Source organism: Trachurus japonicus, chromosome 7 (assembly GCF_045865225.1).
Source record: "Trachurus japonicus isolate A0001 chromosome 7, Traja_1.0".
In the NCBI taxonomy this organism is placed as follows: Eukaryota; Metazoa; Chordata; class Actinopteri; order Carangiformes; family Carangidae; genus Trachurus; species Trachurus japonicus.
Window position 1 is genome coordinate 28,066,522 of NC_140913.1, and position 232,178 is coordinate 28,298,699.

Here is a 232,178-nt window from a genome sequence, read left to right on the forward strand (position 1 = left end):
CCAGATTTCAGATAAGATGTGGAGCTCATTGAATTTCAAACTGAGTAGCTGAAGTTTTCAGCCTGGAAAACAAGTACTGTAACAGTCCAATTTATGGTTTAACTTTATTTTTCAAAATTACAGATTTAATGACTGTAAGCTTTATTTCAAGTAAAAAATCAATTAATGACAGGATCATCCAATTTCAAAATGGTGTTTGTAGCACTTTAGTCACGTGTACCTCTGTGGAAACTGGTGCCTTTTCAAAATAAATCCAGACAAGGGGAACAAGGTAGAGAGGAAAGAATCTGAAAAACAGCAGTCCATTAATCCCAAGGTTCCTCCATTGATTCCAGTTGTTACAGACATTGAACGGAGAGTGCAAAAGGCAGCACACGTACACAAGAAACATCCCATCATACAGTTCACATTCATATATACCAGTGTATTTGTACCGTATATGCATAATTTATATCCCAGATTGGATTTCGAAATTCTGTCTGTCTATTTTTTTTATTTTTATGGACAGAATATAATCAATGTTGTTTACACAGCAAAGACATTTTAGAGATTGATTTGCCAACTTTATAAAAAGGTGGACCAATATCTATAGCTTCTATAGCAACAGCTGCTTTTCATTTGACATCTTGAAATACTATTATGTGTTTAAAGTACCGGCAAGTATTTTAAAGCCATTGAGCCATGAGATTGTGTACTATCCTGAACAAAATATTCAGTGTGTTGTCATGTAAAATCAATAATGGTAATAATAAAAAGGCATAACGTTTTTTTTGTTTGTTTGTTTGTTTTTTTAGCAATGCTATAACATTGTTTTTTTAAGTATGTAAATATTTTTGGGTAATTGCTCTAAATGAAAGCAAACATTAGCCTGCCTACAATTGACTAGACACAGGCAGAGATAATTAGCTGAAAATTTGTTAAGTATAAAAGATTTTGAATTAGTTTTACATTAAACTATAAATCTAACCTGAAGAATCAGACAAGAGACTGTCTTGCTCCTCCACATTACAGTAAGTCAAGAGCTTGTAATACACAACTTTTCACCTCTAGGTGTCACTGACAGCTCCCTATACTGTATATTATTCTCATCCAGGCACTGATTGAAGCAATGAGTAGCGAACATGGTTATTTAATGACTGGGTAAAGAAGTAAAATGTCATCAATGCACTTAGACAATGTAGTTTTTAAAAAAAAAGGAACAGTGGCTGAGGAGACCACTGGAAATGAACAAAATAACATCTGTAGAAATGTAATGCAGAACTAAATTACTCCAACAAAAAAAAACATCTCAAATCTAATTTCCCCTGTGTTTGTTTGTGTGAGATCATTTTCTGGCATTAAAATTGGTCCTGAGATAAAACATGAATTGTGAACACTCGGTTGATTATGCAGTCTGAGTTCAATTGGCTGCATTATGATCCATCCTCTCATCCGCTTTGAAGTTACTACAGCAATGCTCCTCCTGGATTGTGCCTCTGGTTTTCCAGACTCTGACTGATGCACAGCTTGATTAACAGATATAAGCTACATTGTGGTTTTGAAATGTTTTACATAATGCCGCTATGTGCCAAAGGTGAAATATTGTTTGAGTCAGAGTGCATTAGCGATAAAAGCCCATCGCTGACTGGTGCTGTGTTCCAACAAGCTGACAACCACTGCAACAACAGCAGTGTACACATGTGATATATGAATTCGCACCACAATAGTCAGTTCTGATGTTTTCAAGCTACGTCGGGGTGGTAGAAAAAAACATATTCTCCTTCGTCAAATGATGACAGTTGAGAATGAAACATGAGAAGACAGTACAACTTTCTTTTATTTTGACAAGGCCGCTCCGGTGGGCCTCAGTTCTACACTCAGTTTCATCATTCTACTCTGTCCATGAGCAGTGCACGTACAACTGATGTGAGTGATGTAATGTCTGAGAACATGGAAAACAATACCTGAATGTCACACGCTGTGTCTGTTGCACTTTGCACAGAGACTGAGGTCTAGACAACACAAAGTGCAGCAGCAGACGGGACTCGTTCACAGGGAAAAGTGCTTGTAATGCAGAGTTGTTTCTGGGCCTTGGATAGATCTTTGTGTGATTTCCAAAGTGTGGAGTTCAGCAGCCAATAACGATAGGAAAAAAGGGATCAGACTTCTTTGTGCTTGTGTTTTTGGGCAGTTAAATGGTCCTAACCTTTAAAAGTCACTGATTGCAGTATGTTTGTTGTTCTTAAAAGTGGTCCTTTTTAAATCCCAATGTGTTGTTTATAATGGCTTTCCTCTTTTAGATTGTCACTACTATATTATGCATGCACAGGAAACCACTGAAGCATTTCATCTCTTCTTCAGGACCAAAAGAAATCCTTGCAACAACACCACATATGTTGCCCATAAATTATTTTCCCTATATCACAAATGGCTGCAGCTGCTTTGCAATTCCATCCAGCGTCTCCTCATCTGGCATGCATCAGCAGTCGCATCCTTCCTGGTGTGAAGTCGGGAACGTTTCACACAGCCACCATGCCTGGCTTGGCCCAAACAAGTGGGTGCAGAAGACCATAGTACTTACTTAAGTGCTTACTCAGTGGCAATGTTCTCAACTGGTGGGTCTGCTTTCACCAGAAATGTAATAGGCTTTCAGAAGGGTCACTGCTTCAAATAGTTTGGGAAGCTTAAAGTTCCCCATAGGCGTGAGGCACAGTAAAAACCGCTGTAGGTAGGCACAATAAAAAGGTGTTACTATCCAGTGAAATCACCGTCTGCCTCAGGGACCAGCCTTATGTGTTCCAAGAAATGTAAAAGAGTAGCATGAGGTGGGACCGCATTTAAATGATGCATGGTTCAACTGTGTGATAAGACAACAGATGCCAAGATGGTTTTGACTCTATTTTTTTTTAAATTATTATTAATTATATGAATGGAAAAGTGAATCTCCTTAAATATCATTCTTCCCCTTGATAAGTTATAAACCTTTTCACTTACAGATTAACTTGGCCTGCATGAAGTAAAGCAGAACAGGGGAGGTCTAGAGCCGTGCTGTAAGTAATCTTATTAAATCCCTTTATACAATCTACTACATGCTTTAAATTCTCCTGGGCATAGACATTAGGTGGATAGAGCTGAGTGGGTTTGTGTTTCAGCTCTACGCATTCATGAACATGAACAGTGGAGGTGTAATCTTGCCAAAGTGCTTCCATCTGCACCACATTTAATGTATACTAACTACTCTTTTTTAAGACTTTTATTTCTCACTTAAATTCACATTGCGTGAAATGATATCAAAGGTAACATATTTTAGAGTTGTTTGAGACGCTAAATTGTTTTAACCACCTCTTCATCTTTTTATTGATATCGCACCATATTTAAAATATAGGAATCAAATATTCAGTTCACAAGTGAAGAGAAGTAGAAATGGACATTTTGCCATTAATATCTGAACTGAAAGCAGTTGCACTGCTGAGCTGCAGCCTTTAGCAGACACGCCATTTAACTACTGCCTGGAAAGCCTTTACAAGACACAGGTGGGGAGTCACTTTCACCACATTACATTTGGGTCTTAATTTCCCATGGTGTGGCCCCCCACAGAGTCACAGTGCCTTGTCTTTGCTGGTTTTCTTTAAAGACTTCCTCTCCGTCCTTTTGCCTCACAGACCTGCAGCAGGGCACTGACAGAAAACATCTTTCAGCACACGAGGGAAACAAAATCAAGAGGATTTACAACATTTGTTGGCTATTAGTCATAGGTGAGGTTTTTAACTAAAGAATCATGTCGCACTTTTTTATTTGTATGTGCTTGTTGCTGGGATTCTTGCTGATATATTACACAATGCTGTAATACGATGATGTGCAATGATGATTCCACATTCAAGTCCATGTGAAATTACTCATGGAAGAAACTGATAATGGACTGAGAGGTACAATATATCAATTCAAATCACCTCTCACACCATCTCTGTGATTTAACAGTGGTTACAACAAACCACCATGAGGATGTATCCACCTGTTTAAACAAAGACAGAAGAGCAGGACAATGCATCACACAATGAATGAACAGATAACATTAACGCCCGCTGCATTAGGAGGCCCAAGTAGACAATGATGTCACAATCACTGGCATCATTTTTAATGAAAACTCTCAAGAACATTAAGTCTACGCTATCGTCAAAAGAACTGAGGCAAGAATGACTTCACTCTGCTTGGAGAACAAATAATAAACATGGACTATTAAACTTTAAACTTTAATTTAATATTCCGAGTGTGAAATAGAGAAAGTGCCCATTAGGTAGATTATTAAGAGGCAAGGTTGCAGTCAGTGGGCTTGGGCAATTAGTAGTGGCATAAGTCACCATTCAAACATGCATGAATGAGAAATTACAACAGTGTGGAGTGCAATTACCTCCCCCAAATCAGTGCGTGTCAGATGACATTATCTTGCAGGCTGAGAGCCATTACTGCACTGAGGGTTTCTAGCCCCAGAAGAGCAAGAGGAGGTCAACTACTGTGGGGGGAACAGGCCATTTGGTCTCTCCCTGAAACATGAGGACATCTCTCTGGAGTCAGAGGGCCTCAAATGTTCTAAACCTACAAGGCATGAAGCATTTAGGGAATCATGTCTGTTAAATTTTATTACAGTGATTTATTTTTATGTGGAGGTTGTTGAAAGTAAACAATTCAGAACTGAACATAGCACGCGAAGTTATTGACATGTCACAGAGGATAACATACTTCTTAAGTAATAACTGTCAAACTGTTCAGAGCGTTGCAAAAGACATGTTAACTGCAGGTGGCCATGGGTAATGCGTGTTATGTAATCTCGGTCATTTGTACGAAGTCTGTGGAAGAAGGACTCGTGTCAGATTTGAATTCCTTTGATGGTGATTGTACATGCTCACCAGCAGCTGATGGGTGTTGCTCGGGTGCGTTAGTAAGGCAGGGCTGCACAGAAGAGTGACAGCAACTTCCCTGGGGATTATCCAGCTCCGGGGCCACTTAGCTCATGTGTCCAGGTTATTAATGATCATATGAGTGTGTCAACTGCAAGTTGAACTTGTGTTCAGTGGTCTTGCATCATACATGTGCTTCCTGTATATAGGGGGCACAACATAATTGAGTCCGTACAGATGTCATTGGTTTGAATTTAATGAGGCAGTTGTTTGGTAGTGCATGGACCTGCATCTCAATTTTTGAATATTTAATTTTCAGTGCTGACAAATATATAAAACAATTGATTGATTGATTGATTGATTTGGGGGATTTTTCAATGAGATGGGAGATACACTTGTCATTCAATCACAACAAACACTTAATATTGTGTGACTTGTGCAGCTGTGCCTATGTCTGACTATAATGAACAGGGAAAGCCAATAATGAGGCCACTGACTCATCTCTGTCATTGATTAGTCAAGGGAGACCCCTGAAACAAAGTGGTCAGTGGCCCCCTGTGCCTGTCTGATCAGTCTATTCATCCAGCCAAGCAGCTTTTGTCCATATTTACTCTCACTGGCGTCTCAATGAAAATGGATCACGCTGGATTTTGAAAAGATAAAATCCACTACAGTCCCTTCAGACAAGGCGCTTAGACCACGTGTAGTATATCTAATTCCAGTAGCTGTAACACGATCAACCCATCGAAAAAGGCAGTGTTGTCAAACATCACAGACATCATGTAACGACTAATGAGCTCGGTTTATCAGTGCGAGTAGGGCAGCATATGTTGAAATGCAAAGAATGAAAGCAGTGGCTTATTCACAGTGATTTGGCTGTGACCATATGAGTAAGGACATTTGTGTACAGTCATATATTGTGATATAGACTTTTACACAATTTCCCGTAAGAGTTTCACAACCATTCTTCTTAAACACGCTTCTAAAAACAACACGGGCTGTTTGCCAATGACGTCGTCGCATGTACTGTAGGTCATTTCTCGCATTTTGGTGCAGAAAAGGGGAACTGAAAATTCCTGAAAAGAGTTGGTTAATATCTCTATGGAAGTTTGTCCCGCCCCCCCAAAATAAGGGACCGAAGGCACTTCCAGCCTCTGAAGTCAGAATCAGGGCTTCAACTTTACGCACGAGTTTTTTTCTGCAGGATCACCGCTGCACTGAGAGATCAGAGACGCAAAGGTAGGTAACATGACTTTTATAAATAAGAAATTCCCATGGTACAGTTCTATACACTGAGCATTTTTGATTTCCACTTCCACTTGATCCCTGTTGATAAGATGACAAATATTGAGATTATGTGATGTGGATAATCATTTTTGATCTTGGATGACATTTCTTTGCGAGTTGCTTTAAGTTTGTGGTTGTGTGGTCTCAGTGAGCAGAATGCAATCAACGCTCAGTACAGTACATGAAGTTGAGGTATCTTGTTCGACACGCTCTGAGATACTTATGTGTTTTGATCATCAGTGATGGAATATTGAAACGTTCATTTCACATGTGCGCAATTCCCCGCATCGGTTGTCGAGTCTTTGTTTAATTCATTCCCCGTCGCTGAGATCTCAAAGGGTCGAAGTTTCGGGCTTGTTTTGCACGTGTGTGGATAGGCTACGTGCGTGCGCGTGCGTTTTACCGTGCGCAAAAAGCACAGCTAAAGGTCAATTTTTGTCCAGTGGGATGGGAAGGCACACAATCGCTGTTTGAAATACCTTGTAGGACATTCCCTGAACTGATAGCTGAACAAACAACCCCACACACTATTTTCTCCCCCACAGAAAACAGCCTCTAATCAGGGTCTCCAAAAGGTGCAGCCACACGAGTTTCATGTTCATTCCATCAGATTTCCTTGTCACCAAGTGCCCCCCCTCACTCCCCCTCACTCCACTTTCACTGTGATAAAATATTTTCCCTCTCACTTGCTGTTAATGTGGACAAACACAGAGTTTGAGTTTTGGTGCTTCTGGAATAAGTTCAACGCTGTTTAAAGCACCATGGCAGAAAGACTGAAAGATCTGGTAAAATGATTTTGTATCCACAGCACACAAAGACATCATTGATTCTCTAAATGGAGCTGCAGGGCACTTTGTCTTGTTTTGTGGGTTTGCCTGAATGATGAAACAAGGCAGCGCTACAGATGTTCCTTCTTTTATTTGTATTCTTTTCTTGCTTTTAAATACATGCATTGCTTGTTTTTTGAAAAAGCAAAATAGTTAGGCAATACATTTCTTAATTTCTGTGCATAGGTAGGCAGAATAACCTTGTAACTAGAGAGGATAAGTCATACCTAACTACCTGTAAGTGCTCTATGTTGTAACGGGATCTCCTGGCATATACGAGAATGCTTGCATGAACTGTTTATATTGTAGAAAAAGTAATATGTAAACAGCTCTTAAGGTGGGAATCTTTTCCAAGGACATGGAGTAGAGCGCATTTAGAGAAAAATTTGATAACAGTAGCTGTGGAGAAAGCGCCACTGAAAATGTTTAGTACCGCTTTCAACAGGAAATGTCTAAGGTTTGTCATGCAGAACGATTTTGAGCTAATGTCCTATTTTGAACCAGATTTTTTTAGTATGAAATGCCATACAAGTCTCATGCGACTGGCATAAATGTGAGCAGCGAGGGGAAAAACAGGAACAAGTAAAATAGAAAACATCTGGTTTTCAATGTGCTCTCTGATTTGAAGTCACATCACTTGCTCACAGGATAAAGCCTATCGCATTCTGACTTTGTGCTGCCACTGTCTCTATATGAAGGAGAGCTCCAGAAATCTCTTCAAATGCATTCCTAGGTTTACTTTATATTGCTTATATTAAAACATGTCAAATTTACTTACAGTAATACCTCTGATAGTCTCTGCAAAAACACCCTATACAGCAGTTTGCTCCACCGGTCATTATAGAACGATATTAACAATAGACTGAGAGTACAATATTTGCACATTGCAATCTCTCCATATTTCACGGAAGCAGATGATTTTGTGAGAATGCACATGCTGCAGATTGATAAACCATATAAGCAGTTCTCACAATCAACACTGTTTTTGTATGGCAAAGTAAAACATTGTCGTAGAGGGAAGGGTTTGTTATTTTATTGTAGTTTTTTCAACAAGTGACAATTTTTGTGGGGTTATTATTGCACATATTTCCCTCAGTCAGACGTACTTTTGGCCAGATTTCCATGCGCAATCAAATATAAATCACAGCTTTCATTCCTTGTGGTGCCAAAAGAGTAGGCATGGAAAAATATACAGTTGGCAGGTGGTCAAATTAAAGCAGACAGGTTGTTAAGTTGAAGCATATGTTTTATATAATAACTTTGGAAAAAAAGAAAAGAAAACAAAATAACAAGACGTTGATTATCAAGCTGAGTGCCATATAACCTTCATAATGCAAATATATCTTACTGTTTATCTTCACAGGCTAAAAGACACAAAGTTATCTCTCATCTGGAATAAAATCTAGCCCGAAGAGAGGCTTACTTTGAAGACCTAACTTGGAATACTTCTCCCTTTTTTTTTTCTTTGTTTTTTTTTTTTTTGTAAAATGAACCTTCAGAAGGCACCATTGTTTCTATGTTGGATGCTTCTGTGCATAGACATCTGTCTAGGCCAGAGAGACTGCACAGGTGTGGACTGTCCAGTTCTGCAGACCTGCATCGAAACTGTTCTCGAGAAGGGTGCATGTTGTCCCACCTGTACGCAGAAGGGCTGCGCCTGTGAGGGTTACCAGTACTACGACTGCATCCAAGCAGGCTTCCGGAAAGGGAAAGTCCCAGAGGGGGAGTCTTACTTTGTGGATTTCGGAAGCACCGAATGCTCCTGTCCCCAGGGAGGAGGGAAGATAAGCTGTCATTTTATTCCGTGCCCTGAAATTTCCCCCAACTGCATTGAAATTACACAGCCTGCAGATGGATGCACACAATGTAGGCGAATTGGCTGCACCCATGGCAATAAGAAATACGAAGCAGGTCACACCTTTAAGATAGACCAGTGCCAAGTTTGCCATTGTCCGAAAGAAGGTGGAAAGCTAATGTGTTCACCTATCCCCGGCTGTGACCTCCGTAGTGTTAATAACCCCACATGGGGGACGACCATTGAAAACAATAACCCTTTGAGAGACATTACCAGCCGTCATGACAACCAACAAATGAGCCCTGTGGAGCCATTTTCCAAGCTGGCAGTGGGAAACACTCTACCACTGTATAAGCAGGACCCACCCAGTTTTGGCACAGAGGATTATGACTATACACTGGCTGAGCCGACGTCTTCCTCGATCCAAGATCTGGCCCAGCCGCTGGAATCTACTACTGTACCACCAGCTTACCCAGAGTCAAGCTCCACTTCCCTCAGCTCCCATGATGACAGGAGACATGAGCCGAAAGAAACACAAAAAAGCCCAAATGCAGTGAGGAGCAGCGAGGATGAGGTCACACACAACATCGATCCAACCACTACAGGGACTCAGAGCGAAAAATCAGCGCCGCTAACAACCACAACCACACAGACGGTGGCCGCAGAGAACCACAGGCCACAGCAGGAAACTGGAGAAAGAACCGTCACACATAGCAGCGACAGAGCCAGAGTAGTGCAGGACACAGCATATGCAACCCACGCCAACAAGGCAGGCAGGCACGTGGGCCACCACAAACGTAGTCACAGTGGCCGCACCGTGAGTCATGGCAGCTCCTCTTCTGTGGGTCATAGGGGGCAAGAGAAAGTCACGGCAGAGCACAGGCAGACTCAGCTCAATAAAGAGGAGCAGGGCTTGTATCCCTCAATACAGTTCAGCCCCACCAAGAGAGCCCCAGTCAGGCTGAGGGAGGATGGTGAGCAGCCTCATAGACAGCCCCAGACCCTCAACAACTACCAGGCCCAGGATGTAGAAGACACAGAAGGTAAGTTTGCATATTTTAAAGAGACTTACTAAATCCTGAACTTTTATAATCAGCTGGATCCACACTGAAAAAATAAACAAATGAAATTAATTGATTTATTTGACGACTACATTGAAATACGTCATAATGTGACCATTTATAGGTCAGTAATGGCCATGTACTGTTTCAGAGGACATCTTCCTTTTCCTCCTCTCGCATCCTGTCCTTTGAGCGGGAATTCATAATCACTCCATTCAAGCTGGCGCTGGACCAGGAAAAACAATTGTCCATGGAAAGTCTGTTTTCCCTAGATAGCATTTATCTACCTTACTCAGAGGAGAAAAGGACTGTACTTAGTGTAGGTTCATTGTCGTGCATTTAGGTTTAGAGAATGTCATATTCATTTCTCTAGGGGTTTGTAAATAGCAAGGAATTGTAAAGCCAGTTCCATGCTTACATTATCAGGCCTCTAATACATCTAATAAATCCAGAAAGAGCAGCTGAAATTGCAAATTCTCTTCCTACTTTCCTCCGGTGAGAGGACTGGGACTGTGCCTCCTGCCTGTGTCCTTCATGTGATTATCATGAAGCACGTTCTCTAACAGATCAGCCCATGTCATGGCGTATAGGCCAATCTACTGCAGGCAGTGGGATAGAAAGCAGATAATGAGGTGATTAGTCGAAGATGAGCTACAGTGCCCAGGAAAATATGAGGCAAATACACCACGTCTATTCCAAAATGTGAAGTCACATACTCTACATATAATCATTTAAAAATAATCTACACTATAATCTTAAACTCACACCATGCCATATAAAAAATAAAAATTTCTGTTGCTTCAGCTTTAACGAATAATATGATTTTATGCAGTTCCATGAGTGATGATTAAATGATTAATAAAGTTCCTCCTGCTGAGGAAAACCTGATTAGATCATAATTTCCCCATACTTTACAGCCCTATGGCATGGAATAGTCTCACTTTATTTCCTCAGATGTAAGTGAACTAAATTATGAATGGGTGAAATTTATTAGCCTTGTCATTTCATCCCTGTATCCACTTCAGTGTCTGAATTACTAAAGAAATAGGTTCAGTATTTTGAGAACTCTCTCCTATTAGCAGTGTTTTGTCCAGCAAACCACGAACCCAGGCTGTGTGGTTAACCTACTTTACAACACTATGATTTTTGTTGAGACCTGTCAGGACTTTTCTTTCCTTTCAGCACCTGGCGTCCATTGGTATGTATAGTATATGCAGAATGCATATGTGAGTTGTCTCCGTGGGAGTGAGCCTCAGAGGTACCTGTCAGGTTAATTTACCAGCATAAAGTTGGAGGATATAGGCTAGAAGCTGATGGTTTGTTGCTGTTTGCAATGACACTTCTTTACTAAGGAAGACTACAGACTTAGGTCAAGTATAGAAACTCTTTTATTTGCCCAGGGAAAAAGCAGATATTTGTTTTGACAGACGTCCTCAAAGGTTTTCCACACTGTCTATAAATGCATTGGGATGAAGTCCAGCTATTCAATTGTGAATTAAAGCTTCACGGTAGAGAGTTTTGAACAGGATGGGTTTTTTTCTCCAGGGGATAAGGAGCTTGAACTGAGCTTCTTGGATGAAATGGCAATGGACTGTAAGGGTTCACTGGTCAAGGTCATTGGACAAAGTGAAGATCTGCAAAGCACTGACATGTTATAGCCCAGACAGGAAGCCTCAGCTGATAAGGGCTGTGACTAATGCCTGTTATCAATGCCATTAGCTGAGTATGCCAAAGTTGTTTGGAGAGGAAAAGGAGAAAAAAAAAAGTATGGAAAACAAGCACGCTACTATTTTTCACTGAATATAAATGGTTTTCCTTTTTTGAGCAACACAGCCAAAGATAAATGATTTTTTTTTCCTTCAGTCAATAACTCCCTCTCATTTGCCCTCTTTCTTTCAAACCAGACATGTGTGCGCTCAGAAGGGGGATGGGATGGTTTAGGCTTTGTGATGCTGGGCTGGACCTGGTATAGGATTTCTTGGGGGTTGTACCTGTGAGCGGCATAATACCCATGTGATGAATGAGACCACTGTTGTGGCTTGATTGCCAGACGCTACTCACTGCTCCCTCATGAGCCGGTGTGATTACCCGTCTCCCGTGAGGCTGCTGGTTTCCCAATCTTCTTAGTAATCGTCTCATCTGAAGCACACCTCCACACATGCTCCTCTCTGAGACTTCCCCTTCCCCACTTTGCCAAACACCCACCGTAACGTTGAAGGTAACCGGAGGAATGAAAGTAGGGGTGAGCTGAACCATCACAAGCTCTTGTTTTTATCAACAGCTCTGTCACAACATGCTGCACATGGGAGCAAGTTGACCAGATATATAATTTTCCTTAGATTGAAAAGGAGGGTGAATTCCAGAGCTAGGCCATGTGAGAGTTTACTCCTACTATACCACTACTACTACAGTATGAAAAACATAGCTCATGCTGGTTAATCCAGGGTGGCCTGCAGGTCATCTCAAGGAAATTTGGTCTATCTCCCATCCACAACTCGTCCTTACCAAGAAAACCACCTGACCCACATATACGCCCGTGCTTATAAATACATTCAGTAAAATCACCGCCAACACCAGATGCAGGAAACCAGTCATAAAAGAGACCTACTGTATAAATAGAGAGGGATTGGTGATAAATTTTAACACAATAACAGATTTGCTTCTTTTTCTCATCTACAGTGTAGCTATATGCAGATGTTTTCATACTTGCAATACAGCAGTCATTTGCGTTTTCTTCTCCAATTAAAAAATACAGTAAACCTGAAATATTGTATGCACGCTTTGTTGATATAATGTTTTATAATGTAAAACTACTTACTTCGAATGGGATTTGTGAAACTTGCCAATTAGGTTATATTTTTCCTCGCCGTTATTTTCGTTCACCAGGTCCAAAGTCAGGATTTGGACGGATTTCCTCTGGCAAGCAATGAGTGAATTTCCTGTGTTCTGGTGTGTGAGTGAAACCTTGGAATATATAAGGGATAATGGGGCAATGGGAAACAGGTTCAAATTACAGGACTGTGGAGAATACAGTAATTGGCCAAAGGCATGCAGTGGAATATGCATTTATTAGTTTAATATGCAAAAAAGTTTCTAATGTTGATTATTTACAGCAAAACCTGGTGAGGGGGTGTATGTTTGGGTGTGTGCAGCAGAGTAACTTGTGCATGCAACATTAGTGACAAGTCCTAACCGTGTGTGTTTTAAGTCTTTCATCAAGGTCCTCTGACCACAAATACGTTTATTTGGATTGAAGGTTAAAGCCAGCAGGGATTGAGGCAAGCCTTGAGGCAGTTGAGACAATTCAGGGAGATTAAGACAGAAGTTGCCATTAATTGAAACCTGAATTGGCTGCTGTGGATATGAAGTCATGGCGATAGCAGGGGAGCCCTCCCTGTTATGTCACAGCCAGCCAGCTGTTCTTGGACAGTGATTATGTGTTTCAGACGACACATTATCTCTGCAAGTACTTATGTCGAAGGTGAGAAGAACATAGTGTCACTCCCTCCCACGCAAGCAAACACACACACACAGGCACACAAATATTCCCAAACTCAACATTCTTGTAAGCTCTTAGAGGCTTTCTGCTTCAATTATCTGACATGTTCCACAACCACACAAGCTTGTACATTGTTCAACATTGTTGGTCCTGTTCTCCCCAGCCCACCTGTATTGTAAATCACCGGCAAGTCCACAAAAGAAAAGGCACACGAGCCTCGATTAGTGGCAGCACGCTGCTTCATGACACCTCCAGACATGTCGAGAGTTGCCCCATCTTTTGGTTGTTATTCTAGCTCCATATTTTCAGAGGGTGTGATGTCACCACTTTTGGATGTGGACAAGAGTAAAGCATGTGACGTTAATGGTAGTCTAATGGACAGATATAATGACAGGGTTGGAGCAGAGAGATGCTCCTCAGCCATCTTTCGAGTGTTTACTTCAGATCCCACATTGTGCAAGCACAATAAATCAGCTTGGCTAATTATCACACAGCTGAATGAGGCAAGTTGCTATATGGGTTTAATTAGAAGGTGTATCAGAGAGACAGGAAAAGGCCTGGTTAGACTCAGGCAGCCTATAACTTGGACAAAATAGTTTATCATTGTTTTCATCTAGTACTTATTTGGTGAAACACAGTATCTCTCTGTAATGACTGCATCATTTGTAAACATAGTCATGAACTGTATATAACTTTTTAACTCTGTGTACATCTCACATTGTGGACACACGGCCCAAATTTGTGTGATCTTCATGACGAGTGAACTGATTCCAGAGAAAATGAATAGGAAGCAAAATAGGTAGGGTGAATAATTACGCTGTCTGTCTTTTAATATACATTCACTCAGGTTCAAAGAGAGTTGTTTATCTGCTCGGCTGGCACGGATACTGTAGTTATGTATCAAAGAGCAATTGTGTCTTGTGAGGTTTAGATTTTCTCATTTCCAAGCCTTTGAATTATGCATGCTGCAGTCGTCACTTCCCCTGTTCTGAGTAATTGCATTGATCTTGATATATATATAGGTGCGTTAAGGAGAAGTGTTTCAACCAGAATAAAAGGAATGTGGAAGTTAAAATGTGAGAATGACCTTGGATGCTCTCAGACTCTCTGCTGAGCTTCATCAAGTTAGAATTTCAATAAGATTTTTACTTAGTCTTTATTCTACTTACTTTTCTCTGCATGACCTCCAGCCTCTTGTAAGGCTCCCAGCCTGTTCAATCAGAGACCAATTAGAGCTTATAGACAGTTGTTTGTATCATTAGGGTTGCACCAGCTACTCTTCGCATTTACTATAAACCTCAGTTCTTACTGAGTGATTCTAGAATAGGATTTCTATAGGATAGAAGGATAAAACAGCATAGGGACACCTTTCTCTCTCTGGCTAACTTGATCCACTTTGAGGTCTGCCTCCACAGTAGGACAGCTGAACATTTACCACTCATACATCACGTCACTGCTTGACATCATATCACTCTGCCGATCTTTTACATACAGGGAAAGTGGATAATGTAGTTTCAAATCTAAATATGGGAACAAAATACATTACATTACACATGTACTGTAGCTCTACTGTAGTTGCCATGACTTCAGTTCCAGTTTCCTCAATAAACCAGAGGTAATGTTCAAAATAACTCGTAAATCTTACTGTATCTTCTATTAGCAACATGGCTCTCGGGGTGATAGCATCAGTTGGTGCATTGGTTGTAACTTTTCCTCTAGTAGTAGGAAACACTGTATATTACCAGCAGACATAATCATTTTAAGATAAAGAATAATCATAAATTCAGTACCCAGTATCATCGCATAAACATACAGAAAAGACTAACTCAATTTAAGTCTGGGTCTGGTTGCATAAGTGAAGTTAAAGTTAAAACGCTCAACAGACAGTCAACAAATTGGATTTTGTGTTGATCCAGACTGAGGAATATTTTGTCATGCATGGTGTGACTTACTGGGACGTCATGGATGTCATGAGTTGTGTCTTCTACTGTGGTGCAGGAGCTACAAATCAAAGCTGGAATGCACTGCCCTGTTATTGAAGGAACACGTATATATATTTTCCCTGTAAACTGGATAATGTGTTTTTGCCCTGTCTGCTCCCTGACCCAGTTTGAAACGAAGTGCTAATGTGTTACTCTTTCACTCCAATCCAGCTCCGATTAGCCAGAATGTAAAAGAAAAGGACAATTTTGGTTTGAAGGTAATTTTATAGAGTCTTGGGTTTCATGCTCCTCCCTGCCAATGAAAGTGAGCGCAGGGTCAAGGAGTCTGAAAAGAAAAACACAGATTGTACTTGCTATTCTCAGCATGCATCCACCAAAACCGGCTCTTAGTCTTTTTCTATGAGGCAAGTGTTCGGCAAAGGATGAGGTTCAGTTCAAATATCCTGTAACCAGATTTTATAGCATCTCAGTGATGAGATTCTCAGCTGAGTTCACATCATAACTATTCTTTCATGTGATTCGCCTGAAACGCCGACTGCGCTGGGTGGGATAAGTCTGAATCTGGGTATTTGTGTTTCATTACAGTATCTGCCAAGGAACTGGTGAAGACCTGCTGTGAGACAGGGGAGAAATGGGCTTCAGTTAATGGTCACTGCAACAACATGGAGCCACCCACCAGGGATAGACACTCCATCTGCTGGTAAGAACATCGTTAAACGCCCTTTCATGTTATGCATTTACCTGGATTTAACAAAAAAAAAGAAAAGAAGGTGGACTTGAAGATATATTGGTATGGTGGCATTGCTAAAAAAAAAAAAATGTTTTTCTGCTCAAAGTCAAAGGAAGTTGAAAACACAGTGCAGTCAGCCCTGTGGCACTCATGGGAAGAACAGTCAGCTGGATTATTGTTGTAGGGCCACAGATGCAGTCCAAACACTTGTGCACTCCTTTCTAACATATCCCTCTCTCTGCCAGGACTGCCCAACAACAGTGCTGCTTGGGTTCCCTGAGAGAAAACCGGTGCCTGGCCGGAATTAATGCAGCGAGAGCAGGAAGCATGTGTGAAGAGGGTGCCAGGGATAAATGTGGAATCGATTCCTACAAGGCAAGTATCTGTGACAAGATAGCACGGCAAAGGGCAAACAGAGTTCACGGGGTTCACAGTCGAACTTATTGACATTGTAGATTTCTAATTAAGGCTAATACAGTCTGGTTAGCGATTGGAAACTATATTGGTCGCTGTAGAATTGAAAACATGTGTAGATGGTATTAGTCTGTATCCAGTGAGAGTCTCTCTGTAGTGTTTAAGCAACCTTGTTCTCGATATCCCCTCTGAGGATTATCGCTTCGGTGCCAATTCCCTGTTACTTAATTGCCTTATTTAATTTAGACCTAATGATTTAAGCCCAATTACAATTGAAGATTCCCTCAGTTCTAAAGCTTCACCGTCTTCAAAGCAGAAGTCTGCCGTTTGAATTGTCAGAGGTCAGTTGTTTGACCTTTTTGAAATTGTGGAAACACAGACTGATAATTGATACGATAAAACAGTGGCAGTGGCCGATGGGAGACTTTTTATTGCAGTCAATGAGAGTCAAGTCATGGTGAGTGTGCAACTGTCTCTTATTATGTTCATCCTGATTCCCAAATCCACTCATTTTCCATCTGACCTGTGCATTGAAAGATACTAACTCACCTACTCAGGGGCCTTTGAGCAGCATGGGGGCATTATTGACCCTGTGCTGCATTACAGCTGTTAAATATCGGCTTTCACCACCTTTCTGTCGAACCCCAGTAGATTTAGTAACATTATGCCATCTACAGCCACTCCACATCACAGCAGCCATTACTTCAGTTTTATGTTTCGCCATGCCTCGCGCACTCTTAACGATGATCTCGCTGAGAGTTACAGGGAAGCGGAGTGAGAGGCTATGAGCAAGGGGACAGTTGCCCTACATTAAGACTTGGAACTATTCAGAAAACAGCCCAGCTCTCAGCAAAATTACAATATCAGCATGCTTACATACACTCTCAGTGACATGTGGATGTTTAGCAAGTGATGTTGGCCATATTATCAACTTTAATGATGTGTATTAAAGTACTAACATCTGCTAATAAGCAGTAAATGCAACAAATAGCTCAGAATGAAGAACATTTTAGGAGAAAAATAAAATTTGACCTAGTGATGGCATTAGATGAAAAGTCATGAGATCACTAAACTTTTTAGCATCAGTCCTGAGGGAACCATGAATGGAACATGAATTTCATGGCAATTCATCCGCTAATAGCTGAGATTTCACGCACAAACCCAAAAGTCAATCTCATGGTGGTGCTTGAGAAAAATTCAGAGGATCTTCCAAGTCGTTATGATTCATCATCTGGGAACCATATGTCTGTGCAAAGTCTTTGCCAGTCCGTCTAGTGGATGTTACTTCACTGCATGGGTTAAAGTCAATTACACAGAAATTCATCCAATATTGAGTCATTCTACTTTTAAGAGACAATGTCGACCTCATGGTGGCACTAGAGGAAAATCAGGGGATCTCTTAAGTCAGCAAATAAAATTCTCTCCAAACCACAATGAAGATATCATAGCTGGGACATTTCATTCTGGAGAAAAGTGTGGAAACAAAGTGAGGGATGAAAATTGCCATCCAGACTTATGATGCAAGTATGAAATAATGAACTAAACTAAACAAAAAAATTAATACAGAATGGACCATGTTGTTTTTAAGGGTGAAATGTTTTTCCCAGCCTAGTATCTGCACTATAGATGTTGTACATGATGTATATGATCCATGACTCGCTATGTGACTTGCAGGAGTGCTGCGGCTGCTGTTCACTGGGGCTGCAGTTCCGCAGTGAGGGGCATCACTGCGAAGCCCACCACTACCTGAGCTACCACTGCAGACACGTCTTTCTGAACTGCTGCAAGGGGGAGGATGGGATGGCTCAGAGCCAAGACGGCTGGCATTCTGTCAGAGAGAGGCCTCCCTTTGACGCCAGTCCACCACCAAAAAAAGGTAATGTCAACAAATACTTGCACACAAATACACAATCCTGAAATGACTGTTTCATGCCAAGGTAGGCGGATGTTGTTGGGCGGGCAATTGTAATACACACCGGTGCACTGCCAGGGAAAAGGGACCGATTTAAACCAAAGAAGATCAATTTTCTTTACGGAAGCTGCTAAAAGGAAGCATTGTGGCAAGATCCCTGAACAACATTGCACCTCATGGGTCTCGCAGAACAAAGTATAATGGCCCAGTTCACCTCTGTACTATAATTCGATGAAATCTAATGCCCGTCTGCCTGTCTGAAGTTGGATTTATGTCTGTTTCGCTAAGCCACTCTGTAGCTAGAAGTGCTCTTCCACCGATTCGGTCTGGCTCCTATAAGATGAAAAACTGATCAGCCGTGTAGTCACGGGTGATCTGCTACCTTGCATTAGGATTTTTATCTATTTTATGGCTCTTCAGTCAAACACTTCCCCTCCCATTAAGCACAACTGTGATCGAAGGCATGTTTGAAATACAGAGGGACATCTGGTGGTAACCCATATACAAAGTAAAAAGAAAGGCATTCCCAACATTTACTTTTATTTTCACTTGTATTGATGCATTTGCTGCATCCCGTCATGCTGGATGTGTATTTTTTAAGAGGCCATCAAGGGAAACATGTTTAGGATTTAAATGATGTGGTATTTGGCAGTGGTTGAGGCTGTGTATTTAACTCCGTAAAAATAAACAGAGAGAAAACCTCCTTATCATTGTGGCCATTGTATCTTCCTTGTAATTATTATCTGTGTTTCCCTTTTGGAACAATGATAAAAGTATTTTAAGCTGTTTGTGCACTAGTCACACTGTTACAGTATCATCGCCAGTGAGAACATTAACCACTTTCTCCATGTGCTGTAGTGTCTGACAGCCCGTACCCTAACGAGGCCTTCTCCATCGGTGAAGAAAGGGATGGGGAGAACGCGGTGGAGGTTCCTTTGGATGTGGAGGACATTGACGAGTGTGTGATGTACGAGGACAAGCTCTGCCACCACAGATGTGTTAACACGCCAGGCTCTTACCGATGCGAGTGCTTCCCTGGATACGTGCTGCAAGAGAATGCTTTCTCTTGTCTGCCAGGTAAAGCGGAGACCACCAATCTTCCTTTGTCACACAGAGCCGGCTTGATATTTCCAGAGATGCCAGAAGACAGGAAAACAACCCTCTGTGCCATTTTGCTCTTTGAAATGTGATTTACAGTCTGCATTCCTGTCAGGACGACCCCATTTGTCGTAGTTTGTCTACACATTTACAGTGTATTATTTTCCTGGTTTCTTTGAGTTCCTTCCTGTCTGCGAGGCCTGATGCTGCTTAATAATAGTTATTCTAATCAGGCACTAACATCCCTTTCCTGGACTGACAGCAATGCCCAACTAATCACATTTCTGTGGATGTCAAAAAGCTTTTCCTCCGAAGGCAAATAACTCGAAATCATGCTTTGTACAAACTGAAACCTGAACGTTTCCTCAGATGTGTGTTCAAGTAATGCTGTGTGACTTTCCTGCTGTGCACCAGACTTTAATCAACGGTGGCTTTCACCAACACAAGCCTGTCTCAACAGGATACTAATGTCAGAGCTCTCAGCAAATTACAGTGATGGGATGGGGCTCACTAATAAAACTGAATGTTTGTCTGCAGGCTGTGCTTTTTCCTGTCTCACCTTCACTGCTATTACAAGTTTCATCTGTAGCTATGAGCCTCCCATCATTGGATGAAGATGCAGGGATTGCACAAGGTTTTCAGTCTCTAACTAAGACGGCAGTATAGGTGGGCAGGTGGAATTCAGGATTACACTGTAATTCATCGCTCCTGTGATGAAATTATTCATGTTTCTGCAGAGACGGTGGACGAGGAGAACCGACTGAAGGAGGATGACAGAGCAGCGGTGGAGCCCACTGCGCCCTCCCTGCCTCCCTCCCAGCCCACTGCCCCACTCAACCCCTGTGAAGGTTCGAAGCACACATCCTACCCACCCACTTTCATTCACCCTCACAACTTAATCAGACAGCAGCATGCATCTTGATGCAGTCAAATATGTTTAGAGGAGAAGCCAACACAGGCTGCTGTAGATTGACACGTTATTATTTCTATCTCACCCTTTCCGTGAAATGTAATTGTTTGCCGCAAATGTCAAACACAAGCAGCGAGATGGTATCAAAGGTTAGTTTGTTTTCAGCATCAGCTACTCATTCTCACGAGTTTTTTCATATTATAATGTGTGCATGGTCACATTTTGTTTCTCTTGTTTGGTTTCCATGACACCAGGGTGGAGGTCCACCACACTGTGGGCCAAAAGTAGGAAATACAATATGAACAGGTCAGGGATCAACCTGGAAAAAGGAAATGAGCAAACGGCAATGCAGTAAATAGTTCTCAGTCTCCCACGCAGAGCCACAAAGCCCTCCTCTGTTTCACCCTACACACTGTTGTATGGAGCAGTATAGTACAGTATATTTCACACAACCTCAATATACACCATCATTTTTTCAGGAAACGGCCCCTGCGAGCAACAGTGCACCCCAGTGGGAGAAAGGCCACAGTGCTCCTGCTTCACCGGATTCTCCCTCAGGGCTGATGGACGCTCCTGTGAAGGTAAGGAACGAAAGCCTGATTATGATGCACACAGAAAAAAAAAATAATAATTTGCATAGGCAATGTGGAAAATTAGCGCAATCATACAGATGTGAAAAATGACTTGCAATTCCAAGCCCCTCATTTCAGTGTTATTTTTCAGCCAGAGGAGTTTGGTTCCAGTTGAGGAGAGTTTCTTGGCAGGAATGTCTGTTAGTGATTTGTCTCTTTGTCTCATCAGCGCCTGTAGATTTGCTGGGGAGATACAGGCCTAATCCCCTTCACTCTCAGCATCACACTGTGACGCAGACACAAAAACGAAAATATAAATGGGAGACATTCATTTCATCTTGCTCCACAGACTTTCTACCAGAGGGATTATCCCAACTATCCATGCACTATCACAATATATATCTCTCCGACTGCATACCATATATACCCTTTATTGTCATGCCCACTCAGAAAGGCTGTGGGCTCTGTGTGTGTGTGTGTATGTGTGTGTGTGTTATCATGAGGCTGATCAACCGCTGCTCTGTGTGTCTAAGCTGTCCCCCTGGGGATATAGTATATCTTTAAGTTAAGCCATAACTAGTGGTCTGTCTCCTGCTTGACAGAAGCAAACTGTGGCAGTGACACAGAGAGCAGCTCAGCGTGGTGACAAATTTCTCACAGTGTGAATGTTATACCCAGCGGCCTTGCCCCTAATCTCTCTCCCAAAGGAGGGTCTGACCTGTCTCCTTAATCTGCTTCTTACTGCTGACTGTTATACACACACCACGGATCAGCTGACAGCATGTTTTGTACTTCGGCTTGTCTGCTTTCTGTAAACCTCCTCATCCAGCATCTTCTTTTTTCGACTCTCTTTCTTCTCAATGACACATTTGCCATTTCCTCTTCCTCTTCTTTCTTACCCAGATGTAAATGAGTGTTTGTCTGCGCACGCCTGCCAGTTGAACGAGCGCTGTGTGAATACTGCAGGGAGTTACATCTGTCAGAGACTGATCACCTGTCCCCCGGGCTACCAGATCAACAATGACATTTGTGAAGGTACACCACAGCTTATCAGCATTAAGCAGCATCAAAGTGTTCACCTCCACCCACAGTGACCGTGTTGTAAATACCAGCAGGAGGCCATTTGTATTACTACATGTTCACAATGTAAGGAAAGCACATTGTTCAGGCAAACAATCACTTTTACCACCTTTGAGAATAACTATTGAGTCTTTCTTTTTTCTTTTTTGCATCCAGTGATTATGTAATTTCACATGTGAGCACACAGACAAGGGGGAATAATTAGAAATATGACTCCTGAGAGCTATTTCCATGTTATTTGTTAGCTGTTAATTCTCAGTATGAGGAGCTGCCTGGCTTGTCTTTGAGGGTGGTGCCCGACTTTCAGATGCAATTGTAAACCTCCCAACACGTCTCATTATTTCCATGCACCATAAGCTGTTCCTGTGCAGAGATCTCATTCATAAAGCAGCAGTGGTCTTGAGGAAGAAGCACCCCTCCCTAAGATGAGTCTTAGATGTGCTGTGAAGTGCTGTTTGCCGCCGTAGATGGGGGTTTCTCCGGGGCTCAGCCAAGGAGACTCGGCTAATCTGCAGCTCCTTGTGAACTTAAAGAATGTTCAATCAGGCAAAACGAGCATTTAACAAGAAAGCGTGTTTTAGCGGTAAGCCTCCAAACAGCTGCCACTTCAGGCCGCTGGCATAAGTGCTGAGAGAAAACAACATCTTTGTGCTTTGCTACCTATTTTCTATTCATGGCTTACTAAGAGGCTGTAATGAAACTCTCCTTTTGCCTCCTCTCGCAAATGAAACAGAGTCACCGAATTGTGTCTGATTCGTCTAAACAGAGTGACTCGGTTAAAGCAATTTTGCATCAATCCTCACTGTAACTGAGTGTGTCAGAGGAGCTGAATGAATCTGACCACTCCAGTCAAACCAGGATGCACAGAGGTCACACAAATGCCACCAAAACCAGTGCAACCTACTCTTCCCACTTGTAGAAGGTTATTTAAATACCATCCAGCTGTGTGTCTGTTTTTTACATTCAAGATTAAGAATTGCTCGTAGTAATTGCAGCATGATTTTCTGTGTTGCAAAAATGAACAAAGTCTAAATAATAATATGACATGAAAAATGGAGCTCAAGCCAAGCTGACAGCTCGAACACCTCCTGTTCAAATCATCCAAAGTGTGATGGGAAACAAAAACAAAACAAAACAGAAATGAAAAAATCAATATTAACCAGTTTTCTTGTCTTATATTGTAATATATTCATTTATATTTCATTCCGGTGCACATATCCTAAAAAAAACCTGTAAATAAAGGGAGTGAAATCACAAAAAAACAAAACAAAAAACAACCAAACAGCTAAGGATTCAAGGGGTTAAATTCCCTCCCACAGTAAGTTAACTCTACGACCTCTCCAGGCTCCTTGAGCTCATTGTCTTCACTGGGAGGTCACTGCTCTTCTCCTACACATTTATCCTGTGTCCTCCTGGCTTTTCCCCCTCTGTCTCCTTCAGTGTCAGGCTCACTCAGCTCTTGTCGACACTGCCAGGCTTGTGTCAGGACCAAGATGCTCAATCACTATCTGCTGTTTAGAGACCAACCCCGTGTCCGCAGGGCTCCCTGCCAGAGCTGGTTTAAGGCTCCATACAATAATTACAGCGGTGAAATCCTGCAAACCTGCTTGAAAACAGAGGATGCATACTGATGCATTATGCACACACACACACACACACACACACACACACACACACACACACAATATGCGCCACCCTCCAGCTTCGGTTCATACTATGGCAACAGATGTGGAAGGCTGATTGACAGGAGGTAAATCCCTTAGTAGACAGGTGTTGGAGGACTCTTGGGGGGATATACGGGAATGTTTGCTCCCTCACTGCACAGGAAGGCTGCTGCATGTGACTTCTGCTGCTTTGACTCATTAATCTAGTTGAAATAATAGACTGTCATTCAGGCCATTCTCTTGTAACATACGTGATTAACATGGATAAGATCCCTACGTTGTAATACAATTCTTTCACACTTGATTAACCTCTGGAGTGCTGAGAGGGAGAGCTTTACTACAGACAACAGAGAGGAAGCGTGAGCACCTGTACAATCTGCCGTTTAACCACAGTGCCATCCAGTGGTGGAACAAGGCATTACGTACATGCATCTTGCAGCATGCACTGAGGAAATGCGTGGAAGATTCTCAGACTGAAACTAATAATGTTTGATTTGCGTTTTATTCGCTTCCATTGGTGCTTGTCAGCTAACTTATTTATCTTCTCTTTCAGATATCAATGAGTGTGTGCAGGGCGGCCATAACTGTGGGTTTGGCTTTGAGTGTGTGAATACCATGGGCTCATTCAGGTGTAACCCCAAACCTAACTGTCCTGCGGGCTATAACCAGGATGCAGAGGGCAACTGTGTCGGTAAGGGGCATCACTTTCTATATGAGATGATTATTTAATTATTAATGTATGGTGCAGCAGTGTTTGCAGTGTTGGGCAAAAGCCAAATGTATTAATTGAATGATTGCACCCTGTTTTCTCACTGAAACTGTGCTTATAGGGGGTGTAATTAAGTTGTTAAGTGAGTGAAATGTTGTTAATCACTAAATTCAAAATATTAAAAGGCTATAAGCTCTATATGTGGAACTGATGATTAAGGTATAAATGTATAAATGACTGTCTAAAAGGACTTAACCAAGGATAAACCGTCTACAGCCCTGCAGTGGTAACGAGACCATACAAAAGCATAAAGGGCAGATGTGTTTAGCATTACAGTCAGTGTTATTTTTGTTTTGGAGATTGCGTATCTTGTTCCCAAACACAGATGAGTGAACTAGGACAGACAGACAAACAATAAAAAATTTCCCCACAGGTGAATCAGAGTCTCTGCGTAGACGCATGGTCGAGCTCTGTGCAGGTGAATCAGCAGGGCTGCAGTGACAGAGGGGTTAAATGCCACACAGACAGGAGATCACAGAGTTTGCTGTTAGGGGCTGCAGAGGGGTGGATAAAAGCCAATCCTCCGTCCTCCTCCAGTACAAACTGATGCTGTGGAATTGGCCCCCAGGGGCAGGAACTGGGGCATGTCGAGGCAGCCGACGCCACTGTAAAAAGGAGTGTAAAAGAAATGCTCTGAGAAATGAGAAAACGGGGAAAATGTCAGATACACACACACACACACACACACAACAAAGTTATCCAGGGGAATGCATCTGTTTGATGTGTGTTTGCTTTGATATGTGTGGCAAAAGAGTTGCCCTCTGGTCCCCAGTGGCCCCGCTTTTATGCCTTTGGGTCTTCCCTCGTCTTCTATCTGTCTTCACCTTTATCTCATCGCCGCTCTTTCTCTTTCTCTCTGAACCAGACATTGATGAGTGTGGTACTCTGGCCCAGCAGTGTGGCGCAGGATTCAACTGCATCAACACAGCAGGATCCTACATGTGCCAGAGGAAGATAATATGTAGCCGCGGCTATCACGCCAGTCCCGATGGATCCCGATGTATCGGTAAGTTTTGGAGTCGCTACACATGAAGATCGTGTAATCAGATTTGATACACACAGTGAGGACACCGTCAGAAGCAGATGTGATGCAGGCATGAGAGGTGTGAGTTGGTTTTGTCCCTGCACTTGCATTGGAAACCAAATAACATTATTTCCTTAATGAATAAATAACACATAATTACATAGGAGATTAAAACTCCAGACCTGATAACAGACATTACATCCATGATTGATGCTGTTTGCAGACAGACGCAAAGTGGCGACTGCTGAGTCTCATTATTGTCACTCCATTGATTTTTTCCGTCTCTTCACTGTTCTCGTGTGTCTTGTAGACGTGGACGAGTGTCAAGGCAGCCTGCATCGATGTGGAGAGGGCCAGCTGTGCCACAATCTGCCTGGGTCCTATCGCTGTGAATGTCAGACAGGCTATCAGTACGACTCCTTCAGGAGGATGTGTGTAGGTATGTAAGAAGAAGAAAAAGTACATGTGCAAAGTTTTAAAGGAATGAGACAGGAGCTTTCTTTATGTTCTTCCTTCCTTTTTTATGTCCCTTCCTGTTGCCCTCCATCTCATTTCTCACTCTTACTGTACAGCTCCCCCGTCTCCCTTTGTCTGCCCGCTCTGCTGCTCCTCTTTATTATTCTGTGGTGGGAGAGCTGCTGCTGTTTCTCAGCCTGTGCTCTGCCTCCACTGGGCTACCGATCACGTCTCCTGCTGCAGAGAGCTCCGTCCTTCCCCTGCCACTGCTCCCTCTGTTTGTGATTCACTGTGTTGTGACTCTCATAATAATGGACTCCGCTCAAGTGTTTAGACTATCAGCAGGCAGCTGGTCCCCCCTCGCGGCCGCACACTCCTCGTCGACATGCGCGCAAAACCTGCACGGGCATGCACACGTAACGCGGCCGTGTGCAAACGCACACACACACACGCTGCAATACACACTTCCAGGGGTATGATGATGATGATGATGACTCTGTTTCTTCCTCTCAGATGTGAACGAGTGTTGGCGCTACCCAAGTCGTCTGTGTGCTCAGACCTGTGAGAACACCCCAGGCTCCTATGAATGCTCATGTACCTCTGGCTTCCGCTTATCCGGCGATGGCAAGAACTGTGAAGGTGTGTGTGTGTTAGTGTCTGCCTGTGTGGGTGTGTGTGCATCCATGTGAGCGTGTTGATGCATGTCGTTGTATGTTTTTGTGAATTTGCGTGTGAAAATATGCCCGTGTGTGTGTGTGTGTGTGTGTGTGTTTGTTGGTGATCCAGGGTTGCATGTGTGCATGAATAGTGCAGGTTCCTATACTGCGTTGATATTGAAGCTGGCCTCTGGTACACAATATTGCTAAGGACGGGTGGGTAGAGGCATAACCGTGTTGTACTATATATCATGCCATGCCTTCAAGCATGAACCAGTAAAAACATAATTGGCTTAATAACAACATCTTGTTTATATGTTCCGTTAAAACCACTGAGAATCCTTTGATCAAGTGAATTGTGACAGTAATGAGCTCTAACCTCTAATCTCCAGATGTGAATGAGTGTTTGGCCAGCCCATGCAGTCAGGAGTGTGCCAACATCTACGGTTCCTACCAGTGCTACTGTAGACAGGGCTACTACCTCAGGGAGGATGGGCACACCTGCGAAGGTGCGGTGCGCTCTATTACACATCACAAGCCCCACATTTATGCTGCGCTTGTGTTCGGACAAGTTGTGATTCGGTTTCACATGTTTTTTTACATCCCTCCCTGTCGCTCAGACATCGACGAGTGCTCCCAGAGCATCGGCCACCTCTGCACCTACAAGTGCGTGAACGTTCCTGGCAGTTACCAGTGCTCCTGTCCTGAATATGGCTACACCATGTCTCCAAATGGACGCTCTTGCAGAGGTGAAACCCTTCCCATCAGATAAACAAAACAAGAAAATCATTCAGCCACACTCTCAGCTCAGTGAAATAGATTTTCAAAATGGCTTTGCACCCATTTCACTCTACATAGAGCCTATAGTAGCTGTTATGCTCAGATAATTATAATTGGTACTTTTACAGTGCCTCAGTAATTACACAGTCTATAAAACTTTATTGGCCTAAAAATCTTGTCTCACTAATTTGAAATTTTTACTTGAGCAATTTTGTTCCCTACAAGGACCACTTTTTTTTTTGTCCTTCTCGTTTCAGCAATGAGGCCTTTCCTCAAAGTTCATTTGTCCTGTGACTAACACACATTTCTTCCTGACTGTGTCTTTCAGATATTGATGAGTGTGCCACCGGGGCCCATAACTGCTCTCTAGCCGAGACCTGCTACAATATCCAGGGAGGGTACCGCTGCCTTTCCCTCAGCTGTCCACCCAACTACCGCAAAGTGTCCGACACGTAAGCGGTTTAACATTGGTTTAATGCCTCATTTATTTTTTACAAAAGGAGGATCTGATTCCTGAGCATTCCCTGTGTTCCCTGTAGGCGCTGTGAGCGGATCAGCTGTCCCAACTACCTGGAGTGTCAAAACTCTCCTCTGAGAATCACCTACTACTACCTCAGCTTCCAGTCCAACATCGTCATCCCCGCTCAGATCTTCCGCATCGGACCCTCCCCCGCCTACTCCGGAGACAACGTCATTGTCAGCATCACGCAGGGAAATGAGGAAAACTACTTCAGCACCAGGAAGCTGAACGCCTACACGGGTGCCGTGTACCTGAACCGGCAGGTCGAGGGTCCGAGAGATTTCCTAATTAACGTGGAGATGAAGCTTTGGAGACAGGGGACGTTTACCACTTTCCAGGCCAAGATCTACGTCTTCATCACAGCCAGCCCACTCTAACGGCTGGGGCTGCTGATCTGCGGCCACTATGGACCTTAACAAACTTTTCACATCACTATTTAACGATGCCATAAGATATACCACTGTCATGATTGGTTTCAGTAGTTAATCTTACTTAATGAATATTAAAGCATTGATGTAAGAGTAGTACAATGAAACTGTCTGCTATCTGCCAGATTCTGTTTTCACTGCGACTGTAGAAGAACCTTGTAATTCACATTTGAATTGCAAATCACGTTACTAATTTTCCTTTGATGTTTAAAATCCATTGACATTTGAATATGAAATTATATATATGGAGATATAAAGATATATATGATACAGTAAGAATGAAATGTATTGCTTTTGCATCGATTATCTTAAACATGACAATAACAACCTCTAGCTTCTGCTGGGGGATTTTTATGTATTCATCTTAGTTTTCCCCTGTTATCAGATTATGTGTAGTTTGATGACTATTGTGAAAGCAAAGGAAACAGTTTTCCATCACAGTGCCCAAACAGCTTTGTCTTTTATCTCTTGTCCTGTGCTGCTGTCTTTGTTTTGTCTTTGAGCTATTGTCAAGCCTAATTTAATGTTACTCTCTGTGGTGTATTTTTATATCCCTGTAATCAGACACATTATAGATGGTTGTATCATATTTTTTATGCTAGATTCATAAACTTCAAAGTATTTTAGTAAAATATATAAGTCTGAAAAAAAACACCACTGTGTTGTTTTGAGTATTGGCTAATTGTATTTATAAAGAAGAATATTGTTTGTGGAGGAGGAGCGTGTGATGTGTGATTTTTGTTTTCTGATAGTTCCCCGGCAATTTTCTCTTGCCAAACTTGTCATGCGCCAGTTCTTGCTCATACACTGTATATGATGAACATTATTCCTCGGCAGATATAATCCAATAATCCACTCTTGTCGGGACACGTCACACGGTAAATATCCGTTCCTATTTACATACCTCCTCACACCTTCCTCGTGAACTCAGTGTGAGCTTCATCCATCAGCACGCAGCAGTTTCACTCCGCTCATTTAACGATGGATCATAAAAACAAGGATCATGTAAGTGTGTGATACCTGAAATAAAAATGTTATAGTCACCTTATATTCATGTATGTCTTGTTATCTGCATAGTTGAGACGCACTCGCTGCAATTTGTAACATAGGAAGAGTTACACTCCCACCTACAGGGTGAGTGCAGCCCTGCATTTTGAAATACTGGCTTTCCTCCAGGGAAACATGAGGTGTGTTATACAACAGAGCACTCTTAAAAACACATAAGGCAAGGTGCACATACTTCTCATTAATTCTGTAGAAATGTACATTAATTAAAGTATAAAAACTGACAAACAAATGAGACTATTCTCTTTTTTAATCAGCTCCGCTTTAAGCTATGATGTGACCTGCCGCCCCTGCTCAGAGGTCAGCCAACCTCCTGGACCTGGTGTAATCATCGGAAAGGGTGTGAGTGTGTCTGTGACAGCTGTATTAATGCATGCTGCACATCCAAACAGAGCTGCTCGCCAGTTTTCTGTTCCCTGGGATGAGTTATACTGTCAGAGGTCGTTTCAACAAAAGAGACTGATTTCTATGATTTCTGCACTAATTTTAGTCCTTTACCTTGCGCTTGGTGAAAATGATAATAGCCGGTCAGTCCCAGAAACATCAAGGAAACAATCAATACAGCTCCCGTCTGAGGCGTTCCTCCTGACATAACTCACAATAATAGCTATGTGTGTGTGACTGACTGGAGCTTTTAAACACACCCAGCGACTGAGATGCCACTCTTGGTATGTACAATACATAACGAGCCCTAGAGCTGTGATTGATGTCTCTTTCCCCTAATTAGCTTTATCTGCTCTTCAAGATTAGGTGGTGCTGTGTTTCAGGGACAGTGAATCACGCATCCCAGACAAGGGAAGATACACACATCTATTATGGGTTTAGGGACGCTGACAGGAAGTCTTGAAATGTCCTGCACTAAGGAGGGACCGCAGCTATAGAAGACACAGATACTGTCCTGGAAAGTCACTGTACTACAGAGACTTGTTTTCAAAATAGTAGATTACATTGGCTCTTCATTAATCTGTGATATCTTTGAAATCCCCCTTTAAAAAAAGGATTTTATTATTGTCATTGTTAAATCCCAGTGATGTGAGTTTATTTTTACTCCGCTGTTAACTGTTTAGTCTTGACAGTGCTCACTTTGTAAACAACGATGATTGTTACTGTTATTACCTTTATTGCTAATGCTGCAGAATTTAGGCTTCAAATTCATTCATCATTCATCTGTGGCTGCAGGGGATCTGAGGGACGGTCGGGTGAAAATCTGGGTTAGGAAAATGAATGGGGAATGCTCTCCCTTCAGTCAGTAGTAAATGATGACATGCCCTTGAGCAAGGCACTCAAATCACGTTGCTCCAGCAGAGATCCTCTGGAGAAAGACTATGGGTTGTTATTTTGATTAACATTCACATTACGATGTTTCCACAAACTTTGCAAATATCGTTTTGTCAGTGTTTGTTACTGACCAGGCCACATCTGACACGTGTATGTGACAGTGTTACTGTTAAATTCAACTTGATAAAATGACTTACTGGAACTGGGTCAAGTCCAGCTGTGGACCTCAGTGGGACGTCATTCCTCAATATCAGCTTCCCGTCATCCTTGTCTTTATGCTGTTAAAAAAAAGGCATAAAATGTCCAAAAAATATGAAATATTAAAGTTTGAAATATAGTTTAGAAATCTATGACACCCTTTGTCCTTTATTGTTTTACCCTTCGACTCTCATTTTTTTGAGTCAGGAAAAAATTGCTTTTATGTGGAAAAATAAACCGAACAAACCCCAAGAAGAGTGACAGAGTTGGGAGGGATCGAGAAGGAGAGAAGTTCTGGTGAAGTTAACAATAAGGTTAACTTTCTATTTCTGTGACACAGTTTCTGCAAATTTTAATATATTTGCCTAAAAAAAATCCCAAAAGTCCCATTCATCTCCACTGTGTTAGAGTGTGACAGAAATCTCAAACTTTCTGGCCTTGAAAAAATATTTTTCTGTGTGTTTGAATGAGTTGACCCTTTGAAGCCAAAGGCCGCTTGACTCATATTTAAATATACAATGAACAGTATGTCATACTTTGTGTGACGACTCTCAATCTATGCTGGATTAAAAATGATGATCATGACGACCACCACGTTGATGATGAGTTGATGCAAAATCGAATTACTCTGAAAAATGCTATTTTCGGAGGGAAAAGGGACTGCGGCTGCCTACAGCATGTGTCTGGGTGGAGGTCGCGGGGTGGGGATGGAGTGCGATGAGAGGGGGAGGAGGGGGAGGGCGGTGTTGCAGACACGCTTGCCTTTGATAGCTCAGGTGGTCATCACCTGAGGGGGAAAAGAGCGTTAATGGGCATTCTCAGGAGCAGACAAGCACAGGCTAGTGCTCCCTCTTCCCTGGCTGCCATAAACAGGGGGAAGTATGCATCATTAGATCAGACTCCAGCTAACTACCTGCAGTCAAGCCCACTACATACAGTAGCTAGCAGTGTGCAGAGAGCACAGGCTCGACCTGCGGCCTCCTGCTGCTCAGTATGATTGGCTGGGTCAGATGTGGTCCTGAGGCAATGTAGTGGGATTGGTCAGTTTGTGGAGTGATCGCCTGCATCACAGGAAGTGTTATTGTTAGTTTCATTTTTTCTTTTTCAAGACAAGAAGTTTGTCACACCTTTGTTAAGAGTTTCGGCGTGTACATCCGCCTTCTTTAGAAATGTGACAGTTCTGAAGAAGGCGGGTGTACACGCCAAAGTTAACAAAGGTATGAGAAACTTATTGTCTTGAAAAAGAAAAAAGGAAACTAGGCTTATTATCACACTCAGACATAATGAACTTTCATAATGTGTTATTGTTATCGATTATGTTATGTGTCGACATCACATCACTCTATTATAAGCAGTTATATTGTCAATAGGGTATAATGATTTACTACTTACAGAACATCTTAATTTGTTCATTATTAGGAGACAACGGTGATGCCTATCAGTGCTCAGTCTGTGCGCTTGAAGAGAGTTTATTAAAAGGTAAAATCACCCTGCAGCAAATATTATTTCCTTGGGTGGATCACATTATCGAGCATGAAAAGACACTTGAAGAGCATGAAGAGCGTTTCAGGAAGGTTAAACCACAACTGGTTGAAATAAGACCAAACAGCAATACAGTGTAAGGGTTTGTCCTAACATAAATGTAGAAGGAAAACAAGCAAAAAAAAAAAAAAAAAAAAAAAAGGAGAGAAGAAGAGTTGGAAAACAGAGAGAAAGACAGGGAGAGGAATTTGCCTGAGAGGAGAATGAAGGAAGGTATGTGAGGTTGCCTGTCACTTTGAGGCGCCTGATAGCTCAAACTAGGTGTCATCTTATTGCACTTGAGTAGATAGATATTGCACCACATCCCTGATATTTTTCCTCCATGAATGGACTTGATCATACAGCATCCACATAAATAACAAACCAGGGCCCAGAAAATGACATTTTTACCTGCAGTCTGACCTGTGAGAGGGAAGAGATCCACGAGTGTGAGATTCAGCCCTCAGGGCAGATCGAGAGGAAAGCGAGGCTCATCCCCGCAGGAGTGGATTGACCTGAGGGGGAAACTCCTCTTCGAGACTCCCTGGGTGGGAAGATTTACTGGAGTCTTAATCACAGGTCGACACCTCAGCAGCAGGTTCTCTGGCCAATGGGAGAGGAGCCGTGGATGATCGCCTTGTTAACTGGCGTTTTTGACAGAATGTAATGCAAGACATCTTCGGCATGTGTGACTTTTGACACCACAAACCGTGTTTTCTGCTCTCTGAATCTACTGTATTGACTCACTCATAATTAGGGTTACATTTGTAGGAATGCATAATAGGGAGGATGCCATTAAAGGGTCAGTTCTCCCAAATTACAGAGACATATTTTTTCTCATTCACCGCACATGGTATGAAACCATGACAGCTTGCCTGACTTTGTTTTCATCTTGTGTGTGTCTGTGATTGTGGTAAACACCTAAATACACAAACTGTCACAGGAAGGAACTAATTGGTGGTTAGTTGGTGTTTGTCAGTGCAGATATTGTCTATGCAATACAACCACAATGGTAAAAGATACATTTCTGAAACTCTACAGGTGTGTAGTTGTAGAAAATGAAGGCCAAGATCAAAGACTGGTGCGGTACATCCCATGAGATTTGAGTCGGGACCAGCATCTATTGTGTAGTTTTTCAATGATGTAGGCACAAACTAAACTCTGTGACGAGGACATACAGTACCAGCCAAGCTGACCATTGATGAACATGTCAATGTTCTGACACATGAGCAATCAGTAATACTCATTTAAAGGGATAGTTCAACATTTTGGCAAATTGGCCCATTGCCATATCCCTATAGTTTTAGGAGTAGGTTCGTTACCTTTAATTGTCGGTGCAAGCTGTTTGTAGAACGGCGGAGCAGAGACGCAAGCTGCTCAGAGCTACTACGGAGGCTAATGGGATTTCTTGGTTTCCCTTATCAAACTCATCAAATACACAATCCAACAACTCCAAAACGCTCTGGTGGACAAATTGTGACCTGCACATTCACCACGCTATGAGATAATAACGGAACAATACGAAACAGAGTTTTTTTTTCGCGGTAAATGCAGAGACTGCTTGCTGAAATCTGCCTCAATTTTGGGGCAAAAGCAGAAGCAGTTTTGCATGAATTTACCTCGAAAACAACTACGTCTCGTAATGTTCCGTTATTATCTCATAGCGTGGTGAATGTGCAGGCCTTGAAATTTGTTATAGATATTCACAATGCCCAGAGAATAAACCAAAATTTTACAATTTTTTCTCTGGTGTTAATGTAAACTTGACAGTTTTTGAATGACATGTCTCAACAACAGGATCAGATGGGCTGCCGTGGTGCATCCATCCACTCTGGTGCCTATTGAAGATGGTTTGTAAAAATATTGACTTTGATGATTTTTCATCAGCAGCAGCAATCTATTCAGTCAAATACTTTCCATTTAGTGTTCAACTGATACTAAATGATGAAAATAAATGTTAGCATCTTGGCGTTGTCAGCACCTTAATTGTACCTCTAGTGACCCTGTGTCACAGAGTCACAACCATGGCTGCAGAAACATCAACAGAAAAACACAGTTAATACTGTGTTTGCACAATAGTTAAAACTAATATTTACCTGACTTCATTATTTGCTCCTTTATCTATCATTCAACATCTACATACTTATCATCATTAAATACCTATCATGCTCCTTTAATTGATGATGGCAGTGATAATAGAGATGATGGTGATGATGCATCAACACACTGGGGTATATCAGTGAAGATCATCTGTAATCCAAATCATTTCTGTTTATCTAACCGTATACCACCAGAGCCTTGAGTTGTGATGAAAAAGAAAAGGCCTCCCCAATTTAAGCGGTGAAATTTCACAATATTCAGCAAATGAATTTGCAAGATGCAACAGGTACTGCACTGCTTTCATGACTGTCTGCATACCAATGTGACCGCAGTCTAACTATTACTCTCTTTATCTCTGCTCCCTCCGGCACCAGGGGAGAAAACCCTGTGTTCTCTTTCCAAAAAAAAAAAAAACCCTTCTTTAAATCTTCTGTGGGATATGTACATTTGTTTGTGTTTACCCCTACAGCAAAGTCTGTTTTTTATGACAGGGGTTTCATTTATAGCAAGCAAAGTGTGGCATTTTGAAAAGTAGTATTAGGACAATTCTAACTTCTTGAATGATTAGATGAGACTGCATGTACACTGGATCTGTTGTGGTAGCAAAGACAACAGTCTCTCTCAGTTGCCCACCACCTGAGCACTGGCAGTGTTTTTGTTTGAGAGATTGATGCCTGTGTGTTTATTTGGTGTAAATCCTGTTGTATGTGGCAGCGCACATGTTTCATTGTGACTGACAGCTGCTCAATATTCGTATTCATGAACACAAGCAACAATCAGCATAAATCATGTCATCCACTGCACTTATAATACGCTTCAAGATTTTTTTTTTTTTAACGACAGGTTGATTTGTTGTTATTTCTGTGTAATTGTCTAACTTGTCACTGATGCACACGCTTATGACTCACAACTAACACGCCCACATAATGGTCTTGTTTCAGTGGGAAATTTCCCCAACTCTTCCCAGTATCTTACAGGTAACAAGGAAATCAACTTCAACCTAACTTAAAGCCATTTTTTTTCTGGTTGACAGCGAGGAGTGGAGGGACACAAGAGAACCAGTGGAAATTCTCATCATGTTAAAACAGTGTCACTGCAAAGGTATGAAAGAGAACGAGGCCTGAGTCCTGTCAGATCTGTTTTGTCCTCTGACGCAGAGTCGACAATAACATCAAATGTTATGTGTGCATGTTCCATGGAAAATGGGTCATGGCTAATGTTAACTAAATTCAAACCTTGGTTTGCACAGATTACAACACAACACATAACATTATCCTGACCTGTTCACTGCAGTAGCATAGAAATGCATATAGCTTTGAACATGTTTTGAGATACCTGAATCAATTAGTACTTCTACAGTAAGGACATCTTGTTGTTGTGGAAGCAAATATCTTTCTGACTTTTAATCTGGGGGTTTAAATCCCATTTGTGGCTACTATGTTGAGAGGGCAAGAGGAAGAAAAAAATGGCCACCGAGTATTCCTGAAAAAGCCAGAGACAGTGTAGCTAACGCTCCCGTGGCTTTAATTAAAGCAGAAGTAAGTGGTCCGGTCGTTTTCGCTAATGCTGCGTTCCAGGCAGGCTTTTGAAATCGTAAATTACAGCTTCAAGTCACAACTTACGACTTTGTAGCGTTCCAGGCAACCCACTCGTGTTTTTCCGACCTGTTTTACCGGTGAAAGTCACTATAACGGCCACTCGTAACTTCCGACCGGTGAACTCGTACCAGATCGAACTGGTACCACTTCACGGTCGGAAAAATACGAGTTTCCTTGAATGCACCATAACAGTCCTCGTCCCTACGTCGCCACATTCACGGCGTTCCTTGGCTGCACACACAGCCCTGCATGCCGTTCTCTCTCCTCATTGGATAAAAACTGTAGGATACGATAAATGTTTTCTCTTCGGCTCAGAGCAGAGCAGAGGGACTGAGAGACCCGTGTTTCAGTCCAAACACTCTATGTAAGTGATTGCTGTTGGAAGATATAACTATTTAAAGGGATAGTTCAACATTTTGGCAAATTGGCCCATTGCCATAATCGCTATAGTCATAGCAGTAGGTTCGTTACCTTTAATTGTAGGTGTAAGCTATTTTCAGTACGGCGGAGCGCAGCAGCTGGCTGCTCAGAGCTACGCTATGGAGGCTAAGGGAATTTCTTGGTTTCCCTCATTAAACTCATCAAATTCAACATCCCAAAACTCCACAGCGCTTTTGTAGACAAGTTGTGAGCTGCACAACCACCACGCTATGAGATAATGACGGAACGATACGAAACGGAGCCGTTTTCCAGGTAAATACAGGGTAAATACGGAGACTGCTTGCTGAAAAACTGTCCCTGAACGCAACGCGCATCAGCGGTTTTGTATGAATTTACCTCGAAAACGGGTCCGTTTCGTATCGTTCCGTCATTATCTCATAGCGTGGTGATTGTGCAGCTCACAACTTGTCTACAAAATTGATGTGGAGTTTTGGGATGTTGAATTTGATGAGTTTAATGAGGGAAACCAAGAAATTCCCTTAGCCTCCATAGCGTAGCTCTGAGCAGCCAGCTGCTGCGCTCCGCCGTACTGAAAATAGCTTACACCTACAATTAAAGGTAACAAACCTACTGCTATGACTATAGCGATTATGGCAATGGGCCAATTTGCCAAAATGTTGAACTATCCCTTTAAATAGTTATATCTTCCAACAGCAATCACTTACATAGAGTGTTTGGACTGAAACACGGGTCTCTCAGTCCCTCTGCTCTGCTCTGAGCCGAAGAGAAAACATTTATCGTATCCTACAGTTTTTATCCAATGAGGAGAGAGAACGGCATGCAGGGCTTGCAAAATGTTGAACTATCCCTTTAAGACTTATATTAACACAAATATATCACTTACTTCTGCTTTAAGCATTAAATAAACATAAATGTGAGGGTGTAGAGGTGTAGAGGTGTAGAATTCTTTAGTTAGAAAGCAGTCTGGCAGAGAAGACTTTTTTGGGTTTCCAAAAACAGCAAGAAGGCACAGACGAAGTGGGTGACAGTTGCTTCAACTGTTTGCACTGATTGATTGATATGATGACGTCATTCACGCACCTGGGAAACTGAATCCTTCTGCCATTCATAACAGTTGTTAGATTGAGATTATACAAAAATGTCAGTCTTGCATTGGTGTCTTTTTGAAAATTAGAGCTACCTAAACCTGGTGTATAGATTCTAGTGTAAATATTAGCGTGCGCCAAGTTTTATGTGTGATTTACGAAAAGTGTGTCGGCTACATTGCCGCTTTCGGTGTAGAACCAGCATGATGTTGATAAATCTGGTGACTGAAAATGACCATAATTAAATTGGCACGCCCCGATATATTCCTGCTTTAGAAGCCTCGTCCTGCCCAAAGATATATATAAGACTAGATGACTCACCTGACGCTGCTGCCCAATGACACTGCGCCACCACAAGGCCGCCATCTTGGCTCAGTCAATTCGCTACCTCAGAGCATTAAGCCTATGGTGCATCTTCTACTATACTAACCAGAACTTGCTCAGTTTTTGACTGATTTTCAAATGGTTTGGTTTGTTATGGTTTGTTAAAAGAGTGAAAGTTTTTGTGATTAATGAAAGCGTAATCATTGGTGGATGGAGGCTGGAGGCTGCAGACACTGTCTATCTGTAGCCTACACATGGCTTTTAATTCACCTCAGCTGTTCAAAATAAAAGCGGAGTTAAGTTTTTAACACAGACTTGATGAACTTGTGGCTGTATTCCGTCTTTATTTATTTATTTATTTATTTATTTAAAGCAGAAGTAAGCGATCGGGTCGTTTTGGCTAACTTCTTGTCAGCCGATGGAGTTAGCAGTCCCCGCCCTTGTCATGGATTTTTTTTTTATGCCGTTCTCTCTCCTCATTGGATAAAGGTTGTAGGATATAAGGAAAGTTTTCTCCTCGGCTTACAGCAGAGCAGAGTGACTGACAGACCCGTGTTTCAGACCAAACACTCTATATAAGTGATTGCTGTCGGAAGATATAACTATTTAAGACTTATATTAACACAAACATTCCGCTTACTTCTGCTTTAACTAATAAGAACAGTAACAACATGAAGTCTGGATAAATAATCCTGCATGTTTTACGCTGGTTCAAATGTGCATACACCTGGTCAGATCTGGCATGAGATTTTTGCGTACCGTGCGCTCACGTTCAGATTGCCGATCTTTGTGTTTTGGCCTACACGTAATACACATATTTTTTTGGTGTAGGCACGTTTGATAAATGATAACCCATGTGTTTAAAACTAATGAGTCACTGATAATGCTCCCTGTGCCCTGGTTGGTGCCCTGTACCTCCACCCCCTGCCACAGGTGTGTTCTTTCACATGCAGGTACAGTGTCAGATATGTAAAATACATGTCACTTTACAACAAAACAGAGTCGCCTTCGCTTACATGAGCGCTCTCGTTACAGATATGGAGGTCAGGATGACTGCTGCTGAGAGTTTGGTTGAGGAACTGCAGATGGAGAGTGATGGTACGGTGCTGTGCTTTGACACGTAGTAGAGACCAGGGACGGTTGTAACATGGCTCAGCTGGAGAATGTCCAATTTCAGAAACAAGTTAGAAATTTAACTACCTGGACTCTGATATGTTTCATGTTTTAGATCAAACCAAAGAGCTTGCAGTCACCCAGCAGACGCTCAGCGCTCTGCAGCAAAGGCTGACACACAGTGAAGGCCGGGTGGAGGAGCTGGAGAAACAGCAGGAAGGTAAAGATTTGCTGCTGCAGGTAATGAGTTGTAACTTTTGTGCATATGTTAATGACTGTGTGTGTGTGTCGTCATTCAGGGCACAAGGTGACAGTACAAGAGCTTCAAGATATCAACTTAGGTAAAGAACTTTTTTGGGTTTCCAAAAACAGCAAGAAGGCACAGACGAAGTGGGTGACAGTTGCTTCAACTGTTTGCACTGATTGATTGATACGATGACGTCATTCACGCACCTGGGAAACTGAATCCTTCTGCCTTTCATAACAGTTGTTAGATTGAGATCATACAAAAATGTCAGTCTTGCATTGGTGTCTTTTTGAAAATTAGAGCTATTAAGTGCTGACTAAAAAAAGTTTAGCATCAAGTGGGGCGGCAGACGCTCAGCACTCTGCAGCAAAGGCTGACACGCAGTGAACGCCAGGTGGAAGAGCTGGAGAAACAGCAGGAAGGTAAAGATTTGCTGTTGCAAGTGTATGTGTAATGAGTTGTGTGCATATGTTAATGACTGTGTGTGTGTGTCGTCATTTCAGGGCACAGGGTGACAGTACAAGAGCTTCAAGATATCAATATCAACTTAGATAAAGAACTGTTTTCTCTTTGTTTGTTTGTGTATGTGTGTAGAGGAAGTAATGCAGAGGTGTATGTTGTTTTCTAACTTCACTACAGCAAGTCAAGTGGCTTTTTCTGCCTCACTCCGGACATCTGGTGAAGGAAACACATACAGCAAAGACCATGTTACCCTCATCTACAGAAACATCATTGCCAACATTGGAAACCACTACAACGTCAACACAGGTCAGTTTGATCAGACTTATTTATTTGACAGATTTACCATTTTATTATCAATAACTCCACTTCTACCAGTTGTAACGGATCTTCTCTGTCTGTAGGTCACTTCACTGCACCGGTCAGAGGAGTCTATTATTTCAGATATACCGGTCATGTTGCACACACTGGTAATGGTACAAGGCTGAGAATTGTCAAGAACGGACATCCCATGGTTTTTTCAGGAGACAAAGCCACGGCTTATTCCTCAGATGCTGAGGACAGTATCTCTAATGGGGTCGTGCTGCAGTTAGATGTGAGAGATGTTGTTGCAGTGCAACTTTCTGGAGATGTCTGGGACGACCAGTACCACAGAACAACCTTTAGTGGCTTCCTGCTGTTTCCTATGTAATCAGTATCAACTGTGGCATTTTTCATGTTATATAATGAAAAATAAAAAGGTTTTATTCACCTGCCATCTCTAACCTCTCTCCTGTTTTCTTGTGCTTTTTTCCTCCTTCTAACACCTCATCATCCAAAAAAGGCAGGATCTTAAAAAGAAGTTGAAACAGATACTATGACATTGTCAAACTCCCCTGTCTGTGAAAATACATCATCAGCCTAAGGTTAGTATTTAGGGCTTTTATGCCTTTAATTGATAGGACATGAAATGGGGAGACAGAAAGGGGGGATGACACGCAGCAAAGGGCCGGTGGGGGATTCAAAGCCTCTGTATATGGGGCACAGTGACATACAGTATATTATGCTCTAAGAAATATATTTTAACAACAGGTTTATTTGTTGTTATTTCTGTGTAATTGTCTAACTTGTGACTGATGCACATATTTTTGACTTGCAAGCAACACGTTCACATGATGGGAGAAATTCTCATTCTCAAATCTCATTCATGGTTAGAGGGGGGGAAGGGGAAGAAAAATGGCCACCGAGTCCTCCCGAAAGAGCCGGAGACAGTGTGGCTAACGCTCCATGGCTGTAATTAAGCATTAAATAAACATAAATGTGAGGGTGTAGATGTGTAGAATTCTTTATTTAGAAAGCAGTCTGGCAGAGAAGACAAAAAATGACCCTTCTTCTGGTTTCACCCAACTGTAACTGGCCTATACCTTCTCATTCTTCAGTGTAGCTGTATTATTTCACCTCGTCGTAGCCTCTGTCAATAAAGATTTGTTGGGTTTCCAAAAACAACAAGGAGGCACAGACGAAGTGGGTGACAGGCTAAACTTTGCTTTAACTGTTTGCACTGATTGATTGATATGATGGCATCATTCACGCACCTGGGTAATTGAATCCTTCTGTCTTTCCTGTCAGTTGTTAGATTGAGATTATAAACATCAGTCTTGCAGTGGTGTCTTTTTGAAAATTAGAGCTAATTAAAAAAAAAAAAAAGATGCTCGATGCTCGATGTGGGACAAGGGATGAAAATGCTGTGCAGTCCGACACAAAGCTGGACACCTGGTCACCCTAAACACAACTAATGAGTCACTGATAATGCTCCCGATGTGCCCTGCACCTCCACCCCCTGCCACAGGTGTTCTTTCTCATAGCCTTTGCAAATAAATAAGCACCTGACACATCTGACCTTGATGCCACCCATAAATTGCCAACCGAGTGCACAACTACTGATAGCAGATCAATGTGTTGTTAGTAAATCACATTTGTTTGAGTTTACCCCCACAGCTCAGTCTGTTGTTTTATGACAACGATTTCATTTAGAGAAAGCAAAGTGCAGGATTTAAAAAGTCGTATTTAGGCAGTAGCTATTCTGCCTGTTCTTGAATGATTAGACATGAGACCGTACGCTGGATCTGTGGTAGTAGTAAAGACAAGAGTCTCTCTCACTGTGCTGGCAGCGTTTTGTTAGAAAGACAGATGCCTGTGTGTTTATTTGGTTAATGGTAAATACACTTCCATACTTATGACACTTACAGCGCTTTTCTAGTCTCTAGGCTTTACAAACTTTACACTGTATGTTGTATTCACCACACACACACACACACACACACACACACACACACACACTGCGCTAGACATAGTGGTTGAAAACTGCATAAATTGGGGAGGGGCAGGTGTGGGTTCAATGTCACTTAAACATGCAAACTAGAGGAGCCAGGAATTGAACCATCGACCTTCTGGTTAGTCAAGAGCCCGCTCTACCTCCTGAGCCACAGGTGCCCAATTTATAAATCCTGTTGTATGTGGCAGTGTACAGTTCATTGTGACTGATAACTGCACTTACTGTAATACAGTTCAAGAAATAAACACATGTGTACTGTGTGTGTGTGTGTGTATGTATATATATATATATATATATATTAGGGCTGTCAGAGTTAACGCGTTAATCGCGATGAGATTAATTAAAAAAATTAACGCGATTAAATTTTTTAATCGCGGCCCATTTTGTCCTCTGTCTGCTGGACTGGAGGACTGGAGTGTGGGACCTCCAGTCCAGTAGGTGGCGGTAAGCCACCTTCAAGTTAAATATACACAGTCTAACATATATCCACAGCTCCATCCATTGATTTTTTGACGGCTTTGTTGTAAACAAATGCACATGGCCATGTATTGATTTTTTTGACGGCATCGGTTGTCAACAAATGCACGTGGCGATGTATTGATTTTTTGACCGTCTGTTGTCAACAAATGCACATGGCCAGGCAGAGACGTAGCAAAGTAAAGGGCAATTTCCACTGGATGCAATTCGTTTCAATTCTGTGTGAGTTTCATGCATCATGTGTTATGATTAGGTACTAGGCCTACTAGGTCTGGTCTAAAAGTTGTTTGTCTAGAGATTATAACACTTTGGAGTGTTGAAAGTCCAAAGCGCCATATATAATATTTTTAATAGAGATTAATCGCAAGTTAACTATGGAAAAAATGCGATTAATCGCGATTAAAAAAATTAATCGTTTGACAGCCCTAATATATATATATTCTAGGGCTTCTATGACTTTAATTAATAGGAAATTAAATGGAGAGACAGAAAAGGGGGATGACAGGCAGCAAAGGGCCGGTGGGGGATTCAAAGCCTCTGTACGTATATGGGGCACATGCTCAACCCAGTGACATATACAATGCCCTAAGAAATATATATTTTTTAACAACAGGTTTATTTGTTGTTATATCCGTGTAATTGTGCACATACTTATCACAAGCAACACACCCTCATGATGGGAGAAATTCTTATGACGTTAAAACATTGTGACAGCAAAGGTATGAAACAGAACCAGACCTGAGTCCTGTCAGATCTGTTTTCCAGTGGACAAGTGTTGTTCGTGACAGAGAGGAACTCGCACACTGGCCATTTGAAGATGGAGATGAAGACTCTTTTGGTTTTCTCGCTGCTGCTGACATCAGGCTGTCTTTGCAGGTCACAAAAAACCAACAATGACAGCGTTAACTTGCTTCAAACTGAGGATACGACTGAGATACAGAGGCCTTGCAGTGAGACTAAGGGAGGTGAAACCTTCCCAGAGCTGAACAGGCTGACAAATATGGTGGTGGAGCAGAAAGTGGAGCTGAGGCACCTGCTGGGGAGAGTAACAGCTGCCGAGACCTTGGTGGAGGTCCTGCAGAGGAAGAATGCTGGTACAGTGCCACATATGTTAAGTACATTTCACTTTACAACAAAACAGAGTTGCCTTGGCTTACCTGAGCGCTCTCGTTACAGATATGGAGGTCAGGATGACTGCTGCTGAGAGCTTAGCCAAGGAACTGCAGATGGAGAGTGATGGTACGGTGCTGTGCTTTGACACGACTCAATATCAAGTTTTTTGGGTAATGTTGCATTTCACCTCAGTGTCTCTTCCGACTATTACATTTCACTCCTCGTGGTTGAGAGTTCATTTTGTGTTCCAGATGTACAATAATAGCAGACATGTTTAAAGAGCTTTTATTAAATATGTTAAATATGTTTGGTCCAACCCCCATCATAGAAAACTGCTTGGCACCCGCCAAAGGGAGTTACACGTCGAACCTGCTGCACTGCTCTTGAAACTATTCTCCACAGTCGGGCCATCCTCCACCACCAGGACATCACACTGACGTTTCTATTGATCAGTATGACATTTTTTCTCATGAAGCAAAAACACTCCGCTCAGCAGCCGTGTCTGGAATGTTGTTCCGGCTACGCATTTGCCTCGAAAACAACAACGTCTCATAATGTTACATTATTATTTTATAGTGGTGAATGTGCAGGCCACAACTTGTCTTCGAGAGCATTTCAGAGTTGTTAGATTGTGTATTTGATGAGTTTGATGAGAGACTGAGGATTTGTACCATTCACCTCCATTGTGTTCGCTGAGCAGCTCTTGTCTCTACCCATTTCAATCAGGACAGACTAATAAGGAAAAGAGAGTCAGACTGAAAAGTGAAATTGCATTTATTGTGCATACAAATAGGCTTTGGCGCTTAGACGCCGGGGAGTAGATCATCGTGGAGTACTGATCTATGGGTGATAGCTTGCATCTGAAGATGATGATCCCCCCCGGGCCTAGACACTGATGGTGGTAGACTTGGATGAATTAGATGAAGAGGGCGGAGCGAGAAGATAGAGGGTGAGCTCGGGAGAGGCTGTGTTTACAGTAAGAGATAGTCTTCCTGTCTGAACTTTCGCTTAGCTCCATTTCTCTAAACAACATGCACCGATGTTGAAAGGTTATGAACCTGGATTATGGTATTACTGTAACTGAATTTGCCAAAATGTTGAACTATCCCTTTAAATATTGAACACACTAACTTACAGTAAAAGAGCTCCACAATATAGACAGAAATGTAAAAGATATTACAACCGTACCTGGTCTCTAATATTTTTGTGTTGACTGTTAAATAAACTTTTACACTTTATGTTTAGCTCAAACCAAAGAACTTGCAGTCACCCAGCAGACGCTCAGCGCTCTGCAGCAAAGGCTGACACGCAGTGAATGCCAGGTGCAGGAGCTGGAGAAACAGCAGGAAGGTAAAGATTTGCTGTGGTAGATGTATGTGTAATGAGTTGTGTGCATATGTCAATGACTGTTTGTGTCTTCAATGTGAATGTCTTAATTTCAGGGCACAAGGTGACAGTACAGGAGCTTCAAGGTACCAACAGAGGTATAGAACTGTTTCCTCTTTGTCTGTGTGTGAATGTGTATGTGTATGTGTATGTGTGTGTAGAGGAAGTGATGATGTGTGCTGTTCTCTAACTTCACTATAGCAAGTCAAGTGGCTTTTTCTGCCTCGCTCCGGACATCTGGTGAAGGACACACAACGACCAAAAATTTTGTTATGCTCGTGTACAAAAACATCATTGCCAACACTGGAAACCACTACGACTCCACCACAGGCAAATCTGACCAGGCTTATTTATTTGACAGATTTACCATTTTATTATCAATAACTCCACTTCTACCAGTTGTAACGGATCTTCTCTGTCTATGTTTTAGGTCACTTCACTGCACCGGTCAGAGGAGTCTATTATTTCAGATTTACCGGTCATGTTGCACACACTGGTAATGGTACAAGGATGAGAATTGTCAAGAACGAAGATCCCATGGTTTTCGCAGGAGACCGTGCCACCACTACATCCTCAGATGCTGAGGACAGTATCTCTAACGGGGTCGTGCTGCAGTTAGATGTGGGAGATGTTGTTGCAGTGCAATTTTCTGGAGATGTCTGGGACGACCAGTACCACAGAACAACCTTTAGTGGCTTCCTGCTGTTTCCTATGTAGGCGAAGATATTACAACTGGCAATAAGAGAGCTGTATTCAATTAGAGTGAGATTCACCTGTGGCATTTTTAATGTCATATACAGGATTAATAAAAAATGAAAAGGTTTATTCACCTGCCTTCTCTTATCCTTGCTTTTCCATAACTCATCATCTGGGCTGGGGTTCACTGCAGAATTACCTTTAGGTGCTTCCTACTGTTTCCTTTGTAAGAGGTTACAACTGGTAACAGAGCTATGTTTAATTAGTATCAGCTGTGGTATTTTTCATGTCATATAATGAAAAATAAAAAAAGGTTTTGTTCACCTGTGTTGTCTAATAGTTATTCTGGCTTCTGCTTTTTCCCTCCTTTTAACACATAATCAATCAAAGAAGACTTACAAGTTTGAAAATTAAGGGCAAACAGACACAATGACATTATCAAATTCCCCTGTCTGTCAAATAAGTAATCAATAAGGTTGTACTCTGCATGCATGTCACCATAACCTTAATTAAATGTAACCTCTTCAAAATAAATAACAATAAAATGATCATCAATAGGATGATATACCAAACAAAAGAATAATAATAATAAAAAAACGAATATCAAATGATAATAATGTATCTGATGGGCCTGGCACCAGGCACAGGTAGAGGCTTCATACTATTCAATTATTCAAGGAAAATATGACCTATTGTTTTAGGGAGCCTGATATCGACTGACAATCAGCTTCCAAACATTACGTCACAAATTCAACTCGCACAGACACGTTGTAAACTGAGACCGATGAGGGGAGCAGAGACATATTTTTCACCTTCAGTCGAATAATGTATTACAGCCTTTTAATGTCAAACACATATTTATCTTAGTAAAGGTCAAACATCCAAAGTGCAATATGCAAAACACATTTTCAAGAAAAAGGAGGGCTGTGACCAAACAAGTGAAGCTCAGTACCTGTATATGTAGCAATGGACGGTAGAAGAACCTGGTCCGCACCAACCAGGTCAAGCTCTCAAACAAAGCCTTTCTAACAAGGGTCACTTTGGATGAGGTGGACACATTACGTTATGAAAAAGAAGAGGGGGGAAAAAAACTCAAAAATTCCTCAGATAAACGTGGAAGAAAATGACATCTCATGAATGTGATCATTGTTTCCTTTCCTTTGGTGTTTCACATCATAAACCTCCCGGAATGCAGCTGCATCAGCGTTTGAGCTTTGACTAAATCCATTCAGACTCTTTGTTGTGCAGTCATTCAGATCGCACTCACACACACACTCACACACACACATACACACACTTATACAACACCACACCTCAGTTATCAGTCATCTACTATGGCTCTGATAACCACGATCAACACACAGCACAGAGCCGTGCAAGCTACACCTCCTTTCACTGTCAGTGTCTGTGGTGAATTCTTTCTCTCCTTCTCTTTTTGCCCCCTTTCTACATTTCCCACAATGCACAGAGAAAACTATCAGTTACAACCCATCTACAAACTATCAGATGCCCTCACGGTGAAAAAATTTCACACCCTTAGCTGGAAGATATAGCGGCGTTAAAACACAGCGGGCAACATTATTCCATATCTTTTGTCTTTCGGAAGAAAAATGGAGGCCAGTGCCGAGCAAATGAGCTCAAAGGAGTAATTCAGCTGTGTTTATGGAAAGAGCCTGGAGTGAACTGGAGACGCGGCGTCTCCTTTGAATCTGATGAGGTGTTTAGATCAGACCTGCAGCAATGGTACGGCTAAAGAGCGCTGTTAGTCTGATCAAACAGCTGCCAATATGAAAAAGACTGCCATATCCTCTCAGCACCCGGGGCTGTGTGAAATGAATACAGCTTCTCTGGTTTCCCTCTTACAGGCACCTCATGGGTTGGAAACATTTTTTCATAATTGCATTTAATTCTATGTTAGGTGTCCCCACAGTGCCACTATTAAGGTTAAGGCTAAGCTGTCGGAGATTTTCAACCTTTGTCATCAAGGCTTTTGCTCATTTAGAGGGAATATTATTGATCTGACTTTAAGAACACAAGAAAACACAAAACAGTAACTTGTATCCCTGTTATTTTCAATATTCCAATTATTCCCATGAACACAGGGAATTTTTAATTGACTGTGTGTGTGTGTGTGTGTGTGTGTGTGTGTGTGTGTGTGTGTGTGTGTGTGTGTGTGTGTGTGTGTGTGTGTGTGATAATCGTGACACACCCCTTTGTTTTGGCATCATTTATAGCTGATGAATCAGGTGGCTTGGGAGATGGATCACAGTTCAGAGTCTATAATGAGAGAATCTGAAAACCTACTGTACGTCTTTGTTTCATGAAGGTACTCTTTCATTTGATCTTTTTTTTCTCCCTCTCTGGGAAGCTTAAGGAGTGAAGGCTCATTAAAGCTGTGACAGTGCTGGGAAAGTTGCGTGCCTCTCTTTATCTCACTTGCAGCCTTTTCCAAGAAGATCTATTGAACTGTGAATGTTTTGGTTCGGGCTGAGTTGACCAGAAAAGCGCCATGTTAAGTACAGGTTGTGGACATCTTCTTGGCGGGTCAGGAACAGCCGGAGCACATGCAGCTGCAGACCTGATCGAAAAAGTTAGTGAAAGTGTAGAGAACGCGCTCATGCCTCCACTTGTACGCGTGTATTCCCACACACACAACAAGGGAATGACAGTACTTCCCTTGACTTTAAAATTAAAGGACAGATTCATTATAGGATTATAATGTCAGCTCTGGGAAAAAAATCGGCATTTTGTGAGATTAGTATCAAATCTTCATAGAGAATTACTAATGATGGGGTAATTTACGGCAATAACATTACAGCAATTGCAAAGTAAATTAAAATAAAAGTCTAAAGTCGAATGAGAAGTCTGATTACAGCCTATTTGACCTATTTTACAGCCCGGTCTACCCTTTTATTAGCACATTTCCAGTGTTACTATTCACAGCTTGTTAGTCATTTGTGTATGATACCATAAAAATATTAAATTCATCTCATGATTGGACTTGAAGGTAACATAATGGCAGTTTATGATATGTAGTTGTATGCATGCAGGAGCCCCCAGTTGGTGCTATTAGTCTTCTTTTCTGAACTCCAGAAACATGTTTGGTGCAAGCAAAGGCCCCAAGGCGAGCTGAGAGTACATGTGCATTCCTTTCTGCCTGATTTAAAAGAGAAGTCTCATCTTTTTTTATGCACTTAGTTGATCAGAGATGAGCAGGAGGCATTCCTTGATCAAAATCCTGTCTCTTAAAAGGTAGAAGTCATGTGACCATTCTGGAAATTTACCTTTAATGCTGATTCCCCCCACTCTCTGGTGCTCGAGGGAAAGTGGGAACATGTTGAGAGACACAGCTCAATGTGGAAGATTTCTATTAGCAGGAAATTAAGCTTTGTTTTTTATCTCTTATACATGTTTTTGCACTGAGCTGAACACAGTGCAGCAACACATAAGATCCTGGTAATAAATGCTCCGTTGCTACCAAGTGTTCTGTTTACACGGTGTTCCTCTCAGTTTCCATCAAGTTTTGGTGCAGGCAAGGTGCCAGAAAAACACACACAAAGAGCCACACACACATGCAGTGGCTCATGCACAAGCACAGGTATGCACACAGAGGGCAGCTCTGAGCCAACAATTCAGTGGTAATGAAGCCCTGCACAGAGGCCAAGGCCTACAGATTTATATCTACCAAGAACCCTGACAACACCTGATTGTGCTCAGATTCAAATGCTGAACATCGTCAATGATCAGACAATAGGTAGCTTGCACAAGATGAAACACACAGGAATGTTCGTACTCAAGTTAAGTAGTTTGACCTGGAATAAACTGCACTGTTAGATTTGATATGAAGCTCATGTCTATGAGGTAAACTCAGGGGGTACAGCAACATGAGAGGTTGTTGACAAAGCCGAGTGTTAATGTGAGTCAGTTTACAGACTCCTTGGCAATGGCCTCACATATTATAGTGGTTATAGTGTCAATTTATGCTTTTTACAAACGTTTTTAAAGAGGACTCATTGATGCAAAACATCTGAAACAACCATGGTAAGCTGGTATCATCCAGTTGCAGAGCTGCACTGCCAGCAGTTTCAGACCTGCAGCTCAAGACCTGCAGTTACACTCAAACCCGCTCACCTTCAATAAGGGAAGTTTACACCTGCAGATGCAGACGTGCCAGTGTCCACCGTCTCCACTTAAGAAGAGTCCTAACCATAACAAAAGGAGGCAAAATAGAAATATGTTGACAAGATGCTGGACACGTGAACTTTTTTTTTTTTTTTTTTTTTTAAAGGGAAGCATTTAAAATAATAACATACAATCCTTTTTTGAAATGATGAATAGCTGCACTAGCAACATTTCCACAGATCATTACCGCTTGCAGTCATGTACATGATGTTCTGGTTAATTTGATATTCCAAAAAAAAAAAAAGTATTAGATTAGATTAGATTAGATTAGATTAGATTCGATTAGATATTGGATTTATAGCTGCAAGATAAATAAGTGTATTGTAATATTGTAACACTGTTTTGTGATTACTGTGACACAAAGTTATTAAATTGTTACAACAGTATTGATTTTGTTGTTTATTTCAGCAAGTATTAAAAACAACTGTTAAATGTTTTTACTATATGTATTGAGTTTATGTGTGACATCACATGTGTGCCGTGTTTATGTTACCAGTGTCAGGGGGTGTTTTGTTGTCATTGATTGTGTTGCGTGTGTCTGCATCTGCACTGACATTCTTTGCGATGAAGTTCCTAACGGAAAAATAAAGTAATTTTGACTTTTGACTTCGAATGTAAAACATCACACAGACCTGCATCAATCGAACAGAACTACAGTGATGGACTTCATGGATTGGTTTCCCATCAGACTTGTTCTCAAAGCAGCGAATGACTCAAAATGATTTATAAGAACAATAATGAGTACATGTGGTTGTAAAGAACTGTATCTGCTGGAAAATTTGGCTTGTTTTTTCTGCCAATAGTTTGATTATAAGTCAGAGAAATAACCCACAACATGCCACTCTCCCTCACACTTTTGTTTTAGCAAGATGTTCAGTAAACAAGAGGCAAGGTAGCTTTTTACTTCGGATAGCCCAGACATTGTGCTGAGCTAACCTACAATAAACACCTGATGAGATCTCAAAATATGGAACAATTCCCTAAATGTCTTTATACAGTATAGTAGTGTCTGCAGGTCTATGACTTCACTGTCTTGTACTGTAGGTGGCACACTGACATCTCCTGCTCAATGTGAGTGAATGAATGGATGAATGAATCAATAAGAGTTGTTGTCATCGTCCAAGACAATGAAATGATAGTGCGGCTCTTGACACATGGCAAGATAAAAAGGTAGGTGTTGGAAAAAAAGAAAACAAAAAGAGACTCACGAAATGCTTTGCATCCGAAAAGAAAGACGACAAGGAAAAAACAAAACAAAACAAAACATTGTGACGCAGTCTTATTTACTTTGGCTTGGTGCTTATCTACCTTGATGACATTTGTTTGATGAAATACAGTTCTGGGTGGCCCCAAAAGGTTCCTGAAGTCAAAACCTGGATACACAACTGTGACTATCTACTCTATGTCAATCTCCATCAGGCTTTGAAGTTTCAACTCCAGAAACATTTTGTTTATTATGTTGTGTTAGTTCTGTCTTTTAAAATCAAGTGACCTTGTTGTGTGTGAGGCAATAGATCTTTCACCCACGGTCAGATATGTCACCCCTGACACAGGAGATTGTGTTTGGTCTCAATGACAAAGTATCTAGAGTACATCTAGCTCTCATTGTAGAAAGCACGGGCATAACCAGGAGACTCTGTTGCATTCACAGTGCATTTTCTTCCCGTTTCGTCAACATTTAAAGGCACTGCCTTACCCATTCCTTGCACGGTAGTCTATTCAACCAGTTTCAAGCTTCCTTTTACACGAGTATTTTTACCTGCAGGGCTGTGTTTTCTGTGTTTTTGTTCTACTCTGCCTCATTGACTCTAATATGGGCTTCCTGAATGGGTTATCTTCAGACTTGTTCCCACAGGAGCTGATGACTCAAAATGATTTCAAAGATGCATGATGAGAATGCAGATCTTTGTGGTCTGAAACAACTGGATTTTTTGCGATATATCCAGACCTTAATCAGAACTTCAAAGAATCGCTAAAAGTTTCGAGGAACACTGATTACTTACAGAGAACTGCATGAGGACAGCTCTCTTGTCTCTACCCTGTGCAGATTAGAAGCCCTGGGGTCCTGAGACAAGTGCGTTCCCCAGTCCACACCCTGGCATGTTCCCTCCCTGTCCTATCAGTTCTGCAAATAACGCAAGCTTCTGGAGATAAGAGAATTAGTATGTTTATTAGTAGTTAATGAAAATGAGAGTGACTCTAAAACAAAAATGTCAACATGAGCGAAATATGGATTTTTCACTGTTGTGACTGTGAAGGTCTGGAAGGCCATGACATTTCATATAAACATGCATGTTCCCAGAGGATAAAGCCGACTGTAGGCTCACCATGAGATTACTGGTTTTGGTTCAGCGTATAATGTCAACAGTTAATAGTGGAATTGATTGATGGTCCTTAAAACTGTTGTAACAAAATCTATCCCTGTCCAATAGGCTAGTTAGTTAGCTAAATGTTAGCATATTCATATGCTGAACTAAGTTGGTGAACACTGTAAAAATACTTAACCTACTAACATTATCCTGCCAATGTTGTCATTGTTACCACTTTAGCATGCTAACATAAGCATTTAGTTTATGCACTCTTTAAAAGACTGCACTTATTAAGCAAAATATGGATTGTTCACTGTAGACATGAATGTGGAGGTCTGGAAGGCCATGACGTGCATGCTCCCCAGTGGACAAAAGCCAACTGTATTTTCTGATCAGGGCCGTTTCATAGGGGAGAAAGGTGATGACAATAAAGAAGATTTTCTTAATTGCAGCCATCTAGTCCCCCTCAGAGAAAACTGAGACAGTGTGGCCTTGGGTTTGGCCACAAGCGTTATTACACAGACAGAACACAGTAATTACATAGGAATTGTCTAAAACATTACTTAAAGGGATAGTTCACCCAAAATTCAAATTTCACTCTTTATCCTCATAGTCCTCCGTGCCTACTCTGAGTTACAGCGGGGCTCCCTGCTGCACTGCATGTCCATGACGGTTGCGAACGGAGCTCACTTTTCTTCGTCCAAAAAGACACACCAAAAAACATCCAAATACCTCCATAGTGCTCGTCTGTAATGTCCCTCTGGTATTGAAGCCCCAACATGAGAAATTGTTCCGAAAAAAATTAAATAAGTCTATATTTTAAGCTTGTTTGTAGCGGAAGCTCCCAGTGTTGCTCTGCCGGAATCTCGCGCGATTTGCGGAGCCGTGAACTGGGTGTCAGTGCAAATTGCGCGAGATTTGGACGGACCAGGAAGAGCAGTGCTGGGAGCTTCCGCTACAAACAAGCTTAAAACATATACGTATTTAATTTTTTTCGGAACAATTTCTCATGTTGGGGCTTCAATACAAGAGAGACATTACAGACCAGCGCTATGGAGGTATTTGGATGTTTTTTGGTGTGTTTTTTTGGACGAAGAAAAGTGAGCTCCGTTCACAACCGTCATATGGACATGCACTGCTGCGCCGAGACCCCCTGTAACTCAGAGAAGGCACGGAGGACTCTGAAACTTCTCCCAGCCCTTAGTCGACATGAGGGTGAGTAGATAATGAGTGAAATTTGAATTTTGGGTGAACTATCCCTTTAACTTGATGACTAAACTCATAATAATACTGGATCATTCCGCACAGTACGGGATCATCCTGTATTGAAAAATAAAATGTGTTGTCCCTTTGAATCAATACAGGATGCTATCCCTACTCTAATGCAACATTACATTTACCTGTTATGGCATTAACAAGAAAAGCAAAAGTTTAATGGAACATAGTGGAGAAGTATCAGAATGAAAGGCAAGTTGTCTGTTACTGTCACTCACCGTTATCATTGCCCTGGTTGAGATAATTAAAAAATGATATTAGCCTACATAGTCTATGAAAAATATGGGGGTAGGGGTCCACTTAAGTATTTTTCCAGGGGGGCCGGCGCCCAGAATTACTACCACTGACCTGTTGGTGATGCCCTGACTTCACTGGAGTCACCATGAGACGTGGTTTAGCAAAATGTTCAGTTAAAGGGACAACGAGGAGTTTCTCCATCGGCAGAACGAAAAATTCTGCGACAATAAAAAAGTCTCATATTAATGTGGATGAATCTACGTTACCCACACTTGTTAATGGGCCCATTTTCGATAAATATATCGTTTTGTCTCTATCGTTATTTTGTTATTATTAGTGGTGGCGGAAATGCTGGGCGAGCCGACCAGCGTTTCCTTACTTTCGGTTTCGCAGACGCTGCCCGGCGAGTCATGACAATAACGCAGCCGAATCGCAGTTTATGGTCGGAACTACGACAGTATCTGATCGCCTTCAAACCTCTGACTTTAATTCTTGATGAATGAAAACATGAGTCTGTCTTGCGCCGGTCAAAGAATTTCACGGTGACCGTGCGCGTGTGAAAACCCTCTTCCACTCCACACTTTTCCAAAACTCCTCGTTGTCCCTTTAATAGTGAAATTGATTTATATTGATGGTGCTGACAGGAGAAGAGCGTAAATCCTTAACACTTGTAACCTCAAAATGTATAGCTATATGTCCAAAACTCTCACATAAATACCTGTGTAATTTAGCATCAGGCCTATATACAAATGCTAACATGTTGAACCTATTGACAACATTTACACCAATGAATAGCTACTGTCATGCTAGCGTTCCCATTGTTAGGCATGTTAGCATTGCTAACATTAGCATTTAGTGCATGTGATCTTTTAAAGACTGCACTTATTAATCCACACCATCCATTTGCGATCGAAAGCCGTGGAGGTGTGGCTTCATACCTGACATCTCCTCAGCTGGCGTTAGGCATTCCTCACAAACAGCTTGGTTCTCACAGCCAAGGACTATGGAATGCATACTGTCTGCTCTAAGTGGATTTCAGTGACGGTAATAAATATTCTGTGGGTGAGCAACGGGCAAAGTTGTATAATGATGAAGAGTTGAGGCTTGCCTTGGAAGAAACAGTGTCACCCAAGTAATGAGCCAGCTTCAAGTGTTTGTTATTTCAAAAGACATTTTTCCTCTTCAAGGTGCAATCGTCATACGGTTGTGGACTGTGCTGTGGCATGTTGTGCTCAGGAGAAAACGTGGCAAGGGATTCTTTTTTTTCTTTCTTTCTTTTTTTTTTTTTTTTGGTGTTCTCAAATAGACTGTCAGTTAAAAAAACAAAAAAACAAATCCAAAAATAGTATGACTGAATATGAAGCTGGTACATGGTGTGATCTGGGAGATTTGCTGCTGGTTGACCACAAATGCATTTGAAAATAGCAGGTAGATTTACAGATTTAAGGCCTTCTTTAAAAACCTCAGCTCACCTGGATAACATTGAAAATTATCCCATCTGTTATCCCTCCTTATAAATTTGGAAACCTCCTTTTTTCATATAACTTTCTAGCATTACTGATCTACATTTTCCATAGATTTCTCTTTGCTCCTGGTTTATCGCTGGAAACAGAATATTTTCTTATTTGAAATCATCAAACCTTGAACAATTCAGATTTTGTAGCACACAAGAACAGAAATCATTACATGTGGTGAAGAACACACTTGCAAACATGGATGTTTTCATTAGAAAGATGGTGATAAACAATAACAAATAAATAAAGATGTTTACTACATTTTAATCAGCGTTTGTGGATGTAATGAGCATCTGACAGATACATCCTCAGTGTGCATGGGCATTTATCCTTCCCACAAAACACAGCACAAGTCAACTTTCCTAAACACCCGGGGCTATTACTGTAAAAGCACACTGCACATCTTCTCTGCACTATACTATATGCCTCTTCAGTGTTGCCACATGAGTCGTTGATTATAGCATGAGATACACGTCATGACTGTTTGTGTAATCTGACAAGTGTGAAACAACATGACTTTTCCTTAAAATACGACACCCTGTTTGCCTAAGCCATAAAGTCATCAGGCAGCGTGTTGACTGTTTCCTTCGCTTTTCCCAGCAGCATGCATGTGCAGTTTTGATTTTAAATCATTGTGTGCTTGGGTGTTAATGTGGGAGGATTAACCTGCCATCGCGGCAGCCCATTTATTGCTGTTCTCCTACACATGAAACGAGGCTTCCATGTGCAAATACAGTTATGCAGGTTGGCACAGAACTCTGAAGGAATGTGTAGCTCTTCTTTTTTTATTGAATACATAAATTCAGGAAGTCCAAACATCAGGCCGACAGTGCTCACTACCTCGGGAGAATTCTCAGAAAGCATGTTACAAAATGTAAATGTGCGCACTCAGTCAGTCCAACTCATCCATGATGGGATACTTCTGTCAGTGTGGCCCTCTCAGATGGAATTACTGTCATAGTTGGCAGGATGACTCTCTTCAGGTGATAAAAGAGGTGTTGATACAGGAGCATCTGGCAGGCTTCTGAGCAACAGACAGATTCTGCTCTCACCCACACTCACCCAAATCTATCAAGCCACAGACAACATCTGTGTGGGCCGTAGATTAGCCCAGTTAGCTGTTGCTGCAAAATTTTCAATCAGCTCGTTGCTTGTGCAGGAGAAAATATTGAATTTGTTGATATAACTTAGATGAATTATAACTTTTACAGAGGAGAGGAGGGTTCACAGTCATCTTCAGCCTCTCCTCCACAGCTCTCAAACTGCAGGGTTTTTCCTGAATGTGCAGCCTAAGGCTTGTTTTCGAAAGGTTTTGATTGATCACCGGGGTTTAGAGAGGAATCTCACACAATTTAACACAAATCACGAAAGACTTTGAGAGAAAACCGCAAGGATGCTCAAAGACAGTGGCATTTAGAGCTGCACATGCATGGTTTGAAGCAGACTGTGACAGTACAGCCGGTCTCATTCTCCATGCTGACAGATCTGTTAATTGAGATTTGACTGATGTCAGTTTGTTAACTTTACTGACTGTTGTGTACTTTATATCAAAGACACACTGACAGCCAATTAGATTGCTATGTCAGATTAAATTTATGAAGCCGGGTCACAAAATTAGAGCTGACCACTTACACATATTAACCCTTCACTATCTTCCACCTAATGTCAGTGTTTCTCCTTCGTATTCCCAGCTATGTTGCATTTAACCCTAGAACACTAACGTCGGGTGCTTTTCACCCATGAAATTATTGTTTCATAATTTTCATTATGTTGCTGTTGTCTGAGTTTCGTGGGTCCCTGGGTAGCTTCATACTGCTCAGTGACGTCATTGAAGGTAGGCATGTTACCCTGCTCCCATCCCTAGTTTTTTCAGCAGGCACATGTTCGGGTGGATTTCACCCGACGTTAGTGTTTATGTATCTAAATCTGGCGACCATTTCTGGTGATGCTGAAAATTCTTCTTTTTTCTTTTTACTCCACCAAATAAGGCTCAAATGTCCCACAAATGGGTGGTCTGAAGGACAAAGTCCCAGCTCCATTAGTTTTTTTTTAAGTTTTTGTTAAAAAAAAAACAAAAAAACACAAATTTTGGACATTTTTTTATAGGGTCACCATGATACCTTTTTTTCATTTTGTGAAACATTGTACAGTGGAAAATTAAGGAAGTGTACTTCAATTTGCCATGTATTGTTGTATTTTAATATACTTTGGTGAGAAATATTTTTTTATGGGTATATTATATCGGGTAAAAAATACCCGGCGTTAATGATGGTGTTACTTTTTGTAACGTTAGTGTTCTAAGGGACAACGAAGAGTTTCTATTTGGTTATAAAAAAGTCTCACGTTATGGATGAATCTACGCTACCCACACTTGTTAATGGGCCAATTTTCGATAAATATATCGTTTTGTCTCTATCGTTATTTTGTTATTATTAGTGGTGGCAGAAATGCTGGTTGAGCCGACCAGCGTTTCTTTACTTTCGGTTTCATGGCGAGTCATGAGAATAACGCCGCCGAATCGCCGTTTATGGTCGGAACTACGTCGATATGTGATCGTCTTTGAACCTCTGACTTTAATTCTTGATGAATGAAAACATGAGTCAGTCTTGTGCCGGTCAAAGAATTTCACGGTGCGCGCCGAGGCTCATAAATGTAGTGTGAAAACGCTTCGCTTTTCCAAAACTCCTCGTTGTCCCTTTAAACAGGTGACTTGTCTTAATGCTGTTACTATTTTTTAAATTGATATTATTTGGACTGACTTCAGACATGAAGAAAATAACTAAAACTACAAATTAAGTTTCAAAACACGATACATAATAAACTCTTAAAACAGGTCACAGATACACCATTCACCCATAACAATAAAAACGGTTACCTGTTTTAATCTTACGGCTGATACACACACATGTACGGAAATACACTTCTTCTGTCTCTCACATGTGGCCAAGATCCTGAGGGACCAAAGCCATTTTTCATGTAATTACAGAAAACCTGCCTGACTGGCTTTGAGGCAGCTCGTGAAAGGAGGGACTAAGTCTTACTTTGTACAGTACATCTAACCAGTTACTATTAGCCGAGGGTAATTTCACTTGTTTCACTTTCGATCATTGGTCCAATCCTGTTGGTGCATCTAAGAGTTGCGTGGCACTGGCACAGCATATTTATTGGCTGAACTGCACAAGTGTAATGACTTTGGCATTGCAGATATTCACCACCTGCTTAAAGAATAATTTAGTGCTTGCTTCATGTTTAATTTGGCTGCACCAAGTTGTTTTGTCTTTCTAGTCTTCACCTGCACTACACCTTGTCTGGTCCTCATTTCAAACCTGCACGTGTCCTCCGTTGGAGCTCTACAGTTCAAGCATGTGTTCACAATAGTGGAATTTTTTTCTGTTATTGAAAGACACAAATATATCATCATATGACCCAACACTGACAACTACAGTCTGCTCAGAGAGGGACAGTAAGAGAAAGGAATTTCCCCCAGGACAGACTCGATGAACTGACGCTGTCTTTGGGGTGTACAGAAAGTCTGCTGCAGCAGTAGAGGAGGCAGCTCTGAGGTAATGTTTGTCTCTGTCTCTCTTCAAGATAAACCTGTCATTAGAGCACTGACAAACTTGTCACATTCTGACTCTGTTTTCCTTTTTTTTTCTTTTCTTTTCTCTTTTTTTTTTTTTTTTAGAAAAATTTCTTCTCAGAGGAATCATCCCAAACTTTACAAGACCGCTGAAAGTTGTGATTCAGTGTTACAGCAGGAGAGACTGATTGTGATCGATTCTGGTCCCTGACTGAAGGGGGCGACTGTTACTTTGGATTCTCAACACACTTGACCATTAGTCTCTCACCTAATGATAACACATCATTTGACTGAAGAACAAAAACAGACAGAACTGGTCTTAAAAAAAAGAAAAGAAAAGAAAAAAAGATACTCACTGAATATCATCCAGGTTCTGTGAGCTCTTTATCTCGTGTTCATATGCAAATCCATCAGAAAACAATCTTCTCTGCCTAGTTGCAACATGTAAATAGTTGAATCACATCTGTTTTAACATGTATCTTCCCTCAGGTTTTATACAGTTAAAGACATTGCATTAATATTTGTCAGTTCATCTCTCTGAACTTTACTAACCTTGATGGTGCTTATGACTTTATATGGCAGCATTCAGCCTCTCTTTATGTTGCAGCACAGTTGTTTGATGTCTTAACATGTCTCCCGCAACATGCATCAAGCATCTCAGTTTTCATCAATATTTGATCATATCTATAGTTTTTTTTTTCTCTTTTTTTCTGTAAGGCAGTAAATCAGATGCTATTTGTTTTTCTGCTGCCAATAATGGTTTTGTATAGGAAGCAGGTGTTGGCAATTGTTGCATGACAAGAGCTTCAGCCATCACTGTCTTTACAATACAAGCGAATAGCCTATATCCACTGAAATAGGTGTTAGAGACAACATTTAACATTGGTGTCTCTTTTGGACACAACTCTTGACAAGTGAAAAAATTTAAGTTTGAAGCTAAACTGGTAGTGTTTCCTCCAGACTGGTGATTTAACAGCCGTTAATGCTAACGTTGGCTATGTAGCAACTGCAAAAGATTTGTTTCATCCCAACTGCTCAACAGCAGACACAGTTAGCAGCCAAACAGAGCCAAAAGTGAAGAAAATATTGGCAACATTCATGATGTGTCCAGAAGATTTCATCAAAAGAAGTAAGCGATCTGGTCGTTTCGGCTAATGCTGCGTTCCAGGCAGGCTTTTGAAACCGTAAATTACAGCTTCAAGTCACAACTTACGACTTTGTGGCGTTCCAGGCAACCCACTCGTGTTTTTCCGACCTGTTTTACCTGTGAAAGTCACTATAACGGCCACTCGTAACTTCCAACCCGTGAACTCGTACCAAATCGAACTGGTATGACTTCACAGGTTGGAAAAACACGAGTTACGGGCTGCCTTGAACGCACCATAACAGTCCTCGTCCCGACGTCACCACATTCACGGCATCCCTTGGCTGCACACACAGCCCTGCATGCCGTTCTCTCTCCTCATTGGATAAAACTTGTAGGATACGAGAAAAGTTTTCTCCTCGGCTCAGAGCAGAGTAGAGTGACTGACAGACCCGTGTTTCGGTCCAAACACTCTATGTAAGTGATTGCTGTAGGAAGATATAGCTATTTAAGACTTATATTAACACAAATATTCCGCTTACTTCTGCTTTAATGCATAACTGCAGATGTGTAACCAGGAAAATGTTTGCCACCTTAGATTTTGCCTTAAACTTGGAAGGGAGAGTGAGGATGTAAACATGTAACAGTTTTCCTTAATGTTGAACGGCTGGGGAATAGGGCAAATGAAGATAATAAGAATGTAAAAATACAGATTCCTTGATGTTTACATGTAGCCTCCCTGCAAACTAGATTGATCTAGTTTATAGCTGCAGGTGTGATAATCAAATGTTGATACATTTTTAAATATCATACCTTCAAAAATAATAAAACTGGATTTGATATCACAGTTTAACACTTAGATACAGATTGGAGTCTTATCTTAATATTTTTCCAGTGATAAGGGAACAAAAATCACTCCCAATATTCACCATTGTGTACATTTTTCTTCTTCAGGCTCTGATAATATCAGGCTGCCTCCGGATGAGAAAAACTTGTCTGACAGTTTTCCGAAGAAAGCCCTTATTGGAATGCATCCTCATCCTCCCCGTCTGCTTTGCAGGTGTCCTCTAAGCAGAAACCAACGGACGAGGAACTGCTTCAACTTCCTGTGAGTTTCTGTCACAGCAGACGCAGCCGCTTTGTTCAGCCTGTTCGTCCCGTCACTAGACACCTATCCTTTTGAAGAGCTGTGATTTATGATGGAAGTGATCGCTGTGGTATCTGTGCCAGCTGACAATGCTCCAGCTGCTTTTGTTCTCTCTGCAGTAGTTGCAGGTGACATCAGATCATAGTCTGGATCATGTTTACTCTCTTCCCCTTGTGACGACCATAGGAGGTACGTCTTCTTCTTTAGATGATCTTCACAGAGTTTGTTTCTCTACATGTCCTACTAATATTACTGTCAGTGCATGGCAGGGTCATTTATTGGCTACAAAAGAGCAAAAAAAAAAAAATCTAAAGACTTCTTGCCAGGAACCCTTTAGGGGTGTTTGTCAATGTTTGGCACAGTATCAGGAGTCACTGCCCATTAGGCTTTCTCTCTGGATTTAACTAGGCCAAGAAGAGACACTCGCTAATGAATGGCCAGCCAAAAGAAAATCTCATTTGTATTGCCTGTTTTCACCATTGTAAAGACAAAAACAGCAATATAACATTACAATAACCATAAATCAACATACTGTAGGTATAAAGCCTCTGTAAAATCATTAAAGGCAACTGAAAGTGAGATTCTCTCCCCTTCATCACTCTCTTTATCCCGTTTCCCCTTTGTCCTATTCTTTATCTCATTACCATCACTGAAGCCGAGCATCCAGCTGTGTTCCCCTGCCCTACAGACAAACCTCTGACCCTGCGCTGAACTGCAGGATCATCTACCACTGTCACAGCCTCATCTACCACTGTCACTGAATGACCTCCATGACTCTGAGGTCATTCGGTGCACATTACCTTCCCGTTTCAATTCAATCCTTTATTCCTAAAGTCGGGCAGAGACATAATAGCGATTGTGCATGAATTGCAGGGGGGGAAAAGTGATGAATGGAAAAAAAAAAGAAACACGTTCACAGGAATGAACAGAATGACCTGAGATACCACCTGTCAGACATCTCTACAGAGGCCTTTACCTTGTTTACAGCCAACACTGGCTATTATTTACAGGGAGCCACAGACATAAAACTTCATACAAGTGGTTATTACAGTTCATGACACTGATGTCATGAACTGTGGGTGAAGTAAACCACATTCAAAGGCCCGTTTGTGACCCACACACACAAGGTGTAAATTGTGCAGAACACGTTTGCAGCGTGTTGTCACAGATGAATCAAAGGCTTGTCTGGAATATGCATTTCAGTCCAGCAGCAGGAAATGAAATGAAGATAACATGATTGAAAAGGACCGTGGCACTGACTTCAAAACACTTTTGTCACCAGCATTGTGGGATAAATATCAAAAGAAGTACTTTCAGGTATCTCTTTACCTCTTTGGGTTGAAGGTGAGGGTGTTTCCATATCTTGTCAAAGCATGAGTGGAGAAAGGGAGAAGATTAATGATATAATAGCTCTGACCACACGGTTTAGTTATTTAAACTGGCAGCATCAGCTCAAATTGTTTCATGGCTTTCTGCAATGATACATTTAGGAGCGTGTCTGGACAGGTTACAAGATGCTAGAGGAGAGAATTCATTGCAACTCCCTCTGAACTGTTCAGCCAAAAGACAGGAGCTTGGAAGTTATGACACCATCAGTGAAGTACACGCAGAATGTTTGCTCCCCAACAACTTGTTTGTGCACCTTTCCTGTTGACAGGCTAAGAAATCGAAAATTAAACCGCCATCGGCATTTGACTAATCTATCTATTGCTAAATATTCAGATGGGAGAAAAAAAAAACATTCTTGGCAGTGTTTCCACTTTCTTTTCAGTCCTCTCCCTGTCCTTGTTTAAAAGTTGTGTCTCGGTGAAGTGAGCACTTGTGAGTAAAAGGTTTCGTAATCAGGAAAGAACGAAAAAAAAAGAAAAGTGAGAGGAGCTGAAATATGAAGCTTCATAAATGAGACTCTGTGGTTTATAATGAACCTGCCGCCTTGGCAGGCCAATGAGAAACAATTAAATCAAGGAGAGAAGATGCCAGTTTCTTCTTTGAAAGGGCAAGGAGAAGCTGTCAGGTTAAGAATCTGTCCGGCTGACTGTCATGACGGTGGATGAAGATCAGTGATTGTTTGCTAAGCGTCTCTGGGTCTTATGGGGTTGTAGTGAGTTTGGTGTTTTTGTTCAAAACATCCCGTGTCAGGACGCCCGAGACGTCGGAGGATTACTGTAAGCTTAGCTCAGGTGACGTCTACTGTGGAGGGGAGGGTGGAAGGGGCGGGGGGGTTGTTGGTGGGGTATGAGGGCCCTCCATAACTCTGCTCCAAACCACTCTAAAAACATGGAAAAGTATCATATGGGGCGCTCAGATCATTCGAAGATACAACACTATGCGCCATCAAAGGAAGCTTTTAACATACTCACTCAAAGTTCTTATTGCCCCATTTCTCAAACGCATTACTGCTCCATGATTACATATTTGAAGAGCTTTAAATGGCAGGTTAAGTGGGATGGTATGTTCATTCAAATCATTGTAAACGGCTCCTTCAAAATCCCCCCAGAGAAGCAGATCCCGCTTGTGTTCTTACCTTAATGCCCCTGACAATACCTTGAAGCTATTTGACCACTGTGTTTACTCGTAAAATCAGATAGACCATGGGAAGTCAGATAGACCCTGTGAGGGCCAAACAGTTGTGGATCTCTCTTGTGGGGAGTGGATATTGTCGGCTATCTTGGGTTTCCATCGCACAGACTCAAACAGAACGCGGTTAAGAGAGTGCATGAATGAGCTCTGCACCCATACAGTATCTCTGGAATCACATAAAGACAACCTTGTGCTCTGCAATTTACTGTGCAGCGCTCAGGTGCTTGTGCATGTCTCAACCAGAGCAAAAACAAAAGTATGACTGACATAATCATGTGTCAGAAGATTTATGGTCAGAGAGAGCGAAGGGGAGAGAAAAAACTGGAGAGCGCATTTTCTCGCTCCTCCTCTTTCTCCTTCAAATTATTGTCTTTAGCGCTGTCCACTCGTTTGAGTGAAATGTTGGAAGCTGTTGAAACCGAGTAGTTCACACACCCCCACACACACACACACACACACACAGACCCCTGTATTGACAAAGCCCCCGTAAAACACATGACTCTTTTACTGTGAAATTATGAGTCATTTCCTTATTCACTGCAAGGTTTGACAGGTTTTGCAATGAAAGCTAAGAGCAAGATACTATCTATCAGTGTTTTATGTGTAACTTTAATTCTGTGATTAGCTGCCAACAAACCCTTGTGAAGAAATTGGACCGATGTGGACAGTGCAATTAGGTGTGGCTTTGTAATATGAATTGGAAATATATCCAAACTCTGTCATTCCATTCACTAGCGTCTGCATCATCAGGTAATTTTTAATTTCAGCGATAAATTTGGTCACTGACAAGCCAATCTAATGATAAAACGGAAAGCAGGATGGGTCTTGCTTAAATATGTTTTAAAAGACTCGTTGTTGGCTCTGACACTAATTGCTGGCTGGGGCTCACTGCCGGGCTGCCCTGATGTAACAGGTCATGAGAGCAGATAGGGAAGCTGTGGCAGGCCTCCAGCAATAACACAGGGAGCGAGCCAGACTACCAACCATAAATCTACAGCTACCACCAATTTCCAACCACCACAGGTGATGGAGTGTGAGTGTATGTGTGTATGTGTGTGCGTGTGTGTCTCTCTCTCTCTCTCTCTGTATGTGTTTATAAACAAAACTCCAAAGGGTAAAGCAAACCCCACTTCAGAGCAACATGGATATTACACCCCTGAACATCTTGGCATGGGCCTGCTCCTGTTTATGGAGAAACACAGCTAAGAGTATAATTAGCATCTCAGTGATCCTGCAGGGTGTCTGACTTAGGCTGCGATATCAAAGAAGGTGGTATTTTGCACTTGTGACTCAATGGAGATGAAGTGGCTTTGGCCTCCGTGTGATGGTGTTTTGCACCTGACTGGGAAAACACTGCAGGTGGATTATCCCGAAAAGTATAGCTAAACAAGGGAATATTATACTATAAATAAAAGCACCAAAGGTTTTGATGGTGTAAATATTGGTTATCGGTCCAAATTGGTGAAATGTTTGCGGTCACCTTGTTCAAAGTGTGAAAACAAACCTGTGGTTTTGCCCTTGTCATTCAAAAGTTAGATTACTGCAGGTGAAAATAAATAAGGGACGCACATAAAGACATGTTATTAGTTTTGTTCATGAGATAATGTGATGTATGTGTCACACACAAAACCCTAGTTTAGGTTTAACCAGATCTTTTGGAGCAGCTGTCTTTTCTTATGTGTGAGTCTTTTGTATCAATATTATGAAAGATGAAAGCTTTTGCGAGACAGAGACAAGCCTCTATTATTATCCCCTTCACGCCCTTTTCTCTTTATTCGGGGGCAGATTATCACTGCCGAAGACACATGATACAGCTAATCTAGTGTAAATTAAACCTGATTTCTCATGTGTGTCAGCTCAACCCATAGGAAGCGAAAACAAGGGGCCTTCACAAGGAAAACATCCCACACAGAAATGATCGAACGCTCGGCACAGGTGAAAACTTTACAGGCCACATTTGTCAATCCCAGGAGATTATTGGGAGCAGGTTTTCCGTCAACACCTCTGGGCCCGTCTCCGACAGCACTTCCAGGCCAATGAGAGTGGAATCTGTAACGACTGTGGGCTTTAGCATCGTTAACATTTCCCTGACACGTCGGCCGGCCTCTCTTGGAGACTGCCCTGCATTTTCTCTGCTGCACTGGAGTTGTTGTAGCAACTAGTGGCCCAGGAGTGAATGAAGCAGATGTGCGAGTCATCTATCACCTGACAGCTCCCACTCCCCCGACTGAGCAAGTCATCACCGTGACAGTCTGCCCGACCAGTCTCATCAATTACACTGGTACCCTACCATTAGAGCACAAACACGTTTCGCCTTGGACTCATTCAACTGCTTCCCAGTCTGCAAGATGGGCCCTCAATTAAGCCTGAATAACTTTCTCCTCTCAAAGAGCAGATCTCTTTCTGTGGCTGAGTATTGCTCTCATTGTGCTTGTAGGAAAAGGCCTTCGAGAGCTGATTTATCTCCATGGTGACCGTATGACAACTGAGAGCGTTTATCTGTATTTTATGACACTTTGCAAGTGGCTGATGATGCAAACCACAACATATCTACTATTAATGAAGATTTACATTCATGTTCATCTGAAAGTAATGGCTCTATCAGTTAATTGATTCCTATTTAATGAGCCATTAGGTTAATTTATGGCATAATGTTCAACAATGTTTATGGCAAGATAACAGCAGCAGCTTCTTTCAGATTTTTTGGATTTTGACTCTTTGTCATGAGTTAAGTTTGACTTGCTGGCTTTACAGTACATTACAAAAGCATGTTTTATTCTAAATAAGAATATTCTAACATTACACCATTCCCATTTGTTCTTTTGTCATGATGAGAGTGAGACTTTATGTATGAGGAAGCAATAAAGGAAATCATGCTTTGCTAGTGTTATTCTGTTCCTGTATTCCATCAGTAGTAGTCATGAAATGCAGTAAACACAGACGTTTGAACACAAGACACATATAAACAGTTTCTATCACTTACAATATACAACTATGGCAGTGACAGCAGGGGCCAACTTACATTTATCAGATTTTTTTTTCATAAGGGTCTCAAAACAGGTGTCAGGGTCAGAACTTGACATTGAATATGCAAAACATATAAATAAGACATTCATATAAAAATAGGCTTTTACAAAATATACTCTATTAACCAATATTTACCAAAAGTGGAAAATGTGCCCATGTTTTTGATCAGTGAATAAGTCAAGTTAAGCTTAATGAGCTTGAAGTGAGCAATGCCATTGAAGACAGTCAGTAGAGCGTACAGCCTTCTACCTCAACAAGTGGGATTCTCTAGTCTAGCAGCAAACAGAGGGAAGACAAACTCATGAGAAGGTCAGAAGGTCAGTGTGAGTAGCCTACAGCAGTTTTCATCTGGAACAACATTATTCTACACAACAACTTGTTATTCCAGGCAGGTTCAAATCCAGTGTGTTAACCATGGACAAGTTTCGGTTGCTTTAATAAACTAAAACCTCCCAACATTTAGTTACTTTTGATCCAAAATGGATTAAAAATCAGTAGTTTTTTTTAATAGAATAAATTAATATTAATTATTTTCATTCTCTAAATACAGTATGTTAAATATTCCAAATGGTTGTGCCATTTCGTCTGTGCACAAAGAGTGAGAACTACAGCAGTGTGCTCTGCCCAGCAATCACATCCACCATAATCCGTCCGTTTTTCGCAAAGTCCAAACAGTCAAGATGTCAGTACTCGTCCATATGTGTAGCTTAAAGTCTTGACATTTTGCGTTGGTGGTACACACACACACACACACCGTGGTTACCAAGTCCCATTTGCCACGGTACAGTTTTTCCCCCTCAACACAACACAACAATCCAAGAAGAAGAGCGAAGAGCTTTGTGTGCAAAAGAATCATGACGCCCCATCTTCAGCTTACTGTACACACAGTACAGCAGTTCCTCATTACGTATGAAAAGACTGCGACGACAGCCCTCCTGTTTAGTTTAACAGTTCCAGTTTGTCCGTGACGATACAAACATATGAACACGCATGCTCCCACACGTCATCATCACACACGCTCACACGCACACACACGCCGTCCAATAAATATTCTCATTTGCATGTGTACACCTCTGTCCTCTCGCTGCAGGTGTTGCACTTGACGTAGCAGCACCACAGGAACTTGCAGTTGCACTGCCACACGCGGGAGTACTGGTGTGTGTTGTATCCGCGGCCGCAGCACATCAAGTCACAGCCGCTGATGTGCTGCATCATAGTCTTGTTACACACTCTGCCCTGTGTCCCCAAGCTCCCAGTCACAGGGTCCGCCTCGCAGTAGTTCGGCGACTTGTCTATGTACACCAGGTCTGTATCCATGGGCTTGCGGTAAGAGTAATTCTTCTTGATCTTGAGGAATTTAGGGCGCTTGTTGCGGCTGGCTTTCACCGGCTCTACGTGCACCGCGTGGGCATACTTCTCCTTGAGAATGTAGCCGAGCTCGCGGAACTTGGGAAGTGTAGTCCAGCAGGTTTTGGTGGTGCAGGAGCCCGAGACGCCATGACACTTGCATTCCAGTCGCATGTTCTTCTCCAGGACCTAGACACACAAAAACAAGTTAGTAACGTAGTCACAACCAGCGACTGTAACAACACAGTGGTGATGAGTGATTGTTACGCTCTCATGAATGAGAGTCATACTCCATCGTTAAAACCAATTGTCACGTATGTAATGGTTTTATCACTTACGAGAAATATAATGTCATGTTATATTTTTCACGACCATCGAGTGACAGTGTTTATATACACTAAAACCTGGGGTACTTCACTCCACGTTTCAACTTTTGAACTTCAGGACAAGTGACAAATGTGCAACTTAATAACAATGTGATTGACAAATACACTACAGTTGGGGATTAGATACAGCCCCAACATATAGCAGTGATACCATATACACTACACAGAAGCCAAAATAATGTATCAGATTTCAGGCTGTGTGTGTAGTTACCACACACAACACACAAATGTCAAGAGTGACTGTACAAGGCGTCGAGTGACTGGATTACTGCTAAACCCTGAACTGATGACAATGAGAAGTGCCATTGACTGAAACTGGAATTTTCGTTAGCTGCAAGGTCAATTGCAATTTGCCTTTGCTCGAAAATGCTCGGTGTTTGGTATGCGATATGGTGTCCTACAGCCAGTGACAAGATATTTATGCTTCTGTGTTCTTGGCAAGCAAACTGTAACAATAAAACCCCAAATACAGACATGAGAACAAGAAGCACAAAAAAACAACTTTCCCCCCCAGAGCAAACCACTTCATAAAACCCTTGGCTTCAACTCCCTAATCCATCAGTTGTTCTGTGACCAACACTTGTGACAGCCTTTGTCCTGACGTCTACGACCAGGGAGCTGTGAACGGCGCTCCTGCTCAGTGTCACTGCTTTTGATTAGCATAAATAAAGGAGGAGGGGGAGGTAACTATCAAAACAGAGAGTCTATTTATTAGCAGAAAGAATGGGAGAGAAGCAAAACTGCTCGAGGTTTGAGTCGACAAGTATAGCCTTTTTTTCCCCTGGGAGGCAGTTCAGCCGTCCAGATAAGCCAATTTGAATTCATGGTCCTGAGATGGACGTAGAAAATGATCATTCTCAGCACAATTGCGTGTGAGGAGGCTTTTCAGCCCCCGTGTTGGACGTGTTGGTTTTGTGAATGAGCCTATTTTGGCACTGGGAGATAGAGAGAGGGGATATGAGTTAACTTGAGCAAAGCTGCTTCTTTTATTCTTGACTAACTCCAACCTCACATCAGCTGTTGGCCACATTACTCCACTCAATCTCTAACCTCTAGACTCACTGGAGTCTCTTTGCCACTCCGCAGCGCTCTGCAGCCATGCATGCAGAGAGAAGCAATCAAAGGAGATCGACACACCTTGAAAATAACCTTTCCTGCTAAGTTTGTCTCATTTGCATTTTATTGTATTTTTGTTTACTCTCTTTCTGGACTTTCTTTGTGTTGCCACTTTGAAACTTTTCCCCGACACTCAGGCTTGTTGTTGTAGATGGAAACGCAGACTACCCTTATATTAGTAAGCGTGGCAGGTTGAATGGTATATGAAATTGATTATGACTTGAGCAAGATGATGTCATTTATCAAACTGCTGTCAGGTGGAGTAAATGTACCTACAGTACACTCTTCAAAACAACAACAGAAACACACACTACTCAGTGATGATTAAGCACAGAAACCAAAAAGCAAACACCCGTGTTGTGCACGTACAAGCACGCTGCACCTGATGTGGGTTTATGATATTAGAGAAATTGTGGGCGGGGATTCTTACTAAGGTAACTGTATACTGTCCCAATGGTGCAAAGCATGGGGGGGACTGGGCTAATGCCTTTTTGTACAGTGTCAATCTGTTTTCAGAGCAGAGATCTGGGTTGTAATCAAACCCTGCCACTTAGACAGCTCTTCCCCTAAAAGCAGCCTTTTATTCCCCTGCTTGTTTCATCTTGGCCCCATTGCCCAGATCCTTGGCAAGGTTCACCCACACAACAGCGTGGCAGAGACTGTTGACAAGAACTTAGACCGGCATCAGACCCAGTTCCAGTTGAACATCACATTTAGTCTCTGTGCCTTGAAAGAATATTGGCATGTTGAATATAAAAAAAAAGATGTAATCCAGGTGCCGATCACTTACCTTGCGTCCCACCTCATTATTATGGAGGTTCATGAGTGTTCTTGCGTTCTGTTTGACCTCCCGCGCATCGATAAATACTTTTGAGAAGCCCAGGCCGTAGCTGATGTCTGCCGAGCAGCCTCCCCATTTCCAGCCTTGGTCTTTGCTGTAGAAACCCTGCTTCTCCTTGTCACAGCTACAGTCACTCAGGTTGCCCTGTGTGCAGGCGGCGGTAATGGCATGGGCCACCCCTGCTGCAATAATGGCGTAGGTGAACGCAGCTTCTTTGCTACCTAGAGGAGCAAGGGGAAAAGAAAGGGTGATGAATAAGATATAGCATGTATAGATTTAGATGTAGTAAGGTAGAAAATGTCAAGGTGTTTCACCTCCAGTTAAAGGGAAATACAGTAAGAGGTAAGAGGATTTTAAAAAACGAAAAAGGGATTAATTATTAACAATATGTGTGCTTACATCACAGTCTTACTGACATATCACTCAAGGGCTGCAGTGTTTTGAAACCCGACCTGGAGACTGTCCTGTCCGTGAACCAAAATGGCTGCTGGCGGTATAGTCAACAAAGCAGCATGAATAAGAGGGTTGTCGGCAAGGAAGGGCTATTGATCCGCTCAGAAACTGTCACATTCTGTGTAAACTCATAAGGGACTGACATCAGGATCTTCATGCTGCCGTTATCTCACCCAAGTCCAGCTCACAAATCATTTACACACACACGGAAATATCGACAAATCACTAAAGGTTAATCGGACAGGACTTATAGAAATATCCTGAAGCAAAGTTCTCCAGTCAGAAATTAAGCCAAGAAAAAACACTATCAAGAAAAAACTCCAATATATCTCATTCAAACTGACATGTAATGCAAACAAAAGCAAACAGCCTACAGAGAGTGCGTGTGCATATTCATAAGAATGACCATCAAGTTTTCAATTTCAGATCTGTGATTCATTGTAAAGCAAACAGGAAACTGTTGACTACGGCATCCATCATGTGTAAATAAACTCCTCTTGTCTCTGTTTGTCCAAAACAAACATTATACCTTCTTTGTGCTTCCTCCTGCCACCCGCTCTGCTATGTCAAGCTGCCATGTTTTTGATAAACATCTTCAATGTGTGCACTTGCCATTGAAAAAAAGGGGGGAAAAAAACTCATATTGAGGCATCAATTATGTGGACGTTTTTATAGACTCGATGGGCTCGGAGCCAAAAAAGAAGGTGTGTCAGTTCTGACTGTACCGTTGTTAATTTTTCCCCTGCAGTTCTGAGTGCACGGGTTCACCACAAGAGATGGTATGAATTCTTCATACCCTTGTAATGAAAGGTGGAAGATATTAAAAGGAGAGTGGACAAAAGCCGGTGTAAGTTGAACTGGGAGTGCCAGTTCACTGTTCTTCTGCCACATTTTGTCTCTCTTTCATCTCTACAGTGTCTCAATGTGCTGCCTTTTTATGTGGAACCTCCTCTCTGCAATTTAGTGCAACTACAAAGTTCAAGTGCAAACTTAGTCGAAGCCTTAAAACACCAAACGGCTCAACGCTGATGCACCTTGCATTACCCCTCCTCTTTGAGCTTTATGTCAGTTCACTGGTCATACCTCCCTTTACTTTAAGAACAATTGTGAGCTCCACAGCTCCACTTAGAAAGGGCATCAACAATGGCATTCATTTACAACCACTCGCCTTCTACGCTAATCTGATCAGTGAAACCAATCTATTTGGTATGGCTGTCCAAACCATAGACTTAAACTCTTCTCTTGGAAACACAGAGCAAATCTCTTGATGGGCAAAAACTTCTCATTCATAAAGGAACAGACTGTCAAACACCACTGTTTTCAGTTCAACAGTATGAAGAGATAATCCTCTCTTTCCAATAGCAGCACGCAACATGGCCTCAAACAGCTGGTCCAAGCTATTGACCATTGTGCTAAAGGGTACTTTGGGGTTGTTTTTGTTTTTATATATATATATATATGTGTGTGTGTGTGTGTGTGTGTGTGTGTGTGTGTGTGTGTGTGTGTGTGTGTGTGTGTGTGTGTGTTTCAATAGCTCTGGTTGAAGTAAAGTATTTTAAAGCTCTTGTAAGGTTTGTATAAAGTTGTTTTACAAAGTCACCTCTGGTTATCTAATAAAAGATATCATTAGATTTTTTTTTTTTACTTGACTAAACCTTATTCAAACCAAGTCTTATTGGCTTCTTCAATATTTGACAGTTGTTAATTCAATTTACCAGTTCATCAGAAAAGCAAAGAAACCAGCCACAAATCTATGATTTCAATATTACAATGTTCTTCGTCTCAACAGGAATTAATTTGAAATAAATTGTTTCTCTAATTTAGTACTTTCATGTTCTTGCTCTCTTCTTGGCTTTTCCCCACTGTAACTTATACCCGTGGTAAGATCTACAGTCCTTACAGTGGGAGCCACAGCACCCATCACTAGACGGGATAAAGACCAGTGAAAATGTGTCTCCAGAGGCTCTGTCAGGCTGAAAAGAAAGGCTGCCAACATTCACAAGAGCTTTGTTACAGTGCTGGCTTCAGAAACCTTTTATACATGCTCAGAAAGCCCTGCTCATTGAAAGGTCTGGGGCAAAACTAAGCCTGATGTAAACGACACTGGTTCCTTATGGGATGCTCCCTATCCTATAGATGCAGCAATTTAAAGCAGATAATCATTTATCTGCAGAGGAGGTTTATCTGGTGCAGATTTTTGATCAAATGCACCAGTGATGTAAGTCACATCTTTACAAACAAATGTGTTTTTTATTTCTTCCATAAGACATCATGACATTTTTTTTATATTTACTGTAGCGTTAGATATATTTACATTTTGCGTTTTGTGTTATACTGTAGTGATATTGAAAACTTCTGAGGGGAAATCGCACAAGCAGCCGAGAAATTTTACGCACGATGCGCACAAATACGCGTAAATACGCATCGAAGTACGAGGTGATTGAGACAGTGTGTTTTAAAAAAAAGAGTTTCAACTTGTAAACAAACGTTAACAGACAGCAACATACCCACTTTCAACTCTTTTCCGAAGACTGTCCTCTCTCCAAGCGCAGAGCAGTTCCAGCGCCCGTTTTTGAACTGAAACTGACACTCGTTGATGCCCATTTGGGCTCCCTCTCCGATGACGATAATGGCATCGGGGCGACTCTGACAGATAATCCGTTGTCTGGGGGCCAAACCGGGGATCTTGTTACAGATTATGCTCGCACCTAGGGCCACCACCGACGAGAAGCCACTGTGAATGGAAGATGGATATGATTTAGAAGAGCCAACTATTTGATACTCAAGCCTGAACTTTTTGGATTATTCACTGCGACCTAAAAATCCAGTGTTTACCTGAACAAAATTATAGAGACTATTTTATCAATAAAATGTACACACGAAAATATCTTTATTAAACATCTTAGATGTCTAACCTGCACCATGATACATATTTCTGTGTTACAGGCTGCATTAATTAAGGTTGTAGATACTTTTAATGTTTATGCCAGTGTGATTTTTACCAACACATTGCAGATAGGCTATGATAAAGGAAATGCCGTCAAGTGATAAGCGCGCAGTTGCCACAAGTCTGAGATAAGTTGACGCTCTTCTCTAAACGTTTTATCTGTCATTAATGAAATCAACAACCTGCTTTAGCGCAAACGTGGTGTACTCGTACTACAATCCGACCGACAGCAGATGAAGCTTTTTTTGTTCCTTTGTGTTGGGAGAGTAACAAACTAATAAGAGGCCAAATATACGCAGCTTACCCAATTTTCAAATAAACAATTCCCAGACAAAGTAAAACTCTTAAAATCCAGCGTCGTGTTCTCCGACTCATTGCGGCCCCGCTCTCAGTTTCATGCAACGATCTGTGGAGCTGATGAGTAACTTATGAGCGACGCTTATTCTCCGATCGATCACAGCCCAGGTAACTCCAGCAGCGGAACTCCAATGAAATGACGAAAAGCATCAAAAACTAGTAGGACAGATCAGGAAACTCTGACAAAGTTGCCGGCTATAGGGTATCATCCAAACTCCCTTGACTTGGCCCCCTTTCACTGGGCCCTCTTGTCATTGCGAGGGTGTCACAGGTAGGTAACCCGTGGGGTGAGCAAGTGCGATTATCTCTTTCTCACAGTTCCTCTGCAACCCGCAGGTCTTGGCTATATATCTGGCTCATCTATCTGGGGCGTGTTCACAGAGACATGGGGCCCTGCTGAAGAATCCCGCCAGGGCTGAATCTCAACACACACTCACACAGAGTGTCTCTCTCAGATACACACGCACACACACACACTCCTGTGCAGTGAATTCACCTTGACTGATTGGGATGGCTGGCTATTTATTGGGCTATTAAGTGGGTCAGGCCTAAGATTAATGTCACCATCCGTTTGTATTTTAGGGAAACTTCACAAAGTTAATTTCACTGGAATGATTTTTTTCCCCGCTTCTGACACACAAAAAAAATCTGAATAAGTCCCTAATGTTAAACCAAAACAATAAATTTTTATTAGATTGGTTATTTCCTCAAAAAAGTAGTAAAACTGAAGAATAGACTCTCCACTCTGCCTGTTTTCATGATAAATCACAAAGATGAAATGTAATATGAAGCCGAGATTTATGGACTTCTAGTTGCTTTTCCGTCACAACATATTTAATCTATTCCTCACTGTGTAATGAGTATGAATGGATCTGATGCGCGTTATCAGCAGTGCGCCTTCGTCCTGATCGCTGTCTGGATCCCCTGCCTTTTATTATAGCGACATCTGGTGGACCAAATCGAGAATAGCAAGCAAACACGCTTAACAACAACACCCCGCGTTGTCCCTGTGTTCTTTCCGTAGCTTTGCCAAAACTTGTCACTTCCCATAGACCGCGGTGGCAGGAGGGGAAGTTATTTTGGTGAGTGGGTGCGAGATCACCAGTGTCAGTATGGACCCCCACCACCCGCAGTACCTGATCGGTGACTGTCTGATTCATATTTTTACATTCCTTAACGAGGAAGATTTAAGCATAGCCTCACATGTGTGCAAGGTAAGGAGTGTCCAACTCGCGGAAGTAGCCAAGACACAAGTCTGTCAGTGAGGAAATGTTTCACCAAAGTGTCTCACCTGTTGTCTCTGACCATAAATTCATATTTTCAGGATTGGCATGAAGCCGCAGACACTCCCTGGTTATGGAGGTGAGCTGTCCGTACTGTCATCTCTCTCTCCAGCGTCAGTATATCCATGAAATAGGCAGGGCGATGCGCTCAGGCTCGGGAATAATAAGCATAATATTTCTTCTGATGGGATAATAGAGCAATAACAATAACAATCAGTCCCAATGCTGTGTTTCACCTTCAGGAAGCTGTGTCTGCAGCGCTGGAGCTTCTGTAATCTCGCTGTGTTGGGGTCGAGTGAACAGGAGACTCTGTCGTGGAAGACATACTTCCTGCGCCGGTGCCACTTAGAGATGAAGATGACGTCAGGACGGTCAGGAGGTTACACCTGCCTAAGTCTCAGAGGACACAAAGGTACACACACACACACACACATTCGAGTATTTAAGTTCATTATTTCCCATTCAGTTGTTCTATATCATTTTCTGTGTTTCCTCCATCAGGCAGGGTGGTGGGGTTGGTGTACCTTCAGGGGAACTCAGCCCAGCTTCCTGACCTGTGCAACAGCAGTGCCACAGTGTGCAGTGCCTCTACTGATGGTACAGTTCGAGCATGGAACATCCAAAATGTCAGTGCAACTCATAAATATATCATTATGAAATGAATTTGATAAGTAGTAGTTGTTGTTGTTTTTTTAAATCTGATTTAAACTGGACTTTTGACTTTCACAGAAACTCTTATCTAAGATGCTGTAAAGTGAAAGTGTTTGAGAGTGGGCCTCATCATACCTTTTTATCTACGCTTAATAAGTAACATGAATGCAGGTTTCATTCTAGCCAAACCCTATTTAAACAAATTTCCTCCAGTACTAGTTCCCTGTTCCCCCTGTTTGGCTGAATGTTGCTGGTCACTGCAACAAATGCTCCTCCTCTAGGCATTAATCTGATGTGGCAGTTTTTTTTTTCCCTCAGGGTGAGCTTCTGTGGTGCAGTGCAGTGCAGAGTCCTTTGACGGAGATTGTAAGTGATGAGCAGCGCAACGTTGTGATCACAGCAGACTCCACGGGCCTCATTAAGGTGTGGCAGAGCCAGACTGGCCAGGAGGTGGCCTCGTTTTCAGCAGCATCTCCACACTGTAAATTAGTCCAGTACAACATCAACAACAATTGGTTTCTCACTGTGAGTAACATCAGAACTCCCTGTGCTGTGAATCTTAAAATAATATAAAAAGATTTTTCTTTAAAGGAAAGCAAGTCATGTTTGTCATTGTATCTTTTTCCAGATTGGAACCAGTCAGGGATCCCTGTGTACACTGGCTGATTTATCTTTGACTAAAAAGTCCAGCATAGTGGTGTGTGACACCTTTAAAGTCAACATACTCCTAGTTTCACCTGACAAAAAATGGATCGCAGCTGGAACCAAGGATAATGATGATTTAAGTCCAAAGGTATTTCTTGTTGTCTTTGACAGTCTGGCTTCATGTTTGCTTTTCCTGCCCAGGTCTGTTCGTGTGCATTTTCCTTTACCACATTGCCTCTGCCCACATGACACAGTGGGGAAAAAATAGGTGTTCCTCGATAAGAACAATGAAGTATTTTATACACGTTTTGTAGATTTTTCTTGTTTGGTTTGTTGCCAGGTGATTTACACTGAGAGTTTGACCTCTCCGTCTGAGGACGAAGAGCCTCTGCGCCAGTCTGTACCGGTCTCCGGGTGCCAGGCTGCTGTCTTCATACCCACCCAGCCTGCCAGACTGGCCATCATCCACCACAAGGAGAGCTCAAACAACAAAGCCCTCTCTGTCTTTGATGTCAGCATTAAAAAGACTAAGTACAAGTCAGAGATCCAGGGTGAGGACAGAGATACGTGTAGATTGAATAGTAATATGCTTTAGGTCTGACACTGAATCTCATAATAGCCACTAGATAATAACAGTTAGCTGCTGAATCATCCTATAAAAACCCACTTAAACCACAGACACCGTGGAGAACAGCTGCTCTTACCGAAATTGCTGAGTGTGATCTGTTTTCCATTGTGTTTTGCTGTGTTCTTTTGGATGACTGACATGCCGACACTTAAAGTTATTTCCAATACACAGCTCTGACTGTTTTCTATCAAAGGCTGCTTCCAGGAAATGTAAAAAAAAAAATGTAATAGATGTAAGCTAAGATGATTGAGTGAAAGTAGGTACCCATTGTCTGTACATGACAATGTACCAGTAGGCTACTGAATAAATCTTGCAATACAGTTTGGGGGATTATAAGATTAACACTTCTTTAAAAGTTTGATTTATGTTGGTGTAATCTTGAATTTCCTCTCACATTAGTCCAGCAGGTGGAGTCCTTTGCCTTGACACTGAACCGCTGGTCCCCAAACATCCTTCTAGAGGCAAAGGACAGCAACTGCTTAGTGGTGGCAGCTAACCAGGAGCTTTGGGTCTACTCTCTGAAAGGAACCCAACTGGCTTTCTTTAATGACCACACCCTGCCCATCTCCTCTATGTGTTTGGTAAGTTGTTTTTTCATGTGGATTTCAAAGATATCTCTGTTGAAATTCTTTGTTTTTTAGGGTATAATATTGTATAATTGTGTCTTCACATTGACAGGATAGCTTTCGTGTGGTGACAGCATCTCAGGACCTCTCTTTAAGAGTACTGACATGGAAGAATGACACAGACAGTGGTTTGTCTCTGGAGAGCAGATACCACTTACTGGGAGGCTCCCACACAATGTCCAGGTACTGTATGATGCTGTGACATATTAGTATTTGTTTGCTGCATTAACAGCAGCCAAGAAAGTGTATACATATACATGTACAGTAATAGTATGCCAATACTTTTTTCTCTCAATTTGACATGACACAAATATCACCTGATATTTGCACCTTCTCATCTTCCCTTCATTTACTAACGCTGTGATTTCATGTTTTGTGTCCTGTGTTTTAGAGGGTTCACTCATGTGGCCTGCGACTACACCAGCATTGTGGGCTCAGTAGAAGGGAAAGATGGCAAAGACGTCTTAAAAGCTTTTGTTTTCACCTCATGAGCTTCGCTACCACAGAAAAAAAAGTCTGTACACAGTTTACAAAACCCATTTGAAGGAGAAGTATTTGCTTTTATTATGAACTGTTTGTCATGTATATTCTTTGTGTATACTGTCTTCTGATGTTTACAAAAGAGAGAATGTCCAATACAGATAAGAAGCACTATATTACTGGAAAGGCAGTGATACATGCTTATTGAGAAAATGTTCTATGACTATGCTTTGGGGCAGAGGTAGTGTTGAATGTAACCATACTTAAGGCATAATATATTGTAAAAAACAAAAATGACTATGGTGATCTGTTCTTGATGTATGTTGTCTCCACTCACTACTCAGGTAAGATAACACTGAGGCAAGTTAGTTCTGTGTTAGTGGAAATAAACTACATACCAAAGATATTTAGCCCACATTGACAAATTATTTATCAAATCGTTTTCTCCAAAGGCACAAAAGCATCCTTACAACCTCACCTACATGACAGGAAGTGCCTATGTTAAAGGGAATGGAGACAGTGGCTCCTGATCCTCTTCAATAGCCTTGCATCGCACGCCTTCAAGGATGCACCGTAGGACTGGAGTCATTGACTCATACACTTTGCTCCCAACCTCTGAGGTACTTTCCATCTGTTGAAAAGCAAGAACAGAATTCTGACATTGTTGAAACAAAAAACAGTGCTGAGGCAATCAGTTTAGATGAAGAAATGAAGAGCAAATAATTAGACATATTGTTTGTCTTACCCAGGTGAAAGCCTTAATAGTACGGTTCAGAAATGCATTTTCAACCTCTTCTGGTACTGTCAGCATATGAGCCATACAATCTAGTATGCAGGTTAAAGTTTCTCTAGGAGCCTGAGAAGAAGTGGCAGGGAGTTCATTGTTAAGCTTCATTCAGCGTAGCATTGTTGTTGTTGTTTCAAATGTTAATCACCAAAGAATAACCGCTGACCTGGTCAAGTGTGTTGAGGACAGTCTGAGTATCAGTGTTGTTGGGGTCCAGGGCTTCGACATCCTGAGTGGAGATGACTGGCTCTTTCAGCTGCTCCAACCATGCCCACATGAGCCCAGCGAGGATGAAGGGGTCTCGCTCCATACACAGCCTTTCCCACGCCCCACCGTGGTTCAACTCTGCCTGCACACAGTCAGTCATTTTAGACCCGGTCTTCTTCTATGTTACAGGAACAACTTATTCTGATATGTTCTGTTAGACCTGCAGTATGATTTCTATACTATTACACAATATAAAGACATGAGGTCTTTTCTAATACAACCAACAAAAGTAGAACACTTTTACATGTATACATTTAATTTCTGTATCATGTATCAGTCACTATATGCATCTGTTGATGTGGGTTACGGTTATGTATTATTGTTCTTAATCTTAACTTCATTTTGTTGTTTGTCATTTAGGAAAAACTCAAATTACCAACTCAAAATCTTAAGTGGTGGAATGGACCTAATGGATTTTGGCTAAGCTTGGTAAAGCTGATTTAACAAATATTTTAGCACAATGTTATTCTTTGTGGTGGACAGATTTTAAGCATTGCATAATTTTGTACGTGCTCTGTTTCTACGAATACCACAAAACCGGTGGTACGGATTGCTTACCTGCCAGGCTAAGGCTTTGCTCTTGTGCTCTTCTTCCCCATCAAGAAAAAGGTCCACTGCCAAGGCCTGTGCCACCAGCATCCTCCTTGCATCCAGGGACAACTCTGACTGCAGGGTGATGAAGGGCACTTCTGACTTCTCTGATTGATCCTCACCTTTACCATGAGAATTCTTTGCATACTCATGTCTCCGCTCAGTTTTCCATCTGGATAAGATGTTACCCTTTTGTTCAGCTTCACTGTGCCCCACGGACTCACTGCGTTGCATGGTTTTCCGCTTGACTTTCTTCAACAAAATGACTCCATCTTTATGGTTTTCATCATTCTTGACTTTCCACAGTGAACCTGTTGAGCTGTGTGAAATATCAGATGTACTATTCGAATCATGACGCTTGGATGTAGTGAGAGTGGATTCAGATGGGGAAACAGTCATTTCAACATTACTCTGGGACAGAGATCCAAGAGGTTGTGTGAGGAGATTGAGTTGTGAACCCAACCGTCTCAAGTCGGACTCACTGTAGCTCAAACTTTTGCGGTGGTAGAAGATGGGCGGCTCATGGAAATGTCTGGGCAAGGTGGGTGCCCCAGGTAAACGGGGCACCTTTGTAAATATTTCAGGGCCCATCTTCTCAATGACGCTGAGAGTCATCTCTATGTCATCGATATCGGGGGCCTCCAGAATGTCCTCCTCTATCACCTCTCGATTCTCTGCTATGTCCAACAGCAGTTTGCACACTAGCTGGACAATCTTTGGCAGGTATCTCAATTCCTTCCTCTCATAGCCATGCAATATGTGTCTCTGTCGGTTCAGGTACTGGCTGAGCGTGACTGGGTTGAATCGAGGCTCAGCACAGGAGAACACACTCCTCAAAGGGGCAAGGAACTGGACAAAGTCTCTGACACAACGTAGCTGACCTCTGGTTTGGATAGAACCAGGGCGTTTAGCACGTACATATACAATAGCCTGGTTAGCCGTCATCCTGGTGGCATAGGCCAAGAAAGATGCCAATAAAACACCTGGAGGGAAGAGCAGAGAAAGACATTGAAATATTAGTCTGTCCTAATTAGTCTACAGCTCTTAATAAACTATTCATTATACTGTAAATTGACCTGTCCTGCCGAGGCCAGCGTGACAGTGAATTGCTATCTTTCCCTCCTGCAATGCGAAGGCCATGACCTTCACCATGTCCAGTACAGTGGTGAGACTGGCCACTCCATAGTCACTCCAGCCAAAATTGTAGAAATAAACTGAAAAGGAAAGATGCGTTCAGATACATTTGTGCTTTACTGAAGATCTGTAAAGAATTACTGCATAAAGCGCTTACTGTTGTTTTCCATGAAGACCTCTGGGCGGTACGAGAAGCCACTTTCTGGCTCAAGAGGGTTTCCACAGCTGGCATGTTCACCAGGTATCTGTAGGTTGATTACTGTTTTAATACCATTCCTTGACACGCGCAGACATAAAGAGAGGAATGCACACTCAGTTATTGTCATCTCCACATATAGTCTTCATGGTCAGAAAGCTGCTGAGAGTCACCGAAACAACATATACCTTTTGAATTGATCAATAATGTTATATTTCTCAATGATTTCAGTCGAGGGTCTGGACATGGCAAGAAGATGATCCGTGACCCTTAAATGATAGAACAAGAAGGTGCATAGTAATTGTATTGTTTTAGTCCAAGTCACGTGGCGTCAGAAAATAAATCAACTGTATTTGACTGAAATAGGTCACTGTTATGTGCTTTGTGTTGTTGGACTATCACAACTACTTAAGTAGAACAAGCAGGTGTACCAGGATGAGTAGAGGCCTTTTATAGCCTGTTGAGCTTCACTCCAATAACTCGGGTTGTCATACTTGCAGGCTAGACCTCCACAGCCGATTGAACATTGCATATGTCCTGGGATGACATATCGTATAGCTTCTCCTACAATTGTGTACTTTGCCCTTGGAGCTGTGACTGTTATTGTTAATATGGAGGGAAGAGAGGAAGAAGAATCTGATTACACATATAGCCCTTAATCTGAATTGTAAACATAATGAAATTAAATGAAATTTCAATATAATTTATGCCATATTAATAATATTTAGTTTATTCTCAAAATTTACATTGAACCAATTAATAAGTGGTTTCTGAGCACTGTAGACATGAAAAGGACTGTTAAATGCTCAAAAACTGTAGTGCAGCACAAACGTTGAATCAAATGCAGGCTGGTCTTTAACACCTAAATAATTAAGATCATCAATGGTTAAGTGCTCACTTAGAGGTGTCTAATCCTTGTCTGGCATTACAGCTCTGTCCACAGGGCTTTGCAGTAAAAATAGCTGTTCTTTGGAACATTTGAAATACAATTTAACACTGCTTTTGGTAAAATATACACCTGTAAATACATAATGACCATTATTCATTAACAAACACATTTTATAAGTTTATCTTTATCAATTTTACTTACGGTATTCCAGCAGAGCTCCACCTCTCGTCTTTGTGTGGAGTGCCATGTGTACAGTCACTCAGACTGACATCCACAGTCATAGCAGAGCCTGGACACACATATCTACCTTGTTACACCATGTCACATACTCTGTCATATGCTTTCTGGAAAAACGTGATGCAGATGGATTTACTTGATGCCTTAAATCAGTACTACATAACCAGTGTGGAAACTGCCATTCCTAAATAACCAGCCCTCTGCATTGAATTTTACTTTTTTAATCTGAAATTTTGTGACCGATAAGTTTACTACATGACATTAAAAACTAGAACTACTTCCAAATACACCGTTTAAAATACACATCACAAGGGCGCCGAGTGACACAGTAGGTTGGAGCAGGCCCCCCATGTTTAGAGGCTACAGTCCTAACTGCAGGCAGCCCCGGTTTGAATCCCACATCAGACGACCCTTTCCTGCATGTCATTCCCCCTCTCTCTGCCTCCCCATTTCCTGTCTCTCTCAACTGTACTATCAATAAAGGCATGAAAAGACAAAAAATATATACTTTCAAAAAAATACACATCATAAATCATAAACATCACAGATCAGATTCGGGCACATGTAAAGCAGACATAATCCATTTTAAGGGAATGGGTATCTGCTATTCTTAGCTTAACGTTTTTACTTTAGTACCCCATCACAGTATGAAATTCATAACACTCAGTGAATAAGCAAAATTATCAAGAAGTTTGGATTAGCTACAAAGGAAAGAAAGAGTCCTACAGCTAATCTTACAATAAATACTACAAAGTAAAATATAAAAGACATGGATTTACCTGTATTAAATGAGACGTGATGTTTGTGCCCACCATCTCAGAACACGAATGGCTCACAGCTGCATTTGCCAACATTTCTGACATCAAGCTCCACAGCTCTGACGTTGTCGTTCTCTCTCCAGCTCTGTGGAAAGTCAATCCTGTGGCCTCGCTTGATTTGATTCGTCTCAGATTATCTCCGTGTAGCCGGGTGGGGCGACGCAAGTATCCTGTGTGCTCCTTGGTGGAAAGCCATCTATCTCACCAGGATGACGGATCAAGTATGGGATTCAATTAACCTCAAGAATGTGTTGAAAAGTTGCAGAGATTCTGTCCGTTGTTATTGCCTCCATGCACAGGTTACTCCTTCTGCTCTTGGGGGGGGGGCATGGTGCTATTCCTGACTCCTCCTGGATTAGACTACTAATCTTATTACTGTACGGCTATAAAATAGAGCACCCACTCCTCAACAAAAACACACGTACTAAAATCACATTACTATTGAGTTCAGCTGGACTGTTATAACATACAATGACTGAAAATATACTATGTTTGTTAATGCACATGTTGATATCAATTAACATCTGACCAGCTATTCACCTGAACAAATTCCAGTCATGTTGATTTTATTGATTCTGTCCTATTCATGCTATTGCTGTGATTAAGTACAGATAGGTTTTGGTTTCAATAACTTTCATTCAGTTTCTGAAACCCACACACAAGCTAGTTTCCTGCTGCTACAAATAGTGGGACCTCAGTGGCATTGCAAGTGGATCAAATTTGATTGGCTTACCTTGCACCTTGCTAAAGCTGGTTAGGTTTAGGTTACGAGGGAGATCAGTATATGATGTACAGCATTTGGAGAGACTTAAAAGCCGATAATCCCAAAGCAATACTGTACACCTTTTTAGATGTCAAAAATGGGTATAAACATAAATTGTTTGGCTTAAACAATCATCATACTCTCAACTTTGATATGGATAAAAATAAGTTAAAAATAAAATTGCTTTTTTTCTCCACAGTTGTTATAAATATAGACATGGATTTGGATTTATGCTTGTAGGCCCACTAATACTGTCTATATTTGTGGATTCTTGCATCATTAAATTATAAAACATTTTATCCTACATCTAAAAAACTCTGAGAAATGATTGTCTTACAAATTTAGAAATTTGTGCTATGATCAACTGAGGAGGTCAGTCTGGCTTTGAAGATGAAACAATCAGCAACATGATAAGAGTAACGGAGAGACAGAGACAAAACATTCTTTCAATGCAACAAAGCTAATTGCGCGACATGTGGCATATAGGGTGAGATAAAACCCAGAGTAAATCACAGACATGTGATTTTATGGCATATCTCACCAGTCTTAGGCTTCTAAAACATGCAGCATCCCTTCAAAATAAAAGCATGGAAATACAAATCCTTTTAAAAAAAGAAACTGTTTTTAACACCGTGTTGTCCTGCACTTTATCGTCATCATGTCTAAATGGAAGCGCATATTGATAAGTAATTTCATCAACTCACAAAAAATATTTCCCAGAATGCACCTCTTCACCTAAACTTCATTATCACATAATATCACATTATGTAAATTATAAACATATGAATCGCAGTGATTCACTCTCTCTGCTGCGACAAAGAACAGATGTTATTATGATTTATTTATCTTAGTTGGAGCAGAAACAGTGAAGATTAAAACGCAGCTGTGTTTTGATTAAAAAGTGATTGATTGAAAATCCTAATCAATAATCACAGACTTCAGGCTCCAGAGTCAATTTCTCTTCATTTGATGAGCAAAATAAACTGTTTAAAGACGTCGCCTCGGGCTTTAAGTTGAAGGATGGTTTTATAATTTTAACATTTTGTTGAATAATCCAATTAATAATAAACAAATGTATACTTTTAGATCATTTTATTCATTTGTATGTTGTGTTAATCCTATATATGCTGGTGTTGATGTATAATTAATTCAAATATCATGACAAGGAGAGTTTGAAGGTGATCCGTGACTAAATCTGAAGTTAATTCCCATCTACTGATTACCTTGTTTTAACCAGTCAACAGGCCTCCTGAGGTGTGTGTATATTAACCTACACCTGAAATACACAGCATCATAAAATATGCATGCACTTAAACTTTTATATGAAATAACAGGGTATCCACGGGGTCTTAAAAAGTCTAAAATTTGAAAATCTAAATTTTAGGCCTTAAAATGTCTTAAATTTGTTGAATTATTGTGTTCAAGTCTTAAATAATTTTAGACAGGTCTTAAATTTTCTTATGCCCACCATGGACGAGCATTTCACTCGCATTTGCCCCTAAAAAAAAATACATGTGTGAACCAGGAAAATCACAAAAAGAAAGAGCACAACCTGCGATTGGTCAAAAACTACAAATCCCACAATTCTCTGGCCTCAACAATAACAGTAGTTAGTGTAAGTAAGGGAGAGTGGAGCTGTCGGTGAAAAGAGGAAACAACGCCACGTCTGGTCCTGTTCTATGTTGTTCGTTCACACCGTCACCGTTTATTCGTTACGTCCGCGGTGTAAAAGGCCGTAACGCAAAAACGCGATTAGGCGCGAGACGCGATTAGGCGCGAGACGCGGTATACGCGACTTTTTTTTTTTGCGACGCAATACACGCGATTCTTTTTGTGCGACGGGACCCTCGCGTCTTCGTCTATTTCATCGTGTTTGGTGGGAAGACCCACAAGGGGCTTCCCACCAAACACGAGGAACGCTTTTTTTTCGCTCGAGTTGTGACGCGCGACCAAACGCGAGATACGCGGTTTGACGCTCTTTTTGACTCGTGTCACAAAAAAAAAATTCACGAGCCCGCCAACAACTTTTTTTTTTTTTTCAAAGGAGGTTCAACTGGACTTAGTTATTTGTCTAGGAAGACGTTTCACCTCTCATCCAAGAGGCTTCATCAGTTCATGTAGCATCTGACCAGGCTGGGACTGGTCCAACTAACTGGTCTGGAGACTCAGTATAAGTCCAGTTGCTTTCGATTTAACCTCCTTTGAAATACTATGACCTGGACAAATGAGAATATGCACAGGCCTACAACAACATTTCTGCTCTCATCAACCATGGTTGAGGTCACAACGCTGCTCTGTAGCTGCTCTGGAAGTCCGAGACACTGAGGCCAAACGCCGCCGTCGCTTCTGATCCATGTCGGCGAGTTCCGGGCTGATGAGCTACAGAGACTTTAGAGTCAAAGGAGCAGTGCGTCGCTGTGTCGGACTGTTTGGATTTAATGAAGAAGCTGCACAGAGTCAGGTGAGCAGAAGCTGCCCCCCCCCCCCCCCCTCACCGTGGAGCCGCTGCTGTCTCACAGCCGCCACCGACCCCTAGAATAAAACACCACCGACCCCTAGCGTGACGCACAGTATACTGTTATGAGACACATTATGCATCCCAACTGTCTTTTTTTTAGAGGATTTTTTTTTTTTAACCAAGAATGCGAAAAATCATGATCCAGGGGCCAAAATTCGAAACAAATATATTTTTAATCATAATTCTCATTATTCTCCTGATGTCGGTTTAATGTAAACAGATTGAGCTGATACGCGAGAGTAATGTGACAGCGGGGCAGTGCTGCAGCTGCTGTGCTGTGATGGACCTGATCAGACTGGTGGTGGTCCACAGTGAATCAGTCCCAGATCCTCCACCGTCAGCAGATCCCCCGAAAGCCCCCGCAAATAATACATCGACAAGAAGTTAAGTGGCAAGTTGCACCTTTTCGTCGGCTTATTATTTGCGGATTTTTTTTTTATAGCCTATATAACGTCACTGCAACATGCGGCTCTCAGTGCTTGTCGGTGTTGTGTCTATAAATTGTGAAATAACTTTTCCTCAATAGAAATATGAGACGTGGTCGATATGTTTCATTCATCCATGTTTTGGCAGACAATACAAATAACCAATGATAATGAGATTTCCACCGCGTCGAACCAATCATGTGGCTGGAATAGAGCCAGTCAACAGTAACATGTGCATTTGTTTGGGTTGCTGCAGATGTGCACATCAGCTGACACCGCCAGAGAGAGACACATAACAGCCGCTTCAAGGAGACTAGCGGACTTTTTTTTTTTTTTAATAGCCTCTTCATTCATCTTGGGCGGGGGGCGGTGCGCCGTCTTATAATGTTACAGAAACATGAACCGTGACAAACACAGGGGAGTGAAGAGACAAGCGCTACCCATGGGATTCGGGATATGACTCCAAACAGTGTGAAGCAGAAAAACTGTTTAAGACAACATAAAACACACACACACACACACACACACACACACACACACACACACACACACACACACACACACACACACAGTATAAAACAAATCAAATACACAGATATCACAACAACACAGCCTAACTTCAGGTTCACTCTGATAAGGATGCGTGGGTTATAAACAGGCAGATGCAAAAGATTTACTAATCTGCAAGATGAAGATACTGTCATCATCTGCAACTATAAAAATATGGAGGGAATTTTTAGGGTGAGGGTTTTAGGGTTAACCCTTTAAGGCCTAATTTTTAGGCTTAGGGTTAAGGTGTAGTCAGGAAAGTAGGATATCTGTGGGAGTGATACCACATAAAATCAGGTTATGATGTGCAACATTTAGGCTAGATAGACTCCATTATGAGTAAAAGATGTGCATACAAATATGACTGTTGTATCTGTTTTTGAATGGTTAATGCATTAATGTGGGCTAATAGCTAGCTAGCTAGCTACTGCTAAAAAAAAAGAGTTAAGCTAATGGATATCTAAATAAATCTAGAACTAAGTGTGGCTTTTAATGTTTTAGCTGTTCTAAGTGGAGCTAAATTAATAAATTGTATGCAATATTATGGAGTTTAAACTGTTACAATGCATCACTTTTTGTTTTGTTTTTACTTTCAACCAAGCTCATAGGCTATTTCAGAACACACCCACAGCCCAGTGTGTGAACAATGCTGCTAAGGCCAACTAAGGTAGCGAGCATGATAAATACCTTTGTCTGTAAAGATGAATTGATTATTTTTTTCCTACAGATGGCAGCAGATATTCAAGCGGCAACTTCCTCGGACGAGACGTCACCTGCTCTGTTATGGCTCGGGCAGTGATTTCCGTGCTCCACATAGGCAAATACGCAAAGCCTAGTGGGAAATGAGTTCTTTTCACCGCGTGTTTTGACCGTTGTCAATGCCTTGTCAGTCTTACAAGTACTACATTTCCCGGCAAGCACTGCTGCGCTCTAGGAGCTTGCCCAGCTGGTTGCGTATGTGTAAACGGACCGTTCAGCTGTTTCAAACAAGCCGGTGTCCACAGCGTAAAGCTGCCGGAAAACGTGAGTATGGACTTTCAAAATAAAAGACACTAGCTAAGCTTTGTTTGGAAAATATCAACGCATTTTAGCACTCTAAATATGCATCCTTAAAATAATCCTTATTTACATTTAGATATGTAAATAAGACAATAGAAACCCCCTCCTTCGCCTGTTCTGACACCTACTTTCGTCGACAAACGTTTTATTTTGAAAGAAGAAACCAGAAGCTGCATATCCTGTGTCTTTCCTTGGCAGTTGGTACTCCTGCTCCGGCGCTATCGCTCCGACAAGCCGGGGGAGAGGAGAAGGAAACGCAGGAGGACCTCTGCGATGGAGCATTAATAAGAGGCAACGACGAGCTCCCCCCGTCGGAGATAATCGATTGCAGTCATCTTCATGACCAAAGAAACAACAACAGAGGCTACGAGAGACGCAAGCGTAACAATCATGCAATTTAAATACAGACGAATCTGAGCAACAGCTTCTTCTTCAAGGTTAACACCGCTTGAAGACAGACGCCCCCCCAACATCCCTCCCTCTCCCTCCCTTGTCGCAGATCAGCTGGCGTTTAGTCGTTGGTTGATCGTCTCCGCCGGTACCGACCGACCACCACCACCACCACCACCATGTCCGTGGAAGAGCAGGGATACCCCGGCGGCGCTGCTGCTGCTATGCGGCTGCGGGAGGCCGGACCGGAGTGGATGCGGACCGAGATCGAGCGCCTCTCCCGCGACCTGACCGAGACCACGAACGAGAAGATCCAGGCGGCGGAGTACGGGCTGGCGGTGCTGGAGGAGAAGCAGCAGCTCAAGCAGCAGTACGACGACCTGGAGATGGAGTACGAAGGCGTGAGGCAGGAGCTCGACCAGCTGAAGGAGGTGAGCAGCACCGAGAAATCACAGAATATACATGAGAAATTATGATATCATCTTGGATTCATAGGCCATAGACGCATCAACCCTAAAACCATCAACCTTAAGTTATTTAAGATGCCATGTTTTCATCATTATTCTTGATGGAGACTGGGTTTGCTGTGACATTTGACAGGGTTCAGCCATGAAACAGCTATTGCCTCATTCTACAAGGTCAAAACTGAGATGAGGATGCTCCCCTGCCCCTGTAGGCTGCTGCTCCCCCATCCCACCCCACCCCTTCTTTATGCATGGTGTGTGTCCCCCCCCAACCTCATTCCACTTCCACCTTTCATTTATTTATACAGCACTCATCATGGCCCCTTCTTCAAGACATTCCTCTATCCCTGACTCACAGCTATAGTCAGACCATGTGAGTTACTTTCCACCCCCAGTCAGTCTGTAATGTCTCTGTAATCAAGAGTAGATCTGCCAACTCCACAGATATGGCCATTATTACTGGCAGCGATCTGCAATGCTTATTGGTTCATGTTTGGCATGGGAGATTAAAAAAAAAAAAAATCTCTAATCCATTCAGTGACAGTGATATCATGAGTTTTTTGGCTGGTTCTTGTTCTTCACTTGAAATGTTACACCCACATTTAAAATCAATTATGTTTAATGTGTATGACATGTCATTTCAATGTGTATTTTCAGCTTGTCTGGCTGTCTCCTCTGTGAACAAGAATTACTAGTTTAGCTGAAAGGGGCGGGAGGGAGTAGGTTTGAATTTTTGAAACTTCCCGCTCAGCTGAGAGAGAGAGAGAGAGAAAAAAAAAGAGAGGGATGAACAACTTACAGCGGAAAACAGACGAGTTACGACCTTTAGGGAATGGAAAGAATGTCGAGAGGGACAGTTCAAGCTGGGAAGGAGGCCGAGATAAAGGATGTGTCTGTTTTTTCCGAACAGTGTCCGGGCCTTATTCCCTGCTGCTGTATCACACTGTGAGACGTTCTTAACCAGAGCGGTAGTTTGTCATGGTGCCGTGATTTAGATGGAGAGTGTAAAGTATTGCTTCAGACTAGTGACACAAGGCAGAAAGTGCCGCCAACAGCTGAGGCCTTTCTGACACGTTCTGGAGCCCACGGTTCCTGCTCTGCCTCTGACGCAGGCTTGTTCATGGTTGTTGCTCACATCCTCCTTTTTCAGATACGGGTTCTTTCTGTGTCCTTCCACAAGGCCAGGCAACCCGACAGCTGACAAAGCTTTACTTGGTGGTAAACCCCTTCTTGCCATGCCAAAAATCTGCTCATCAGTGATCACTCCCCTTTGGTTTTTGTGCCTTTTAGGAGAGAGAGACACACACACACAGTGAGAGAGGTTTTCAGCTCTCTGCTTTTCCCCTCTTTTCTCTGTCTGTCTTCCAGTGGCCCTCTGTCTCTCTCTCTCTCGCTCTGTCCCTCATGGGGCTGTTATTGCAGAAAGGAGGAGGACTCAGGGCTGTCTCAGCAACTCCTGCTTAGATTCCCATGCATGTCTTTGGCAAGGAGGCCTATAGCTCCGCCACAGAGGAATGACAGCAAAACAACTCTGAATAGAAGAAATGGTTAGAAAGAGTCACCATGACAGTAACAGAAAGTGAATATAAAGAAGTTGGGACACTTTTTGTGGATTTCTTTCTTCTTTTTTTTTGGTTTCAAAATATATTTGTTAAAAAAAAGAAGCTCTTGTGGTGTGTTGACTCTTGAGTTGTGTCTGATCTTTTGCCCGAGCAATAAACCCAATTGTTTGCTGTTGTAGAGGTTTTCTCTTTTGCCTTGGGGCTGGGGGGTTATACTGGCTGTAGATCACTGATCAGACATTTGAACGACCATAGCTATGGTCCTTTATCCTTCTACCCACCCCCCTCTCTCTGCCCAGCCTCTGTATGAAGGGCAGAAATGATGCTATCACAAGAGAAATACAAACACATTCTTCTGACATCCCTCTCCACTTCCTCTTTATTGTCTATAGGAGAGCAGTCAGTAAGGGAGAGCAAACACAAGATAAGCTACTGTCGCAGCAGGGGCTGAAACGACAGCTTATCTCAGCGGTTGCTTTCCACTTGAAAATCCAAATGTATAATTCAAGATATCATGACAAGACAGTTGTCCCATTAATCAGCGTCCCAGCCCTGTTCTGATAGTTGGGGGGGGATGTTTTTAAAGGATGGAGGTGGGGGGTCAAACTGTGACCGGTGTGACTTTGCCTGCAGCTGTTGTTAAAGCACATAAGACAGTTATTTGTTCGGTCGGTTACAAAATGCCATGTTGCCTTAAGTACATGGCTATTGTTTACACAATTGGCAGCAGTGTTTGGAGAGCTCTTGTCTTTTGGTGAACGTAGACAGACAGACTGGGATGGATCGCCTGGGAGATTTACAGGGTAGCTCAACACAAGATCCTCTCCACAAACATCTCCCTCCACTTAAACACAATAGAAAACAGTGCAGATTTATGTGTATAGATACCACTCTCTCCTTAGTCTCAACTTGGACGGAGACAATCGATCAGAAATCATCATGACAGAAGGGCAAACCTCCCCACTGGACAGGACACTGATTTCCACAGTCAAACATACACACACACACACCCACATCCACCACACTACTCCCGAAGCAGGAAGATGGAGGAATTCTGTGCAGTGCTGTTGCTTAGTAACCTCCCAGCTCCGAGCCTGAATTGGAAGAGCCGTGCTGCTCCCTCAGCAGGTGCTGCTTTATGAGCATGCACACACACAGCTGCGCTTTAACAGAATATACACACACATGGTAAATTGCTGGAAGTAACCATTCATTGGTTAATATAATATTCATGGGATGTTCCTGTCTGTTCTCTTATGTGTTTATAATACATATAATAAATACCCCCTGTCTATGTGCAGTCTTATCATTGGTCAGCTGCTGCATCTGGGACAACGCCAGTCCCATTTCTCCTTGACTTTATGACCGCCCAGCTACAAAGTTATTCCCGCATATATTTTTTATCTTCTCCTGTATATGTTGACATCTGTCACCACGGTAACTGCTAAGTTGATTCCCCCATAATGTTATCCATCATCTCCCTCTTATCGCTCCACTGTGCTAACCTGGCAGTGAGATCCATCTGCTGCTACATTATAGTGAATACGAGTCACTTGGCCCTCTATCCACTGCTGCCATTAATATACGAGGTTGTATATTATAATTATGCAACTTCTCGAAAAATTTATTTGACACGGTACATTTTATCTCAAAGTCAACAGCTGATTTCTGCATGAAAGTGCTCATTCTCCAAACAGTGCTCAGATAGCAGCACTTTTGCATGCCTGCTTGCTATTCCATATACCATTAAGGACTTATAGCCAGTTCTCACACAGGCAGCAGAGCACAGTTTCAGGCACAAGGTAAAAGTAGCTAATGACATTATATGGCACTGAAGCGGTGTAAGAGCGTGAGGTGGTGTTCCCTCAGCTGTTGTTGATATTCTTAAGTTAAGCCACTCACAGATGACATCACGCGCCACACCTCCAACGCTTTAATGCAGTTGTGAGGGACGTGTGAGACCTGGTGACGTTTTGGTGTCTCTGCTCTGCTGCCTTTCTTGCATTTGAACACGGTCGCCACAGAGACATGATCCTCAATCCAAAGACAACAGACCTATTACGTACCTCAGTGTCCTTTTTTTTCAAACAATGAACCTTTATTCAACAGATATTTGGACAGTGGCACTTAAACAAAGGCCCTTGAGCTCTAAGGGTCCTTGTGACATTGCGATTGATTGTCGGAGGCCACGCTGCAGTCATTCAGTCACCCACAGACCCTGGAACCGTCCTATCAATGTGGCCGCAGCTGTGTACTGCGTTGTGTGTTGTGGAATTCAACCAGACAATCAGAACCCTAAATATTGTTAAGCTCAGTAAAACCTGCGCCCTCTGTACTCCTGTATTGGCCCTTTGTGCGTTTGAGTCCACTGGGGTTAACAGGTCTTGGGTGTCACAGATGAAGAGAGGGTTAAACGCCAGCAGAACACAGTGTATGACAAAGGAGAATAGTGAGAGAGGCGTTCCATTGTGGTTACATTTGAAAGGATTGGTCACTTTTGTCCCTTTTGAAATGGCAGATCACTAAAGGATATATCCCAATGTCCTTAAACAAAGATATTTAGTGTGACTCTAAGCCCTTTCTGTGGTGTTAAATGGGTTGGATGCTGATTGGACGTCAGTTGAAAGTAGAAGGAGACACAAAACCCATCTGGTCGCTTGTATGAGGAGTCATAAATAAAGTCAGGCTCTAATATTTGGATCGCCACACTTGGAAACATTTCATCAACAGCTCGCCACCTCTCTCTGACTCTCATAATCCGTCTTTTTCCTTACTTCAGCCATTCTTCTGGCTTATCACAAAAACTCCAAGTCCTCTTATCATTATCATTCAAGACACTGCACTCAGCCATTGTCTGTGTTCACTTGTGTTTTTGCCTGTACTTGTTACTTAGCATCCGCTAAACCACTCAGCATTGTTTGGGGTATCCTGATCAGCCGTTTTTGTCGGTAATGTTTTTTGCCGGACGACAAGACTGCAGTTAAAGGGTAATCTTTTCTAAATGGCACTAAATAAAGTCCCAAATCCCTTACCCTCTGGGCCTAAGAGGATGAATCCCGGCCACTATGCACAGGGCTTACAGAGGTCTGGGAGTCTGCCAGGTCCAGCCGTGCTCACCAGCCTCCACAGCCAGGGACAGGTAGGTGCGTTTTGGGGTAATGCTGCACAGAGGCTGTCAGGTGCTCTTGGGAAAATGCCCTGCTCCCTCTCACCTGGCCCAGTAGCCTACTCCAGCATCTGCCAAGCCGAACAGTCTGCTCTGAAAAGCTGTCAGGCCGGCCGATCTCCTATATAAATCTGAGCCTCAATATGGACGTGCAAATGATTGCCAATGTCCCCTTACACAATCATTTTGCAAAGATTTGTCCTAAAGCATCCAGACAGGCCGGTCTATCCAACAAGATCCACTCACTGAGTCTAATGTAGCCCTCCATGTCACAGAAGGACGGCCATATGGTATTGCAAAGTAATGAAAGACTCATTCCGCCTACTTTTAGGTGTAGTGGCTCACTGCTAATCTGTAATGTTTTTAAGAGCTTTTGTCCGCAACTCTGACGATAAACAAAATACCATCGGCACCCAAGCACGGTTCAAGTAGAGGCCGTATTTACCGTGGAGCATAAGTGGGTGGCTGTGTTTGTGTGCGCTCCAGGTCTCAGTTAGAGAATTGTTTGGCCTGGTCAAAATGTTTTTGGGTGTTATGTTTGTAGAGTGAAGTGTTGGTGTGGTTTGTGTGTTTTAAGTCATGCATAAGGAGTGGGTGGTGCAGAAGGAACACATACAGCACTCATGGTATGTAGGAGTTTATTGGTGTTACAGACATGACTGAGATCTCGTAATCAAGCTGCCTGTCAAAGGTTGTTGTTGTTTACTGGGAGAAGAATAGAGCATTTTGTTAGTCCTGTTATTATATCATTTTGTGTGCGTCATCAGGTCACACTCAGAGACTCTGCCCTTCGGCTACAGTAAATATGGATGAAGATATTGAGTGATATAAGTGATGTAATCCAAATAAAGTGTGTCCATGAAACTGAAGACAAACATAGTTAAACAGCAATGAAGTGGAACATTTCAAGAATTTCCTGTACTTGATATTGTAAAGCCAGCATTTACAGCTATTATGCATTTTTAAAAACCTTATACTTTGTGCTGCTCCTATCTGGTCGCCGTTATAGGTCAAATTCAGCAGGAGCTTTGTCCCCTCTGCTATAACAGCTGAACAGATCATTGAGTCGCTAAATGTGTGTTTTGTCTATTGTTATATGTGGGTGATGATGTGTTAATGTAGGGTATGTGTATACTGTATGTTGCATCTTGAGGATGTTTTGTACGGGTTGGTGAAAACAAGTTTCCTGCAAAGGACACATAAAGCTGAATCTGAATCTGAATCTTATATACAAAGTTTTTTCAAAGATTGACAGAAGTCAAAAGTGCTTGTGGAGAAGCGGTATGGCAGCCCAGCAGGGTCATGATTCTGGCAGTGTAATCCAATTACTGAAGACTAGGGGCCGGATCAGGCGGGAGTCCAGGCTAAAAGCAGGGGATGAGGTCATAGTAATGACTGTATGCCTCTGACAATACAACATGGTTCACTCAGGCAATAGGCCACTCTCCAGTTTCCATTCACCTACACTGCATAACGACGATAAACTATTATAAATCCATCAACAAAGAAGCCTGTGTGCACTCACGTGAGTAGCCATTGTGTGCGCAAGAAACACAATGGCTACTTATCCCTATACTCCACTACATGTCCAGTTGTCCTGTGTAGTGTCATTGTGTCTCTCGCTTTTGCATATTTCACTTTCGCCAGCTGATTAAACCAAAACGAACCCATTATTTTACTTAAATCAACACGAATAGGACATTTTTAGATCTGTTTAATATCTTATTTTTGGATTAAATTGATCAGAATGATTTGTTTTTGGATTTTTCATATGAATATTTTGTATTTGAAAAAATACATAAAAAACACAATACCCTAGGCTGTGTTAGGTAAGTTTGCTCTATCGTAACGCCGCACATGCTTTTTGTGCTCAAGTTACATCATATGCGAGGTAGATACCGGTACTTCATTTGTTGATACGTATGCTCCAGTCCACTGTAGGTCTACTTTTAAAACTATCTTTACCAGGTCAAATCGGGACATATTTATTTGTACTCAGACTCTGGTGTCTTACATAAACAGATGAATCAGCCCAGCATGTGGGTAGAGTATAAGCTCAAGTCTGCATTTGTTCTGAACCTTGACTGCTTCATCCCTTTGATATAGTCTTTAGACAAAGTCTGTGGGCTGTATCATGTTATCCACAAAAACCCTTTTATCTTATCTGCCTCAGAATCAAACCAACATGATGGGTGCAGAATGACATGAAATGTGTCTCTATTACCCGTAGGTAAGGCTTTGTGTTTTTTGATATAAATCTTAGCTCTGGGTAACCATATGGGGTCTCCCGCAGTGTCTAAGCAACAAGCAACCAGATCTTCCCTCTTCCGTCTATTGAAGTCAGTCAGGAGTCATCCCCCCCTTCCCCCTCATGCCCCCTGATCTGCATCCTGTTTACTTGTGAGGAGTCTGGCTTTTTAGCGGATGTGGAAGCATATGAAGTATAGCTCTGTATATCAAACCGGATATCTTTTAGGGGATCAGAGGAAATGACCGCATGAGGGTTCATCGTCCAGGTTGCCACTGTCATCTGTGTTGAACAACAGACAAGGAATACCTCTCAACAATGAACATGTTGGGGTTTTTTTTTTGTTTTTTTTCCTTGCCTTTCCTGCTTTGTTAACATCAACACTCATTATCCTGCATTTCCTTTCACAAGCTTCTGGACATTACCACAGCAATAGAGGCGGCAACTGACATTCACTATAACCCTATAGAGTCACCAGCTGTTTTATTTTCTGCCACAAAACTGACAGTTTATGTCCGTGTGTGTGATTATTTGAATTGTGACGATCTAAATAAAATGAGCTTGGTTCATCTGTGGATTTTGCAAACATTTAATACAATATTCATTGAAAACATTTGATGAAATTTGATAAGATAGATTTGCATGTGGCTCACACACACACAGCACATAGTAGTATAGGATGTTTTTTTGCTTTCCAAGCTTTTTACATGTGGGCTATTTTAAGTTTTGCCCTCAGGGGTATTTTGAAAGCATCTTAAGTTGTGGTGAATATCCCTAATGGGGGTGAAATATATTAGCATATTTGACAAGCAGGAATAAACTTGTGGTGGCGGACAGATGGTGCCCCCCCCAAACCCCAGCCCCTACCCCACCCCTTAATACACACACACACACACACACACACACACACACACACACAGACGCATATCTGAGCAGCGTGCCCCACCCATATCCTCCCACTGCTGTTGTGCGGTTTCTTCTCTGTGGTTCGTAGTACCAGGGCATTTTCCAGCTCTGTGCAGCAGATGAAGAGAGATCGGGGTCGAGATGGTAGACGCACAGTGTTCTCTTTTTACACGACACACCCATCTCTGGTTCCCCTGAAGATCTACATAGTCCACTCATCTCAATTACCCCCCCCCCCCCACCCCCCCTCCGGCTGGCAGAGGAGAGCCTCCCCATCTCACATAAATTAATTAAACCGGAGGGCAAATTTTGAAAAGCATCTCCTCGTTTTAATAGGCCATCTATTCAGACATTTAGCAAACCCAATTTCAAAGGGTTGCCCCTTCACCCCGGGGGTCCTTCAACACCACAGTGCAATCACAGAACAGCAGCATGTCTATATTCTTCTCTCCACCACACCCAGCCCAGCCACCATCACCATCACCCGCCTCGCCCTCCTCCTCGTTCCCCAGGCTCCTTTTGTAAATAGGCTAGTGGGCCTGGGTCCCCCTGTCGCAGTGGACCCAAGTCACACGGGGTGCACGCTTTGAAACCCTCAGGCAGGGGAGAGAGAGAGGGAGAGGGAGAGAGGGAGGGAGGAAATGGGAATAGAAAAGGGGAGATAAGAAGGCAGGAGTTGTATAGTCAGGCAGGGGGCTGGCTCAACAGCAATAACAACATCAGAGTTTGGGCTCAGGGAGAGAGCAAGAAGAGGAGGGGTTTTAATTGGATGTGTGCCAGTCTCTCCGGGGTCCCATGGAGAAACAGGGATAGTAGCAGACACAGAAAAGGAGAGAGGTTTTTTTTTTTTTTTTTTTTTATGGGAGGGGCAGTGGGCAATGCAAGGCTTTCCTGTGGGAACCAGTGTGCTCTCTTTAAGATGGGAGGAGAACAGGGGTTCCTCTATCAGCTGGCTTAATGAGTTTAAAGAGCTGAATAAAAAAAAAACACAACAACCAGCTTGTAGCTATGTAACATAGCTTAATAAATATGTATCTCATCAAAGAGCAGTTGGCTTTTTTCCGCATCGTGTGTGCAGCGTTCACTCCACAGGTCATTGTGTTTTGGCTTATCTTTCATCTTCCTCCAGTATTGTTCCTTGAATATGATGTTGTTGGTGGAGAGAGATTGAGGTATTGTAGCAACGAATGAAAGAACTCATTGTTAATGCAAACCACAAGACAATATTTGTTGTGCTGTATTCAGATACTGTTGGGTAGCCTACTGTATGATCCATTATGAACCAGTAGTAGTGGGGCGACTGAGCCTCCACCTCATTCTTTACAAACTGACACTGTCTCATATGGAAGGTTTGCCTCCCTGACCCGAGAGTTAACCCCACTACGGTCACATGCAGGGTTTAATTACTGCAGATGGGAAAGAGAGGTCATTACTCTCCGTCTGGCCGGGAGCGAAGGCAGGACCTGCCCAAGAGACCGTCCTCTGCTGGGAGGGCCAGCGCAGAGATAGGGAGAGGGGGGTTCCAGTAGGGACGACACGTGGAAGAGATTGGGAGATAGGCTACCTTTAGCCTCGTTCATGACTTAAGTGGTGGAAAATTGACAGAGTAGATCAGGGATGATGAATGGTTGACTTCAAGTGGCAACACAGTGTGGTTAGACTGGAAAAAACCTCAGAAAGAAGGCAAATCAAGTTTCTGCAGGCCGTCCCCCCACCCCTGTCAATTCCTCACCCTGATTGATTAGACATGTCTGGGCACTAATGGATGGGGCTGCATGGGGCCATAAGGTAGAAAATGCATTATAGGGTGTAATATACAGAATTAAAAAAACAAAAAAAACCTCTCTCCTCTAACCCAAGAACAAATACACAAACAGATTTCATTGTATTCACTTCCCCCGTCTTCCTGCAGACCTGACCTTGGACTTTCGAAGAGAATGTAATCACGTGTGTGTGTGTTTGAGTTCATGATTATGTGTTTATGTGTGTGCCTGGCCCCAGCTGTGGTCTCCAGCTGCTCCCCTCCTCTGTCATTTATTTCAAAAACAAGAGGTTGTTCAACAGTAGAAGTCACAAGTAAAGGGTTCTAGTACGTGGAGTGGAGCACGGTGTCTTTTGGGAGATATGCTTTAACATGCACCACACAGGGACTGCTTGTTTATTGCCTCGCAGGCTTGGCCAGGTAGCAAAGGGATAAAAATAAAAAAAAACAACTTCAAAGCAACGTCAGACCAGCATGCTCTTTGTGCAAACACATCTCAGATCGGGAGAAGGGATGGGATGGGACACGGGCGAGGACTGTAGTTGCCAGAGAAGGAGGGATGAGAGCGGGCTGAGCTCTGCAACAGCCATCTGTGTCAGTGTCACCCCCCCACACCCTGCCTTTACCGAGTGACCGCCTCCCCGCTCGCTCTGTCACTGTAATTGGCATAGCAACCATAACGACGGCTGTTCCCCTGGGGTGCAGGCGAGTGGGACCCAGGGTGTCAGGCAGGGAAGGGGAGAACCGACAGGCTGACTGCAGGCCAGGCCAGGCCAGGCACCGATAAGGCTGACTTTGCATTGCAAATGACTGAGGTTGTGAATGGCCCAAAACTGGAGCTGGCACGGGCCAGTGCCATGATATGAACGATGATAAAGAGCCCAGACTCCATCTAAGACGCCGATATGGTGCAATACATCAGGCCTATTGAATCTCTGCTCTCCCTGGAGATGCCGGCTTTTTTTTTTTTCTCCTTTCATTCTGTAGGACATTCAGCAGCTGAACAATAGACCCGATAACCAGCCAGGAGAAAACGGATCCCTCCTCGTGATTAATTTACCGCTAAGATTGAATACTGACGACAAGAGGAGATTTTAAAAGCCTTGTTGTTCATATCTCATGTTGCACGAGACCGGGGAGGCTGTTTTTCATTGTGACATGGGAGAGAGTAACAAAAACAGTAACCCAAGTCAATATAAACCTGCTCAGGAAATACTTAACCCCACGGAAATCTTTCTGTAAATGTTGATCGTGGAACGTAGTTTGTTTTTAAGCTCACCTTGTATCTCACTCACGAATGGCATTAAAATGAGCTTAACTCATTTCCCTGCCTATTCAGTATCATGGAAAAGCTGCCTCCATCATTGTATTACATCTACACTGAAGGCTAAATAAACTGTGCTCAGATCCGTGCTTCCTTAGTTCACTGCCAGGGGCATAATGACTGTTTCTACCCTGTAATAACACAGGAGCCAGTCTATGAACACGAACAGTGTGGAGCCTTCAGGCCGACTCAGACACTGTAATGGACAGAGGACGGCGGTTTGTCCTCCTTTTGCAGGTGTTTCACCTTCTATACAGTCCATAACGTCTCCTGCCTTTGTAAACGCGTAATGAATATAGATTAGCAGCATGTTTGAACACGAGGTTTCATCTGACCAAAGACAAACTTCACACAGAATCTCAAATGCAGGCTTCAGATTGGAGGCCTATGTGTGTGTGAAGCTGGAATAAAATATGACACATGTAGTTTTCCCCAGACAGGCCTGATGAAAGGATGAACTAACGCTTCATCATTACAGCCTGATGTAAGCAGGGAGAATTTATGTAGAGATTTAGTATCACTGAGCTCCTACAGTCCAATTAAGCTACTCTGATATTTTTTGATGGTTGAGGAGGACTTCTTCACCAAGGCATGTAAAGGCCCTCATGAGTCTGATTAGTGCATCGCTCATGTGCAGAGACCTGTGTGATGTATGTGTGATTTAATTGCATGTTTCTTTTTCTTTTTCCCAATGGCTCCGTCTCTCTCCATCTCTCTTGTCCTGCAACTGCAACTCAGGAGATCCACAGTCTGGCACAGCTCTGTGGTTGTGTCTAGGTAGCTCCACACCCTTTATATTTAAGTCTCATGTTGAAAAATATAACTTACTTGAGGCTAAATAATTTCATTTCAAGGAAATACACGTCTCGTAATCTCACATGTGGGTTATGTTTCTTTAACCTTTGTTTTCTTACTGTAAATTCTATGTGGAGTGTTTTTTTTTGCCTTTGGCATGTAGTGCATCTTCTCTGTGTGTGTTGAAAACACGAGGTGCCTGCACTGCACCCCTACAAGGCTCCACCTCCAGCTCCTTTATCTCTGAAGGGAGAGCAAGCCTCGACATGGCTTTAGAGTGCCAGGTGCTGCAGTACGGCTGACTGCAGGGCACAACGGGAAAATTGGAAATGGCATGTATATGTGTGTGTGCGTGTGTTGAGTCTGTGAAATTGTCCAGGCCTGTGTGTGAATAATAACCCAGCAGCTCTCTGTGCTATGCAGTGAATCAATGTGGCTCTGTGCCAGGCAGCAGCTAATATCCCATCCTTCCCATTCGCACTTCTTTTTTTTCACCCTCTCTCCTTCTTTCTCCTTCTGTCTAGCACATATAACACACACACATTTGCATTCCTCTAACTGTTAAATATGACGGTTTTTCTTATATCTGTGTGCAATAATAACAGCGCTCAGTTAACTAAAACAAGCTATACCGCCACGTGAGATGGGCAGCATTCCTCACAGAGCCAGGTTATGTTATACAGCCCGTTAAAGCAGAAATAACACAGTGAGCTATTAGGTCTCAAAGAAATAAATAAAGTAGGTAGTGTAGTGAGGCTGCTCAGTGAAGATTAGTGGGTCAGTCTGCAGTGCTAGGTCGCACATGGATGTGTGACATAGAAAGCCACAGGTTCACCAGATGCCTTTTAACCTCATAGCTCTAGAGATTTCTATTATGAACAGTTGATAGTGGACAGCTAAATATAGAGTCAACACACACCTCGGAGCTATCTGTCCCTGCAGCCTCGCTGGCTGCGCAGTGGCCTGTGAATGGAGATTGAGAGAGATTGAGAGAGAGAGACGGAAACGGGCAGAAAGACAGCATGTCTCTGTTTATCATCACAAACTGTGACTGCACGTGAGCTGCGGTTCACGAGGCAGAGAAACAATCCAGTGGGTTTTTTTTTTCTTTTCTCTTCTCCCTGCTCCACCTCTCTTCCTACGCAGTCGCCTACAGTGACAACTCTGATATCACTGACCAGCTTTCAGTGTTGCTGAAACACCGCTTTGGCATCCAGGGTCAAGCCCTTCACTCCGGACCAACTGAATGAGTAATTAAAATCGATGTAAGCTAAACGACATAGTGTTTTATTGTTCAGCAGCTCTCATCACAAGCTGTCTTTGTCATAGCAGAAGAATGCTGCCGAAGAGACTCAAACTTCTCGGCTCAGAATCTGCCCACGCTGTGTTTGGCGAGGACGTGTGAGACCAAATCTCATATCACATTTCTGCATCTGCAGGGTGTGTGTCATCTGGTGTCTCACAGAGGACATGTCCTGTTGTGCCCTGTCTGGCATCATCTAGTGAGATTATCATGTCAGCAGTGTGCCTCGAAATCAGTGTTTAGATAAGGGATGGCATCTCAGCATCCTTTTTTTTTTAAATCATTCTGTCCTGTCAGATTCAAATGTCACTTTGTTGGCCTAGTTTTTTTCTAGTGTTATTTTCTCCAGAGTTACACTCTCCACAGTTTGCCCTTCCTCAAATTGTCAATCCTTGTCTCCAGGTTTTTATCAGTACACATCTTTTTGTTTCATTGTAGTATAATTTGTGGATGTCAATCAGCCCATTACAGATTACAGTCTGTGGCTCCCTGAGACTTACCATTAAAGCAAATCTTCACTATCCCATCCACACATGATTTCATTAGGGAAAAGTGAGTTTCTTTTTGATCTGGCTTGTGCAGCCACAAAGAAGTTTCTCTCTGCTCCTCCTCCTCCTCCTACTCCTCGTCTTTCTGCAGCAAGCTTTACTTTTCCAGTAGAGCTGGGCAATGAGACCACAGGGGGTTAAATAGAAACTCTAACAATGAGCAGAGATAACTGAATCAGACTTCACATCCAAAGACTGTTCTAACTGGGTTTTCCTCCTAAGGCAGGGCTTTTCAAAGGGACTCACTAGTATTGATTCAAATGCTGCTTGCCTCTTAAATCCAGCCCTGTGTACAGTTTGTGTATGTGTGTATGTGTGTGTGTGTTAATTTGAGTGTACCTATCGGCTTTATCCTTCACTCTAGGGGGATCCACAGTAATCATATCTCTTGAGACATCTCACATCCCGCTCTCTGTTCTCGCTTCACGCCACACCAACACGGCTCTCCACCGGTGGAACAGGAACTGAAAATATAAATTTAGATTCGGCCTCCACCGGCTCCACGGAGCCTCTGAGACCAGCATCATTGATCTGTTTGTTACCTGTCAGCGAGCCCAAAGCCCATCTCCCTCGTGCTCTTGACTCACTGGATTAGAGGAACATGCGCAGGAGGATCCTGAGCTGGGGAAACCAGAGTGCACTCTGTGACCTGTATCTCCTCTCTGCTTGTATTTCCTATAGGTGTTGACCATGAGCAGAGGTGGGGGGGCTTTAACCTTCACAATCCAGTGTTTAGCATTTCAGAACAGGGATCATGTAGCATAAGAGAAGTGGTTGACCGTTGTGTCCTCATTTGTCCCACCGTCTAATCAGTGGACTTTGGGACCTTTTGAAGGCTGTGTCTCTGGTCAGATTAGAGGACAACACAATGATTAAACCATGTCCAAACTTGCTTTGAACACAAACACAGAAGCAGCCTGTGTTGAATCTAAGTCCGTCCTGTCAAAGAACTCAGTGTTGTATAGCAACATTTGTTTTTCAGATAGCTGAGTTTAGTTTGTGTATAATAAGCCTCATTACCAGAGAAACCAGCGTTTCTACAGGCTCTATTCTAAAACGCAGTCATAGCAACGTGCTCCTTCCCTAAATTAGTTGGCATGTTTGCACCCACGCAGACGCCTTTATTTATACTTTAAAGGTTCCCATGTGTTAATCATATGACTAGATCCTCGCTTACGGTTTGAGCAATGTTTGGGGAAGTGGTGAAATAGTTGTGATGAGGTGCCTTGTCTCATTTGATCAACTCCTGACTCACATGATGCTTTTGATCAGAGTCATTGTGCTCTGATCCTCTTCATATGGCAGCCCAGATTATAAAGCCCAGCCCAGCAGGGGTGCCGAACCTCCGCCCACAATGTATGCACTCATCTGGAATCAGAACTCACGGTCTGCAGAGCGATAAATCTCTTACATTATTGACTTTTCTGTATGTAGCTTCATAATGTACACGATCTGTGAGGAAATCCGGTCTAGACCTAGACGCCGTGCTAATGACCAAAGACCTGCCTTTGATTAGCTTTACAAGAGATTAATAATCCATGCTCACATGTCCAATGTAAAAAAAAAAAACTGCAACATATGGCGAGCTAAAGATGAATTATAAATTGGGTGGGCAGCTCACTGTGAGATTAGAGGCTTGGTCGCGTGCGTCCCCAATTTACCCTCCCCTAAAAGTAGCCTAAACCCACGCCTGGGGAGCTGAGATTAAAGACCCTGGGTCAGTGGGTTTTGGACATGGTCTCTCACTTCCATGTTTGAAGGATGGGACTCTTAGATTGGATTGATTGGAGTCCCTTCGATATCCACTGTGCTCCAACTAGATTATAATGATGGGATTCCCCCTGATTTCTGATTGGGTTAATCCTGCCCCTTGTACTGTAATGACTTTCTAATCAAATGCGGACTCTTGTGGCGTGGGTTTTTGAAAGGAGCTAGGGAGGAAGGTGTCGGGAAGTGTTATTCAACCAACACTCTTATCTTAAGTTACTGACAGTGGTTGTTTATTGACATGTTGGCTGTCAACCTTGGTTGTAAAATAACTTATGCCCTTCCCAATGGTTAGACCGTCAGTCCAAAACAATAATTACTTCACTGTCACATAGATCAAATCATGTCATCTGAGTAGCTGAAACAAATAGTATACATTTTTGATAAATCATCCAAACAGTTGATTTTCTATCTCTGGATTAATAAACTAATTTCACACTGATCTACTATTTAGTTTATTATTAATGTTGGCTCTTAACAGTTTATCTGTTATCTGAAAAAGTGTTGTGACTTCCTTTTATTACATTTGCCCAGTAGGCTTGTGCATTATGTGGCTGCTCACGAAAAATTTTACCCATAAAAAGATCTTTCTTTCTTTCTTTCTTTCTTTCTTTCTTTCTTTCTTTCTTTCTTTCTTTCTTTCTTTCTTTCTAAATGAATTATATTTAGCCTGAGAGAGTTAAACTGCTCCTCTTTGCCATCTTGAGCGTCATCTTTCCTGGAATGTGAGATATAACCTCCCACCATCATGCACGAGACATGATGTCACGCGCTTCTGTAACCCATTAAACTACTTTTACGCATTCACGTTTTCATCCTGCAAGTAGGTCAGTTTGACTGATACAAATTTCCAGATTTTCCTTTCTCTAAAGGAATTACTGGGATTAATACGATATGCAGGGAAAGAGAGAAAATCCTGCAGCAGCAGCCCCAGCCCGGTCACGTGCAGATGTAAGGGGGAGAGAGAGCGTGGGGCAGATGCAAACAAGGTCAGATTTAGTGCCTCAGGTGATTTCAGATTACAGGCTGCACTCGAGCTGGGAGGTGAGATGAGAATCAGAATTTCCATTGGATCACGGGTGGTTCCAGGTTTGGAAATGAACTCTGCAATCATTGGGATGGTTATTTAGAGAGAGAGTTGTATAACCTAGATTCTACTGCAGTGATGCTCTCCCTCTCTCCATCTCTCTCTCCCACTGTCTCTCCCTCTGTGTGTCCATATTTTTTGTTGCTGCCTTGCAGACCATTAACAAATTAAGGTCAAATTAAAGCAGCACTAAATATAGTCAAATGGTATTTCAGTTTGCACAGTCACACTAAATCAGCCTTTCAGCAGAATGTTCCCCACTGAAGGAAGAGGCTGCAACCCATGATGTGTCATCCATAATTATTTATTCCTCACCAACTTCTTCCCCCTCTGCCTCTGTCTGTAAACATCAAATAATATCTGCTGACCTTCCTTTGCTCTGCTATGATCTCCTGAGGTATTAAGAGCATTAGAATATACAGGCTTCTGGTGATCACCCGGACACTAGTCCGTTTGCTCTACTTTTCCTGTTTGGTTTTCCCATCTGTGGAGTCACTGCAGAGCACGTGCAGGGAGGCCAACATCCTGCGGCTCAGGAGGGGAGGGGGAGATGGTGATGGGGGGGGGGCATGGGGGAAGACGGGGTGATGCAGCCCAGATGGAGCCTGACTGATTATCTCTCCAGGCAAAGACAGTATTTTAGGAGTTTTTTTTGTGCCCCTGTCCCCAACTGAACCTCAGTAGAGAGGATCAGTGTCACTTTTAACAACGTCAAATCTCTTGTGTGGCCTAGTAACAATGCAATGACCACAAAATTCTCCTTTACTTTTTTTCTCCAGGCCTTCGGACAAGCCTACTCCAACCACAGGAAGGTGGCAGCAGATGGGGAGAGCCGCGAGGAGTCCCTTATCCAGGAGTCGGCGTGCAAGGAGGCCTACTACGAACAGAGGGTCCTGGAGCTGCAGACCGAACTGCGCCAGACACGCAACATCCTCACCAACACCCAGTCTGAGAACGAACGCCTGAACACCATCTCCCAGGAGATGAGAGAGGTAAGAGAGCCAAAAACCCAGTCAGAAACATATCAAACACATTATTTTGCTCCCGAGCTGCAGCAGGTGTTAAAATTGACTCTTTTTAAGTCCGGTCAGCTGCAGCTGTATCACAGGATGCTCAGAAAAAGCACTTCATTTTCAATTGAATATTTCTTTTCATCAGAAGACGTGTCTAACGTCAGCACTTTGAGAACAAGCTCAGGTCGGGAGTTGAAGCGGAGGATGGTGTCTGCACTTATCCGCCTGCAGCTATCGAGAACAAGGGCTGTGTTTGTTGATGCTATCATCTGTTGGGTTTTTCTATCCGTCTGAAGCTGCAGAAAACATAATAGATATTCATGGATGATCAATCTCAAGCCCTGTGCGGTCAGCTCAGCAGTTTCTCCTTCCCCATGTCACCGGGTTTTTTGGGAACTGTTGAGTTTCTCTCAATAATAAAAGAAGGTCTTGACCCCTTACCCTGCAAAGTACCTTGAGATTATGATTTGATGCTATACAATTAAAACAAATTGAGTTGAAACTGGGCCGCACCGCATTCAGTATTTAATCCTACATTCATTCGTCTTCGATACATTTAATATTGCTGTGCCAGCCTGTCTGATTTTGGGTGTGATTGCAAAGTCTACATCTTTGTGTTTTTGACATGCTAAGACAAGACTATAATATAATAACGGCTGATTGAAGCAAGCAACACCTTACCTTCAGGCCTACCGTGAAGGACTCCACCCTTATTGTGATGCAGGGCGAAGTCAGAACCACAGATTGGGGAACACAACTGACAGCATGAGTAATTTGTTGTTTTATAACGGACAAACATAATCCCACATGCATGATTGATTAATGTTATTAAGTTTGTGAACTTCCGTGTGCTTAAACTGTCAACGTGAGCGACAAGACAACCTCCACCCCAGACGAGCCCTTCGCCTGCCTGCCACTCCCCTAAATCCCAGCATACCCACACCCTCACGCATTCCAGCAAGCACATTAATATTCCACTCTCTCCAGCTTCCCCAACTAACTATCATAACGCAAAGCTTTATTGTCTGCGCCCCACTTTGGACATTGTTTGACCTCGCTTGTTTGCTGCCATTTACATACACTCAACAGCTAAGTGACCTGATTAAAACAGACAAGAGGGAAGTGCAGAGCGTGGATCGGCGATTCGGCGAAGCCTTTGCCAATGGCAGTGCATGTGCGACGGTTCAAGTCACACTGACTGAGAGATGTCTGCAGCTCCGAGGAAGCCCGTTTTGACACAAAGACAGGAAGACATAAAGGAGGTGAAGAAAGAAAAGATGAACACAGTCTGACAGGAAGGCACAGGAGGCATCTCACCTTTATAGATGGGTGTCTTTGATGCAGAGGTCCATGCTCCCTTGACAGTGAAGCAAAGGTTGGAATAATAAAGCGAGGAGGTGGGGTTGAATGAGCAGCTTATTTTAGGAGTCTGGAGATGCGAGGAGTAAGAAGTAACAGACCACTAATGGTAGATTTAACCCGACTTGACACGTGCAGCTCTAGTAAGGTGCACGCTCACCTACAGTATCAGGCAGCAGCTATGTTGCTGCATCTTATCAGTATTTTGTGCAGGAATTCTTTGGCCTCAACAACAACAGATCAATGTTTTCATATTCATTCCAAGCATGCCTCTGCACAGAAGCACCAAGAAAACTCTGGTACTGTTGCTTTGTTCAAGTCATCAGCTATAGGCGTATACATGTGCTTTTTTTTGGGTGGGGTGTCTCCATCCCCCTCTTCCCTGTATAAGGCTCTTCCTCCTCAGCAGCTAAACCCGTCACCATTGCAAATCTTCCCTTGTTTGTGTGAAGCAGATTTAGCTGGGTCTGCTGTTTTTGCAGGTCAAGTTAGTAATTCCAGGGTAATTGGTAGGGGGGGTGAAGACCGGGCCTCCCCTCTTGAGTGGAGTCTTAAGTGTTTGGCAGACAGAGGCAGGATTTACTGCTGTTTTCTGTCAGTCACTGCTCGAGACAGATGTCGGCAGCATTTGTAACTGAGATTAGTAAAAAAAAAAAAAGAAAAAAAAAAGACTTGGTCCCTCAAAACGACTTAAATTCCAGAAAGCTATAAATTCCACCATAATTAGGTCAGCTGCTACTCAGCTCTATATGTTGGTATAAGTTGGCGCATTATGGAAGCCAGATGTGTGTCAGCAGACATGTTTTTGAAACCAAACATGAGACTTGACTTTCTGCAGTCATCCAAGACACAGTTTGAACATGATGAAGACATGAAGGCTCCTAAATGTCTTAGCTAAGGTTATTAACTGCTGTATAGAGAAAAGGCGATACAGTGGTGTGACTGGTGTTGCACTGGTGGTGGGCGGCCATCGTGGCTTTTCTGCAGGTGTCATTCCCATTATAGCCGACCCCATGGGCCCCCAGCCAGCTGTAATTGGCTAAATAAAAGAGGCCGGAGTGTAAATCGCCCCATGTATGGGAGATAATGACACCCTTCTAATGGCACTTCTGTGGGTGCTAGGAGGAGTGTGTGTGGCAGGCAAATGGAGGGAGCCTGGGCACTGAGGCTGGCATTGTGACCAGACTGACAGGGCTGAAAGAGCGCTTTGTCTCCCAGGTTTCAAATTAGCCCCAAAAGCTCTGGCTGTGAGAGGAGGGGAGGGAGGGAGGGAGGGAGGGAGGGGGGGCACCAGGAGACGACGAGATTGGTGCGAAAGAAAGGAGGAGGCCTGAAATCCGTTAAAGAAGGAGAAAAGCTTAATGAGAGTCAATTCAGTGCCCGTGGTGGTTGCTGCGTTCCTGGGACGGCACGGCTAATCATATTGAGTCAGGAGGGAGATTGAATGACTCAATTTCCTCGTGGAATGTAACTGACAGTTGGGCTGCAACTGTTTCCTTTTGTGTTAAGTGTTTTTTTTGTTGTTGTAGTTGTTTTATATTCACTCAATATTCACAAGGTTCCATCCTGTGTAAAATAAAGAGTTTTGCAAAAAGGGTTGAGGAGATGGAATTTGACGGTTGTGCTGCTGCTTACAAATGGAGCAACAGAAAGTGTTGTAATTCCACAGATCTGGAAGCTTCACTCGCTGTGAAAAGGCTTTTGTCTCTGCGCAGGGCCCGTTCATTCACAACCATTTAGCTGCAGCATTTCAGCCGGTTACATACAACACATTTACAGTAAAACCTCCCAGGCTGTAGCTAGCTATCTCATGCCAAAGACTAGAAATGTTAGCCCCCGAGCTGCGCTGATAAGACGTATTTCACTGTTATGGTTGGGTCTACAGGATTAAAACCTCCACAAAGAGCCAGTTACATTGTAAGGAGGCGCAGTCTAATAGGCATGACTTCATTAAATTCAATCTCATGTCTGGGGAGGAATGTGCCTACAGTGATGGCTGCCATTATCCACGCAGGATGGGGGATTCCCATCGCCCGCCTCGCAGGAAATTATCAACCAAAGCAGAAGATAAAAAAAAATAAAACGCTGAGAAATCTTATCACGACACTTCAGTCTGGCTATTCAGAAAATGTAACTATGTTTCCACCTTTAAGCATCAGCACATGATCGCCCGCAGTGCTACCATGATCCTACATCTGCTCCATTCACGATGCAGTGTTGACACGGTGACTGTTGTCTGCCCTACGCTGCAGAATCACCAGCCTCAGACCTTTTTTACTCTCACAGCCACATAAATGATGGTTATTGTGGCTTGTGTCAATCGCGCTAATGTGGAAGCCATTCAAATGTCAAACGTGATTGGGGTTTTTTTCCACCTCATTGACACAGTGGCTGGAGCTTAATTTAAGTGCCGCTTCAACTGGCTGGATTAAACACCTGACAGACAAGCGAGAGGGAAGGTATCGGCACTGATGGGATGAGTTTAAAAGGTTAGTAGAAGGCAGGGGTTTAAGCTCATTGCGAGGGAGGCCATTGTTGCGATCGCAATCAGAAGCAATTAGTAGTGCTGCGGAGTAGTTGGTCAGTGGAAAAGACGGACATGGGCGTAGAGTTTCAGTCGCGTCGAAGCTTTACCTTGATTATTGAAAGGTCAGAGTTGAGTCGTAAAGGGATCCCAGAGCGGTTTGCTCTTTGTTCTTCTTATTATGGTCTGACGTGAGGCTAATGTAACAGGGCTCTTAGAGGGCTCAGGGGTGTCGATGTCGAGCACCTTATTATTTCTTGTGACATGAATGCCAAGACGGATCACCTCCTGTCCTGCGGTAGTTGAGAGACTGGGGGGTGGGGGGAAGTGCAGTGTGGAAAATCGAGATGGAAAAATTGATCTTCAAAGGAAAGAACTGATTGAAACGACAGAGGATTATAACCGGAAATCAAAAAAAAAAAGAAATCGGACATGTGCTACATCAGTTTTATCGCTACTGCTGTCGCACATGACCCATAACCTTCTCTAAACCCACCAGATGTTATCTGAGGTATCTACTTCCAGATGTTATCTGCTCGTAGCACCCAACACACCCTGCTAGCCGTCTCCTCATGTGTGTGTGTCTCAGATTTATGGGTACTTTTAAGCCTCAAGACAGTTGGAAGATTTTCCATTAATTCCTAATGGTGTTTGTCTTTTTGTATCAGCTTTAACTGAGCTCTGAAAATGTGTCCCGTTTGATTTAAACCCCAGGCTCACATCACCAAAGAGGTTTTCCATGCCTGATCAATGAATCCTGATAAATCAAGAACACACACACGCAAATAGTGCCCTGCACATTGACTTGAACTAATAGTTTTAAACATGCTCACGTGCACATTTCTCCACTTCCATCAAAGTGACCTCGAAATCACTAATTCACTGTTAAGTGCATGCCGACACGCTTTCACCCGGTGGGCTTTTCCTTTCAGCTGCCACACACTGGGCAAAGTACGAGCAGCCACGCAGTCACAAGCCACGTTTTTTTTTTTTTTTTCTATTTTTAATTGTCTCACTGTAAAGCGTGATGGTGTTTTCTCTCTCTAATGGAGTCTGGGTAGGACGCTGAATAGGATGACAGTCGCTCGCAGACAAGAGGAGGATAAAAGCAGATCTGCTTTCACCTACTTTCTCAGCTCTGACAGCAGCAATAGGCCCCTGAGCGTCATTATTCCTTTGCTCTGTCTAAAGCCACGCTGAGGGGGGGTTTGAGCTGCTCTGCATCTGTGATTCACTTGGCGTCTCTCCTGAAGGTCATCCTGAGACGCTCCTGGCTTTGTAGAGTTAGATTTAACTTGGGCTGACGCGACCTTGACGTGCTCCATTGAAAGTTTTTTTTTTTTTTTTCCTCTAATCAGCTCACTGAAGTCCAAAAGGTTCTCTGTGGAGTTCAGCATCAGTAGAGATCTTCCAGCAGATACTCTGCACACTTTTTTTCTGATCTGATAAGTAGACATGATGGAACTGAAGCTCAGCATGAAGAAAGGAAATCAACTGTGACGGATACATGTCCTCTAAAAGCAGTCATCACGCTGACACAGGGGAGGTGAGGGAGGTGGGGGTTGGAAAAATGAGCCCAGTGGTGCTGTTGGTGAAATGGCAAAATGGAGGTCAGTGATATCAGACAGAGAAGCTGAGATAGGGAGAAAAAAAAACAGTATTGAGCTGGTGTATACTTGGTGTCCTGCCATCTTCCAGCACTTTGCACTATGCAGGGTAAAAAAAAACCTTGTGCATGTGCATTTTAGTGAAGTGCAAAGTGAGCGGGATGGAGGGGGAAATGAAGGTCAGGGGAGTGAGAGTATAGAGGGAGGTAACACGGTGTGTATACACTACATATCAATAATACAGAAGGGTACAGATATGGATGTCTGCGCAGCCCTTTCTAGGGAACAAAACAGGAAGAGGCAAAGCAAATATGGATTTTATAAAAATGCGAGCTGGATTCTGTGGGAGTTATGGAGCAGCAGAGCCTTTAATAAAGCATTAAAACATTCCTAATCTACACTGTTTGTTAAGCCTGAAACTTTGCCACCATGGTTTTACTAAGTGATGGAGGTTACAGCGGCTCAAACACATTGAGAAATTCACTCAGAGCTTTGGTGGGATTTTAGCAGGCTCAGCCTCACTGTGCTGTCAAAAGCAGTTTACTAGTGAGAAGAAAGCTTTAGTTGAGTTGAAAATGAGAGCTCGCACAATTGGAAGAAGCTTTGACCCATAGAAATGTGCTCTCATGGCAATTTATTTTCACCAAGAGGGACTTCATTAAAGCAGGAAACCACTGCTGTTTGTTTTTTTTGATACACACACACTAGTCCTCACTATGCCCTCAAACATCTTCCAGTTTATATCGTACTGGTACCAACCCTGCAAGTTTACGAAAAGGCAGTACAGTCTGGTGTTTTCACTACCACCCACTTTGCATGGAAGTGACACATTTATCCATGTGTGTCTGTGTCTGTGTCTGTGTGTGTGTGTGCTGTGTGGGTGGGTTCAAGCAGCTGTCCAGACGTCACCTGTAGTGACAGCAGGCAGGGGGTAATCACTTACTATGGCCATGAAAGGCTTCTCACCGACTACCTCTCTGTTGGTGGCGGCTCGGACGGCCTTTAGGCTATCACACTCCACTGTCTGACCAGCCACACACACACACACACACACACACACACATTGTCACAATTTTAAATTCCCAGGAGAAGCACGTGCTCTATGTCTGATTAGATGTTATTCACACTTGATAATAAAAACACACATGGCCACTACAGCCCCTGGTGAATTCACTCAAATCAACTCCTGTCAGGCAGCACTGTGGCGTAACCCTAACTCCATCCCCCTCCACAGTCTCTGAGGGGGTTCAATGCTAGCAAAGGATGTGGAAATGAGGTTAAAGGTCAAAACCCTGGTACGCATTGTAATCAGATTGGAGGAGGATCTTAATCAGTTTCAGTGTTGGCCTGTATTCATCGGTACCAAACAGCTCTGACCCTCCAGCTGAGGCCCAGTAACCCTGACACACAGGAAGAGACCGGCGCGACCAGATGCTGCAGCTCCGTAACACCACAGATTACTGTTGGGATAATGTTCAAAATCTCTATGAAATAATTCTGTCTGTGCTGTTCGATTCTCCAAAGCTGACAGCCAGAGTAACCGAATCTGTTAATGTTTTGACTGATTCCAGATTTTCTTTTTTTCCTCCCCGCTTTAATTCAGTTCCCCCTCTGAAGTCAGGACCGCTGTACGCGGGCTTAGCGCTACGACTGATCTGTGTGTCTGTAAGCTCATGCATTATTCAGTAATGCACCAACATCCCGCCCCCGCTCATTAGACATGCGCAATACGCTGATGAATATTAATGCACCTTCAAACGTCAGCCTCCACCCAGCTCTGCATAAAGTGATTAATAATTTCACAGAGCAAACGAGCAGCATGTGCACTTCATCAGTGGGGATTTAGCAGCGTAGTACTTGTCAGAGCGTTCCTCTTTCAATGAGCCCAAAATAAGTGAGTAAATACCAATTACAGAGAACGCAACAAATACAGATGTGTTGTAGTCTCATGAGTCGTATTAGTTAAAAATTTTGAGCGTTTATTATTGTTCATTATTGTAATTTTATAAAGCCATGCTAAATTATGAAATAAATTCAACCTTACATCACAGAAGAAGGCCCAACCTTCTATCCATTAGCAAACCTGTCACCACCAGTTTATTACCTACTCTACTTCAGTGAGTAATAATACTAATGTTCATTCAGTCTCAAGGCCGTACTGATATGAAAAGGCCTGCGCGGTGAAAGCCTCTCCACATTGACTTCCTGTTGTCACTGAGAGCAGGGATTGTGATGCGGCCACGCGGCGACAGCAGGAGAGGAAGGGGCCACCTGGCCAGGGATTGCAAGGCTAATTGTCCCTCTGGTATTATGTTATCTCTGCCAGCTCTTCTCAGAGAGAGAGAGACGCACATCACACAAACACACACACACGCACACACAGCTACAAACACCCATGCAAATGCAAATCCAAACCATACTGCTGACCTCTACACAAACACACTCTATAAAAGTTACACGCGCACTTGCACCCATGAACATTAGAGGTCAGCTCACACACTGCTGGACACAGATCTATTTCACATGCTTTTGCCACCTCTTTCTCATATTACATTCACACACACACACACACACACACACACACACACACACAAACGTATGTTGGTTGATTCAGTTCAAAGACAGAGAGAGGCCCACCCTCCGTCAGCGAGTATCTTCTTACTTTAGAGCTTTTATCCACTGTTTCTCTCAGAGCCGCTGGCTGAGATGTCCCCCCATCACACACACACACAAAGGTCCTGTGGGACTCTTATGTGTTGGGATGTGCCAGCGAGCAGGGGCTGGGGGGAAAGGACACACCTCAAGAGAAGAGAGACATTGGAGGGCTGGACAGAGCAATAGATCAGGAAGTCAGGACAGAGGCGGCTCAGCGGGGCTGATTGGATCCGTCTGGCTTTGTGTCAGTATCTACAAGTGGGGGAAGGGCACTTCTCTTACTGCCCTCACCTTTATATAATTAATGACACCTCCTGCTCAGCAAGAGGACCTTTACTTTACTTTACTTTACTTAACTTTATTTGTTTATTTAGTCGGGAGTCGGGACAATGCATATTAATGAACAGTGAGTACTAGAGTACCCACAGTAAATACACCAGATTTAGCACATGTGCTAAATTACATCCGTAGTCCCCAAAACAATACAACAATTAACATAAAAAGTCCATAAAGACGGAGCACCAGTAGATAACAAAAAAGGTACATACCGTAGTTACAGGGTTGGGCATGATTCTTTAAATTGTAAAAAATATATATATAATCTATATAGCTGCGATTTAACATGATTCATTGAAATATAAAAATATATATCTATACAGTTGCGATTGACATGATTCAAACACAAACACTAGTGATGGCTACTCAATGAACACACTAGAAATATAAGCCCACATCAACTGAAAATGGACAAAAAAAATCTGATTTCTGGTTTGAATTTCCATCTTCTGAATTCTACAGCCCTAATTTCCTCTGATTGGTCCTTGGATCCTCCTTTACAGAGAATCAAACCTAATCTAACTCCTCTTTAGAAAATGAGACTGTTACAGAGCTTCCCGGCCGTTGACCTGGCAGCAGGAGAGAGATAAGCAGGCTTCAAGTCTCTCTGGTGCCATCAGAGCTGGCAGGCAGGCAGGCAGGCAGGCAGGCAGGCAGGCAGGCGCTGGTGGGCCCGATGCCCGGAGAGACACCTGGCACCTCCCTCTCAGACACACCAACAGGCCCACACACCCAGAACGCACACAGGGGCCGGTTTGTCCAGATGGGAGCCCTTTCTTATCTCTCAAGATTTAGCAAGTTAAAGAGCCAACGTGACACAAACGGTTACGGCGAAGCAAGGATATCCAATCAATCGGCGTCTCCCTCACACTCAGTCAAACGAGATTGTAGTAGTGGTAACTGACAGCTCTTCCTCTTCCTCCCTCTGTCCCGTCTACCCTCTCTTGGCGCCACAGAACAGCCAGATGGTGGAGCTCCAGAGGAATCAGCTGCGGGATGACATCAAGGAGTACAAGTTCAGGGAGGCTCGTCTGCTGCAGGACTACACCGAGCTGGAGGAGGAGAACATCTCGCTGCAGAAGCAGGTCTTGGTGCTCAAACAGAGCCAGGTGAGACGAGAGCAAAGTTTGAATCGTGTAAACCCTGAGTATGCAGAGGTTTTCAGTACAAAAACAAAGAGTGCAAAACACCCCCCTTCTTGAGAAATAAGCCTCGGCTGCTGGTCATCATCATGCAGCCTCTTCAGTGAGGCTTAATTAAACTCATAGCTTCAGGCATCTCATTCAAGTACTTTTTAAAACACACATGTACTGTACACTATCTCACAGTATCTCAGTAGGCCTACAGGGTTGGACTGCCAAAAGAAGCATGAGCTCAGATTCAATTACGATAATAAAAACATCCCCTGACACAGCGAAGAGATAAATAAGCAGCTTCTGTCGTTTTCTCACAGAGCCTGTAGACAGCGCTGCCGTCTCATATACTGTAGAAGTTTTTACAAACTCTTTTACAACCAACCCATCACTCTTCAGACCAGATATGTTAATATTTATAGGTACAAAACACATTTCCTGGGTTTATTCAAATGACTGAAAGGGGGAAAACACATCTGCCAACATACGTCAGAGCAGCATTTCCGTGTAGGTTTTTTCCATTTGGTGCCTGAGCTGTTAATTCTCTCCATATGTCTTTATTGTTTCGTTTTGTTTATTCATGAGAAGCGTGGGACAAACAAAAGAGGCTCCTTAGACAGCCATTAAAGGGATTCCCAAAATTCAATCAGCTTACTAATTAGAAAAGGACATAAAATAGATATATTCTTGAATAATGTCTTCCTTTTTGATCCAGTTGATTTGCCATCTATTTTCACTGGAGCAGCACCTACCTAATGTTATTTCTCTTGTTAAAGTGGCTGTTTGTCATCCTCTGCTCAGGTGGAGTTTGAGGGTTTGAAGCACGAGATCCGTCGCCTGGAGGAGGACACTCAGTTCCTGAACAGCCAGCTGGAGGACGCCATCCGCCTGAAAGAGATCGCAGAGCGTCAGCTAGGAGAGGCTCTGGAGACCATCAAGACTGAGCGCGAGCTGAAGGCTTCCCTGAGGAAAGAGCTCTCCCACTACATGAACATCGGAGACACTCTGTACCACAGGTGAACGGAAAAACACAAACAAGCCGCTCACCAGCTGCATGGCCACTATAGCACTTCATTCTACCTCTCTGTCTCTGTGTTTTGTTTGTGTTTTGCTCTGTCAAGTTCTTATTGTACTGTCTGTCTTATTTCATCTGTCAATATTGTGTCTGATTCTATGTCTGTCCTGTTATACCTGTGTCTTGTCTAATTGTTATGAAATCTTCTCTATGTAAACTGCCAGAGGACTGCGGGTGAAAATTAGCTACTTGCTAATCCCGGTACATTTACGTTGGGCTTCCTCTTTTCTCTTCCTTAAAAAGAGAAAAGAACTGATGTTATTAATGTACATTGTCCTTTTTAAATAAATAAATTAAATTAAATTAAATTCAGCACCATCTGTAACAAACACTAGATGACACCTCGTTCCCTTTGTTCTCCCAACAGCCCTCTCAGCATCTCTCTGGACGGCCTCAAGTTCAGCGACGATGCCGCCACCGAGCCGAACAACGACGAGGCTCTCCACGGGTACGAGAACGGCTTCGCCAAACTGGCCAACGCCATCGCCGACGACAACCGCATGTCCACGCCCAAGAAGGACGAGCTGTTCCGTCCCGCGCCCAGCCTGGTGGACGACCTGCTGAGCGAACTCAACATCTCAGAGATCCAGAAGCTCAAACAGCAGCTGATGCAGGTTTGTTGTGCTTAATCGCCATGGGAAACTGAAAACATCCACTTTCAGTAAATAACCACTCAATGTCCACGGGCAAGACAGAATCGATGAATTGAGGAGCAGATTGCTCTTATAGACTGTGACGTAAATGACTAGTGTCAGCAGTTATCGCCTGCACTTTACTTGTATTCAGTAAAGAGAGGATCGATAACAGGCGAGTGACAATCAAAACAAATGAAGCATTTAAACTCCTCCTGTAGATTTTTATTGACATAAACAGATTGATGAGATTTTTTTTATTAATTTCTCATGTCAATCAGATTTATCAATACTATTCTGCCCTTAAACCAAACCAGACTGACAGGAGTTAACGCTGAATAACTCAAAATGGCAGGACTATGCTTGTGGGAAAGTTGAAGGTGTATCTGAAGGAGTGAGTCAGTGAGTCAGTGCAGTGTGTGTTCAGTCTAGATTCTGGCCCGGGCCTCTGCAGAGATCTAAATCCCCTTATAGCAAAGTTAATCCAGGGAGGACGCACACACAACGCCCCGCAGGCCTCGACGGGGCGGCCAATCAGCAGGTGGTGGCACCGGAGGACCTGCCATCTGCTTGCTCATCACCCCATGCGTCCTGGGCCATGTCTGATTGTGCACCATGGTTACCAGAAAGTACCGGGAACCTGTGGATAATGATTGTTTAGAGGACCAAGGGATTTAAGATTTTTTTTTTTTCTCTTTTGGTCTCCCTTCATCAAACATAAACTCTGTAGCAGGATTAATGCGTGAACTTGACGTTACCTCTGTGTTGCCTCGCTATGGGAACCGTTCTGGTTCTGGTTCTGGGTCTGATCGTTGTAGTGGTGAAACTTGTGGCCCGTGACGAAGCCCCCATGTTTGATATGAGCCAGCAGCGAGTCATGCTGCCCGCGCCAAGTCATTCCAAAGATTCCCGGCAGGATTTAGAGCATAGGACACAAAAAGCTTCCTCTGCTCATCCAGCCATACTCTGTTCATCTCTTGCCTTATTATATCATTCTATTGATTTGGCCCTCAGTGATCAATCTCAGACTTCCGCTCCTCAGATATCGCCCTATTAGTCCCTGACAGTCTAGAGCAACATCTGATAATGGATGGTGCAGGAGGAGGATGGGCATCACAGCGACACAAAGTAATCCTCAAACCTTCTAAATATGTGAAAAGACAAGTGTTGGCTGTATTTGACACATGATGTGTGATGCAAACAAATGCAGCAGCAGCAGCCCACTCTTGGACATGACAGGCCATGTTGATTAGCACGCCATGGCTTCATTAGTATTTATTATGCAGTAATAAAAACTGCCTGCAGATGAGCATGACCACGATGCTTTTATGTTATTTACAGATCATCTTCTGAAATAGCTCAGTGCTTATATCAGCACAACTGTGTGTGTGTAACATGACCCACCTGCTGTCTCTGCCAGCGCTGAGCTGATCTGAGTCCAGCAACTTGTCAAGGTCGTCCTGACACCGCGATGCTGGGCTACTGGGCAATAAGCCTCACATACCTTGGCAGCACAAGGCTGATAGTGGGTAGAGTTACCACATGACAGATAATCCACTGATTTAATGTGATCTGTTGCTGAGCCCAGAGCAAGAGTCCCTCACACTATCAAGTGACCGAAAAATAAAGTGTGAAATTACACGCAAAATATGATGACCTGGTATGTCCTCACCTCTTTGTGCGTCCTCATCTAGATGGAGCGCGAGAAGGTCAACCTGCTGTCCAACCTGCAGGACTCCCAGAAGCAGCTGGAGCAGGCCAACGGCGCTCTGTCGGAGCATCAGGAGAAGGTCAACCGCCTCACGGAGAACCTCAGCGCCATCCGCAAGCTCCAGGCCAGCAAGGAGCGGCAGTCCGCCCTGGACAACGAGAAGGAGCGCGACAGCCACGAAGACGGAGACTACTACGAGGTGGACATCAACGGACCGGAGATCCTGGAGTGCAAGTACAAGGTGATTATCTGGTGGTGGCTGAAAATCGACAGCGCAAAAGGGCAGATTAAAGGGATAGTTCAAAATGTTGGCAAATTGGCCCAATTGCCATAATCCCTATAGTTTTAGGAGTAGGTTTGTTTCCTTTAATTGTCAGTGCAAACTTTTTTTAGAACGGCAGAGCGGAGCCGCGAGCTGCTCAGAGCTACGCTACAGAGGCTAATGGGATTTCTTGGTGTCCCTCATCAAACTCATCAAATACACAATCCAACAACTCCAAAACGCTCTCATGCACAAGTTATGACCTGCACATTCACCACGCTATGAGATAATAACAGAACGTTACGAGACAGAGTTGGTTTCGAGATAAATGCAGAGACTGCTTGGTGAAAAACTGCCCCCAACGAGAACGCGTCAAAATGTTGAACTATCCCTTTAAGCTTGTTGAACTATCCCTTGAAGCTTTAGATTGACAGGTAATTTGGGGTTAATTTGCGATCGATCTCGTCTCGCCAGGTTGCCGTGTCCGAGGCAGGAGAGCTGAAGGAGGAACTGAAGACTCTGAAGACAGAATACCAAGCCTGTCAGTCACGCTACGATGAGGAACGCGTCCGTCTGGAGAGCACAGTCGCCACACTGGGAGAGAAGCTGGCCAGTTTGGAGAGGACGAGTAACGTAGAGAGACAAGAGAAGGCTAAGATGGAGAAGGAGCTGCGTAAGGTGAGATATCACTCTCAGCAATGTTCATGTGTTTTAAAAACTGTAAGACAAAAACTAAATGGTGCATTTTCCCGTGTCTTCAGCTGAGCGACGTGGCGGGCGAGTCCCAGGGCAGCCTGAGCGTGGCCCAGGACGAGTTAGTCACCTTCAGCGAAGAGCTGGCCACCCTCTACAACCACGTCTGCATGTGCAACAACGAGACGCCCAACCGCGTCATGCTCGACTTCTACAAGGAGGGCAAGGGCGGCCGGAGCAGCCCCGAGGGCCGCGGCCGCCGCTCTCCCATCCTCCTCACCAAGGGTCTCTTCCCCGAGCCCGGCAGGAGCGACCTGAGCGACGGAGCCCCCTCGCCCGTCTCCTCCCTGCCTTCCCCCGTGTCCGACCACCGCCGCGAGCCCATGAACATCTACAACCTGGTCGCCATCATCAGAGACCAGATCAAGCACCTGCAGCTGGCCGTGGACCGCACCACCGAGCTGTCGCGCCAGAGGGTGGCATCCCTGGAGCTCGGCACCGTGGCCGACAAGGACAAGGAAGCCTGCATGGAGGAGATCCTCAAACTGAAGTCCCTGCTCAGCACCAAGAGGGAGCAGATCGCCACCCTGAGGACCGTCCTCAAGGCCAACAAACAGGTCTGTTGTTGTTGCGTCTTTGTCCTTTCTACTAGCTTGGTGTCACTACCACACTTTTTTTTTTTTTTAATTTTTAATTTTGTTTGGAAAAGGCATTTTCCATCAGAATCAACAGTACAAGTAGTCCTTTTCCTGTTTATGCAACCATTTATACATACAGGTGAGCAACAAGAATCAACGAAGGACACAGTCTGTGTGGTAAAGGACAGTCCTCCTGATCCCTAATGAGCACCCATTAGCACTTTCCTGAGAACATGTCCTTGTATATTCCACTAAATATAAAAGGTTTAGCACATTTACACACATTAAACTCTCTCTTCAACCCACATGCTTACAACCTGCATAGTTGCAGTTTATGCATCAACATATTAACAATCTTAAAAAGACAACTATACACATTAAAGTGAGGGAACTTGCTTATTGTTATTTCCATCAGGGATAGTAAGTTGCACTACCAAACATTTGTCAGTTTCCCTTGAAAGACAGAAAGTGTCGGCTATTTCAGGTCTATTCAGCTGTTGCAGCAAAAGCGTCGCAGACAAGATCAGCGACAACACTGGTGGAGACAGCAGTCTTATGGTGCCAGCTGCCCAGAGTTATCTGTGTGTTCAGGATTGAAGAACGGCAGCCCTCCAAAAACACACAGAACCATAACCAGAGTGACAGTGTGTGTGCAGTTGCTCTGGTAGCCCTTTAAAGTATGTGTGTGGTTGCATAAAAGCCCCTCATAAACCACACACCTAACAGTAACTAACAATAACAGGCCACATGGCTACCTTAATGACTTATGTGTGACTGAAGGAACAGCTCATAAGGTTCATATTAACAAAGCTACACCGGTCGGGACAGGAAACACACACCCCGACGTCTTCCAGCTGCTCTGTCTGACACCCCTTTTGTTCCTCTCGTCCACCCACAGACAGCTGAAGTGGCTCTGACCAACCTGAAGAGCAAGTATGAGAACGAAAAGGCCATGGTGACCGAGACCATGATGAAACTGAGGAACGAGCTCAAAGCCCTGAAGGAAGACGCTGCCACCTTCTCCTCTCTCCGAGCCATGTTTGCCACACGGTAAGGGGACACATACACACACACACACACACACACACAACCACCGACCAAAGAAATGTCTTCTCTCTCACACAAACATCTGTCAAACCTTACAAAGTGTTAACCCACTCCAGTGTTTTCCAGAAGACATCGCTTCATAAGCCTTTGTCTTTGTTGTTGCTGGTGTGCCATGACTCCCAGCCGTGCCTCGTACGCTGCTGCTTTAGATTATCTTGAAGAGGAAGTGCGAACACAGCAGACTTTGTGCTATTATTACACATGCACCACACACGATAAACCATAAACAATAAAACCAGGTAAGACAAAGATCACCATCACAATCTAATCCATATTTAGCTCATGTTATGGAGGATGTTGTTTGTGTTTTTTTGAGAATCGCGGCCATTAAGGGATTCTAGCGGCATTGACTCTGACTCTGGAGAACAGAAGGTATCTAATCTGGGTATCATTTAAATATGTCACTTAAGTAGTGTTTTTGACCAGTGTGTTTAAGTGTAATGTGTGTGTGTGTGTATCAGATGGGCTGACACACACACACACACACACTCACTAATCTTTTCTGATTCCAGAGAGAAGCCGGTCAAAGGTTCTGCACATAATCCCACCTCAGTTTGGTCTGGATTACACATTCACCCCTAAACACAGAGTAGACTAAGTGCTCGTGCACAGCCTGTGTGTTTGTTTATTGGTGCATGTGTGTGAATACTAAGGAAAGGTAGAGATATGAGAGATTGTATATCTCTACAGGCATGTGTTAGGGCTTTAGGTGTGATTTTTATTTATTTATTTTTATTTAAAAATGCAGGACGAAGAGCTCACTTTCTGAGTTGATTTTCCTCTCAGTTAAATTTTTGTCGGTGCCCACTTGACGTGTAAATATCAGCGCCGGTCCAGATGGCTACGCTGAGATGCTGAGACAGTCTTTCCCCTTCTGCATTTAAGACGCCTCCGCAATCCACAGCAGAGCTCAAGCTGTGCAGCGGGAGGAGAGGCGGTGGTGGTGGAGGAGGAGGAGGAGGAGGAGGAGGGGGAGGATGGAGACTGTATCTTATGGTATGAAGGTTACAGAGGCTGCTGGGGAATGTGTGGGCAGCTCAGCACCCCTCAGCTCACCCCTATACGGTAATTCAATACCTAAAGTGAAGAGTGTTTGCTGAGGTAATCCCATCTACCTGCAGCGGCTGATCAATTAGCCACAGGAGGAAAAACGCCTCTGTCCCGCTGTCTTGTGACTTTTTGGCGCACTGCAGAGCCAGATGGTGAGAGGATGGAGGTGTAATGCTAAACTATTTGGACCAAAGGCACCTACAGCCAACCAGAACCAGATCTCACTCCCACTAATTATTTTATCTTTTTGTCCTTTGAGGGCCCTCTGAGTTGTCTCACTTGTCTGTGTTATCCACCCTTCTCCGAACGTCAAAAACGTAAGCCGGTTTTGCTCTTCCGGTGGAATTTTATGTTTACATTTCCATGGTTTCGGTAGTCGCGGTAAATGCATGGATTTTTTTTTTTTTTTTCAATGAAAATCTGTAAAACGCATGGATCATCACACCGGCTTTTAACAATGGATATCACACAAATTGACATCCATGTTAAAAGCCAGCGTTAATAGATCCATGCGTTTTCACAACGTCTCTGGTTTGACGACTGAAAACCATGGAAACGTAAACGTACAATTCCACCGGAAATGCAAAACCGGCTTCCCGTTTTGACCATAGATGACGTTCGGAAACTTGTAGATAGCAGTGCAGTGAAAGTGTGACATATAGGCTATGAGGAAGAAGCAGATCCATGAAGAAGTATCTGTTTCCTTAAGCCTCTTTTTGCTGGAGAGAGGCTTAAGATATTGACAACACATTAGAACTTGTTGTTTATGGTCTGTGTTTTGTTCCCCCTGTGCACAAAAAACACCTCCCCTGATGACGATGACGATGACGATGATGAAGTTCTTGCGGCTCCGACCCCAGAAGTCCGTCACTGTTCTTCTGGAGCCCTTACATGAGTTAGATTCAGTGTGTTTATGGGATTCATGCATTGGTATGTAAATTCTGTCCTATACGGTGCAGAGTTGGGTCAGGGAACTCTTTGAGAGGCTGGGGGAAGAAGTTTCCCACACTCCCTCCTGCTTTTGTGTCCCCTCCACCCGTCCCCCCCTCCTTCCGTCCTTCCTCGCCATCGCCAAACACCCGGTTCTCTAGTCATCTGGAAAAGAAAGAGAGGAAGGGGGCAGGCTTTCAAGTTAAAGCCCCCCACTACAGGAGCCCTAATTTGACAGTCTCTCATGGTAATCGCCACTCGGACAAAGTTTATAAAGGTGGATTTCTTTCTAAGATGTGGAAAAGTCTTCAGATACAATTGTGTGGTCGTAGACAAAGAGGAAGAGTGTGGGATTGAAACAATGTGTGGTGTGATTCTGCAGCCTGTGTCTGTGCTGCAGCGTTACACATGAGGGTTACTTGAGATTTCTGAGTCTGTGAGAATTTCGCTGTTTTGCTAGTGTGTGTATGTGCTTCTCTTTGTGTTCCTGTGTGTGTGTGTGTCTCCAGCTGCAGTCTCTGGTGTCATGTTAACAGTAAGATCCTGCCTCTAACATTCCTCAGACATGCCTCGACATGCTCCCAGCTCCAGCTCATTTTGATTAACAGTCAAACCATTAGCTGGAGTCACGTTTTCTCCTCACACATAGGCTACATACTCCCTCAGTCATCCAGCTGTTCTCTTCCTCTCCTTCGTTTTATTTAGTCTTTATCATTGTTTCTTTCCATTCTGCTCTTTCGTCCTCCTCCTCCTCCTCCTCCTTGCCTTCTCTCTAATATCCATCCCACCATGACCAATCAAGCTCCAGACAAGACCACAGTGGAGGAGGTTGTGTGTGTGTGTGTGTGCTATGAAGGAAATATTGATTATGAGCCATGTCTGCATGGATGTTGCAGTAGCTGTGGATTCCTTGTGCAGCCATTAAAGCTATTGGTTCCAGTAAATCAACACAGCGAGATGCAGATAAAGTGCACGGTTGTTAAAGTGAATATGAAGACTGTTCATCTTCAAAAAGCCCCAGAAGCCCCCGGCCCCCCCTCAGCCATTGTGCCACCACACCCCATCAGCACGCCAAAAAAAAAGACTCCTATTGTATCCCCCCAGTCTCCAGAATAGACTTCTCTTGTTTTGCTTTTTTTTTTCCCGGGAAAAAAATGCACGCCCTCTCACCCCCCATGCAGGAGTGGTTGAGCCGTCTGAAGGCACCAGTCCCCCTCCTTTCAGGTCAACCCCCCCAACACACACACACACACACACACACACACACACACACACACACACACACCAGTATGAGACCCCATCTCATACTGGGTTTAATGAAGCAGCACTGATCCCTATTGTCTGGGTGTGTGGCCCACTGGGAATCAAACCGCATTCACAAAAGGGGAGGGTATGGTTTATGTTTGTGAGGTGGTCAGAGTTCACATGGCGCACAACCACGTGCAGAGCCACACACAACAAAAACATCTGCAGCTCATCGTGTTTTCGATCCCAGATTCTGCTTCCAGGACGATATAGATTATTTTAATTTTTATTAAAACAAGAAGTGGATTTTAATACATTAGTGCCTAATGTAGTTTGTCTTGTTGGAGTAGTTTTCCAACAATAAGTGTCCTTATCAGCCAGAGCAACTATCATGACACTGGAATATAGAAACTATTTAAAACAAGCTTATTTCTTTGGAGAAAAAAAAAGGCCAATTAATCTAATTATGCTGACAGATATATTTTCTTACACAAAACGTGACTTTATTACTCAACAATACAATAAACATATTCTAGGGTTGTTTGTTTTTACAATGCAGCGGTTCAAACAGTCACTAACCGCTGACTAAACATTAAACATTAACAGATCCCACGTGTTTACTGGAAAAGCGACAGCTGAAGGCTTTCAAACGATTGAATACAAGAGTTTGCAGACTGTCACCGCAGTTTGGGGCGTTTTCTAATAAAGTAAATTCTTTAATACCTTCTATATAAAAGAGAGCAGGGTTAGGCTAATTATTTGTGAATATTTTTTTTTGCTCTGTTGCGGCATAAGGACGAAGCTTACCGATACATCCATCCCCTGCCTTTATAGAGGCAGTGTCAGTCATTATGGAAGAAAGTCACTTTGTCAGCAACACAGAAAATAGGGATGAGCAAGATGGAGGTGGGAGAGAAAGTGACAGACGCAGGCAGATAAATGCAGACAGCAACGCAGGGAGAAAAAAAAAAGCTTGAGAGGCAAGATAAGAGCTGAGAGACAGGATGTGATTGAAAGAGAGAGAGATGAATGAGAGAGCAGGGGAATGAAAAGGCAAAAAACAGAAAAAGGCCTGTGCAGGAGAAAAGCATGAAAATGAAAGGTGAGCGTGACAGCAGATGGAGGATGGAGATATAAACCCACCCTCCACCTGAAAATCCCTGTTTGGTGACCTAGTTTTATACCTGTCCAGTCTTAGACACACACACACACACGAACTTGCCCATTCACTCACTCACACACACACACGCACAAGGGCACAGGGAGGCAGGTGATAATGCCGCACTGCAGCACCCGGTAAAATGAAGAAGCAGACAGACTTCATATTGTGCGTCCTTTCACACATCCAGAAGAGACGCACACGGACGTGATAGAGTCTCACTTCGTCTGGAAAAGTGGAGATCAGGTGTCACCAGCTACGGCTCACAGCGATACATTCCTCCTTTTTTTTCCTCCTCCTCCCCTCTCCTCAGTCGCTTCCACAGGTGACGCAGAAAGGATCTCCTCCTCAGCCACCCTGAGGTTAATGCGTCCATCTTTGTATGTGTGTGTGTGTGTGTGATCTATTCTTAACTTCCACCACACATACGCTGCTCTCACCATTCAGAGAAGCTGTAAGCTACGCTGAGATGAGAGCTCACTGAGATATCTTACCTGTAGCAGCAGTGATATAAATCCCCAAAGCATGGATTTGCATATCATTTTTGACAGTCTATAAAGAGTTTAAAGAAATGAAAAAAAGGGCAAAGGCAGAAATCTGAACCGGTGGCAACAGAGAGAGACTTTATCACTCAAAGCGACATTTTGATGTTGAAATGACAAACATTTCAGTGTGTGAACTTTGCTGGAAGGCCGTGAGATGGCTGACGAAAGCTGAAGTTAATAATGCAGAAGCTCCTCAGTGGAATCAAGAAGTCTGCACCAAGTGGTTCAACGGCTCCGCCTGCTGGTGGCAAAAACACCATGCAATCAGGGGAAAGGTCGTGAAGAGAGTGCTTTAATTTCATAGGTTTTTGTCTTCATAAGTGCTGCTGTAATAGTCTCAAATATACACCTGGAGTAAATGTGTGATGATCATTGTTTTACAGTCGCTTTAATGCAAATATATGAAGAAAAAATGCAACAATTTTTTTCCTCCATTGAGTCATACTGGTTTGTTTGTTATTTGAAGATGCAGCACCCCCTGGTGGTTTGACACTGGAATTTCCTGTTGGTGTAAAAACATCTTGCTGATTTTCCTCAGAGGCAGGTTTAAGTGAATATGTACACGTCTGACTCTACAGCTTTCTCTCTGTGTGTGTCTTACAGTTGTGACGAGTACGTGACCCAGCTGGACGAGATGCAGAGGCAGCTCGCCGCGGCAGAGGATGAGAAGAAGACCCTCAACTCTCTGCTGCGCATGGCCATCCAGCAGAAACTGGCCCTGACGCAGCGCCTGGAGGACCTGGAGTTCGACCACGAGCAGACCCGGCGGGGAGGCGCCCCCGGCCGGGCCAGGGCCCGCAGCAAGGCGGCCGCCGGCGGCACCACCGCCAACAACCCCCACGTAAGTCAGAGTCTCACCTGCTCTGGCTCCGGCCGCCCAGAGCTCAACAATGCCATGCCCAACGGCATCATGGGAGGCCCGGTGGTCTTTTGCAGCGAGAAGTACAAGATCTACTGCGACTGAAGCGGCTGAGAAGTTTTGCAAGGGACTGCTGTGTACAGAGGGGAGGGGGCCCCCGGGGGCCGAACCCTCCCTGCCTTAGTGTTTAAGAGCCCCACTCGCTCGCTTAGCTCCCCGGCCAGCCTGCGCTCCTCTAGGGACTGCTGTGTTACTAACCGGCTGCTTGTGTGTGCTAGTGTAAACGCTTAGGGGAATGCAGATGTATGTACAGTGTGCACTAGACGTTTGGACTGTAGTAGACATATACGGCATGTGGGTTATAAGGCCCCGGTTATATTGGGGGGGGTTTGTGGATATTATGGAGTGTCTATTCTTTCCGCTGTCATGGTGCTGTACGTATGATGTAAAAGGTGGCAGCTTCTGTGCTTGTTTGTTCTGGCCCCCCTGAGTGTAACAGTAACACATTGTGGGGGTGGGGACATGTGAAGAGGATGTCAATCCGACGCTCTTGTAACTACGTATGACATCCTCTGCTCTACGGCTCGTCTGTTGGCATCGGTGCTCCTTTGAAACAAAAAAAAAAGCCCCGTCTTCTCTCCCATTGCCTCTGCGTCCTGGTCCCCCCAGGACTGACCTGTGTCCAGCAGCCCCACTGTCTAGTCAGGTCACTCTTAAATGTTTACAAGAAGAAAAAGGAACTAAAATATGCAATCTCCCCCTGCTTCCTCGCAAGGGGAGCACAGTGTGATTCTTCACAGAAATTCAAAGACGCTCAAGTGGGTTTTCTGGTGGATTTGTTCGGGCAGAAAAGGAGCACCCGTGACCACAGGTGTTAATTTCTGGATGATTTTGAAGCTGTGACGCTAGCACACCAATACAATAGGGTCAGTAGAATCGCATGGCTTTGCAGCTAAAAACGCTTCTGAGCTTTTTAACTGTTTTTTCTGTTGTCGGATGTCTGGTACAGTACAAGACAAACTTATGTACCACACAGGGCTCTACATTATAAAAAAAAAGGGTTTGTTATTCGGTGTCTGGTGAGATACAGGAGGGCTATCTATTCCATGTGTGACCCATTGCGTTGCGATGGATTATATCAGAGCCATATTATAAGAGAGAAAGAAAGTCGGACAAATCGATCTCCACACCCAAATTAAGTGCACTTCAGCATAGGTGCCTCAGGTTCCTGCTTCTGTTTAAAAAAAATGGACATAATGATTACTGTGAACAGAGATACAATATAGTTTTGATCAAAGATGATTTTTTTAAATATGGAGAAAATCCTAGAAGAGCACAAATCAAAAAAAAGAAACAAAGGCACCAACATCCGGACAATAAATCTGCAAATCAAACCAACCGACCGCTTGGCAAAAGTGCCTGTCGACTCAAACACTTGATATATTTATCTATCTGTTGATGTAAAGCCCTGTCCTTGTGTCTCATCTTGAGCTAACTCTGTTCTCTCCTCTTCTCCCCCCTCTTCCTCCCATCTTCTGTCTCCCGCCTCAATTTGTGAGAGATGGCTCAGATAATTTCTGTCTGGTTCTGTGGCTAGAAGAGAAAAAAAAAACTGAACCCTTTCCTCATGTCTCTAATCTGTGTCTTGTCGCTCGGTCGCCATAACGACCTTCTCTCTTGTAGATTGTCAGCAGCTTGCTCCCCCACCATCGCCACTCACCCTTTAACTAGAATGAGGAATTGTGGGGAAAATTGCTCTCTGAATAATTTTCTTCAGGTAACGTCCTCGACATAATGTTGTTGTAACAATTATTTTTTTCTTTTCCCTGCCTGTGTGTACATCAGCGTTGAAGTGAAAGAGGCCCTCATGTGTGTTTATTACGTTTTGAACCTTTGCAAATGGAGGGTCGCTCAATTCTTTTTCTTTGTTGTATGATGTGTGAGGATGAAGCGACGTGCTGTTTTTAGCATCCACAATAGCTTTAACCCCTCGCCAAGCTATAGCGTTACGCAAATAGGAAAAAATATAAGTGGGGCTTGTGTTTAATAAATCCATGTATTGCTTGTGGATCATAGACACGTTAGCTTTATGATGCTAAAAGCAGGGTTGATGTGAGGAAATCCTGCAAGATTTCACAAATTCTGAGTTTTCTACTACTACTAAGCTATATATTATGCTCTATATTCTTAATATGATCATGTTCAGGTTATAATCTTGCAGGATCCTACCACAGTATTGCTTCCTCTCAGATATAATGAGGGGAGCTCATTTATTTGTTCTAAAAGCAGAAAAACATCAGCAGTCAACCCTGCTTGAATGTGCATCCGTAAGCCTCAGCACACAGCATGGAGACAAGGCTATCGTACACGTTAAGGGGAAAAAGAGAAGAAAAAAAAAAAGAAAAGAAAATGCAAACCTCCCGAGAGGTCAATCACTCTTACGTTTGAGATTCACTTAACTTACAAGTGCGATATATTCAGTTTCTATCAGTTTGCGCTGACAGAGAAAAGGTTTGAGGAGTAGAGGAGGGAGAACTACTCTTGTTGTAAAAACCAGCTTTAGAGAGACAAGATAAGAAAGCTAGACATGCTGGTGAGCAAAGCCAGATGTCGCACTAAGAGCTGACTGTGGAGAAAATGAGTCCATGGGGTTTCCTGAGGGGGGAAACACTTGGTAAACTTTGGAGGAAGAATTTTTAAAAACAAAAGGAAATAAAAACAGAATACAAGTTGCTCAATCAACCAGAGGACATTGATTCAAATTAGTTGGGCCCTAACTCTTCCCCATGTACAGGCTCAGTGAGATCACTGAGCAGTAGGTAGACCCCAGGATGTGATCGTTACTACGTAGAATCCCCTCTCCTTAGATAGGTGAATTCCCACTTTGCTCCGTCTAGTTTGAAATCAATGTCTGGCTTAGCTGGTGTGGTAACAGCATGCCACTGAAATAAAAAAAATAAGCTCCTCCTACCTCTGCTTGCAGGCTCCTCCCACTCCACCTTTAAGTTTTACTACACACGATGCATCGAGTTTCTGATTTTTTTTTTTTTTTGTAAGCCTGCATGTCAAAAACCCTTAACCCATTTTCATTAACTCGCATGGCATAATGAGAGAGACCCCCCTCTCCTCTGACCTGGGTGGCGGGATGCGGCTTCAACTCTGAATGAAAGATCATGGTACCTGTGAGTCATTGGCTTCCCTAACTGCACGCGCAAGATAAATGGTGGTGAATGTGCTTTCACATCAGCTCCCTTTTAGATACATGACGTTGATGTGACAGAAACGTGACATCAGCTGCCCCTAACATCGGCTTCTGTTGCTTTGACTAACGACAAGCCGCCGTTTTACCTTTTCTGTCTGTGTGGCCTCAGCTGTTGACTATGTTAACACAGTCGCTCTAAAAAAAAAAAAAAAATTGACCAATAATGCTAACGCTGATCATTTGTTTGTCTCTTCCATTTTGCAGTAAATTACAGTAGCTCTGCGCGGATTGATGACGTACCGACACAAGGTCCATTCTCGCAGCTGATTGAGTTCGCCGAAAAAGAGTTAGCACTGTAGGCTGTTTGGACTTGAAGACAAAAAAAATAAAATAGACTCAACGGCAAAACATAAGAGAAAAACATGCAAAATGAAAACACAGAAATCAATTGTCCTTCCTTTTTCCTTCTGAACACTAAAAAGCGATGCACATTACTCTACAGTAGGTGTCCTTTTTGCGTGCTGCTGCTGCTGGAAGCCAATTTCTCACAAGTTCAATGGAGCTGATGGACATTCTGAACCAATATTTGTTATTGGCTGTCACGTCCCTGCCAATGAAAAGCCAGGGGAGATGGGGTTTTTTTCTTCTCAATGTCAATCAACACACTTTTGTTGTTATTTTAGTTTATTGTTTTCTTAATCTGTGCACTTTCATTATATAGGACTATAACAGATTATTATTAACCTATAGGAAAGCGTGGTAGCACTATGGTTTGTGAGTTATTCAGTATAGGTTATAAGACTATAGGATTATATGTCCTCCTGAATCACCTAACTATTTACTCCATTAAGGGCTTCACAAACCACAGACCTACTATTGCGACTTTCTCCTCAAGATTTTATCCATCAAATAATCATTCTTAAATTGTTTTGTTACATCATATGTTATACTGTTGTTGTTGTTTTTTTTCTTTTCTTTTATGTTTGTTCTACTGCCATGTTCTATACAAAAAATCCAGGGTGATCAAATTCTGGGGTTTTTTCATGTATTTATTATTCCTAGGAATAGTTCAAAATAACACAATGAAACTTGACAACGCTCTGACTCAAATAGGTAAGTTGTGTTTTGGGAAAAATTTGTGAGTGACGTGATATGATGCTTTTCCTAGCTTCTTACCGAGGGCGTTCTTCTGAAACGGGATCACTGACTTTCAGAATTCTCTGCAAAGTGCGACGATTAAATTCCAAATTGGAATTGTTTAATTCTCTCTTCGTTTATCGTGCCAAATCTTTGGTACAACATTTTTAAGGGTTGAAAAGAATCGAGACTCGGAAAGAAGACAAGCCGTCACTGAGAAAAAGGTGTGAAAATTCGGGGCCATGGCTCTCCATGCGAGCGCCTGGGTTTTGGCTTTGTTTTAAATTTCTTTTGGGTTTGTTAAGTTCTTCGTTTCTGACCAGTAGTGCCTTTCATCGTTTCAAGGGAGAATCTTAGATTAGTGTTTTATGGTTTCATTCTTTTTTTTTTTTTTTTATAGGTGAGGACTTTGGGTTCAAAATGACTGTGAGCAGCAATAAGTGCAAAAGGGAACGTCCGCCCTTTCTGCATGAGTGAGATAGTTTTAAAATTAGCTCAATGAAACTGAAATTGCATTGAATTCTGCGGGCCAGTGATCCACTCAATAAATTCAGGGGTATTAAGAAAAGGTTGTTTTTTTATTTTATTTTAACAAACTTTGGGGAACCAAAAGAAATTGGCCTCCTATTATTGAACAAAATGCTCCAAGCATCTGTAATGTGTTGGGGTTGATCAGTGTACTATTGGAAAACATCTACGTATCTCTAGCTTTGTTTGGTGAAGGTAATGTGATTTCAATAGTATTGTTGAAAAAATGTGCAGAGAGCGCATTTTATCTTTTCTTTTTTTGTCCAATTTGAGGTTTGTTTGTTTTTTTATTATTATTATTCTTTTTTTTTTACTTCATCTTTGAGCATTATGTTTTCAGGAAACAGAAAACAAAATGAGCATCAACAAGCTTGAATAGTGCCATTATAAGCCAATGCTTGTTTGTTGAGGCGTCAAAGTTACCAATACGGACGAAAAGCTAAAAAAATAAATAAAGTGCAATTCCAATACAGTTTTACATTTAAAAAAAGAAAAGAAAAAGTTTTCTGTTTGCTGGAAGCGATAGCATTGTGATAATAAAATTAGCTGTGCAAACTTTATATTGTCATATTGTGTTTCAGTATTGATCCATAATGAGAGTTTGATATCTTTATATGAAATAACGACTTCACCTGTATGTTGGTATTTATTTGAATTGTCATGCAGTACTGTATTCTTATCAATAATGTGCATTATGATTAGTGGCATATTGATTACAGCTAAATGTCATATGCATGTTTCTCAGTCATGGGACCTTTACACAGAATTGAAAAACAAACATGTAAACTTGTCAGGGTGTTTTAAAAAAAACAGGGATTAAAAAAAAAAAGAAAAGACAAAAGTTAAAAGTCTGATGTATTACTGCTGAACTAATCCTATGAAAAAGTGTTTTGTTTGTTTTCCAGTAGAGAGGTGGTATGTCTGTGTAAAGGTAGTCATACTGGTTAAAATCAATAAATGTGACTTAAGTTCCAAGTCGTTTCAGTGTTGTTATTTATCGCTCCTCCTCCTCCTCCTCCTCCTCCTCCTCCTCCTCCTCAGCAGCAGCAGCAGCAGCAGCAGCACATGAAGGGTTAACCGGGGCAGTAAATGGTGTGCAGCCCCGGTGTCTCCTCAGAGCGTTCCCAGCTGGAAGCCAGGGGCAGGGGAACTTCCCAGCTGTCTGAGCAGCTCCAGGACATGATCGCATTTCACACAATGCACAAAAACACCCCTCCTCCTCCTCCTCCTCCTCCTCCAACCCTTCTTTCTCTCCCTGTCTTTCCTCTGCTCTCTCGCTTATTCCTCGCTCCTCCCTCCCTCTCTCCCCCTTCCTTCGGCTTTTCTCCATTTCCCGTTTCTTTTCCTTTCCTCCCCACTCCCTGCCTTCTGGATATATACGCCCACACACTCGGAGCCAGTTTCTGTTGACCTTTGGTACACCCACCACTTCCTGTCCAGGCTCTGGAGGCCGGCACTCTGCCCAATTAATATCACACTGATTTTCTCTGTGAAATGCTGTTGGCCTTTCTCAAAACAATACAACTCATACTTATATTCATATTCCTAAAAGTTTGCTGGCATCCCAAAACTGATTGATATGGATACACAGAAGAAAAAAAAAACATATTTTAGTATTTATAAGGATGGGTTTTTTAAGATTTCCTCTGGCTCAAGAAGCAATGTGAACTTTAACAGCATTATGACACAAATGTAGACCTTTTCAAACGTAGTTCAGCAAAAATGTTATTCCAGCAATTCATAGTTATTTTCAATATTTTATTCAATTTTGTAAAGAATTGTCCAAATTAAAGCAGAAGTAAGCGATCCGGTTGTTTTGGCTAACTTCTTGTCAGCCGATGGAGTTAGCAGTCCCCGCCCTCGCCCCTACGTCACCACATTCACGCGCATCCCTTGGCTGCACACACACTCTTACTTGTTTTACTTGTTATTATGAGCTTTTACTAGGTAGATTGTTATGTAAGTTGTGTCTTGAAAGTACTTAATTGTTGCCCCTTTTTTTTGGCTTTTAGGTTGCCTTTAACATCTGGCCAGGGACAACGGACGAAAACTAGCCTTGTTGGCTAACTCTGGCCCACTTACAGTTTTTCTTTTAACTCTGTTGATTAGTGGTGCACTCACTGTCCCTATGAAATAAACTAATAAATGAATGAAATGAAATGAAATGACCGCCCCTTTATGCTGTTCTCTCTTCTCATTGGATAAAGGTTGTAGGATACAAGGAAAGTTTTCTCCTCAGCTTACAGCAGAGCAGAGTGACTGACAGACCCGTGTTTCAGACCAAACACTCTATATAAGTGATTGCTGTCGGAAGATATAACAATTTAGGACTTAGCCTATATTAACACAAATATTCCGCTTACTTCTGCTTTAAACCAGCACAGGAGAAGCTATATCTCACATTTTCCTGCAGAGCCACATCAAACACTATTGTACTTCTCAAGAGATTAATATATTGAACTGTGTGTAAAATCGCTGCAATAATGATGATGTCACCCACACTCTGCTGTGATTTAGTGCAGCTTAAACCAGTTGCAACCATCGAACATATGCTACCCTATTTGAATTTGAATATCAGCGTATTAATGAAAGCCAGCAGGAAGAGGTCAGTTCACAGACAACCGATGACATCACTTGAGCAACAGAGGAGCCTTTGTTGGTGCCACTGTCTCTCCTCATATATCCTCCCCACCCAGGGCCTGCATGGCTGGCAGAGGAAATATGGGTCAGTGGGTCTCATTCCATGGCATCAGTGCTGCTGCTCTATTAATATACAGGTACTGTTATTATGGCCTGGCGGGAGGGAGGAAGGCAGCTGTTTCACCTCTCAGTTGATGTACTACTAAGATGCACCACTTGAGGTCCCTGTACTACAGCTATTGACAACGCCATGAGTTCACACAAGTTACCTTGAGGTCGAGTATTGGGAGTTAAAGAGAGAGGGCAGAAAGTGTTTGCATGTACAAAGAGTCTTCTTTATGTGTTGTTTCAGCCAGCGCTGTCATGTGATAAATCCATGTGGAGCCTGAAGGAGCATGCGGTCAGCTGGTGTGGACGAGCAGCACCAATCATCAACAACACCCACACATGGCTCACATGGATCGGCCTCGGACACGTTTCAGAACAACCCCACCGGAGCAGAAATAATACCTCTTGAGGATGTTAACAAATTTATGGCCTGTGGAGAGTGAGCTCAGCCTCATGATGCATTAAAGCATTCCTCAGGCCTGACACTGGACGCGAGGGGTGTGAGTGTCCTCCCTCCCTCCCTGCTGTGACTCATTGATCTCTCGGTATTATCTTCACAAAAAAACGGTTGGTGTGGTCCTGCAGCGACGGGTTACCAAGGCAACGTCTGTGTCAAACAACAGACAAAAGTGTTGATTCAATCAGTATGAGGCTTTAATTTACACCTGTAGAAAGAGTGAAGGAGTAAAGCCTGGCACCCTGCACAGGAGTGTGATTAGTCTTATGATTGGGGCTTTTACACCATCATGGGTCCAGATAAGTGTAAAAAAAAAAACCTCTAGGTAGCTCATCTCACACTTATCTGTGTCGACGTTCACACCAATCCATCAGCCGGGCTGCTCATCTGCCAACTCAGTTAATCCTAACTGTCTTTTTTCCATACAAGCCCCCTCTGTCTCTCACCTTTCCCCCTCTTCCTTTATCTCCCTCCCCTCTCTCTTTCTCCTCCCTCGCTCTCTGGAGATGCTGTTGTTTCGCTCTGCTCTGCTCTGCTCTGCTCTGCTCTGCTCAGCTCAACTCAGCTCTTATGAGTGGAGGAAGGAGCCCCAGGGAAGCGAAGGAGAGGATGTATCCCAGAGGGCTGTTTAGTGTTCTGCCTTTTTTGTGGACCAGCATGCCCCAGACAGGCTGACAAGCAGCTCCATGCACTCGGAGGCACTAGCAGGGGCAACGGGCCCCTGGTCTATTTAAAACACGAGTTCAGTCATCCACACAAAACACTTGGCCTTTCAGTCTCTCTGCACTGACATGTTCAGAATTATTCTCTAAAGCAAAGTGGAAAACGGTTTAAAGTAAGAAAAAAAAGGGAGGGTGTGTTTTCTCTTCTTGCATTTGCTTGGATCTGCAAAATGGGAGTCATGTTCTGCAAATTAAGTGATTAGAGTGCAGTGGGACAGCTGGTATAGAGGAGCTCATATACATATACTGTATACATACAGCTTATTAGAGAGGAGTACAGGTCAGCATAGTGTGGCCCTCTGCCTGGCAGGCAGCCAGACGGGGAGGCGTTATCATTAGAGACCCTGCTGTTGTGTGTGTTGATCTGAGGCAGATGAAAAGCGTGCAGCAACAGCTCCGCGCCACAAAAGGGCTTAATGACGCGTAGCTGAGTCGACACGGGTTTTCAAAAAGATGGAGGCGCCGGACAGACACAGAGACACAGAGACACAGAGAGGGGTACGAAGGGGTTAGCGACCACACAGTTGTGCTCCTGAAGGTTGGCTGGAAATAGTCAGAGGAAAAAAACATTATTGACAGACAGAGCGCCAGTGATGGAAGACACACTCAGATCTTTCACACAACAATGTGAAATCCACAAATAAATCAGAGCTCACATCATTATCAGCAAAATATATTTAAGTCTCAAGAGTACAATTACTAATTCTGCACAGAGATTGTTTTACATTACATTATTTTGATGTTGATTATTAAAGGAAACTAAACTCAACTTCACAAATCTATGTTTTCATTTTGGGACTTTTCCATCTGAAACTGTTAGATACATAAAACCATCCAAGATCTTTGGAGGTTAAATCACTTTTCTGGCTGAAAAACAAACAAATCACAGACACGAGAGGTGACGAAAGGCCTCAACAAAAAACCGCTGTTTAGTAGACAAAACACAACACAAAAGGGGCTGAGAATGACTTGTTTTACCGTTAACAAAGCACTGCACTATGAGATTATCACATTAATTTATGTAAATGTGTAACTGAGAAGCAAATAGTAAACTGAGCTGCCATAGGTGAGGTCAAAAGTACAAAATGCACCGCAGTAATGTAGTAGCATGGAAGGAAAATATATTAAAGCTATCTGAGAGTGTGTACAGTGTTACTTTTCTCTAGCAGTAAAGTTTAATATTCCTCATTACCCAGACTTTGGTAAAACATACACAAGCAGCAGAAATGACACATTATGACTATAACAATTTGCATTATGACTATAACGATTTGCAAATTCAAACATTTGTGTTCTCCAACTTAGTCTCTACAATGATTCACAGAGGCAGCTGACAGCCTCCACTCAGCTCCCTGCAAACTCTGCTTATAATCAATGAAAGGATCAGGAGAAAGCCTGCGCACTGACATGGAAACGCATCCCCAGTTATGTATTTGTCTTCCAGGCTCCTTCTTCTTCTTTTTCCACACTAATAGGCAGCTGTGGAGTTTTTTTTTTTTCCTAAGCAGAGCCATCTCTTGAAATATCCCTCATCCTTTTCATGACTTCACGTGATAACCCAAGTCATGCCTCTGTGCCAGCGGGCACAGCATGGCTGAGTGTAGGCTATGTAACATTAAAGATGCAAAACTACAGCAGCAGGAGACACGGGGTTAAAAAAAAACTAGAGTGGGTTGTATAGACTGTGGCAGCTGCTTTGAAGTGGAGTGGCAAGTTTAAGGAGAAAATTGTTTTTTTTCTCCTATGATAATCTTTCATTTTTGCTTTTACATTCAATGAATGGAATAGTCGTGGGCGCGCATCGCGTGGCGGGTACGCGCTTTTTCTTTTTCTTTTTTTTTTCCACCCAGCGGCTCAAAGCAGAGAGTTCTGTTTTTGGAGAGGGAGGAGAGAGGACTGCACGGAGGACCACCACACTGCTGCACACACACAAAATGACCCGGGTAAAAAACCTCGCGCGTCCTCTGAGGAAGCCATGAAGTGTCCTTTGGTGTGTGTGTGTTTTTCGGCGAACAGGAAAGGGGGGCTGTGAAGTGAAGAGGCGCTCCTCCGAGTGTGTGTGTGTGTGTGTGTGTGTGTAGTCCGCCGTACGCAGGAGCCACTGTTGTTGCCAGTTCCTCGGAGAGAAAAGGACGGGATCAGCAGAGAGAAAGAACCGGGGAAGAAGAAGTTTGTGCAAGATGCAGGGGGTTTCGGCTACGGGTAAGTGAACCGTCCTTGGTGATTACTGTAAATGCGGATTTCCCTTTCTGTGTCCTGTTTTTAAAAACATACAGTTTCTGCGGTTTTTCTCCAAGTTGTTTCCAAACGGCTACAGCTTTGCGTTGCGCACAGGGTTTGAATTCCGAAATGCTTTTGCCAGCTGTCAGCGGGGCAGCTGCGGCCCTGCATCAACTCCAAAACAACGTGAGGAGTTGTCTGAGCTCCACACAGACACTCTGAGGGCTGCGTAAATGCTCCATTGGGAAGCTGGAGCTGACACGGCAAGAATAGGAGCAAAGCCGTGCCAAACCCTGAGTAAAGGAGCTGTGACCTCACACACACACACACACACTCACACATGCACACACTAATACACACACATGCACTCACACCAATACACACACACAGACAGATATAGCTACTATCTGTATTTAACTGGAAATCTAATTTGACCCACAATGAGGATGTTAGTTCAGATGACAATCATTAGGATGATGAAGAGTCATTCATCCTGTGTGTGTGTGTGTGTGTGTGTGTGTGTGTGTGTGTGTGTGTGTGTGTGTGTGTGTGTGTGTGTGTGTGTGTGTCTGCTACAGTGTCCCTGTGTGGAATGTGATTTGAGTGGAGGAGAGTCTGTCTGATGCAGAGCTCATGAGATTAAAGCTATGTTGAAAGTATCTGCCAGTTTGTCTGGGAGGACAGCTGCTAGGAAGACTTATTGTTGTTTGAGGTAGACTGTTTGTTTGTGTACGTGTGTGTGTGTGTGTGTGTGTGTGTGTGTGTGTGTGTTTGTCATTGTGTGTGTGTGTGTGTGTGTGTGTGGTTTCCTCTCTGCATTACATACAGAGATATTTTCGATTGTGAGATAAAGTACTTCTCGATTTGCATTTCACCACGGTCACACAGGGACGGCCACTTTGGTGCTTTTGCTTGCTTGTCTTTCTTTTCGTTCATTATTTGCCGTGTCCAGGTCATTGTTCATGTGTCATGCGTTGTGTTTTAGCAAAGTGCTGCTGAGATGACAGATCTGGGCCATTTGGCTTAATATTCCTATCAACTCAACGCTATAAGTGAGTTAGTGTGAGAACCGGCGTCCGTATGAGTTTCAGCTAAATCTCAAGACCTTTTCACAGAAAGGCCACAGAATAAAGTGCTAGCATGCAGACAAAGAGGGGAGTGAGGGAGGGGAGGGAGGGAAGGAGGAGGGTTGGGGTTATGAGAGACAGAGAGTGATAGAGATGAAGTGCTGATGGGACGATATCAGGCTGCAGCAGAGGTGAGCTATGCAGAGAGAAAAAGAGTGTGTTTGTTGTGAGACTCTGGGGAGGAATCGATCTGCTGTCCTCCTGGCTGACTTTCTTTTTCCGGCAGTCCAGCGGTGTATCGTTTCTCTCCCCCACACACATTCATTCCCAAGGCCTTGCTCCCGCTCCCTCCCTCCCTCCCTCTCTTTTACAGTTCTCTCTTTCTCTCCCACACTGTCCCAGATCAATCTCTGCCCCCTCTTCTCTCCATCTGCATTAAACCCCCTCTCCCCGACACACGACTCTTTAGCGGTCACTGCAACTGCCATCAGATTAAATGCATGTAAAAGTTTTTTCCCTTATGTTCCCTCAGCTCTATATCCACATGGGAATCCAACCATCCCATGCACTCACCAGTGCTTATTTTTGTGTTTACGATGGGAGGGTCAAAGGGGTTGTAGGCTGCTCGCATCAAATCATTGGAGAATCTATTAAAATAAACCACATCACAAATAAACTGCGGTCGGATAGATAGCATGCCGCTCAGTTTGAATTCCACCTCAAGCCTCAGACTGGTTTTCCGACTCCATAAAGTTTTCTACACTCCCCTAATGCTTCCATCACATCTCGCTCAGATGTGGGTGAGTGTGTCTCCTCCGCAGATGCAGGACAATGGTGGTCCACGACGTTTTGGCAGAGGAACGCACCAGCGTGGATGTCCTGGCTGGCTGTTTAGGTTATTTATTATTAACAAAAAGCTATTGGAGCTGTCTGTGTTTAACCAAGCCAGTGTAAACATCTCCCCTCCGTGTTAGATAAACATAGAGCACGGGAGTTAGAGAGGAGGATGGTGAGAATATTATCTGCCCAGCTCCCCTTTGTTCCCACTTTTTTTTTTTTTGAGCTCAAATATCCCAGCTGTTAGTCTCATGATCAAAACTGTGGTTCATCTGCTGTCAGTGAAAGCACCGCCGGTCTGTTATTCACTTATGCATTAAGTCAGGAGGACGGAGGTGTCAAAATGATCAATGTATCACAGGCTCTATAACACTATAACACAGTGTTAGAGTGGAGAAAGAGAGAGATAGCAGGTGATTAGCAGCTCAGTCACGTGGATGCCATGATGTGTTGGAGAAAGTTGTTTCCAACTCACTGGACAGGAATGAATGAGTGAGATGGTTTGCATCCTCTGATACTGAGCTGTCCCAGATAAGATGTTAATGTGATGACTGATGGAAGAGACATGGTTCCTGGCTGACGTTTAATCCCTGCAGCCGTTTTTAGGTTCCATGTAGGCTAACACTGATATTTAACAATGAATTATTGATATTGTGTCAATAACACACACACAGTCATTTATGATAATATTGAGATGGCAGATGTTAGTCGTCGTGTATGTATCTGTAGTTATATCTACAGTTATGATAACAGACTCTCTCCACCTCCATTCACTCGTCTTTCAGCGTAATTATTTTGTCACAAAAGAGACAAAACACACAATAAACAAATATATGTATGTATGTGTATATGTATATGTATATGTACAGTATATGTATGTGTGTATGTACTATATATATAGTCTTAGTCTTATAGTCTTTTATCGGCCAGGAGATTCCAGGCCGATGACAGGCGATCACCGCTTTAGACTATATGGGATGTGCTCTAACACTCGACCACAAAGCACCCCACAATAAACAAAACTTTAAAAAAACAAATTAAAGGTGTACAGAAATGGCTGTTTGTCCTGTTTGTCGCGCCGAGTTGTCACGAGTTGCCGCACGAGTTTACCCGAGTAAGGAAAACGAATTTGATTGGTCGTTATTGAGCGGGTGGGATATTCAAAGCTTGGGGCGAGACCGAGCTCGGTGTGTGTGTGCGTGTCTCAGACATTTGATTGACAGATGACAGATCCAATATCAGTGGCTGGTGAATCGTGAGCAGGGTGTCGTATAATCCGTGCGCCTGCATTATCCAACGCGGAAAAAAAATTCCACACTTTCATCCCGGATTTAATCAAAAATAGAATTTTGCACAAAGTTTGGCCTACATCGTCTGATAGATGAGTTATTACACTAATGTTAGGAGGACCCACAGTGGGCTCAAATTTAGATAAACCTGATGATAACTTAATTTTTTGTCTATGACAAAGTCAAGAATCAAAACCGATGCTCATCCATAACATCTGGAGTTTAGCCAAAGATGCTGCACAGAAGAACCAAGCACATGTACAGATAAAATCAAAATATGACAAAATCTTCAGCTCAGCCTGTGCTCAGCTCATTTGATAATATCAGCTCCTCTGATGCACCAGTATACTGTAACATCAGTATCAGTACTTGGGCTAATGCCAGTTGGCTGCAGTTACTTAACGCAGTGATAGGAGTCACAGCACTGGAGCTAAAAGATCCGCTGCTCTACACATGGGTTGTTTTGATTTGACATTCTCAAGGTGACCAACAGACCAGTCATCCACCAAGTCGGTGTGTGTTCCCGTAAGCACCAATCTCTAACATCCCCTGAATACTTTACTCCTCCATGTCTCCGTCTCTTTCTGTTTATGTGTGTGTGTGTGTGTGTGTGTGTGTGTGTGTGTGTGTGTGTGTGTGTGTGTGTGTGTATGTGTGTAAGGGAAAGAAAGAGAAGGGAGGGAGAAAGAGACAGCATGACTCAGTTTCAGAGCCATTCAGAAGCTTCAGGCTCTTTCCTGTCCTGCCTGAGTGTCACATTGATTTTCCTAATGGTGGTCATGTGTGGGTCCTGCTGTTGCAAAGACTTCAGCGAAGACGGCGTTGCAGCTAGTGTGTGTGTGTGCGTGTGTTGAAGAGATCTCTGATGTGACCCCTTTTTCTGACGAGTCATTTTCAGTTAAAGTGTTTTTTTTTTCTGCACTGCTGCCTGGTGGAGTCCCATCTTCAAGTCTTTACCCATGCAGCTTCCTGCAAATGTCACGTCAGGTTGTCACAGTGGTTTTGTTAAATGACCTCATGCCTGCACTTGATAACACAGGAGTTAATTATGTTTGCAAGTCTGAGTGAGACACACACACGACACGTTTACAGACGGCTGGTTGAACCCAGGGTGTTAATCGAAACTAGTTTGTTTTAGATGTTGCTCTTGTGTCTGTGTCCAGAGTGAATACACTGTTGATACTTTGCTTTGACGCTCCTGTTTAACTGGTTCTTGAGTCATTTGCAGGAACGCTGCTTTGACAGGTGTGTTTTGACTTATTTGAATTGTTGTCACATAAATAATATTGTATTTTTTAATTGCCTCCTCCTATTAGGAAGAGTATTGTAAGTGTTATCACAGCCAGGTTGTGACCACACCTAATTGTTGCCTTTAATAGGAAGTAGCTCCAAGGCTGCAGGTTCTTAGGAACTTGGGGCGGTTCCCATTCCTTGTCAGTTGTGATGCCAAAGGTGAAATAGTATCTTTTGTTATGTTTTTTTTATTGTTTAGTGTGGACAAATTGTGTTTATTATAAATTCTTTGATTGTGTCGTTGCAGGATTGAAAGTGGAAACAGTGGAAGTAAACATGAAAAGTCAAAAAGAAAAGATGAATGTAGACTTTGTAGCACTTGTTTTGTTTTTGTTTTAGTAGCCCTTTAATCTTAGATTTATTTTGTGATCCCTTCAAGGACCCTGACCACTTACTTGGGAGCCATAATTCGAAAAGGTGACACCTTTGGTCCCACAAATTCCCAAAGATCAACTTTTTTTGATTGATATTGATGATCAAAGTTTGTAGAATAATTGCTATTTTACAGCATTTTCATATTTCTGTAGTGTTTGAATCCCTGTCATGCAACAAAGGAGGCGGTGATCTTATAGCTCCTTCCCACGGCATGGTGGCTGCTCAGTTTAAACTGAACTTGACCTGACTCTAGCTTTTTAGATTTCCTTTAGGCAAAAGGAAAACCTAAACCTCCACTTAGGTTCAGGTCATACCAGAAGGTGACATGAAAGGACTGCTAATCGGACTGAACTGTCACTGCTGAGTCATTGTTATTGTGCGCATAGTTGGCAACCTGCAAAACCAACCTTTGGTCAAAATAGGGATGTTCCTCTGTTTGGTGTTCCCTGTATTGTTTGTCATTGCTGAAAAATGGTGTCAAAGTAACTTTTGGTGTCATCGCCGTAGTAGCATGCGATGCCGGTAGAGTAACTGCACTGCATTGAGGGGATACTATCTACAGCCAGCCGAGTGGTGAAGCTGAGCTCTAAATTCCCTGACTCATCTTACACAGAAGTCTGTGACACAACAGTCACGTTCTTTCAGTAGAGCCGAGCTGGAGTTTGCAACAAGGAAGTGCTATCAGATTGTATATGTCAACATTAAAATGAGTATTCAGTAAATACAAAATGAGCCACATCGGAAGATCACAGTGACACTTGGGTTTTTCACAGATTAGTAAGTGTGAGCTGGAGTGTGACAGCCGGGGAGAGCAGCAGCGTTGAGTCAAATGCTGTTTGGTATTAGGATGTTTCTGTTCAGAGCAGCACTCCTTCCTGCACAATATGTTTATACTGGAGGTCTCTTGGCTTATAGTAGGGTTTGGCTGACACACACGCACACACTCACTCATGCACATACACACACAGAAGGCGGAAGTGACCTAGATTTCCTAAATGGTACCAACTGTTGAGGCCTTCTAGAAATGGACAGAATTACTTGGTGTCACCCAGTAAAGGGACAGCCATGTCAAATATTGAGCGTTACCCCAGAGACTAAATGAAACTCATCCTGGTCGTCTGGATAGATGGAGCTGTGTGTAAACCAGATGCTAGATTACGCTGCTTTTTAAGCTTCTGAGAGTGGGAGTTTTCATCAAGGGTCACTGACTGACTCTCCATGGCCTGCCTAAAAATGGAAAAAAACAAACAATCTGAGGGCATCGCTGAGATCTGACAAACAGAACCGCGAGGGGACCCAGTTCAGTCGTCTTTTAACACCCTAAAAGTCTTTGTTTGTTACTCAGTCACAGGATGAGAAGGTCAATTCCTCCACAGGCCTCGATCTGTGTCTGTATCTGTGCCTTCTTCTCCAGTCTGCTGTCTGTCTGTCTGGACTGGACCTATTCTGATGAGGGGGATTTTCCTGGGAAAGTCATATGGAAAGAAAAAAACAGAGCCTTAATAGTAAAAGCATGTTCCATTCTATTTCTCTCCCCCTTTGTGTGTGTGTGTGTGTCTGTGTGTCTGTGTGTGTGTGTCTGTGTGTGTGTGCATTTTATGAGTTGAGCTCCTTTCTAGCACACTGAAGGCATTGTGTTTTTCCTCTCTGATCATCAGAGGAGCAGGCTCTCTAGAAGCAGGGCTTCCTGTACACACTGGGGTGAGGCAGGAGGAAGAAGAGGAGGAAGAGGAGGAGGAGGAGGAGGAGGAGGAGGAGAGAATGAGGGAGATGGAGCCAGGTGGAGGAGGTCACCTCTAGGTTAGACAGTTGAGCATCTGCAGTCTGGTTCACAGCTTTAATGGCAACACAGATTCCTGTGAGTGAAGCTTGAAAAATAGTTTTACGACCAGAGCGCGACCGATACATCTGAACGGTCGATAGGGAACGAGAAACTGGGACATGATGAGATCATTTGGAAACAGTGTTGACAAGTTTGTTAAATATCTTGCTCCATGCACATTGTCATAGTAGCCAAATATGTGATAAATGTTCAGTATTCTTCTTACAGCCACCAGATCTCATGGAAAACGCACAGAAAACAACAATTACTTTATGAATATGAGTCTAATATACACTGTTCTTTTGTTCAGGTAACATTTTCAGAAATCTCCAGTGCACAGCTGGACGCATACATTCACAACCTCTTCATAAATATTTAAGTCTTCGGTAGGAATGAACTGTGTTTAGGCCGAGCTCCTCTAACAGGCAGTGAAAATCAAAAAGGACTGAGAGATGAAGGAAAACACTGTTGCCTTTGGTCTTTGTTGCATGTGATTTCTTGACAATATCACCAGTCTTATCCTTTAAGGGATCCTCTTCAATCTTGTTTATGTAATACATCTATTAATATGCTGATTATTGTTTGATTTTTTTTTTTTTTTTTAAAGAAGGCATTATTGATTCAAGCCTTAAAAATCCATATAGTATACAATATACATACTGTATTCCCTCCGTGGTATAAAAATCTTCAGCCTCTTATATTTTATCAAGGTTACATTTTTCATGTGGGATTCTGCTGGTTATGTGCAGGGATTGTTTTTGCGGCTGTGCTGTCAAGGACACTGGGCTGCTCCGAGGTGCAGAGTTAAAAGGCCAAACATGGACATTGTTTAAAGGAGTGTGTGAGTTTGGTATGTTCTTGCAGTTACACGGATGCTGTTTGTTAAAGCAGCCAATGTGCTTGCGGGCCGCAATGTAACTCTCTGACAATGAAATGATGATCGATCACCATTCTCAGATTTCAGGAAGCTGATTCTCAAACCACAGCAGCTGCCTGCAGGAAAGGAAATCAATCTGAAAATCTCACATGACATAGAAAATGGTCAAGAGTAATGCAACTGGACATGGTTTGACTTTCAAATATGAAGCATGTTTACAATACTGGCATATAAAATGGCATATTTTTATATTTTGAAGATCGGGGTCAATTTATTTATTTATTTTAATTGTCTTCATTTGGAATAGATCTCTGTAACAAAACAATTTTCCTCAGGGTATTATGTAATGAAGCGTTTCATTCTGGTCGGTAAAGTCATGATTACTCGTCGAGGACTTTATGTCCTTTCAGCTAAGTTTAGCCCACTACCCCCAACCCCCCCAGCCCCTCCCCCCTCTCTCCTAATCACCACACACACTCCGCCATTCACATTCACTCACCTGATGCAGCCATAAACCATGTTGTAAATGTCTTCCTAGTCTGGCTGATTGCAGCCAACAAAGGCGGCCTGTGTTGCATTCTCCACGCTCTCTCCCCTGGGTGCCCCCTCCACCCCCCACCCCCTCCACCCTCTGCCCTCCGCCCCCTCCCGCTCTGCCCTTCTGTTGTCATTAACCATTGTCTCTCTTTCCTCTTCCTTCCTTTAAGTCTGTGTATTATTGTAACGGAATAAATCACGCGGGGCGCCAGGTTTTCCTGCTAATATCCAACACTTGCATATTACGACCTTCTTAACATTTAATGGGACATAGTGGGACACACAGACAAACACACACACACACAGCCTCAGCGCCTGTCAGTTAACAGGAAACTAACTCTTCCTCGCTCTATTCTCCTTCACTCTACCAGTCTTAGCCTGACACAGATCAGCTCGTCTTTAAATGGCACGACTGTTTGAACAGGGCGCTCATTTAGTTCACTATAAGGCACTGCCACATAGTGAAAGTTGTATTGTGTGCAGCCTTTTCTGGTTTGGGTGCAGGCATTCACCATTCAACAGTCCCAAGTGCTCTGAGTGAGTGTGTTTGTGTGTTTGTTTGTGTGATAGTATACAGCTATATGAGAAAGATGCTGCTGTCAGTGGAAAAGCTCTGTGGTGTGATTTGTCAGTAATGTAGATTTATCCTCCCTCATGAGCTTTGAATCATCTTCTTCTTGTACATCTCAGCTCTTTTATTGCTGTCATTCTTCAAACGCTGACTCAGCAGCTTCAAATTAAAACAGGCGAACCAGCTCTTACAACCAGGTTTTTCTTCTCATCATTCAAATACCATTCATATTATCAGATGATGATTTTATTTCCCACTAGTCCCCCCCCCCCCCTCCCGGTAACAACAACAACAAAAAACTCTACTGTATTTTGTTATTGTCAATCCAAAGCTGAGTGTACAGCAGCTGCTGTACCACTAGATGGCACTGTTACGTTGCGCCTGTAAAGTTCCTCACAGCAGTTTTTAAATATAAGAGACAGGAGATTATCACATCACTTTCTCTTTAGTTTGAAGTGCAGCTATAATCACTAACGACTTCCTGCAGTAGGAGTGCACTTTATAACAGTGGATCCCAGTCCTGCTGTTGTAACTCCCACAACAAATGAGGTGTCATGAGATGATTTCAAGACCGGGAAGTATAGAAAAAAACCCACAAACATTTATCTGACTTGACTATTAGTTTTTGATGTTTTTCTATACACAAGTCTTTGGGCCAGGATAAAATGACTGAAAAACAGACAAAAACTCTTTTGGTTGATGTACTTAAAATTGATGGAGTGATGAGAGGTCATAGTAGACTAGACTGCTTTGTTTTTTGGGCCTATTATCTGTCATGAATATGTTTTCAGTGTGCTCCTGAACAGTGATGTATTTGTGTGTCTGAGTTTTGTGCACTCAGGCCATCACCACCACTCTCTCTCTCTCTCTCCCCCTCCAGCTCCCCCTCTCTCTCTGCTGCTCTCATTCTGGGTGACATCAAGGTGCCTCACACTGAAGGTCACCCTGACAGCAGCAGGCCAACAACTCGCCACCGTCTCCTCTCCCTTTTTCCTATTATAGTCTGCTGCACCACCCCACCCGTCAGTGATTTATCAGGCTATACTACACTGACTCTGTAATGACTTTGTGAAACAAGATAGCACTGTTTTATGGCAAGCGTCGAGATCTGGACTCTGACTTTACGGCTTTAATGGCTGCATGCGTTTTTTGCAATGACTTGCATTTTCACCAGAAGTGGAGGATCCCCCTCCCTCCTCGTGTCACGGTGTGTCGCCAAGATCCTGCCTTTGTTTTAAACTGTCATCCCGTGATTTGAACCTGTGAGCTCCTATATGGCCACTGCACTGCGCCTCCTCCCCGCTCCACTCCCAGCATGCCTTGCACCAGCCACAGCTCTCATCACAGGACAGTCGTAACACCCTGCGCCTAATGAGGAGATGAGAGGTACATCCACACAGATGGATCCTGTTCCTGTGGCCCCGTTGTGGGAACAGGAACAGCATTTTTTTTTTTTTTATTGAGGCCCTAATTCACTAACAAGCCCTTTCATTAGATTTACATCGATCCTGAAAGGTCAAAATGTAATAAAACAACCGACTGCCTCAGGCTGCTTGGCATCTGCATGTAATCCATGCATGTGTGCGTCTATGTGTGTGTGTGTGTGTCAGCTGATTCCCCGAAAAGCCAGCTCTCTGTGTGCTGCTTTAAACGCCTGCAGCTAAATCATTGTAATTAATTTCTTCCAAAAACATCCTTTAAATATGAAGTGCATGTACTGTGGGCTCTTAAACTGCCATCTATCACTTCACTGCTCGTCAAAGCTGAATGATGAGTCTCATTAAGTTATAGGACACACACATACACGGATGCTACAGTACGCCGGCCTTCTGTAGCAGGACTGCTGCTGCACTCCGCTTGCAGTCAATAAGTGATAAACAAAAAGAAAACAGCTAGATGCCAGTCATCCTTCCTCTAATCTACTTGACAGCTGGGGAGAGTGTGCCAGCAATACACTTATAGGTAAAGCACTCATAACCACAACAAGATTCAACCCTATTACAGTAAGTAGCTTGTGGTGCCTGCTCCTCTGAATGACAGTCGGTGGAGGATTGCATCATCGTTGTATCGTGTTCAGTGGAAGAAATATGACTGGAGTGAAGTGGATCTTGTTTCAGTCGGTGAGCTGTCAGTGTGTGCTCACTCATTCACAAGTGGAAGCTCTGGATGTTTTGCATTCTGCCTTTGCGGGTTCGCATTTTTTTTTAGGCTTTACATCGCATGCATGCGCCTGCAGCTGTGTAACAGTGTAAAAAGCTGTTGAGAGTTAGAAAATATACTGCAATAGTACTGAATTTTGTTAGAGGCAGACCTGAACCATTCACACAGATATCACTGTTGAACACATCCTTCAGTTTTCCCTCTGGAGGACACTCTCCCATTGGAAGCATCCAGAGTTAAATGGTGTTGGTTCAGTGAAGCGTTGGTCATTTTTCACGCTGCTCTTTTGGGTGTACTTTACTTGCCGTCGTGTGATCAATCATGTCAGATCACTGCTGGTGACAAATGTCCTCGTGTGAATTCCCATCACACATACACAAAGATGCACAGACCTTTGTCATCCATCACCTGCTTCCTCATCCTCACCTTGCACACCTTTTGCTCTTACATGTGGCCGACACATGAAGTCTGAGCGTCTAATTTTGGTCTCAGGTGTTCTGCCGCCAAGCTCAGAACTAAACAGAACTGTGGAAATAATGTTGAAAGTTGAAAGGTTTTATGTTTTTGTGCAGATGGAGGTGATGGTGGGGTCTCGGTGCATGTTTGCCTTCTGTTGATGCTAAGCTGGGTGAAGCAGGCCGCCCCCGCATCATCATCATCATCATCACCACCATCTCTCTCTCTGTTTTTCTTTGACCCCACGTACCTCGTGTTCTCATTTCATTTTTTTGTGCCAACCTTTTTCCTCATTTGAACCATTTATTTTTACTCTGTTTCTCTCTCTATCTCTGCTGCACAGTAATCTCTACTGAGCCATGCATAATCATAGGCCATCTGGGCGCTGTAGGGAGAGATGAGCTCGCCTCGCAGCTCGTCAGATGACCAAAAGCACCGTGGTGGTGGGTGGACACGCGCTCGCGCACCTATGCTCACACACTTCACTTATCCGTGCACGGTCACACCTTTAATAGTTATACAAACCGTCACGGGGATGCTCACTTCCATCGCACCTTTCAAGCCCATACTCAAGGACAAACAAAGCGTTGCAGTGATGAAACGCTGTGGAAATAAACAGCATCACATTTGAAACCAAATCACACTGTTTTCAACACCACTTAATGATGTTCCCCACACATACACACACAGTGTTGCACTTCAAAGCTGGTCAAGCACAAGAGAGCTGCAAGAAAAAAAAAAGGGTCTTTGAGAACAACAAAAGAAAAGACATTGTATGGAAATGTGAGTGGTTTATTATTTTTGCATTGTCCAGCCAATCTGTGGTTTACACAGAACACAATCATCTGACCTCCAGACAGGAACCCAACTCCAATAACAAGCCCACTGTATTTTATTGTCTGTTATTTCTAATACCGCTCCGCTGTCTGCTTCACCAACCGCTCGTCTTGTCTGAGCGGCTGCAGAAGAGCTCGTGGAGATCATTAATAGATTGCTGACTGCTGGTTAATTTAAAAAAAAAAAAAAAAAACCCTGCCCCTCTGGTTTCATAGATGCAGCATCGTGAAAATTGGATCACACGAAGAAGACTCCTGTAATTATATTCTAATTATTCCATGGAGAGTTATGTTTTGAACTGAGCCACATCAGCAAAGCAGCTCCCCTGTGAGTTTAGTAATGAATAAAACCAAAGAAGTTTTAACCTTCATGCCACAATAAACACCGGCAGCACCCGCAGTATCGACGCTCTTTGTCTGAAGTAGTGTCTTAAAATTGATCAACATCAGTCAGTACAGATTCTGGCAGCCAGTTCAACACCATAAGAGTAAGATTTTTTCACAATTATTCATGAGATGAGTCCAGATGATAGATGGTTAGATACTGATTCGTCCTTTCATGGTAATATTTTGAACTCATGTATGTATGATTTTTATTCTAAGGGATATAGTTTCTTGTTTTTACCTCCCCAACTGTTTCCTTTCTTTTTTTTCTTTCCACTTTATGTTATGCACCCACCATCTTTCCTGAGCCCCAGGCCCATGGGCACCCACAGGCAGCATGGGACCAGTATAGAAATACATTCTCCAGATCTCCCCACCACCAGTTGTTACTGCTCTAACAAAGTGGAACAGCAGTTCTAGCGCATCACATTTCTATCTGGGAGTAACATAGATAGTGGGATTATGCCTGGCTCCAGCCTCTTTGTAATTCAGATAAGACCTCTGTACCGCAGCAGATAGGTTTAAATATTAATAATGAATTAAAAGATTCTCCTCTGGGTGAAATATTAATGACTCCTTCTTTTAAGAGAGGCTTTGACTCCTAACAGAGAGGAGGGATGGCAGTGTGCTTGTTAAGAGTAATTTAAAACATCTCTTTGATTTTTTTAGCTGCTGAGTATTTGAGGAGTTAAGGTAGAGGAGAGACCTTCGGGGTCAATATTTGAGCAGCCAGACTGTTGAAGACACTTTTATTCGATGACGACAGATGCGCGCCAATTAAATCTGACACATAAGACCACCTGTCTTCATTCATAACTATCATCAGGCCTCATTTCCTTCTGAAAGCTCTAATTGATCCCCTGTATTGAATCTTTGTGAGTGCAATTCCCCTCAGTGAAAGCTGATCCGCGGGCTTAGTGGGTCTACATGAATGTGTGTCAGTAGCGGAGGAGGAAGACGCCGCCTGCGTCGAGTCGACCGTGTCCTTCCTCGACCTCTCTCCTCTGTTGATGTTTGTCTGGATGTTGTGTCTTGCTGGCTCTCCGGGACCTTCAGTGACGTGTGAACATTATAGTTATTCATTCTGTGTGTGTGTCTGAGTGTGTGTGTGTGTGTGTTAGTCTGAGCTAGAGAGTGTAGATTTATTCGTGTGCGTGCGTGTCTGTGTTGTCTTTTTGGAAAAAAAAAAAAAATCCTGGAGTCGGGTCAACATGCTGTGGAATGTGAATTGTCTCCATGACAACAGCCCAGTGTCCTCCTTCCGGCTTTCATCCGCAGGGTGCGATGCCGAGGCAGCTAAACCAAGTGTGCCATGGCATCAAGCCTCTTATTGATCTGAGCTATTTAAAAGACACTCATTTATATATAGTATATATGCAGATTTCTGTACCAAGTCCCCTCTGACTCTAACTGGGCTAAGTCCTCAGTGTGTCTGCAGTAGACCGGGACTAGATAAAGAGAGGGAAAATGTGTGTGTGTGTTTGTGTGTGTCTTCAATACAGTCCTTTGAAAGCCAGTTGACAGAAGTCTGGCAGACGTTCAAACAGTGCTGATGTGCAGTTTTGCATATTGTTGACGGGACTGTTGTGTGTGTACGTCTCAGTATTTGTTGCAGACCAGGCTGGGGGGGGGGGGGGGGGGGGCGTGGGGGTGGAGGTGGGGAGAGGGCGATGAACCGTGGCATCATATGCTTCAGTTTCTGGAGAGTGTAATCCATCGACAGAAGGGCAAACGTAGACATGTCTCTCTGCCATGTCTCTCACTGGCTGACCTTAATTTTTGTCAATGTAATGGTTGAAAGAAACAAGTGTCTTTCACGGTTTAAACGTCTGCGTTCAATTTTGATGTTAAACAAGGGAAAAAAAGTATACACATCCTTTTTTAATAATAAAACCAAGGCGATGAGTGGTGTTTTCCATCCCTGTGTGAGTAACAGAGGGATGGTAGGGGAGCGCGTGTGGTTGGCGAACCCACGGAGCAGATGTGTGACAGATGCCCTCCTCAGGTCAGTGGAGCAGAGAAGATTTAGACTAGTGTCAGTCCTCAATATTCCAGCGGGTTTACGTAGCGACGGAGACGGCGAATAATCGCACAGAGTTTCGTCTTTGTGGTCGGATGGAAAAAGAGATCATTGTTGTAATTAGTGAGAGTGGTAAAGGGGTGACAGAAGGGCAAGAAGAACTGTGCCAGCTTGTCTCATTTCCTCCTCTATCCTCTCTGTGAATCCATCTCTGTCTCTGGAAGCTTATGACACGTAAATCACAGACTAGTCCTCCTATAGTCGCCCCCCTCTGCCGACGTCAGAGCATGAAGTCTATACTTTGAGCAGTGAAAACCAAAAAGGAGGCAACAAGATGGCGAGAGGTTCGACATTCCTCCCTAAACCACAGCTCACATTCCTCTCTTTGGTGTAAAGAGGGGGCACGAGCACCATGCCTCATTAGATAACCCACAAAGGCGAAGCTCTGCTCTGATTCGAAATGGGTTTTTTCTTTCTCCCTTCACTCGGACGACGTGTCCCTCAGGGCGGCTGCAGCACCGATTCACCCATTCCCTATCTTGTCTCCCCCCCGACCCCCCTCGTGCGAGAATATTTCACCTCAGCAGGTCTGCTATGGGTTTGAGCAGCCAGCTTTATTGCGGTGGAGAGCAGCACCTGCCCCCCCACCCCACCACTACCACCCCACCCCAGTCCACTGTGATGCATAATTCACTGTGTGGCGAATTTCAATCAGTTCAGCCGGAGACGGCCCTGGCAATAAGCAGCTGCAGGTGAGCGGGTTCATCCAGGGGGACGGCGGCGGCTGTGTGGTCGCTGTTTCAACAGGAGGATCGATAAAGGCCTCGTCATTTTAAAACCCGTTCTCAACTCGCCTCACAATTTTTTAAGGCTCCTGCATTTCCTGAATCTAAATCGAACACAGCCACCCATCCCCCTCTTTACATTCTCCCTCTCTTCCGCTTCTCTCTCCTCACACACACACACACACACACACACAGCTTTAAAGCCCTGTTATCGTTTTGGAAACCAGGGATATTCCAGCAGTGTTTCCATGGTTATCGGTGGCATTCGTCTGAGGGTTCAGAGCCGGCGTCGGGTAATGTCACCCCGTCTTTCAGGCCGGTGTCACCCCAAACTATTGAGTGGGAAGAAGTGGTAGGTTGGGGAGGGTGAGGAGAGGGGGGGCAGAGAGATATGGAGAGGGGGGTTGGTTGTTGTAATTATATGTGCATATGAAGAGGGGCTGGAGCAGCTTGGGCGCGTCACCCTGGCAGCTTTTGTGATCCCCCCTCATGTCTGTGGGGGGAAGTCGCGCAGAGACACGGATGTACTCCCCAGAGATTAGTGGTAAAGTGCCTCCCCAAGGGAAACAGCAACATGCATTATTTACACATCAAAAATTACAAATTATTTTTAGGGAACAGCTATGATTGAAATGATCAGTCAGTTTTGATATTTGAAGTGTTTCAGTCAATTGTTGAGCAAAAGAGCCAAAGATTTGTTGATTCCAGCTCACAAATACAAGAAATACAAAACATTTTCAGAAAATATCTACTCAAACTAATCAATAGATTGATCAATAGAGTCATTTAAGAACACAAAAACAGTCAACATGTTGTTAAATCTGAGTATTGCATTTATTGTAATTGTAAATACAATGTTACTTTGAATTTTTTTAATGTTTGCTTGACAGAATCAGTATTCGAAGAGAAACTATGAACGTTTTTCACGACTTTGTGACATTCTGTGGACTAACTAATTAATTGATAACGAAAATAATTACTTTCAGGCAACAGAAAGATTACCTCTCCATTTATGTATTTGTGCACTATGTTTCCAATGAATACCTGGAAAAAAATCCTCTTAAACCTTCTTCCCTCCTCTCCAGGTCACTCATATCCACTCTTACACACACATACACACACATGCAACAACTGTGCCGGCACACCCACTCATACTCACACACACACACACACACACTTCCCCCATCTTTCATGCAGCCACTTCTTTTCCTCTCTCCCTCTCTCTCACTTAACTCTTCCCTCCCTCTCCATCTACCCCCCCTCACACCGCCCTACCTCCCTCCCTCCTCCTGCTGCCAGCCTGGGCCGTCATTAGTTTCCATGGTGACAGTTGGGAGGCATTATTGCCGGCTGAGAACTGCTCCCGGGTTCCTTTCAGAGCGGCGGCGGCGGAGGCATTGTTTAGTCCGCTGCTCTGAATGGTGTGGGGATCAGGGATAGGGAGAGTGCAGAGAACAGGAGGAGCAGTTTTCTTTTTTTTTTATTTTGGGGCAGGGACAGGGTAGAGGGTGAAGGGGAGGAGGAAGAGGAGGAGTAGGAGGAGGAGGAGGAGGGGAGGGAACGACTAGGAGGAGAGAGAGAGAGAGAAAGAGGGAGGGAGGGAGGGAGGGAGAGAGGCAGCGTGGTGGTTGGAGAGAGTCGATGAGGGAACAGGAGTAGTAGCAGCAGCAGTAGCAGACTCATGTTGCTCCCTGTCTGAGTGATAGCACTCGTAAAACATCCAGGCTCCTCAGTCAGCCTCCTCCTCCTCGTGGCTCCTCGGTGCTGGACTAGACCGGATCCTGCTCCTTTTCTTTTCTTTTCTTTTTCTTTTTCCTTTTCTCCTTTTGTTTGAATTTGTATTTCTACTCCTGTTTGTGCCGCACACAGCAAGAGACGAAAAAAGAGCCACAGATTGAGAGAAAAGAGAGGAAACATCAAAGGCAGATGGCAAACTGAGTTTAGCTGGTGAGTTACCAATGGCGTTTTCATCTTGTATCTGTGTGGTGCTGTAGATTTATATATAGGATAGCTATTCCTGTGGTGATGAACACACATGCACACTTGAGCTTTGATTGTATGTGTTTTAGTGTGTGTGAGTGTGTAGCAGGTGCTACTGCTGCTGCTGCTGCTGCTGCTGCTGCAAATGATAAGCTGCATGTTTTCCTCTACACCAAACCTCTGTCTGGGTTATGTTTGGGTGTGTGGGCTCGCTGCTGTCTGCTGAATGTGGGCTAATTCTCACTGCCCCCTGAAATATACATGGCAGTCTGAATGTTTTATTGAGAACGTACATTGGGAGCAATTTTCCGCTGCCTTGCTTCTTGGATTCCCTGCAGTGTTTTTTCAGGGAATATCTGAGTGGGACAGCGTATGTTGTGTTTCGGTTCTAGTTTGTTTGGTTTTCTCTTTCATCTATACCACAGTGTGTAATTAGGTTTGAGAGCCGAGCCCCTCTGGCTCCTTGAACAAGTGATGTGTGGTTGAGTAACGTAGGCTAGTGAGGGGAGAGCAGCAGTGCCAGTGTTTTTTGGGTTCATTGCCCTTGTGATGTCTTTTCCGATAAGGCCGCTCTGCAGACTGCTCGTGCTCTGACAATTTTACAACTTCCAGTCGATGCCTGCTCACTGTAGTGAATAAAACCGACACAGTGATGACCGCTACTATCTCGGTGATGTCATTACGTGGCAGCATGACAGTGATTTCGAGAGATGATTTAAGGCTTATCTCACTGCAACATCCAGCACTGGTGCGCTCTGTCCGTTACTCACCGCCGGTATGTTACTGTTTGTATTCGGTCTCTTAGGGTTGTTTTTTTTTGGCACACTATAATTTAGCTGACTAGGGAGTTGTCTTAAGGAGCGGGGAGTCTGAGTGTTTCCATGACGACCAGCAGCAGCAGCAGCTGTGTGAGCCGAGGCCGAGTGAGCCGAGTGTGTGGCAGACACTGTGGCATTGCCTAGAGACTGGGAGGCTCAGTCTAATCAACGACCTTTTGACCCAGATCAATGGGGCTGGTGCTGAGCCAGGCAGCTACAGGGTCTGTCTGACATACACCGTCGTCCGACACTGGTGTTGTACAGCTGTAGCTACAGCTGCTTACATTTCCTGGGTCATCGCAGGCTTCGCTGGCGACAGAGCGATCTGATCCTCTTAGATTGGTGTAGTATTTGTGCAGAAGCAGGCTTCTCATGTAGCAACGTAATCATGTTTATTAGGTGGATTTATTCAAAGTGTAATTAAAGTATGACCTCCGAATATCCATGTCTCTGTTGGTGCTGGATTTCCTAATCTGGCCCTCTTTGAAGTGGGGGTCATTTTACATAGACACTGGATGGACACAATCACAGAAACACCACATGAAAAAGGTTCTCTGAAGGAACCAAACCACAGCGGATAGAAAATAAAGCTGCACAACCAAATAGCAGCAGCAGCAGGGCGAACATCAAAACACACCTTTTCTTTGCCAGCGTCCAAATTATTGATGCTACAACTTTGCTAACAGCTACAAAAGTTTAATTTCATTTGCTGAAGGCGAACGGCAAAATCAAGCAGAGAAGAATGGTGGATCCTGGAAATGGACTGAATCAGCACCTCTGTGATACAGTCTCAACAAAAACAGTTTGCCGTGAGCTGTCAGTCACATTACGAATCCAGTTAGATGGTATTTATGGTAAGGCAGCCATGTAGGAACCGCCTTTTCCCAAGGCCAACACACAAAGACTCACACAGTAACCTCATGTGAAAGGCAAAATCCTAGCACCCCTGGGCAGTGGAAAAACTAGTGAGTCATGTTTCACCCTTTTTTCCTACGTCTGGACAGGTTTAGGTTTAGAGAAGGCCAAAAGGAAAGGATGCCTTTAGCCCACAGTGTCCACAACTATTTAATACAGGGGCGGGTCTGTTATGTGGGGGCAGCCATTAGTTTGGATGATTACATCTGTATTCCTGCATCTTTAAACTTCCTCGAAAACTTGAGTCCTTCCTTTCTTTTTATTCACCTCGTGTGGATTTTGTATAAACTCATTAAAGTCAGACTTGTGGTTTTTCTCTTCATTCCTCGGCTGTTTCAAGAGGAAGGAAATGCTCCATATTGGTCAGAGACGCTGGAGAAGTTGCGGTGACACTGACCAAGCCACACACAAACAGAGAAACACACACACACACACATGCAGATACCATGTTTAACAGTCATCCTGATTACTGTACTCCATCACCGTGGTAATTATACCCGCGACTTCCTCTCAACCAGGGGGCACCTGGGGTCTTCATCCACTTAAAGCTGTCGATGCCATTTCCTGTAGCGCTGGCACGGTAATTATAGGAATCAAAAGCAAAAAAAAGAAAAAGAAAAAGCCAAGTGATCAGATGATGATGATGATGATGGATCAGCAAACACCCGTTTACCATCTAACCAGGCTGATGTCGCAGCTACATAAATAGAGCCCAGAGCGCACTTCCTGTCTGTCTCTATGTTACACTTTCAGCTTGAACTTTCTTTTTCATTCTTCAGGTCAGACAGTGAAAAGAACAAGAAGCGTTTTGTCGTCCTGTATCTACTGTATGCCCTGTCCTTTGCGTGCACTGCATATGCTTGATGTGCGTGTGTCCTTTGCTTGTCCATTTGGTCTGGGCAGTCAGTCGGAAAGTGTTAGCAGCTCTCTTGTCTCCACTCAAGCATGTGTGTTGTCTTTGTATGAGCCTTTGGCATCACACAGGAGGAGAAATAGAAAAATCACACGCTGAAAACACACACGTTTCACAAACAACCACCCCCTCTTGACAAACTCAGTCAGAGTAGGTACTTACATCTGACCTCCAGGAGCCCGTTTGCATCTAATTGTTGTCTCATGTTTAAAAAAAAAAAAGTGCTGCTCACTTCAAAAGCTCCAAGGTTTCAGTTTTAATGTTGAAAGTGTCTTTGTAGTTGCGTCCTACTGCTTTTGGGAGAGTGAGGGGTGGCTGCCAGTGGCCAGTAACAAGATATTTAATGAATTTCTGCTTCAGGGCATAGCAGCAGCAGTAGTAGTAGTAGTAGTACGAGTGCATGTACAGTACATGAGCGCATCTCTTTTTATGTCAGTGTGTGCATGTGTGAATGTGAGCTACTATTTTGTGTGTTTGTTTTTTTAATATACTTTGCTCTAGGGATATTTGACTGGAAAATCCTTCCCTGCCGTGTTCACATTGGGGGGGGGGGGGGGGGGGCTTTAATGTCTCGTCGTAAAGTGGAAAGTTAGTACCTGTGCACACATGGTGCTGCTTGCAGTAACTGGGGAACTACCATAAATGGTAAATTTCAGGACAGTAAGCTGCTCTCAGTGATCTCCCCACTTTTGTAAGTTCACAAAGGTTGACTGATGTTTCCTGGCAACAAAAAATCTGGCAATGTGGAAACGGGAAAGAAAAGAAGATTGTGATTGTCTTGTAAGCATTTATGTGTTCATGATATCAGGTTAACTGAGGCGTAGCAGCCCTCTAGACAATCTATAAGATGTTGTGTCTGATCACACCAGGGATAGAAGCAGCTCTCTTTGCCCTGGGCTGTTTCTATACATCCTTCATTGCACCCCTGACGTTGACACCATGTCGTGGCAATAACGGCAGTCCCTCTAATTGGACACCCTTTGATCAATCCTCGCCTCGTCCCCCTTCAGACTCCTCAGACCCCCTTCAGAGACAAGCTGTTGCAGGTATTGCAGGTGACAGATGATGGAGCTCCTGTGGTTCTCTGCAGCTCATTCGATAGAAATTCAGCGGCCATATGAAGGGCAATACAACACCCTGTGTAGATGGTCTCTATACTGTATGTGGTGCATATGAGTTCTTGTGCATAATTGAGTGTCTATTTTGACATTTCCGTATAAAGCAGAAGTATCTGGTTTTGAAAGAGCCATGTGGTCACGATGTGACAGACCGGAGATATGCGTTGACAGTACAAAAAAACAACAACAATATCAATAATAGCAACAATTATTACGATAAACTTTATTTAAATAGCACATTTATAGAGCATGCTGCTTTCACCTTACTCTCCTGTTGTCTTGTTTTAATGAAGTCAAAGGAAATGAAATGACACCTGCCATAAACCCGACCATTTCCAGATGGGTCATGTGGTCGAGGTAATGAGCGACTGCTTTATCTCTCCTCGGTGCGATGGACACTATGTGAACAAGAGAAGCAGCAGAGGACTGACTCATGAAGAAAGTGGCTGTTAACTCTGTGTCACAGAGGCTTATCATTACTAGTGATTCATTAGCTGACCGTCTCCCTGTCTGTTCTGGTCATTCATCATTATCTACTGGAGTTTTTTTTTTGCAGGAGCCACTCATTAATGATTCATCAATTATCAGCTTGTTCTTGATTTGTTTCTTAACTCCTTAGCAGCTGCTTGCACCTTTATGTATAATTTAGTACATAATAGATTGTCACGATGGCAGATTATATTCTGGAGAAGGAGAAAATCTGTCAGCTGAGAGGGTGAGAGGGTGGATTATAGCACAATCACGATGAACTGTTTGATTTAATCTCCTTACGAACACATAACTGTAGCTCTGAAATATATTTACATCCAGCAGTGGGTCAGCACAGCAGCATCTATATTTCAGGCTCAGACAGTGATATAGTGTATGAGAGGCCGACCCGTTGTCTCCTGTGTGGGTACACTAACAGGGCTGTGGCCACTGCAGTGCTGTAAGGGGAAATACTGGAACCATTAGAGAGGAAATAGGAGCCTTTATTAGTCTGTCTAGTGTACACCTGGCTTCTATAACAGGCCTCTCCTTGTACAGTGATTTGTGTGTGTGTGCGCGCTCGTGGTTCTCAGTATGTCTTGGCCTCCTGCTCTCATGTCTTAGCTAATTCATCCCTCCACAAACCTCAGATTGAAAAGGTTTCGGTGATTTAGGTTTCCATTCAGAAGTCTCCCTGAGCAGAACGTTAATTTGGACCTTTTTTCCCTCGCTGGCATTTCAAAGTATTCTCAGTTTTCAATTTTGAGTGACTCATCTAAGACACTGCAGTCCACCCACCAGTGAACTGTGTGTTAAACACTTGGTTCATAAGTTTAGACAGACTTGACAGGAGCTGCTCGCCTCACATGCTCCTTCGCTGGAGAGAGACATCCCACTGCTGACGCTGCCGTTCGGGAGCCAAGTGACATTTTCGAAAAATGATCCTGACGTCAAAGAAGACGCGTCGGTGTTGAGTGCACAGTGACCTTTTTGTCTCTGTGTGTGTGTATGTTGGTAGGAATCCAGTGTGTATCAGCGCAGTGGAGCAGTGACAGGGGAGGAGACTGTGCGTTACCCCCCTTCCTCTTCCTCGTCCTCAACCCTTCTTTTTTCACCAGCCAGGCCCCTTTTTACGTCTCCACACCCTTTCTGGATTGGACCGAACGGATCGCACTGCACTGGACTGGACTGGACCGGGCAACACGTTGTTGACCTGTGCAGGGCAGGGCTGTCCCGCTCTGGGACCCTTTGACTGTCAGCAGCCTCACTGACACTCCCCATCCACATGCTGACATCCATCCTGCCTGGAACAGATGCAGGGCGGCGTGATGGGCACATGCACACACCTCACCTAGTAGCACCGCACGCCTCAAACACAGTGGAGCCTCATGCGTCACAACTTTGCATAAGGTTCATAAGAACCGACTGCATGTGGTGGGAAGTTGCATAAGGAGGATGTGCTGAAATAGTTACAAAATTGTCATTAAATACATTTCCTAATGAATAGATGTCCAGAAAGCAAAAGTGACTTTCATTAAGAAAAAACTCCAATCTATATCTAAAAGGACATATTTCTCGCTACTAATACAAAAACAATGAACTACTCTCTCTTGGTATAACTTCCTCTTTTCCAAACAGAACAATGATATCACTCGACGGATCAAAAGGATATTTGCATGTACATTTCTATATCATACCTCTTCCTCTGTGTGTACGGCTTACTCCATTGTGTATCAGCACGGAAAATTAATTGAGAACAGTTCTGATAGTCCATCACTTCAGTCCTTTATTAAGCAAAAATGCAAAACATCCTCATGCTCAAGCCTCGAAAAGCTAATCTTTAGTTTTAGCTGCTTTTTCATTGTTTTTACCTCCTAAACAAAACACAGTACCTTCAGATCAGGAACTGTTTTTTTTATGATGTTTAGTTTTCTCATGGTGACGTCCACAGAAGTCTTGTTTTGTCTAACACAACAGTCCAAAAGACAAAGCTATTCAGTGTATTATCATGTTTGACTAAGATAAGAAGTCAGTCAGTAATAAGCCAGTTAAATTTCTATTCAAAAACTCCTGTTCATTTTGTGACAAATGGATTAATTAACTTTAATGGGAAACTTGTGTAAACAAAACAATTTTCCACAACTAATTAAAAATAATCATCCGTTGTTTCCGGAGAGACACATGCACAGTATAAATATACACATCCGTGCTGGGAACGTCACCTCCTGCTAATTAATAAATACCTCTTTTCCAACAAACACGTCTATATGTAAACTGGAAAAGCTGAAGTCACTGACTGGACGTTCTCTGCATTCACCACTTCCCTCTGTTGTTTCTACTTGGGGCCGAGACTGGGTTTTCCAAAGGTGTAATTCTGTGGCCAGTAGAGGTGTGTTTTGGTCGCCTGTGACATGTTCTCTTGCTGTGGGTTTGGTTTTATTTGGGAAAGGGAGTGATTTGGTCCGCAGTGTTTTTGGTAGCTCACTTGAATGTTTTTCTGCGGTCGCAGTGGAGCAGTTTGCAGCTCGCTGTAAAAGAGTTAGCAGATCACAGTGTAACGGCAGCGATGTTGACATGAGTTAAGTGTCAGAGTAATTGTGCGGTCTGTTCTGCACATGGCTTTCTATAAAGTTAAGCGCCCAGAATAATATATGCATGTGTATATGTTAACTGATGGGCATGCGGGGGCTGGTGTCAGATCTTAGCTCCCACACTGCATTCGACGGACGACGTGCATAAATGTCTAAGTAATCAGTCAGTCACCAATAAATCAATCATGCATGTCAACCAGATGACTGGTTTTTGGCTGGTATTGTCCACCATAATGATTGGTTAATCCCACCAATCAATACATGGTAAAAAAAAAAAAAAAGAAAAGATAATCAATACATTCACACGTCAGAGGCCGTTCCTCAGCACAAAGAGTGATCAAGCCTGGGCCCAGAAGATTAAAACCACATAATCCTCATTACAATGTGGCTTTCTTTGGACAGGAGCGTGATTGAAATTTGTTTTGAAAATGCTATTTCAGGCTTTGGGTGCTGATGACTCATGTTGCAGACCTGTGTTTGTTGAGACCTAACCCCCACCCCCACCCTCATCCTCATTCCCATCCCCATCCCCCCCCTGTGGCAATGGAAAGAGCTGGAGTATTTTTCCAGCACCAGCAGTTAGAAATTCCCATCGCTACAGAAGGTGTGTTTGTGTTTTTTAGTAAAAAAAAAAAGAAAAAAGAAAAGGACTGACAGGAAAAGATGGGGCTCCTGTTCAGCTTTGCCCTGATTGTTGTGCAAAACTGCCAGTTGGGTTACACACACACACACACACATTATAGTGAAAGCCGCCATTGAGAGCAGCTACAGTAGGCTTCAGTAGTTTCTGGGACAGTCGGGTAGTCATCTCCACAGGCAGGTTTGTAAACCCCCTTGTTATCCTGTGTGTGTGTTGCCCTAATTGCCAATCTGCGGCTGCTTCCTTTACCGTAAATGCTCTGGGCTACTGTAGGCTACTGCACTGGATCCAGACAAATGGAGACTTATTTCTCTGCACTGTGCCTCATAAAAGTCCTGTTATAGCCGACGTGGTGGTTGTGTATGTGTGTGTGTGTGTGTGTGTGTGGGGGGGGGGGCGGGGGGGGTTGTGTGTGAATTGTGCAGGCAAGGCGCCAGAACTGCAAAGGGCACTCGCAGCGAGTCACGTGTTTTGATGATAAATTTTAATCATCCACTTGCTACGTCCTCACATCATTGTACTACTTACTGTAAACCGAGTGTGTCTGCCCATGACTTGTCTGTATCTGTGTAGTCGGGGGCCGGATTGCGAGGCTTTGACTCATGCTGTAGGAAAAAAGGTCAGTGACTGTGTGTGTCTGTGTGTCGTCTCTCATTCTGCTGCCTGCCTCTGGATGCTGCGTCTGATTTATTCCTGCCTTAATTCATTTGACATTTATACCTCCAACAAATGTCTGCACTCTGCGGCTGCTGAAAGAAAAGTAGTTCTTTATCGTTCATCATGACCTACCTACTATATTAGCAAAATAGATCAGCATTGTTGCCATAGCAATAGCCTCTTCTTCGTTTTCTTGGGGAGAGTGACTTGATTTGCTTAAAGTTTGAGCTCCATTAGGACGATGTCAGTCTTTTAATGTTCACCGTTCCCCACTTGTTGACAGTTACAGTGTATTATTATTACAGGGACTGAGAGGAGATGGGTCTATTTTTTTCCTCACTGCATTTACAGCTCCGCCTACATTTTACACGTTTATCACATTCTTACTGCTGGCACATCTCCTGCTTCCTATTTAAACCCACCCACTCAGCCTATAATACTTTTTCTCATTACCCCCCATATTCTTGCCACTCATGTGCAACTCTCTGTCAGTTTTCTGCTTCCACTACAGTAGGCTATGACTTTCATCCACACTTTCCAGCCATCTGCTGCCCCCCTCCCTCATCCTCTTTAACAACCTCTCAGTCTCTGCCCGTCTTATTCTGCGTCCAAAATCGCATGGTCCTAATCTGTGGGAGCTGGTGAAATCCTCCCACTTAGTGTGGGAGACATGTCAGTGTGCCTGCTGTGCCCACTGGCCTGATTTAGGAGGAGAGGACAAACCTAACAAGATGACTTACCCCGAGCCCCCCGCCCCTGGGAAGCCATGATACCAGTGAAACTTGAGGCGCCACTAATTCTCAAACAACACAACATGGCTAACGGAGAGATTGACAAAGAGAACGTGACAGGTTATGATAACGGAGTATGACGAGAAATAGATGAATATAGATTTGTAATCTGGGGCCAGATGCTACTCTCTGTGATTGCATAGCTGTTGATCCTTCTGTCCTTGTGATTGTGTGTGTGTGCGTGTGTCTGTAATAGTAATATACCCTACCCTGTGGTGAACAGTTAGTTGGAGCCTTGCGGGAAATCTGCTGATTGTCAGAGATTGAGGATCTGTGCTACTGTAGATCCTGGAGCAGCTGTTGTTGTACTGACACCATCATTTCCTCTCTCAGCTTTTATTAACTTTCTCAGTGTGTGTATGCCAGATAGATCCTGTTAAAATGATGCTCAACCCGCTCTTTCATGTCTTTATTTCTTCTTTCAAGTTAGTTCTGCAACAATAGGTCTATTGATTAAAAAAAAGATCAATAGAAAATTAATTGGCAACTATTCTGACAACAATAGTATAAATAGCATAAATGTTAAATGTTTCCTTTTTGTAGCTTCTCAACTGAGGATTTACATGATGTCATCCATGATATTCACTATCATGTGAGACAAAGTAAAGGACAGGACTGATGGTTGTTAAAAGTTTGTGGATTTGTTTTTCACTGATCTCTGCTGCTGCATTTAACCCAAATTCAGTCTGTCATGATGGATTTCTCTATTGATAAGTTTTGATAACGTGGAGAAAAGAATCAAAACATCCACAGCAGCTCCAGCGTGATGTCTCCTCTCATCAACTGAATGCTTTGCATGATCCATAGAGTCATACTGTATGTTGTTTCTAAACCAGGGCTACAGTAAGCGCACAACTTCTGTCTTATTAATCCTTATCCCGGCTCTGTCAGGTTTCATTCACAGACACATCATGCGTTAATGTTCACATATAAGTCTGACACCTCACAGTGCTTGAAAAATGTGCATTAAAGTCTTTGTGGTTCTCAGTGGATTGCTGTCTCTCTGGTTTTTAACTGTTGGGGTTATAATCACTGGGAAGCAAATCAAGGTCAGAGCACTCATTACTGTCTCCTGCTGCACGGGGAGGGTAGAGACAGGGTGAGGTGAGAGGACAGGAGGATGTGTGGAGGTTGACATGTTTTGCTAAAACTAATAGTGACAGTCGACCTCACTGTTATCTCCACCGCTCTCTCTCCTAGCTGCTGTTGTCTTTTCGCTGTCTCCCTGTTTTTTGCTCTGTTTTCTTTATCTGGACGGATCGAGCACTGAGGCATGCACAGTATGTGTGCGCCCGGCTGTGAGAGTTTAGAAGTTAAGTGGCTCGATGTCCATTAGAAATATAGGAGTCATTAGATGAGAGACTGCTCCACTAACAGACTGCTAGAACCAGATCAATACGGTAGCTATACATCGGGGTTGAGAGAGAGAGCAAAAACAAATACATGGACTCAGGCAGAAAGAGAGGAGCAGGGTGACTCTAACGCAGACAGAGAAACTGGGAAATTTGATGGTGATATGGGAATAATGAGGTGCCATACTCAGAAAAAGTGTCACTGGGTTTCAGCTCTGTCTTGGTGGGGAACTTGGGGGGGGTTGGTTGATGTGATAGGAGCAGGGATGTCAGCTCAGACTCACCAGGGGTTGGTGTGCACGGAGGAGACCTGATTGACTGGCTGCCTGGCTGGGAAGACTCTGCTGAATCTGAATGATCTGTCTCCCAGACAGCACCGGGGCGAGAGCACTGTACTCAAGGGATGATGGGTAATAAATGACTCTGAGGGGGTCGCCTCAGGGCTGACAGTGACTGACAGCCAGCTAGGTTTGTGCAGTTTTTGTGTGAGTGTGTGTTTTTGGTTTGTATCCCTCATGGGTGTTTGAGTAAAAGGAAGGAAGAGCGAAGAACATTTGTTCCCAAAATGAGGCAAAATAACAGCTGCTGTCTCGTATTAGGGAGTCTGCCATCAAAGTTAATGAAATTATGATGCAAATTTTGGGACTGTTTGGGGATGAAATAAGTTATTTTGTTAGGATTATTTACATTTCAGGCAAGGCAAGGTAAAGGACAGAAGCTGTAGGACAGTTTTCAGAAGACATCTAGCAGAGAACAGCACTTGTCCACAAGAACTACATCTAGTAACCACCTGAGGGCTCTGATTGGTCTAGAATATAATGGGGAAGTAAACCATTAATTGCTTTGTAGACTTTGAAGTTCAGTTTGTATTAAACTGGAATGCAATATTAGATATTTCCCATGATTTGATTTTTAAATTGCAAAATGCTGTAGGCTATTTATTTTAAAAGCTATTGATTGATAAAATAGATATTCTGACCTATTTTAAGTGTGAGCGAGTACTGAACATATAACTATCAAATTTAAAGTAGGTTAGGCTGTTTTTTGTTTTGTTATTGTTTTTCTTCAATTTAACATTGGAGAAGGTTGAAGTTTTTGTGAAATGAATAAGAGTCCCACACAGCCATGCTTACAGCTAGGCGCAGCAGTGCCATCATGAATGCTATCAATATGCTGCTAACCGTATGCTGATGTGTAGCAGCTGCACTCTTTAGCATGTTCATGTCTTCATTTAGCGTGTTAGCATGTTAACATGTTCTAATTAGCACTAAATTAATAGACCAGCTAAGGTTGATGAGAATGTCATTATTATTTGACAATTATTTTGTTGCCCAATTATGAGATGTTAGATGGAAAACTCCCCAGAGGAACATTCATCCTGAGGGGACTTCCGTATTTATATCTAATTTCATGGCAGTTAGAGATTGAATAGTTGTTTAGACAAGTTACTAAAAACACCGGACTGATTTGCCAACCATGCATGTTGCAAATGTAAAAAAAAAAAAAAAAAGTACCAGTTCAGTACAGCTGCACTACCTGCATGGCTAAAACGAAAGTTACAGACTAACTACGGTTCCTTGCATCCTGGATTCATAGGAATCCTGTATCCTCACAGAGAGGTGCGAAGTGTGCAACCAAAACTCAGGTGTGATATCGACACAAGTATCAAAGTATAGGCCCTAGTGCTCATCCTTGCAAGTTAAAACATGTCAAGCTTCATAATTTGACTGAGTTTCAGAAAGTATTTTATAAACAGAGCTCCAAGCGTTTACATTATCGCGGCTCAGAGAAAATCTAAAAGCAAAAAAAAAAAGGTGAAAGCACTCGAGCTCAGACACACAGACATATACTATACACTGCTTTTATGACATAACACAGATTCCTTAGGTTTTTCTCCTCTGACTGTGTCGCCAGATACTTGACAAGGCCTCGTGTTCTTTAGGAGAGAGGGTGAGAGTATAAGTTTCGAATATGTCCCTGTCACATACCTGAAGGTATCTGGATATTTCTGCAAGTTAAGTACACACACAGCTGTCCACTTCACTGTGTTTATAATAGCTTGTAATGCAGTTTTTCAAGTTACAACTAAATTTTACCATGCTTTCTGCTGTTTGTTCTGTTCACTTCCTAAAAGCGAGTTACATCACTAACAGGTAAGATGACAATTAAGTGATTTGTGATTTGGTTTTTCCTAATTGAAGGAGGTGTAATGAGTAATTCTGGCTAGCGTCTGCAGAGAAAGGTTGTCAGGGCAGCAGACGGGTGCGGTGGTGGTGGTGATAATATTTGTAATTCCTGTCTAATTGTCCTATTCATCCATCCCGTAGTAACCGGCAGGAAGCAAATGAAATTCATGAGCTCAGATTAGTCGTCTCTTGTGCACTTTCACAAAAACCCTCTTAAAATTACAGTTACAATATTAATCCCATCGCTCCAGATCCTTCAGAGTCCAAACCAATTAGCTGGCTGACCCGTAGTTTTAAACACTGTTGTGGTTATGTCAGCTTCGAAGCAATGACAGCATCTGTGATAAGGGCGAAGCTGCTGGCCAGCTGTAACAACTGGTCGGTCTCCACAATGACACACACGCACATACACACACACAGTCGCGTCACTTTGGCCCCGGGAGGAGTTAGTTGGATCAGGTTTGGCAAGTGAACAGACAAGGTGCAGCTCCTCGAATGCACCTGAGAAAGGATAGGTGAATATGAGTGTGTATGTGTGTGTCTGGGTGTGGGTTATGATGCAGGACCGAGCTTTGAAGGACTTTGGAGGGTGTGAGTGTGTGTGTCTTTGTCATAAAGACTAGTCTCGGTTGCACACGCGCACTGGGAGGGCAGGATTTGTTTTGATATTAACTGTGTGAGAGATTTTCCACTTACTTGTTCTTTGGACTTTGGATATGTGAAACTGAAGAGTTGGAGGCAAGGTAACGTTCGCTAACCAGCTCCCTTGTTTTTTTCTATTCTGATTTGTTGTAAACTTAAATGACAGTGAACTCTTGTGACAACTTGTCACTGGGATATGATATAATATAATATATATATTAAGATATAATAAGTTATTTACTTGTTTGTGTTCTGAGTCTGACTGTGTGTGTGTTCCCTGTGTGCCGGTTGACGGTTGATGTGTGGTGTCATTTTTTATTTTTTGCTTTGTGTGGTTGTAATTAAGAGAGACTGTGTGTGTCAGCTCTTCTCGCACACTGCTGTGTCGTCAAGTTCCTGTTTGGTAGTTGGGAGTTTCATACGGGGGCCCAGGTTTTCCTCTCGGGTAACCATGGCTGCGCTCAGTTACCATAGGTACCGGCGGCCCCTATGTGTCCGTCGTCTTTTCACTGCTGTTTGTTTTTCCCAGGAGCGACCCCAGCCAGTCTTAGGTCAAAGAGTTCCTCACCAGGCAGTGCTCTCTAGCTGAAGGACGTGCTTGTCCATTTGATCATAGGTCAAGGTTTTTCCTGCTCTGACTCATGACCCACGAGTCATCGCTGGTTTAGGGATGGTAATAACAGAAACCACAGCAAGACATTCACAATATTTCTGTTGCTAGGGACCAAATTAAGGGCAGTCACATAATATATGTAATAAGAACATAAAACCTATCCGCAAAACATGGATTTTGAAGAAAACACAGTTTTACATTTTCATCCTCTGTATTCTCTGGAGTTGTGGTAGATGTTTGTGAGCCTCATCTTTTCCCTCTGCCTGCTCTTATTCCCTTTTTGGTGCAGAGATGGTGGGAAAGCCTGCAGCGTGCCACATGGGGCAGACAGTGTAACAGGACTCATTACAGACTGAATTCTCTCCTTCCACCGCCTCAAGCACTGCTCAAAAACACCACATTAGATGTGCCAGGGCTCTTGTGGGGGCTCGGTGCAATTTCCAACTGTAGATCAAATCCCTGAGCGCAGAGGAGCGGAGACGTGTGGCTGTATTTATGCTTAGTTGTTGTCATAATGTGCAGGGAGACATCACTCATCAGATAACAATGCCAAAAACACAGAAAGTGGTCGGAGCACATTCAGTTCACACACACAAAAAATACTGTGATTGTTACAAATCCCAGATTTGTTTTCTCTTGACCGAAATTCAAAATTTCATGTATCCACAAATGACCACACAGGCTCACATTATAACTTCCATCCTGTGTGTTGCCTCTGAGGGTCAGCAGGGCTGTGTCTGTCTCCAGTTATCAATCTCTCTTTTCAATATATTAAAAAAGGGCAATGCATTGTTGTGCATAACCATCAGATCATTTCTGTTTTGTCACCACTTTATTTTTTCAACACTTCCTGTAACAGAGAAATATTCTGAGCTCTGTTTGTCACAAGAGAAGTTAAAACAACAACAACATGTGGGACATAAAACAACATAAAACAATGAGTCTAGGGATCTTTTTGATTTTTCTTTTTGTCAGCAAATTCCATTGAAAGATCAAAACAAGCACTAACCACAACTGTGGATTTAGTCATTAGCTTGTTGTACCATAAAGCTAAATTGTTGTTCAGGTGCTATTAGAAACACACCAGTGAACCGCACAGATAGATGCGTTTCATCATCATTACTGTAATGTTGCTCATTAGCTTGCTTTTGCAAATCTGCAGCAGAAAATGGTCCCGGAGAAACACAGTTTGAGTAACGCTTGCTTAAAACTACACATCAACTTTAAATTTCATCCTTCCTGATTAATAAAAGAAGATACTTGCAATTTACATCTTTGGCAGGAGTTAATGAGTTTACCACTTTTGGTTTGTGTGGGTCATTTTATAAATATCCTTGACAAAACCTAAATCAAATCAAATCAAAGCAATTTAAGCACATTTAAAAACAATCAAGGTTGACTGGGAAAACATAAAAGTTTTAAGATTGGCCTTGAAGGCGGTTGCAGAGGAATAACATCTGATTCAGATGGGTAAGCTTCGGGGCTGCAACAGCCTAAACAGCTAAATTACAGCCTTGTCCTTTAAATCAAAGTGCCTTACATAAAAAACAAATGCAGTGAAATGCAGTCCGCTATCTTCCAAAGACCAATCAGACTGATCGACCCAACTCTGCATTGTCCATCACAGGGCAGTGGAAACTTATCTGTGATGCAGCGTTCACACTCTTTATTAGGCTGCTTTCTCTCTCTCTCTCTCTCTCTCACACACACACACACACACACACACACACACACAAGCAACCTATTTACAGGCAGTGTCCAGAGAAGATTAGATGTAGTCAGTCAGATACAGGCCTATCAGAGAGCGTGAGAGAAACCAATACCAGAGCCTGTGCAGCTCTGAGTCTGCTGCCTCAGGGCTGGAGTCAGGATCGATGCTGCAGAGCTTCTCTTCTCCTCTCCTCTCCTCTCCTCTCCTCTCCGGTCCCCCCGCTCTCTGTCTGAGGGCACCGTCCTCAACTCAAGGTCACTCACCTACAGTGCTGCACACCACCGCAATGCTGTACCGGGATTTACGCCGTATACTCGTTGTGCATGTGCGTGTCTAGAAAGATCGATCGATAGCTGATATTGTCTTTCTTGTTGTCTCTCTCCTCTCCAGACCTCCCTGCCTCCTCTCCTCTGCAGTACCAGTGTGGATCCGTGGACTACCCGTGCTCTCCACGGCTGGCAAAGAAAGGTCCCATCCCCAAACCATGTCACGACAGGCCTGCCATCAAACCCCGGCCCCAGCCCTCCACCTCACCCAGACCGCCAACCGCACAGAAACCTCAAGGTAAAAAAAAAACACGGCGACAGACTTTGGCCCCCTTCAAGGCCACTTTTGACACAGGGGCCATCATTATAATTGAAAGGTGCAGCCGGATCAGCCCCCTTGCCATTGAGCTGTCGTTTATTCTGCTCTGACAACACATGGTGTGTGTCAGCTGTCTGGCCTCACTCTGTCACTCACACGGCTCAGTAGGTCGCCTCAGCAGGAGCGGCTGCTGTAAAGCAGAGCAGCGGCTCCCAAGTGTTTGTGTTTGGGCATCATTTGACTTGAAGAACGCTAAATATAAAAAAAACATGTGTTACGTTTAGGGAATTACTGAGAAACATACCAGGACATTTCACTTTAGACTTGGCCTCAATATTTAAAAGGCTCATTACCATTCAAAGTTTTTTTTTTTTTTTTTTTTGAGAGATGTTTCCAGAATGATCCAGATCCAGATCATCTAAATATCACCAGGGCTTGTCTGTGATGTTAATTTGATTAATATTTTAATACAAACAAATGGTTCACCAACAAAAAGGATGTTGGAAAGTGTTTAAACTGTTTCCTCATTTCGTTTTGATTGTGATGGAGGAGAACATTCATTGGTGCAAAACATAAACAGGGCTGCAACTAAAGATTTTTTGCAGGATCAATTTATCTTCCAATTATTTTCCTCATTATTGTTTTATCCATAATGTGATTTCCATAATTGTCATGTTAATATAACAGTGACCCCTAATTATGTTCTGTATCGGCTCTCAGGATGAATTATCTCTGGAATAAAGGCGCTATCGAAATGAATTACCAACAAGAATTTAAAGGATTTTTAAAAATGAAAATAGAAGAAGGTAATTTAGTCACTGAATGTAGGAAATACTTTAATCAGAATGAACTACCAGTGATGGTAAAAGGACAAGGGAACTCATCATATCGTGACTTTTTCTACTGAGCTTATTGGTGGTGCGTTTTAGTATGTACAGTATTTCCCACCTGACAGGATGAACTTCCTCTCCACAACGTTTTATTCCACTCACAGTTTATCCTGAGAGAGCAGCACTCTGGCAGGGAAGTAATAACTCGGGAGCAGGAAATTTTGGGGGACAGGAACTAAAATTGGAACTAAAAAGTTCCCTCTGGTCAAAACTCAGGTTCAGTAACGCCCTCTGAAGGTTTTTGGAAAAAGAAAAAACCCTGTGGTCACAAAATGTTGAAGCATGTAACTACACGATTATACAAAGGCACCTTGTGCTGTTTGCACATTCCTTTGCTGCTAGTTTATAAAAGTCTTTCACTTTAGTCACTTGTTCAGCTCCTGCTTTCATTTCTAACACTATGACAGAAACAAGGTGATAGGTTGACAAAAGTTGTTGTGACTGATAATCAATTTTTCACTCAATCCATTGTACTATAGGTAAAACCATGTCTTTACTGAATGTCTTTTATCATTTCATATATGGTTGATTCAGTATTTCTGCTTTTTGATATTTTTAATAATTTTAATTTTAATAATTTTACACTAAATGATCGTTGTTGATTATTATTGTTCCTCTTTTCTGTACAGTAGGTCTTTCTACCTCACTAGTAGAATTCTGAATTTATTATGAATGATTACTTAAGAGGTATCCTGTATTTTTACCATTTATATCCATCAAGTGACAGATGTAAGTAAGTTTAGAAAATAGACCAAATTTAGAAATTAAACAATGGAAACCTTCCTGTCCTTTCTCCTTGGTTTATCACGACACTGTAGTAGTGTAGTAGTCTCTGCAGCCTCTGCTCCGTATTATCTGACAGTGACACACAGACACAGAGGAAGTGCTCGAATTAACAAGTGTAACATCTCATCACATTTCCTGGTTCAGACATTTAGGTTTCCAAAAATGCAAATGCAACCGGCTCGACAGTCAAATTGCCCAATGTGTGCAGGCACGCATGAATGCTCTGTGCATTTTGAAGGGAGCTCTGTCCTTTTTTTTCTGTCTGTGCTTTCTTTTAACTGTAACTGTGGTGACTTTTTACACACAGATCTCAGCATCCTGTTCTCAAATCAGGAAGTTGGCCGATGTCTGAGGCTCAGAGCTGGTCTCGCTCGGCACGGCTGCTATATTGTCTCTCTTTTAAACTGTATTTTTCTTTTCTGTTTGGAGTTTTGTCTTGAGGATTTACGAGGAAACAAGCAGGCTTAGCTCATGGACCCAGCCATGGAGGTTTTCTCACTGGGATTTATACGCGTCACCTGATTTTGTTTTTGTGAATGTCTGGAGTCCTCATGCGTCTCTCTCGCTCTGCTCTTCTCGCCTCGTCTGGACTTCTGCATCTGTAGTGCCCCCTAAACCTGCGCACCTGCTCGCCCTTGGGCAAGACAAGAAACCCAAGAGGATCCCCCCAGCGCCCTGCAGGCCTCTGCCAGCGCCCCCTCCTCCACCGAAACCAAAGCCCACTCTAACGCCTCCTGGCCCGGGAGCACAGCCGCAGAGAGAGGCCCAGAAGGTCGGGCTGCTCATCGAGAGGTTTGAGAATTCAAAGTAAGGCGTCATCTGGAAAAAATCTGTTATCACAAATCTTGCTTTGCTTTGGTTGGTCAGATACGTTGTTTGCTGTGTTAACGTGTGTGGTGGTGTTCAAAGAGAAATTTAATTTTGTCTACTTATACTGTATGTGTTTCATTTCATTTCATTTATTGGATCTCCATTAGCACCAGCACATTAGCATACAGTAGCTATTTTTCCTGGAGTCCAAACATTAAGTCAAAATTGTCTACTATATTCTTCCATCAAGTCCATCAAGGAAAAAACAAAACAAAAACAGCTAATACAGTCACAACACATAGATACAATCATACAGTAGACGCAGACATACATATACTGTAACACAAGACATAATACACCACTTGTACAATACAATTAAGAATCCATAAATAAATACATGCAAGGGGAAAACAATATAGCAAAACATACAAACAGATACCAAAATAGTAATCTCACAGGACAGGGAAGAGAACAGGCACTACATCATATAACATATACCAACTCCCTCATGTGCACCTGCACAATTTAACTACTGCTACTAAATACTGTTTCTCATGTGATCTGCTTGAATGTTATTGCTTAAGGATAAAACCTGAGAAACCTTTTAATAAACCTTCTATATTATCATTGTATTTCCAGTGGGAAACAACAGAAACACAGATTCTTCAGGGGTTTTTTTAGAGAAGGTGTGACTGTGCCTTTTGTTTTCCCAGGGTCCCCATCCTGGGGGTGCTCCCACGGTCCCAGCTGCACCTGTGTCTGAGAATGGACTCTGCGTCTGACATCAGCTCCTCCTGTGGCCAGGACACCACAGCAGCCAAAGTTGCAGGAGACTCCTCCTCCCCTGTGGACAAACTTGCACTCGGCTCCTCCGAACGGACTGACGAGGTCTCTGACCTTCCCTGTCTGGCCGCCATGCGCATCGACGGCTCGGATGACGCCGCGCTGGACGATTTGCATGCGGAGGATGACATCACGCACGGCATCAGTTGCCTTGGCGATGTGGAGCGGGAGGAAGGCTCCTCCCACGAGCTCCTGCACAATCCGGACTCCTCGGAGCAGAACGGGAAGATTCCCAACCGGGACAGTGGCATCGACAGCCCGTCGTGCACCGCAGAGGGGGAAGTGTTCCCCAACGAGGACGCCATCGACGAGGAGGACCATTACGACAGTGTCACTGAAACGGAGAGTGTGTCCTACTGTGTTACCCTGGGCAACAAGCGAGACTCAACGCAGGATGAGGACAGTGACTTGGATGAGGGGAGCAGTGGGGAGATGCACTCTCTGACAGACACACAGACTGGCTATCTGACAGATCCATCCTCAGAGGCGTTCAAAGTGAGTACCTCGCATGCTTAAGCCTCATCAAGTCATAACCATAAACCTGAACGACCATAATTTAAAGTCTGAATAACCCCGCCTTTACCTCCAAGGTGGTCATTAGTGTCTCCCCGTTCCCTCAATCCCCTCACCTTCACTTTTTAATCTATATTTCATATTGCATCATAATGTTCAGGAACCTTTAATGGCATGTTTGATTTGAGCTTTAAAAGCTTCATCTCAGACAGCCAGACTGTCTTTCATGTTGCGGAAAAAGTGGCTTGTATCTATTATTATCCCGGGCCTGAGTGAAGAATTTCAAAGAATACTTCTGCATGAAACGTTAGACACTGCTACAGCCTCGGTTTGCTGCTCACCGGTGGCCGACCCGCCTCTAAAAGCAGCTCTGCTGTTACATAAAAGGATGAATACCTGCCCAAAAGCTGTAACAGGAGCTTATGAGGGCCGCTGGATGAAAGAGTCTCCCAACAGAAGTCTCAGTTTCCTCTTGTCCTTCAGTTTGACTATTGATTGTAAACAACACGGATACCTCAAAGAGAGAACATACTCTTCCTGGTGGTGGCCTATATATACAGTACTGCACCAGTGCTTCATATATTGAAAACCAATAGTTTCCGATTATCAGGGTAAAAAGCTTAAAATATCCTGGCACACCAGAGAGGATGAGACTCTGAGGGTGATGATGACAGGAAGATGAAACGGTGTCAAATGAGAAAAGACAAAAGCTCAGACAAACCGTAGATGTTCAGACAGTGCAGCAGAGTTTCAGTGATGTAGACCTAAATAGCAACATCTTTTTCCAAGTTGCCGCATAACACACACCCTGAACTCAACCGAATGTGAGATGAATACACAAAAAACAGGCGGCCTCTGCTGCTGACCGCCCACACCCTCGGTCTTTTGGGGAAAGGTATCTCTGCTCTCCAGTGCTTCCTGATCCCAACCCTGCTGTGCACAGGAAGGGTGTGTGTGGTGTTATGTGTGTGTGCATGGCTGTGCTCGTCTTTCTGTGTTTATGACTTCACAAAATGTCTCTGACGCTACAGCCGACATGTTGATGGTTATATGACAGAGGATGTGGGTTTTTCAGTGATGCATATTGCGAGATGATAAGAGACTGAAAGAAAAAGACAAGTTTTTGAACCTTCCTTTTTGCAAGATATGAACATTTTGGAGTTTCACTTTTGTTTGTATGGTATTAGCCGGTAACCTAAGATTTTATACAGCATACTCCCATCCGTGCTGTGTGTGTGTGTGTGTATGCGAGTGCAAGTGTGTGTTTGTGGGAGACAGCTGTTGTGAAACCTGCTTTGTTGCAATAGCCGCAGTGTTTCGCGACTCTGATGTGTCTTCTGTGTCACTGACGTGAACTTTGGTCAGCAACAGCATATTTCTACTTCGCACAATCTTTTTGTCATTGTCAAGTCATAATGAGAGAAAAGACGCAGCTCACCGGTTTCGCTGGATGGGATTAAAACGTACATTGGTGAGGTTTCATAGGTTACCACTGCTGACCTCAACCATTGACTAAAATAGAGCTTTGTGAACATCGGCTGTGTACGCTGCAGATGTTGCCTAAACCATAATACGTCTGCTAATAGTTCAGAGTTTTCCGAATAGTCAACACCAATAAGTTAATCATCCCTGTGTTGTCAAAGCCTGATACAGGTTATTTCACCATTGCATTGGTTGATGTGTTCCTTTAATAATGTGAATATGGGAACTGGAGTTTATTTTGAGTGAATCCCAACATGCACCATTGTGTTGTTTGAGTAAAAGTGGCAAAAAAAAAATACAAAGAGCCTTTTTTTAAAGATAAAATATATTTGTGAATCCTTATTAACATCTACATCTTCAGTACAAATGGCCTGAAAGCTAAGAGAGATATGGATCAGCTTGAGCTATTTGGGTTTTCTGTGTCACATACCAACCTACAGTATAATGACTGTCTTTTATCAGTGTAAGAAAACAAAAGTTTCAATAATTAATACCATGTTGATATTCAAGTCATTTTGATTGATTGTATGGGATCACCCGGTTTTTACTTTATTGATTCTTTCATTTAAACAATTTTTGATTGCCTAGAAAACAATAGATAGATGGGGAAAAAAATGAATGTAGAGATGAAACAACAAGTTGATTAGTTGACAGATTGACAGATGAAACAAAAAAACCCATTCCCTTTGAACTGTTATTTCAAAAGATGTCAGTCACTCTGTGGGTGAAGCTTTTCTAATGTGCAGATTTGCAGCTTATCTGTGTCATAAATCCCCAAATGCTTTTGTTGCAGCCCAATATAAATAAACTATGTGTTCAACATAAAGCCTAGAATAAGTAAATATAGTTTAAAAAGTATAAACAGTGAATAATAGCTACCGGTTACTGAATGAAATAATGATAATGTATTTTTAAGAATTGCAGATGTTGCTGTTCAGACTAGAAGGAACTGCTGCACTGAATCCCCCAGAGAGTCGGTGAAGATAGAACAATATTTTTCAGTCATCAGTTTAATGTGAACCTCATTTTCCCAGCTTGAAGGCACACCGTGACCTCAGCTGTACCAAAGTCATTGAGTTAATAAGGAAGCAAATGTCACAGCAAGTGGTGCAGTGCTTTACTGAAGGTACATGGATGTAGGACAGCAGCTGTAACTGGGACACAACACAGAGGCCACATGGCTGAAGAAAAGCATTGAAAAAACAGCCCTAAAAAAAGCCAGTGATATCTGTTTTAATGCAGTCTGTGTCTGTCTGTTACAGTAAATACTCAATTTATAGCATAGCAAAAAACATTTCATTTTAAAAACACAATGATACAGGCAGATTAAAGTTGAAACGGGGAAGGCAGCTTTGCATTGTGCTCTTTTTTTTAATCGACTGTGTTGAATAATGATGTGGAGCTTGTTTGAACTTCCATGACCGTGGAGCGTGCTTTTATTTTGAAAAACATTCTGAAAACTTCTCAAATACCAAAGAAACCGAAAGTTTCCCCAGAAATACATTGGTATTTAAGTGTTTATCTGCTCTTTGTTTGCCGCCTCAGACATAATCCCTGTTGTTTGTTTGTTCCCCTCAGTGCTCAGAGGCTCAGAAGCTCCTGAACATCGCCAAAGAGCTTCTCCAAACTGAAGAGGCCTACGTCAAAAGACTCAACCTCCTCGACCAGGTAGCGCTTTTCCCGACCTCTTCTCTCATCGGCGGCTTTGTGTTGTGTGATTTGTGTGTGTGTTTGTGTGTGGATGTGGATGTGGATGTGGATGTGGATGTGTTTGGCCCAAATATCAGTGGCCTGAGAGTCAGTGGTGATTGAGATCAGGGCTGAGCTGGATTAAAACCAGCACTGTGATCCACTGGACAACAACCCTTCCTCTGTTGACTGGATTACTCAGAGCAGTGTAAGCATGATCATGTGAGAAAATGTGTGTGTGTAGATGTGTTTGTGTTTGTGTGTGTGTGTGTGTGTGTGTGTGTGTGTGTGTGTGTGTGTGTGTGTGTGTGCGTGTGTGTGGTTTATATTTATAGATGTGCAGCATGAATGTGAGCATACGCATCAACTGTGTGTGTCTTTTTAAAGAAACACATGCTTCGTGTGTGTTGCAGTTTGTGTGTGTGTGTGTGTGTTGCAGTGTCATGGCCTCACACTGACTGCTCTACAACTATTTGTGTATAAATCCTGTGGATTAAAGATGTGTGTTTCCTGACTCCTAGCTGGGTTTATAATTAGACAGCGTGATGGGCCTGGCGATGCTGCCCAGCTTTAGTCATCCAGAGGAGGAGGAGGAGGAGAAGTCATTTTGTTTTAACACATAAAATACACACAGATTAATTGAAATGTGAATTATGCAAACAATAGAGTGCCGAAGGGGAAGCAGGAAGTAACGGCACCATGGGTCCTTCATTTGGAAAAAGTCTCCATACAAGTGAACGGGAGTCCAAGTTTTATTTCGTGATCCGTTTGAATTGTGCCATGAGAAAAAAATATGAGCTCTATCTGTTTAAAACACCCGTTTCATGCCGAGAAATCAGCAGTTTGTTGTAAAACTGTTGTAAAATAAAATTCCAAAGAATCCGTAACCAGAAAGACTAGAGGTCGCATAGGTGACGTCACACACCAACTGCCGCCCTTTCCCGTGTCAGTTGGTGATGTATTTTTTGTGGGACACCAGATTTGTAGTCCGCAGAGCGTCGTCACACAAAATACATTCTTCTGTTGCCGTTTTACGATAAACTGCTGATTTCTCGGCATGAAACGTGATGTTTTAAACAGGTAGAGGACATATTTTTTTCGCATGGCACAATTCAATCGGATCACGAAATAAAACTTTGACTCCCGTTCACTTGCATGGAGAGTTTTTCCGAATTAAGGACCCATGGCGCCGTTACTTCCTGCTTCCGCTTCGGCACTCTATGCTGTGGACCCCAGTAAGACTAGCAGTGCTTTAGGTTCACAGCTAATGGGGATCCTTACAGTGTTATTCTTAATGAATAGTACTTGATAAAAAACTAAATCCTATACTGTAAAATACTTTTTTGTTTTAATTCCCACAGTTAAAATGATGCCAGATTAATTTGTGATTGTGACATCCACACACTTCAGTTTGGCAAACTGGTGCAGCTTTAAGATTACGCAGAGCTTTGATTTAAGCTTATTTATTTATTAAAGCTTTGTTAAAAGGGTTTTCCATGGAGTTTTTCCTCAGTCGATGTAAGGGTCTAAGGACAGAGGATGTTGTTATGATGCCATGTAAAGCCCTTTGAGACAAACTGTTTGTAAAAACGGGCTATACAAATAAAATTGCCTTGCCTTGCCTTGCCTTGCCTTTGTTTGATCTCGCCTGTGGTCAAAAAACCCAAACACATTCAATGGAAACGAAGAAGAACAGGATATAGAAGTGAAGTGAATTTTCAATAATCAATCGACTGTTTCTGGTCTAAGTTCATAAGCCACCTCCTCTAAAATTCCCCTAATCTCACATAAGAGTCATGAGTCAAGAGTCTTATCCTGGTTTTCGTAACTGGGTCATCATCTTTGTTTCAGCCTGTTTGTGTTGAGACTCTGTGTTTGTGATGAGACTCGACTCCCGGTGGTTTGACTCTTCTTCCTCTTTGCTCGGCTCATGTGGTGGAGGAGATCCGCCTCTGCCCTATCACAGAGCAGATATGGTTTAGTCGCTACTGAGGGCAGAGGACCGTCACTGTTAACTTCCTGTTTTTGACGCACCACTTTCACACCATGGAAACAATAGTGCCCATCCGTTGTTGTGACTGGGAGGGAAGCGTAAGGTGAAGGAGGTCGTTGGGGGGGGGGGGAGACATCCTGACTTGGACCCCAACCAGAAATGGATGCTACATTTGTTGTAATGCAACACACAGTCGCTTTTTTTTTTTTTTTTAGCTTTCAGACACCTCCTCCTGTCTGTTTAACCCACAAACCCTTTTTTGAGATTCACAACTCAACAGTTTTACCATCAGGGTAATTTTCTCACGCTTGACAAAAAGTCAAACCGAGCCGCAGAGGATATCGTAACAACTGCTTAGTTACATGAATTCAGCTTTTCACCAACCATGACTCATAAAGCTGACTTTTATGAAGCATTTTCTGGCTCCATCTTATCTAATGTGATCATTTTTTATGATGTACCATTGAAAGTTATGAGAAGAGGTTGTAAAATGTCATATTTGGTAATTGTGTTGCACATTTTTTAATCATTTTATGACATTTAATAAAGGAAAATTTGAATTGAGGAAATAATTGGCACTGAAAATAATCATCATTGTCGTTGTTTTGCCTCGGGTCATGAAATTATTTTTAGTGTTTCTCATCGACAATAATTGTCAGTAGCTGCTTTAGAAACAAAGCTGACCTTAAAGTAACACATTTGTTTGGTTTATATTTAATTGTTTATCCAGGTGTGTCCCAGAGGAACAGGAGTGGTTAAGGTTTCAGCTTCTGGTCACACTTAAGAAGCCCAAGCTGGACGGCATTAATGTTTGTGTGAATAAACAACAACATGGAGATTATGTCTGTGTCTGTTTACATATCTGCTCCATGACTCGGAGCACAGATTTAGGGTGTTTGGAAATAGTCGCTCCAGTTCTTGTATACAAAAGTTGTGTCTTTCTTCTCTCTTTTGCTCTGCAGGTATTTTGCACTAAGCTCACAGAGGCTGGAATCCCTCAGGACGTCATTACAGGGATCTTCTCCAACATCTCCTCTATCTACTGCTTCCACGACAAGTTCCTGCTCCCCGAGCTCAAGATACGCATTACCGGAGAATGGTGAGGAGGATAAACACCCCGGCTGTTCAGCGGCTTTCCCGAGGCACCAGTGTGTGTGTCTGTGTGTGATGTTATTCTAGAGATGCTTTGGCTCAGTCGTGGTCAGTTAAGGCCGTTGGCGTTGGCTGAAACTCTCGGACAGCTGGGCGGCAGCAGGGGGTTTCATTGTCAGGTTTCTCAATGCTGTCAGTGTTGTCAGTGTGTCAGAGTTGCAGATCGAGGTCATTTTCTGTCTCTTCCTGCAGTGAGTAGGACATTAACCTCCGACGTGTGTGACTGTGCCAACATTAGCCACCCTTTGTTGATAATGACTCCTCTAGGGAGCCTTGTTTTTGGGAAATCACCTGTCACAATATTTTCTGGAACTCATTAAGATTTCATTGGCACGGAAAGAAAGACTTGAAAAGTGTTACATCTACACGACAAGTCAGCAAAATGCACCTGGGGAGGAAAGTTCAGACGAAGGATTCATTTGTGAAATCCCCCGAAAATAATAGTTTGTGGGATTAGTCTCATTTTATAAGCCTCTACTTGTGTCTCATAAACAACCGGTGTTGGATGTTGAATGTAAAGCTGTGTTTGTGAGAAGTCAGAAGAAAAGATGCGACTGAATGAGGTGGAAGAGCCCTTTAATTACAAACCTCATTTTCTTAAGCAGGAAACTGCGAGGAGATGGATTTGGATTTTCCTCCAAAGCCTCAGATCCGTTGTATACTTTGCACGTATAATGTGATAATGTGACTTGATTTACAGAGAAAGCCTGATTGATAGAATAGAAATTTAAACTATTTTATTTTATTTTATTTTATTAGCCTTTATTTAACCAGGTTGGTCCCGTTGAGATCCAAGGGTAGCCTGGCCAAGACAGCAGCATAGGAAAGTTGCAACAATTAATAGCACACAGAAACTCACACAGCAACACAGGTCAATCAATCAAATTAAAGATAAAAGCAACAGGACTAAGACTTCAGATTTACATTAAAACAAGAACAAGTGCGATATGAAGCTGCTCCAATGTCTCTCACGCGGGTTTTCAAAGTTGCAAGGTTTATGTTTATGTTTATTAAGATCCCCATTAGCATCTGCTTAGCATCCGCTATTCTTCCTGGGGTCCAAAACATATACGTACATGGAGACAATAAAAGAATACACATTCACACTGGACAATAGACATAGACATGAAACAACACAAACAAATAAATACAGATAATGTAACAAAAAAAATACAGACAATGTTCGATGAGCTCTTAATGCCTCTGCTTCATCTCATGAAACAAAATAAGAAACGGTGACACGCTTGTTGCTGTGTGTCGCTGCAGGGACTCCAACCCTCGTATCGGGGACATCCTCCAGAAACTGGCTCCGTTCATGAAGATGTACGGAGAATATGTGAAGAACTTTGACCGATCCATGGACCTCGTCAACACCTGGACACAGCGGTCTTCGCAGTTCAAGAGCGTCGTGCAAAACATACAGGTGAGAGTTGACTGCTGCTTAACTGATTGATCATTTTTTTGTATTTTCCCATGCTTAGCTGCATGCGCTGGGGAAGGATTTTGTGTTAATCAGCCTGATTTTAATCAGTTAAAATCTTTTGTTTTTGTGTCTGAAACAACAGAAACAGGATGTGTGTGGGAACCTGACGTTGCAGCACCACATGCTGGAGCCGGTCCAACGGATTCCTCGCTACGAGCTGCTGCTCAAAGACTACCTGAAGAAGCTGCCTGAGGACGCTCTCGACCGAAAAGACGCAGAGAGTGAGACACTTAACCCACTGTTTTCACTGTTGCTCCGGCTCAACTGATCACATACAGAGAAATCTCAGAGACACACTTTACTCCTCCTGGCAACCTGCTTTTTTAATCTCCTCCTCCTCACTGCCAGAGAAATAGGTCTGAAACTTTTACCTGTAATTGTTTTAATTGTGTTATTTGGTCATAGTATCACTGGTATGCCAATGTCTTTAAGTGTTGTCCATTATTTAGAATTACATAAGACTAAAATGTCTTATCCTCATCGATTTTGATGTAAAAAGATGTAAATTCATCCCACCAGGAGAAATAATTCATCCTGTTTTACAACTAGATGTTTAGCTACGTTGAAATAGATAAAGAAGGAGAAGAGTTTAGATGACAGCTCGATCTGTTTGGTTGGAAGCAATTTCTATACAATAATTAGATGTGGCATGAACACAAAGAGGTCGTTGGAGGAGACATGAAAGCAGGCGTACTACTGCAGATCCACATTCCTAAAAAGCAGAGATGGAGTAAAGACACGTCCACCCGAGTTGATAATGCACAAGTGAACATTTGTGTTATGAGACTCTGGGACTGTGCTGGGACTGCAGGAGGAGGAGGAGGAGGAGGAAAAAAGTGGAGAGACTTGTGGTAACTGGTCAGCTTTGAGATCAGATTGTCTGAGTTGTTTTACACACAGTTGGTCTCTGTTCTCACTGCAAACGACCACTTTTCCCCCCAATTGCAAAAACCACTCCAGCGGTTAGAAGGACTAAAGAATCCACTACCACGTAATGTACAGTATGTGAACACAGCTACTTTGCTGCTGAGCTCAAACTTTGTGTGGGAGCCAGTTGTTTAGATTTTACTTCAAGATTTTATGATATCATCACATTTTTTGGTTTTATGTAGTACAACATTACACACCTAATACAGAGAAATATAACATGTCGTTTGTTCCAGATTAGATTAGATTCCAGAAACTGACTTTCCTGAAACTGTGATTAACTCTTTATGCTTTAAAGGGTTTGTTTAATTTCATAACATTTAACATTTAAAATGTACCATGTGCAGAGAGGGAGCTGTGTAAAGGATTGTCAGTGTGGTATGGTAACACCACTTTCCATCAGAGACACAAGGAGGACCCACATAAATCATCTTAACTGTCCTGACTGACTTTATCTACTCTATATAAAGTCTGAGACCAGTAAACACATTACATATATGCAGCATAAATAGATAAATTAAATTATTGCTTAATAAACTGCCCTTATGTTGTGTGGAGACAAGTACCCCAGCCTCACTAATGCCCTCATTTGGGTTAATCTACTATATCATGGTGATGAAGGCAGGACATTTAGTTACACGTCTCTTAACGTTCACACAGATTCAATTAGGCATGATCCCCATGTCCTGATACATCGCTGTGTCTGTTGACCTGAGCTTTATCTTCCTCCCTCTGTGGTGTTTGGAGGTTTTCTCATCCACACCAACTGAAAAGCAGTTTGCCTCAGCTGTTTTAGCCTCATCGTCCCCCGGCTCTGTGTCTCCTCTGTTTATCTAGGGCATGATTAAAGTGACCGCTTCAGGTGATCGCTCTACTGGTCAGTCAGAGTGTGTATGTTGTTGAATATGTGCAACATAACACTGGATTCTCGTGTTTCTATGGGTAAAAAATAACAAAAATCTATAGTTGTAGATTCTAATAATAAAGGGTCAGTTTCGCTTAAACTGCATTGTTGACCCCTGATTTCGTGATAACCTGTTTTTTTTGTTTGTGTATTACAGAGGCACTGGAGCTAATCTCTACTGCAGCTAACCACTCCAATGCAGCAATCAGGAAGATGGTAAGACTACACATGATAACGCAGCTCTTCACTGTTCTGATTCCTTTCTAAACACTGTCTGTTTGAGCCTTATAAAAACCAGCCATGCGTTTCACAATCGGAGAGTTGCTGATGCTCGACCGTCAGTCAGAAACATTGCAAAAAGTGTTTGTCTGAGGGAGTGAACACGTTGAATTCGTGCAGACAGGAAGTTGCCGCTTCCTGCCTTCGAGTTTCACAGCTTGCAGAAGCCCGGCTGATCTTCTTTACTCAACACTCATCCTCCTCATCTCTTCCCTGTGTCTGGGCCATGATACTCTCTCTCACATCCTTGAAACAACTTAAGCAGACAAATGGTGTATGAATCAATAAAGAAATATAATACCTGCTCTCTGCCTTTCTGGAAAACACATGAATGAATGAGAGCCGTGGCTGAGAGAGAAAAAAAAAAAAGCTCAAACTCCCCCTGGTGGCGTTTGGCTTTCACAGCACCATCTGTTTTCTCTCTCTTTCTCTCTCTCTCCAGTGTCTGCTTATTTTTTATGCTTTTGCTTTTTCCTCACCATCCTGTCACCCCTGATGTTTTTTTCAGGAGAAGATGAACAAGCTGCTGGAGGTTTACGAGCGGCTTGGGGGAGAGGAGGACATCGTTAACCCGGCCAATGAGCTCATCAAAGAAGGACATATCAAGAAGATGTCAGCCAAAAACGGAACAGCACAAGACCGATACCTCTACCTGGTGAGAGCGCTGAGGTGTTTTGATTAAAGAAAAACACCACCACCATGCTGCTAGAGGATGTCTGCACCTTGCCCCCCTTTTCATCTGCACTGTTCATCACTGGCATTATCTCTGTCTCTGATCTAGTTCAACAATATGGTGCTATACTGCGTGCCTAAGCTCAGACTGATGGGGCAGAAGTTCAGCGTCAGAGAGAAGATTGACATCGCTGGCATGGAGGTGCAGTCCCTGCTTCTCATTCCCATTTGACATCTTTTCTTTTTCTTTTTCTTTTTTTTTTCTATTATTATTTAATCTGCTCGGGTGAAAATCAAATATCTTCCTGTGTCTTGGCCTCAGGTGCAGGAAAATGTGAAGCAGAACCTTCCTCACACGTTTGCCATCATTGGCAAGCAGCGTTCACTGGAGCTGCAGGCCAGGTAAAGACATCTGAAAGTAGCGCCTGTGGGGGCTGCACACACACACACACACACACACACACACACACACACACACACACACACACAGCGGTTCTAGTGTGGCTTTACTGTGTAATTGCACTATTTTCTGTGAAAATATGGAACAGCCATTTCATTTTGATGGCAAAATAATCTCATGATGATCTTTAATTTTGCTTTACAGGACAGCAGAAGAGAAGGAGGACTGGATTCAGGCAAGGATCACACACATGGCGACATACATACTGTACAGCTCACCCACACACAGTCTGTGTCTCAGGCTCACAAACAGCATGTTGGGTCCATGCCTTTAGTAGCTCTACGCTTTTTTTCAAGTGAATGGATTTAGCAAAGATTTTCTCCTCACACTCATTCAGTGTGTTTGGGAATATATTCTCTAATAAAGCCTCTCATTATTGCTCATTTAGCCCATTACAGCAGAGTAAAGCTGATTAAAACATTCGCACAAGCTGGAGAAGAGGGTGGGCTTATTGCAGAGGGAGGCTTGGGGGCTTTTCTGTGGGTTGTGAGTCTGTATGTAAAACATAAGGCTCTGAAATGAATAGAGGGAGAATTAAGGAAAGCTGATAGAGCGGTGTAATGTAAACTCAAAAGATTGTTTTAAAGAGGAAATAGGAAGATTTTTAGGCTCTGTTAGTCAGCCGTCAGGAGTAGGGCCACAAGGCTTTGGGAGGTGTGATGTCATAGCTGTTGCCATTTGTTTGGTGCATGCTCAGGCCAGACTGCACGCCACAGTCACTTGCTTTGTTTCCCGGTCAGGCAGGGGGGAAGGAGAGGTGGCTTTCCACCTCCTTTTATCTTTTTCTTTTAACTTGAGTGGTTTTAACTTGACATTAAGGATCAGACACTTTTGCATCATGCTCTAATTTGGCGATTTAGGATGTTTACTCTGCCTTTGGACATGAAAGAAAGAAAGAAAGAATCCATTCAACTCATGCACATGTGTCCTATCAATAATCCATCTCTTCTTTTTGTTTTCCCTCCTCTCTCCCCCTCCAACCCTCATCCTCCTCTGTCCGCCTCTAAATCTCTGCCGACTCTCAGGTGATCCTGGCCACTATCGAGAGGCACAAACAAAACAGCGAGACGTTCAATAAAGCTTTCAACAGCTCCTTCTCCCGCGAGGATGACCACCTCCCTGAGTCACCGGTCAGTCACCCACTCCTTCAGCCAGTCAGCTCATCGATCAGTCAATTAGTGGGCTCATCCCGTGCAATGAATCACGGGCGGCTATGTGTTCCAACGAAATGAGTTTGTCATAGTCTGGTCTTTGTCCGCTTGAACAGCTCTCCATCTATGGATGTGGCAGTATCACACACACAAAACGCACACATAGAGAAGCTCTGTCTTTTCCATCCTGACGGTCGCACACGTAGCGTCTGCTAGTCTCTTCTCCCACAACTCTCTCATGACCTAATAGGGAAAGCCCAAGTCAAAGTATATACAAAACTCTTATGGATCGGCTTTGACCCACTTTGGGCTGGCTGGAGCTGGACCCTGGCCAAACCTAACTTGACACAGGCCAGAGGATGATCGTCAGAAGGACCACACTGACACCTAGTGGTGGAGATCACTGACTGCAGGAAGGGAAGCTGCTTATTGGTTAACATTACAGTAGCAGGTGGATCTAATCTGTGCTGTCTCTGCTCCTCAGGGTCCCTGGTGCAGCACGTCTATGGACTCAGACAGTGAAAGGCTGCATGAAAGGGTAAGATACTGTTATACAGTAATAACACCTAATGTCCCCAGTGATGCTGGTTGTACTTGCAGGAGTACGAGCTTTAATGTTGTGACTGATCTGTGTTTTGTTTTGTTTTTTGATCAAGTTAAAGGGATAGTTCACCCAAAATTAAAATTTCACTCATTATCTACTCACCCTCATGTCGACTAAGGGCTGGGAGAAGTTTCAGAGTCCTCCGTGCCTTCTCTGAGTTACAGCGGGGCTCCGTGCAGCACTGCATGACGGTAGCGAATGGAGCTCACTTTTCTTCGTCCGAAAAGACACACCAAAAAACATCCAAATACCTCCATAGTGCTCGTCTGTAATGGTATTGAAGCCCCGACATGAGAAATTGTTCCGCAAAAATTCAAATAAGTCTATATTTTAAGCTTGTTTGTAGCGGAAGCTCCTAGCACTGCTCTTCCTGGTCCGTAGGAAGAGCATTTCAGGAAGCAATTTCTCATGTCGGAGCTTCAATACAAGAGGGACATTACAGATCAGATTTTTTGGTGTGTCTTTTTGGACGAAGAAAAGTGAACCCCGTTCGCAACCGTCATATGGACATGCAGTGCTGCACGGAGCCACACTGTAACTCAGAGAAGGCACGGAGGACTCTGAAACTTCTCCCAGCCCTTAGTTGACATGAGGGTGAGTAGATAATGAGTGAAATTTTAATTTTGGGTGAACTATCCCTTTAAGCCATGAAGCTGTGGAAAAAAATGTCCACAACAAATTCAATTTAAGGTCATTATTACTAATGATTAAGAATGAACACGGATCTGCATCTACTGCATACAGATCAACAGACCACAGATACACACCAATCAACCACAAAAACAGTAAACTGTTATAATGTTATGGCTTATCAGTGTATCTCATATCGCAGGTTATTTAACCCTACAGTCGACCTCAGGGCAAAGATGAGGCGTGAACCCCACTTGATTACCCTGTTTCTCCCACCGTCTGCAATGTGTATGAATTAGTTAGTTCCTATTAGCTTGTAATGTGAAAATGCAAATTTTTTAGGAAAATGATCTAGTTCGCAAAACTAGATTTTTAACCTCACGATTATGTAAAAATGCCGCTGTCACAGCAAGACCACCTTTATTGTTCACACAGCATTACCAGGCTAATTGGCAAATTAATGAAATTAACACAAACTAAAACACCATACATTGAACTTGAAGCCTTCAGGTCCCCTGAGGGTCTGAGGCCCTGGGGCCGCTGCCTGCTCTGTCTGGTTCACAGTGCAGTGTTTTTTTCCCTTAAGGCTTGTTATTGTTCGCTTTATTTAATGAAGGGAAAATCTTTGATTTTATCTTTTAAATTAAAACGTGATTGGCTCATTAGACTTATTTAGAGGAACTCTAGTGTATAATCAGCATCTCATTTGCATCATCTTTTCCTGCTGAACTTTTGTTCACCAAAAATATTTTTGAGCTGACCTCATTACAAGAAGACTGTATTCGATGTAAATTGCAGCGTTATGTGTCGCAGTGGGAAAACAACAGCTTTTGGATGTTTATAGAGTAGAATCGGTCAAAGAAAGGACGTCACTATACTGTATGTTTAAAACCATTATCTGTAGCAAGTAAATGTGGCAGAAAACATTGGTAATGAATACCCAGTGACATTTTTACACAATATATTTTTGCTTAGAGTAGCAGATAAAGCAGAGAATTAATTGTTGACTCAAGGTGCACATCTGCATTCATTTCATATAAGCTAATTTGGAGGTCCATGCATTGTATTGCCTCACTGAGACATTTGATGTGTTTCACTGGTGCTTTACCTGCAATAGCAACTGAAACTATCTTGTGGCAAAAACACACTTTGCACACACACACACACACTCATACTGCTTTTGATACAGAGCATCTTAGCAGGAAACAAGGAAAACGTCCTTGAACAGTCAGCCAGGATCTTCTGAGGAACTAAATTTCTTTCCTTGATGTTGTGAGACTGACCATAATTCAACTCTGTAACTCTAGGGAGGGAACACTGCCACCATATTTCCTGCAATCTGTCTTCAGGCAATTGATCTCAGTCTGGATGACAGTGGTGATTATAATGCTGGGTAGACAATGACAATGGAGCTATCTGCTTCTCTCATCCAAAAAAAGAGAGAAAAGCTTAAGCTGTTTTGCTTTCATTGACCGGCCCCTGCAAAAAAAAAAAAAAAAGACAGAGAGCTCTCATGTGGAGATGCATTTCTGTTTCTCCTGCAGTGGATCTATAATAATAATCGGACAGCCTGTACTGCAGTACACACCATCTGACCTCCGTATGAGTTGTTTAAGAAAGGGATAGTTTGTTTGTGTGGGCGTCTGTCATCCAGTGTCTTTTGTTAAAAGAAAGGTGAAATGAAAGGCAAACAAAGGGTAAAAACAAGACGAGCCGTCAGACATTCATATACGGTTCATCTGTGCTCAAAGTGAACAGCGTGACGACCGTGACATGTGACTCCTGTGTTTTTCTCTTCTTTACAGAAAAGTTCCAGGAAAAAGGACAAAGAGAAGCAAACATGTAAAGGCTGCAACGAGAGCTTCAATTTCACCAAGCGCAAACATCACTGCAAGTCCTGTGGAGCGGTGAGCACAGATGGAGCAAGAGAAATTTTGGGCACTGTGTAGAAATGAAGGGATGAGGAGAGAGAAGTCAAAAAAAGAAGTGGAAGGTTTCTTTCACAAAATGAACTGTTAGCGGCTTCTCAACGTTCTTTCTCTCTCTCTCTCTCTCTCTGTCCTTCTGCAGGCCATCTGTGCAAAGTGTTCAAAGACCTTGGACAACAAAACAAGTCGAGTGTGCCCAGAGTGTTTCGAAGCCAGCCTCAGCCTGGAGAATCTCGGCGTCGGTGAACAGAAGAGGAAAGCTGCGCCCGAGGTGAGACACACACATAGTTGGAAACAAACAAAAAAACATACACACACACACACACGCGGACACAGAGAGAAAGACTGAGCAGCATGTGCATGACAGTTTATTTTTCTGCTTCGATCCGTGCCAGTCCGGTGAAATCCATCTCTCCGTGTCGTACCGCTGCTCGGTGTCGACCGGGGTTCAGCAGCCAGACTGCAACCGATGGCAACAAAAAGAAAACACTGCAGTGTGCTCACTAAGTCCAGTACACTTTCTCTCCTTGAATACTTGAGGTCATTGTATACGCACAGGTAGTACACGTGCAGTATATGTAGGTACCTGTGTGAATATACACATACAGTATGCACATTGAAAGATCAACTAATCCTCCTCGGCTTAAGCAGGGCCAGCCGTCTCTGCTGACTCAACAGTCTGACGGCTTCAGGTGCCGGCCCGAGAGTCTGCAGGTGCATGGACACTCTGCTCCTGTTACACCGAAGACCCAACAGAAGCATATTGATTGAACATTATATTTAAAATGTGCTATGAATCAGATTCAGCCTTATTTAGCCCTGTGAAAAAGATCTACTACAAGGGGGAGAAATCTAACCTGCAGTGACATTAGTCACCACATGGAGGAGCTGTAGACCATATAGGGGTTAGACATGGGGCAGCAGGAGCTTGAACACCTGTCCATGTACAAATCTTACTGTGTCCTACATTGCTGTTATGTAACGCTGAAATGCAAAAGACCTGCGCCATCGTTTGCTCATCAGATTTAAATCTCCAACTCATTACTCAGATGGATTTCAATGAGAAAACTTATTGAAGTCAGGAATAATGATGATGATGATGATGATGATGATGATGATGATGATAATGAACAGCATTTTTAAAATACTTAAGAGTTGCAAAGAGTTGTACGTGAGAAAATCAAGATTAAATTGAGCTATTTGGTTCAGTGTTCAGTTTTCAGTCCGTTATGCAGTCCATAAGTCACTGAATGATCAATGGTTAATATGTTTCTATATTATTGTGTCTTCTCAGAGACAGACATCTCTAACAGCGGAGAACTGTTTACTGTGCGGCCACCTCCAAGTGCAGGAGAAAGGGAAGAGCTGGACCAAGATGTGGGTGGCTGTCACCAAGACTGAGCCACTGGTGCTGTACTTACAGAGCAGTGGACAGGTAAGAGTTAAACACACACACACACACAAAACATTCAGCCTTTAATCAGTTTTGGGGATATATATACATACAGTATATAGTTAGGATATAGTTTTTTAATTATAGGCAATCCTTTATTCTTTTTACAAAATCTCACAATAGGTTGTATCACATGCGATGCCCTGTTAAGCAATGTAGGGCAGCAAACGTTCACCCACATGGCAACTTGGCCGTTGTGCTTGTGCGTCGGTCATCACATGAGTACCTACTGACCCTCCTCTGCATCCGTCTGGACTCTCGATACATCCTGTCTGCTTCCTCTTTCTGAAGCAGGAGATCTGTGCTGTGTTGCGCCAGCACACATCACTGAGTGTGTGTGTGTGTGTGTATAAGTCAGATCTATCCCTGTGCCAGGTTGTCTGTGTGTACTGTCTGTGCTCTGTAGATTTGGGCCAGGAGGATTTGGTTGTCCTGAATCTGCCTACAGGTATATCCACACTGTCTGCGTCTGGGTTTTAGTTAGCACTGACCAGATGAAGCATCTCTTTGGATTTGTGATTCCTTGAAATCGTCGGGTCTGTATGAAGCAATAAATCTGCTCCCAACATCCTTAAGGAGATGCATATTATAACGAGCGGTTTATGTGATTGCTGAAAATAAAATAACAATTTCCAGCGTAGACATGTTTGGAAAGTTTTCAACAAGAGAGGGCTGTCATTCATATCGTAGTGCGATGGTGCAGAAGGGAAGTCAGCCTGTTAAAGCTTCCCCGGGTTTCATTTCCAAGACTAATATCCCAATCCCACTGCAGAAAGCTGCCATTCCAAAGATTAGGATTAATGGGAGTTGGACGAGCATTTCCTGATTATACAGAAAGAAGAGGGGGAAGGGAGAGGAGAGAGAGAGAGAGGAGGACAGGGTTATAATACTGTATATGCCTGGTAGAATATACTCTCTTGCAACTGAAGGGAGAAGCTTTTACTTCCACTGTATTTCCTTTTCCTTCAAACAGATGAGAGAAGAGAAACACAATTTTAAATACCGATCAGATATCCTCTGATTCTATTTTACTGATTTTTTTTTTTTTTTTTGTAGGACTCCAAAGGGGCCAGGGCAGTGCCTCTTCCTGGGTTCGAGGTGAGCGCGGTCCCGCCATCAGGGGCCGAAAAGTCGGACGTCAAACACGCCCTGCGGCTCAGCCACACCCAGCAAACTTTGCTCCTAAGTGCCCAAGATGCAGAACTCCAGGCCAAGTGGTTGGACGTCCTCTCCAGAGCCGCCTGCGGAGAAACGCCCACGGATGCGTCGACGAGCCTGACTGAACACAGGAAGAGCCAGTAGTGGCCATGTTAGAGCCAAAGGACTCGTGCCTCCCTTCCTCCCTTCCTCCCTCCCTCCCTCCCTCCTTCCCTCCATCCCTCCCTCTCCTGTGTATAGAGCACACATTACTTGAATTCACTTTACCTTGGCACTTTTTGTTTTGTTTAGTTTTGTTTCCTTTTTTTTTTTTTTGAGAGGACCACTCAATCCTTCCTATGCCACTTCATTCTTACATTCATGACCACACGGCCTCTTCTCACACTTCCATCTTTCTGTCTCTCTTGAACAAAAACACACAAAAAGAAGGACCATGCCAACACGCCAACACCGCCACTGTATGTATATGTGGTTAGGATATTTTATTTCCCCTCAGTGTTTTCAACCGCCGCAGAGGATCTTTGAAGAACTCATGTTTTAATTGTAATATAGCTGAATAAGGTTCCTGTATGATTTGTTTGTTTTTTTTAAGATGAAGTTCCTTGTACATTATCCAACTGTGTTGTGAAGCATTAACTCTTATATGTTCGTCTTTCCATTTGTGTGAATGTGTGCGTGTATATATGTGTGTGTGTGTGTGTGTGTGTGTGTGTGTGTGTGTGTGTGTGTGTGTGTGTGTGTTTGAATGTGAGCCCACTCCCATGTTTATTAAGTATTGAATGTTAGTGTAAGACACCTGCGCCACCTCTCTGTTCTCTTCAGTCCTGTATGGGGACACAGTGGCAGTTCAGTGGGTATTGTACAGTATGTATACTATAGTATGAAGTAAGGAAACTAAGAAAAAAAAGACATTTTAACTTAAAAAAAGAAAACACAGAGATGTGTACACTTGTGGCTGGCCACCTGATGCTCCCACTGTCAGCTCCCATCTTACAGACTCCATACTCATACTTCTCTCTCTTAAAACCGGTAATAACGCCCTCCTGTCATTGTCTTTGGACACCGAGACCTCTGATCCACTTCATTTCCACTCTCTCATTGTTGTGACTATCCCTGATGAGAGTACGCAGGCAGGACGGGTTCACATGGCCTCAATTCTGACCCTGTGCTGCTGCAGGTTTGGAAATAAATGAATGAATAAATCCTTTCCATTTACTTCTCTCTCTCTCTCTCTCTTTCTCTCAGCATAGAAACCATTGTCTGCTTGTCTCTCTTTGGTGATGTGATGGAAACCAAGTACTGTACTGTAAAACTGTTTATTCTGCCTTGACCCCCTGTACCCTGCTCCTATCAGCACCAGCCTTTAAGGAAAAAAAGCAAAAAAAAAAAAAACTATTCATTGGATCTTTGTGCATGTAAACTCACTCATATTTATGTACCGTGCTTTGAAATCTTGTCCCCCCTTTTTATGCTCCAGAATCCATTCTTGTCGTACTGTAAGTGAGCAGAATCAGCGTTGAGTGTTTTTAAAACATGGATTGTGCACAGTGGAAAAGCAGTCGAGCATATCATCAATAAAACCAATGTTGTGGTTCATTCAGCACCACGCTGTCCAAGCAGATCTTCACATGGTCTGAGTTTCTGTTCGCGTATATCTTTGTCATTTCCCTAATGAAACACACACGGGTACACGGACATGTACATGTTACACTTTATGTAAGAGTAAGTGAAAGATCAATCCACGAGCGTTCCTGTTGAGAAACAACTGATGTTCCTTCACCCCGATCGCTGATCTTGCAGCTTATGAAATTATCTCAGCAGAAATGTAATTAAGTATAATGACTGGATCAATGTAGCACATGGACTGCTGTAATGCACATGTCGACATATCATCTAAGGTCACTATACAGTAGTTTTAGTTCCATTCTTGGTTTTCACTTCTTATTCGGTTTCTCAAAATGACTGATAATAGTGGTTGGGTGACTTCTGTTTGCGGTATCGGAGCGTGAATGTCTGTGTTCTGTATTTGTATTTGTACTTTAAAAGCAGAAGTTAAAAGTCTACAGAGAGTCTACAGCTGCTTTAGCGGCTCAGGGAAACTGCATCTCAGCCCAGTTACGTTAGTGCTTGGAGATGGTTGCATAATAACACGACGTATGTTAAAATGGTCACACCCAAGCAGCAGGCTGAGGCTAAACACATTATAGACTATCTATCTATCTATCTATCTATCTATCTAGAGTCAACTTTTTGCCATCAATTAACATTAATACCTTTTTTGCATTAATTTCATATAGTAAAGAAGCCAAAAACAGGCTTATACTTGCACTAACATGCATATTTATTTAATGCTGTCACATAAAGTTCACAAGTTAATTATTCCATCATGTCAAGATACTGTAACAAAGCTTGTTTTCTTGTGAAAACCTAGCTTTGTCATCTCAAGATAAGAGATAATCAGCCATAATTGTGAAAAAACAAAAGGTTGTTTCCACTCAGTGCGTACTTGACAAGTGTATCTGATTTGTCAGATCAATTACACATGAATCCCACAGTGATCTTGAAGGCTGAAATCAGTCAGATAGCCTTTGCTTTTTCAAGATAAATGAACCTGCTTGTTATCTTGAGATAATGAAATAATTAACTTGTGGTCTTGAGATAGCGGCACAGAAAATAATTGCAATTGTTGATTAGACAAGGTGAAGACACCACCAAGGCAGCTGGATTTTCTAACACATGTGGCCCACAACCAAAATATTTACCGACAAGAGTCTGCAGCCACAGTCAGACTGTGGTCAGGTGCAGCAGCGTTTTGACCCAGATGTTTACATGTGTTCACAATGTTAACGTGATGAGCACCATGTTTACCATCTACTGTAAGTGTTGCACTTCAGCACAGCTACAACATTAGCTACTGAGCATCAAAAGCAAATAACAATAAATGTGTAGCAAATCTAATGACACTTCATCCACCAGTTTTACAAATGTGGACCTTGTGGTGGCACTAAACTTTAGAGATCATCAAAGCCATTATGATTCATCCACTGAGAAAATAATATGAGACTCAGTTATAAATTCCGTTTTCTTTTTTTTTTTTGCTGTTATCTGTTTACTCTTTTCATGCTCAGGTTTTGTCTGCTATATTCTGCTGCTTTGAGTTTGTGCATTTTCTCTGGCATGTGACGCGAGTGTGTGTGTGTGTGTGTGTGTGTTTTTGTGAGTGTTTTGATATGGGTGCAGACTGCTGAACAAGATAGATCTGTGGCAACTGTGGGAACAAAGGGTTTTATCGACATGAAGTCAAGTACACTGTGCCTTTTTAAAAACACGTTGCCTGCTGTGTGCAGCAGTATAGCCAGCTGTCACCATGAGAACAGCGCTGAAACTCTGTGTGCTGTAGCGACTTGCGACAAGCTCCTCAACATGGAGAACACAGGCAGAGCCCTTTGTGATCATTTCGTTATTGCTATCTGATGCCAGGAGACGACGAGCCCACAGACTCTGTTTGTGTGCAACTCCTGTGTCATTTTCATAGTACTGCAAGGAATCTAAGTTTAGAGCAACTTAACACGCAGGTATTGGCTTTTGTGTGGGAGTGTTTGCATTCTCAGTATGCAAACAACCATCCTGGAAATGACATGCTCTGTGTTGAGGCTGGGTACTTCTCACTTCACACGTGGACTAGTTATATTTTATTTCATTTTCATTTCGTTTTATTTTAAAGGATTTAACAAAGGAAACAATAAGGGGAGATTTTCTTGTTTTGTCTCCTTCTCCTTCTTCCCTGTTTAGTTCCTGTTTTATTGTCCTCCTGTGCTCTCCCTCCTTTGATTACCTCATGTGCCCTACCTCTGTCTCTTTTACTCATGTATTTTTACATCGATGTTTTCCCAATTCCCTTTGTTGGATTGTCTGCGTTCATCCCCTGTGTTCCTGCCTTCTGTCTGCATTTGTGTCCCTGACAAAGATACAGATTACATTAAAAAAAAAAGACTGAAAGGGCTGGTTCCTTGAACTGTTCAGATGATTTCACCCTATGTACTGTGTGAGTACGTAAAAGAAGGCGTGAAATGGGTGTAGAAGAAATGCTGCAACTGCCTTAGGTCCACGCTTCTACATCTTGATTTGATTCAGTTTCATCTTCCCTCCCTGTTTTGTCTCTGCAGTCATTACGCTGTTTTTGCAGTTCTTGTGGGCATAAACATATCGATGTGCATTTTCGGGTGGGGAAAAAAAGGGAGAGAGGACAGCTATTGATAGGTGGTATGAACCATAACTTCTTTATTTAGCAAGTCAACGCTGAGTGTCAAGATGATGAATTGGAAGGCTGCCGTCTCCGTGGAGCTGTGAGCTGTGGTGCAGAGATAGAGAGCAAACTGCTGACTGCCTCCTTCTGTCATAGTTTTACATGCTGTACATCTAGAACAGAGCGGAGCAGGGTGGGTATACTGTGTCTACTGGAGGACGGAGACCATGCTGAGATAAGCTCTCATCATCTCTCCAGAGTCCTCTCCTAGAAAACCCAAGGCTCTGCGTTGTTTGACTTTTTTTTTTTCTTTTAAAATGTATATGAATCTGAATCACTCTTTTCTCAGCTGTAAATTTGCAGATTTAGTTGGCTGATACCCAAAGATTATAGCGAGGAAGTTTTGCTGCTAATTATCTGTGAGATGGGGTGTTACTGTTGCTAACGCAGCTCTACATTTTTACACCTCTGTCTCACACTTCTCTCTCTTGCTTTCAAGTCGCCTATATGTCAGTGTGTTTGCCAGTAACAGCTGACTCTACCAAGGTTGTAGTGAAGCTGCGACTCGTCATACTGACCTCCATCATAACCCTGAAGGCTTTTCTTAATGGCTCTATTCATCAAGGGCACAGGCCTCTTTGAACGGGCACAAAAGGCAAGGTTGGTTGAACGGAGCCATTATTGTTGCCAGAAATGTAATAGGGAACAGTTGTGTAGGTAAAAGTCAAAGCCAAGCAGAAAATTTCAGTTGAAGATTATTTGTCCAGGGTTTTTCAGGTTGTGGCTTCGACTCTATGTGTTGGTTGTTCTTCCACCACAACAGCAGTGGTGAAAGGTTTAATGGGAGAGAGCCGTATAGGCCCACTGCAGCATAATCCTCTTACCAGATGTGTGTGTGTGCGTGTTTGTGAAAGAGTGTGTCCTGTACATCTGTGTAGCCCAGAAACATTTCCATTTTGTATTCCCAAACCACTGAATACACACACACCCTGCTGACCGACCTATTTGAGAAAACTGGGAAGAATAAATTACCATTCACATTCTTCTCTTCTTTTCTCCGCTGTATTCTGGGATTAATGCTAAAATGCAAGCATTAGCATTGATTGAATTTTGATACTGGATTGTTTTGCAGGTCGTCGTATGTGTGTAAAAGTGACGCATCCAAGTTTCTGGAAGTGGTCAGTCACTTTCTCCCCTCCCTGAGTTACAACACGACTGTTCCTGTGGAAAATTATGATAACACAGTGAAGTTGAACTTCATTGTGTTAGAGTTCAATTGTGTCAAATCGTGTATGGATGTTAAAACCTGCAACAACTAGATGCACGAACAAGTTGTGAAGGCAACATTGATATAAAGTCATCTCTTGAGCTGATGTGGTGAACCTATTGGTAAACCATTGCCTATTATCCTGCAGTTAGTATTGGTTTCGAGTCGTTTCTGGCCACCTCGTGAAAGCAAGTCGAATATTTTAGATAAATGTAAGATGAGGCTTGTCTGCTTTGCTTGCCCTGAAACAGCCACTTTAATAATAGAACTATACTGTCACTAAAGTAGAAACCTTTATCTTCTGTTACAGAAGACAAAGGTTTTCGTTTTTTTCTTCTTAGACCATGAACCTTTGCTTAAAAATGGGGGTTAGGGTCAGTCGCTGTCAGGATATGTTGCATTACACCGTTCTTAACCATATCTGCAAAAACACCCACATACAAATGCTATGCTTCACTGCGTACTGTGAAGATGTTAGCAGACAGTTCTCTATTCCTGTAAAGGATGTGGCTGCAACTGTTTCCTGACAGCGGTGTTTTGTGCTCACATACGCCCTACATGGAAGATGAAGGCTGGTTCCCCTAAGTTTCATTACTTGTCTTTTGTGTTTTTGATGTCAGACAGCGTTCTAACAGGAAACCATGCCCTCCTATATCAACAATACAATAGATACAAAGTGCAGCATGTTGTTGATGCAAGCTCTAATTACTTTCACAATTCACCAAAAAGATTTTCAGGAAGTTCATCATATTACGACACAGTTGAAGAAGATTTTTATAACTGAACACAGCCTGGCCTCCTCGCCGAAACAAAAATCCATCAGACGCCCTGCGGGGAAATGTCGTACTGAAGGTCTGAATGTACATGATGATGATTTACTATAGATGATGATGATGAATTGCTGGAATAGTAACAATACATCACCAGAGACAACATCTTTCACATCTTTGTCTCATTCACAGCCAGAGTGGAGGTGGAAAAAGGACAAAATCTCATTCACATTCACAGTCAGTGGAGAGGCTGGTCATTCTGTCTTTATATGCTAATTGGAAATCATTAAACAGGATTTGATGATGGTGATTTGGGATCTATTTAAATAAATGACCAGAATGGTCTCAGAAGAACTATATTAGTTATGGCCCCATTAGCTTGGACACCCATGACTTTGCCTCTCCCTCAAATTCTTCCACCCTCCCGCAAGACAAAACAGCACCATATCATGAAACAATAGTGTGTTTCCCTGTTCATTCCAAAGCAATCCTAATATTAATGTATTCCCCTCAGTTTCACACCTGTTTCATTCTGACAAATATGCAAATGTGTGTGAACTTGCTCACATTTACACTAAATGAAGTGGTACTGCAGCCTAATGAAGAAAACACCATCCATAACCGAGCACCGTCTACTCTGGGCCATTGAACAAATGATGTTGGAAACACCAGACCTGAGTGTCTTATTATACAGAACATCCAACATCTCATCAACTTATATGGGACATTGTGAAATGACATGGAGGACCGTGACCAGTGATGGGAATAACGGCGTTAAAATAAACGGCGTTACTAACGGCGTTATTTTTTTCAGTAACGAGTAATCTAACTAATTACTATTTCCACCGTTACAACGCCGTTACCGTTACCGACAATTAAATGAGGCTGTTGTCCTCCGACTTGGCTCATCTCAGCCACAGAAGCTGCTAAACTGTTTTTCTTTTTCCTTCTCTCCTTTGGTGAGGGGAGGGGGGAGGAGGGAGGGACGAGACAACCACATAAGTGATGCTGATTGGTTGAGGCAGAGTAAGGTTTCATGCTAAGCCAATCAGAGGCAGTGTTCAGTTTGTACACAAACCACACACGCACGCAGTTTAGCCTCACACACACAGACTAGCAGAGGGAAGCTGCCGAGATCGGAGGGAAAGTACAGACACTACTTTAATCTCCTTGAGGTAAAAGACAAGAACATGTGAGGTGTAGCTACATTATGTCCCGGAGCGAAGTGTTTGTCCTGAGCTTCTGCTCACCTGACTCTGTGCAGCTTCTTCATTAAATCCAAACAGTCCGACACAGCGACGCACTGCTCCTTTAAACTCTAAAGTCTCTGTAGCTCATCAGCCCGGAACTCTTCCAGAGCAGGTACAGCGCAGCGTTGTGACCTCAACCATGGTTGATGAGAGCAGAAATGTTGTTGTTGTAGTGAAAATGGGCGAGCTCGTGAAGACGCGAATTTACACAAAGTCAAAACGAGCGAGAAATCGCGTATCTCGCGTTTGGTCGCGCGTCACAACTCGAGCGAAAAAAAAGCGTTCCTCGTGTTTGGTGGGAAGCCCCTTGTGGGTCTTCCCACCAAACACGATGAAATAGACGAAGACGCGATGGTCCCGTCGCCCAAAAAAATCCCGTGTATTGCGTCGCAAAAAAAAAAAGTCGCGTCTACCGCGTCTCGCGCCTAATCGCGTCTTTGCGTCACGGCCTTTTACACCGCGGACGTAACGAGTGGGGAATAAACGGTTACGGTGTGAACGAACAACATAGAACAGGACCAGACGTGGCGTTGTTTCCTCTTTCCACCGACAGCTCCACTCTCCCTTACTTACACTAACTACTGTTATTGTTGAGGCCAGAGAATTGTGGGATTTGTAGTTTTTGACCAATCACAGGTTGTGCTCTTTCTTTTTTGTGATTTTCCCGGTTCACACATGTATTTTTTTTTAGGGGCAAATGCGAGACTAAAATTATTTAAGACTTGAACACAATAATTCAACAAATTTAAGACATTTTAAGACCTAAAATTTAGATTTTCAAATTTTAGATTTTTTAAGACCCCGCGGATACCCTGTTATTTCATATAAAAGATTAAGTGCATACATATTTAATGATGCTGTGTATTATATATTATATATTTAAGACCATCTTTGAATTTTCTAATAAATGTAATACTTTTTAAGGCCTTAATTGTACATACATGAATTTAAGACTTTTTAAGGATCCGCGGATACCCTGAGAAGTTGTGTGCTCGCAGCAGGACAGATAATCAGATGGATAATCGGTAAAGTTAATAATTTCACTTAATGTGGCCATGAATAAATTAATTTCGATGTTTCCTGTTACTGTTGCCCAAACGCAAATCTTGAATAGGTCTCCACTGTTTTCACATTTAAAAAGGTCTTTGTTGTCTTTGTACAGAGACAATATGAGATTTGCTTGTAGGCAGCCACAGCACTTAAAAAACCCACTGTAACCTATTTTCATAGGCACACCAGCCTCGCTTTCAATAAAACACACACTCGCATTCCATAATTGCGATCAGTGAAATATATGAAAACAATAAAATACAATTTAAAAATGCCCTTAGAAAGAAAAAGTAACGCAATAGTTACTTTCCCTGGTAACTAGTTACTATTATAGTGAAGTAGTGGAGTTACTAACTCAGTTACTTTTTGGAAGAAGTAATTAGTAACTATAACTAATTACTTTTTAAAAGTAACGTTCCCAACACTGACCGTGACAGGTTTTAAAGCTCACTGAAACAAAGAGAGAGAGTCGGTTAAAATAACAGCAGTAATTTTAGAATGAATGATTTGGCAACAGACCAATATACATGTGATGTGTGCATGTACACAAACATAACCTAGAAATGCACTTTTAATTTTGGATAAGTGCATCCACGCACCACTTTAGCTGTTATGCTACGCAGCCTGAGAAAATGTTCAATGTTCAGTTAGGAAATGTGCTCATTGTGTGCAGCTATACTGTATAAAAGGTTTGCTGAGGCCGTGCTCTTCAAATGTCCTCAATAATAAGATGTCACACTTACATTATGTCCTATGAATGGAAGACGATGAACTTACAGTGAAAAGGACCACAGATAAGACCTGGATTAATTTAACAGTGGAGCCACCAGACCGTGGTAGCCTTGATATGAAAATCACATCTGTTCTGTCACTGTTATTTAATTCAGCATGCACGTGCAGAGGATGGTGGTGGTCAAGGAAAGGTTTTATGTTTATTTTATTCATTTATGCTTTGTTATTTACCCTATAATCTGTAGAATACATAGTTAAAATGATTTTTCTCTCTCTCTATCCAATCTTTATTGATAACAGCAACAGTTACACAAACAATAAAAACAGGAGCCAGGGGGAGTTTTCAAATAAAGATATAAAATAATGAGCAAATGAAAAGTTTTAGCAGCTTTTTTGTTGTTAGTCAGACTTTGGATGTACTGTTCAGTTTCCCTTTTAAGAGCTAGAAATTCAGGTTTTGGCCTTTTGGGTGACATGTGGCTATGAATAATGAACTGCGGTGAGTCGGTGGATGTCACATGATGACCTTTCACCTGAGGTCAGGTCACCAGTCACGTGACCTACTGGAGTTATAGTTCGTCAGGTAACAGCAGGTAAAACATCAGCAGGAGAAATGTTGGGATTTACTTTCAGTCTCAAACGAGAAAACTTCAGCTGCAGGTAAGTGTATAATTTGTACCCGTGTTGTGTGCGTGTTGTTTGAGTGTGTTATACCAGATTTAAGTGATAGAGCACGCGCGCGCGTGTGTGTATTTTAGCTGTAAATTGCCCGTTAGCCTCCAGCTGGCTACCTGCTATGCAGGTTGTAACCTATGGTTGTAACAGGTGCCTTGTTTTTGTAGCCTGTCTGCTTTTTTTGTGAGTGTGTTGTTGTTGTTGTTTTTTGTAATGGACGAATCTGAGTCTACTGTGAAGTTGTAGTGTAACGAAAGTGGGTAATTTAGTTGAAATGTGTCTGACTATGACCAATCTAGTCGCACTTTCGCCACAGGTAGATAAAGTAATAAGGCCTACTGTGTTTGTGTGGCCTAAACATTTTCTTCCTTACTCAAAGCATATGGTCACAAAAAGTCAAATAAAATTATAGTACATACATTTAATTTATGGTATTAACAACAACAAAACTCAATATTGACATTGTGGCTATGGAACAAAGTGTGTGTGTTGCTTTCTTGCCATAGGCTACAGCTTCATACTCCACTGTTATGCAAGTTTAATAATGGTCCTGACTGTAAATTCAGATGAACAGTAAGTAAAATCCACTAGATTAATTCCGCCATGTGATAAATTGATCATACACCAAGATGTGATTTGATTTGTGTGGTTCCATTTTGTTCTGCTCGAATACAGTTTGCTATGTTGAACAGCTTCCGCTGCCTGTGTTGATGCTTTAGCCTTATCTGTTCTCTTTCTCAGCAGTCACTTCTTTGCAAATGTGATGCAGCTTTCTCTGTGTGCTGGAGATTAAAGGGATAGTTCTGGTTATTTTACGTGGGGTTGTGTGAGGTAGTTGTACGTAGACAGTGTATTATCTGCAGTAGATTAAGATCAGCGCCCTCCCAGTTTGTTAAAGCAGCCGGGATTACTGCCACCGAGGCTGAGAAATGCACTGCTGTGGATGGAGCCATCCGCTATCACTTTTTAAAAATATGCCAACTGGCAGAGGGAAAAAAAACTAGTATCAATTGAATATAGGCTACAGTACTGTCGTTGTTTGATATTGGCTTTTATCACCAGGCATTTTTAAAGGCTTGTTTTGGTTCAGTTAATTCTGGCGACTTTAACAAACTGAGAGGGCCCCGCTCTAAATCTACTGCAGGTTACACGCTGACGTATGTGCCTCACATAACCCCATGACAAATAACCTGCACTATTGCTTTAACAACGCTCCAGCTCCTTACAGATTCTCACAGTTCCCCCAAACTCTCATCCTTCATTTGTTGTCTTCAGAGCCATTGGGCTGTCAACTCTCTGTCACTTTTACAGTCATCACTCATCCCCAGTTGCACCAGTTGTATTAACATTGCTTGGCACACATGGATGTATAAGCACTTAAGGGACCTACAGGGTAGTTGTGTGACTCAATGAAACTGATGCAATCCCCCTGCTATGTTTCATCTTTCTTTCACTTTCCCTGTCTTTGCTCACATCTCTTTATTTCTCATCTCTGGCGACAGAGGTGATGAGAGGAGAGAGTGCAGGACTGTGGAATGACATAAGTTAGAAATATTGCAGCATTGTGATATAACAAGTGACTGGTCCGTCGTACTTCACTATGGAGAAAAAAGAGTGTCCCTCAGTGGTCAATCAAGTAAAGAATTGCTTACAATTTCTATATTTTTATCCACACCAGCATTTTGCCTTAAGAGACATCAGTTGGTCCATCGCCATTTTGCTCATTTTAGTCCGTTTGCCCCCTAAATTGATTTGAAACCATAAAATGGGATTTTAGAAGAAACTTTTTCTTGTTTTTTATGTAATTACCGTACAACATTAGTGATGTTGGTTATATTATTTGGTTAAGTAAGAGGCAGAGCTGTAATGTTAAATCCATCTTTACTCACTGCATCTTATCCTGGGTAAGGTGTCACTCCTTTGTTGCTCACCCTGAGGTTTCTCCAAAATTTTCCCTGTTAAAAGGGTTTTCTATGGAGTTTTTCCTCAGTTGATGTGAGGGTCTAAGAGCAGAGGATGTTGTTATGATATGTAAGCCCTTTGCGACAAACTGTTTGTAAAAATGGGCTATAAATTGCCTTGCCTTGCCTTGCTTTTCTTAACCTCGGGTGTGTATGAACTATTAAAAATGTTATAGGTTATGAGCAGATGGTTGTCGGTTATCGGTATCGGTGGAAAAAGAGTTATCGTGCATAGTGGTCATATAATTCCCCTTTCATAATGCATGCTACTGGGCTCCTGTAGCCTTACCTTCTAAGTGTCTTTGCTGAAGTTGTTCGTTGCTCCGGTCATGTCTTTAATACCCGTTTATTGTGATACCGGGCACAAACAAAAGTTTATTTCAGTTTTTAGATCAACCACATCATTACATTGGTTGCACAGATGTTATCTGTCCCAATCTCCACTTTCCTTGTCCACAACATCCAGGTATTAGTGCAGGGAGAGGGAGGCAGCTCCATCTGTTACGGCTGCTAGTGGTTGGCAACTGAACTAAACTAAACTGAAATAAAATACTGCAGTATTTCAACAACTACTACCCATGGATTTAGGAAAACTGAGTAGCTGACTGGATTGGAAGATAAAATAAATAAATAAATAAAATGCTGTCCTTGAGTTTATGGATTTTAATGAAAAGATGCTCAATCTGCCTTTTCAAAACAAATCGCTTTACTACAGTAACTTTCTCCTCTCAGCTCTGCCACAGTATAAAAGTGTCCCTCATCCTTTGTGATGTCTCAGAAAAACTGTATGTAGCCTCTTTCCCTGCAAGCTGTGCACGTCTGTGGCAAAGAAATGCTTGATCAACTCAATTTCCTCCTCTAGTCTCATTCTTCTTCCCTGCCACCCATTTCCTATCTCCCCTCCCTTCTATTTCTCCCTCTCTCTTTCACTCCCTCTCTCAGCAAGTATATAGAGGTTTTAGATTTATGGAGTGGCCGGGTCGCTGGTGGCCACAGTCCAGCCTGAAAAAGTGATTTGCTCAGTGATTACAGACACCGAATAGGGAGAGAGGAGTGATAATGGTGTCACGGACAAGAGAGAAAAAGAAAGAGAGAATGTGGGTGTCACTTTAGGAATTGGACAGTGCTTATTTTTACAATGAATGTCAACCACGGGCATCTATCAGCATCTGTCTTTAATGTCATGCTCTCTAGTAGGAAGTATTTCATTCTCAAAGGGATAGTTCAACATTTTTGGCAAATTGGCCCATTGACATAATCCCTATAGTCTTAGGAGTAGGTTCGTTACATTTATTTGTCGGTGCAAGCTATTTTTGGAATGGCGGAGCAGAGCCGTGAGCTGCTCAGAGCTACGCTACGGAGGCTCATGGGATTTCTTGGTTTCCCTCATCAAACTCATCAAATACACAATCCAACGTTACAAGACAGAGTTGTTTTCGAGGTAAATTCAGAGACTGCTTGCCGAAAAACTGTCCCCGATGGGAACGTGCATCAGCGGTTTTGCATGAATTTACCTCGAAAACAACTCTGTCCCGTAACGTTCTGTTATTATCTCATAGCGTGGTGAATGTGCAGGTCACAACTTGTCCACGAGAGCGTTTTGGAGTTGTTGGATTGTGTATTTGATGAATTTGATGAGGGAAACGTTCTAAAACTAGCTTGCACCGACAGTTAAAGGTAACAAACCTACTGCTATGACTATAGGGATTATGGCAATGGGCCAATTTACCAAAATGTTGAACTACCCCTTTAAGCTAGTAAACACTGCAAGTTTCTGTTGAGCTGATTTGCAGGTTTTCATGTGACGACCTACACTTAACAGTGATCCACAGCGCGGCTTTGTATGCATGTCAGAAATCGCTCGCCTATGGAGAAGCTATAATTAGATCATTGCCTGTGTCCGATGGTCGAGCCGTTCACGCCAACATGGCACTGGATGTTTGTTTTGTCTATTAGTGATAAAAGAGAACTAACCAAGGACACTTGAGGAGAAGGCACCTTCAGCCTCCTCCAACCAGACCTCCAGCCATATGTGGCCTGGTTCGAGCAGCAGTGTTGATGAGGCCGTTGGCAGCGAGAGGTGATGCCCCTCCTGCTCTACTTAATTACCAGTGAGATGGAGTGGGAGCCCCCCACCCATCCACCCACCCACCCACCGCCCCTCCAGCAGAGCCACTGTGTCACACTGTGTCAGGGGCAGAGCGGACACGCCGAGCTAACCTTTCTGTCTCTGTCTCAGAAGATAAGATTAATAATAAAATGGCAACAGGGAGAATTTTCCCTCTGGCCGAGTGAATCTTTCGTTGTACAATTTTGCCTGTTACCCTTTTTCTAGGGCTTTCACAATCATAAAGATTTAGTTGACGATCAATTGTCATACAAATAATTGCAATTAACGACTTAATTTTCTTTTTCTGATCATTACAGTATACGCCTAAACATAGTTTAATTATACACATACACCTTATGAAGAAGAAGAAGAGGCATTTATTGGCATTAAAACATTGGAACATATAAATAAAAAACTGCATTTCTGTTTGACTTTAGGCTTTGCAACTAAATCCATGATGTCCATGATTGTCGAATATTAGAAATTAAGCTCCTGGAGTTAAACAGTTTGTGTCACTCCACTCGTGTGTCATTAATCCATAAAATAAGAAGAAGGGGATGCAACGTGATGATGTCATTAAAAGAGCACCAGTCAAACCTCAAACGGTGGAAAACGACAGGGAAATAGTGATGGAAAATATGACATTTCTGTTAGTTTCATCCAGCTGTTTTTACACAGATGAATGTAAACAATTTGAACAATTATGCAAAAATAGTTATGGTCATCTCAAACAATTGTTATCAGGCACTTATGTAGCCTATTAATTGCAGGCCTACTTCTTTCTTTTTCAAGTTTCTTCATGTCTTGTTATTTTCCTAGAAGTTTCTTGATGTGTTATTTTGGTAACTTTGCCACTTGTTAAGCAAAACACCCAGTATCTGCTTTATCCCTTTTTAATACAGAGACATTATCGACTGTCCCAAGCTTCATTAGCAGGCTTCCTGGTCGTCTATTGGATTGCACAAAGTACAGAACACACCGGCCTGGGTAGAGAATAAAGTGGAAGGCACAGAGAGTCCAAACTGTACCTGCTGAGACAATGCCAGAACACATTAACTGTTGCTGTAGCAACCGTCTCCAAATAGGAAGACAACTCGAACATTTTGAGCAGACTAATTGCTCAAAGTGTCCCCATCCGATGTGTCTCTCCCCCTGACTCCTCACCCTCCTCCTCTTGCTCTTCCACCTGTTAAGGGAAAGCAAAAATATTCTTTAACACCGAATTTCATTGAATCAAAAGTGTCAGAACAGCGGACAACTATATTTAAGAGGTGTGCACATAAAGAGATTTTGCAGGCTTTCAACTATATTAAAACTCTACTATTACTCATAAAAACAAATATTATAACTTAGGGAGCTGAAGTCATGTCAAAGTTTCTTTCTAAATTTATACATTTCAGGAGACGTGTTTCATGCCTGCAGACTGATGACAACTAAAGTGGAAATAATTGGCTAGGCAACAAACACACACACACACACTCATACTTCTGCTTCCCAAGTTTTCTCTAGATAAAGGTGAACTGAAGAACTGAAGGGTGCAGTAATAAACAATGTATATTAAGACGGTAATGAACGTCGCTCTTGAGCATTTACATAGCTCTCAAGTCTTTTTTAATCAGCTATGCTAATATATTCATGAATGATGAGACAAACTGCTGTCTGAACAGAGAGGCTCCTGGTGTGTGTGAGGTGGTGTGCTCAGGTGAACAGAGCTGTGCCTGTGGAGACACTTATCACCCACAGCAGAAACCGTCTCATGCATGCCCAGAATTCACAATGACGTTACGGGCCGACAACATGCACTTTAACCAAGAGGAAAAGTGCTTTGCCTCTGGATGTGAACGCAACCTTAAAACAGGAACCTGCGTAGATTTGGCCTGTTTGTGCATGTCTAACCTGACACTGCTGCATTTTTTCCGCGCGGCCTTTTATTAAAAAAATTTGCATACTTTGAACTTGTTCTTGTTTCATTTTAAATGAACATCGTCACTAATGTCAGCAAAAGGGCACATTAATAACAGCGGTTTCACGCAACAAACCTAACTGTGCTGCAAGAAAGAGAAGTGAGACAAACCAGGCTAGGGTGCAGTAGTATCACAAAGAAACAGGAGTTTCTGTACTTTCTCGTGCGTCCCATGCAAGGGAAATTTAAATCCATTGAATGACGCACAAACTCAGCTAAACAGTCACACTTATTCACATTTCTTCAAGCTACAAAGATGTATCATGATGAGCCATGTGTCTCTTACTGCAGTGGTTACCAAAGTGGGGCTCCTCACCAAAAAGGGTAATGATACATTTTCACTGATCCCATTCATAAATAACACAAAAACTGAGTTTGTGACTAAACACAATACAAGGTGGCAACACTTTGTCCTTAGGTGTGAAACAGTCTGAGAACCACTCTTATTCTCTCAATGCCCTTAGGTTTCATTCAGATGAACTCGCTTCACGTCACTTGTGATGTGTGTTGAGCTTTTTTTTTTTTCAGCTCTGTCTGAAGCACCACGTCCTGATAGGCTCAACTTGAACAGAGGTGCCACATCCTGCCCACAAACAGCAGTCTAACGCTGCCGTGTAGCCACTTACTCATCACTTGTCCTCTCCAACAAACCCCAGCTCGGATACTCGGCCTGACCTGACCTGGTCTAATCCTCAGAGTCATTTTCCTTTCTTTTTTTTTTTCTTTGATCAACAACAAGGTCTCTCTCTGTGCTCGGCCGATCACTTCATCTCTCTACCCGCCCGCTCGAGCAGCGCTCATCCTCTTGCGCGACAGCAGCTCAGACGGCGCGCCGTCCGACCCAGGCATTAGAGTAAAGTGACTGTAGCGGGTGAGGAGGAATTTGTGGGAGGACTCAGACAGTGGATGACAACAGGCTGTGTGCGTTTGGGAGGTAGAGAGAGGAGACTCAAATCATCACACAGACAAGCTCGAGCGACGGGATCCCGGCTTGTTGTTTACCTCTGTAGCGGGTAACGGAGCAGCACCGCTGCGCAGGAACAACCCGGGCAGCGGAGAGTGGAGAGACCGACCGGGGGGAGGAGGAGGAGGAAGTGTTGGTGGTGGTGGTGGCATCTGACTGTCTGTCACCACCATGTCGGCTGCAACGGCAGATGTATCCAGGACTGATTTCAACAACAGAGATGCTGGCGATGACCGAGGTACTAACTCAGGTAAGACATGAAAACAACCCAACCAGATTGTGTGTGTGTGTGTGTGTGTGTGTATGTGTGAGTTGAGCGCGTAGGTTGTGTGTGTGGGACGATTTGTTTGGCACTTTGCACTTCTCCCACTTCTATTCTAAAGGCTGTGCTATTGTTGAGATTTACATAATTGTGTTTTTTTTTCTTCTGAGGTGGTAAGTTATGTCTCATTCAAACACCGGCCTCTGAAATCATCATTGCAACATGTATCTAATGTACTGGAAGTGTTGCGTTAACGGTAGACCTGCGTTTCCTCTCGTGCAAGGGACCCATTGTGTTTGCTGTGTGGTAGCAGTTTCCTCCTAACTACTATAGTTAGGGTAAATAATGCATGGTATAATGTCTCTATGCGGGTCATTTTTTGGTGAAATATTGAAATAATAAATAATTATGTGACATCATACAGAGCCCAGCACGAGATGAGTCAGATCAATATAGTTGAGTGAAGATCCACTGAGCATCCTGCACCTTTCCTCCAGATCATTGATTGAAAAAAGAAAAGAAAAAAGAGGAAATGAAAAGAGGAGGCTCTTCACACCGATGCACAGCTGGACATCTCGCGCGCGCACACATTAACACGCACGCACCCGTTACGTAAAAGTGATGCTGTCTGCTTATCGGCAACGAAGTGCGCCCTTGTGTTACATAAACTTGGATATGGTGAGCTAATGCTAATGGCCTTCAGGGGAGTATTTATCCCAGTTGTGTCTGGCCCAGTGTCACGGCCAAAATTTAACAGAGGCTTGTGCAATTTTCTCTCTCTCTCTCTCTCTCTCTCTCTCTCTCTCTCTCTCTCTCTTTCTTTCTGTCCTGTCAATGAAGCCTCTAACTTTTTCCATGGTTCGTTGCCCCCTGTGGTGATGCACTTGCACTGCATCGTTTTTGTGGAAATGGATGCAATGCTCACTGCTCACACTTTTTTTTTTTGAGGGGGAGGGAGGATATTTTCTTTCATGCAATAGTCACAGGGGAAAAAAACAAAAAAAACATTACATGATCTCCCCTCTGTGACGTTGTTTTCAGTGAAAACCATGCAGGAGCAGGTTTCCCTCAGTAAACATGCTGCTTTGGACTTTTCCTGGCCCTTTTCCCATCACACATCACCCTTTCCCGGTTCTGTTGGAAATCACCGAGTTGATGTCATTGTGTTTATTTGCATTCCAACAGCCTGTCTCATGGTGAAGTGATACTCAGATTGCTGAGCCCATTCTGTAATATGCTGAGCACTGTGCTGTGCTGTGCTGTATGATAACTGGTTGTTTAGCGTGGCTCCAGATGGCCTGTGTGTTTCCCACCAGCCTTGCAGGCGTTTTTGTTTAATGATTTATCTCTTTTCCTGCTTCGATACTCTAAGAATTCGATGCAGCACGGCACCAGAGTGTTACGAGGAGGCGGGCCAATGTTTTTTGTCACGCAGTGCTGTGCAGCCCGACAGGGGTTCAGTGCTGATAGCTGTGGAATGACTGTCCCATTCCGCTCTCAATCTCATCTGCAGTGTGCTCCACTCCTTGTTGTTCATGTTGTTCACCTTGAATTGTGGTTGTGCTACTTTTTGAATTCCGAGTTGTCTGATCATCTCCATGAATACAAATTTATTTTTGAAGACAACATGAATTATGCATGTGCGCCAAGTTTGGGCGAACTTTTGCCGATTTACTGCACATCAAACATTTGCAACATAATTCAATCACAGCCTCTGTTTTGATTACACACAGTCTTGATTTATCTTCAGCTCACCGTCCGGCTCTTTCTCGTATAGGTCAGCCCCAGGCTCAGTGCACACCCATCCCGCTGCCTGCCCTGGGCACCCAGAGGATCATCCAGGGCAATGGCACCAACGTGGGCACAGTCATTTCCCTGCAGTGCCCAGCCAGACACAAACTGGTAGGAAGAGATGTGACATGTGTCATGGGAACCAACAGCACCCACTGGGTGGGGGAGACCTACTGCAAACGTGAGTAGAAGCAAAGAACAGAAAGTGAGAAGCTTGAATGTTCCACATGCTTTTACATGTTGAATCGCAGTGGCTGCAAAACTTCCCCTGAACTGTCTTGTCGTTGCTCTGAAGAGATGGGATACGTGAAACATTATCAGCACTATGGCCAGTGGTTATGTTACATGACAACCCTCAACACTATATGTGCTATATTCATATTTCATATCTATCTTATATTCTTATATTTGTCACTGTTCCTTTTTATTTTATCATTTCTGGAAGCAGACACAGTAACATATTTCATGGCACATTGTCCTACGTACAATTGTGTATGTGACACAAGTAAATCTTATTTTGTCTCATCTTATCTTAAGACAGTGGTCTGCTTGGCTCACAGTAAATTAATGTTCAGTCTACATTATGTGAAAACACGTATGAAAGAAAATAATTTGTTGCTCGGGGATGAAGCTCATTAAGGGAGAATATTAATGCTAATGCAGGTAGAGAGAAATGATTTCAAGCAGGTGCTCTTTTAGTCATTATTTTGGCAAGAGAGTGGAAAAAGTGAGAGCAGGAGCTTAATTATATTTCAGAATCAGTCATCGTGGGAGAGAAAAAGCTGTCTGATGTGAACCCGAAAGAAATTAATAATGGAATTTATGTTTTTCTTGTCTTTTCCGTGACGAGCTGGCAAAGTGCACTTTGTTGGAAAATGACTTTTTATTTCTGCCAGTCTCCTCTGGTCACATAATAATGAAAGACTTGTGGCAGATTTTATCTCCTAAAATCCTCAGCAAAGTGATACAATATTTTTTTTCTTGGTGGTATTTGAGTCTGGAAAGGAGTTGTTATACATAGATTTTGCAGCGTGATGACTGGTGTTGTCCAATAAGCTGTGTGTGCATGACATGGAACTAAAGTCAATAAATCAGTCTTCCTCTCTCGCTCTCCAGCTATGGCTCCCTACGAGGACTATGGTTTCCGCGTGGCTGTTTTGGCATCCATTGTAAGCTCAGGCATAATCCTCCTCATGTCTGTGGCCTTCCTCACCTGCTGTTTGCTCGACTGCATCAAAGACGACAAAAGGAAAAAGGAGGAAACGTGAGTGAGAAGGAAGAAGGGGGTGGAAGAAATGCTTCGATTGTTTGTTTGAAAGTAGCTACTGCAATACTGGAACCTGAAACCATATTACAAGCAAAGGTTTTTCATTTAAAATATTCAACATTTGAAGTATACAAAAGTAAAGGTCCATTGACAGAGGTTACATTACATTATGTTACTAGAAATCTTGTGCAAGTAGCAGCTGAGGTCAAGACGGAGCTTCTTTTAAAAGCCTGATAAAGTAAAGTCATTTAGTTCAATGCTTTTTAACCAGAGGTCAAAAGATAATTCGGAGATGAATAATGGACTAAAGAAAAAAAAAGTTATGCTGCATAAAGTTCTTTAATCTTTGCTTCTTTTTTTTTTTAATGGAGCATAATTACATCCCTATTCATCGTATTCACTTCAGGCTATATGTCTCCATCTGGGAGGTTTAGGGAGGAATGCGTCCTTGATGGAGCTAACTAACAACTCCAAGGCATCTGAGCCACGACCAGGTGTACTTAGTTACTTTCCATCACTTGAAGAAGCACAAGGAGGGAGCAAAACAAAGACTCAAAGTCAGGCAGTTTGTTTCCTGTGAGGCGTTTTACACACTGAAAAACTGACATGGTGGTTTGAATTGATTTGAACAGGGACTCGGATGTGTGGCAGTGGGAGGAGCAGGCCCAGTACCCGGAGGACAACCGGTCTCGCTACAGCCATAAAGGCAGAAACAACAACAACAACACCCAGGAGAAGATGCTCTCTCTGTGGGACACTCATCACCCAGCCATGTGTGACAACAGGAGAGCCTGCAGGTGAGACATGGACGGACTTGAGCTTGAAATCTGAAAAGAGGGAGGAAATATCCTTGTAGACCAGACATTAAAGGGACAATGAGGAGTTTCTCCAACAGCAGAATGAAAAATTCCGCAACAATAAAAAAGTCTCATATTAATGTGGATGAATCTACGCTACCCACACTTGTTAATGGGCCCATTTTCAATAAATATATCGTTTTGTCTCTATCGTTATTTTGTTATTATTAGTGGTGGCGGAAATGCTGGGCGAGCCGACCAGCGTTTTCTTACTTTCGGTTTCGCGGCGAGTCGCCGTTTATGGTCGGAACTACGACGGTATCTGATCGTCTTCGAACCTCTGACTTTAATTCTTGATGAATGAAAACATGAGTCTGTCTTGCGCCGGTCAAAGAATTTCACGGTGCGCGGAGGCTCATAAATGTAGTGTGAAAACGCTTCACTTTTCCCAAACTCCTCGTTGTCCCTTTAAAGGAACATTTAAATGAACACCCCTGATGAAGACAGCGTCGAAATGCGTTGGGTCCTTTTTTATTTATTATTAAAAATCTCTGCTAAGCCACGAGTGCCTCGGGAAGCTTCTTTTTTTGACTGCACCACCATCCTTAGACAGTCAGTTTTTTCCTCAGTTTATTGTCACTTATTTTCCCTTGAAGAGCACCTTGAGCTATTCTACACATTTTTTTTCACCTTTTTTCCTTTGGCCTCTGCAGCACTCACCCTCCCCCTCATTTTTTTTAACACCCGCCTGTGTTTTCCTCCACAGATGTCATCAGGAGTACGCCTATGGTCCCATCTGCACGTATGGGCCCACCACTCCTCTCGCTGCTCTACCCGGGCACGACTATGACCAGCCTCTCTTGCTGCAAAACCCAGAGTTCATGCAGCTGTCTGGTCCACCTCAGTATCCTGGACTTCCTCGGGCTTCCTATCCGCCTCGGAGCCCAGGTGTGGCCCAGATGCCAGCTGTGGGGCCCGGTGCGATGTACGGAAGACCGCAGGGCAGTTTGTCAGGAGCAAATCCGCCAACCACGGATGAGTCCAACAACACAAGGAATATAAACCCGGCCAAAGATTTTTCCTTAAAAATCATATCGGTGTGAGGACAGGTGGACACCATCTGTCAAGAACTTGTTTTATGACCAACTATGTACAATAGGGTCGACTTTATCAATGAGGACTATGGGAAGTAATCACTGGACATTCCTGGTCTTGTTGAATGTGTTATGTATGCAGTTCTACACAGTAGCCTATATGATGTAGGCATACTGATCCGACAGGAGCGTGTGTCTTTAGCAAACTGTAATGGCACACTGCCCTCTGTCGGAAAAGGGAAGCCATTGCACTTTCAGGACACCAGCTTTTTTTGGGGGAGGTCTTGGGATGGGATGTTGTGGGATTTCCTTGACCTTAATTTAGCTGAAATTAAATCATTGAGGTTGAGGTTAACGATTAAGGTGTTTATGGGGACATAGTTCACCACACATGCTCTCCAGAGGCTGCTGAGTAACTCATGTCAGAGCAGGAAGGCCCACTCTGTTGAAGGAGGAGGAGGAGGAGGAAGAGATGGAGCAGCTGGAAAGCACTGGACTGGCATGTTTGTAAATACAATTTTAACAACGAATGTGAATCAAATAAAGACTTCTAATGACGACGAGTGACTGTACTGCACTGGAAAAGAGGACATTACTGTACGTGTCCTTCTGAGGGACGATTACAGACTGTCATGTCAACTTGATAAGGCAGCGGTGCAGCTGTACTACTGTTCTGTGTCATGATGTACGAGTAGGTGACAGATAACTGGAAAATGTTAATAAATGGTTGGAGAAACATAATGAGTGTATCATCCCTTTCACATTGGGCATCAGTGGGATTATCAAATGGATTGAATTGAATTTCACAGTGATGTGAATCATGCTGCAGCCTTCACGGTCAGCTGATCTTAACCCTGCAGAGAGCCTGAGGGTGAGCTGGGATCAATGGGAAGGAATACACTTTAAAAAAAAATTTAAAAAAGGGTTTTCATCCCTGCAGTAGCCTAAAGTTTCACAGACTTGAAGATTGTGATGATGATGATGATGATGATGATGATGATTGTTATTATTATTATTAGCATGTGCTTGTTATCACTATTGTAAGCCTTAATCGATCAAGTTCAGTCACTGCTATAAGCGGAAGAAGAGGATGAAATAAAATTGTTAATGACACCTCTGTCTGTGGTTCGGTGCTCAGCGCAGCAGGAAGCTTAGCCGTAGCTGCTGCTCGTGTAGCTGGTAATCTGCCTGTCACCTCGGTAAACCGTCACTGTCTGCGGACTGGTAATCGTCATGTGGCCGACTGGAGGTCAGTCATGTGGCAGCGGGGCGGAGAAGGGCGGCGCAGCGGTCGAGCGCGCTGATGTAACGTAACGGGGCCAGCAGGGACCGTCACTCCGCGGACAACAGGAAGTTTTTTTTTTTTTTTTTTTTTTTTTTTTCGACGGGGGAGGCTGTCCGGTCGGGTCGGGTCAGGTCGGTTTGTTTGTCAGTATGACAGGTTTGTGAACTCAGGGTAAGATGTTTTGTCTTGTTGTGTTATCTTCTGCAGTAAAACCCCCTGCGCGCGTGCTGTCTGTCTGTCTGTCTGGATACATACACCGGACCGCCCACAGAGCAGGGAGCGCGCGCCACTTGTTGCATGAAAATAACAGAGTTTAGTGTAGACTAGTTGTAAGTAACCACGACGATGTGAAATACAGATAATTTCGATGTCATGTTAAGAAATATTTGGATGAAGCAGCCTGAGTTTCCTGTCCAAATATCCAGCCTTAAAATAAACCTGGAACAGTTTGATAGACAGCTCCGTTTATGCTCTGTCATTTAATACTTTAATACTACTTCTATTTCATGGCCCTCCTGCAGCCTTTTTTTTTTTTTTAAAGATACAGCCTAGATGATTAAGCTCCTGTCTGTCACTCTCATTCAAATTGCTTGAGATTTACACAAAGAATCATCATAAATCTGACATTTGAATGAATCAGTTTTATTTAGTTTTGCTGGAACTTTGTAGGCCTATGTTTATAATCAAATAGCAGCTGGATACACTTTCTCATATTGTTGTTGGTAGTGTTTTCTCAGATAAACAAGATAAGCACAAAAAATGCTCCATCAAACAGTCATTTTACAGTTACCATTAACAGTAACCACTTTGATCCATCTCTACATGCTCTTTATGATACATGTGTGTGCCACTGCAGTTTAAAAATAAAGCCAAAGAATAGCCTCACTTCAGACTCACTGAAAGACTGTGGGATGTTTACTGCTGTGCCCCACTACTATCCGCTGTTTTCTGGGAGCCTGATGCTCTGTAACCTTAGTGGTTGAGGGTCTAGGTTGAATGCACGAGTTAAGAGATCAATGGTAAGTTGATAGGAAAGGTGGTATTTGGTATCAGTAACAGGCACTGTAATAAAATTAGGGTGGCATCTTTTTAAGGTTTTTTTTTCTTTTCTTTTTTTTCTTTGGCAAAACTGTCTCTAAAAGTGACCATCAGCACGTTAGAACACAAGTTTAACAAAACCAGTATTATCTGTGGGCCTCTCTGGTTTTCCATTGTTACATCTCTCTGTATAATTAAGAGATCAACTATATATAACAGAGATCAGTGGTAAGTTGAAAGGAAAGGTGGGATTTGGTATCAGACACTGTAATGAAATCAGGGTGACATCTTTTCAAGGTTTTTTTTTTTTTGCAAAATACAGTCTTTAAAGTGACCATCAGCATCTTTAACAATTAACAAAGAACACAAGTTTCACCAAACTAGCATTCACTGCAGACCTCTCTGGTTTTCTATTGTTGCTTCTCTTTGTTATATATATAACTCTGTAGACTTGATACTCTTACATTGCAGTGACCTGGTTTTAGTATCAGCATTAAGCTATTCATATAAAAAGTGGCCAAATGGACCACTCTGCAGCGAGCGTATCCACCTTTCTAAATGAGAGAATAAACCTCTTAGTCACTTATTTTCAGAGCAGGACTGATGCCAGGGCCAGCTTACAAAGAAACTACTTAAGACTAGACATAAAATCTACAGACCTCTGATTACAGCTTTGTAAGGTGCTCTAATTGTGCAGGGTCATGACCTGTTTCTTCCCTTCCACAGGGTCTTGAATTAAGAAATTGGGAATAAAGCTAACACACTATCTCTTCCTCGTCTCTTCTTTAATGTTTTAATGTGCATCATCCTCATCTAGACATTGACTGTTACCATGAGCAGCTTCAGAGGGATGCACAGTTCCTGTGCTCAGATCCACGGATGGACACTGACCTGGTTGACAGACTTGTGCTGCAGCTGAACAGGATCTACCCCCAGATACTCAGTGACAAGGAAGCACACAAGGTTGATACCCATTATATATAGTAATGGCAAAAATCTAATGATATTTGAATTAGTATGAGCAGTGGCTCGATTCAATATGTGTCTCCCTGCAGTTCAGGAACCTGAGCATACCCACCAAGGTGCGCTTAGCTGAGCTGCTGAAGCACCTGTACGGGAGAGGGGAGGAGGCGTGTCACGAATTCTACAGAGGGCTTCACATTCACGCTGAGGATGTCTACTCCAGCCTGCCAACCAGAGTCAGGCAAAGAGGTAAAACACTGGGCAAGGCTTCTCAGGCGTTTTAGTGGCAGAAGATTGCAAAGTCTAACTGCAGTCAGGTGAGGATGATCTCTACTCAAAGTATGTGGCCCTGAAAACCACATTTGGATGTTTTCTTGAGACGTAAATTCAAAAATATCATTGTTGTTTCAAGTGGGGGAGATAAAATTAAGTGTTAAGAAGAATAAGAGCAGAGTTTATATAAAGCACACTGACTGTAATGTCAAAAAGTAGCTGCTGGTAAATTAAGCCAGAGCAGTGTTAATGTGTGTTAACCTGTGTAGTGTTATTTATATACCATTGTTCAACCATGTTACCTTGCAAGTTTCAGAAACTGAAACTGTAATTATACAATCAGACATGCATTATCAAGTAGAAAAGCCTCTCTCTGCTTACACAAGTTGTGCTGTAAAGTATCAGTTCATCTATCCAAACTTGTACCTCTCACTTATTCTTTCATGTTTCAAAGTTATGTTGTCCAGGGTGTTTTAAGTGAGACATAAAATCAGACTTGCAACATCCCAGGTGTCCAGTAATAGTGGAGCCCCCCTGCTGTGTGGCTGCCCTGTTTGGCCGCAGGTTTATCCTATTTACGACACACAGAGAAGCCAACGTGCTATCTGGGCTGCAGCTCACGTTGTGGATTCATGACTTTGCAGGCTGTTATTTTAAGTGTGGTGTTTACTCATGAATCATTTTCACTTTCTGTTATAGAGATGGCGGAACCGAAATGGACAAAAAAGGTGGTAGTCCACCCAGAGCGATTTGTGCTCAATGACAGAGGTAAATGAAGTAGAACTGTAGAGATGATTAAAGTAGAGCAAAACATATGTTCTCTGTTTTTCATTTATATTATCCAGTTAAATTGTAAATCTAGGTATTTGGTGCAAGAGAAAAATCCATGCTGGTGGTTTTGCAAATTACAGCCTGGATATTATAGTGCATTTAACAGTACTGACGATGTGTTGTCCATTTTATTTTAGAATAATATTAAGAAAATTATAAGAAACAATAGCAGCAACTTTTTAGAGATCTTACTGATTTACATCTCATTTAATTCTGTGACAGCAGAGCTCATAATGCAGTAGAGTTAGCAGCCATCTATCAAATCTGACTTTCTCAGTATTAAACTACCAACATGAGTACTTTATAACATGACTAACCTCAGATTACCAACAGATAGAAAACTCATTATCATGTAGGCATTGCCCTTTGTGACCTAAGATGTTCTGTTACTTTTATTATGTTTATTAATTTTTTATATATATTTTATATAACTTTTTGTGTTAACATGTTTGTTTTCAAATACAGCACACATATAGTTAAGTCAAGTCAAACATATAATTTTAAGATCAATCAAACAATGATGCCTCAACATGCTGTATAAAGGATTGTGTAAAAACAGCAGAACTAACAACAAGCCAGCTGTTATATGCATATAAACAAAATTGATATTGCAAATTAATAATACTTAAACTTGTAGCTGTGCACGAAACAAATAGTGGATAGCAGTGAAACGTAAATTATGAATAATAATGATTTAAATAGGTTAGAACAAGCCTTTAGTCAGTATGTTTGATTGCACTTCAATTGACTGTATTACTGTCAGGACAGGGCACCCTAACCCTTTTTTTTCTCTTTTCTTTTAAAGTTGTCTGCTTACACTTTGTATGAGTGTGTGTCTCGGTGCCTCCGTACCCCTCACTGATCCACGTATAAGCCCCTTAAGCCCAACTAAGCTTTGTTCTTCAGCATACGTGGATGTCTGTTGAACCTTTTAACCCCTCGAATCAGAATGTGGGCCCCACTGCTGTGCTCTGCTCCACCATTCATCATTACATTACATTCAGGGCGCTGGCTTTGTGGGTCAGTTAAGCTCACGTGTAAACCCCCCCAATCCAAAACAGCTTCCTCTGTCCTGCATTTCTTTGAACATTCAGGGGCACATCCACTGGGTCAAAGGTATGTCAGCAGGGAAATTGGTCATCAGCCATGAAGTGAGACACCGACTCCCAATCATACAAAGAAATAACTGTTTATTTAGTCTGTGAACAGCCGGGCAGCTGTGTTTTCATAGAGCAGCTTAGGACTTGACTCTTGCCATACACTAGTGTACATTTCGGATCACGTTTGTTTAGTTTTTCAGTTCAAATTATTTCAAAGGAGGACACCAACTCACTGTTTAACATTCATTGCTTGTCCAATATTTATGTGTTTATACAGAAGTTCTATTTATCTAATAGTCACTAGTGAGTGAGCTTTATCTCTTTTTCTTTCCTTCCACAGGACCACTGTTCTTCCTGAGCTGTTTCAGTTTTGTAGTTGGTATTGCAATGCTCTACTACTGCGGAGGTGAGTCATACAAACTGACGAAGAAATGCGCAGACTTATGTGTCACTGGTCTTTGAATATAAAGAATTAGCAGTGCAGAAAATCATCTAAAGCCCCTCTACCTCGTCAGTTTCATGTGTAAAACCTCTTCCTCATTATACAGTAGTTTCTTAACCACTGTCTCGATATTTCTAAAAACAGTTGTTGGCTCTCTTTTTGTCTACAGAGGGGGAGACACTGAGATGCACTGGTCCGTTTCTTCATTGCTCTGCAGCACGACTCAGTAAAGGTGCTAAAGATGTTTTCATTACCTATGCCGAGGTTGGAAAGGAGATAAAATGAAGCTAAGGTGCTGTGGATGCTTATGAACTAGCCCTGAGAGAAGAACAAGCCATGACATTTGCCACTTTGCTGTGCCAAACTCATGTATGCTTCCAGAGTTATACAGTTTTCAACAGGTACTAACTGATTTGTTGAACTCAATCTGTCACTAATACACATAGCTGGCATCTCCTAAAATGAAGATAAGTGTACAGTAATGTTCTCCTATAGCTATATTGTATGCATGAGTCTTGCTGGAATGTACTGTTTTTTATAGAGCTAATATTTATAGTTACTTTCTGAGCTAAAGCAAAGCATAATACTAACTGACTATGACTGAGTAACTGCAGGGGCTTTTAAAGCATAACTTGAATTTGTCAGTACTGTGTATGTAAACACATACAACACTACAGCAGATAGTCTCACCAGCTCACAATACTATAACTTTCAGTGCCTTCTAACACTGTGATAAAGAGACTTTTTCAAATCTGCTGACTAAAGTGCACTATAACAATCTTCAACTTTTGTTCAAATAAAGCACAAAACATTTTTGACATCACCTGGAGTGGCATCTTACTTTTTTATTAACTAGTATCACAGGAATGACTACTGCAGTGAGTAGTTTCCCAGGCTTGTCACTGGGACTGTTCAGTGTGTAACTGGGCTTGGATGTTGGCTTGTGCAGTCAACATGAAATGGAGATGATGATAAAACGTTCACCCCCAGTGATTGAAGTGTAGGCGTAAATGCACTAGAGGGCACTGCTCCCTCATTCAGTGCAGCAGAGTGGGAAACGGGGAGGATGGAAAATGTTCTGCTGTGCTACAACGATGACAATAGGGAGCAAGAGACAACCCTCATTAATTAATAATGACTCAATCAATTTGATTGGATGAGTAATGTCAACTTAATTGAATGCTGTGCTCACTTGACTGCTCAAAGGTTTGAGAGCGGGGTGGATGCGTTTCATTTTCTCTTTATGTGCTTTCAAGTTGATAATATTGAATCAGTGGGAAAACAGCCACAGTGTATGAGATGGTTTATAAAGTGCAGCTCTGGAGGAAAGGCACAGGAGTCTGATCTTGGGAGATCTGCAGCATCGAGCAACTCTTTTTCCATCTCTCTTTCTCTGCAAAAGAGAGAGCAACAGAGGAGAGGGGAGGGGAGGGATGGGGAGGTGCTAAAGGGGGTTGGAAGTGTCACCAGGGTGATTGTTCAGTTTGAATACTGGCATCCACATTCCCACGAGAGAGCGAGAGAGATAGAGGGCTATTAATAGTGCTGCTTCACAAGACCTAAAACCCTCTCGTTTGCATCTCCGACCTCCCACTGAGGCAGTTTTGCTCAACTTCAGGACTGAGATGGCTCCGGAAGCTCAGGAGCCAAGGATATACATTATGTATATATATCGGTCCACAGATCTGCCCTGAGTGGAAGCTGTGTGTCATCAATCCGGCTCTCTCTGCTCGTCTGGCTGTTTCCATGGTAACCGATGATAGTTGTGGAGGAGGAGAAGTATAAGATTGTGACGTTTGTATGTCATCTGAAAGGTGCTTTGTCACAATCGCATTGAGGAAATTATAGATCGGGGAATAGATGAATATTCCTCAGGTATTTAGCAGATAATTATGCGAAACCGACTGCTTTCATAGCATTGTGTTAAACCGCTCAAGTGCATAAAATGAGCATTTGCTTGGCTCTAATTGGGGTTTCGGTGACATGGCTGAAACACAGTCTAATTAAGGCTTCCATTTTAACAAGCAGTTTCTGCTGGGGTCTGTGCTGTGTTGACTCTGACTCACCAGCTGCTGCTGTTGTGTCCAGAGAACCACAGACACTCTCCAGCTTTGCTCACAGCACAAGGGAGTCATGGCTCAACCAAAACATTGTTATAATTGAATGTTAGGCATGACGCCTGCGGTCGAGGACAGATGTGTCGGTACGGTCGGAGCTGTGGAGCCGTGGGGTCAGGGTTTTGAGTCAGACGAGGCACACCCTGCCCTGCATACATGTGCTCAGCAGACCCGTCAAACCTCCTGGCTCGAGTCGTCTGGGAAAAGCACCATGACATCTCCTTCCAACGTCATCAGCGCAATTAAAAATTGAACCCTGTTCCGCTGTCAGCATGTGTGTGTGTGTGTGTGTGTGTGTGTGTGTGTGTGTGTGGGAGTGAGTGTGGTTGTGCGTGTGCATACATGTCTGGCCAGTGCGTGGGGTCACTCTCGGACAGTTAAGGAGACAGACATAGTGAGGTCACATGTCCTTCATTGCTGTTGTCTCCACTTTCCTGTTTGTCCACTAGGAACAAATGTTGTGTTGTTTACACACCAGACTCTTTTGTCAATTTTCCTCTCTCTCTTGTTCACTGTTTTTCTCTCTCTCTCTCTCTCTCTCTCTCTCTCTCTGTCTCTCTCTCCATGCCTGCAGCAGCTTAGGACAATTGTTTTCTAGTTAAAGAAAACTGGTTGGATTTTTGTTTGACTTGTTTTCCGGTGGAAATTTCTCTGCGAGCCTGGAGAGGTCAGTGTGTTTGTAGGTCAGGTAGGGGATTGTGAAGGTCAGGTCAGGAGAGGAGAGGAGAGGACCAAAAAAAAAACATGCTGACTACATGGATGTCTATAGGAGCAAACTGCACAGTAAGGCAAGAGAGAAAAACCAGTTTGAATGGACAGAGGTGAGCAGAGAAAGAGGGTAAAAAAAAGAAAGAATCTATGTGACTGGCAAAAAATAGAAAGAATACCTGTGTGTTCTTGGTCAGTGGCTGCGGTTTGGCCGGTGGACTTCAAAGGGCTGTGATGAAGAGGTTGATTACAGCGCTGATGAAAAGCAGGACTGTGTCCAAGTCTTCCATACAGTAGTGTTCGGCTTTCGCTCATCATTCAAGTTCCATCAAACTGTGGACAAAGCCGGGAAACCAACTTCAACAACACACAAACACACACTCCGTGAATGTCTATTAAAACATCAGCAATCTACTTTATTCTGGGACTGAAGCCAACTCATTATGACAAACAGATTTACTGTCACTCATAAATCCACATTTACTTAATTCTGGTTTCAGAGAGCTCTTGTTCATGAGTGATCCTGTGCAAATGCAGGGTATTGGATATTTCATTTTAACAAGGGCACATGAGGATAATGCAGTAATGTGATTTAGTTTTTCACTGATCAACTACTAGTTGGAACCACAGATGAGTGCATGGGACAAAACCCTCCATTTATAAAGGGTTTACTTTAATCGATTATTTACTAATGCCTCATAGATTAGTTCAAATGTATTAATGAAAACAAGCAGGGGGTTGGCAGTAGAATGAATGAAATCAAGTTTAATTGCCCTCCAACCTGTTGTGCCATGAACACAGAGTGTCTTTCTGTGAAAAAAATCCAACTACTTACGATTTCAGGCCTCAACTGTCATTGTGGATTTAACAATGTTGCACAATTAATGACAAAAGACACCTGACTCAAATGCACACACAAAGAACAATACAGGGAAGAGAGAAACGGATCAAGGGAAGCTTTCATTTCCTGTCACACCTCACACATCACAAATGACACATAAACAACTAAACCATGTTGTAATATTTTTTACATACTAAATAAAGTTGTAATTCATCATCACAGGGACTGGCCTATGAATAATTTTAAAATCAAGGTGTGATCAGGGTCTTGTGTGTGTGAGTCTGTGTGTGTGTATGGGGAGTGTGCAGCATGCAGCTGTGAATCACAGTTGCATCCTCTGTATGTGTATTTGTGTATTTGTGGGAGATTACCAAAGGTTAAATGGTGTAAGGACCCCGCCTGGCTCTGTGTGTGTGTGTGATCTGCCTTGGGTGGGGTGGGGTGGGAGGTGGGGGTGGGTGGTATGTAGGCCACTCACATCACGCACCACTGCCTCCATTAGACAGAGCTGGATCCAAGGGAGAGGGAGAGTGAGTGGGGTGGGGGGCCGAGAGGGTAGCGGGGTCCAGACCAGTCAAAGGAGAAAGAAGAGGAATGAAAAGAGCAATGAGAACGAGATGTGTTTGATATTCGGGTGGAGACGAAGAGTTAAGGGGAGGGGGTATAGTTTGGTGGGGGGCAGTGGAGTCAGAGGATTTGGCGGACGGAGGGGAGGGGTCGAGGGGGGCAGTCATTCATGAATGTGTGATGCCTCTCACATGGTTGCCAGCTTTCTCTCTGACACGTGATCCTTTTAAAAATGCATAGTGAAGCTCGTTCAGTATAGTTGATTACAACTAATAATGATTTTTGTAAACACAGAACAAATTCATTGACTTAAAACTTAATTCCTCCATTGTGGAAACATACTGTATATATGTATATGTATGTATGTATGTACATATACAGTATATGAAGAGTTCATTTGCAAAAGCAGATAAAAGCCATTTTGAAAAAGATGAGCTGATGCTTTTGAATTATTCTTTGCATAGTGTTGTTTTCAATAAAGCTTTATTTTTTGAGCTACGTCTGTTTTGTAAATGTCTCATCTCCTTGGTCAAAGCCACTCAACTTTGGTTTGACTGATATCACCTGGTGTAAATAATAATTAATTTTTTTTTTTTTTTTTTTAAATTAACTGAAACTGAAACAAAACCAAACATTAGTTGGGGTGTGTCCTAAAATATCTGATTCATAATTATTTTTAGATTCTCACTGAAAGCGCAGTGAGATAGTATGTACAGGGTGGTAACATTTCCAGCATGGAGAGGATACTGACAAATAATGCTGCTGCGACTGAGATGAGTCACAGTGACCTGGCTAAAGTTCACTGTCCTGCTGTTCAGCCTGTCAGAGCAAAAATGAACTGCAGCCTCTCCTGTACCGGTACACCTCATCCTAACTCATCTTCCCTGCATCTTCATGGACCTGTTTTTCCAACCCCCAGCTGTGGCTGATAAATACAGACTTCTTAAAGCTGGATATATGTGATGTGGAAGTCAGGCTTTTTTTTTTTTTTTTACAATCAGTTCGCTCTCTTTATGACCGTTTTTTCGATTTACTCCCAGACATGTGCAAGAGATGTATTGACACCTTTACGCACATACACAACAGAGTGAGGAAAAAAAAAGAAAAAAGAGTCCCTTGACTCCCTCAAGTGCTGACAGCAGCATTAAACCAAGTGAACTCTGACCTGATGTCAGGCCTGGTTTCCATGGTTACAGCTAGAGTCCAGCAGGTAATGGGTTGTTTGTCAGGATTCAGTGGACTTGACATTGACGAAGAGGGGTGTGTGTCTCGCTCTCTGTGTGTGTGTGTGTGCATGGTAGGGCAAAATGTGGCATATGGGAGGCTTCAATCTGGCTGAGGGATAGGGTGGAGGGGATGAAGCATGAAGGGCAGGTGAAGGTTGAGGGATGTGCATGTGGCTTGCACAAACAAAGACAAAGAAGACCCTAAGAAAAGGCCTTGCATGGACTTTGTTAAATTTCTCACCTCTGGAGATAAGTCACATCTGTCAGCTGCAGCCAGGCGGAGGGAGATGTTGATTAGGGCGAAGATGGGGGAGTTAAAGGAAAAGTTTGGTCCCTGTCCGGGGCACCGCCTTCAGCTGTTAAGGCGTTGTCCATCAGTGGAGCCGCACTCAGCATGCTCTTAGCTGTACTCCACTTATCAGCATAGTGGTTCGTGTTCACTGGGACAGGGCAGCTGGGCCAAACATCTGGATGGGAAAGCCTTAGGAAAGAAGAAAGTATTCAACAGAGATAATGTTTATGGCTTTGAGATCATGCCTGGAAGAAGAATGCCTCGAAATAAACAGAAAGGCACGCTCTGCTCTGCTCTGCTGCATCCTCCCAACAGAGCAGCATGGCAGCATGTTGATGAGAGTAGCAGTAATTTTTGTGCTTCCTGTGCATTGATGGTGAGAATCTGGTTATCACTCTGACCTAATTAGCGCAACAAGCAGCTCTTACAGAGGAGTGACCTTTGAAAACAGAGCGATTAGTACACCAAAGAGATACTGACACACTGGGAACAGACCCATTAAAAGCTGGTGAACATGAACAAAGTCAGTGTGAGCAGCGGTCTGGGCTTCCCACTTAGATATGGTTTCAAATGATCACATCAAGCCTGAGCTTTTTTTTTCTTGTTCTTTGCTAATGTCAAATGTCAGTGGACTTAGAGGATGTTATACAAGCATGACGCTGCTCTGAGCTGCACTTTCAGCCCCCTATTCTACTATTTGTTGACTTTTTAAATCAAAGCAGTGACTATTGACTACTCACTGTGTTGTGTTTGTAAACATACAGGTAGGGGGGTTAGTGAGTGAACCCTCGGCCATGTGCCGCTGATATTCCTGCCTCTGGAAGCTGGATGACATAATCACTTTATTGGCACTGAGTGAAAGTTATCTCATCCCTTTTTTCTCAGTAACAACATTTTACTCATGTCAAGCAGCTAATTACATGAGCCAAGACATACACAGTTTATTATTAACCTTCATCTTGTGTTAGCTTTCTGCTACCATCTATGGTGTTAGGGTCAGTTTTGACCCGTGTTTTAAATCAGCTGTAAAATACACAAAAAACTCTTTTTTTTTCATACAATTTGTTTTTCTCCTCTTGGTTACATTGTTAGGCTCCTTATCCATGAAAATATTGTTTTTTAATAGTTTTTGGTTTAGGCCCCTGGGCCTTTTTTGTCAGTATACCCATTCGCTTCAATTTAACCTTCCTCTTGTCAGCTTTCTGCTACAATCTCTTGTGTTAGGGTCAGTTTTGACCCGAGTCTTAAATCAGCTGTAAAACACACTAAAACAATTATGTATCATCCCATTTGTTTCTCATCTCTAGGTTTCTTTTTCCATGAAAAGGTTGGTTTTGCACTTATGATTTCAGTTTTATCTCACTTATTGTTCTTATCGTTATAACTGGGTCAAAATTGATGGTACTTTTGGTAGTACTTTTATGCATTTAAAACCTGAAAACGGGGCACTGGTGACCCGAACACAACATCAACAGGTTATTTAAAGTAAAGTTTTAATTTAAAGATGATTTTTACACCTATTGATTCCTGTGTGGGTGATGATTGTGTAACAAAAGATTAGCTAGGTTTTGTGCATGTGTGTCCACTCCATCCCAGTGGACTCTGTACCGCACAGAGAAAAACAGCAGGTGCTGGACAAACAGTCAGCTTGAAGATAAATAAGACATAGCTCACTTTTAGATGATGTGAGTATAGTTTCTTTTGGAGAGTTGGAGTGAAAATCCACTTGGACCTGTGCTGTCCAGCGAAGCGATTCTTGGCTATCACTGGAGCACCATCACACTGAAGAGTTGGTCATGTCAAGGCCAAAATCTTTTTCTTTTTTTTTTTCGCTTTCTGCGAACATGAAATAATCAGCAGAGCTCTCGCAGTCTGTTCCACAACACCAAAGCCTTCCCTTTTTTTTCTCACAACACACCCCTGCAGCTGCTGAAAGCATAGTTTATCAGAGATTAACCAAACCACAGAGCTGGTACAAACTGTCTTCCCCCTGCTCCAGGGATACAGACAAAAACGGAGACTAGAAGAGCTGCAACCCTATAATTTGCTACAGGGTAGGCTACAGCTGAATTACAATGTCTTTAAGAGATTCACAACAATCAGCTGGCATGGTTAAGTTGATGTATGAGGGGAAAGTACAAGCCCAACCATAGGTGTGGTTTATGGGGGTTGAAGAAGAAAAACATGTACTCCTGTTTCTGTAGTTATTTTTGATGTGGTTGGTTTTTTTCACTCCTGTGATAACCACTGGACAAGTCATATTTAATTCTCTTAATAAGCTTTCGCTTTTCAGAACGTAGATCACATCCGTCACCAGCCAAGTGCTTCATCCGGCGGCGTACCCATCAGTGTACACTTTATAATTTGGCATAGCTTCTTTGTGAATACTGTGGAGACATCCTCACAACATCCAGCAAATCTTCAAAAAAAAATGTCTCAGTGGGCTTTCTCTAAATCCTTTTCACTCAGCGCCATAATGTCCCGCGGTACGACTCATATTATACAGCTCTTCAAAACATGTTTCCCTACATTCCACGGGAAAAGCAATGTGGTGTGGTGTGGTGTAGTGCCCTTGTGACTGTGATTTGTGCCAAACGCCACAAATGGCATACTGTCATGACGTGTCAGGGTCAGCCATTCTGCTCTCAAACACTAACACGGGCTTTTCAAAGACAGCCCTTTATCCCCGAGTCAACAGGCCACAGTGAGATAATGCTTGTTTTGAGATCACAGGTTGGAAACGTGCAGTCAATATGTCTAGAAACACAGCCAATGAATTTTCTCCAAAATTCACCAACATAATGAACTTTTTTCATCTCTGTCCGACACTTGTGTTGTGTACGCAACTAGGCCAAGATACAGAGGCCACCAACTCAGTCAGCCCAAGCTTTTTGTCAGGATTAATCCTGCTGTCTGCTCATATCATATGGCTGAGAACATAGGACAATGACTAATCACAGCAGAGGAGACATGTAGAACAAAAAGATAGTGAATATAGGCCATGGTATGTCACACTGTAATGTCACATGGAGGGAAAAAAAAAAACTACACGTGCAGGCTGATCAGGCTTTCAGTTGTGGAGAATGAAAAACACGGAAGGTAACTCGACATTTGCATATTTGCACTGACTTTGGTTTCCCCATTTGAAATACAGAGCACTTGTCAGTCACACCAGCCTTTATAGATTCACTGTTACTCAGCACAATCTAAAACAAAAGGTTCTCATTAAGGCAATCGTTCCGCACTGGTCCCAGGTTTCAATGCTTATTTTTGTGATGAATTATTCACACGGCATTCCTTGTCTGAAACAGACTCGGGGGACACGGTGAGCAGAGAGAGGGAGGAGGATGTGATGGAGGGGTGATGGAGGGAGGAAGACAGCAAGAGATAGAAAAGTTGTTTGAATCCGTAATAACTCTCATTTATGTGTCACAGAGGGATAACAGATAGTGACAGCCTCTGCTAATTGTCTCTGCTTGCTAACATTCTCCAGCAAGCAGAGACAATTAGCAGAGGCTGTCACTACCACCATCCAGGGGGAGCCTGTGGAGTTGGTGGAGGAATACAGGTACCTGGGCACAACATTCGACGGCCTTCTAAGGTTTTCCTCCAACACCGAGGAGATCATCAAGAAGTGCCACCAGAGACAATACCTGCTCAGGAAGCTGAGATCGTTTGATGTGAACAAAGATATTCTCCTGACCTTCTACCACTCCTTCATTGAGAGC

The 232,178-nt window shown here is 42.9% G+C and overlaps 10 protein-coding genes across 15 annotated transcripts; 8 read left to right on the forward strand and 2 right to left on the reverse strand.

Moving 5' to 3' along the window:
• Positions 1–6,006: 6,006 nt before the first annotated feature.
• LOC146984967 (fibulin-2-like) lies at positions 6,007–29,014 on the forward strand. The gene is made up of 17 exons (XM_085782653.1): positions 6,007–6,113; positions 8,352–9,826; positions 15,872–15,986; positions 16,262–16,391; positions 18,105–18,306; positions 19,201–19,419; positions 20,178–20,288; positions 20,830–20,931; positions 21,826–21,957; positions 24,220–24,357; positions 25,301–25,441; positions 25,770–25,898; positions 26,429–26,554; positions 26,964–27,080; positions 27,192–27,320; positions 27,680–27,803; positions 27,891–29,014. Exons 2-17 carry the CDS (start codon positions 8,476–8,478, stop codon positions 28,246–28,248), a joined length of 3,624 nt encoding a protein of 1,207 aa, XP_085638779.1. The 5' UTR covers positions 6,007–6,113; positions 8,352–8,475; the 3' UTR covers positions 28,249–29,014.
• Positions 29,015–38,886: 9,872 nt separating this feature from the next.
• On the forward strand, positions 38,887–40,421 carry LOC146984968 (cerebellin-2-like). The gene is made up of 5 exons (XM_085783224.1): positions 38,887–38,968; positions 39,099–39,203; positions 39,283–39,324; positions 39,870–39,998; positions 40,094–40,421. The coding sequence occupies exons 1-5, from the start codon at positions 38,887–38,889 to the stop codon at positions 40,378–40,380; spliced, it is 645 nt and encodes a 214-aa protein (XP_085639350.1). The 3' UTR covers positions 40,381–40,421.
• Positions 40,422–43,303: 2,882 nt separating this feature from the next.
• Positions 43,304–45,696, forward strand: LOC146984969 (uncharacterized). The gene is made up of 6 exons (XM_085783141.1): positions 43,304–43,574; positions 43,657–43,719; positions 44,839–44,943; positions 45,036–45,077; positions 45,181–45,309; positions 45,410–45,696. The coding sequence occupies exons 1-6, from the start codon at positions 43,304–43,306 to the stop codon at positions 45,694–45,696; spliced, it is 897 nt and encodes a 298-aa protein (XP_085639267.1).
• Positions 45,697–66,460: 20,764 nt separating this feature from the next.
• Positions 66,461–74,393, reverse strand: LOC146984970 (protein Wnt-7a-like). Its single transcript, XM_085782661.1, has 4 exons — positions 74,005–74,393; positions 73,261–73,487; positions 70,250–70,521; positions 66,461–68,146 (listed from the first exon to the last, which is right to left on the reverse strand). Exons 1-4 carry the CDS (start codon positions 74,073–74,075, stop codon positions 67,664–67,666), a joined length of 1,053 nt encoding a protein of 350 aa, XP_085638787.1. The 5' UTR covers positions 74,076–74,393; the 3' UTR covers positions 66,461–67,663.
• A 673-nt stretch (positions 74,394–75,066) lies between these two features.
• fbxw12 (F-box and WD repeat domain containing 12) lies at positions 75,067–78,664 on the forward strand. The gene is made up of 10 exons (XM_085782660.1): positions 75,067–75,271; positions 75,382–75,419; positions 75,583–75,752; positions 75,842–75,966; positions 76,310–76,516; positions 76,620–76,784; positions 76,977–77,187; positions 77,664–77,845; positions 77,943–78,073; positions 78,282–78,664. Exons 1-10 carry the CDS (start codon positions 75,170–75,172, stop codon positions 78,379–78,381), a joined length of 1,431 nt encoding a protein of 476 aa, XP_085638786.1. The 5' UTR covers positions 75,067–75,169; the 3' UTR covers positions 78,382–78,664.
• Positions 78,665–78,769: 105 nt separating this feature from the next.
• ptpdc1b (protein tyrosine phosphatase domain containing 1b) lies at positions 78,770–83,421 on the reverse strand. The gene is made up of 10 exons (XM_085782659.1): positions 83,251–83,421; positions 82,436–82,523; positions 81,777–81,942; positions 81,534–81,614; positions 81,307–81,425; positions 81,092–81,229; positions 79,983–80,998; positions 79,324–79,506; positions 79,116–79,226; positions 78,770–79,001 (listed from the first exon to the last, which is right to left on the reverse strand). The coding sequence occupies exons 2-10, from the start codon at positions 82,479–82,481 to the stop codon at positions 78,867–78,869; spliced, it is 1,995 nt and encodes a 664-aa protein (XP_085638785.1). The 5' UTR covers positions 82,482–82,523; positions 83,251–83,421; the 3' UTR covers positions 78,770–78,866.
• Positions 83,422–88,831: 5,410 nt separating this feature from the next.
• Positions 88,832–134,300, forward strand: bicd2a (BICD cargo adaptor 2a). Of its 4 annotated transcripts, XM_085782657.1 has the most exons (12): positions 88,832–89,424; positions 106,705–106,917; positions 116,376–116,528; positions 117,354–117,568; positions 117,995–118,241; positions 119,954–120,211; positions 120,707–120,910; positions 120,994–121,542; positions 122,462–122,613; positions 128,203–128,440; positions 130,142–130,235; positions 131,925–134,300. In XM_085782657.1, exons 1-11 carry the CDS (start codon positions 89,173–89,175, stop codon positions 130,187–130,189), a joined length of 2,529 nt encoding a protein of 842 aa, XP_085638783.1. In that variant the 5' UTR covers positions 88,832–89,172; the 3' UTR covers positions 130,190–130,235; positions 131,925–134,300. The 4 variants fall into 4 exon arrangements, with proteins under 4 accessions (XP_085638783.1, XP_085638782.1, XP_085638784.1 ...); XM_085782656.1 differs by having other exon boundaries at positions 130,142–134,300; XM_085782658.1 differs by lacking the exon at positions 130,142–130,235.
• A 4,813-nt stretch (positions 134,301–139,113) lies between these two features.
• Positions 139,114–196,189, forward strand: fgd (faciogenital dysplasia). 2 transcript variants are annotated; one of them, XM_085782662.1, is made up of 19 exons: positions 139,114–139,454; positions 172,567–172,740; positions 175,043–175,244; positions 175,961–176,585; positions 179,664–179,753; positions 182,730–182,866; positions 184,186–184,342; positions 184,485–184,623; positions 186,391–186,449; positions 187,021–187,167; positions 187,294–187,386; positions 187,507–187,586; positions 187,789–187,819; positions 188,670–188,774; positions 189,280–189,333; positions 191,835–191,936; positions 192,100–192,228; positions 193,252–193,392; positions 194,467–196,189. In XM_085782662.1, the coding sequence occupies exons 1-19, from the start codon at positions 139,433–139,435 to the stop codon at positions 194,710–194,712; spliced, it is 2,733 nt and encodes a 910-aa protein (XP_085638788.1). In that variant the 5' UTR covers positions 139,114–139,432; the 3' UTR covers positions 194,713–196,189. The 2 variants fall into 2 exon arrangements, with proteins under 2 accessions (XP_085638788.1, XP_085638789.1); XM_085782663.1 differs by lacking the exon at positions 139,114–139,454 and adding an exon at positions 156,389–156,728.
• A 15,007-nt stretch (positions 196,190–211,196) lies between these two features.
• On the forward strand, positions 211,197–217,880 carry susd3 (sushi domain containing 3). The gene is made up of 5 exons (XM_085782664.1): positions 211,197–211,806; positions 213,596–213,790; positions 214,726–214,873; positions 215,509–215,673; positions 216,440–217,880. The coding sequence occupies exons 1-5, from the start codon at positions 211,728–211,730 to the stop codon at positions 216,774–216,776; spliced, it is 924 nt and encodes a 307-aa protein (XP_085638790.1). The 5' UTR covers positions 211,197–211,727; the 3' UTR covers positions 216,777–217,880.
• A 209-nt stretch (positions 217,881–218,089) lies between these two features.
• On the forward strand, positions 218,090–223,103 carry LOC146984976 (caspase recruitment domain-containing protein 19-like). Of its 2 annotated transcripts, XM_085782665.1 has the most exons (6): positions 218,090–218,208; positions 219,908–220,053; positions 220,146–220,302; positions 221,026–221,094; positions 222,598–222,663; positions 222,869–223,103. In XM_085782665.1, exons 1-6 carry the CDS (start codon positions 218,202–218,204, stop codon positions 222,982–222,984), a joined length of 561 nt encoding a protein of 186 aa, XP_085638791.1. In that variant the 5' UTR covers positions 218,090–218,201; the 3' UTR covers positions 222,985–223,103. The 2 variants fall into 2 exon arrangements, with proteins under 2 accessions (XP_085638791.1, XP_085638793.1); XM_085782667.1 differs by lacking the exon at positions 221,026–221,094 and having other exon boundaries at positions 218,097–218,208.
• The last annotated feature ends 9,075 nt before the right edge of the window (positions 223,104–232,178 follow it).

What these genes read in the sequence shown, in the direction of transcription:
- LOC146984970 (XM_085782661.1), bottom strand. Translation starts at nt 74,075, where the DNA reads ATGAGTCGGAGAACACGACGCTGGATTTTAAGAGTTTTACTTTGTCTG. An exon ending in ATTGTTTATTTGAAAATTGG is followed by an intron (nt 73,488 to 74,004) that starts GTAAGCTGCGTA and finishes TTCCATTCACAG; the next exon opens with TGGCTTCTCGTCGGTGGTGG. An exon ending in CGGAAAAGAGTTGAAAGTGG is followed by an intron (nt 70,522 to 73,260) that starts GTATGTTGCTGT and finishes TTGCTCCTCTAG; the next exon opens with GTAGCAAAGAAGCTGCGTTC.
- LOC146984968 (XM_085783224.1), top strand. Translation starts at nt 38,887, where the DNA reads ATGAGCGCTCTCGTTACAGATATGGAGGTCAGGATGACTGCTGCTGAG. An exon ending in GCTGGAGAAACAGCAGGAAG is followed by an intron (nt 39,204 to 39,282) that starts GTAAAGATTTGC and finishes GTCGTCATTCAG; the next exon opens with GGCACAAGGTGACAGTACAA. An exon ending in CCACTACAACGTCAACACAG is followed by an intron (nt 39,999 to 40,093) that starts GTCAGTTTGATC and finishes CTCTGTCTGTAG; the next exon opens with GTCACTTCACTGCACCGGTC.
- ptpdc1b (XM_085782659.1), bottom strand. Translation starts at nt 82,481, where the DNA reads ATGGCACTCCACACAAAGACGAGAGGTGGAGCTCTGCTGGAATACC. An exon ending in CGCTGGCCTCGGCAGGACAG is followed by an intron (nt 80,999 to 81,091) that starts GTCAATTTACAG and finishes TCTTCCCTCCAG; the next exon opens with GTGTTTTATTGGCATCTTTC. An exon ending in TCCTCAACACACTTGACCAG is followed by an intron (nt 79,227 to 79,323) that starts GTCAGCGGTTAT and finishes ACTTCTTCTCAG; the next exon opens with GCTCCTAGAGAAACTTTAAC.
- bicd2a (XM_085782655.1), top strand. Translation starts at nt 89,173, where the DNA reads ATGTCCGTGGAAGAGCAGGGATACCCCGGCGGCGCTGCTGCTGCTATG. An exon ending in TCCTGGAGTGCAAGTACAAG is followed by an intron (nt 120,212 to 120,706) that starts GTGATTATCTGG and finishes TCGTCTCGCCAG; the next exon opens with GTTGCCGTGTCCGAGGCAGG. An exon ending in TCCTCAAGGCCAACAAACAG is followed by an intron (nt 121,543 to 122,461) that starts GTCTGTTGTTGT and finishes GTCCACCCACAG; the next exon opens with ACAGCTGAAGTGGCTCTGAC.
- LOC146984969 (XM_085783141.1), top strand. Translation starts at nt 43,304, where the DNA reads ATGAAGACTCTTTTGGTTTTCTCGCTGCTGCTGACATCAGGCTGTCTT. An exon ending in CCTGCAGAGGAAGAATGCTG is followed by an intron (nt 43,575 to 43,656) that starts GTACAGTGCCAC and finishes CTCTCGTTACAG; the next exon opens with ATATGGAGGTCAGGATGACT. An exon ending in GCTGGAGAAACAGCAGGAAG is followed by an intron (nt 44,944 to 45,035) that starts GTAAAGATTTGC and finishes TCTTAATTTCAG; the next exon opens with GGCACAAGGTGACAGTACAG.
- LOC146984967 (XM_085782653.1), top strand. Translation starts at nt 8,476, where the DNA reads ATGAACCTTCAGAAGGCACCATTGTTTCTATGTTGGATGCTTCTGTGC. An exon ending in GGATGTAGAAGACACAGAAG is followed by an intron (nt 9,827 to 15,871) that starts GTAAGTTTGCAT and finishes GTTTCATTACAG; the next exon opens with TATCTGCCAAGGAACTGGTG. An exon ending in TACCGCAAAGTGTCCGACAC is followed by an intron (nt 27,804 to 27,890) that starts GTAAGCGGTTTA and finishes TGTTCCCTGTAG; the next exon opens with GCGCTGTGAGCGGATCAGCT.
- susd3 (XM_085782664.1), top strand. Translation starts at nt 211,728, where the DNA reads ATGTCGGCTGCAACGGCAGATGTATCCAGGACTGATTTCAACAACAGA. An exon ending in TGACCGAGGTACTAACTCAG is followed by an intron (nt 211,807 to 213,595) that starts GTAAGACATGAA and finishes TTTCTCGTATAG; the next exon opens with GTCAGCCCCAGGCTCAGTGC. An exon ending in GACAACAGGAGAGCCTGCAG is followed by an intron (nt 215,674 to 216,439) that starts GTGAGACATGGA and finishes TTTCCTCCACAG; the next exon opens with ATGTCATCAGGAGTACGCCT.
- fbxw12 (XM_085782660.1), top strand. Translation starts at nt 75,170, where the DNA reads ATGGACCCCCACCACCCGCAGTACCTGATCGGTGACTGTCTGATTCAT. An exon ending in TAGCCTCACATGTGTGCAAG is followed by an intron (nt 75,272 to 75,381) that starts GTAAGGAGTGTC and finishes TCATATTTTCAG; the next exon opens with GATTGGCATGAAGCCGCAGA. An exon ending in AAGTCTCAGAGGACACAAAG is followed by an intron (nt 75,753 to 75,841) that starts GTACACACACAC and finishes TTCCTCCATCAG; the next exon opens with GCAGGGTGGTGGGGTTGGTG.
- LOC146984976 (XM_085782665.1), top strand. An exon ending in AACCAGAGTCAGGCAAAGAG is followed by an intron (nt 220,303 to 221,025) that starts GTAAAACACTGG and finishes TTTCTGTTATAG; the next exon opens with AGATGGCGGAACCGAAATGG. An exon ending in AATGCTCTACTACTGCGGAG is followed by an intron (nt 222,664 to 222,868) that starts GTGAGTCATACA and finishes TTTTGTCTACAG; the next exon opens with AGGGGGAGACACTGAGATGC.
- fgd (XM_085782662.1), top strand. Translation starts at nt 139,433, where the DNA reads ATGCAGGGGGTTTCGGCTACGG. An exon ending in AACCGCACAGAAACCTCAAG is followed by an intron (nt 172,741 to 175,042) that starts GTAAAAAAAAAA and finishes CTGCATCTGTAG; the next exon opens with TGCCCCCTAAACCTGCGCAC. An exon ending in ATGCAGCAATCAGGAAGATG is followed by an intron (nt 186,450 to 187,020) that starts GTAAGACTACAC and finishes TGTTTTTTTCAG; the next exon opens with GAGAAGATGAACAAGCTGCT.